General features: G+C 41.9%; 12 protein-coding genes across 30 annotated transcripts; 3 read left to right on the top strand and 9 right to left on the bottom strand.

Moving 5' to 3' along the window:
- Positions 1 to 74,393: 74,393 nt before the first annotated feature.
- LOC114828727 lies at positions 74,394 to 79,946 on the bottom strand. 2 transcript variants are annotated; one of them, XM_034289127.1, is made up of 7 exons: positions 79,406 to 79,946; positions 78,704 to 78,837; positions 78,466 to 78,591; positions 78,016 to 78,034; positions 77,558 to 77,611; positions 75,179 to 75,281; positions 74,394 to 74,755 (listed from the first exon to the last, which is right to left on the bottom strand). In XM_034289127.1, exons 1-7 carry the CDS (start codon positions 79,437 to 79,439, stop codon positions 74,482 to 74,484), a joined length of 744 nt encoding a protein of 247 aa, XP_034145018.1. In that variant the 5' UTR covers positions 79,440 to 79,946; the 3' UTR covers positions 74,394 to 74,481. The 2 variants fall into 2 exon arrangements, with proteins under 2 accessions (XP_034145018.1, XP_034145017.1); XM_034289126.1 differs by having other exon boundaries at positions 74,394 to 74,761; positions 79,406 to 79,943.
- A 3,854-nt stretch (positions 79,947 to 83,800) lies between these two features.
- On the bottom strand, positions 83,801 to 96,073 carry il6r (interleukin 6 receptor). Of its 6 annotated transcripts, none has more exons than XM_029115920.2 (11): positions 93,348 to 96,073; positions 91,531 to 92,241; positions 91,156 to 91,279; positions 89,860 to 90,044; positions 89,480 to 89,640; positions 89,136 to 89,280; positions 88,856 to 88,896; positions 88,722 to 88,773; positions 86,463 to 86,565; positions 85,719 to 86,045; positions 83,801 to 83,821 (listed from the first exon to the last, which is right to left on the bottom strand). In XM_029115920.2, the coding sequence occupies exons 1-10, from the start codon at positions 93,436 to 93,438 to the stop codon at positions 85,763 to 85,765; spliced, it is 1,896 nt and encodes a 631-aa protein (XP_028971753.2). In that variant the 5' UTR covers positions 93,439 to 96,073; the 3' UTR covers positions 83,801 to 83,821; positions 85,719 to 85,762. The 6 variants fall into 6 exon arrangements, with proteins under 6 accessions (XP_028971753.2, XP_012994916.3, XP_012994915.3 ...); XM_013139462.4 differs by lacking the exon at positions 83,801 to 83,821 and adding an exon at positions 84,494 to 84,703; XM_013139461.4 differs by lacking the exon at positions 83,801 to 83,821 and having other exon boundaries at positions 85,628 to 86,045.
- A 3,439-nt stretch (positions 96,074 to 99,512) lies between these two features.
- atp8b2 (ATPase phospholipid transporting 8B2) lies at positions 99,513 to 152,692 on the bottom strand. 5 transcript variants are annotated; one of them, XM_020041336.3, is made up of 30 exons: positions 152,511 to 152,692; positions 152,032 to 152,069; positions 149,338 to 149,405; positions 129,481 to 129,539; positions 129,205 to 129,318; positions 128,059 to 128,157; positions 127,885 to 127,946; positions 127,622 to 127,694; positions 125,856 to 125,926; positions 125,560 to 125,639; positions 124,045 to 124,203; positions 123,835 to 123,923; positions 119,808 to 120,004; positions 119,016 to 119,136; positions 118,742 to 118,829; positions 118,597 to 118,631; positions 118,300 to 118,459; positions 116,665 to 116,853; positions 115,028 to 115,143; positions 114,016 to 114,180; positions 113,766 to 113,877; positions 113,162 to 113,267; positions 112,785 to 113,040; positions 110,519 to 110,702; positions 105,993 to 106,216; positions 103,863 to 103,946; positions 103,489 to 103,734; positions 103,077 to 103,346; positions 102,101 to 102,643; positions 99,513 to 101,916 (listed from the first exon to the last, which is right to left on the bottom strand). In XM_020041336.3, exons 3-30 carry the CDS (start codon positions 149,360 to 149,362, stop codon positions 101,791 to 101,793), a joined length of 4,053 nt encoding a protein of 1,350 aa, XP_019896895.2. In that variant the 5' UTR covers positions 149,363 to 149,405; positions 152,032 to 152,069; positions 152,511 to 152,692; the 3' UTR covers positions 99,513 to 101,790. The 5 variants fall into 5 exon arrangements, with proteins under 5 accessions (XP_019896895.2, XP_012994888.2, XP_019896894.2 ...); XM_013139434.4 differs by lacking the exon at positions 152,032 to 152,069; XM_020041335.3 differs by lacking the exons at positions 149,338 to 149,405; positions 152,032 to 152,069; positions 152,511 to 152,692 and adding an exon at positions 143,359 to 144,061.
- A 2,191-nt stretch (positions 152,693 to 154,883) lies between these two features.
- Positions 154,884 to 159,638, bottom strand: aqp10a (aquaporin 10a). Its single transcript, XM_020041012.3, has 6 exons — positions 159,302 to 159,638; positions 157,851 to 157,977; positions 156,687 to 156,824; positions 156,451 to 156,569; positions 155,517 to 155,734; positions 154,884 to 155,296 (listed from the first exon to the last, which is right to left on the bottom strand). Exons 1-6 carry the CDS (start codon positions 159,386 to 159,388, stop codon positions 155,035 to 155,037), a joined length of 951 nt encoding a protein of 316 aa, XP_019896571.1. The 5' UTR covers positions 159,389 to 159,638; the 3' UTR covers positions 154,884 to 155,034.
- Positions 159,639 to 162,936: 3,298 nt separating this feature from the next.
- On the bottom strand, positions 162,937 to 184,306 carry si:dkey-92i15.4. Of its 6 annotated transcripts, none has more exons than XM_034289007.1 (11): positions 181,993 to 184,306; positions 181,664 to 181,725; positions 179,294 to 179,370; positions 173,602 to 174,752; positions 170,648 to 170,995; positions 166,196 to 169,188; positions 165,507 to 165,702; positions 165,070 to 165,168; positions 164,690 to 164,933; positions 164,234 to 164,350; positions 162,937 to 164,143 (listed from the first exon to the last, which is right to left on the bottom strand). In XM_034289007.1, exons 6-11 carry the CDS (start codon positions 168,745 to 168,747, stop codon positions 163,992 to 163,994), a joined length of 3,360 nt encoding a protein of 1,119 aa, XP_034144898.1. In that variant the 5' UTR covers positions 168,748 to 169,188; positions 170,648 to 170,995; positions 173,602 to 174,752; positions 179,294 to 179,370; positions 181,664 to 181,725; positions 181,993 to 184,306; the 3' UTR covers positions 162,937 to 163,991. The 6 variants fall into 6 exon arrangements, with proteins under 6 accessions (XP_034144898.1, XP_034144896.1, XP_019896954.2 ...); XM_034289005.1 differs by lacking the exon at positions 170,648 to 170,995 and having other exon boundaries at positions 181,993 to 182,075; positions 182,439 to 184,306; XM_020041395.2 differs by lacking the exon at positions 170,648 to 170,995 and having other exon boundaries at positions 182,439 to 184,306.
- On the top strand, positions 180,203 to 186,238 carry c20h1orf43 (chromosome 20 C1orf43 homolog). Its single transcript, XM_010894442.5, has 7 exons — positions 180,203 to 180,472; positions 184,808 to 184,909; positions 185,030 to 185,129; positions 185,239 to 185,292; positions 185,382 to 185,545; positions 185,659 to 185,717; positions 185,802 to 186,238. Exons 1-7 carry the CDS (start codon positions 180,410 to 180,412, stop codon positions 186,010 to 186,012), a joined length of 753 nt encoding a protein of 250 aa, XP_010892744.1. The 5' UTR covers positions 180,203 to 180,409; the 3' UTR covers positions 186,013 to 186,238.
- A 2,010-nt stretch (positions 186,239 to 188,248) lies between these two features.
- Positions 188,249 to 203,378, bottom strand: tuft1a (tuftelin 1a). The gene is made up of 12 exons (XM_010894440.4): positions 203,084 to 203,378; positions 198,055 to 198,126; positions 195,360 to 195,467; positions 195,185 to 195,271; positions 195,037 to 195,099; positions 194,573 to 194,659; positions 193,632 to 193,742; positions 193,302 to 193,525; positions 193,069 to 193,174; positions 192,829 to 192,912; positions 192,614 to 192,708; positions 188,249 to 190,053 (listed from the first exon to the last, which is right to left on the bottom strand). Exons 1-12 carry the CDS (start codon positions 203,144 to 203,146, stop codon positions 189,981 to 189,983), a joined length of 1,173 nt encoding a protein of 390 aa, XP_010892742.2. The 5' UTR covers positions 203,147 to 203,378; the 3' UTR covers positions 188,249 to 189,980.
- Positions 203,379 to 208,143: 4,765 nt separating this feature from the next.
- Positions 208,144 to 238,076, bottom strand: LOC105024477 (cingulin). 2 transcript variants are annotated; one of them, XM_010894439.4, is made up of 20 exons: positions 237,867 to 238,076; positions 225,985 to 226,924; positions 225,393 to 225,481; positions 225,225 to 225,294; positions 225,004 to 225,099; positions 220,430 to 220,551; positions 220,066 to 220,177; positions 219,740 to 219,952; positions 219,458 to 219,606; positions 215,901 to 216,021; positions 215,603 to 215,815; positions 215,262 to 215,483; positions 214,859 to 215,107; positions 214,560 to 214,730; positions 214,211 to 214,462; positions 212,508 to 212,591; positions 212,136 to 212,254; positions 211,885 to 211,993; positions 211,013 to 211,176; positions 208,144 to 210,246 (listed from the first exon to the last, which is right to left on the bottom strand). In XM_010894439.4, exons 2-20 carry the CDS (start codon positions 226,921 to 226,923, stop codon positions 210,105 to 210,107), a joined length of 3,636 nt encoding a protein of 1,211 aa, XP_010892741.2. In that variant the 5' UTR covers position 226,924; positions 237,867 to 238,076; the 3' UTR covers positions 208,144 to 210,104. The 2 variants fall into 2 exon arrangements, with proteins under 2 accessions (XP_010892741.2, XP_019897023.2); XM_020041464.3 differs by having other exon boundaries at positions 225,393 to 225,457.
- A 2,244-nt stretch (positions 238,077 to 240,320) lies between these two features.
- On the top strand, positions 240,321 to 248,702 carry she (Src homology 2 domain containing E). 2 transcript variants are annotated; one of them, XM_034288914.1, is made up of 7 exons: positions 240,321 to 241,362; positions 242,106 to 242,232; positions 242,986 to 243,228; positions 243,362 to 243,674; positions 244,840 to 244,959; positions 245,657 to 245,839; positions 245,920 to 248,702. In XM_034288914.1, the coding sequence occupies exons 1-7, from the start codon at positions 240,886 to 240,888 to the stop codon at positions 245,927 to 245,929; spliced, it is 1,473 nt and encodes a 490-aa protein (XP_034144805.1). In that variant the 5' UTR covers positions 240,321 to 240,885; the 3' UTR covers positions 245,930 to 248,702. The 2 variants fall into 2 exon arrangements, with proteins under 2 accessions (XP_034144805.1, XP_034144804.1); XM_034288913.1 differs by having other exon boundaries at positions 245,880 to 248,702.
- A 6,894-nt stretch (positions 248,703 to 255,596) lies between these two features.
- On the top strand, positions 255,597 to 274,067 carry chrnb2 (cholinergic receptor, nicotinic, beta 2). Its single transcript, XM_013139283.4, has 6 exons — positions 255,597 to 255,939; positions 266,593 to 266,738; positions 266,839 to 266,883; positions 267,441 to 267,550; positions 270,015 to 271,137; positions 271,955 to 274,067. The coding sequence occupies exons 1-6, from the start codon at positions 255,894 to 255,896 to the stop codon at positions 272,105 to 272,107; spliced, it is 1,623 nt and encodes a 540-aa protein (XP_012994737.2). The 5' UTR covers positions 255,597 to 255,893; the 3' UTR covers positions 272,108 to 274,067.
- A 1,416-nt stretch (positions 274,068 to 275,483) lies between these two features.
- s100t (S100 calcium binding protein T) lies at positions 275,484 to 278,079 on the bottom strand. Of its 2 annotated transcripts, none has more exons than XM_010894438.4 (3): positions 278,028 to 278,079; positions 276,098 to 276,257; positions 275,484 to 276,019 (listed from the first exon to the last, which is right to left on the bottom strand). In XM_010894438.4, exons 2-3 carry the CDS (start codon positions 276,254 to 276,256, stop codon positions 275,855 to 275,857), a joined length of 324 nt encoding a protein of 107 aa, XP_010892740.2. In that variant the 5' UTR covers position 276,257; positions 278,028 to 278,079; the 3' UTR covers positions 275,484 to 275,854. The 2 variants fall into 2 exon arrangements, with proteins under 2 accessions (XP_010892740.2, XP_019896590.1); XM_020041031.3 differs by having other exon boundaries at positions 276,098 to 276,270; positions 278,028 to 278,076.
- A 1,976-nt stretch (positions 278,080 to 280,055) lies between these two features.
- si:ch211-105c13.3 (protein S100-A16) lies at positions 280,056 to 284,278 on the bottom strand. Its single transcript, NM_001311022.1, is given in 3 exon segments — positions 280,056 to 280,604; positions 281,031 to 281,152; positions 284,161 to 284,278. Coding segments are annotated over 2 exon segments (279 nt in total). The 5' UTR covers positions 281,151 to 281,152; positions 284,161 to 284,278; the 3' UTR covers positions 280,056 to 280,445.
- Positions 284,279 to 288,358: the final 4,080 nt, after the last annotated feature.

The raw sequence follows: 288,358 nt of genomic DNA, 5'->3' as shown, positions 1-288,358 counted from the left end.
TGATATGCTCTCCCTGCAATTAAAAGAATAAACAGAACTGATTTCGCGGTCCTTTTTAAAAAATGGATGAAAGTTTTAGTAGCAGTGATGGGAGCTATATATGTCAGGTGGCCGAAATAGTTGGTTCTTCTGGTGTCAGTATTAGATACGTTAGTTGACTGGTGACTACCTAATTGTAGCATGCTGGTTTGCTAACTAGCATTGCAGGTTGTAAGAATTGCATCAATGACCCATATGAATGGAGTAGAGACATATAAAATAATTTTTTTTATTAAAATACGTTTCTATTCCAATTTTAACCATTGTAATAATCCGACGTTCCTTCATACACGTGCTATTCTCAAACCTTAATTCACAGCTAACCTGGTGTTATGGCGCTAGTTTGTCCACAGACACACCCACATATGCTACAGGCGAAGGACTATGGCAAGCCGTTTTAACATCGCTATACTTGACTATCCGGAATGAACATGACAGATATCAACGCCGTAGTTTTGACTAGTCGTAATTACATTGTAACTAGTCTGAATTTTGATTCACGATATCTGTAACGTCATTCTGACAGGTCAAAAACACATTTAAAGATGTAATTCAGTTTTGACTAGAGTGTTTTGAAAGAAAGTAAATCTCGGGGTATTTCTCGGGGACCAGACCATTTTTACTCAACTTGTGAGGTAAACTTGTGGCCTACGTATGTGCATAGTTGACGAAAGATCATTGTAATCATTCACATACATTTGAGTAACTCAGTAGACACTTATCCAGATGGACAAGGCATGAAACAACTATAGATAAGTACAAAATGTTATATATCCAATTATTAAATTGTTTTAAAAAAAAGTTTTTATAAAATTATATTCTCATTCCATACATCTGATTATATTGAATCACATCACTATATATTGCACTGGCGGCGCCCCTGCTCCCAAATACTGGTAAAACTGTCTTCGATCTGCCGACCGCAGAGTGCCGAGTGCCAGAAAAGGCTGTGTCAACATGCAGGTGAACGGACTACCTAGGGACCGGGGTAAAAGTGCAGTCCTCAGAACGAATGCTTTTAATGATACAGTTTGTGGCTTATTACTTGAAATCACAATTTCAAAAGTTGGGATATCCATCATAAATCACGACAATATATTCTCTGTTACATTATCTAATAGCCACCATTTTTATTTATCACAAATTATCAACCATATATTTCTTTACAAATATCTTGAAATTTCCTTTTGAAATAGCTTTTTCAGTTTTTGAGATATTCATCCCATATCGCATCCATATATTCCTCATTACATTCTCTTAGAGCCTCAACTTTGATATTTCCAAAATAATGATGTATATAATTTTTAGGAATGTTTGAAAGATTCCTTTTGAAATAGCTTTTTCTAAATTTGAGGAATTCATCCCATATTGCATTAATATATTCCTCATTATATTTTCTAAGAGCCTCAACTTAGATTTTCCAAAATAATGAGGAACAGAATTATTAGGAATATTTTAAATATTCCTTTTGAAATAGCTTTTTCAGTTTTTTAGGTATTCATACCTAATCTCTTCCATATACAGTGGGGAAAAAAGTATTTAGTCAGCCACCAATTGTGCAAGTTCTCCCACTTAAAAAGATGAGAGAGGCCTGTCATTTTCATAATAGTTACACTTCAACTATGAGACAAAATTACAAAAATGTATCCTGAAAATCTAATTGTAGGATTTCTAATGAATGTATTGGTAAATTATGGTGGAAAATAAGTATTTGGTCAATAACAAAAGTTCATCACAATATTTTGTTATATACCCTTTGTTGGCAATGACAGAGGTCAAATGTTTTCTGTAAGTCTTCACAAGGTTTTCACACACTGTTGCTGGTATTTTGGCCCATTCCTCCATGCAGATCTCCTCTAGAGCAGTGATGTTTTGGGGCTGTCGCTGGGCAACACAGACTTTCAACTCCCTCCAAACATTTTCTATGGGGTTGAGAACTGGTGACTGGCTAGGCCACTCCAGGACCTTGAAATGCTTCTTACAAAGCCACTCCTTCATTGCCCGGGCAGTGTGTTTGGGATGATTGCCACGTTTCATCTTCAATGCCCTTGCTGATGGAAGGAGGTTTTCACTCAAAATCTCATGATACATGGCCCCATTCATTCTTTCCTTTACATGGATCAGTCATCCTGGTCCCTTTGCAGAAAAACAGCCCCAAAGCATGATGTTTCCACCCCCATGCTTCACAGTAGGTATGGTGTTCTTTGGATGCAACTCAGCATTCTTTCTCCTCCAAACACGACGAGTTGAGTTTTTACCAAAATGTTATATTTTGGTTTCATTTGACATTCTCCCAATCCTCTTCTGGACCATCCAAATGCTCTCTAGCAAACCTCAGACGGGCCTGTATAAGCAGGGGGACACGTCTGGCACTGCAGGATTTGAGTCCCTGGCGGCGTAGTGTGTTACTGATGGTAGCCTTTGTTACTTTGGTCCCAGCTCTCTGCAGGTCATTCACTAGGTCCCCCTGTGTGGTTCTGGGATTTTTGCTCACCGTTCTTGTGATCATTTTGACCCCCACGGTGTGTGAGATCTTGCGTGGAGCCCCGGATCGAGGGAGATTACCATTTTCTTATAATTGCTCCCACAGTTGATTTCTTCACACCAAGCTGCTTACCTATTGCAGATTCAGTCTTCCCAGCCTGGTGCAGGTCTACAATTTTGTTTGTGGTGTCCTTTGACAGCTCTTTGGTCTTAGTGTCATAGTGGAGTTTGGAGTGTGACTGTTTGAGGTTGTGGACAGGTGTCTTTTATACGGATAACAAGTTCAAACAGGTGCCATTAATACAGCTAACGAGTGGAGGACAGAGGAGCCTCTTAAAGAAGTTGTTACAGGTCTGTGAGAGCCAGAAATCTTGCTTGTTTGTAGGTGACCAAATACTTATTTTTCCGAGGAATTTGCCAATAAATTCATAAAAAATCCTACAATGTGATTTTCAGGATTTTTTTGCACAATTGGTGGCTGACTAAATACTTTTTTGCTGTATTTCATTACATTCTGTAAGAGCCTCAACTTAGATTTTCCAAAATAATGAGTTACAGAATTTTTTGGAATATTTTAAATATTCCTTTTGAAATAGCTTTATCAGTTTTTTAGGTATTTATCCCTAACCTCTTCCATATATTTCATTACATTCTGTAAGAGCCTCAACTTAGATGTTTCCAAAATAATGAGGTATGGAGGTTTTTTTTGGAATATTTTAAGTATTCCTTTTGAAATAGCTTTTTCAGTTTTTGAGATATTCATCCCAAATCTAATGTAAGGCTAGTATATGTAACAATAGCAGTTTTTTCAGTTATGGATATGATCATTCTATATGATCATTCTATTGTGTTCAATTTGCAGTGGTCTCTTAATTTTAACCCTTCTGTTCCTTACCCAAAACCTTCCTTTTCAACTTCATTGAAAAGGAAAGAAAAAGGTGCAGCGATCTCTTAATTTTTTCCTGAGCTGTATATGCTAACATAATGACAACTAAAGATAACACATTAACCTATAGTGAAATAAAATTTCACTTCAATAAAAGTGTAAAACACCTGTTGTGAGAGATTACCAAGTCTGTTTATTTCATTCAACTAAGTTTTAGATTTGACCAGATCCCATCTCCATACCAGCTATTTGAGGGGTGGATTATCTTTATCATGGAGTGTATAGACAGTTCCCCCTGTACTGTGCCACAGATGTGGGTGTGTCTGAAGTGGTCGTGTTTTTGTGTTTAGTGCCTTTGGAGTGAATTCCGAATACTTCACTTTTTACACCATTTGTTGTGTTTTAAACGTAATTTTTATTGAGTGATTTTTTTTTGTTGCCATCCATCTAAACAGAATACACCATAATGAAAACATGTTTTAAGAAATTTGAGCCAATTTATTGAGAAATAAATATTGCATGTACATAATCAAAATTATTTATAAAGCCCTTTGTACATCAGCAGTTGTCACAAAATGCTTTTACAAAATGTTAACTCCCAGTCTAATACCCCAAGGAGCAAGCAACAACAGTGTTGAAGCACAGAGGCTAGGAAAACTCCCTAAAATGGGCCGATATTTAGGAAGAAACCCATGGAACCAGTCCTATTCTGGCTGTGCCAGGTGAACATTTTAAGGGTACAAGTTCTAATAATTAATAAATCCGAATGGGCTGTGTCTAAAGTCTATAAAACTTATTCCAGTTCAGAAGCATAACCAGATGGACAAGGACAGTTACTGGATGGGGTGGGGGATTGGTCAGCAGAGTAGCAGCTGGAATCTTCAGGTATCGTCTTGATCTGCAACACAACCAGGAGGAACATTTTTTTTTTTGAGCCTGGTACTCCAGAGATCTGGGTCAAGACCTCATGTCTTGCTAAGTATAAATAGAGCAGGAGACAAGGAACATTTCAGAGAGTGCATTCCTTAGATTTACAAGGATTTACAATGGAGAACTGACCCTACTCCCCCGGCACAATAATATAGCAGCGTAAAACCTTGGGGCTGAGGGGGGTCCAGCACTGTGGCCCTATCTAGGGGAGGCCCGGATACATATAGTTGTTTGCATACCCTGGCAGAAATTGTGACATTTTGGCATTGATTTTGAACATATGACTGATAATGCCATTTTTAAAAATGTTATTTAAGGATAGAGATCATATAAAGCCATTTATTATCACATAGTTGTTTTGCTCCTTTTTAACAGAAATCACACAAATAGCCCTGATCAAAAGTTTACATACCCTTGAATGTTTGGCCTTGTTACAAACACACAAGGTGACACACACAGGTTAAAATGACAATTAAAGGTGAATTTCCCATACCTGTGGCTTTTTAAATGGCAATTAGTATCTGTGAATAAATAGTTCAAAACCCCCAAAATTTTGAGTTCCGTGACGTCGCCCGGTATGGCGCAGCCGGGGCCCCACCCTGGAGCCAGGCCCGGGGTTGGGGCTCGTACGCGAACGCCTGGTGGCCGGGCCTTTCCCTATGGGGCCCGGCCGGGGTCAGCCCGAAGGAGTGACGTGGGGCCGCCTTCCCGTGGGCTCACCACCCACAGGAGGGACCATAAGGGGCCGGTGCGGAGAGGATCAGGCGGCAGTCGAAGGTGGGGGCCTAGACAACCCGATCCCTGGACACGGAAACTAGCTCTAGGGACGTGGAACGTCACCTTGCTGGCGTGGAAGGAGCCTGAGATCGTACGTGAGGTTGAGAGGTTCCGACTAGAGGTAGTCGGGATCACCTCTACGCACAGCTTGGGCTCTGGAACCACACTCCTTGAAGGAGGATGGACTCTTCACCACTCTGGAGTTGCCCATGGTGAGAGGCGGCAGGCTGATGTGGGTTTGCTTATAGCTCCCCAGCTCTGCCGCCATGTGTTGGAGTTTACCCCGGTGAACGAGAGGGTCGTTTCCCTGCGCCTACGGGTCGGGGATAGGTCTCTCACTGTTGTTTGTGCCTATGGGCCGAACGGCAGTGCAGAGTACCCAACCTTCTTGGAGTCTCTGGGAGGGGTGCTGGAAAGTGCTCCGACTGGGGACTACTGGGACTACTCGTTCTACTGGGGGACTTCAACGCCCACGTGGGCAACGACAGTGACACCTGTAGGGGCGTGATTGGGAGGAACGGCCCCCCTGATCTGAACCCGAGTGGTGTTCAGTTATTGGACTTCTGTGCTAGTCACAGTAACGAACACCATGTTAAAGCATAAGGGTGTCCATCAGTGCACGTGGCACCAGGACACCCTAGGCCGCAGGTCGATGATCGACTTTGTTGTCGTTTCATCTGACCTGCGGCCGTATGTCTTGGACACTCGAGTGAAGAAAGGGGCGGAGCTGTCAACTGATCACCACCTGGTGGTGAGTTGGATCCGATGGTGGGGGAGGAAGCTGGACAGACTCAGACTCAGCCAAAACGTACTGTAAGGGTCTGCAGGGAATGTCTGGCTGAGTCTCCTGTCAGAGAGATCTTTAACTCCCACCTCCGGCAGAGCTTCGACTGGATCCCGAGGGAGGCTGGAGATATTGAGTCCGAGTGGACCATGTTCTCCACCGCCATTGTCGAAGCGGCCGCTCGGAGTTGTGGCCGTAAGGTCTCCGGTGCCTGTCGAGGCGGCAATCCCCGAACCCGGTGGTGGACACCGGAAGTAAGGGATGCCGTCAAGCTGAAGAAGGAGTCCTATCAGGCCTGGTTGGCTTGTGGGACTCCTGAGGCGGCTGACGGGTACCGACAGGCCAAGCGGACTGCAGCCCGTGTGGTTGTGGAGGCAAAAACTCGGGCCTGGGAGGAGTTCGGTGTGGCCATGGTGAAGGACTATCGGCTGGCCTTGAAGAGATTCTGGCAAACCATCCGGCACCTCAGGAGAGGGAAACAGTGCCCTACCAACGCTGTTTACAGTAGAGGTGGGCAGCTGTTGACCTCAACTGGGGATGTCGTCGGGCGGTGGAAGGAGTACTTCGAGGATCTCCTCAATCCCGCCGTCACGTCTTCCATTGAGGAAGCAGAGGATGAGGGCTCAGAGGTGGACTCGTCCATCACCCGGGCTGAAGTCACAGAGGTGGTCAAGAAACTCCTCAGTGGCAAGGCACCGAGGGTGGATGAGATCCGCCCTGAGTACCTCAAGTCTCTGGATGTTGTGGGGCTGTCTTGGTTGACACGCCTGTGCAACATCGCGTGGCGGTCGGGGACAGTGCCTCTGGGATGGCAGACCGGGGTGGTGGTCCCTCTTTTTAAGAAGGGGGACCGGAGGGTGTGTTCCAACTATAGGGGGATCACACTTCTCAGCCTCCCCGGGAAAGTCTATGCCAGGGTTCTGGAGAGGAGAATACGGCCGATAGTAGAACCTCGGATTCAGGAGGAACAGTGTGGTTTTCATCCAGGCCGTGGAACACTGGACCAGCTCTATACCCTCTACGGGGTGTTGGAGGGTTCATGGGAGTTTGCCCAACCAATCCACATGTGTTTTGTGGATTTGGAGAAGGCATTCGACTGTGTCCCTCGCGGCATCCTGTGGAGAGTGCTTCGGGAATATGGGGTCCTGGGTCCTTTGCTAAAGGCTGTCAGGTCCCTGTATGACCGAAGCAGGAGCTTGGTCCGCATTGCCGGCAGTAAGTCAGACTTGTTCCCAGTGCATGTTGGACTCCGGCAGGGCTGCCCTTTGTCGCCGGTTCTGTTCGTAATTTTTATGGACAGAATTTCTAGGCGCAGCCAGGGGCCGGAGGGTGTCAGGTTTGGGGACCACACGATTTCGTCTCTGCTCTTTGCGGATGATGTTGTCGTGACCTTCAGCATGCACTGGGACGGTTTGCAGCCGAGTGTGAAGCGGTGGGAATGAAAATCAGTACCTCCAAATCCGAGGCTATGGTCCTCAGTCGGAAAAGGGTGGCTTGCCCACTTCAGGTTGGTGGAGAGTGCCTGCCTCAAGTGGAGGAGTTTAAGTATCTATGGGTCTTGTTCACGAGTGAGGGAAGGATAGATCGGTGTAGGAAGGTGCTCCGGAGGCATCCGAAACAGATGCCCAAGCCACCTCAGCTGACCCCTCTCGATGTGGAAGAGCAGCGGCTCTACTCTGAGCTCCTCCCAGGTGACCGAGCTTCTCACCCTATCTCTAAGGGATCGCTCAGCCACCCTATGGAGAACGCTCATTTCGGCTGCCTGTATCCGGGATCTTGTCCTTTCGGTCATGACCCAAAGCTCATGACCATAGGTGAGAGTAGGAACGTAGATTGACCGGTAAATCGAGAGCTTCGCCTTGCGGCTCAGCTCTTTCTTCACCACGACAGACCGATATATCGACCGCATTACTGCAGAAGCTGCACCGATCCGTGTGTCAATCTCCCGTTCCATCCTTCCCTCACTCGTGAACAAGACCCCTAGATACTTAAACTCCTCCACTTGAGGCAGGCAATGTAATTGCGGTAATCATTATTTGACCAGCTATTAATTATTTCAACCAACAGGTGCCCTCAGTGAGCGTTGTCTAGACGAGGCATAGAGAAATGAGCCTTTTAGTGAAGCAAAGGCCTTGTTTGGCCATCACTACAACCAGGGCAACTTAAATTGGATCCCCAATCAGAGGCAATAGGGAGCAGCTGCCTCTAATTTGGGGATAATTAAACAGTAGTGCACATAGAGATGCCAAGGGGTACCTCTGCAGCTAGGCCCTTACTGTGGCATTCAGGCACATAGAGGTGCCTAGAGGCACCTCAGCCGGGACTGTGATGGCAATTTCTAAAATCCGAATAGTTCTATGAAAATGGTAGGTAAGACAGGAGAAATCAATTGCGCAATAAACGGTTTTTAATTTCACTTGCAAGGAGAAAGTATACAGGTTACAAGGTAACAGTGGATAGTCTCTAAATAAAAACATCATTTCGACAGTATTTATTACATAGGAAAAGGGGTGTGGTAAGATGCTGCCATCTGTCTTATGTCAATCAAACACATTCCCTTTGTTCTATCACACAAGTAAAATGCTATCTTCCCCCACCTTATCCTTCCTGCCATAATGTTTACTGTTGTGTTTACCCAAAGGGGCCAACTGACCTTACTCCCCCTGTTGTGTATCTTCTCCTATCCTGTCCTAAAACCCATTGATCTGCATCTGGACAGACAATAGATGCCCCCTATGCAAATACCAGATCCCCCACATTCCTCTACCTATCTTAACAGTGGGACTCAGTCCTTTACTCAGTGAGAATACATTGTATAAAGAAATTTCCACAACAGGACCTGACATATAAAACCCTTTTGCAACTGAGTTAGCTGAACTGTTGTGTTGCAAAATTGTTATTCTGATTAAAGAAGCAATACAACTGGCCTTCTTTAGACAAGTTGAGTATCTGGCGCATCAGCTATTGTGGGATCAGTTACACGTTCAAAATGGCCAGAAACAGCAGAAAAAGGTGAAGGTTCTGGATTGGCCATCACAATCTCCTGACTAATATCATCGAGCCACTCTGGGGGGGGGGGATCTCAAATGTGCGATTCATGCAAGATGACCAAAGACTTTCCATGACCTGGAGGCCTTTTGGCAAGACCAATGGCCAACTATACCACCTGAAGAAATTCGAGCCTCATAGACAACTATTACAAAAGACTGCACACTGTAATTGATGCTAAAGGGGCAATACACAGTATTAAGAACTAGGGTATTCAGATTTTGAACAGGGGTCAGTAAAAATTTTTCTTTGTTGCCATGTTTTGTTTTATGATTGTGCCATTCTGTTATGACCTACAGTTGGATGTGAATCCCATAATGAATAAAAGACATGTGTTTTGCCTACTCACTCATGTTTAATTTACATATATTACCAATTCTTCAAGGGTATGCAAAATTGGTACTGCGTTTTGGCTATCTGCGTCTTGTGAGCAACATTAAAGAAACACTTCCGGGTCACGAATTACTTAAAAACTGCGATAAATTGAGTTTATTAATTGTTTGAGAACATGTACCTCTCAAAACATTGACAACAATTCAAATATGATCATATTTAAGAGTAATTTCGATAAAAAGTGGGTGTTAGTGGGTGTTAAAACACGTTCCAAGGGTAAAATTCAGACAATGCCAATGACAGAATATGGAATACATATTGCCTCATAACTAATAAACTATTGAATATTCCACAGAGAAAGCAGTGTAGGAAATGTCCAGGAGAATGTGTAGAGTAAGACAAACCTGTCAAATCATAGGGAACAGTGTGCTACATCTAGCAACACAATATTTCCACACCCTCTTTTTCCACAATGTAACTTAATGGATATCAAATACATATTGACTCATACAGAAAAAAATATTCTATACGCCGCAGTGAATGTATTGTAGGAAATGTTCAGGAGACTCTATAGAGTAATTATATGCAAAGAAATCAAGGGGCACTCTGTATTTGCAATTGTTGCTGGTGTTTTACTCCGCCCACCCCATTGGCCACAATGCAACTCAATGGATATGAAATACATATTGGCCTATAAAAAAAAAACTATTCTACACGCCGCAGTGAATGTATTGTAGGAAATGTCAAGGAAGGTGGATAGAGTAATTATATGCAAAGAAATCAAGGGGCACTCTGTATTTGCAATTGTTGCTGGTGTTTTACTCAGCCCACCCCATTGGCCACAATGCAACTCAATGGATATGAAATACATATTGGCCTATAAAAAAAAAAATATTCTACACGCCGCGGTGAATGTATTGTAGGAAATGTCAAGGAAGGTAGATAGAGTAATTATATGCAAAGAAATCAAGGGGCACTCTGTATTTGCAATTGTTGCTGGTGTTTTACTCCGCCCACCCCATTGGCCACAATGCAACTCAATGGATATGAAATACATATTGGCCTATAAAAAAAAAACTTCTACACGCCACGGTGAATGTATTGTAGGAAATGTCAAGGAAGGTGGATAGAGTAATTATATGCAAAGAAATCAAGGGGCACTCTGTATTTGCAATTTTTGCTGGTGTTTTACTCCACCCATTCCATTGGCCACATTCCAAATTGCTGAATAGCCTTTAGATCCATTATTCCTTTTGTTAATGGAGGTGATTATCACCACTTGGTGATTACTTAACAATTCAGCCAATGATCTAATGTAGTTGTCAATTACTTATATTAACTGGCCATTAGCCTGCTGTATTACCTTTAGAGATGTAGATGTAGGGTTTTATCTGTAATAATATAAAATTAATGTTTAATGTGTGAATGTGATACTGAAAAGAAAGTACAAGAAAGTACAAAATGTTTTTTTTGCTCAGGCAAATGAAATTAACAACATATGCATACCAACATGAATCAAACAGCAAAACCAACAAACTGAGAAGAAATTGCCAACCTGATGAAGAAACAAAGCCTCTTAAAAAAATGTAACAGTGATTCAGAACAAATGTAAGCTGATCCATGCAGAGTCCAAACAAGGACTGTCTGCAAATGGGGTTGGTCCTACTAACCTGGTTATATATTACAGGCCTATCAAATGAGAGTTTTGTGAACGAGATGCTACCTGGCAACTGAAAAGACGATTGGAATAACTATAGCATAAGTTCATTTTATAGTTGCTGGACAACACAGACTTTCAACTCCCTCCAAAGATTTTCTATGGGGTTGAGATCTGGTGACTGGCTAGGCCACTCCAGGACCTTGAAATGCTTCTTACGAAACCACTCCTTCATTGCCCGGGCGGTGTGTTTGGGATCATTGTCATGCTGAAAGACCCAGCCATGTTTCATCTTCAATGCCCTTGCTGATGGAAGGAGGTTTTCACTCAAAATCTCACAATACATGACGACAAAAAAATCATTCTTTCCTTTATACGGATCAGTCGTCCTGGTCCCTTTGCAGAAAAACAGCTCCAAAGCATGATGTTTCCACCCCCATGCTTCACAGTAGATATGGTGTTCTTTGGATGCAACTCAGCATTCTTTCTCCTCCAAACACGAGTTGAGTTTTTACCAAAAAGTTATAATTTGGTTTCATCTGACCATATGATATTCGCCCAATCCTCTTCTGGATCATCCACATGCTCTCTAGCAAACCTCAGACAGCCTGGACATGTACTGGCTTAAGCAGGGGAACACATCTGGCACTGCAGGATTTGAGTCCCTGGCGGCGTAGTGTGTTACTGATGGTAGCCTTTGTTACTTTGGTCCCAGCTCTCTGCAGGTCATTCACTAGGTCCCCCCGTGTGGTTCTGGTATTTTTGCTCACCGTTCTTGTGATCATTTTGACCCCACGGGTGAGATCTTGCGTGGAGCCCCGGATTGAGGGAGATTATCAGTCGTCTTGTATGTCTTCCATTTTCTTATATTTGCTCCCACAGTTGATTTCCTCACACCAAGCTGCTTACCTATAGCAGATTCAGTCTTCCCAGCCTGGTGCAGGTCTACAATTTTGTTTCTGGTGTCCTTTGGACGCTCTTTTGTCTTGGCCATAGTGGAGTTTGGAGGGTAACTGTTTGAGGTTGTGGACAGGTGTCTTTTATACTGATAACAAGTTCAAACAAGTGCCATTAATACAGGTAACGAGTGGAGGACAGAGAAGCCTCTTAAAGAAGAAGTTAAAGGTCTGTGAGAGCCAGAAATCTTGCTTGTTTGTAGGAGACCAAAAACATATTTTTGGTAAAGGAATTTACCAATAATTTCATAAAAAATCCTACAATGTGATTTTCTGGATTTTTTTTTCTCATTCTGTCTCTCATAGTTGAAGTATACCTATGATGAAATTTTTTTCCCCCACTGTAATTACATGTTGGTGTTTTCAGTAGTAAAAACATTTTGTACTGTTCTGATGGAGCTAAAAGCTGGAACAAAAACTTCTTACAGAGAAAGTATGCAAACATAACCTTTCTTTTCAGTATCACATTCACACATTAAACATTAATTTTATATTATTACAGATAAAATCCTACATCTACATCTCTAAAGGTAATACAGCAGGCTAATGGCCAGTTAATATAAGTAATTGACAACTACATTAGATCATTGGCTGAATTGTTAAGTAATCACCAAGTGGTGATAATCACCTCCATTAACAAAAGGAATAATGGATCTAAAGGCTCTTCAGCAATTTCGAATGTGGCCAATGGAATGGGTGGAGTAAAACACCAGCAAAAATTGCAAATACAGAGTGCCCCTTGATTTCTTTGCATATAATTACTCTATCCACCTTTCTTGACATTTCCTACAATACATTCACCGCGGCGTGTAGAATAGTTTTTTTTTTTATAGGCCAATATGTATTTCATATCCATTGAGTTGCATTGTGGCCAATGGGGTGGGCGGAGTAAAACACCAGCAACAATTGCAAATACAGAGTGCCCCTTGATTTCTTTGCATATAATCCTTCTATAGAGTCTCCTGAACATTTCCTACAATACATTCACCGCGGCGTGTAGAATAGTTTTTTTTTTTATAGGCCAATATGTATTTCATATCCATTGAGTTGCATTGTGGCCAATGGGGTGGGCTGAGTAAAACACGAGCAACAATTGCAAATACAGAGTGCCCCTTGATTTCTTTGCATATAATTACTCTATCCACCTTCCTTGACATTTCCTACAATACATTCACCGCGGCGTGTAGAATAGTTTTTTTTTTATAGGCCAATATGTATTTCATATCCATTGAGTTGCATTGTGGCCAATGGGGTGGGCGGAGTAAAACACCAGCAACAATTGCAAATACAGAGTGCCCCTTGATTTCTTTGCATATAATCATTCTATAGAGTCTCCTGAACATTTCCTACAATACATTGACCGCGGCGTATAGAATTTTTTTTTTTCTATAGGGCAATATATATTTCATATCCATTGAGTTACATTGTGGCCAATAGGATCTAGGATGGGTGAAGTAAAATGCCAGCAACAATTGCAAATACATAGTGCCCCTTGATTTCTTTGCATATAATTATTCAATAGTCTCCTGAACATTTCCTACAATACATTTTTACAATATACACTAAGCAAAGTGTCAAAATAGATACATTTAATATTATTAAAATCGCGTTTTACCGCGGACTTCTATTTTGAAGGCAAAATCCGAAAACCGGAAGTCTTATTGCTGCTACGGAATCTCTAATGTTGCCAGCATGACGCTAATGTATTGGCTCATGTTACCCTGTGTTGCCATGACTCAGCCAACTAACTTCCTCAAATGACAGTTTTTCCTTTACCTCTTACTGTAAAATAAAATAATAATAATAATAATGAGAAATCACATGACTATATGGAAAACACGTCATAAAAAAAACCCCGTTATTTCTAATTCAGGTATACTATGGGCAGTGATTGTCTTAGTGACATGTGTCTATTCAGCCTTTTACCCTTGTTAGGTTCAACAACAGGTTATTCAATCATCGTTAATTTTCAATGTGTTTTCTAGTCTGACCTTATTTTAGCCTATGTCTGCTGTGAGCATAGCAGATGACAGAGGTGTTTTTTGCTATGTTAATTAATACCTTCAACAACAGCTTCCTGACTTCCTGGCTGCCTGCTTTTCAGTAATTATGTGACTATATTGTTTGGCCTGAGAATGGCTATATCTGTGTTTCTGAAAGAGAGAGAGACTTCTTTTATTTAACCAAGTAAGCCAGTTTAGGACCAGTTCTCATTTACAATCACAACCTAGCCAAAGGCATAACAATTGCAAGACCACCCTGAGTTACACATAAATACACTCAAGATTTGCAATGGAATTGGCAAAATACGATAAATTACACCTACAAGTTACACCATAGAAGGTGATACACATAGGTGATACACATACAAAGTTTGGGGTCACTTAGAAATGTCCTTTATTCGTCCTTTATGTGGCTTCATTACTGTTCTTCTAGCAGCAGGATATTATGCTAGCAGCACTAACTCAGATTTTCTTTTTCAAAATAAAAGCCATCATTGGAATATATAAGGCAATATAATTAACAATCCAGTCGGTAGATTTTTTGTTTAATGTCCGTTCCAATGTTGTTCTTGTCTGTTCTTTTTTACAGACTAGATTGTTAACTATAGTGCCTTATACATTTCAATGATGGCTTTGAAATGGGGGGAGCGTGACCTCAGCCGGGACCTGACTTACAAAACCCTTATGCAACTGAGTTAGCTGAACTGTTGTGTTGCAAAATTGTTATTCTGATTAAAGAAGCAATACAACTGGCCTTCTTTAGACTAGTTGAGTATCTGGCACATCAGCTATTGTGGGATCAGTTACACGTTCAAAATGGCCAGAAACAAATAGCTTTGTACTAAGAAACAATGCTGTGTACTAACTGCTCCCTTCACAGAACAGCACAAACTGGCTCTAACCAGAATAGAAAAAAGTGGGAGGCCCTGGTGCACAAGTAAGAGGAGGGAAGGATATCACTGGATTTTGTAACATCATGCCATACCCTGCGGACAGCGTTTCATTGGAGCCAACAGGACATTGACCCAAAGCACAGCTCCAAACTATGCAAGAACTATTTATGGAAGAAGCAGTCAGCTGGTATTCTGTCAATAATGGAGTGGCCAGCACAGTCACCGGATCTCAACCCTACTGAGCTGTTGTGGGAGCAGCTTGACAATATGATATATAAAAGTGCCCATCAACCCAATCCAATTGGCTTTATGGGAGGTGCTTCAGGAAGCATGTAAATCTCCAGATTACCTCAACAAAATGACAACCAGAATGCCAAAATGTCTGCAAGGCTAGAACTGCTGCAAATGGAGGATTCTTTGACAAAAGCAAAGTTTGAAAGACACAATTATTACTTTAATTAAAAATCATTACTTCTAACCTTGTCAATGACTATATTTCCTATTCATTTTCCTATATTTCCTATTCAAACTAATTTCATGTATGTTTTACATGGAATACAAGGACATTTCTAAGTGACCCCAAACATTTTAACAGTAGTGTTTTCACTTGTCCAAAGACATGATAGAACTTTTCCAACCTACAACACAATCACAAGAGCACATCGTAAGCCTGTTTGACAACAACCCCAAGAACACTGCACTGTGCACTTTTCACCACTCCATGTTAGGTCACTAGACATTGTCTGTGTGTTATTAATTCCTTCACATATTCTAGTTCTTTTGCTATGCTAATTAATGCAAATTATGCAGACACTCTATTGTGACAAACAACCTATAAGAGATTGAGAGGAGACAGTTCTAAAGGAAATGCTACCCTATTTCCCTATGCATGTCCATTTATATAATATAATAAAGCATATGTGCGCTAATAATTTTACATTTTCTCATGCAATCAATTCATTTTTAGATCAGACAGCAAGTTTTTCCCTCAACTAAAAAATGAAATACTTGCTGTGGTGCATAATTATATCTGAAACATATCCAACTATTATCTAGTGCGGCACGAAATGCAACCAAGAAAATTGGTCCAGGAGCAGTGGTAAAACACCAGCAAAAGCACCCATTCCATCTAAACCGCCGCCCCAGACACATAAAAAGGGTTTGCCTTTTAAGTAAGATTTCTCCCTCACCCTTCAAGTCTTGTTTCTCCCAATCGCTTTGGCTCGTTTCTTGAAATAGTCATAATATTCTCTAAACTGTAAGTGCAATCGTCACATCTGTTTAATGGGAATATGTTTTCATGGGACATCACAATTCTATTGTACGTCTGCATGTAGTAACCTAACCAAAACAGTTAATTCATACATCATAACCTAGTTATTGCTATCTGTAAATTGGCCAATGCCACCAAAATAAAAGAAAAGTATCATTGTGTGAGATCGACTGGTCAAATTGTTTAGATGTTTTTTCATCAAGGCGGTAATCCCTAGAAATGTTTGTTCAATACAGATTTCAGTTTTGTTAGACTTTTTTTATTTACACTGAATGCTTATTAGCCTACTACGCCAGAATGTCAATTTTGTCTAGCTGAATGCTATTTTGTATCACCCTGAGCTTTTCAGATACCGATTTCTATAGTAGATAAAAGTCAATACTTTACAATACTGTAGTACACAGAAAAGGGACATGTGCATTTGTATGTATACAGTAAATACATTTTTGTAGCAAGTGTTACAATATTCACATTTCTATCATGTAAAGTAATAGTGAACAGAACATTCTCCACAAAATGTGTACCCATGCAAGAAAAACACAACTGTGAAAAACCCTGCAGTAGTTCTGTAAACGACAATATGTTGTACCTCCTCATAGTATGTAACACTACACGTTTTTCTTGGTGGACATCCTGTCACTCTTGTTGGTCTGGCCAGAGATATCCGTCAACATCTGATGTTTTCCCTTGCGATGCACAGGGGGAAAAAATCTCCTTTTCAATTCCTATTTTATTACTATGTCACCTTTTCTTCCAACCACTGTATTTCACAGGTCCTCCAGTGGTTACAGGTTGTATACTGTAGTAAAACGCTGTGACATTTAGTTTATGACCACATTGGAGTGATTATGACTCTCATCTGGTGACGAAAAAAGCAGAGACGACGTGAAAGGAAGCAGCTGTGTAAGTCCTTGAAGTATATTCTTTCATATACAACCCTGTTTACAAAAAAGTTGTGATGCTGTGTAAAATGCAAACAAAATCAGAATGCAATGATGTGCAAATCATTTGTCCCCATATTTAATTGAAAATAGTACAAAGATAACATTGAAAATAGTACAAAGATAACATCAAATGTTGAAACAGAGAAATTTATTATTTGTGATTTTTTTTAATTTGATGCCAGCAACATGTTTCAAAAAGGTTGGGACGGGCATGTTTACCACAGTGTTACATCACCTTATCTTTCAACAATACTTTGTAAGCGTTTGGGAACTGCGGAGTCCAATTGCTGTAGTTTTGAAAATTAAATGTTTTCCCATTCATGCTTGATATAGGATTGCAGCTGCTCAACAGTTGAGGGTCTCCTTAACTGTCTTTATCATTTGATAATACTCCTAAAGTATAGGGGACAGGTCTGGCCTGCAGGCAGACCAGTTTAGCACCCGGACTCTTACTACAGCCATGGTGCTGTAAGAAGTGCAGAATGCGGTTTGGCATTGTCCTGCTGAAATAAGCAAGGCCTCCCTGAAAAAGACGTTGTCTAGATGGCAGAATGTGTTGCTCCAAAACCTGTATTGTTCAGCATTTATGGTGCCTTCACAGAAGTTCAAGTCACCCATGCCATGTTCAATAATGCACCCCCACTAATGCCACTTTCTTCGCGGCCAAGGCACTTAATAGGCCGACTGCCGGATTTAGACGTCTTGCAGGCTCTAGACCTACAGAGTGGACAAGAGGTAATTGTCAATAACAATCTATGTTTGCCAATAATCAATGTACTATTTTTGGTCAAAACAGCATTGTTAAGCAAAAACTAAAATAAATAGTTGAATATACTAGGTGTAATAAGGTGATTACATTCCTCTGATTTCATGTGTTCTATGTGCCATCATATATCCTTGTTAAGGTAGTGCAGTTTACGGTTCTTCTTCTCTTATAAAGCAGATGGGCCAGGATTTTTCCCTCGCATCCGGGCTTCCCCTGGTAACCCCCGTGTTTTCAAATCACAACGCTATGAACTGTGGGTAGTTACCTCAGGCAACCTCTGCAGAAATTCAGACTTGCGAAAAGGGGCATAAAGGGCTCAAAATGTCTGCGAAAGAGCCCTTGCGCACTTGACGATTTGAAAGTAAAATTAAGAGACCACTGCAAATTGAACACTTCTGTTCCTCACTCAAAACTTTCCTTTTCAAGTTTCAAGAAAGGAAAGAAATAGTGCAGTGGTCTCCGGAGTTGTATTTCTCAAGAAACAATACATTTCTCAAGAAACAATAAAACGTCTCAGTTTAAACATTTGATATATTTTCTTTGTACACATTTTCTATTGAATATAGGGTTTAACTGATTTTCACATCATTGCATTGTTTTTATTTACATTTTACACAGCCTCCCAAAGTTTTTGTAAACATTCCCACTGTATCTAATAATCAGAAAGAGATTTTCAGAAATTGCTTGACAGGTAAACCCACACGGCAAACCCATGCAAAACATGCATATACTGCTCCGGCAAAAAACAAGAGACCACTGCACCTTTTTCTTTCCTTTCCAAAACAGTCGAAATGGAAGGTTTTGAGTGAGGAACAGAAGGGTTAAAATTAAGAGACCACTGCAAACTGAATGGTTCTGTTGCTCACTCAAACCTTTCCTTTCCAAGGAAAGAAAAAGGTGCAGTGGAGTACAACCATGTGAACAGCACTCTCCAGGAGGTAGGCATATCGTTATCCAAGTCTACCATAAAAAGAAGACTTCACAAGAGCAAATACAGAGAGTTCACCACAAGGTGCAAACCATTCATAAGCCTCAAGAATGGAAAGATTAGACCTTGCCAAAAAAAAACATCTAAAAAGCCAGCCCAGTTCTGGAACAGCATTCTCTGGACAGATGAGATCAACCTGTACCAGAATGGGAAGAAAAAAGTATGGAAGTTGACCTACGAACAAACAACAACTGAAGACAGCTGCAGTAAAGGCCTGGCAAAATTTCACAAAGGAGGAAACCCAGTGTTTGGTGATGTCCGTGCATTCCAGACGTCAAGCAGGGATTGCCTGCAAAGGATTCTCGACAAAATATTAAAAATTTACATTTTATTCATGATTGTGTTAATTTGTCCAATTACATTTGAGCCCCTGACATAAGGGGACTGACAATGATTGCAATTCTTAAATGGTAAAAGGGCTGTGGAATTTCTTTAGGCCAGGGGTAGACAAACTAATCCCATCTTAATGTATGTTTCTTTCAGTGTCCACTAAACGTAAATTTTTTAAACCAAATTAAAACAACCTTTCAGGTCAACTGCATTATGTTTTACAGTATATAAGACACAGTGGAAATTGATTTATGGTTAACACAACATGCACTGATGTGAAATGGTTTTACTGAACATTCAAACATGAATCGTTTTTTCATCACGTAGAAAAATAGAATGACCTTTTTCAAAAAAAAAAGAACTCAGAGTTCGAGGGTTATAAGAATAACATTAGCATTAGCTTAGGCCTGCCTTGCCTAATGCGATTTGCTGGAACAGAATTGTCTGGAAAGTAGTGGCATGCTCCAAAAATTATAAATTGACATTCCCCTGGCACTGTGTTGGCCTGTGTTGCTAAAATCTTAGAGGTCCTCAGTAGCTTACACAACATGGGATTTGTTTTTTTATGAAGAAAATGCTACCTAGTGCAGCTTTAACAACAACCTTCTCTGCAATCCCCAACTCTGTGTTTAGCTAATAGGTTTGTACCAAAAATTATTATTGGATGATTAAATATACTGTATATATAGGTACCGTTTCAGGGTAAATATTTTATATTATAATATATTTAAATATTTGTATATGTATATATTTAGTTATTTATTATTTTAGTATTATGTAATGTCATAATATTATGTATAGTCATAATAGTACTGCTTAGTTAATCAGTTGCTTCACACTGATGCAGCAGACGAAACTCTTGACTTCCACAGGAAGGGTTTACTAAAGCTGTTTCAGAATGAAATTATATCAAAACGGTATCTGAGAAAATCTCTGATCACCAACACAGAAATCCAGCATTTACACTAAAGGGTCTTGGGCCTGGGTCTTCAACTGGGTCTTGCTGTACAATCTATAATTAACAACATGGAAAAGACATTTTATTTGGCAAGACATTCCCTCAATACAGGCAACAATGAACCGCCTAATCGCCCTTCCATCAGCCATACATCCATACCTTTACCATGTATAGATAGTCACAGCCAGTATAACAACTACAGGAACAACCAGCAGAACCAAGGCAGGTGTCATAGGATCTGTAAATGTGAAAGGTGGGAGAGAGATAGTGACCAAAAAGTGAATCAAGGAGAAAACAGAGTTGAAAGTTCACCACATAATTAATAGGGGTCAGGTATTCCAAAGGTGTGTGTAGGCTGGATCAGGGCCCACAAGCACATGTATATGACCAGCATAAAGATTATTATTATTTTATTTTTTTAAACCTTCACAAAAAAAACTTGCCAACACTCTAAAATGCTAAAACTAGATGGAAAGTATGTTGAAATGAAATAGACATTGTGAAATAAAATTCCATATCATGGTCCAGAACATTTTGATCAAAAAAACATTCTGATTCTTGCCTAAAATGATTTCCCTCCCCAATATGCCATAACTTCCTGTTTTTACCAGGATATTAATGAGAAAATATTGTGTCCCTGGTATAAAAAAACAAGTTGCATAAAATGCAATGATTTAAAGGGGCCATATATAAGATGTTTTACTCTACTACTAGCAGAAATACAAGCATACATGACCAAAAGATATCTGCAGTTAATGTTTTAAGAAAAATATATCTGCAAAACTAAACCACACTGAACTAACTAATAGTATTCCGGTCTTGTGTAAGGGAAGAAGAGGAGACAAGTCATGTAATTGTGTAAATATTAGTAGCGGTATTCTACATTGTGCACCTTTAACTGTATCACTGAACTTTGATGAGGACTTAGTCATTACCAGTCGAATTGGTGGGACTGGCAGGTATGTTAGGTCCGTTGCTGCAGTTAGCTGGAGAAAACAAAATAAAGTGGATGAATTTCACTGAGAAAGCACCCAGAAAACAGCAGAGACACCCTTCCCTTTTCAACATTCTGCTATTTAACAGCCTCGTAGAGAAGGGTTTCAGAATGTGTATGATCCTGGTTTCAATACATTAACCCTGTAACGCCAATTGTATCATATTTGATAAAAGAGATATGTGTTTTTTTTTTATATGCAACCCACTCTCATGAGGAAGTCTTTTTATCATCGATTTTCACAAAAAGAACTCCTTGGCTATCATAATCTGTTAGTTATATAGACAAATTCAGAGAAGAAATTCTGAGTACGCAATGAAATTCAGAGTATGCAATGTATTTTTAGATGGCCAAAGAAGTACAAAATGTCATCAGCATGACTATGGATGGCAATTCAAGTGACATGGGGCAGATGAGAATGATGATAAATGGACTCCTGATGCAATGCTTACTGAGGGAAGCTCAGATAGTAGTGATGATGAAGAATTCTGAGATGAAAATGTCGACCAGACTAGTGCAGAAATAGAGGTGTGACAGACCACTATCCTCTCTAGAACCGGACACCCCCCCCCCCCCACAGCAAAATAAAAAGGTAAAAAATGGTTCCAATTGTAAAAAAAAAGTTCTAAACCAACTGAAATGGTCCAAATGCAATAAACAATGTCTATTTGGTTTTCTAAAATAAAAATTGTAGTGATCAATAAATTGCCATAAATGCCTGATGAATCAAATATGAATCAAATGAATAATATATTTTTTAAATTGTTATATTTTCTCAAAGGGACCGTTAAACACTTCAATTTAAAAAGATTAGAATTTTCAGGCTACTATTTGATGTGTCAGGCTTTACAGGGTTAAGACAGTCAAACCTGGCAATTTGGTCCCCAGAAGGTTTTTTAACCAGTCCCCAGAAGGAAAAAATATATATTTCCTGCTTACTCTAGGGGTTGGGTTTAGATTACAACCTAGAATTGCAGTAAGTTAAGAATTAAGGTTCGTTTTAGGCTTAGTCATTACATGTTAGGTTTAAGGTTAGGTTTAGGTATAAAAGTTCTGTAATAGAGGTTGAGGTTAGGGTTATGGTTAGGATAAGGGGATAGGGAAAATACTGAATAATGTTCTGTTCCCCACATGGTTTGAATAACAAATGTTAGTGTATACGTTATACTATGATGAGATGTATTCCAGAAAGATGGTTCAACAAATTCAGGGTTACCACAACATACCTGGTTTCTCTTCCCCAGATGAGGGAATCCTGGCATTAAAGGGTTCCTGAACAGCTTGTGAAATCATTATGCCAAGTGAAGCGCATATTTGTTAAACTGACAAATTGGACATGTACGCAACATTTAAAAAAGGATGACAATGGACATTATGAAGTCAAAATATTTGAGTAGTTTGTAATAAACTATTGTTATTGCCTAAAACAAAAATAGAATAAATTCTTTCTGGAGCCGAAAAATTTATACCAATCCAGCTTTCAGGAAAACTACTCTGGTGGGGACCAAAAAGACCAAAACAAGAAAATGTAACTTTGAGAAGACATTTCATTTGTCCCCATGAGGAGAACAAGCTATTTACTTTAGGTTCTGGGGAACAGTCATAATTGGGTTTAAGGTTAGAATTTGGGTTAGGTGTTAAGGAAATAGGATTTTAAATAAAAATAATGTCTGGGATACTTACGAGGATAGTGAAACTTAAAGTGTGTGTGTGTTTACTTACTGAGACACTGAACCTCACGAAATGGTAACTGTTAGAGAGTAAAAAAAATTGGTTTAACAGAGAAAGAGATACTACAGCAGTAGAGAGAGAAAAAGTGCAAGTATCTGGCCTGAACACCTCAGGATATATTATAACAACACTCACATTAGACTATCACATAACTTCTTGATAGTTAGAAACAATACAAACTCAAAACGACAGGCATATGTATATATAATAGTATTGTTGTATTGTAAACATATTTCATCCTATTCACCTAAAACATTAGAGCAGAGGTGTCCAAACTATTCCACGGAGGGCTGTGTGTCTGCAGGTTTTCGATCTCTCCTTGTACTTGATTGACTAATTAGGTTACTAATTGGTTAGTTTCTACCCTCACCTGGTTGTGTAGGTGTAAACTGGGAACCAATTTAGAGGAAAAAACAAAAACCTGCAGACACATGGCCCTCCGTGGAATGGTTTGGACACCCCTGCATTAGAGTAAACATTATCTGTAAGTCTAACCTGTATGCATTCCAAAGAGTAGGTCAGTCTTTCCAGGCAGCCATAAATAGTGATGGATTGACTAGTCAGAGCCACAGTAAAATCTTTATCCATCTCTTCATCACTGGCAAGGACTCTGTTCTGATAATAATGAACAGCGTACATCACAGGTTATCGCATAATACGTTATGGGTTATTCCTACAATGTGATTACTAACATCCCCAGTATTTAAAGTCGTTTTAATGTCACTTTTTGAAAAACATTAATTGTTAATATCTGTAAAAATATTTTTATTAAGAAGTGCCAAGATCTGGCCGTCCGTCCAAACTGGATGACCAGGCAAGACTGATCAGAGTGGCTACCAAAAAGCCAATGGCAACTTTTAAGGAGTTTCAGGCCTTGAGGACTATGGGAAAGGCACCATCAATGCTGACAGTAATATCCTAGTTCTAGAACAACATATGCTCCCATCCAGACGTCGTCTCTTTCAGGGAAGACCTTGCATTTTCCAACATGACATGCCAGACCACATACTGCATCAATTACAATGTCATGGCTGCATAGAAAAAGGATCTGGGTACTGAAATGGCCAGCCTGCAGTCCAGATCTTTCACCCATAGAAAACATTTGGCGCATCATAAAGAGGAAGGTGCGACAAAGAAGACCTAAGACAGTTGAGCAACTAGAAGCCTGTATTAGACAAGAATGGGACAACATTCCTATTCATAAACTTGAGCAACTTGTCTCCTCAGTCCCCAGACGTTTGCAGTCTGTTATAAAAAGAAGAAGGGATGCCACACAGTGGTAAACATTGCCTAGTCCCAACTTTGAGATGTGTTGATGCCATGAAATTAAAAATCAACTTATTTTTCCCTTAAAGTGATGCATTTTCTCAGTTTCAACATTTGATATGTCATCTATGTTGTTTTCTGAATAAAATATTGAAATTTGAAACTTCCACATCATTGCATTCTGTTTTTATTCACAATTGTACAGTGTCCCAACATTTTTGTAATCGGGTTTGTACTATGTTCAGATGAGACCAAAACGTAACATTTGGACCTGAATGGAAAATAACATGAGGGGAAAAAACCTAATACATCTTTCTATACAAAGGGCACCATGCCTACAGTAAAGCAAATAATTGGGTAAAGCTTAGTGATTATATGCTGTTGATATTATATATAATTTTTTTATTTTTTGATGTTAGTCGTATGGGCTCAAGCATAACATGTCCACTTTGTAAGTTTAAAATACTGATCAAAGATATCTTATTTCAACATTTTTAAATATCTATGTCAGACATTATTAAATTCTTAGTAATTTAGCTAATCTATTCTAGCTTAATCACACTCACAGTTTAATCGTTAACTTTAGGTGTCCATCCTGTAATTGTACACTTGTTAGTTTAATATGCTGTTATGCTAGTGTTTTTGCCGGACCGCGTAAGCGGAGCCGGCCAAGAAGAGCAAATGCATCTTACTGAGTGAGTGACTGAGTGAGTGACTGAGTGAGTGACTGGCGGGCTGGCTGACAGACTACCCCTTGTTAAATAGCGTAGTGGTTAGAGACGCAGACTGCCAAACTTGAGATCCAGTGTTTCAGCCTCATCAGTAAAAACAAATCATGCATTAGGATTTGTTCAAGATGGACAAAAACGTTGCTGGCTACAACCTTAAATAGCTGTGTTATAGTAAACCTAAACTGTGATAAACTGTTCTAATATCGAGAAGCTATACCAACACTCAACAAATGTAGAGCTCTGTGGTGTGGTGGTTAAGGCATAGCCACTCATGTGGGAGACCCATGTTCCAATCCTGTGTGGCTTAGGCTGGCCACAATAAAAAAAACACTGGCACAGATGTCACAAGTTTTGAGGGAGAGTGCTATTGGCATGTTCACTGCAGGAATGTCCACCAGAGCTGTTGCCCGTGAATTGAATGTTCCTTTCTCTACCATAAGACGTCTCCAAAGGCGTTTCAGAGAATTTGGCAGTACATCCAACCAGCCTCACAACCGCAGACCACATGTAACCACACCAGCCCAGGACCTCCACATCCAGCATCTTCACGTCCAAGATTGTCTGAGACCAGCCACCGGGACAGCTGCTGCAACAATCAGTTTGCAGAACCAAAGAATGTCTGCACAAACTGTCAGAAACCGTCTCAGGGATGCTCATCTGCATGCTCATCGTCCTAATTGGGGTCTCGACCTGACTGCAGTTCGTTGTTGTAACCGACTTGAGTGGACAAATGCTCACATTCGATGGCGTCTGGTACTTTGGAGAGGTGTTCTCTTCACGGATCAATCCCAGTTTTCACTGTACAGGGCAGTATGGCGCCGTGTGGGTGAGCGGTTTGCTGATGTCAACGTTGTGGATCGAGTGGCCCATGGTGGCGGTAGGGTTATGGTATGGGCAGGCATGTGTTATGGACAAAGAAACACAGGTGAATTTTGTTGATGGCATTTTGAATGCACAGAGATACCGTGACGAGATCCTGAGGCCCATTGTTGTGCCATTCATCCACGACCATCACCTAATGTTGCAGCATGATAATGCACGGCCCCATGTTGCAAGGATCTGTACACAATTCCTGGAAGCTGAAAACATTCCAGTTCTTGCATGGCCAGCATACTTACTGGACATATCACCCATTGAGCATGTTTAGGATGCTCTGGATCGGCGTATATGACAGCGTGTTCCAGGTCCTGCCAATATCCAGCAACTTCGCACAGCCATTGAAGAGGAGTGGACCAACATTCCACAGGCCACAATCAACAACTGGATAAACTCTATGCGAAGGAGATGTGTTTCACTGCGTGAGGCAAACGGTAGTCACACCATATACTGACTGTTTTTCGGACCCCCGGACCCCCACAATACAGTGAAACTGCACATTTTAGATTGACCTTTTATTGTGGCCAGCCTAAGGCCTTTTGTGAACATTGAAAAAGTCTTAGATCTTTGAGTTCAGCTCATGATAAATGGGGGTAAAAACAAAAGTGTTGCGTTTATAATTTGGTTCAGTGTATATTGTAAAGCAGTTTTCTGTAAATATTTGAATTGACGTTTCTGAACAATATACATTTTTGAAAGGTTAACATTGTCCTGATTATGGTAATATAAAATAGTCAAATATTTGAATTATTTGTACCTGCAAAAATCCCCGAATTTTTGTTACGGCCTCCTCAAGAACTACTGGGAAAAATAAATGCTGGACACAAATTAAGTCTTCAAAAAGAGGGTATATGTCCTAATGTAAAACACAATCACTTTATTTTAAGGTTTATAGCACATAAAAGAGTAGATTTTGTTTGTCACTCACTTCATCCAACCACTGGGTCCAGCATTTAGGCCCATTCAGGGTTCCAAGGAGGTTTGAAAGATCATAGGTCGTTGTGTGATTATGATGTTGAGTCACACTGCAGTCAGTGATTTGGGTGCCAACAACAGGCAGCAGGCACAGGACTGTAAGAAAGAGAGAACTCAGAACATTCAATGAATGAATCACTGATTAAGTGGATGTGGAAAAGACCCACAGCAAGAAATCTCTAGGGCCTGGCTTTCTCTTTCCATCACCATCTCTTTCTCCACACACACAAACAATTTTACATAATTATGTAAACAACATCTGCCAGTTTATTTGTGGTAATTCACAATGCTCTCATTACAATTGTAATGTATAATATGAAATATATTACAAACAATTTCAGATTCTGTGATAGTAAAAAGATTGATTATATCACATTTTGTTGAAACACATTTTATAGATATACATTACCAAAATATATTTCATGTTCTAGTCACAAATACAGTCTAACGTGCTAAGGTAAACTTGGTAAAACCACTACTTGTCTCTCCTTCTAAATTAATAATGTTTAGAGTAGTGGTTAGTGCGCCTGGCTATTGAACATAAGATCGCAAATACGAAACACCACCTGACCGACGCTAAAATGAACTATATTTTTTTAAATATATTAAATACATTTTTTATAAATATATTTTACCGGCCAATTTGAAACATTTTGCCATATATTTACCAAATGTATTCAGGAATATATTTTCCAAATGTGTTCGGAAATATATTTTCCAAATGTATTCAAAGATGTATTGAAAATACATTTATTTTCCGTATGGGTTACTTTTGCCCATCAAAATGTGAAATGATTCCCTTACGCCAATATTTTTAGCTCTCCATAAAAACTGACAATATGAATAACCTCGTGCAAAGAGGTTACATATTTGATGAGAAATCGGTTTCTATTAACCGTTCTTTGAACTCCTCATATCCTGACATTATAAACGTGCATTCTTCCGAGGAAGAATACGGAGCACGAGCCAAGGTGCAAAAACTAAACCTGCGTTGCAAACTCCTCAAATAACAGACATTTTAATCGCCTGCTGTTTAACACCAATTTAGGCGGAGTTTGTCAAAGCTGACTTTCATTGATAACCCCGTTAAATCTGAGTAGGTTGAACGCCCTTCCTAGTACAGCCCTTCAGGTCTTAAGAGAAAATGAACACACTTGTCTATGTAAACACCGGAAGAGATTAAACAATCAAGAGCCTTAAATACATATAATTAGCTTGTGATTCTTTGCTAAATAATGTATCTTGTATATTTAGCCTGTAAAGAAAATGATATACGTCATTGGCAACCGTATTTGGAACAATAGAACGTTTTGTTTCAATAACAACGATATGCTATTCTGTAAGAAGGCTAAAGACAGTATCATTAATGAATATCTACGTTGATAATAGTTTGATAACAACATTCAAAGTTGATGCACGAACAACGTGTGCTGTACATGATAACACTTACTGCACGGTAAGAGGGACATTCCAGGAGTCGAATAATTCATGACCACCCGTATGCTGGTGAATGTAGAGGTACTTCTAACCAACGCAGTCACGCACTTCAGATAATCGTTAACCCATTATACGCTACTCTGAGAACACCTACAAACGACGTGTTCGTAAAGGTTATATTTTCAGGCTGACCTGAAACTCACGATTTCTCAATGCCTGGTTTTCACGAGTACACGAAAATGATGTCACCTGACTAAATTTGCATTTCAGTTTATTTGAATACCTCGACATAATCGGGCGGTTGATTCATTTCACTATACTTACTGATGTCATGTTTCTTGAGTATTACCAGTACACCTAACTGATTCTTTCCCCACCTCTGTAACCTAAACATGTGTAAACGTAACCTAGCCCTATTGCCTAAACCTAACTAAATCCTAAAACTAAAATGTACCAAAACGTACCATGAACACAACCCCTATTGTACGTTTTATTATCACTGTATTAAAAGAGAATAGGCTAGTCAGTATGTCATATTTACAATATTTTAAATGCACGCTATATTATAACTATATTGAATTTATTCAATTATATGTATTACATACATACTTACATACATAAATAATGCAATATATATAATGCAGTTTTTGTTTGATAACTCTTCTTGCATTAACACAAAATGTATTTAATCACTCTTGTTACTTAGTCACTGTTCTTTCCTCAGCAGATGCCAATTTTTCTCTGCATGTAGCTGATTTGTCAGGTCAAGAAAGGAGAGTCTGGGCTTGGTGAATACAAATAAATAAGAACAGGAATCGTTGTCTGGCTGGACCATTTAAAAATACACAATGCAAGGAAAAAGGTCCACAGAACGTCCGCTACACCTATAAACAAAAGGTTTTTCACATCTTGCCCCTCTTTCCTCCCAGCACCATATCTGTCTTCTCATTGCCCTCCACACAAACATGGCAATGGACACAAAAACCTGCCTGACTGTATACTACTAAGCACTGCAGCTGACTAGAGCAAAGTTCAACTCCAAGCGGCTTCAGCTCCTCCAATCTCTATTTACTAATTATGTCCATCATCTCAGCTGTAAACTGACACATGACCATCAAAATAAATCTTCAAAAATGTATAAACCAATTGTCCATCAAATTATCCACACCCGCTCTTTTGAGGGCAAACAAACACAGAACACAAAAAAACACAGAACACAAAACACAGAAAATGGTGATAAAAGTGATCACAGCACACACAACTTGGAGCAACACAGCAAATGTAGATGATAGGGGTATTTCAGAAAAGTGCATTTAGTGAAAACCTATTTGACACAGAGTTGATGGAAAGTCCGGGTTTATGGTTTCAAACAGCCAGTTCAGTGTTTCTCTGAGTGAGTTACTACGGCAACATACTCGACGCTAACCTGCTCGCTAGCAAGTTTTATTCAACTAACCCTGAGTTTGTCCCACTCTTTTACTGATACCAGCCATTTGAAGGAATCAGACATTGTGTGTCCTTTTCTCAAAGAGCCAATCGATATTGAAGCACAAATACTCAGCAGAAATCTCAGTCGTGAGTGGGTGATCAGACCCCACTTTGAGGTTTTATCATTCCCTAATGATTATCTCTTTGAACTTTTTTGAACGATTTTCTGCACAATCGATCATCTCAGGACTGGCTCCATGATGAAATGAATGCATTTTTCATCAATTGCGGGAACAACAATTTCATATACCATTTGGAGTGTTTTTTAGGGGGGAAACAAAACGGGGAGGCCACAGATTCTATCTGGGGGGGGCAATGCCTGGCTTATGCTCAGCGTTACCGTATAACATCGGTGACGCTGAGCATATTTCCAAGGCAACCGTCTTCTGGGCTGTCAGAAATGTAACCCTTGAACTGAAACGTTTACTGTACGCTTTTGTAGTGTTCCCAAGTCAAAGACCCACAAGACTTCTTCCCTCAGGCCGTAAGGCTGCTCAATTCAGGAACCCCTTCTCCCTTCCATCCATAGTCCCATGCACACCTGTCACTTTATATCATGCCCATCTGCCAATCATATCATGCACACCTGTCACTTTTACATTGCAATATTGTTGTTCAGTTGTATAGTTAGTACTGTTATTATTGATGCATGTTTTTTATAGTGTTATTATTGATGGTTCATGTTATCTTCTTATTTTTATATTATTATTACTGTTACTTTTTTAACTTTTAACTGCACTGTCGGGAGTAGGAAAACCAAGCATTTCATTGCCATAACTCGTTATTGCAAATGACAAAGAAACCTTTTGAACTTGTATTCCACAGAATTGCAGGTATCAGTCTATATGTTTATGCACCAATGTGACTTGTGGGCTTGTGTGTGTGTGTGTGTGTGTGTGCGTGTGTGTGAGAGAGAACGAGAGAGAGAGAGGTGGCAGATAGGAGATTGGATATCTCCCCACCCATACATTTTGCATGTCACCTAAGAGTCCAGTGCCTTTTCACTTGAGAAATCCCCCAAATGGATTATAGTAATCTCAGAGGGTGTACCTTCAAAAACTTTCAAACATTCAATAGTAGAATTGCTACTAATACTACCAATACCAATCTACAGTACTCTTTTTAAACTGCTGCTATGTACAGTGTTACTGGTCCTCAGTCGGAAAAGGGTGGCTTGCCCACTTCAGGTTGGTGGAGAATGCCTGCCTCAAGTGGAGGAGTTTAAGTATCTAGGGGTCTTGTTCACGAGTGAGGGAAGGATGGAACGGGAAATTGACAGACGGATCGGTGCAGCTTCTGCAGTAATGCGGTCGATGTATCGGTCTGTCGTGGTGGAGAAAGAGCTGAGCCACAAGGCGAAGATCTCGATTTACCGGTCAATCTACGTTCCTACTCTCACCTATGGTCATGAGCTTTGGGTCATGACCGAAAGGACAAAATCCCGGATACAGGCGGCCGAAATGAGCTTTCTCCGCAGGGTGGCTGGGCGTTCCCTTAGAGATAGGGTGAGAAGCTCGGTCACCCGGGAGGAGCTCAGAGTAGAGCCGCTGCTCCTCCACATCGAGAGGGGTCAGCTGAGGTGGCTTGGGCATCTGTTTCGGATGCCTCCGGAACGCCTTCCTGGGAAGGTGTTCCAGTCCCGTCCCACTGGGAGGAGACCCCGGGGAAGACCTAGGACACGCTGGAGGGACTATGTCTCCCGACTGGCCTGGGAACGCCTCTGTGTCCCCCCGGAAGAGCTGGAGGAAGTGTCTGGGGAGAGGGAAGTCTGGGCATCTCTGCTTAGACTGCTGCCCCCGCGACCCGGCCCCGGATGAAGCGGAAGAAGATGTATGTATGTATGTATGTACAGTGTTATGTAAATGATCACATTATCCTCATGATATATTTAAAGCTGTGTGTAAATTTTCTTCTTAATTCTCACTACTAGTTGTAGTGTGCGATGCCACCATTCAATAGCTTATTGCACTCATATGTATTTCATATTTTAATGACTCTATCAACTGCTGGTAGGTCACACTGTTATGTACATTACTGCCACATCTAAATGTTTAATAATACTACCCATATTTCTGCTCTATCCTGAGACCCAGGGAGAAAAATGTTGCTCAAATGTGTTTTTATAGTTCATATTCTAATTGTTAGGAGTTATAATAACAAGAAAAAAAAGAAGGGGTTTTTGAATTATTTATTTGGTTTATATAGTATGTCCTCTGTAGAGGATGCCAGGACCCAGAACTTCAAAAATGTTGTCTAATTTACATTGATTGCATCACACAATCCATGTATAGTAGATATCCCTTTTTAACAATCACACTAACTGTTGCCACAAAGTTGGAAGCAACCAATTGTCTAAAAGGTCTTAGTATCCTGTAACATTAAGCTGACCCTTCACTGGAACTAAGGGGCCTAGCCCAAATCCTGAAAAATAACCACAGACCATTTTCCCTCATCCACCAAACTTCACACCAGAGAACATGTTTTCACTGACCCTGAGTTCAGTGGCAGCGTGGTTTACACCACTCCAGCCGACGCTTGGCATTGTGCATGTTGATATGAGGCTTGCGTACAGCTGCTCAACCATGGAAACCCATTTTGTGGAGCCCCCAACACACAGTTCTTGTGCTGATGGGGGCAGTTTGGAACTGATGAGTGATAGGCGATCTTCACGCACTATGTGCTTCAACAATCGGCGACACTGCACTGTGAGTTTGCATGGTCTGCCAATTTGTGGTTGGGTTGCTGTTGCTCTAAGATGCTTCTACTTCCGAATTCCAGCAGTTACAGTTGAGCAGGGTAGATCTTGTAGGGCAGAAATTTCACAAACTGACATGGCAAAGGTGGCTTACTATGACAGTGCCACGTTTAAAGTCACTGAGCTCCTCAGTACGACCCATTGCACTACTTATGTTTGTCTATGGAGATTTCATGGCTGTGTGCTGGATACTATGCACCTGTGTGCAATGGGTGTGGCTGAAACACCTGAACTCAGTAATTAGTAGGGGTGTTGTGATGGTAATGTCATCGATCAGAACTTTTAAAGGAGTAAGGACAGAGCCAAAATTCTCTTGCACGATTAACAGTTTATTTGCTAATAGAGAGACACGTCAAATGCTTACAAACATAATCATCCGAGGAGTCTCTGAAGTAGATACATGAACAGTTCGTATTTATTACAGTTAAAAGGGGTGTGGTAAGTTGCTGCCCATCTGTCTTGTCAATAAAACACATTCCCTTTGTTCTGTCAATACCTAGGCTTCACACAAGGGGCAAGCTGTCCTTCCCCACATGGGTAACCTCTTGAACTCTAAAGAGCTCTTACAGCACCCGGACAGACCATAGATGCCCTGATTTATACAGACGGGCAGATTAATGAGTAACCTTATAATCTACCGATACCAGTCAATGATGCACCATAGACAAATACCAGATCCCCCTCTCCTACATTCCTTTTCTCTTCCAAACATGGGGACTCAGTACCTTTAACTAGTAACCCATTTATACATGTATAGGACCAAGTATATATCAGTTCAAGAATGTCCACAACAGTGTCCACATACGTCAGGTCTTATAGTGTATATTTTGTTCAAGCAGAGGAGCATGTCACATTCGACACATCTGATGTACATTTTCCCTGTACATCCTTTTCTTGTGCATGTTCTGAGGGAATCAACATCTATGGCAGATGCACCGTGCCATACACCTTGATACAGCCTCTGCCTCTGGAAATTCCTCATCCAATAGGTCTAGTTCGAAGTCACCCTCAACTATTTTATTAAAAACCCTCCTATCCCCTGTCAGTGAGCTAATATGTGCTACAGGAGAAAAATATAGTCCATGAGTCCTGATGTCCTCTACAGAGTACATTAAATTAATATGTTTTAATTGAATGTTTAAAAAAGTCAAACCTTCCTGAAAACTGACAACATTTTCTCTTTAAGTGTTTAACTATGGGATAGCATCAAATTACTAACTTTTGAAACATTTACATTAAATATTTGAGGACATTTCCCTCACCCATGAAACGTCCCAATTGCAATGAAAGACATTTACAAACCCAGAATGAACCAAGACGATCATTTCAGTATCAATTCTTCAGTTTGAATGAATAGAATAGAACATTATTTACATTGGAGTTTGGATGAATTTACAGTACTGCAAAGATGACAATAAACACAACATTTGAATTTGGAACCGTAGGCCTATATGTATAGAGGTATCTGTAGACATAGTGGATTATCTATAGTTGCAACTTTATACTCTATAATGATTTCAAAACATATGCTGATGTAAAGTTGGGTCTGGCTTCCTAAATCAACAAGAGTATTAAGAATCACACATGTTCCCCATTTTACCACAAATGCCTCAATAGAGGTATATGTTATCAAAGTTCATACCAACCGTACCTGATAATCATCAAGGAAGTGAATGTGTCTCAGGAGGTCAGTCTTTAGCACCTGACATTAGCATTCCAAAAGTGGTGGCGTAAATTACTTTGTGAGAAACACATGGACAATTTTCTATTAACTAGAGACATTTTGTACCTCACTGTATATTAGAGAAAGCACAAAACCTATCACAATCAATACACAACAAATGACTAAGTTCACATTGCTAGTTTTCTGTTGTAGAAACACATTCACAAACATTGCACACCTACACCTACCAATGGATGTAGAGAACAGTAAGGTGTACAAAGAGAAAAACCATTTACAACAATATTGGATAACAAATCCTACATCAACAGACTAGACTGTCAGGGAGGATGACCTTTAACCAGGTTCCAGTAGTGTTTTCCAGTGTGACCATGCTTTTCAGTTCGTTTAACCAAAGCGGTAATTCTTTTTGTGGGGTGCCACCAGCCCTTACCTCAGCCGTTATTGGTGCATTCAAAGTAATGGTAAGGATGAATGAATAATAAAGATGATTGAAAAGTCTAAGCTAAACAAAACTGGAATTTGTTGACAAAGAAAGGTTAACATTTCCACAAGAGGAAGAATGGAACCCGTGACAACAGCAGTCTGGAAGAGTACGGTTGCACCACTGTATTAGACACGTTGATTTGGTCTTTGGTCATTGGTCTTTGGTGCACTGTGGGGTACTGCGTTCTGGTTTGAAAAGAACCTGGTCAAACCAAAGATTCAGATGTTATCGATCACGTGATTATGTCCTTTCAAAGCATTCACTCCCACACCTCCTTCCCTCATCATGTATCCTGTCTAATTTTCTGCAGCCTTTTATATGCACTTCTGGTTGGATGCTAAACACATTTCCTTGTACTGTGTTGTACTTGTTCAGTGACAATAAAGTTTAATCTAATCTAGAGGGCCATCATTAGGAGGTTGATCGTTGAGAATTCTGCTTAGTGCACTTAGAATATAGTTGATCTGAGCTCTACATGATGCAAAGTAAAACAGGACACCCTTTTGCTTATGTTTATACAGGACTACCTGTATAACCTGTATGCATTTTCCATAGATTCAACATACAGTTGTGCTCAAAAGTTTGTGTACCCTGGCAGAAATTGTGGCATTGATTTTGAAAATATGACTGATCATGCAATTTAATTTTTATTTATTTAAGGACAGTGATAATTTGAAGCCATTTATTATCACATAGTTGTTTTGATCATAATGATAACAGAAATCACCCAAATGGAATGTTTGCCCTTGTCACACCCACATATGGTGACACACACAGGTTAAAATGGCAAGTTTCTGTGTATAAATTGTCCATGAGTTTGTTAGCTCACACGAGGATGCACTGAGCAGGCTAAATACTGAGCTATTCGGAGCAGAAAAGAACTGTCAAAAGACACGCATAACAAGGTAATGGTAGTTTATAAAGATGGAAAAGGATATCCAAAGCCTTGCAAATGCCAGTCAGTACTGTTCAGTCACTTATTAAGAAGTGGAAAATTCGGGGATCTCTTGATACCTAGCCAAGGCCAGGTAGATCAAGAAAGATTTCAGCCAAAACTGTCAGAAAAATTGTTCGGGATACAAAGAAAAACTGAAAAAAAACGGTGTAGTTGTTTCAAGGAGCAAAATACAACGATACATGAAGCTGCATGGTCGAGTTGCCAGAAAAAAGCCTTTACTGCAACAATGCCACAGAAAAGCCCAGTTACAATATGCCCGACAACACCTTAACACACCTCACAGCTTCTGGCACACTGTGCTCATTCGGAGTGACGAGACCAAAATAGAGCTTTATGGTCACAACCATAAGCATTATGTTTGGAGAGGGATCAACAAGGCCTATAGTGAAAGAACACCATCACCACTGTGAAGCATGGTGGTGGATCACTGATGTTTTGGGGGTGTGTGAGCCCTAAAGGCACAGGGAATCTTGTGAAAAATGCTAGCAAGAATTTCACAAGATTTAAGCATTTTATCAGAAAATACTGGCAAACAATTTGCATTCTTCTACGAGGCAATATACAGTATTAAGAACTAAGGGTATGGAGACATTTAAACAGGGGACAGTTCATTATTTTCTTTTTTCCATGCTTTGTTTTATGATTGTGCCATTCTGTTATGACCTACAGTTGAATATGAATCCCATAATGAATAAAAGACATGTGTTTTGCCTACTCACTCATGTTTTCTTCACAAATGGTACATATATTACCAATTCTTTAATTAAGGGTATGCAAACTTTTGAGAACAACTGTATTAAACAAATATGAACATGCTGTCTAAGGTACGTTGTGCAGTGGACCTTTGAAGAACTACTTTGTCAGCTAAACTGTTCTAAAGATCCTTTGCAGAGACCTCTGTGTGCTGCTTTGTAGATCTGACCAGTTTTCATGCAAATTATTTCTTTGACTTGCATGGTTCATTTTAACAGCAATGAGAAAGTTGATGTTTATAACTGAAAGTGTTGAAGTTTCCATAACCAGTTGCAGAAAGGTAGCAAGTTTCACTCTGCAATATGTATTGGTTAGATCAAAATCTGTTTACAGAAATATGAATTTATCCGGGGGTGCCTGGAACAAGTACATTTTATAGTTCTAGAGTAATGATGTGGCTATGGACTTAAAACAATGTTGGGAGGAATATAAGTGTTACATGTCTTGGGATTGATTAGTCTAATTTAACCTTAATCCTAAAAGTTGAACACTTCCAAAACACTTTCCTGTTTACTCTTGCTAAACAACTGATGTTTCCTGTCTCTTTGTCTTGTCAAACTATATTGTGCTTTATGGATCTTGTAGTTTTTGTTGTGTGGAACCCAGCATTAGCTGATGGTTAAAAGACAGCTATTAGCGGTCCTCATCAACAAATATAATTAACAGAGAAGCTGAAAATTAGCACTACTTGTGGAGAGAGCTTCTTGTTCTTCCTCTAGAGTTGAGGCCACTCTGTATCTGCACAGCACCCTCTATTTCAGTGGTTCCCAACCAGGGGTACTAGGACCCCTGGGGGTACTTGGCCTCTCCACAGGGGGTACTTGAAAACACTCATGACACCATAGACTTACTAGTGAAATTAACATGAGGGGGTACTTCAGGGGTACTGAAAGCAGTGCAAAAAATTTTTGGGGGTACAGTAACTGAAAAAGGTTGGGAGACACTGCTCTATTTCCTCATCATTCAGGGGGGAGGACTTGTACCCGGTCTAAGAAAAGGCCCATGTTGGCATTTACCTAGGTAACAGCATCCCCCAGGTCAACAACGCATCTTGGCAACTGCAATGAAATATCACAACAATCACACAGAAGATGGCCATGACATAATTATTATTTTGTTTACATTTCTAAATAATGATAACATAGTGAAGCCACAAAATAAATAGATATTGCCTGCTTGTATATAGTCACAGGTGGATCAGTGTCATCATGCAACTTTAGTTAGTTATATTGTACCGTAACTAACTAGAACATTAGTTACCTAATGTAACTCCGGTTATATGAGTGGAGCGGAGCCCCCTAGAGGGGCTTCAGCTCCTAGTGGTTCACCCTGGCCGCGTCCGTGACCACCACATCAAAAGCTTTACATAACTCTAATTAAAGGCTTGCAACTGTCTTGCTTCTTGTAGTTCAATACTAGTACAAGCCCAATATTACTGCTGTACATGACATGGATACAAGTCTAGTATGCAGTTCACTATTTGATGCAAGATTAAAAGCAACCATAAATGACAAAATGGAAAATTCTCTTAACAAAATTATTATTATAATTATTAATGAAAGAAAAATGAACAAACTTAAATATATATTAACTTTTCAATAAAAACAAATTAACATAATCCTCTCAAAACAATGAAAACAGCTGATTTTTTTAACTTAGCTGCACATACAGTTGTGTTCAAAATAATAGCAGTCCAACATCACTAACCTCATAAATCAAGTTTTTTGGTAGAAGTGATATTTCTACATGGCAAATAATTTACTAGTAAGTGTTGAAGTGTCATAGAAAACCAAAAGACTCAACAGTCATGACATGCATGCTGCTCATTCTGTGTGATTGAATCTGTAATTGAAAGGTGGCATATTCAAAATAACAACAGTGTTGTGTACAATTAGTGAAGTAGTTGATTCTTTGAAGAAACAAGTGTCAATTATGGCCCATATTTAAGGAAGGAAGGAAGCAAATGTTGTGCATGCTGGTTATAGTGCATTTCACACTAAAATACTCAGCAAAATTGGTCGTTCAGAGCAACAGCAGACTTTGATATAAAATTTGATTGGAGAGGGGAAAACATATAAAGAAGAAAATGATAGGTTGCTCAGCCAAAATGATTTCAAATGCCTTGAAATGGCATCCAAAGTCTGAACAACGTGGGAAAAAACAGTCAACTACCATTCGAATGGATCAAAGAATAGCCAAAATGGCAAAGGCTCCACCAATGGTCAGTTCCAGGAAAATAAAAGAAGACTTAGTTACCTGTGAGTACTGTTACGATCAGACAGTTTGTCCAACAACCCCCATGCATTCAATTCAAGCCACAGTACACTGTGAAGTCATTAAAGCATGGTGGTGCAAAAATCATGTTATGGGGATGTTTCTCATACTGTGGTGTTGGGCCTATTTATCGCATACCCGGGATCATGGATTAGTTTCAATACATCAAAATACTTGAAGAGGTCATGTTGCCTTATGCTGAAGAGGAAATGCCTTTGAAATGGGTCTTTCAACAAGACAATTACCCAAAACACAGTAAGTAAGTGAGCAAAGTCTTGGTTCCAGATGAACAAGATTGATGTTATGGACTGGCCAGCCCAATCCCCGGACCTCAATGCAATAGAAAACTTGTGGGGTGCCATAAAAAATGCTGTTTCTGAGGCAAATCCCAGTAATACAGAGGAATTGTGGAATGTAGTTAAATTGTCCTGAGCTGGAATACCTGTCCACAGGGGCCAGAAGTTGGTCGACTCCATGCAACACAGATGTGAAGCAGTTCTCAGAAATAATGGTTATGCAAATAAATATTAGTGCAGTGATTCAAAGTAAAGCAAACCCTTGAGACATTTTTCAGTTTATACAGTAAATGTTTGAGTTTGCAAAGAAAAATGCATTAATATTTCCTTTTCTTTTTGTAATGGTAAAAAGAGCAAGAGAGACAGAAATCCCCACAGACTCCCTGCAATGATGCTAACTGGCATGTCATTGAACACAATGTTGCTCACCTTCTTCACTGGGACAGGGAGGGAGAGACTGGGGTGCTGCTGACTCATCTGTTGTTGTCTGCTAAAAGGGGCAGGGACATTGATTTAATATGAATATCTTGCTAAACGTTTCCCTGCACTGGTTAAATAGTGATTAAATGTAGGCTAACACTAGTCTGTAGCTAGCTAGCTTATTTCACTATGGACATTAAGCCAACAGGTTAATACCACTCACAGACTATAGGCTACCCACCTTTCTTGGTGAAAAACTGGGTTACAGTTTGACACCCTTTCCTTTGTCTTTCCTCTCTCTATTTCCTCTTTCCTTTTTTGAAAACAAGATTTTGATTTAACGTTACTTGGCAACATTGTGGTCAATGTTGTTCTGGTGCATCTATTGACTGCAACTAAACACCGTCACTGAGTGCTCTAAGGCAGGACCAAACCAATTTCAAGCAGATAAAGGTGGGTGGTCGGTCAATACGGATGTAAAACTTTTAGTCAATGGGGATATTTTACTTTTACTGCCAAAAACAAGTAAACACAAAGAGATCGTTAATTGTATTATTATATAAACTGAATGATGATGGTTTAATAATTGTATTAGTTTTAACCTATTTTTTGGGGCCCCTGTCAGTCAAGGGCCCTTGGAATTGTCCTAACTTTTCGCCCCTATAGGCGCCCCTGTTGATATCATTCAGACATATGTGTCACAAACAGAGACCAAAGTTATATAACAGGGAATAGAAAAGAAGACAATTCTAAAATGTACATAAGTTCAAGAAATGTTTATGACATAGGACAGCTGAAAACTGAAGTATCTTCAGCAACTGGGTTTGTGGGTTTGATTAGAGGCAGAAAATTAATCTCTGGAAACTCGTCTATACTTGTTCTGAGAAATGAAGGCTATTCCTTCATTGTACCAAGAAACTGAAGTCCCACTTCCTTCACAGAAGAGCAGATGAGAAAGAGAAATACCCACAACAGTCAACAGTGTAGTAAAGAGGCATGAACAGTGAAGTGGCGACTCCAGGTCGCTGGCCTTCTAGCCAGAGAAATTTGGTATTAGAATAACATTCACATAAATTAAACCTGAAATCAGTCATTCATAGTCCAAAAGAATACAATACAGTTTTTCCCAATTGAATACACACTATTCTCTGAATAATACCCCAATACTTCTAAACTGTTTACACAAAGCCCATTGTAAAAAGTCTGTAATCTGTAAAATCTTACACACAAAAATGAAGTTTGATCCTGGCCAAATAGCTGTATTTATATATAACATATACATTTTACATCATCAAGCAACTAAAAGTTACAGTATTTTTACAATAGACATGAATGGAGAGAAAAGAAAAAACTGAGACCTCATGCATTTTCCTGCAAATTGTTTTTTCGTGATTGTTTAGTGTTATATTAACTTAAAGAGATTCCATTTAAACTATATTTGATTACTTTATGTAGAAAAAGCTTACAGTTTTTCCCAATTGTTTACATGCTAAAATGAAACTTGAAACAACCACAGAAACCTGAAACACATGTACCAAATCTCAAAACCAAGTCTGCAAAATTAAAAGCAAAATTCCTGCTTTATACTCAGGTTTCAATTCTATGAACTACTACACACAGCGATGGCCATTACAGGCTTCATTACCGTTCTTCTAGCAGCAGGATATTATGCTAGCAGCTCTAAGTTAGATCTTGAAATATATATGGCATTATAGTTAATCTAGTAAGTATATTTTATGTTAAATGTCCGTTTCAATGTTGCTTAAAATCTCTGCTGCTTAAAATCTCATTAGTCCCTTTGGAAAGCAACACCAATCACAATACCAAGCCTTACACACAAATTGGCTGACACTAGTTGCCAGGCTTGGAATCTTGTAATTTTAGGGGAAAACGTAATTGAAATATTTCATAGTATGGAAAAACTAAATTCGATATTATGATATTGATTCAAGAGTGGAAAGTGTATGCTAAAATGTAGGCATTTTTTGGACAATTTGGTGTGTTGTAGTGCATTGGCACTGACTTTTGTCACTCCTGTATTCTCTATTTTAACCTTTGTATGCTTTCAATTTGCTTCCCTTATGAGTCACAGTGGAGTAGCTGTTGTGTTGGGTGCCAAAAACAAGCGTGACTCCTTACTGACATTTTTGTTTAGGGCACCCTCTCCCCCAAATCAGCCATCTGCACATTTAAGCCAAAAGGTCAGAGGTACGTTTACAGTGGAAACTATGAAGCCGACTGAAATCCAAAATGCTAGTAAATGATAATTACTTGCTGTCTTGAAAAGTTTGTTTATAACAGTGCAAAAGGTTTGAATGTATGCACTCACTACTAAAACACTCTGGATAACAGCATCTGGTAAAAGTGTAAATGTAAAAAAATGTACACAGTTTTGGAAATATAGATTTTGATATCTAGAACATAATGATTCCAACTGTGACTGAATATTCATCACTGACTTAGTTAGGTCTGGAAATATTTGGACACTGAACGACTCATGCAACTGGCGACATCCCTGGTTTGGACTCTTCTAACATATCAGAAATGTATTTGGGGCCTAAACCATTCAGTGATTTATAAACTAAAAAGCACCACTTTAAAGAAAGGTGTACGGGTAAATATATTTTTAATGGGACTACATTTTCCAGTGTGTGAGTGTGCTTGTGTTTTTTCATTTTCAACATGGGGTTATACTCACATTCTACTTGTGAGTATAATCAGCACCTAAAAGACAACAGAAAAGGGGAACAATAAGATAATGTAGTGGAGACATTCACAAGCCCAGGCATGCACTGATCAAATCAGCACTTGAATGTGTATGGTCCTCTGGTTATTTCTGAATTTCTGACTCTAATAATGTTTAACTGTAAATTGGCATTCAGGCCTCAAACAGTATAAACATTGCATAATAGTCACTTTGATATCTAGTCTGACAGTTGTAGACAGTGACTCATAACAGGCTGTCCCCAACATTTCCTTATTCAACAAGAACAATGCCCCCCCACCCACATTTTCCAAAAATTTACTGAGGGGTAGTGTGGTAGCATTACTTTATTGTGAATTATATTGTTCTATACAGTAGCAGTTACTTGAATTCATGTGAGAATATTTAAAGGCTAAATCATTTTGTAAGCTTCTATTTAGCTATGCTTTAATTGTATTGTTCTGAAGATTATTTGTGACACTTAGTGCACAGCATACTAAAGGGACAGCACAGTACAAACCCTCCTCGAGTCATGTACACCTTAAACTTGGATTTAATTTTAAATGAGGGTCTGCTTTTGACAGGAAGTCCCCCAATCCGCCTTGATAAATGTAAGGCCACAAGGGACAGGGATTGCAGGTGTTAGAAATCAGCGATTTCGTATAGTGGTCAAATAATGTAGAACCTGTATCAAATCGAGGGAGAAGTTCGCTAAAGTTTATTGGAAAATTGCAGCACAGATGTCATTCGGTGAACGTTCCATTATATTCTCACTGTAATGTTAGTTGCCAGCTAGCCTATACATTAAGGGCATTTCTACCTAACACAGATTGTGTTTCTAGAAGTTAAGCCCCCATGCCAGATGGTCACTGTATACATTCCTGGGGTTATCAGAGCGCAACCTACAGAGAGATAATCTAAAGAGAGATGTTTCTGTTGTTCTCATTATCTAAGCACATTCACTTCCAATGAAACGTACATACATATTGTAATTGTTAATGCTCAGATTCAACACAGGGCTTCAGCACGATAGAGGGCTGCTGAGGGCTTGGATGCGGTTTGGGTGTGTTGGACAGTTCTGTATTGATGATGGCTACCTGTAAACCAGGAAGAGACTGGGTCAAAAGACTGTATGCGAGTGTATGAGTACGTTAAATAAAGAATTGAGAACTTGGTCTGCCGATGAATGCAGAGTGTGGACAGTTGTTGTTGGAAATATAATGTAGAACCCGTATCAAATCGAGGGAGAAGTTCGCTCAAGTTTATTGGAAAATAGCAGCACAGATGTCATACGGTGAACGTTCCATTATCTTCTCACTGTAATGTTGGTTACAAGCTGATATATACACTGAAGGCGTTTCTGAGTAGCAAAGACCATGTTTTTAGAAGTCAACCCCCCATGCCATATGGCCATTTTAAACATTCCTGTCATTAGAGCAGAACCTACAGAGAGAGAATCTAAACAGAAAGGTTTCTGTTGTTCTCATTATCTAGGCACATTCACTTCCAATGAAATGTACATTCATATTGTAATTGTTAATGCTCAGATTCCACACAGAAATCCTCTTAGATACAAAGGTGTGAAACCGCTTAGTCTAATTTCCAATGTACTTAAGTACAGTGATGCTGTCAAAATTTGACTTATCCAACTGAAGCTTTAACTCCTTCCTCAGCATTTTGTCAACTCGAACCGCCAGTACAGCAGCTGTAAATTCAAGTCTTAGAATTGTTATCTGCTTCAATGGGGCAACTCTGGCTTTACCCAACATGAATGCAACCCGTTTGTTGTTGTTTTCCAGTCTCAATTACGACACTGTGTCATATGCGTATTCACTGGCATCTGAAAAATTATGCAAGTGTGCATACTTAGGCTGTCCAAAATCTCTGGGCTTGATACATCGGTTCACATTGAACTCTGCTATATTCCCTAGATCCAGCAACCATTCTTTCCACTGCTGAGAAAATACTTGGGGTATGTTATCATCCCAACCAATGTAATGTTTGCACATCTCCTTCAACGACATTTTAGGTAGCAAAGTAAAGGGAGATAAAATCCCAAGAGGTCATAAATTGAGCAGACCACAGATACAATTCTACATCTTGTGTGTGGCCTCTCTTCAATAACAAACTTAAACCTGAGCATCAGTCTCAACACACCAGCAGAGTCCAAGCGCACTTTCCACAGGTAAACTGTCCTTATCCAATTGCAGCTCCTTTGTCATATTTATTCTATTTTCCTTTGGAATAGTGCATACAAGCAGTAGTAAGGTCATGTACCATTTGTGCAGCCTCTTCCTCTGAGGGCATGGATTTCAGGCAGTCATCCACATAGAAGTTACACCGAAGAGTGTCAATTACTTCTGCCTCGAAGAAAGCATTGTTGTCCTCCGCAGTCCTCTTCAAAGCATAATTGTTACAACTCGTTGATGATGTTGCTCCAAACAGATGCACAGTAATCCTGTACTCGTTTTTTTATTCACATCCCCATTAAGCCACCACAAGAAGCAAAGAAAGTCTACATCCTTTGTCAGACACCTTCACCTGGTGGAATATAGCTTCTATATCTGCTATCAAAGCAACAGGCTCCTGTCTAAACCTTGTAAGCACACCAAAGAGAGAGTTGGTGAGATCAGGACCCTGTAGCAGTTGGCAGTTAAGAGAGGTTCCTTTGAACACCGCTCCACAGTCAAATACCACCCTCAGTGTTTTCTTCCTAGGATGATACACACCATGATGTGGTATGTACCAGACTTTACCACAACTTTACCACAACTGATGTTGTGGTACCACCTCAGCATATCCCTTTCTGATTACATCAGTGGGAAAAGATGTATATTCCTCATGATACTTGTCATTTCTTTTAAACTTACATTCCAGACTTAGTATACGCTGTTCTACAATGGTGCGGTTGTTTGGCAAGGTGATGTCATCATTCTGGAATGGCAAGTCCATACAGTAATGACCTTCATGAACTTTTATGGAATGATCCATTATCTTCATAAACCTTAAATCTTCCCTTGACATCTCCAGCTCTTCCTCTGAGAACTTCTCATTGAAGTATTGATTGTACTGAGAAATCAATTTAGCAACAGAAATCCTATTGGCACTGACAATGGGGCAGCCATCCATGTCCCTACAGACATTGCCTCCTCTCAAAGGACCATTAACGACCCACCCCAATAGGGTCCTCACATCATAGGGTCCATCGCAATTACTATTGATTACTTCCCATGGCTCCATCAGCTTTGGGGCATTGATGCCTATCAACAATTCAACATCTGCATCAAGATCAGGAATCCAAATATGGCCATTGTTTTAGATCTTTCTGTGTGGGAATGTTGAAACAAGTATGTTTTTTTTTAGTGTAGACTTCTGGTAACTCCATGAAATGATTTTCTTCCAATGTAGAGACCTCCAAACCTGTAACAACGTAGCTAGTAACAGATTTTTCCTGACCCATTGTACGCAACAAAATGCTTGTCTTTGTCCCTGTTAGATTAAGCCATTTTATCAGATGTTCAGTGCAGAATGAAGCTGAACTTCCAGGGTCCAAAAAGACATAGCAGCTTGTCTCCTTTCCTAGATTTTAACTGCACCGGTACGATGGAGAGGACACAGTCTTGGTCCCCAGCCCCAATATGACCACGTTTGTAGGGAGACGAGAGCACTATCCAATCGTATTTCCTTTGGTGGTCCCAATTTATTTTCCTTGTCTCTGGCAATGGAAGGAACACTTTGAGGAACTCCTAAATGCCACTAACACGCCCTCTATAGTGGAGGCAGAGCTGGAGGCTGATGGGGAAGCATCGTCAGTCTCCATGGCAGAAGTCACTGAGGTAGTCAAACAACTCCACTGTGGCAAAGGTCAGAGGATTGACAAGATCCGTCCATAAATGTTGAAAACTTTGTGTGTGGAGGGGATGTCTTGGATGACACTCCTCTTCAACATTGCGTGGGAGTCGGGGACAGTGCCAAAGGAGTGGCAGACCGGGGTGGTGGTTACCCTGTGTGGATATATTGACTGTATAAGCTGTTAAACTGTTGTGGGCATTAAGGCCAAATGTTGAATGTCTGCTGAAGGTTGCAAGTAGAAAAACAGGAAATCTTATTTAGGTGGTTGCTAGGAAGAGGAAGTAGATTTAGCTTGTGTGTCTCAGACAGATTGACAACGCACACACATACTGAGGAACTTCAAGCTGAAGACATGAAGCCCAAATATGACGCTTGTGCTGCATGTACACATATAAGGTATAGAACATAAATTGGACCAATTGGACTGCTTGGCTACCTTAACGCCCCCACTTTTTAGGCGTGTCTGAAGTATAAATAATGCTGTTATGACAGTTCATGTTTAGACATTGTGCGGCGACACTTGTCTCCAAAAGCTTTTGTAATAAACGAAATATGCGGTACGGTAATTGACCTGACTCCTGGTGTGTTATTCTCCTTTCCAACAAACCAACTCGGGGAAGTGTTAGACTTCAACACCTGTTCAAAAAGGGGGACCAGAGGGTGTGTGCCAATTACAAGGGTATCACACTTCTCAGCCTCCCTGGGAAAGTCTACTCAAAGTACTGGAAAGGAGGGTTCGGCAGATAGTCGAACCTCAGATTGAAGAGGAACAATGCAGATTCCGTCCTGGTTGCGGAACAACCGACCAGCTCTTTACTCTTGCAAGGAACCTGGAGGGGCCCATTTTCTTCGGCCTATCTGTGCTACTCTCCTACGCACTCTACGCCCTTGGATTCGTTGTCTGTAAAGCATAAAGATGTAATATAACATTTTATTAGATTTCCAATGTGAGATGCATACAACATAATACAACCATGAAATCTTACTCCATTTCTGTCATGCCTATGCATTGTCTTAAAACCTGACCTTGCAGTACTGGGTTGACTGTCTGGAATGGATGGGGGGGTCAACACTGTTTTTCCTGCTCTCAATCTCTCTCTGTGTTTTGCCTGTCTGACCCGCCATTTCCTTTGCTCCTGTCTTTTTTCCCTTTCTGTGAGATCCTTCACTCTCTTTCTTTTTTGACCCTCCAAATCTTTTAAGTAAGTCTGGTGTTTCTGTTTAAGGTAGGCTGCTCTGCGGTCTGGGTCAGCATCCCTGCGCTGCCTGTAGAGTCTTTGCTTTTCAGCAGCACTTAATTTCATTTTCAATTTTATGTGTTTACAATATTTAAACAGTAATGAAATGCTAACAAGTCTTTATTAATATACTTGTTGAGGCTTTTATGAAACCTTATGTTGAGAAAAAAGTTTGTGGTGTTATTGATTGTCACTGGTGTTATCATCATGTCACTGGTGTTACCTGCAGCAACAGTAACACCAGTGACGATAACACCAGTGACAAATCTGCAGACAAAATGGCATATCTAAGATGGCGGCCACAGTAGCTCAAACCACACTTCTTAAATTGTAAATGAATCACTTAATCATGCAATTTGAAAAATTATATTAATACAATTTCCTTTCCCCTTACTATAAACTGTAGAACACCAGTGACACATCTTAAGTCCTCGCATGAAATTATCAAATTATTTATCAAATTGCTAAGAGGTGAAGAGAGAGTTCACACTCACCATGTGCTTTTCAAAACAGCCACGCCTACAATGAGCCTTTGACCCAGGAAGAAGTTGGCAAAGATGTTGATTTTTTTCAAAGTGGTGTTTTTTTTAAATTGTAACACCAGTGACATGAAATTGAGGGACAGGTATTCCCTGTAAATTATTTATAATATTTAGTTTATATTTAAGTTTTTTAAGTAGTCCACTAAATAACTATACTACTTCCCTTTGTATTATGACATTTAAAGGGGGAGCAAAATATATTATTTAACTCAAAATATGTCACTAAACCACGACTCCTGACCCGAGGGACAAGCCAATTTCATGGTGCTGACCGTGTTCTACAATATATATAAAAAATAGTTTGCAATATAACTGTCTTACATATGTTTTATTAACAATAAAACACTTCAATTAAAACAAAAAACATATATTTTGTGTCATTATCTGACACTTTTAAGTGTTTTTCCTGCTGATTGAGGCCGGGACAGGAAAGCCACCATTTTCGTAGAATGACCCATCTACTCTTTTCAGTGATGTTCGTTTGAACAAAAAAATAATCTTCAAAGGTAAAACACTTGAATTTCGTTTTATTTTTTTATTTTTATTATTGCAGTATTCATTTTTAATGAAGACACTTTGAAGGGGTTTAATTTAAAGATGTATTCTGAAATATTCTGTAGCAGGCCACCAATCTCGTGAAATGTCTGTGTTTAGCAGCACAAATTTCTTTAAATACTGGATCAGGTGCTAGAGCAAATGTGCCCGGTTGTAGACACGGCAGGGAACGATGTTATTTGGGGGTGCTGTCTGGACGAATGTAATGGAGGAGCGAAGAAGAGTAGGTAGCTTAATGTGGAAACGTGCGCATTCATGTTCGATCAGTCGAGCTGGTACGGAGCTCGAGTATGGAGGTGCCAGAAATATATAAGCTGATAAAATGTGCACAATACATTATTTATTGCATTATTTATAAAATCATAAAGTTTGGAATGTTAATAAAAATAATAATGTATGGAATGTTGATAAAAATCGGAACGCTATAGAGTTCAGAAGGCCACGCTCACCCCAACCGATTAGAATTCTGTCATTCGCGCATATTAAAAAAATGATGATCTAACGAAAGTCATTTCTTTATAAAATCCACAAGATAAGATCCACAAAAAAATTATATATTCCCGGTTTTGAGAAATTGTTGTTTGCGCTGTCTAACATTTAGATTTAAATAGTTTTTAAAAAGAAATCGGTGGGTATGGTCAACCTGGTCTCAGAAGGATGACGTAGAGTATTTTACAAAAAAATCTTTGATTGATACATTGAAAAGTGTGGATTGTAGTTCACCTTCACCTGATCAAGAACCTATACTCCTGAATTATTTGGTTTTGACAGGCGAATATAAATGTCCACTGAATGTCCATTTTGAAACTAACTTTACCTCGCTGGAGCAGTCAAGATTGCAGTAGGCTACTCGCCTGCCCTTATCAACATTTCTCAGTTTCAACATTTAATATGTTGTCTTTGTAAAATTTTCTATTAAATATAGGGTCACAATTATTTGCACACCATTGCATTCTGTTTTTATTTCCATTTTACACAGCGTCCCAACTTTTTTGGAAATGGGGTTGTAGTTGGGGGAAGTTAAATCATATTAGGGTGCAATTAATGTGGGCAATGCGGAGGCACTGTATGTGAGAAACTTCAATTGGACTATTTCTAAGCTGTCTGTTTAGTTTATTCTCTCAACTGGCTTCTGCTGGGACCTATGGCCAAGTTTTAAGAAAGAAAAACCTGTATATCCATCTGCCGAGTAGCAGAAATTTCTTTAGTGCACGTATACAAAATTCCCTCTATCATAGTGGATGATAGCAAAGATCGTCTGTAATCAGATAGGAAACTTGGGAAATTATGAAACGATTATGTTAGCGGTGCAGCAAAAAGATGGAAGAAGGAGGAAAACTAAACTTTTATTTCCCCCCTCCCAAAGGTGACCTTTTTTTCTTCTGCCAACAATTTTAGCAATATTAGTTTAGCGGCTGCGGCTAGTATTATTAATGAGAATAGCTTAGCGCCTGCAGCTATTCCTGAAGAAGATTTGACATTGACAGGCCATGAAGAAAGCACTATGGACCATCTCCCAAACGGACACCACCAGAGACAAGACATTAAAGAGGGAGAGAGAGAAATAAACAAACAGAAACAAGACATTGAAGAGGGAAAGAGAAAAACAGAACCAGGACATTACAGAGGGAGAGAAAATGAACAGAATCAGGACATTAAAGGAGAGAGAGAAAGCAACAGAACCAGAACCAGGACATTAATGAGGGAGATAGAGAGAGAAATAAGCACAACCAGAACCAGTACATTAAAGAGGGAGAAAAATGTACAAGAGAGCAAGCTATATGAATGCATTGATCAACATTTTGAAACATTACACTTGAACAACATGACTAGTTGCTTCATTGTAGTTGAACAACATGACTTACTGTAGTCGTTGATGATATGGCAGCATATATCCTTAATTAAATCCTTTTTCAACTTGTTGATTTACTCTCTTCAGAAAGTGGCAGCAATGCAAGTATCTTAGGAAGCGAAATTTCCAATCAACCATAAAGAAAGAAGGTGTGTTCAAATTTTTGTCGGTATGGCTCAGAAGGTAAAGAAATAAATTATTTAAGGGCCTCAACCAGTCTCTGCCTAGGGCCCCCAAATCTCTATAACCGCCTCTGAATGAAATAATGCAGAAGTTTGGAAAATCTAATTAACGTTTTGTACTAACAAAGTTTGATGGAAATTGCCATTATAAAACCCACATAGTGTAGTATATTTTATTATTATGGAGCGTTTTAAAACAATACACATTATTTTATGATAGATGTCTGGTTGTTTACCGCTTCGGCTCTTTTCAGTTAACCACAGTCTCACACTTCGGAGGATAGATCACAAAATACGAAGGGCTTAAACAGATTTCAGAAAATAATGACTTAACATTTTCAGAAGGACCGAGATGAAAAATAGGGGGGGCTGAATCCCCTCTAAATTGGGTCTAAATACTTGGTACCTTAATCAAGAGAACATTATGAGATGGTAGAACTATGGTCATACACTGTAAGAAAAGATACACCATATCTACTCAATAAAAATGAGGCAACAGATTATAAGCAATAAATATTAATAACATTTCACAAGGTTTGGTATTGAGTAAATATTAATTGAGACCCTTAATCGTTATCCATTTAATATGAGTAGATTTGAAAAGAAAACAGTACAGAATTAATTATAACCTAAACAAAAATATTGAGTAGATTTGAAAAAGAATTTAATTCTATATATCAATTATATATAATTGAGTAATAATCATCTACATTAATCTGCATATTGATTTGAATTTAATCAATGCAATGACTAGTCTATGGCCCAGAAAGTACAGAACTTAAATACTCAAATAAGAATTTTATTATAAACAATTCACTTTTGTGCTTTCAACACATTGTAGCACATCAGTGTACACTGCCATTTTCAAGCCAGAAGTTTGTTCACGCATTTCAAACCAGAACTTTGAAAAGGACAAAATGCTGACTTCAACTATAAACATGGTTTTGCCTGCTTTCTCACCTCAATGAGCTACTAAATTAGACAATAAAGATGTTAAAGAAAAATCCTCCATAATGGCATGTGCCATAACATAAATCATAAAAGTGCCATTTGTACAGAGTAAAATACATTTGTATTTTACAACAATTGAAAATGTCATAACATTTGTGGGACAAATCAGTGCTAACTTAAAAACATAGCACTTTCAAATGTGCAATTCTCTAGCTCTGTAGAAGCTGGACATTGTGTAGCACAAAAGTTTGCACTGCAAATACAGTCTCATTTCAAGCCAGACGTTTGCTCTTGAGAGACTTTGTTTGACAGCTTTGAATCATCCAGTTCCAAGAAAAGTTTTTGGGATACCTCAAAGGGGTTCTTCAGCTGTCTGGGATCATTGAGATTCAGTGCATATATAAGATAGATAGATAGAGAGAGAGAGACCCTCTTGTGTAATTGCTCTCCTCCTCTCTCACACACATGTAAAATTACTACTGTCACATTTACAAACCTAAATTAGGAATGCAACCAAGCTCAGAACCTATGTGCCTACAGGGCCATACGCGAACAGCAATGAGCTCAACACCACTGAAGGCCACAACGAAGCGGAAAGACAACTTTTTAGGGATACAGATCCATTCTATGACAACAACCTTAATAGATGGACACAGTGACACTCCTCACCATCTATATCAATCGATCCAGCACAAAAATATGACCAATGCATGGACCTGCACAACAAAGGCAGGATGATAAAATTTGCTTTCACTCACCAAGGCTGAGGGCTCACTTGAAGAGAAAGGTGGCACGGCGGTTCTTCCTCTGGGCAAACTTTTCGATGACTTTGGGAATTAAGTCATGTATCTGCTGAATCAGCTGGCTTTCGATGGACAACATGGCCAATGTGTTGAGTGGCGGCTTTCCCATGGTATTGCGAGTGAAGGTTTTTACCCTCTTCAAGGTGGAAAAGTTCCTCTCTGACTGGGATGTCGTCATAGGTGTTGTTATGAAAATTTTCAGCAGAGTCACGGTCTCAGCAAAAGCCTCTTCTAGGTTGTTCCCATGGATGGATCTTAACAGAGACAGGGCCGTCTTACCAGTGTGAAGCTCAGTGTGGCGGTACCGAGTGGTCAGCCCAGACTTCAACTTTACCAGCTTGGCAGCGATCAGGTAGTCACTTCGTGAAAATCTCTGCTCCACCTGGGAGATGACTGTGTCGCATGTCTCCTTCATCACTGGTTACTCGTCGGCCTGGCTCGTCTGTTCCATCGTGAACGGTGGCAGCCCATTCATCAGTTTGATTCCGCATATTCTGGACATTCTCCTTGAAACGGGTGAGCGCACTGCTAATCCCAGATGCACCGATGCTCCGTTTTTGCAGAGTGTTGTATAAAACATCAACTTCTGGCATAACAAAGAAAAAAAATTCATCAGCTGCAGAAAGGTTCGGTCCCAGAGTTTTTTTTGACAGGCCGTATGCCTCACTTATGGTGGCCTCATCCCATCCTGGTTGTGTGTGTATGTCCTCCATACACAGGAGCAGTGCAGCGCGGTTTTCCCAAACTGCATTAACAGTTCTTTTAAAGTTCCATCGTACCGCGGGTGGCCTTGGAATGAGTCTCTGTGTTGCCTCATCAAGTGTCACAACACGTTTTGGAGCGCCAGAGAAAAAGGTGGCAAAAGCAGTTAAATCTGCAAAAAACACCTTCAGGATGCTCATCCTTGCTGAACAAAGTTGCTGCAAGGTCAGGTTCAGCTGGTGAGCATAGCAGTGAACAAAGTGGGCATGTGGGTATGTCTCTTTCATTAGCGTCTGTACCCCTCTGAGGTTTCCACTCATTACAGCCGCACCATCATAAGTCTGAGCGATCAGCTTTTCTCACAGCTCCAGCACACCCTTCATGCTATTACAGAGGCCGAATCCAGTTTTATCTTTGACTTCCACAAACTCCAAAAACCTCTCTGTCACTGTATTGTCAGGCAACATGTATGGCAACACAACCACCATTTGTGATTTACAGGAGACATCAGTTGTCTCATCTGCCTGTATGGCAACAAATGATGTCTCGTCCACTTGCTTGGCCATCTCCTCCCTGTACACTTCATTCATACAGTCTAACAGTTTGTTTTGTACAGTGCTAGATGTCCCTTTGAAGAGGGGCCGAGCGTCATGGTGCCTCTGAAGTCTCGAATCGCCCTCACACAGAGTCTCGAAAATGCATCTGAATATTCCAGGATTCAGGGAGTCCACCGACTCGTCGTGCCCCCGCAGTGCGGTTTCACATTTTCCACACAATTTAAATCGTCATGATCCTCCACCTGTTTGTTATGCTGCTCAATGGAGCCTGTATGCAGGGTCAACTTGGGCTGCGACATTTACCCTTCCAAGTAAGCCCAATTTCAAAGATTGTCCAGATGACTCCCGCTACTGTCATGTTTTGCAATCCTCTCAGAAAGATGTTTCAAATATTTGTACCCGTCCTCAACCAAGTACCATCTCCACCAAATAGCAGACATGGAAAACAAAAGACTGCCTTCTTTTGTATGCTAACCTTGAGCCACCTTTTCTTCAAAAACCACTCCATGTTAAACCCATGGTTACTTTTACCAGCAGTTTGAGCGATGACAGTATCCTGTGGCTAATGGGCACCAAGTCGCTTTACCTCAAGTTTCTCCACCACATGAAGGGTTTCAAACCGGTGCTCGCGCTTATCCTATGGCCTACTACTGTGAACTCGAATTGGCAGAACGCAGTCTGAAGCAGCAAGGCAGGGACCAATGAACATTAAATAAAATCCTAACACAAATTATATGCAATTTAGGAAGATGCTATATTGAATGATAATAATGTAACACCCCTGGCCGGGATGCTAAATCAGGAGTCGGAGTCAGAGATAAAGAACACCAGGTAGAATTTATTAACCCTAACAAGACAGCTGTGTGGCCACTGTCTACGCCAACAATACCTGTTAACACACAGGCTCTTGACAAACTCTCCTAAATCTGTAGCTAGCTAAGACAAGTATCACACGTCACGGCTCTCTATCACACACAGGAGTGGAGCCACAAGAGAGAGAGATGCTTGCCAAAACCCCACCTTATATAAGCTATGGCCTGGGACCCCTGGACCCGAGCCCCCGGAGATGCCCTCCTCACTGCAGGATGTCCCACCAGGTAAAACAGCCCCACCTAACTGTCAGGCCCCGCCCCCTAATGAAACATAACTGAGCAACTTAGAACAGCACTTTAAACGAACACAGGGTCGCTACAATAAGTTATAGGAAGTAATCTTGGAGAAATAAAAATAACATACTTTTGTTGCAGTTGTGACCCACCTGCCCCTAATGACCAGTTGCTCCTGCTGGCACCGTTCCCCAGTCCATCGAGAAAAAGGAAAGAAATAGAGGATGAAATTGGAGAAAAAAAGGAAGAGCAAGAAAAGAGAGAGGATATATACCAGAGACAGAGTAACTGAAGAGAAACAGAGATGTATTCAAACTGAGACCATGAAAATGTCTTTGGGAGCGTGTCTTTGATGTGGATTTTCTTGCAAACTGAAAAATGCGGAAAATGTAGAAAGGGGAAATGATCAGCCTACAGGTCCTGAACATGCCTAAGCATGTTTTCACTCGCATAGAGGCATTATGCTTGCATAGATCATCTGACTCAAAATAGCAACTAACCTTTACCCAACCAAATTAAACTTTCCCTAAACCACCTACCCAAATGGTTATCTCACTCTATATAATCTTTCAGACATATCTCCACCACAATCCTAATTAAAATGTAGATTCAGATACAGTGGGGAGAACAAGTATTTAATACACTGCCGATTTTGCAGGTTTTCCTACTTACAAAGCATGTAGAAGTCTGTAATTTTATCATAGGTACTCTTCAACTGTGAGTGACAGAACACAAAAATCCAGAAAATCACATTGTATGATTTTTAAGTAATTAATTTGCATTTTATTGCATGACATAAGTATTTGATACATCAGAAAAGCAGAACTTAATATTTGGTACAGAAACCTTTGTTTGCAATTACAGAGATCATACGTTTCCTGTAGTTCTTGACCAGGTTTGCACACACTGCAGCAGGGATTCTCCAGATCCTTTTTCAGATCCTTCTCCAGATCCTTCAGGTTTCGGGGCTGTCTCTGGGCAATATGGACTTTCAGCTCCCTCCAAAGATTTTCTGTTGGGTTCAGGTCTGGAGACTGGCGAAACCACTCCAGGACCTTGAGATGCTTCTTACGGAGCCACTCCTTAGTTACCTTGGCTGTGTGTTTCAGGTCGTTGTCATGCTGGAAGACCCAGCCATGACCCATCTTCAATGCTCTTACTGAGGGAAGGAGATTGTTGGCCAAGATCTCGCGATACATGGCCCCATCCATCCTCCCCTCAATATTGTGCAGTCGTCCTGTCCCCTTTGCAGAAAGCATCCCCAAAGAATGATGTTTCCCCCTCCATTCTTCACGGTTGGGATGGTGTTCTTGGGGTTGTACACATCCTTCTTCTTCCTCCAAACACAGCGAGTGGAGTTTAGACCAAAAAGCTCTATTTTTGTCTCATCAGACAACATGACCTTCTCCCATTCCTCCTCTGGATCATCCAGATGGTCATTGGCAAACTTCAGACAGGCCTGGACATGCGCTGGCTGGAGCAGGGGGACCTTGCGTGCACTGCATGATTTTAATCCATGACTGCATAGTGCACAGGTGTCAAACCGGTTCCACGGAGGGCCGAGTGTCTGCAGGTTTTCGCTCTCACCTTGTACCTGATTGATTAATTAGTTCACTAATTGGTTAATTTCTACCCCCACCTGGTTGTTCAGGTCTGACCTGGGAACCAATTTAAAGGAAAACCCAAAGACCTGCAGACACTCGGCCCTCCGTGGAACCGGTTTGACACCCCTGGCATAGTGTGTTACTAATGGTTTTCTTTGAGACTGTGGTCCCAGCTCTCTTCAGGTCATTGACCAGGTCCTGCTGTGTAGTTCTGGGCTGATCCCTCACCTTCCTCATGAACTTTGATGCTCCACGAGGTGAAGTTAATGCAAGTAATGAGTGGAGAACAGGAGGGCTTCTTAAAGAAAAACGAACAGGTCTGTGAGAGCTGGAATTCTTACTGGTTGGTAGGTGATCAGATACTTATGTCATGCAATATAATGCAAATTAATTATTTAAAAATCATACAATGTGATTTTTTACATTTTTGTTTTAGATTCCACATAAAAATTACAGACCTCTACATGCTTTGTAAGTAGGAAAATCTGCAAAATCGGCAGTGTATCAAATACTTCTCCTCACTGTATGATCATTTTCTGGAATTACCTAACGATCTGCAGACTCATCTCAGGCTGTAATGAGCTTCCTTCATGAAGGTGAGCGGCCCCCTTCTAATCTCTGTCTCATGGGTTCCACATTCACTCTCTCTACTTGGAAACCCTTACTCCAATGCTATTATGTGGCATGACACTCTGGCTTGCTCATTCAGTCTCTAACACCTGAGTAATGGAAGAATTGATGGTCCTTTTCTGGCCTGTTGCTTGTCAAAGTGGGTGGAACAGTCCAGAACTGGCACTTTTTGAAAACATTTGGCGCATTATGAAATGACAAATATAGCATAGGAGACCCCAAACTATTGTGCAGCTGCATTCCTATAAAGCAAGAATGGGACAACATTCCACTTTGAAAACTACAGCAACTGGTCTCCTCAGTCCCCAATTTCTTACAGTATTGTTAAAATAAGAGGTGATGCAACACAGTGGTCCAAACTTTTTCTGAAACGTGTTGCTGGCATCAAATTCAAAATATGTATTTATTTTTCAGAGACAATAACATTTCAGTTGTCGTACTATTTTCAATTAAATATAGAGATAAATGATTTGTACATCGTTGAATACTGTTTATATTTCCATTTTACGCAGCGTTACATGTTTTTGAAATAATTGCTAATCAGAACTTGAGCCTGAATGCACAGGATTTCCATGACAGGACCCATTGCGTAGAAACTATAAAAATGATGTATTTGAAACTGGAAGCACATATGAAACTGGAAGCACAAATCATTTATCTCTAGATTTAATTCTCTCCATCAAGGAAGTTGACCTTCAAGTACTATTCATCAAATGCAGATATCATTTTGTGTCTTGCAATGCATTTTCAGTCTTAAAGTTACCCAGATTATTTCACATTTCTTCTAGCCATGTCACAAGATATCAATTACTATTTAGCCAAGACATTCCTGTTACTTGTTTAATTTATTAATGTTTATTTGTACTAATACAGTCCTCAAAAATAAAATGAACACTTAAATCACACATCGGGTCTCGGTGAAGGAAGTATATTAAAGATCAAAATCTTTTCTGTACATTGTGTAATTTGTTGAAAATTAAATGACATAACAACGATAAATGGAAACCAAAATGTGCCTAGATAATGAGAACAACAGAAACCTCTCTGTTTAGATTATCTCTCTGTAGGTTGCGCTCTGATAACCCCAGGAATGTTCACATTGACCATACGGCATGGGGGTTACTGTCTTGGAAACATGATCTGTGCTAGATAGAAACGCCCCTAATGTATAGGCTAGCTAGCAACTAACATTACAGTGAGAAGATAATGGAACGTTCACCGAATGACATCTGTGCTGCAATTTTCCAATAAATATGAGCATACTTCTCCCTCGATTTGATACGGGATCTACATTATTTCACCACTATACGTAACCGCCGATTTCTAACATAAGCTATGACTACAGGGAAGCACAAAGCACTTAGCCACTTTGTTCAAGTGTACAGTTTCTTAATCATGATCAATTAACTGCATTTATAAGCCTACCTTCCTTCTCTCACTATGCTGCACCTTTCCTTATCTTTCACCAGAGAGGGCCACATATACCTGGATCAGACATTATATTCAGAGTCAGAGCTTTTAGGAGCCAGGGCAGGGTAGACTTCAACATTGCAAATTCGTGATCTGCTTTCACCATCATAACCAACACTGTTGTCATTGTAATCAAAATGTGTGATGTTAGAAGAATGGCATGATTGATTCGATTCCATGTCCTCTTAACCTCTGTCTGGTGTCCTCACATACCAGCATTTCATGCTTTAAAAAGGTTGCTGTCTATCTCTTGTGTATTGTAGCAGGCTCAGGCTGACTGTGTTAACTACTTATGTCTTTCTGATTGTTGCCATGAGAAACAATATAGCACAGACTATTTGAGTAAAAGAGAGGGGTTCTGTCTCAAATATAATGTATTAGAATTGTTGTGGAAATCACTAATGGGAAAGGCACAGAAACTTTACACTCTCAGCAGAGTCAGTTCAAGAGCTCTCTGTTGAAGGTTGAGCTCAGGCCTGTACACATTCAGTACAGCCCACTGTGTCTCCCTCCTATACATGGTTAGAGGTCTATATACATTCAGTACAGCCCACTGTGTCCCCCTCCTATGCATGGTTAGAGGCCTATACACATTCAGTACAGCCCACTGTGTCTCCCTCCTATGCATGGTTAGAGGTCTATATACATTCAGTACAGCCCACTGTGTCCCCCTCCTATGCATGGTTAGAGGTCTATATACATTCAGTACAGCCCACTGTGTCTCCCTCCTATGCATGGTTAGAGGTCTATACACATTCAGTACAGCCCACTGTGTCCCCCTCCTATGCATGGTTAGTCTACATGTCTCACCAGCTTCTCTGCAAACTTCAGCTTAGAAAGATAACAAGATGTTTACACTATAGCTGTCTGTTGTAGGCACATCCTATACACGTGAGCAGAGCTGAAACACATAATGGCCTTACTAAATTACTGGAATATCCTTAGAATAAGCATAATGGGCTGTTATTTGCTAGTCTCCAGTCTTGAGCCTGCCATGGGCTCTGCTGAGGCGGTTGTTATTTAAGTCCTGCCGTTGGACTATTCTGCTGCTGTTGGTCCCTCCAGGTACTCCTTTGTTCCCCCCAGCCTCTATGGTCCAGATAATGGCGGAAAGAGCAATACCAATGATGAAGGCAATGAATGTGACCTTCAGTAAGCCCTCCTCGCTACTCCATGGCCATCGTGTTGGTGGTCGTCCTCGCATCAGCTATCATCAGGTTCTTATGGCACCTTCCTGCAGTGGCTGGCATGGACCCACGTATATCTCTCAGCAACCTTCACGGCCGTCTGGGTGATCAGTAGCACCTGGTATGGTCCCAACCACCTACGCTGATGCCAGTACTTCCTACAGAGGTCCCACATGGCAACCCAGTCACCTGGTTGGATCTTGTGGAGTGGCCCTCGTTCTGGCTCAGCCAGGGCTGCTTTCACCCAAGGAATAATAGACTTCAACACATTGTTAAGTGCAATGCAGTAACTCACCATCTCGTTGTCACAGCCCTGCAACGTCAGTCTATTCTGTGGGAAACGAGTGGTGATCATCCTCATTGGTCATACTGTAAGCACCTCATGAGGAGAAAGACCCGTAGTGCGATGCTCTATGCCTCGAATGTACATTAAGGCAAGTGACATCACTGTGACCCATGACAACCCTGTCTCAGCCATCAGTTTGGCCAATTCGGTTTTTAGAGTCTGATTAGCTCTCTCAACCAAGCCACCACTGGCTAGATGATAGCTATAATGTGTGCGTAGATCTATCTTCGGACTAGTGGAGATGCATTCAATTACAGGAACCATTGTCTGATGTCAATTTTGATGGTAGGCCCCATCTGGGAATAATTTCCCGCATCAAATTCTTTGCGACTGCATATTTGCATGGAAATGCTTCTAACCACTTGGAGAATGCATCCACCATTACCAGGCAATATTTGTATCCCTGGCATGGAGTCAATTCAATGAAATCCATCATTAGGTGATCAAACAGCCCCTCAGGCCTTGGGCTGGCCGACATTGGCATCAGGGTGCCCCTACTAACATTGTTTGTCATAGAAATCATACATTTTGTACAGACATTTTCGACGTAAAGGGCAAATCCTGGTGCAAACCAAAAATTATGTACAGTATTCACCACTCCACCCTTGGAAACATGGTCTTGGCCATGAGCCAACTTAGCAACGTAGGGGTAACAGGAGCGAGGAAGGACAGGGAGGTCATTAGGACCAACCCAAAGCTTCAGCTTCTGGTCAAAGGAGCATTTCAAACGCTTCCAACGAGAGACCTCCACAGTGTCAGCGCCCGATTGTAAGTCAGAAACGTCATTAAGAGAAAAAACATCAGTTGGAGGCAGAGAAACCATCTGCAAAATGGGGGAGACAGGAGAGGTAGCAGCCATGTCAGCTACAGCGTTACTGTTATGGACATTTTGAACTACGGTACATTTGAGAAATGTATGTCTTTCTATTTCCTGGTATGTCATTCTTTACTTTGATTGTGACACACATGTCTGTATAATATCAGAGCATCACTAGGTACTTTGACCATTTGTTCTCTTGCCTTGACCAAGAAGGGTGCCAGTCCTTTGTTTCTTAGGAATGTGGTCCTTGGGGGGAAATAAGGTCAGTTGGCCCCTTTAGGTAAACACAGCAGTAAACATTATGGCAGGAAGGATAAGGTGGGGGGACAGCCCGCCCTTAGGGTAGAACCTATGTGACACAAGACAGATGGGCAGCATCTTGCCACACCCCTTTTTCCACTATAAATACTGATGATGACTGTTCATGTATTAAGTTAGAGACTCCTCAGGAATATTATTTTTGTAAGTGTTTGACGCTTCTCTCTATTTGCAAATAAACTGTTAATTGTGCAAGAGATTTTTGTCTCTGTCCTTATTCCTTTAAAAGTTCTGATCGATGAAATTGCCATCACATTACCTTCAGAGATGGCATCAGAGACGTTAGTATGAGCCTGATATTTGCACACAGAAATGGAGTCTGGTAGTAGGATAGAGTTCAGTAGAATAGCAACTAACCTAGATTGACAGATTGTCTTACCAGTTGCTGTTAGGAACCTGCCCTGGCGCCACTGAGTACCAAAATCATGCACGCCCCCAAAGGCATATCTGCTGTCTGTGTAGATATTAACAGACTGATGGTGGACTAGAATACAGGCTTTAGTGAGCGCAAACAATTCAGCTGCCTGAGCAGATAGGTGTGAGGGTAATCTAGCACTTTCAACAACCTCTAATGCTGAAGTGATGGCATATGCTACCAAGGGCTCTCCTTTGGAGGAACGCTGGGCCATCCACAAAAAACTCAAGATCAACATATTGTATGAGCTTGCTTCCAGTCGGAGGTACAAACTCTTAAAAATGTTGAGCAAGCACTGCAGAGAATACAGCCGGAGACTCTGCGTACCCTTGAGGGAGGACGGACCAGGTCCATCACTTCCCACGGATCGTAAAAGCAAACCAAAATTGAGATTCCTTTGCCACAGGAATACTGAGAAATGCATTAGCCAGATCAATAACTGAAAACCAATTTGCGGTGGGTGGAACATCAGATAAGACAGAGTATAATGGCACCCCTCCCTACCAGGGAATCATGAACAATAGCAATCCCTTCTTCAGTTCCCTTACTCAGAGGGTACAGGGCCCTACTGGGCCTGAAAGTGGATTTGGGTGTGACTGTGAGAGGCTGAATTTAGAACCATCTTTCATGGTAATCCAATCATTCACGTCCAGCATACTCCCAGTTAACCTGATCTGTCTTTGCTATTGAAATGTGGTGTATCATATTAGTAAAGCCAAACGATTGTTGTTTGCTTTTTAATTGGACCACTAATACACAGTCATCTGGTCCCATATACACATTCCTGTATATCACAGTCTCAGACCCTGGTTTGACTAGCCATCTCATCTCATAGTTAAAGTCCCTAACCAATGGGGAGAAATGAGTGCAATGCAATGCAATCTCGCTTCAGGCATGACCGAACCATTTTGTTTCCAGAAAGAGCCACAATGGAGTAGATTTCACAGAGGTCTGCATCTGGTGGTAAATCCCATGCATAATGCCAATCTGGACCTGTCTGAATGTCAGACAGCATCAGTATCTGACAGTCCTCCTGTGGCTGTGTAATCACAAGACCATCCGGTTCACAGGTCACAAGCCTAATTTGCACATGAGGTCTCTGCCACACAAATTGCAGGGACAACATGTAGATAAAATGAATTGGTGCCGATTTGGAAAACCATCTACAGATAAAGGCATAGTTAAGGACTCAATCATCTATAAACTAGAAGCACCTACAGTGTGCAGTTTCATTTGACATGGGAAAATTAAACAGGGAGTCATGCATGATAACACATTGCACCACCAGTATCTACTAAACCTTAGAGGCTTGCCTTTGATCAGAAGGGTCACACAAGGTCTATCTTTGGACTTGGTAAATTTTCTTAAGGAACATCTGATCTCTTGTCTGGTCCCCACTCTGTCCCTGTACACCTCTCCTTCGGCCTCAACCTCCCTTTTGATTTCTTCCACTCTTCCCGAAAACCACCAGTTCCTCCCCCCTATCCGCCGAATTGCTGACCTTGTCCCTGATAATACATGAGCTGAGCAGCCTGGAGCTTGGCTTGAGGAGTGGCAGGGGCGGCACCTGGGTTGGAGATAGAGAGGGGCCCAGGATAGGAGCTGCAGGGACTGGAGTACAGTAAGTAGGTGGAATGTCACACATGTCATCCTCTCTATCCCTATTCCTTTCCTTTACTTTCTCATCACCTTCTGTCACACATTCCTTTACCATTATCTTCTTACTCCCACTCTCAGTCCTTCTTTCAGCCTCTCTCTCCCACTTTCTTTATCTTTCTTTCCTTTCTTACTCTTTTCAAACTCTTCTAACTTCATTCTACATTCTTTTAACTTAGCCTCGCTAAATGTTCCCTTTAATGGAAAATCAGATACTTTGTGCCACAATACCACTTGTCCTGAGACATCCGTGACCTACTTTCCCACCATTATCTTTACTGGTTCGATCAGTGGATCCAGCAGGCAGGCGTTGTTCTTACTGCTGCCAGTCCCCATGGTATCCGCTCTCCCGTCACTTGTACTCAAAACAGATGATAATGCACACAAAAAGAGTTTTAGTTCATGAGGGAGACATCTCTAGTTTCACACTTGTCAACAAACCATACAAGAATTTTGGCAATTCTTCTCTCTTTTAATTCATTAAGTTTTTATTTGTTATTATCTTTTAGTCTATTTTAGGTCTTTTGAATATTTTTGAATTGTTTTTGTTATCTTTCATGTATACAGCTATGCCATGTCATAGCAATTGTCTTGTCTATACATGGATCTTATATTCATCCTCGATCAATGACAGTTTCACAAAACTGTTTACTGTGCCGCCTGTTAGACTAGGGACCCCATGTGCCCGAACAGGTTTTAGAAAAAGGTCTTTAGAACCATTCCCCCAATGGAGTTATTTTAAGAAGAAACCCTTTCGTTTTTATGTCCGTGATGGCATATCCATTCACTGACGCTCCCTGCCAGGTCCAATGTGGGTCGTTTCTGCTCCGGCCTAGACGGAGTGTGAGCTCCCTGATCCACACTGTTGTGGTACCTGTGCATAGTTAACCTTGGAATCCCCAGGAACGATCAGTGAACGGAGTTAGCCATCCCATCCTTGTCACAAAATTGTTTTGGAAATCACTAATGGGAAAGTTACCAAGACTAGCTTTATTCAAGATTTGCAAATCTGGAGCAGTTAACAACACTCTCAGCAGAGTCAGTTCAAGAGCTCTCTGTTGAAGGTTGAGCTCAGGCCTATATACATTCAGTACAGCCCACTGTGTCCCCCTCCTATTAAATTACTGGATTATATTTAAAATAAGGAATATGATTTAATTGTACTATGGAATAAGAACATTTCTACCACAGAAGACATGATTTAATTTTTGTATCATTTTGAGTAACACAGTAACACATTTCTCTCAAATATTGTTCAAAAACCTGTGTTCTGTCTAAACCTGTGTTAGTGAGCACTTCTCCTTTGCCGAGATAATCCAACCACCTCACAGGTGTGGCATATCAAGATGCTGATCAGACAGCATGATTATTGCACAGGTGTGCCTTAGGCTGGTCACAATAAAAGGCCACTCTAAAATGTGAAAGGCCACCGTGAATTTAATGTTCATTTCTCTATTATAAGATCTTTGAGTTCAGCTCATGATAAATGGGGGCTAAAACAAAAGTGTTGCATTTATAATTTTCAGTGTAAAAACTGAAAGCTTACTTAGACTTTGCAAAGCAGTGTCAGAGTGCAGTACTACAAAGTTCCCTGAGAGGCAGTACTAAGCGATGGGCGGGAGGGTATGGTTGTTGATGGGTCACATAGTTCAGCAGGGTTACAGTAGCTGGAAAGAAACTGTCCTGAGCCTGCTGGTGTGGGAACGAAGAGACCTGTACCGCCTGCCTGATGGTAGGAGGGAAAACGGTTTGTGGCATGGATGTGAAGTGTTCCTGATGATGCTGCGCCCCCTATGCAGACACCGCTGGAGGTAATACTATATAAATAGATCAGCTGAGGAACTTCCATCAAAAAGCATGTAAACACTGTACTGATAAATAGCTTTAAGAAATATGCTTATGTGGCGTAATACTTTTGAACAGTACTGTACCTAGACAGTACTGAAACAAGTGGGGTAAAACTGTTTAGACCACACCATACACACCTTTTTACAGCCATAAAGAGGATGATGGTCAGGATGACAACAAAACATCCCAGGAGAACCCAGGTCACTTTGTGGTGGGTTTCATCTGAGAGTGAAAGGGAATGTGTGAGGATGTAAGAGGGGGGGTAAAAGTTACATTCTTGATTCTGGTAAAATCTAGCAGAACATCTGACTCTCATTTTTGATGGTAATTCCATCGATTGACACTCTTAAATAAGGAAGTACAGAGACGAAATTCTCTAGGCACAATTAACAGTTTATTAATTATTTGCAAATAAGAGAGACGCGTCAAGCGCTTACCAACATAATTGTCAGAGGAGTCGCTAACTCAATATAGCTCATTCAACAGTATATATCACATACAAAAAGGGGTGTGGTAAGTTGTTGCCCATCTGTCCTTTGTCAATAAAACACATTCCCTCTGTTCTATCACATGTCCTAGGTTTCAAACAAGTCACATGTTGTCCTCCCCCATCTGGTTAACTTTCTGAACCCTTGAGGGGGACTTCATCTGGACAACCTACAGATAGGCAGATTTACGATTAACCCTATAATCTACTTTTACCAATCAAGAATGCCTCCTAGGACAAACACCAGATCCCTCTCTAACACACTCATCTTCACATCCAATGGGACTCAGTCCTTTAAAAAGTAAGAATGCATCAGGTTTCAGAATTTCCACAACACGTTCAAATATGAATGGTCTTTACACATGATTAACAGAATGATATACTATATGACCAAATTTGAATATCATTTGAATATTTTGCTAGACACCATTAAGCAGTGTTCAGCTGACTAACGTTTCTTATTAAGTTTACCTCCACCACAAACAGCATCTATGAACTGTATAGCTTTTGCCACTGGCCATTTGAACTGCTTATTAGCCAGTAATAGGCTTACTAGTATCTACTAACTTACCAATTGGAATACAGTGGAGTCTGCTTATGGCGAACATGTCCGTCCGGGGGCAAATTGTTCTCTATAAGTGGACCATACTTTAAAAATATATATATTTACTGTACATGTATTTTTCATGCAGATTACCATTTAATTAACATATATATATATATATATATATATTACATAAATCTAAAGTAATGAAACGGACAGCTTTGCTATTGACTGAAGTTTATTGACTAGTATGTCAGTGCTATTAGGCTAGCAACAGTTTGCCTGTAGGCTACAATAGTGTCAGTGCATTTGGAATAAAATACATTAAGTAAACCGTAGGCTGTCAAAGTTTTAAAACAAATGTAACCAAAAATATTCAGAACTTAAACTGAAAAAAATAAAACTGCATAACAATAACTAGCCTACAAAAAATTGCCTCCCTGTTTATTTGTGTGGGTTCTGTGTGGCTGGAAACGTCATTTCACAAACCTGTCCAATGATGGCTGGATCATGGTTTTGTCAGAGAAACACAAAGTTTTCACTGGCTAATTTTTGGCAGCTTGTCTTAGTTCTCCAGGAGTCAACTTATTTCTTGTGAGCAGCAGCGCCACCGTGCCATCCATTTTCAGTTTCCCATCACTCACGAACACATCCCAGACTGTCACATGTTTTCAATCTTTCACACCAGGTCCCAATTTATATCGTTTGTATGTGTTTAAATGTTTCCCCTCTGCTCCCCACATTGTGGATCATTGTCGTTATATGTAAGTACCTTGTACCGTTGCCTGCTTTCGTTTTGCTGTGTTAGTCAGCCCTTTTCTTTCGTTGTGTTTTTGTGCTCGGTGTTTGTTTGATTCATTAAAGACGCATCACCGACTACTCCTGCCTGCACCTGGTTCCTTGCTCCGCAACACTACACCGCAATCATGACACAGACAGCTTCACGCGAGCAAAATAAGCATATCATGACAAGTAACGAAGGGAAACAATTAAAATTAACAAATGTTATTGTATTCGTTTTTATATGTCAATGTATGAAAAGACCCAAAATGAGCAGTATAAGCGGACTACTTTTAACAGCTTATTAGCCATTCATGAATGACATTGATCAAGATAGCCCTTACAAAAATAATAGGTTTCTGGCAGACAGTTGTGGTTAGTCTTTGGCAATGTTGCCGCAAATTTGCAGCAAGGTCCTATTTTCACTTGCAAATTAGGTTTGTGGCAACCTTCTGGTGGATTTGCGGAAAACTTGTGGTGGATGTCTGGCTAACTTTGTGGAAAACTTATGGCAAACAATTACTATTTAATCATATAGCAAAAGTGTTTGAAGAAGCCATTTTTCTCCGGAGCAATGTAGGGTAAAGTGCCTTACCTAGGGACACTACGACAACTGACCAAACCAGGAACCTTCCAATTACAAGCCTGAATCCCTAACCACTGAGACCCCTTAATCTATTTTCTTGCTTCAAGTTTGCTAGAATATTTACTGTTTGCAGCAAATTCATATTTGTTTCTGCCTGTTACCAGAAGTATTTGTCTATCCTGAACAAGAATCATGTAGCCAACAAAGTTTATATCTTTCCTGAACAAATCTTAATGCACAATTTGTTTTGACTATGCCGGGAGTCAAACACAAGACCTGTTGTTTGGTCATCCGTGTCTCTAAACACTACGCTATTTAACAAGTAGTCAGTCAGTCAGTCACTCAGTCAGTAAGAGACATTCGCTCTTCTAGGCCAGTTCTGCTTACATTGTCCGGCTAAAATATATGCCCATTTTTAATTTGATGCCAGCAACATATTTCAAAAAAAGGTTGGCCATTGGCTAGTATAGTTGTTCTCATAAGTTTGCATGCCAAAGCCAAAATTGTGAAATGTTGGTATTGTTTTGAAAATGTGACTTGTGCAAAAAAACCTGTATTTTATTTAAGGATATTGAGCATATGAATTTATTTATTATCACATACAGTGGGGCAAAAAAGTATTTAGTCAGCCACCAATTGTGCATGTTCTCCCACTTAAAAAGATGAGAGGCCTGTAATTTTCATCGTAGGTACAATGAGAAAAACAATCCAGAAAATCACATTGTAGGATTTTTTATGAATTTACTGGTAAATTATGGTGGAAAATAAGTATTACAGGTAACGAGTGGACAGAGCAGCCTCTTAAAGAAGTTGTTACAGGTCTGTGAGAGCCAGAAATCTTGCTTGTTTGTAGGTGACCAAATACTTATTTTACCAAGGAATTTACCAATAAATTCCTTAAAAATCCTACAATGTGGAGGAATGGGCCAAAATACCAGCAACAGTGTGAAAACCTTGTGAAGACTTACAGAAAACGTTTGACTTCTGTCATTGCCAACAAAGGGTATATAACAAAGTATTAAAATTAACTTTTGTTATTGACCAAATACTTATTTTCCACCATAATTTACCAATAGATTCATTAAAAATCCTACAATGTGATTTTCTGGATTTCTTTTTCTCATTTTGTCTCTCATAGTTGAAGTGTACCTATGATGAAAATTACAGGCCTCTCTCATCTTTTTAAGTGGGAGAACTTGCACAATTGGTGGCTGACTAAATACTTTTTTGCCCCACTGGAGTTGCTTGGTTCCTTTTTAAATCATAATGATAACAGAAATCTCTCAAATGGCCCTGATCAAAAGTTTACATACCCTTGAATGTTTGGCCTTGTTACAGACACCCAAGGTGACCCACACAGATGAAAATGGCAATTAAAGGTGAATTTCCCTCATCTGTGGCTTTTTAAATTGCAATTAGTGTCTCTGTATAAATACTCTCAAAGAGTTTGTTAGCTCTCACATGGATGCACTGAGCAGGCTAGATACTGAGCCATGGGATGCAGAAAATAACTTTCAAAAGACCTGCGTAACAAGTTTAGAATTTTATAAAAATGGAAAAGGATATAAAAAGATATCCAAAGCCTTGCAAATGCCAGGCAGTATGGTTCATTCCAGAGATTGGGACAAGTCACACATGGTCAAGTCCAAGCAACTCTCAAGTCTTAACCATCAAGTCTCAAGTCACAGTTCAGATAAATCAAGCAAGTCAAGTCAAGGGTTCACCCTAAGCAAGTCAAGTCGAGTCCTTATAAGTTTCAAGTCAAGTCAAGTCACAGTACTAAAGAGATGAACACACACACACACTGTCCTCTGTTTCTGACGTGCGCTCGGTGCGAAGCTCGATTTCAAAATCAAATATTTTTCTCCTCCGTGGTACAATTTTTTGGGGGGACGAAGCGGAGGGATCATGAATCAGCCTGAAGGGGTTGTATTCGCTATAACAACCGCCTCGCTATACCTTATCTCGCTTATTACATGGCTACCTACCAAATAAATCAATAATTTGACACAAAATATTGATTTCAAAAGGAATTTATTGATTTAAAAACGATTGTATTGCTTCCTCTAAAGAAAATAGTCCGTTCCGTCTCTGGTTAGAATCCTGCTGCGTCCATTGCAACGCGCTGTTTTTCATGGCAACGGTCAGTCATCAAGAAATAACAAGCATTCTGCACTGGAATTCAGCCAATCCATGTAATAAGGGCTAATAATAACAACCTTATGAACTAATTATTGTGACTGAAACTGCCTAATATGTAAAAATTATTTCTATGTGGGTGTTCACGATTGCAAACGTGCATTTGCATGCCGGGGGTTACTGCAACATTTTGACAATGTTTGGTTGTGGAGAAAATCATCAGACTACTGCAGATTTAGTTTATGCGCGAAAAGCTATGGATATCTTAATTTTTATATACAACAACGTCAATACACTTTTCGGGTAATTGTCATTTATTTTTTAACAATGTTGTGATGCAATTAAAAACATTAATAAAACACAAATAACACAAATGGCAATAAACAATCTATACCACCTGCAAGAATTCGGGGACTCATAGACAACAATTACAAAAGACTTCACGCTGTCATTGATGCTAAAGGGGGCAATACACAGTATTAAGAACTAAGGGTATGCAGACTTTTGGACAGGTGTCAGTAAAAAATAATATTTGTTGCCATGTTATGTTTTATGATTGTGCCAATCTTTCATGACCTACAGTTGAATGTGAATACCATATGAAATTGCGTGCTCACTCATATTGCCAATTCTCCAAGGGTATGCAAACTTTTGAGCACAACACAGCTTCTGACAGGGCATACAGAACAACAGCCCTGCTTCCCACTTAAACTCCCAAACGCACACATCCCCCCGGCTAACTGCAACACTTGTGTGGATGTGTGTGTGTGGGGGGCAAACAATTGATGAACAGGAGGTTTAAGGGGCTTAACAGGTACAGATAGATCACATTTATTTATATATTTATTTTTGTCAATTTGAGATCCGGGTCTATTCATAAAAGACCAGAGGCTATAGCCCCAGACGCCCAGGCCTATCGACGCCACTGGGGCTGACTAAATGAAAATGACAGTATACCTTTACCCATTCATATACAGAAGACTCAAAGGTTTATGCCAGTATGAAAAGTATGAGAACGGATGTGGTCAAGGTTTGGTTTCAGGATGCAAGATTTTAAAGTGCAGTTACCTAGATAACAGAAAGTGGATTATCAGATGTCTGACATTGTAAATATAAGACCCCTTTTTGGAGTGTGTCACATTGCCGTGCAGGCATCCTTCTTCGGGATGTGAAATGCTATGTTGAATTCACTGGTGAAGATGTTCCTGTAAATGCTTTTTTTTTACTGGTGCTGTTTTCCACTCAGTGCACTTCAGTGTGTAAAGCTCATACATTATAAAACACAAACATTTAAGGCTTGGCTTTGAAAGTCAGGCTTAGAATTAAGGGATTAGTTTAGGTTTAGATCTGGGGTTAATGTAAATAATTTTTTAATAGTGAAAAAAAAAGATTATCACATTGATAGAAACTTGAGATCCTGTGCATGCATGCATGGGTGTGTTTTTTTATTTTCAAAATGGGGTTATACTCACATTGTTATGGGGTTATACTCACATTGTAATTCAATCAGCACCTGAAAGACAACAAAAAAAGGTGACAATTAGACAAAGTAATGTATTGGGGACCTTCACAAGCCCAGCCATGCATTGATCCAATCAGCACTTGAATGTGCATGGTCCTCTGATTATTTCTGAATGTCTCACTCTGCTATTCTTTTACTCAATACATACATTTTCTCCCTCACATATCCACAGTTGAAAACCAAATGAAATGGTAACAGTAAAAGTAACAATAAGACTTAATTATGACCAAGGACAGATGTTGTTTGCGGCACAGTGTACACATACAACACAAGGACAAACATACTCATATAGACCAACAAATAATACATTAAAAAAGTACAAATCATATGAGATCCCCAAGTCATCTGTTTGCTGTTCTATATACACATTTCAATGCCTCCTACGTTCCCTAAAGCAGCAACATTTTGCATTTCGTACAGTACCTTTGGCTTTACACATTCTAATGTGTACTTCACAGGGCCCAGAAATAATTTGCTGGTGATGGACTGATTTGTCAGAACCAGTAACATATCAAAGTTTGCTTCGTGATTAAAACTCAGCGTGGAGCCCTAAACAAACAGAACACAGGAAGGGTTTCTCCGGGTAAGTCTTATTCATACCCAAAACTTGACAGATGAATTTGACTTTTGAGTGATTTAGGTTATTTCTGCTGTCACTCACGTTTTGAAGCATCCACTGTGACACACAACTTTCTGAAGGTGGGGTCTCTGAGAGGTGATATGTTGTGATACCATTGTGATGTTGAGTAACATTACAGTTAAGTGTGATGCCCAGGCTAACCAGCTGAAACAACACTGAAAGAAAGGAGATTACAACTCTGCAATAGCATAGTTGACATTATCCTCTTAATGGCAATACATTGGCATTCAGGCTTCAAGGATCTCGTATAATGTACTTAAACAGCAGAGTCAGGATACATCACTATCTGAAGAAATATTCGTATATTATTTATAAATGTGGGTTAGTATTATAATGCTAAATGTGAATTTATTGGAGTATTTCTGTTAAAATAACCTCATTGGGAAATTACAACCTCATTACTTGGTCATAAATATGATGGGTTGTTTTGGCAATGAATTTGAGCTTTGATGAGAACTGTTGCTTTGCTACGCAGTTCTACGCAGTTGTTTGTTTGGCTCGTATGTGGAAACAATACAGTATTATTATATAAACCGGGACAATTTGGTGGAGAATGTCGAAAACCGGGACGTTTAAATGTTTTACAGATATTTGTCGGGACCCGGGACACCCAGCTTGAAACCGGGACATTCCCGGGCAAAACGGGACGTCTGGTCAACGTACAGCTGCCATCTGATAATTCACCTGCCGAATCCCACAAACCTATTTGCAAAGGCGTTCAGCTAACCATTTTTACATTATTCATAAATTATAAATTAGTGAGTTACAGTACTGAGGGAGACAACTTGAAAGAGTTGGTGATTGAACCATGGTCTCCTGTGGGGAACAGGACTTCTGCTAAAACAAATAGGCGTCACACTTTAAAAGTTGTTTCACGACACATTCTTGTTCATTCATTAGTCTTATTTGTTGCATGTTTTCACAAAAGCCTGCAAAATGAAGTTTCAAAATGTAACAAAGGTTCAAACGAGCTGCATATAGGTTGAATAACTTACCTTTCAGAAAGAAAGCACTCATTCGGCACAAATTATTCATTATATCGGAGAAGGTAAATGAGATATCGGAAAAGTGAAGTCAGTCAGAATTATTCATGAGTATTCTGATAATGGTGTCTCATGCCGGCAACGATGACACCATAATCGTATTGTAACGACGAAACCTTCAGAATAAAAGTGCCAATGTCAATACAGAACTGGGTATAATTCATTCTCAATGTAAAGATAGGGCATTTTTAACACGTTCCAAATGAATGCAAATAGCAAATATTACTTATTAGAATAATACAAGAATAACATAGGCTTAAAATAACAACAAAACTAAAGCATAAAATGTACGAGACTACCTGATTTTTTTTTTGACTTGTGAAGTGGAACATGGCTTTAGAGATTTACTCACTGTGGTATAAAGAATCCATATGAATCCATGTCAATTCATGGGGGAAAATAGATAGCCAGAAGCACTTTCTTAGCCACCCACTCCATTGGCTCCAGTGCAAGACCATCTTCCTGAATTTGGACTATGCAAATAGGGGGGGGGGGGTTTGGGGGTGTAGAGGGTATACCTAGCAGCACTTTCTTGACCACCCACTCCATTGAATCCAGTTTAACACACTGTAAGTCAAATATGGCAATGCAAATTGCCTTATAACAAAAACTAGACGTTGTGAGGTCACGGTCCCACTCCTAACCAAACACGGTCCCACTCCTAACCAAACACGGTCCCACTCATCACCAAACACGGGCCCACCACCCACCACGGGCCCTGGTGCAACAGCACCCCCAATAGCGACGCCAGTGAATTTCATAAACATTTACAAAATACGCAGATAGTACACAAACTTCTCTGATAGTACACAAACTTTCATCCATTACACGTTGATTATACTTTTGATTCACACAGAAAGTGACATTAATTATATGCCCTACTTTCTATACGTATCAGCTCTGAAACACAGCGGTTAGTTCTCCGTGGCAAGACATATTTAAGCTAGGTTAAAATATGGGGAAAAACTGTGCATCATTGTCTACACTTTTGTAATCACAACACCAGGAGCATGATTGCAAAACCTCATCATTTGTTGTAGAGGTCTGACTTTTTGCTTGTACAGGATATTTCATATATCCTGTACAAGCAAAAAACCACCTTCACACTTAAGATTTCCGTCACTATGTGGCACACTATGGGGCATAGAGGAAGTGTCACGCCTGTACTTTTTGAGGCTGAAGAAAGCCCGCTTGTCCTCCAATATCCTTGTACCGCTGCACAATCGAGAGCATTCTGACAAACTGCGCGACAGTGTGTTTTATCGGTTGTTTAACGGTTGCTCCGTAGCTGACCCTGCAACGGGTGGTGAAATACCCTCAGCACATCACTGGGGCCCAGCTTCCTGATATCGTAGACCTCCAGCACAAGCGGTGTCTGCGCAGGATGCACAGGATCATCAGGGACCCTTGCATAGACAGACAAGTTACAAAGATACAAGCAACGGCCGAGGTGAACCACTAGTCAATGAACATAAATCTAACAAAGCAAACGACATCAACCAAGGTATGCTAAACAGTAAACGAGAAGACATTGGACATTTTTGGCTTAGATGGGACCCCATACATCCCACGGGTTATTGTTTCTATGTTTGTTGAGACCGTGTGGTGCCGTGTTTTCCTGACATAGACAAGAACGTGATCCTTCGCTGTTTAGTTACTTATGTTTTTACCTCCCCATTACACACACCCTACCCTAGCACCTTGCAAAGTCTGATAATGGAGGTTTTCATTTGCTACAGGTACGTGTCTACCTCGGGAACCTCGCTGCTGCTGCTGACCCTGCATTTCAGTGGCACATGCACCTTGCACATTCTATTTCCCTCGATTGCACATCTAGAATGCCATTTGTATCTGCACAACTATTGTCCCCAGAGCCGGCCTGTCCATTAGGCAATATAGACGGTCGCCTAGGGTCCCACCTTTCAAGGGGGGCAACCAATCGTATGACCTTCATACTAAATATGTTATTAATAATGTTACTAAAAGCTTGGGTGAGCACTTTTAGACTAATCATTGCTTGGACCTTACTAAACATGATACAGTTCACAAAGACGGTAGCTACAAAAATACCCAGACCCACTACATACATTAAAAGGATAGCTCTGTAGGCTATAGTTCATACATGACAAATTTCAGAAAAATATAATAAATACATATTTTATATATGTATACAAGAGTAGAATGAATAAAATACGAAAACATAAGAAATATACACAGTAGGGCGTCACACACTAATTTGCATAATGCCGCCGGTGATATAGTAGGAGACCTCGAGTACCAACAACTTCCTCTATTTCCTCTTCTTCCTCTCTTTCCTCTCCTTCCTCTCCTTCATTCTCCACCTTTTTCTGTTCGTCCTGTGGGAGGCGCTCCTTGTAGCATGGAGTGCTGAAATTCACGAGGGCATGTCCTTCCTGGTAAGGCAAGACCGTGGCTGGAAGGGAGTGGCCAGCAGAAGAGGAGGAAACAGGACTCAGTCGCTGCAGTTTTGACATGAATCTCACCCTGTGTCTGACAGACATAGAGGAGCAGGGTTAGAGATTGGAAACGAGAAACGAGAAAGGATTGAGGATTGACAGGGTGGGCAGAAAAAGGGAGCAAGAGGGATTTAAAGGTAGATAACTTATTGGTGTTGTGACATTTCTTTCAGTAGATCACAAAATCAACAGTTAATCAATCAACAGATCGTAAACTAATGTTTATTCATGATAACCACAGACATGCTTAATTGAACTAATTGTTATTCATGATAACCACAGACATGCTTAATTTAACTAATGTTTATTCATGATAACCTCAGACATGGTCATTTGAACTAATTATTATCCATGGCAACCATAGACTTGTACAGTCATACAACAATACAGGATGCCAATATGAAGACAAGCAGGAGTGTTCTGGCTGAATACTGTCTGAATACTGGTTTACCTGTAGAGGTAGATGGAGAGCAGAGTGATTGACAGCAACACACAGGAACCAATCACCCACAGGACATGAGGCCACACTTCTACACCACCATCCAACTCAGTGACTGGGGGGGAGGGGGGGGGGCATTGTAAATATTATAGTCATTGTCTAAAACTAGTATAATGATTACAATGATTAGTAAAACAGTTTTATCTGTACCTCATATAAATTCTCTGAGTGGAAGTGAAAGTGTGTGATTGTGTGTGTGTGTGTGTGTGTGAGACTTGGAAAGAATGAAGTGAGGTGAGAAGGGCCAGTCTGTGTATTTCCTGAAGCATTTTGTGTTGTTGAGGTAATCACATTAGCTTCCTGTTATGATCCTCTAGAAGGCAAGGAGATGTATGACATTGAGATATCAGGCCAAGTGTCCTAGGTTGATCCAGTGGTCTCAAACAGCATCGGTCATTTGCCCCACTCCTGAACCTTTTTCCACTGTCATTAGCAAATGCTATTTGATCAATATTTGATCAAATAAGGCATACAAATGCCTACACAAACATCATATTTAAAGGACCAAATGGATTTTCCTGAATATAACCCTAATTCAAACCATAACCCTATCGCCAAAATTCTAAACTTTACCCATTAATTTATTGAAGAAATTATTGAGAAATCAAGACTTGCAAAAAGTGAAGGATGTTGTGTAATATCAAGATCACTTGTTGAAAATTGGTCCTTAAAAGGTTGGACGAAAGTACATACGGCTGTGCTCATAGGTTTACATACCCTGGCCAAAATTGTGACATTTTGGTATTGATTTTGAAAATATGACTGATCATGCAAAAAAAAGGATAGTGATCATATGAAGCCATTTATTATCACATAGTTGTTTTGCTCCTTTTTAAATTATAATGATAACAGAAATCTCCCAAATGGCCCTGATGAAAAGTTTACATACCCTTGAATGTTTGGCCCTGTTACAGACACACAAGGTGAAACACACAAGTGAAAATGGCAATTAAAGGGGAATTTCCCGCACCTGTGGCTTTTTAAATTGCAGTTTATGTCTATGTATAAATACTCTCAAAGAGTTTGTAAGCTCTCACATGGATGCACTGAGCCGGCTAGATACTGAGCCATGGCGACTAGAAAAGAACTGTCAAAAGACCTGGGTAACAAGGTACTGGATCTTTATAACGGTGGAAAATGATATAAAAAGATATCCAAAGCCTTGCAAATGCCAGTCAGTACTGTTCAATCACTTACTAAGAATTGGAAAATTCCGGGATCTCTTGATACCAAGCCAAGGTCAAGTAGAAAGATTTCAGCCAAAAGTGCCAGAATAATTGTTCTGGATACAAAGAAAAACCCACAGGTAACCTTAGGAGAAACACAGGCTTCTCTGGAAAAAAGACGGTGTGGTTGTTTCAAGGAGCACAATATTAAATAGTTAGCTGCATGGTCGAGTTGCCAGAAAAAAGCCTTTACTGTGCCAATGCCACTAAAAACCCTGGTTACAATGACACGCCTCACAGCTTCTGGCACACTGTAATTTGGAGTGACGAGACCAGAATACGACAAAGACGCTAAGCACAAGGCCAAGTTGACCCTCCAGTGGTTAGAGCAAAAAAAGGTGAAGGTTCTGGAGTGGCCAACACAGTCTCCTGGCTTTAATATCACTGAGCCAGTCTGGGGAGATTTCAAACATACAGTTTATGCAAGACGACCAAAGACATTGCATGACCTGGAGGAATTTAGCAAGACGAAAGAGCAGCTATACCACCTGTAAGAATTCAGGGACTCATAGACAACAATTACAAAAGACTGTCATTGATGCTAAAGGGGGCAATACACAGTATTAAGAACTAAGGGTATGCAGACTTTGGGACAGGTGTCAGTAAAAAAAAAAGATTTGTTGCCATGTTATGTTTTATGATTGTGCCATTCTTTCATGACCTACAGTTGAATGTGAATACCATATGAAATTGCCTGCTCACTCATATTGCCAATTCTCCAAGGGTATGCAAACTTTTGAGCACAACACAGCTTCTGACAGGGCATACAGAACAACAGCCCTGCTTCCCACTTAAACTCCCAAACGCACACAGCCCCCCGGCTAACTGTGTGGATGTGTGTGTTTGGAGGGCAAACAATTGATGAACAGGAGGTTTAAGGGGCTTAACAGGTACAGATAGATCACATTTATTTATATATTTATTTTTGTCAATTTGAGATCCGGGTCTATTCATAAAAGACCAGAGGCTATAGCCCCAGACGCCCAGGCCTATCGACGCCACTGGGGCTGACTAAATGAAAATGACAGTATACCTTTACCCATTCATATACAGAAGACTCAAAGGTTTATGCCAGTATGAAAAGTATGAGAACGGATGCACTCACTCTCTATGTTGTCAAGGTTTGGTTTCAGGATGCAAGATTTTAAAGTGCAGTTACCTAGAAAACAGAAAGTGGATTATCAGATGTCTGACATTGTAAATATAAGACCCCTTTTTGGAGTGTGTCACATTGCCTTGCAGAAATCCTTCTTCGGGATGTGAAATGCTATGTTGAATTCACTGGTGAAGATGTTCCTGTAAATGCTTTTTTTTTACTGGTGCTGTTTTCCACTCAGTGCACTTCAGTGTGTAAAGCTCATACATTATAAAACACAAACATTTAAGGCTTGGCTTTGAAAGTCAGGCTTAGAATTAAGGGATTAGTTTAGGTTTAGATCTGGGGTTAATGTAAATAATTTTTTAATAGTTAAAAAAAAAGATTATCACATTGATAGAAACTTGAGATCCTGTGCATGCATGCATGGGTGTGTTTTTTTATTTTCAAAATGGGGTTATACTCACATTGTAGTTCAATCAGCACCTGAAAGACAACAGAAAAAGGTGACAATAAGACAAAGTAATGTATTGGGGACCTTCACAAGCCCAGCCATGCATTGATCCAATCAGCACTTGAATGTGCATGGTCCTCTGATTATTTCTGAATGTCTCACTCTGCTATTCTTTTACTCAATACATACATTTTCTCCCTCACATATCCACAGGTGAAAACCAAATGAAATGGTAACAGTAAAAGTAACAATAAGACTTAATTATGACCAAGGACAGATGTTGTTTGCGGCACAGTGTACACATACAACACAAGGACAACATACTCATATAGACCAACAAATAATACATTAAAAAAGTACAAATCATATGAGATCCCCAACTCATCTGTTTGCTGTTCTATATACACATTTCAATGCCTCCTACGTTCCCTAAAGCAGCAAAATTTTGCATTTCGTACAGTACCTTTGGCTTTACACATTCTAATGTGTACTTCACAGGGCCCAGAAAAAATTTGCTGGTGATGGACTGATTTGTCAGAACCAGTAACATATCAAAGTTTGCTTCGTGATTAAAACTCAGCGTGGAGCCCTAAACAAACAGAACACAGGAAGGGTTTCTCCGGGTAAGTCTTATTCATACCCAAAACCTGACAGATGAATTTGACTTTTGAGTGATTTAGGTTATTTCTGCTGTCACTCACGTTTGGAAGCATCCACTGTGACACACAACTTTCTGAAGGTGGGGTCTCTGAGAGGTGATAGGTTGTGGTACCATTGTGATGTTGAGTAACATTACAGTTAAGTGTGATGCCCAGGCTAACCAGCTGAAACAACACTGAAAGAAAGGAGATTACAACTCTGCAATAGCATAGCTGACATTATCCTCTTAATGGCAATACATTGGCATTCAGGCTTCAAGGATCTCGTATAATGTACTTAAACAGCAGAGTCAGGATACATCACTATCTGAAGAAATATTCGTATATTATATATATAAATGTGGGTTAGTATTATAATGCTAAATGTGAATTTATTGGAGTATTTTTGTTAAAATAACCTCATTGGGAAATTACAACCTCATTACTTGGTCATAAATATGATGGGTTGTTTTGGCAATGAATTTGAGCTTTGATGAGAACTGTTGCTTCGCTACGCAGTTCTACGAAGTTGTTTGTTTGGCTCGTATGTGGGAACAATACAGTATTTTTTATATAAACCGGGATAATTTGGTGAACAGGACTTCTGCTAAAACAAATAGGCGTCACACTTTAAAAGTTGTTTCACGACACATTCTTGTTCATTCATTAGTCTTATTTGTTGCATGTTTTCACAAAAGCCTGCAAAATGAAGTTTCAAAATGTAACAAAGGTTCAAACGAGCTGCATATATGTTGAATAACTTACCTTTCAGAAAGATCATTCGGAACAAATTATTCATTATATCGGAGAAGGTAAATGAGATATCGGAAAAGTGAAGTCAGTCAGAATTATTCATGAGTATTCTGATAATGGTGTCTCATGCCGGCAACGATGACACCATAATCGTATTGTAACGACGAAACCTTCAGAATAAAAGTGCCAATGTCAATACAGAACTGGGTATAATTCATTCTCAATGTAAAGATAGGGCATTTTTAACACGTTCCAAATGAATGCAAATAGCAAATATTACTTATTAGAATAATACAAGAATAACATAGGCTTAAAATAACAACAAAACTAAAGCATAAAATGTACGAGACTACCTGATTTTTTTTTTGACTTGTGAAGTGGAACATGGCTTTAGAGATTTACTCACTGTGGTATAAAGAATCCATATGAATCCATGTCAATTCATGGGGGAAAATAGATAGCCAGAAGCACTTTCTTAGCCACCCACTCCATTGGCTCCAGTGCAAGACCATCTTCCTGAATTTGGACTATGCAAATAGGGGGGGGGGGGGTTTGGGGGTGTAGAGGGTATACCTAGCAGCACTTTCTTGACCACCCACTCCATTGAATCCAGTTTAACACACTGTAAGTCAAATATGGCAATGCAAATTGCCTTATAACAAAAACTAGACGTTGTGAGGTCACGGTCCCACTCCTAACCAAACACGGTCCCACTCCTAACCAAACACGGTCCCACTCATCACCAAACACGGGCCCACCACCCACCACGGGCCCTGGTGCAACAGCACCCCCAATAGCGACGCCAGTGAATTTCATAAACATTTACAAAATACGCAGATAGTACACAAACTTCTCTGATAGTACACAAACTTTCATCCATTACACGTTGATTATACTTTTGATTCACACAGAAAGTGACATTAATTATATGCCCTACTTTCTATACGTATCAGCTCTGAAACACAGCGGTTAGTTCTCCGTGGCAAGACATATTTAAGCTAGGTTAAAATATGGGGAAAAACTGTGCATCATTGTCTACACTTTTGTAATCACAACACCAGGAGCATGATTGCAAAACCTCATCATTTGTTGTAGAGGTCTGACTTTTTGCTTGTACAGGATATTTCATATATCCTGTACAAGCAAAAAACCACCTTCACACTTAAGATTTCCGTCACTATGTGGCACACTATGGGGCATAGAGGAAGTGTCACGCCTGTACTTTTTGAGGCTGAAGAAAGCCCGCTTGTCCTCCAATATCCTTGTACCGCTGCACAATCGAGAGCATTCTGACAAACTGTGGCACAGTGTGTTTTATCGGTTGTTTAACGGTTGCTCCGTAGCTGACCCTGCAACGGGTGGTGAAATACCCTCAGCACATCACTGGGGCCCAGCTTCCTGATATCGTAGACCTCCAGCACAAGCGATGTCTGCGCAGGATCATCAGGGACCCTTGCATATACAGACAAGTTACAAAGACACGAGCAACGACCGAGGTGAACCACTAGTCAATGAACATGAAAATCTAACAAAGCAAACGACATCAACCAAGGTATGCTAAAAAGCAAACAAGAAGACATTGGACATTTTTGGCTTAGATGGGACCCCATACATCCCACGGGTTATTGTTTCTATGTTTGTTGAGACCGTGTGGTGCCGTGTTTTCCTGACATAGACAAGAACGTGATCCTTCGCTGTTTAGTTACTTATGTTTTTACCTCTCCATTACACACACGCTACCCTAGCACCTTGCAAAGTCTGATAATGGAGGTTTTCATTTGCTACAGGTACGTGTCTACCTCGGGAACCTCGCTGCTGCTGCTGACCCTGCATTTCAGTGGCACATGCACCTTGCACATTCTATTTCCCTCGATTGCACAACTATTGTCCCCAGAGCCGGCCTGTCCATTAGGCAATATAGACGGTCGCCTAGGGTCCCACCTTTCAAGGGGGGCCCCCAATCGTATGACCTTCATACTAAATATGTTATTAATAATGTTACTAAAAGCTCGGGTGAGCACTTTTAGACTAATCATTGCGTGGACCTTACTAAACATGATACAGTTCACAAAGACGGTAGCTACAAAAATACCCAGACCCACTACATACATTAAAAGGATAGCTCTGTAGGCTATAGTTCATACATGACAAATTTCAGAAAAATATCATAAATACATAAGAATAGAATGAATAAAATACGAAAACATAAGAAATATACACAGTAGGGCGTCACACACTAATTTGCATAATGCCGCCGGTGATATAGTAGGAGACCTCGAGTACCGTAATTATCACCGTATTCACACACACTGACTCCACCACACTTCTCTCCAAAATGCTCACTTTTTAGAAACAAGAGACAATTTTTTTTAATTTGTGGCACTCTAAACTTTAGTAATGCTTAGTTGCTTAGGCCTATATATTAGGCATTTTGCATGAAAAATGTGTTGTCAAAAATAAAATACCAAATATTATAATCTCTATGGTAATATCGACTTCACATATTTGGATTGCCTCTTGTCTGTCATAACGTCACAAAGTCTCGTCAGAGTCGAAGTCATGTCAGCAACTCAGCTATGCTTTTTAGTTAATTGAATTGAAATCAGAATTTTAATAGAAATGGCATCCAAACGCCATCTGACTGGAGCTGCGAAGAGGAAGATGAAAATGTTTGAGGAAGAAAGACAAGCTCAAAGTAAAGGTATGTTCTTCTGACTTCTATAAATAATGCGTTATTTTTGCTGTATTAGTTTTAATAATAATAAATGTAACAATACAATGATCGCAGACAGACAGACATGGAAAAATTGGGCCACATTTAGCGTGTTAAGAATTATCTACCCATGCATTTTGTATAGATTTTTACCCTCTGATGAAGTTATTGTACGTTAGTTGTTTAAATTCTCAGTAACTTCTCGGTGGCAAGGCACCGATGAGATCCGCCCTGAGTACCTCAAGTCTCTGGATGTTGTGGGGCTGTCTTGGTTGACACGCCTGTGCAACATCACGTGGAGGTCGGGGACAGTGCCTCTGGGATGGCAGACCGGGGTGGTGGTCCCTCTTTTTAAGAAGGGGGACCGGAGGGTGTGTTCCAACTATAGGGGGATCACACTTCTCAGCCTCCCCGGGAAAGTCTATGCCAGGGTTCTGGAGAGGAGAATACGGCCGATAGTAGAACCTCGGATTCAGGAGGAACAGTGGGGTTTTCGTCCGGGCCGTGGAACACTGGACCAGCTCTATACCCTCTACGGGGTGTTGGAGGGTTCATGGGAGTTTGCCCAACCAATCCACATGTGTTTTGTGGATTTGGAGAAGGCATTCGACTGTGTCCCTTGCGGCATCTTGTGGAGGGTGATTCAGGAATATGGGGTCCTGGGTCCTTTGCTAAGGGCTGTCAGGTCCCTGTACAACCGAAGCAGGAGCTTGGTCCGCATTGCCGGCAGTAAGTCAGACTTGTTCCCAGTGCATGTTGGACTCCGGCAGGGCTGCCCTTTGTCACCGGTTCTGTTCGTAATTTTTATGGACAGAATTTCTAGGCGCAGCCAGGGGCCGGAGGGTGTCAGGTTTGGGGACCACACAATTCCGTCTCTGCTCTTTGCAGATGATGTTGTCGTGTTGGCCCCTTCTAACCAGGACCTTCAGCATGCGCTGGGACGGTTTGCAGCCGAGTGTGAAGCGGTGGGGATGAAAATCAGTACCTCCAAATCCGAGGCCATGGTCCTCAGTCGGAAAAGGGTGGCTTGCCCACTTCAGGTTGGTGGAGAGTGCCTGCCTCAAGTGGAGGAGTTTAAGTATCTAGGGGTCTTGTTCACGAGTGAGGGAAGGATGGAACGGGAGCAATTGACAGACGGATCGGTGCAGCTTCTGCAGTAATGCAGTCGATGTATCGGTCTGTCGTGGTGAAGAAAGAGCTGAGGCGCAAGGCGAAGCTCTTGATTTACCAGTCAATCTACGTTCCTACTCTCACCTATGGTCATGAGCTTTGGGTCATGACCGAAAGGACAAGATCCCGGATACAGGCGGCCGAAATGAGCTTTCTCCGCAGGGTGGCCGGGCGATCCCTTAGAGATAGGGTGAGAAGCTCGGTCACCCGGGAGGAGCTCAGAGTAGAGCCGCTGCTCCTCCACATCGAGAGGGGTCAGCTGAGGTGGCTTGGGCATCTGTTTCGGATGCCTCCGGAACGCCTTCCTGGGAAGGTGTTCCGGTCCCGTCCCACCGGGAGGAGACCCCGGGGAAGACCTAGGACACGCTGGAGGGACTATGTCTCCCGGCTGGCCTGGGAACGCCTCGGGGTCCCCCCGGAAGAGCTAGAGGAAGTGTCCTGGGAGAGGGAAGTCTGGGCATCCCTGCTTAGACTGCTGCCCCCGCGACCTGGCCCTGGATAAGCGGAAGAAGATGGATGGATGGATGGGCCATCTCAGGCCTAGCCTAGGTGAAGAGTAATTAGGTTGTAAAGAGTACGCAAAATGGCCGTTTTACCCCTTTTGATTAGTTAATTATGCAATTAATTTACGTTAACTGTCTCTTTCTCTGCAATTTCTCAACTGAGAATAATGGTCCTTACTAATCACGATTATAATTTTGAGCAAAATCAAATTTCATTATTTATCATGCAGTCCTAACCCACCCCACCCATTCTCCCTCCCCGCTAAAAATATTCTCCCTCTTTCCAAATTCATATTTAACCCATCATAAAATGTCTAAATAATGCAAAGAAAAAAAAGTGTTATTGTGATCATCATAAATGTCTTAAGCTGAAATGTAGTATTGCATTTCTAGTCATTATGCATAATTGTAACAGTATCTTATGCATTACAAAAACACCTTTAATTTATCCTTATTTTATATGCCTAATTTTTTACGTGTGCTTTCTGTCTTTTATGTACTAGGGGCTATGCTGAAATTCCTTAATGTACACACAGCTGCAGCCACAGTCACAGACTCAGTCCATGATGGCGCAACATCAGAATGTTTCCGTAGTGCTACTGGTGAGGATTATAATTTTTAGTTGCACTCTTAATAAAACACTAGTTGTATTAATTTATATTGTACAACACAACATTGTGCCTACTTTATTTAAATCAGCCTTTACACTGTCCATTCATTTGTGTTAATGTATATTTAATATTTAAGGGTCATCTGCTGATCCTGAGGCAAAACCGCAGTCTTCAGAATCCCATCCATCTGATTCCCAAGCAAAAGAGACTACTCCAACTGAGGCACCTTCTGCAGATGTTTCAGCTAAAGTCCAGCAAGCTCCACCTCTTGATCCAGCTGACTGGCCTTTTGTCTTGTCAGGTGCAATGAGATCTGATTTAGTAAACAGAGGTCCAATGCAACCAAAATCTGAGTTTCATCGTGTAAATATTTTTTCATATGTAGGCTGTTGCTACACTTAATACACATTCATAAACTTAAATATTGAAATTGTCGTCTCATGTGCTTTCTCTTCCTTCATAAAATTGTAAAAATTGTAATTGTAATGATTGTAATGAAATTTTTTACTCGAGTGGGGCCAATTTTCATGATCCTGCCTAGGGCCCCACAATTGGCACTGATTGTCCCACTCGTAACATAAACTATATTTAAATATTTGTACATTCCCTGCCCTCTTCTATTTGAACTTCTGCTTAGATGCTAACTGCATTTCGTTTCGTACTTGTTCAATGACAATAAAGTTGAATCTAAATCTAAATACCAATAGCGCTGTCCTGAACTGCAATATTGAGTCTTTACTGCCACCTATTGGAATTAAATATTACAGTATCCCCAAGCACATAAAAATGTTTGCTCTGCCCTCAGTACTGTTTAAAATTCACATTAGGGACTACTTAACAGCAGTAAGTCTAAAAAAATTGAATGATTCCCACCTTTGTAGGAAACTTCAGAGCATCTGCCCTTTTTAATCTATAAGTGCTTCCCTGCTTGGCTTGGTCACTGATTTAGAGGAGTGATGTGGGCAGGGCATTTGTGTGAGGTACCAAAGTCAGTTGGGAAATGACAGACAATAAGATATGTATATAAGTGTTAAACAATAGAGTCAAGCTATATATATATATAACAATATAATCATGCACTATATAGTACTGAGGTACTCGGCCTTAGGCTTAATAAATATATCTTGAATATATCTTTTTCCGCGGAACACTGCACCTGCTACGAGCCGTATCTATATAATGGTGTAAACAAACTTCCTCACATTAATGTTAGTATACACTGAGAACAGCATTTTAGAAAAATGTATCCTAACATAATTTTATTTTTAAAACAATTCTGCTCTCAACTATTTACAAAATCACAATACACCAAAATACTGTATACCAACCATTCGATTGAGGAACATGGGGTGAAAAGTCACAAGTTGGCACATTAGTTATTCTGGACTAGAAAGTAGCTTGTGTTGTTGAAGTGAACAACTTCCTCTATTTCCTCTTCTTCCTCTCTTTCCTCTCCTTCCTCTCCTTCCTCTCCTTCATTCTCCACCTTTTTCTGTTCGTCCTGTGGGAGGCGCTCCTTGTAGCATGGAGTGTTGAAATTCACGAGGGCATGTCCTTCCTGGTAAGGCAAGACCGTGGCTGGAAGGGAGTGGCCAGCAGAAGAGGAGGAAACAGGACTCAGTCGCTGCAGTTTTGACATGAATCTCACCCTGTGTCTGACAGACATAGAGGAGCAGGGTTAGAGATTGGAAACGAGAAACGAGAAAGGATTGAGGATTGACAGGGTGGGCAGAAAAAGGGAGCAAGAGGGATTTAAAGGTAGATAACTTATTGGTGTTGTGACATTTCTTTCAGTAGATCACAAAATCAACAGTTAATCAATCAACAGATCGTAAACTAATGTTTATTCATGATAACCACAGACATGCTTAATTGAACTAATTGTTATTCATGATAACCACAGACATGCTTAATTTAACTAATGTTTATTCATGATAACCTCAGACATGGTCATTTGAACTAATTATTATCCATGGCAACCATAGACTTGTACAGTCATACAACAATACAGGATGCCAATATGAAGACAAGCAGGAGTGTTCTGGCTGAATACTGTCTGAATACTGGTTTACCTGTAGAGGTAGATGGAGAGCAGAGTGATTGACAGCAACACACAGGAACCAATCACCCACAGGACATGAGGCCACACTTCTACACCACCATCCAACTCAGTGACTGGGGGGGAGGGGGGGGGGCATTGTAAATATTATAGTCATTGTCTAAAACTAGTATAATGATTACAATGATTAGTAAAACAGTTTTATCTGTACCTCATATAAATTCTCTGAGTGGAAGTGAAAGTGTGTGATTGTGTGTGTGTGTGTGTGAGACTTGGAAAGAATGAAGTGAGGTGAGAAGGGCCAGTCTGTGTATTTCCTGAAGCATTTTGTGTTGTTAAGGTAATCACATTAGCTTCCTGTTATGATCCTCTAGAAGGCAAGGAGATGTATGACGTTGAGATATCAGGCCAAGTGTCCTAGGTTGATCCAGTGGTCTCAAACAGCATCGGTCATTTGCCCCACTCCTGAACCTTTTTCCACTGTCATTAGCAAATGCTATTTGATCAATATTTGATCAAATAAGGCATACAAATGCCTACACAAACATCATATTTAAAGGACCAAATGGATTTTCCTGAATATAACCCTAATTCAAACCATAACCCTATCGCCAAAATTCTAAACTTTACCCATTAATTTATTGAAGAAATTATTGAGAAATCAAGACTTGCAAAAAGTGAAGGATGTTGTGTAATATCAAGATCACTTGTTGAAAATTGGTCCTTAAAAGGTTGGACGAAAGTACATACGGCTGTGCTCATAGGTTTACATACCCTGGCCAAAATTGTGACATTTTGGTATTGATTTTGAAAATATGACTGATCATGCAAAAAAAAGGATAGTGATCATATGAAGCCATTTATTATCACATAGTTGTTTTGCTCCTTTTTAAATTATAATGATAACAGAAATCTCCCAAATGGCCCTGATGAAAAGTTTACATACCCTTGAATGTTTGGCCCTGTTACAGACACACAAGGTGAAACACACAAGTGAAAATGGCAATTAAAGGGGAATTTCCCGCACCTGTGGCTTTTTAAATTGCAGTTTATGTCTATGTATAAATACTCTCAAAGAGTTTGTAAGCTCTCACATGGATGCACTGAGCCGGCTAGATACTGAGCCATGGCGACTAGAAAAGAACTGTCAAAAGACCTGGGTAACAAGGTACTGGATCTTTATAACGGTGGAAAATGATATAAAAAGATATCCAAAGCCTTGCAAATGCCAGTCAGTACTGTTCAATCACTTACTAAGAATTGGAAAATTCCGGGATCTCTTGATACCAAGCCAAGGTCAAGTAGAAAGATTTCAGCCAAAAGTGCCAGAATAATTGTTCTGGATACAAAGAAAAACCCACAGGTAACCTTAGGAGAAACACAGGCTTCTCTGGAAAAAAGACGGTGTGGTTGTTTCAAGGAGCACAATATTAAATAGTTAGCTGCATGGTCGAGTTGCCAGAAAAAAACCTTTACTGCACCAATGCCACTAAAAACCCTGGTTACAATATGCCTGACAGCACCATGACACGCCTCACAGCTTCTGGCACACTGTAATTTGGAGTGACAAGACCAGAATCGAACCATAAACGCTATGTTTGGAGAGGGCTCAACAAGGCCTGTAGTGAACAGAATACCATCCCCACATGTTTTGGCTGTGTGTGATCTCTAAAGGCACGGGGAATCTTGTGAAATTTTTTCTCAAGATGAATGCATCATTTTACTCTTTGCCTTTCCAGCACGACAAAGACCCTAAGCACAAGGCCAAGTTGACCCTCCAGTAGAAACAGGTGAAGGTACTGGAGTGGCCATCACAGTCTCCTGACCTTAATATCATCGAGCTACTCTGGGGAGATTTCAAACCTACAGTTCATGCAAGACAACCAAAGACTTTGCATGACCTGGAGGAATTTAGCAAGACGAAAGAGCAGCTATACCACCTGCAAGAATTCGGGGCCTCATAGACAATTATTACAAAAGACTGCACACTGTCATTGATGCTAAAGGGGGCAATACACAGTATTAAGAACTAAGGGTATGCAGACTTTTGAACAGGTGTCAGTAAAAAAAAGATTTGTTGCCATGTTATGTTTTATGATTGAGCCATTCTTTCATGACCTACAGTTGAATGTGAATACCATATGAAATTGCCTGCTCACTCATGTTTTCTTTAGAAATGGTAAACAAATATGCAACGTTTTGAGCACAACTGTACCAACACAACACAGCTTCTGACAGCGCATACAGAACAACAGCCCTGCTTCCCACTTACCTTCGAGTTCTTCAGTCATCCCAGAGCCAGACTCTGTGCCCTCAATGTCCTGCTGGATGGACAGAATGAGACAGAGAAAAAAAGGGCTAGGACTACTGAATTAAAGAGGACAGTGTGAATTGTGTGCTTCTTACCATTATAGTAGAAAGGTCATTCGGCGGTGTTGGCCCAGGGGCTATAAGATAGGACAGTCAGTCACTATGATTCACACAAACTCACAAACGCAGGAGGGCAAACAATCGATGAACAGGAGGGTTAAGGAGCTTAACAGGTACATTCTAAAGCTCTGTAGTAAGTATCTGCTAAGAGCAGAAATACAGAAAACAGAATTCACTGAATAGAAGCTGAGCTGTGTGAATTTTGCTCTCTCTCTTGCCTTTCCGTTGCGTTCGTGTGTGTATGTGTGTGTGTTACCTTTCCAGGTGGACGCGTAGACTGGTTCGCTCCATTCACTCCAGTAACCGTCGAACTCCTCCTTAGCTCTGAGTTGGATCAGGTACCGTTCCCCAGGCAACGCATCCGTTATACAATACATCCGCATTGTGGTGCTCCCATTAATCTAAATAAAGACATGAACACACACAGGCGCACACACAAATACACACACACACAAATACACACACACAAATACATACACAGATTACATCTTAAATCCAGTTTTTCAAACACACACCGCCAGGTAAAAAATATGGACTTTTGATCCTGGCTTTTAGAGTTGACCATTACACAAAGACGCACACCCACGCGAGCACACAAACCTGTATTCCCTGTGGCACGGTGTGGTATCTGAGCTCATAGCGCAGCTCGTGGTAGAGGTCTCTTTCTTTCCAGGAACGAGGGATAGACCAGCTTACCCACAGTCTCCTCTCCTGGCCCTCCACAACCCTCACCTGAATGTTGCTTGGGGGGTCTGGCTTTACTACGGAGAGAGCAATGGAGGCAGGGAGGGAGGGAGGGAGGTGTGAAAGGGTTAAGAAAGTGGGCGAAAGAGAAGGCGCAATATGTGCAGGAGAATATTATCACCAGGTCATATTGAGTGGTCTGCTGTATTCTCTCAAAACAGCTCTGGGCAGAAAGACAAACATGAAAAAAAAAGAAATCTATACTTGTAGGTACAAAGGTATGAACACAGACGCACACTTACTGATGTCCAGAGGCTGGAAGTCAAGGGGGTGACTGGTGGTGTTGCCAGCGGTGTTGGTTACACACAGGTAGACCAGGTGGGAGTCTCTGTTGTTCTCCACCTGATGCTCCAACACACACCAGCACCGAGACATCTTGGTTGAGTAGGAGCAATTCACACGAGAAAATGACCCGAACAATCTGAGTGAGGGAGACACGAGCGGAGACACATGGTAGAAGGACAGAGGTGGGTGTTAGGGAGTCTCTGAAAAGTATGTAACTGGTACCAGGAGAATAATTGGGGAGGGCATGGCTTTTTTAATTAAATGTTAGTATTTGTTGTATCAAGCCCAAGGGAGGGTCATATTTAATCAATTCATTTTTAGAATGTGTAACATTCATGTTTACTTAGTTTGCACAACACTGTAGAGGTGTGACCGAACTGCAGCTATTGTTGTGTGGTAAGAGCAAGAGCACATCCCTACTGCTAACAGAACTATACTGAACAGAAGTAAAAACAACAAGCAACAGTAAACTATTTTGCTATTGCAGTTGCAGGGTTACTGTTCATATAAAAGCATCAGTCAGGATTAATATGAATTGAAACAAATTAATTAGGTTGTAATCTATTGTTATTTTATGACTGGGACTAAAGATATGTGCTTATGGACTATTTCTGTTATCTTCTATTTCATATCATAAAACACAGGACCAACACCAACTACATTTTTGTTCAGTATATAATACTGATTACATGATCTCTCTCCCACTCTGCTCTAATAAACCTGCCATTTTATATTTTCCTACATTTAACTTTGTCATTTCAATATTTAATGCTGTCTTAATTTAAATGTTGTCTCCAGGCACGCAAGATTATGTAAAATTCTATAAAATGCATTAATAAAAGACACAGACCCTGGACTGTATAGACAGAAAATAATGTGTGCACCTTTTGAAACCTCCTCTATTCTCTACGCCCTCTGCATTTGTGATGATAGACATTGTACAAGTCCATATTTGTTCATCTGGTAGTCATATATCCCTGCTAAAACTCGCTTTTCCTCCATCACCTTGCAATTTACAAATTAAGCATTATTGTTTTTTTCATACTTTCAAAATACGGGAATGAAAATATTTGTCCCATCCATTTTCATTTAAAAATGGGAGGCTTATCCCTTATAAATTAATGTAAATTAAATTAAAGTACACTTCCTTAAGCTATGCCCAAAAACGCATGTTCTTTTCATGCAATGAACAGCAAGTAGAGAACGAAAAGGGTGATGAGGAGGAGACGAAGATGTGTGCATCTCACGTTTTTCGTACGAGGAGGTAGCATTGAGGGGCAGGAGTCACCGGTTGACTGGCTGTCCAATCGCAGCGGATCTTACTGCTGGGTGATCTCTTATAGCAGGACAATGTAGGCCTTTCTGGAGGAACTGAAATATATTCCAGTTAGGTTAACCAGCAGCTCTCATGAGACCATTAATGACTGCTGACACAACACAAGACAGTTACAGAACACACTTGGTTGTCAAGGACAACACGTGAAGGCATCCTAATCGCATTTATTTGATTTATTTGAGTACTCTCTTTTTGCCTCACTTTCAAAACCTACTGCATGATTTAGCCACTGGGCCTTCCATCTGATCTGACATACAGGAAATGTGAGACCACGTGTATGACTCACCTGACACGCTCACACTCAGTGAGGAGACCAGTTTGCCCCCTCGTTGGCAGCTGTAGTTCCCAGAGTCAGTGAAATCCACAGAGGGCACGGTCAGGATGGCACCTCTCTTACTCAACACTCTTTTTCCTCCTTCCATTTCATTTCTTCCTCTCAGCAGCTTCCCATTCAGCCTCCACTGAGACCTTTCTCTCTGCCCCCTCACGGTCCTGCCCTCTGCCACTTCTTCCTCGTAGTCCCTGTCCATCTTTTCATCCCACCAATCTGAATGCAGCTCAGTCACAGCCCCTTCCACTCTGCTGTCTGTGGTTGGCAGGATCATAGTCCCAATTGGTGAAGGCCGGCTCTGTGAGTCTGAATGTCTCGCAGGAAGTGTGGTGAGGTGTCTGACCTCTTGGCTCCTGGTGACAGTTCCATCAAAGCGGTTTGTCTTGGAATGGTCTGTTCCGCTGACGACAGGGGTGTCCGTTTCATTAAAGAAAGCAGTGTCCACTCTGTTAGCAGACGTGTATTTCCCAATGACATTGCCGTCTGTTACAGCACTGGCTGTAGCTCCGTTACTGGCGATGGCTGTGGTGATGTGTACTCCAGTGCTCCTACTGGGGTGTTCTGACCCGTTAACCTTTACCCTTCGGCCGTTCACCGCCACCAAACCACTGCAGCCCAGTACCAGAGTGCTGCCCGGATGCAACACTAGCACCCCAGGAGGGGGTTCTGGAGGGAATGCAGAGGACAGGATGAGGCAAAACTTTACACACACACACACACACACACACACAGTTGCAATCACAGTGAGTTATCTCGAGTTGACGGTGTTGGTTGTGGTTGACTGCCTGGCACTGATAAATAGCGGGCTGGTTGCATAACGGATCACCAACCATTTTCTTACTTCCTCTTTTAATGCATCCCTTCTTTCGCTTGCCTTTCTGTTTCTCTTCCAGCTCTATGTCTTTGTGTCTATCTTCTCTCAATATCTGTCGTTCCCTTGACAAACTCTCCTTTCCCACGCTCTGTTATTTTTCCTCCTGCTACCCTCATGGGACATCTGTCCCATGAGAAAAGCCCAGTAATTGCCTAGATGTTTCACACAAGTAATAAAAAAACAACAAACCCAAACTGAATAAAACATATCTGTAATCATAATGCTGCTGTCAGTAGAGACGGAACAGTCTCTAGAATGACTGACAAAAATCTAACTGACAGTAGAGACGGAACAGTCTCTAGAACGACTGACAAAAACCAAACATAGTAGAGATGGAACAGTATCTAGAACAACTGACAAAAATCTAACTGATAGCACCAGCTGAAAACATCTGGGTATATAATTCTTTTTTGACACATTTTTGGCTTACTTGTTTACCCTTGGGTCTGAGTAAACACACGATTAGTTCCAGCCTTGAAAATGGACAAATTCCATTACTGGACCATGGACTTTCATAATTAGTAGACTTACATTTTAATGTTATTTACATTAGATCAGGCCTAGTTAGAGATATTTAGGTTTAACTATAGTCAGTGGGTGTCCATGGGCTGAAGTGATATAAAATGATATTGGTTTATTCACTGCTTTCCAAATGATGACATCCTAGCTCTAAATAAATATGTTAAAGTATCACTGACGTACTGATAATCCTACACTGTCATTATAAAAAAAAAAACGAACTGGTTGTGATTAGTTTCATAATGACAGTGAATTAATGAATCACAAGGAGAGGACAAATATACCTGGTATAATGTTTGTTTAAACATAAAACCTTTTACATGCAATAGGTATCTATGATCCATACATAATCCAATCTGAATTAGTAATATAAGAGTACCTTTTCGTGGACAGGTCTCACTCGGAAAGCAGTAGACGGCTGGCACAGTCAAAGTGTGCAGAAAAACCATCAGACTGATCCACGACATCATTACCTTGCTCCCATATGAATCATTTCTTTGTGTCGGTAATTATATCCCAAATCAATCACAATGTATTTGCAGTGTAGATGATTACATTTTTCCTGTCAAACCACCTGAAGTACTAATTAGAAACAAAGACAAATATGAAAAACAGCCAGGTTTATACAAGTTAGTTTCGTTCAAGCTCTCCAAACAATATCTCTCCACCACACAGTCAGGACTGTCGTTATGCCCTGTTGATTTACATAGCGCACATTGGTCTTAACCAGAGCCGAGTAAATCCAGGGGCCCAAAGAGAGATTTTGTTAGAGGGCCCCCACATGACAGTGCCTTTGGAAAGCTTTCTCCTCCTTTTGTCTACACACACAATACCCCATTATGACAAAGAAAAAACTGATTTTTAGAAATGTCTTCCAATTTATGAAATATATCATATACACAAAATATCTCAAGTTCCTATCATAGGTTATTGTGTGTAGATTGAAGGCAAAAAAAGAAATAAATACAGAAATAAAAAATTAAGTCTATAGCAAAATGTAGAGAATAAGGGGTCTGCCTAAGGCAGGCAGAAAATCAGACAGAGGAGAAAGATCCCCCTCAATGATAATGTTATTTTAATACAGTTGAAGCCAAGGTGTTTTCTAGAATATCCCAATGTTATTTTAATACAGTTGAAGCCAAGATGTTTTCTTGAATTTCCCAAATCTTTCAAATATCATCCAGATTTCAGTATTATTACAGATTTATGAAAACATATTTGACAGATTATAAAAGCTCCAATTCAGAAAGTGAATATTGAATACGTGATTTTTAATTAAATATCAAAATGAGGTCACGGGACAAAAACATTTGAGAAGCCCTGAGTAATGCGTTTTAACTATATTATACAATGGCCTTTATAATTATTGGCATCTAAATATTAACAAAAAAAGACTAGGAAAACTTGCAATTTCTGTTCATCCGCTGGAGCTTACAGTAAAAAACTAATCTTTAATTGAGAGAAAATTTTGAGAAAACCCCATTCAAATTTTTTACATTAAAAAACCTGAATGCCACAATTCTTTGTCCTCCCAGAAATTCTATTAACAAATAATTTATGTATTCTTATTAAGATTTCATTACTATTTTAAGTCTGAGTCTTTGTCAATGTTAAGCTGTCATCCATGTCCTGTTTCACTGGGGTACAAATATGAGGTGACACAGAGGCACGAAACCCTTGGGAAACATTAACAAAACAGCGTGTGATTTTTTTTGGTGCTGTTTATACTCTAGGCCTTTCATTTGAAATATTCATAAAAATATAACCTTAAGTTGAAGTAAAATTATTGCAAAAAACTAATGTGAAATAAATTAAATAAAAAGCGTGTGTCCCAATTCATTTTTATGACTAATATGTAACTGAAGTATATTCATATTTTAAGTTTTTAAGTTTACCTGATTGAGTAGGATCACCTAAGTGGTAAGCCATAACTATCTGTTTCACTGGGGTATAATATACTGTGACAAATAAGCCAATTCCCATAGTCATCCATCACTATGGGAAAGACCAAAAAATACAGTAATGATGTGCAACAAAATGTTGTTGAGCTGCATAAATCAGGAAAAAGTTATACAAAATAGCTAATTGATTGAAAATACCCATTTCTACTATCATGACAATAATTAAGAAATGTAAAGCAACTGGAGATGTTAGCAATCGGCCTGGAGGAGGAAGTGTGTCTATATTGACCACACGCACAGTAAAGAGGATGGTCCAAGTGGCCAAAGAGTCTTCAAGGATCAAAGAGGGAAAACTGCAGACATTAGTTGGGTCTTGCCATCCTCATGGAGTCTGTTTTTGACAGTTTGGCCAGAAACACGCACATCAGTGGCGCGCAGGAGGTCATTTTGTAGGGCTCTGGCAGTGCTCCTCCTGTTCCTCCTCCCACAAAGAAGCTGATACCGGACCTGCTGCTGGGTTGATGCTTTTCTACAGCCCTGTCCAGCTCTCCTTGTGTAACGGCCCATGTCCTGGAATCTCTTCCATGCTCTTGAAGCTGTACTGGGAGACACAGCAAAACGTCCTGCATATGGATGTGCCATCCTGGAGAAGCTGGACAACCTATGCAATCTGAATGGGTTGCAGGTACTGCCTCATGCTACCAGTAGTGACAAGGACACTAGCAAAACACAAAACTAGAGAAGAATCAGTCAGGAAGGATAAGGAAAAAGCTATTATCTGTGGCCACCACCTGCAAAACTGCAGTAAGGGGTAGTGGAGAGTGGTTGGAAAGGTTTACCCCTAAGAAGATTACCGGGTGATGGCTAGGGAAATATGTACAAGGGAATGTAACCTTAGAATATAATCTGACTACATATTGTAAGTAAACAAATGTTATCGTAAATTACCATATCTTGGAAGTCCTTAGTAAAGGTTATCTACTCCTTTTGTTACGAGCCTAACATTAAAATGACGTGTTTCTGGATCCATCCAGACGGGTCAGAAACCCAGAACTCAGGAATGTCAAGTCTGGTCACTTCGACTTATGCATGTGTGTGTGATTGTCAGTAGCCTTATGAGCTCAAGGTCAATATCATGCATTTAGTTACATTCCAGTTTGCTCAGAGTCCACCTAGACCCAGAACTCAGGGATGCCCACAATGGCATGTGTCCCTGGGACCAACCTAGACCCAGAACTCAGGGATGCCCACAATGGCATGTGTCCCTGGGACCAACCTAGACCCAGAACTCAGGGATGCCCACAACAGCACGTGTCCCTGGGACCAACCTAGACCCAGAATTCAGGGATGCCCACAACGGCATGTGTCCCTGGGACCAACCTAGACCCAGAACTCAGGGATGCCCACAACGGCATGTGTCCCTGGGACCAACCTAGACCCAGAACTCAGGGATGCCCACAATGGCATGTGTCCCTGGGACCAACCTAGACCCAGAACTCAGGGATGCCCACAACAGCACGTGTCCCTGGGACCAACCTAGACCCAGAACTCAGGGATGCCCACAACGGCATGTGTCCCTGGGACCAACCTAGACCCAGAACTCAGGGATGCCCACAACGGCATGTGTCCCTGAGACCAACCTAGACCCAGAACTCAGGGATGCCCACAACGGCATGTGTCCCTGGGACCAACCTAGACCCAGAACTCAGGGATGCCCACAACGGCATGTGTCCCTGGGACCAACCTAGACCCAGAACTCAGGGATGCCCACAACAGCATGTGTCCCTAGGACCAACCTAGACCCAGAACTCAGGGATGCCCACAACGGCATGTGTCCCTGGGACCAACCTAGACCCAGAACTCAGGGATGCCCACAACGGCATGTGTCCCTGGGACCACCCAGGCTGTTCAGAGACCCAGAATTCAGGGATGTCAAGTCTGGTTACTTCGACTTACGTATGTATATGTGATTATCAGTAGCCTTACAAGCTCAAGCTCAATATCATGCATTTAGTTACATTCCAGTTTGCTCAGAGTTTCATACCTCTCCAGGTGAGTTCAGGCGGGTGGGGCTGATGGGCCACACCTGTTCCAGTTCATTAGAGGAGCAAATGTTATGCAATACCCTGATTAACATCAAGTGTGTTTTAGAGACTTGGTGGGGCCAGACGCGCCTCTTCATCAAATACACTTCCACTCTTCCTCAACAGACATTTCTCGTTAAACTGAAAAACCATTCCTTTTTTGGGGGATGTCTTGCTGTTGCCTCTCCAGTGCACATGCTGTCTCTTACATTTGCACCCAAACAGGTGACATTGATTCACAATCCTTTATGTTTCATTACTGGACAGACTGACATCCCTGAAGTTTAACTGACTTGGTGTAATACTGTGATGATCACATGTTCCTTTAATTTGTTTTGTGATAATACTAAATTTTTTCTTCCAGTTGTTTTATTTTAATTATAGGTAACATTTTGATCATATTTTGAATGAGATCTTTTGGGTGCACAAAATACAAAATGTATGATTCCATAACAAGGACGCCACTTGACAATTTTTTAAATAAAATAAACAAAATAATCGGTTGCCCCTTAGCAACTGGGGCCCCAGCGATCAGTTAAATCCCTTACGCCTGCATTCAGCACTGGTGGAACCATATGACAAACATCTAATGAATCCCCTTCTGTTATTTAATAATAGAAAGGAAAGGTCAGACAAAACCAGGCACCAGCTAACAGACCCTGCCCTTTCCTTCCTCCAAGTCTTTTTCTGTCTTACTTCTGCGAAGACAACAAGAACTTTCCCAAACCCGAAGACGCAGAAGTAGCTCATATCAGCTCCCAAGTGGTCTCAATAGAACTGACCAACATTTGAAGGGTGAATTACTGGATCAGCTTATGCACACTCAGTACTCTAAAATGACAGTGGCTCTCAAAATGATTCACCCTCTTGGACCACCCTCTTTGGTGTTACAACATGAAATCAAAATAGGTTTAAATAGAAGCTTTTGTCAATGACGAAAAATAAAATGGGCAAATTGTTCTAAGTTAACTATAAATACAAAATAGGTCACTAATTGATCGAATTATTAACCCCATTATTTTACATTTGGAAGTGGCATCTTTGGCAGCAAATATAGCCATTAGTCTATTTGGACAACTCTTTACTAGCTTTGCACACAGCGATTCCTGCCCATTCTTCTTTGCAAAATTGCTTTAGCCGTCAGGTTGGACGGGAACCTTTGGTGAACAGAAATGTTCTACACTTTTCACATATTTTCAATTGGACTGAGGTCCAATTGATTTGGCCACTCCAGGACATTTAACTTTTAGTTTTTAAGCTACTTCAGTGTGGCTTTAGCTTTTTGTTTGTATATATGTATATGTCCCTGTCCTGTAGGAAGATGAATCTTTTCCCAATTCCCAGGTCTCTAGCAGACTTTCTTCAAGTTTTCTTCCAAGATTTCTCTGTACTTCGCTGCATCCATGCCCTCTACCTTCTAATGCTTTCCAGTCCCTGATGCAGAGAAGCATCTCCATATCATGATACTGCCAACACCACGCTTCACAGTAAGGATGGTGTTCTCAGGATGATTTGCAGTGCTAGGCCTGTGCCAAATATAGGGCTTAGCTTTGTGACTAAAAAGCTAATCTTCCACTTGGTGTTAGAAGTGACCCACAGAACTTCTGGCAAACTCTAGCCAAGATTTTATGTGAGTTTGCTTCAACAATTGCTTTCTTTTTGCCATTCTCCCATAAAGGCCACTTTTCTGAGGCAATTGTTGCAGTACGCATAGGGTTTCCCAGCTCAGTTCTGACCAGCATATTAGGCAGGAGTTTAGGCAGAGAATATTGAAAGTATTTTGTAGTCAATAATGGCGTCATAATGGTCAGTAGTCCAATATAACCTTCTTCTCTAAAGACATTCACCTTTTATTGCACTTTTGGTTAATGAGATAAGGCCTGGTTTGCATTTTTGTACTTTGAGACCAGTGTTTGTACTTAAGGCAGCAATAGATTAGTTTGATAGTTTCTATTGTAAACACTTATTTCCCAATCGCACAAAAACATTAAGCATTTTTGCAGACACTCTTAGTCAGAGTGACATACAGTGGAGTGCACACATATAGTTTATAGTTTCAGTCTCTCAGGGGTATTCAAACTCACGACTCTGGCATTGCAAGAACCATGCGGTACTAACTGAGCTACACAGGACCACACAACTTCCTCTTTGGATTGAGACAGACTTGACAAACAATTACTCACGAGCTCATGCACACAATCTCTTTCTCTCTCTGTAACAGACATTTTCATTCAGAAACAAATGTTTGTTTAACTAGTAAGGAAAACATTTTTGAGATATAAAAAATATTGCAAATCCTATTTTCCCCGAAATCCTTAACTTTAACCCCAAACTTTAAATTCAACCCCAAGTCTTCAATAGAATTTTTCATAAGGTCCTGAAGCAGTGGCGGAGCTTCTCTCCCATGGATGCGAACCTTAGCCGCAGAGAACAAAAGGATATTTTGGTTGAACCATTAGAATGACACTTTTTGTCCCTGTGGAGAGTCCAAAAGCTCTTTTCTTAAGAGTGCATGCATAAAATGCAAAATAATAGCCATATAGTGCGTGTTCTCTCCAAGAGGGTTGACATGTTGATACTTTATTGACCTGTTCCAAACAGCCAATTACACTAGATACGAGGCCCTGGACAGAATATCTAAACAACCTTCTGGAACAGATGACCCAGCATGTTTAAGCAAACATCTCCATGGAAACCAACAACAACATACATTTCTAACAGAAGTGCCTGAAGCGGTTTCAAATAGGTGCTTTGCTTGGGTGCCAGAAATACCCAGTATTTGAAGTACAATATTGTATGAGGTGATAACACGGAAGTAGTAAAAACTATTAGGAGCCATTTCCCTTGGTCTGTTCTGTCCTAATTCCAGCACTCCATTACTCTCTTATTGCCAGGGGTTTCAGCCCTCCACATCCAGGACCAGTCTTTCGTGGACATGGTGTGCTGACTCAACCATATAGCTTTCTAACCAGAGCTCTATATAAAGGGTGAAAGGGAATTAATCACTACAGTTGTTTTGAAGGACGTCTTGGATACATTCTCTATAGCAGAAATCAGCTACTGTACACAATTTATGGCTAGAGAAGGGATTGAGTGGGTTGATCATCATTAAACAGTAATTATGGCTTAAAGTATCCCCAGATTTCTCCCTAAATTCACAAATTTAAATTAGGCTTTTCCTGCTACCAGATCAGCTCAATCTCTAGCTAACTACATGTATGAATGTATGACTAAGAAACATACATCATTCAGCATACTTTCCCACACTGCTCCAAAGTAACATGAAGGCCTTGAAGATCTTATTGTCCACCACAATAAAATGGATCCACCTGTAACATCGCTAATCAGTGATATCTCAGAAACAGTCCAACTTGGATTAATGATGTGTCTTGCTATAAAGACACACTTTAGAAAATCACAACGATTGTCCCAAGGTGGGGACAATCATAGTCCCCACCCGAAGCAAGAGATATGTGCAGGCGAGCCCGTCTCCTCCCCCGCCTATGTGAACTGGTTTCACTCAGTGTCTGAAACATAGCTGGAGTTCTGTCTGTGGGCATGTAGCATGTGCACCAATATGGTGCAGTGGAGGATGAAGATGAAGAAGAGTAGCGTTGCTGTGTCCTGTATTCCCGTAAAGTTGAAGATCGTTCTCATTGAGAACTAATAGTGAACACAGACACTCTCAACATAATCTAATGACCACAAACAGTATAGTACACCAGTATGTAGGGCATTATGCATTATTCAGACATTGGCTGGCTGACTGAACCCCTCAATATCTGGCCAAATTATTGTCTGGACCTTCCTATCATAACACACTGATCTGAATGGTCAGTGAGAGAGAACGACAGTGAGACCGACGGAATGTTAAGGTTGTAGAATTATGCAATATGTAAATACTGTCTGCTTTGACTAAGCCTTTGGGTGCGGTGAACTAGTGAGTAGGAATACAGTTTCTAGAGATATTCCTCATTTCAGAAATACTACACAGGTATCAGGAAAAAGTCTACAACCTTACTGGCTACTGTACTGGTGGTTAACACTACATTGGTTTACACTGCATTAGTAGTTAACACTGCATTGGTTTACACTGCATTTGTTTATACTGTGATCACTGTTGAGTGACTTTTGACAGAGGCATTTTTAAGGATTTATATTAGAGTACTATGTCAGATCAGATGAACAGCTGACTATATAAAAAAAACTTTTGTGCTATTTCATCCTGTGACACACGCAATCACCAATAACCTTTTCGATCAGGCCACATGGCCATAAAACATTCCCCTATTCTAGTCTCAGAAAACTACAGAGTTATGTAATTCTCCTTTCTGGAAAAGGCTTGAAATGAGACCTAAGAGCCAGGTCATGTGACATGATCAACTACAACATAGGGCTAAAGTTATGACATATACCGACAAACAGTAAACATCATCGACATGTCTGGCCCACAGTGGGGTGTTTGTCTGGTTTCTCTCATTGGTTCTGTGGAACCAAGGTTCTCAGCAGATGGTTTCATAATTTACATGAAGAAACATTTTTTTCCAGTCTGTCTTATTGGTTGAGAAAGACAGAGAAGTGAGTTGTGGGTAGCTTCTGCGTGACTGTTGGTGGACACATAATGGCTCCGACGTACAGATATATAAATAACAGTGTCCTACAAATGAAATGATGCGTTGATCCAGGTGTGTGTGTGTCCAGCGTGCAAGGGGAATTCTGGTTCTCTTCCAATATCAGGGACAGTACCATTCCAAACAGCCCAAGCTCAGCATTCCACATTCAGTAGTCTTCAAGTAATCCGAGAGAATCCAGTGAAACGTGACAGCTTTTCATCTCTCTATGTCCGTCCATCTGCCTGTCCATCTCTCACTGTCTGGTTGGTTTCCTTGGAATTAAGGGGTGGTCCCGGGCTGTTCGTTCCACTGATGCGAGCAGCGACACCCCTCCAACCAATCAGAGCCTCCTGCAGGACAGCGGGAACAGATGGTTACTGGTGTGTGAGTGCGCAGGGCCATAACTAACATGGGGAAAGGTGGCCCATGATTTGGCAAGGGCCCAGTGATTGTAATAATGTCAGTGTTGTCTATAAGAGAGGGGGCCCAGGCCACGGCCCTGTGTGTGTGTGTGCGCGTGTGTGTGTGTCTCACCTGTACTGCTCCCAGACTGAGTGTCCAGCCACCAGTCGAGTCTCCCCCGGGACTCCTCACGGAGGTGGGGGTGAGAGCGCCGCCGGCCAATGCCTGGGCAGGGGCAGTCTGTGGGAGTGAAACAGGCGGCGTGTGTGTTCCCTCCTCGAGGGGCGTGTCTTGGGACCCTCCTAGGAGTGAGGACGAATTGGACAGAGGGGGAGCCGATCCGGACACGTAACTGGGTGCGGGGCTGCTCTCTCCTGAGGCGCTCTGCGGGGGGTGTGTGGTGGAGTGCTTCTTCTTGCGCAGCGTGTCAATCCAGCTGGAGCTGTGTCTGGAGGCGAAGTTGGCCAGCGCCAAAGAAGACAGCCTCATGTTCTTCCCAGAGGTAATGAGCTCCCCAAAGCCCTCCTGGTGGGCAAAGGCATAACCCGATCTCCTGGACCCGCCCCTCATCCCCAGACGTCCCTCAGACATGCCCCCAACCCCACCCCTGACACCTCCCATGCCCCGTCCGGCTGGCTTCCGCTTCTTCTGACGCACCAGCTGGGTGTGACGTACCTGAGGTAGATGGGGGGGGGGGCGGAGAGGTTTCATTTGTTAGAATAATGTGATTACAGTTTATTAGGAAGGATATAGTCAATATTTACAGAGCAGAGATGCTACTGTGTACAGAGAGCGGAGATGCACGCAAACACAGTTAATCATTGCTAGAATTTGGGGACATTGGATTCTGTCTGTTTGTCTCCCCTCTGCTGAATCAGACCAAACAGGACAAAGAGAGGACTGGAAGCTGACAGTGTGAAGTAGACTAGAACAGAGACTCATGAAGGACTAGAGTCAGGAGCCAACTAGCATGCTTCAATTCACAGATTTCAAAATGAATTAATTGCTAAGAGCTACATGAGTTGAACTGCTTTTAAATCTGCTAAGTGTTGGGCCAGTAACTGGGATGGATCAAGCGGAAGGGGTATGGAGTGTAAAGTGTCCTTACGGTGTCAGATAGCTGGGGTTTCAGGTCCAGTTTGAGGAAGCGGAAAGCCAGAACTGGAACGATACAGATGACCGTAGCCAAGGCGATGGTAAGCCAGACAAGCGGCTGGACCAGAGTGCTCTGGGAACTGCCCACGAAGTGGAACTGCTTGGGGAAGATGCTGAACAGAGATTCGCTGTGCATGGCCAGCATGATGCTGAAGAAGGTGCCCAACGAGCCCCACACAAAGAAATGATTGATGGCAGTCCAGTAGCCCGTGTCCAGGGCAATCTACACACACACCAAAACACACACACACCAAAACACACACACACACCAAAACACAAACAGGGAGAAGAATAGAGAGATGAAAAAAATTTACAAACATACATACGTCACAGACAGGAACTACCACAGACCCTCGCCACCTCACCTGCACGCTGACGACGATGACGAGGGCAGTGGCCGTTGTAACTGCGAAGGTCTGGTAGTCAGCGAGGGGTTCACCGGTGCCCTGTGAGGCCTGGGACAGCACGGCGTAGGGTACGAAGAACAGCACAATGCTGGTGTAGATGCCCTGAGCTATACAGATGAAGAATTCTCTTTTGTTGAACAGCAGGTTGAGTTGACCTGGCTCGTACAGCTTGGGGTATTCCAGACTACGCTGCTCCGGGACGTCCTGCACACCATGGGGGGACAGACAATTCCCGTTTTATGACCGTTCACGTAGGTCCTTCGGGCGTGACGTCATTTGTAGATAAAAAAAAAACAGAATGTGTGTGTGTGTGTGTGCGTGTGGAGATTCACCTGGTCAAATATTCCCATGGCCAGCACTGGTAGGGAGGTGTAGACGATGTTGTAGAGAGTGATGAAGTACTGGTCATACACCGTCTGACATGGGAAGAGAGGATTGAGAGGCCGAGAAAGAACAAGTGTTCATTAGGTGGTACGTGAGGCCCAATGTGACTACGTAGCACCTTAAGCTCCAGCCTAATAGTTTCAACATGCCAGCGTGGTGAGAGCAGACGAACACGGGTCCCCTCAGCATTTCCAACCGCAGCTCCCGTTAGGTAACTGTCCGCGCCATGACTGTGTCAGCCGTAATGGTACGATCAGAGGTAGCAAGCGAGCCGGTTTATTTATATAGCACAGTTCATATGTAGAAGCAATTCAATGTGCTTTGAAAGCTCCGACGAAGGCAGCCCCAGAAACCTTTGGTAGTGACCTTTGCTTTCAATGACATGTTAGTGTGAGCAGTTTTCCCCCCGAATATAGCCTTTACAGCTCTGACACAAAAAATGTGAGCTAATTAGTCCACAGTTTTTCTTTAGTTATAAATAATACATGAAAGAAAGTTGATTCATACAGGATATTTATCAGCCTGTAGACACCAGCAAAGTGGAACATGTATCTTGACAGTTATTCCAAGATTACTTTATCCTGACTTGACCAAGTACACTGCTCAAAAATATTAATGGAACACCAAAATCACACATCAGGTCTCGATGAACTTAATATATTAAAGATCAAAATCTTAACTGTACATTGTGTAATTTGCTGAGAATAAAATGACGTAACAACGATCAATGGAAACCAAAATCACCAACCGATAGAGGTCTAGATTCAAAATCACACCGAATATCAAAGTAAACAATTGAAATTAAAGGTGCTCAAAACTTCTGTGAATTTTCATCAAGGCAACTCATAATGTGACTCAGTAGTGTGTATGTATGCACTCCTGACAACGTCTCCCAGACCTGGATCAGGGCATCGGTGATCTCCTGGACAGTCTACTTGGCAGCGTTGGAAGCACTGATACAAAAAATCCCAAAGGTTCTCAATTGGATTCAGGTCTGGGGAATGTGAGGGCCAGTCAATGGCATCAATGCCTTCGTCATCCAGGAACTGCCTACACACTCTGGGCACATGAGGCCGGGTGTTGTCCTGCACCAGGAGGAACCCAGGGCCCACTGCACCACCGTAAGGTCTGACAGTGTGTCTGAGGATTTCATCCCGGTACATAACAGCAGTCAGGGTACCGTTGGCTAGCACGTGGAGGTCTGTGTGAACCTCTAAGGATATGCCTCCTCAGAACATCAGTGACCGCCAAACCGGTCATGCTGGCAGCGTAATGTTCACCACAGCCTTTGACATCTGTCACATGAGCTCCCTGCTCCCATCTGTGAAGAGAACGGGGCACCAATGGCGGATCTGCCAAATGAGTGTTCTCTAGCGAATGCCAATCAAGCTGCACGGTGCTGGGCTGTGAGCACAGGTAGAGGACGTCAGGCTCTCATGCCACCCTCATGGAGTCTGTTTCTGACAGAAACATGCACACCAATAGTCCGCTGGAGGTAATTTTGTAGGACTCTGGCAGTGCTCCTCCTGTTCCTCCTCTCACAAAGGAGCAGATACCAGGCCTGCTGCTGGGTTGATGCCCTTCTACGGCTCTGTCCAGCTTTCCTTGTGTAATGGCCCAGCTCTCCTGGTATCTCCTCCATGCTCTTGGGACTGTACTGGGACAGCACTAATGGATTTGCCATCCTGGAGAAGCTGGACTACCTGTGCAATCTGAATGGGCTGCAGGTACCGCCTCATGCTACCACTAGTGACAAGAACACTAAAAAAACACTAAACACTAAAAACAGCAAAAATGCAAAACTAGAGGATAATCAGTCAGGGAGTATAACGAGAGAGCAACCACCTGCAAAACCTCTCCCTTTTTTTGGGGTTGTCTTGCTGTTGCCTCTCCAGTGCACCTGTTGTCACTTTAAATTAAGTGACATTGATTCACAATCGCTTGTTCTTCCTAACTGGACAAATTAATATCCCTGAAGATTAACTGACTAACTGACTTGGTGTTTGAATGTGATGATTACGTGTTTCCTTAATTTTCTGAGCTTTGCATAAGATCTCTAATGAATGTTAGACCCTCACCTGGGCAGAGAAGCCACAGAAGAAGCCAAACCAGAAGTGCACCATGGTGAAGGCGAAGTTCTTGTAGAAGAAGTAACAGAGGAAGCGACACATGCGGAGGTAGGACCAGCGGCCGTGGACCAGGAGCAGGCGCTGGAGGAAGCGGAACTGGGAGAAGGAGTAGTCAGATGCCAGCACAGCCTGGATGCCCTCCTGACCACTGATACCTACTCCTATATGAGCCGCTGAGGAGGAGGGAAAATGACAATGCAAGGAAAAAACTGGATCAAAACAGTATGTTTAACCATTAAGTGGGTCTACCCCAGGGTCAGGTTTGGTAATCACTGGATACCCCAGGGTCAGGTTTGATAATCACTGGATACCCCAGGGTCAGGTTTGGTAATCACTGGATACCCCAGGATCAGGTTTGGTAATCACTGGATACCCCAGGGTCAGGTTTACAAACCTGACATCCTTTTAAACTGCTTATAATAGACATTCTGTTCTTGAAAACAACATTCTAATAACACATATCCTTGTTTGGATTTTAGGGGCATGACTAATAATGAGATATTTCAGATATTCAAAATGACCCACATCATTTTTCTAGCGTTGACCAGTGCTGGTTATGCCTGGATCAGGTTTAGTATGTACTGTTCTAGAGATCAACAGGTTGAGTAATTACACAGAAGTTGAAACATTTTTGGAAGAACATGGTGTCAAGCCCAGATTTTACACAGGATATGAACCCAACAGTCTCTTCCCCAAGAGGCCTCTTCTCTTCTGCTTTTCACACACACACACACACACACACACAGAAACATGCTAATTAAAGAACACACACAAACACATATGTAAGTGGACACACAGATGTAGACACACACTCAGTTGTGAAAGAGTTTGTGAGGTGTGAGAAAAGGGGACCTAAGGAGAAAGAAACACAAACAAATTAAGTGTAGATTCTGGGGACTTTCCCTCCTCTAAAAAATAGACTGCTGTCAGAGCACATCTCTTTCCCCTTATCTCACTCAAAGGTTCCCAAATCTACCCACATCACTACATAATTTTTTCCTTATTACTGTTTATATTGTTTTTATTTTTGTTCATGCTGCACTGTTGCTCATACAGTATGATCAAGTACCACTTTTGGAAGTTTGTTCATCACTGAATAAAGACCTTTTCTCTCCTTACCGGAGCACTTGCTGTGACTCCTTTGTCCTGCCGCCGATTTGTTAACAAGGAGAAAAAAGAGAGGCAAACATGCCAGTACCCAATATAGATCTCGGACGAGATACTGCAATCTGCCATTACCGAGCATTTTACTAGCAAATGTTCAATCCCTGGACAATAAAAAGGACGAACTACACGCTCAGATTAACTTCCAGCGGGACATTGCGAACTGCTCTGCGCTGGCATTTGTTGAGACCTGGCTAGACCCTATGGTGCCTAACTTGGCCATTACCCCAGCTGGTTTTTCCATCTACCGGCAGGACAGAACTAGTTAAACGTAAAGGCGAGGTGGGGTCTGCATTATGGTTAACTCACTGGGGATTGAATGTTGCAGTACTTTCAACACACTGCTCACCAGACCTGGAGCTCCAAACTATAGAAGTACGGCCCTTCTACTTTCCGCAGGAATTCAGCTCCATTATAAACACAGCCGTCAACATAACCCCTCAGGCGGATAAAACACGCTCGCATTTTATCTATAAGGAGTAATTACACCTATAAGGAGTAATTAATAGACTAGAGGACACACCCTGAGGCAGCAGCTATCGTTGTTGGCGATTTCAACAGGACAAATATGAGTAATGATGCCCAGCCTACCGCCTCCCTCCCGACAAGCTCAACACCTTTCTATGCACCAGGATGACTGCACTCTGTCCCAAGCTACAGCCGACGTGAGGAGAGTAAAAAAAAAATAGATCTACGGACGGTGACATCACCCTGACGACACACAGAATTTCTGCTAGTTTACATTGTTATGTATATATTTTTTCTATAGATATTTTTTTTGCTTTATATTTTACTTAATGCTTACTGCGTAGATGTCACGTGCCATGTCATACGAATTTCACTGCTCAGAACAACACTGTGTTATTTTGTGCCATTGACAATAAAATACTTTGACTTTGAAAATGGCAGGTTTCACCCAAATCATCCTCTTCCAACTTCACATTGTGATACTGAAACAGTGACTGAAATAAAGGTAATCAATGTAATTTCCTCTAAGCACTATTAAAATAACTATTTTTCACATGAGTCTATTTTATAGCCCTCTATTATGATAAAGAGTTGTGATCCATGTTCAATTGGGTATAACATTTTGATATTGGTTACGCTGGGAGCATGTGATACTGTGAATGGTCAAACTTACAGGCCAAATGGCTTAAACCCTGGAAATATGATTTATATTTCTACTCGTCATATCTCCTCTAGACCAACTGGTTTGGGTGGTAAAACTGTTTTTCTTGAAAATCCTTGGTTTTTTTGCACTTAAATGTAAGAAGTCTATTTTCTAAGTTGGACATTAAGATTCTAGTACAGAAGGCAAATCCATATAGTGATTTTATCTGAAACACGGTTAACTAAGAGCAATGATGCAGATAGAGCTCTGGATGGATACAATGTATTCAGAACAGATTAAGGGTGGTGGTGGAGCGATTAATACAAAAAAAATCACCTCTCAAAAATCTATTAAAAGAGTCATTACCAAGAACTGGACATCCCTCCAAAATTGATGAAAAGACGAGAAGAAAAACGGTCAGGGAGACTTCCAAGAGGCCTACAGCAACATTAAAGGAAATGCAGGAATTTCTGGCAAGTACTGGCTGTGTGCTACATGTGACAATCTCCCATATTCTTCATTAGAATGGGCTAAGGGTTAGAGTGGCAAAATGGAAGCCTTTTCTTACAAAAAAAAAACTTCCAAGCCTGGCTAAAGTTTGCAAAAACAAACATCAAGTCCCCCAAAATCACGTGGGAAAATGTGTTATGGCCTGATGAAACCAAGGTTGAACTTTTTGGCCATAATTCCAAAAGGTATTTTTGGCACAAAAAGAACACTGCACATAACCTAAAGAACACCATACCCACAGTGAAGCATGGTGGTGGCAGCATCATGCTTTGGGGCTGTTTTCCTTCAGCTGGAACCGGGGCCTTAGTCAGGGTGGAGGGAATTATGGAATAATGAACAGTTCCAAATACCAGGCAATTTTGGCACAGAACCTTCAGGCATCCATTAGAAAGCTGAAGATGAAGTTCACCTTTCAGCACGACAATGACCCAAAGCACACATCCAAATCAACAAAACATGGCTTCAACAGACAATTAACATTTTGGAATGGCCCAGCCAGAGCCCAGACCTGAATCCAATTGAACATCTGTGGCGTTATCTGAAGAGGGCTGTGCACAGGAGATGTCCTTGCAATCTGATATATTTGAAACGCTTTTGCAAAGAAGAGTGGGCAAATATTGCCACGTCAAGATGTGCCATGCTAATAGACTCCTACCCAAAAAGACTGAGTGCTGTAATAAAATCAAAAAATGCTTCAACAAAGAATTAGTTTGAGGGTGTGCACACTTATGCAACCAGGTTATTTTAGTTTTTTATTTTTCCCCCTCAAAGATTTCAGTTTGTTTTTCAATTGAAATGTTCACGTTATAGGTCACATTAAAGGTGGAACATTTTCAGACATGATTTATCTTTGTCTCATTCTTTTAGATCACACAAACCTGGCATTTTAACAGGGGTGTGTAGACTTTTTATATCCACTGTATATATATACAGTATCTCACAAAAGTGAGTACAACTGCTACAAACGGACTTCCAACTGCTCCAAAATTCTCTGAGAGATCTTTCATTGGTTTTAAATACAAATACAACCAAGTATATGGCGTTCTCTAGATCAGGAGATGTAGGTTTCAGTTTCAGTTTTTTTTTGTCAAATGCACTGAACAACACAGCATTATCCCGCACAATTAAATACTTGAGTCTTTTATACACTAATATGGGTTGGGACTCTTTTTCATTCTTAAGAGCCAGACATTGGATGTTGTTGGTTTATAAAGACATCCTACGAAAACTTCCTAATTACATTTCATCAAAAATAATCTGGAGAATTAATGCATATCACACTCGCTCTCAAGAGTGGCTACTTCTCAAGGTACCTAGGGCTGAGTCGAAGATTGGCTCAACTTCGTTTACCTTCTATGCCCCACAATCCTGGAATGTTCTACAGGATGACCTTAGGTTGAAGGACCTTGTGTCCATAGCACAGTTTAAACGTTACTTGACTGCCCACTTTCCAGTGATTTGTACTTGTTATTTTATTTGTTACATTTTTAAATGTTTTATGCTTGCAATACATGTTTGATATTATAAAAAATGTATTTTGTTTTCTGTTTTATTTGTTGTATGTTTTATGTTTTATTTGTCTGTAAATGAGACCGTGGTCTCAGTTGGCTTTCCCTGTATAAACACAATAAAAAAATAAAAAATAACTACAAAATGTGTAAAGCCCCATCTCTCCTTCTCCATAACTTACTCTTGATCATGCTAACATCGTTTGCCCCGTCTCCTATGGCCAGTGTGACTGCCTTCTTGTGTTTTTTGATGACCTCCACCACCAGGGCTTTCTGTAGGGGCGTCACCCGGCAGCAGATTACTGCCCTGCAGGCACAAGCAGTCGACACAAACTCCCCCTCCATGTCAGCCTCCAACGCATGAGCCTAACAGACATGCAGACAGGGCGGGAGAAGGCAGAGGGTAGTTGTTTGTTTGAATCAGGATAGACATAACTAGTTTGCCAAACTTTGATAACAATTTAAGATTGAAAATGCATATAGTACCAGTTGAAAGTCTCAAAACACCTACTCATTCATGGGTATTTCTTTTTAACCATTTTCCACATTGTAGAATAACAGTGAAGATATCAAAACAACAAAATAACACATAAGGAAGCATGTAGCAAACAAAAAAGTTTGAAACAGATCAAAATAGATTTAATTTGTAGATTATTCAAAGTAGCCACCCTTTGCAATGATGATATCTTGGCATTTTCTAAGTTAGCTTCATGAGAAAGTTAAACAGTTTTTGGTTACTACATTATTCCATATGCGTTATTTATGTAATTTGATGTCTTCAATGTGGAATAGTCAAAATAAAGGAATCATTTTGAATGAGTAGGTGTGTCCAGACTTCTCACGGGTACTGTATGTACAGTGGATATAAAAATCTACACAGCCCTGTTCAAATGCCAGGTTTTTGTGATGTAAAAGAATGAGACAAAGATAAATCATGTTAGAACTTTTTCCACTTTTAATGCGACCTATAATGTGAACAATTCAACTGAAAAACAAACTGAAATCTTCGAGGGGGAAAATGAAAAAAATTTACCTTACCATAACCTGGTTGCATAAGTGTGCAAACCCTCTTATAACTGGGGATGAGGCTGTGTTCAGAATTAACCAATCACATTCAAACTCATGTTAAATAGAAGTCATTACACACCTGCCATCATTTAAAATGACGCTGATTAATCACAAATAAAGTTCAGCTGTTCTAGTAGGATTTTAGTTGGATCTCAGAGCAAAAGCCATGGTCCGCAGAGAGCTTCCAAAGCACCAGAGGGATCTCACTGTTGAAAGATATCAGTCAGGAGAAGGGTACAAAATAATTTCCAAAGCATTAGATATATCATGGAACACAGTGAAGACAGTCATCATCAAGTGGAGAAAATATGGCACAACAGAGACATTACCAAGAACTGGACGTCCCTCCAAAATTGATGAAAAGACGAGAAGAAAACTGGTCAGGGAGGCTTCCAAGAGGCCTACAGCAACATTAAAGGAACAGCAGGAATTTCTAGCAAGTACAGGCTGTGTGCTACATGTGACAACAATCTCCCATATTCTTCATATGAATGGGCTATGGGTTAGGGGGGCAAGCCTTTTCATACAAAGAAAAACATCCAAGCCTGGGTGAAGTTTGCAAAAACAAAAATCAAGTCCCCAGAAGAACGTGGGAAAATGTGTTATGGTCTGATGAAACCAAGGATGAACTTTTTGGCCAAAAGGTATGTTTGGTGTCAAAACAACACTGCACATCACCCAAAGAACACCATACCCACAGTGAAGCATGGTGGTGCCAGCATCATGCTTTGGGGCTGTTTTTCTTCAGCTGGAACCAGGGCATAAGTTAGAGTTGAGGGAATTATGAACAGTTCCAAATACTAGGCAATTGTTGCACAAATCCTTCAGGTTTCCATAAGAAAGCTGAAGATGAAAAGGAAGTTCACATTTCAGCATGACAACCACCCAAAGCACATATCCAAATCCACAAAATCATGGCTTCACCAGAAGAAGATTAACATTTTGGAATGGCCCAGCCAGAGCAAAGACCTGAATCCAACTGAACATCTGTGGGGTGATCTGAAGAGGTCTGTGCACAGGAGATGTCCTCAGAATCTGACAGATTTAGAGCGCTTTTGCCAAGAAGAGTGGGCAAATATTGCCACGTCAAAATGTGCCATGCTAATAGACTCCTACCTAAAAAGACTGAGTGCTGTAATAAAATCAAAAGGTGCTTTAACTAAGTATTAGTTTAAGGTTGTGCACACTTAAGCAACCAGGCTTTTGTGTGTTTTTAATTTTTTTTTTATTGAATTGTTCACATTATAGGTCACATTAAAGGTGGAAAAAGTTCTGACATGATGTATCTTTGTCTCATTCTTTTACATCACAAGAACCTGGCATTTTAACAGGGGTGTGTAGACTTTTTATATCCACTGTATATACATTTAGCTCACCCACCAGACTGTGTCCGTTGATGACGAGGGCAAACTCTCCAGATATGGAGTCTAGTGTGGTGGAGGAGGGGGGGCCAGGGGGAGGGGGGCACTGCTGCTGTTTCTCCTCCACAGATGGCCATTCTCTCCCTCCTCCCATATCTCCCCCTCCTCCACTAAACCCATTACCCAGAGAACAGGCCTCCCCCCATTCCTCTACACCCCCCTCCTTCCCTTCCTCTCTCGTATGGGCAAACTGGATCATCCTCTCCCTCGCTCTCCTGGAGAGAGATATATTGGGGAACACGAGTGAGGAAAAATAACCAGAGCGCAAGGATTGTTTGACAGAGAAGGATGAATAGAGAGAGTTCAACAGAGGTAACCAGAGTAATGTCCGCCCACCTGAGTTCTTCCCGTACACTCTGCACAGTGTAACCACTGATGATGAAGACTTCAGTCATATCATCGGTCAGCATCTTACAGGAGTAACCTATATTCACAGCTGTCTCTGTGAAGCCGAAGACAGAGTGGATAAAGAGAGAGGTAAAGATTATTTTAGGGTAAGGATTAAGGCTAGGGAATATGGAACATCGATTTCCAGATTTTTGGGCACCACGAGGACATAAAAACCAAACTTACCCTGCTTTCTCAGGTGAGGATCTAAATGTGTGTGTGTGTTTGTCTTACCCTGCTTTCTCCAGTGAGGACCTACAGTAAATGTGTGTGTGAGTTTGTCTTACCCTGCTTCCTCCAGTGAGGACCTACAGTAAATGTGTGTGTGTGTTTGTCTTACCCTGCTTTCTCCAGTGAGGACCTACAGTAAATGTGTGTGTGTGTTTGTCTTACCCTGCTTCCTCCAGTGAGGACCTACAGTAAATGTGTGTGTGTGTTTGTCTTACCCTGCTTCCTCCAGTGAGGACCTACAGTAAATGTGTGTGTGTGTTTGTCTTACCCTGCTTGTCTCCAGTGAGGACCTACAGTAAATGTGTGTGTGTGTTTGTCTTACCCTGCTTGTCTCCGGTGAGGACCCAGATCTTGATGTTAGCGAGAGAGAGGATGGCAATGGTCTCTGGAACTCCCTCCTGTAGCTTATCTTCTATGGCTGTGGCACCCAGGAGCTGGAGTACAACACAACCAACCTTCTACTAAATATACCATAGACGTTCATAAGAAATAATTTGTTCCAATTATTTTACAGAAACAACACCCAAGGCTCACTTTCACTAACACACACATAAACACACACAGCGTGGTACCATCATGTCCTGTTCTATGTGTTCATATGTGGCAGCCAGTCTGTCCTCCCTGCAATCTGTGGATCTGTCTGCAAGACGGTGGCTCTCGGACCACTCCTCCCACTGCTCCTCGGACAGGTCTCTGTAGGCCAGGGCCAGAGTCCGCAGACCATCCCCAGCACACTCCTGCACACAGACATTCACCTTAACACCTCAAATTAACACCATCCCCATCACACTCCTGCACACAGACATTCGCCTTAACACCTCAAATTAACACCATCCCCAGCACACTCCTGCACACAGACATTCACCTTAACACCTCAAATTAACACCATCCCCATCACACTCCTGCACACAGACATTCACCTTAACACCTCAAATTAACACCATCCCCAGCACACTCCTGCACACAGACATTCACCTTAACACCTCAAATTAACACCATCCCCATCACACTCCTGCACACAGACATTCACCTTAACACCTCAAATTAACACCATCCCCAGCACACAGACATTTGCCTTAACACCTCAAATTCAGAGAGAAGCACATGTATGAAAACCTCTAACCACTACAGGGCAGTAGTGCTAAATCTGACAGGTCAAATAACAAAAATGTATCATAGTTGTGTGAGGTCATAGTCGGAATATCTCGCATAGCAGCAAGAAAATGGTGAAACTGCAGTAATTATTTATATTATTGGGATTGATTTTAATTAATGTGACTACTGTTCTAACTGTTCCGTTCATGAAAATAACTTAATATATAAAACACTGAAGAAGCGAGCTAGCCGACTCTCCAGCACTGTTGGTACAAAGCAACACATTTTGACAAGGCAAGGCACTGCATGCACACATTTGAAACTTTTTGAGTGAGACACTTTCTCGTTGCATGAGTGAACAGATTTTTATTTTACTACATATGATGTGAATGTCATGTCAAGTCAGTTGTTATAGCGTAAATAGGCCTTCTGACTGTAATTGTGGGTATGACTGGATGTCTGGTGTGTATCTGCATGGCTGTAACTCACATTGAGGTGATCTGTTGTGATGTTCATCAGGTGATGGTTGGAGGGGTGGAGCCTCTCAAACAGCAGCGTATCAGCTCCTTTACAATACAGGCGAATCCTCCCCTCTGGGTTCCGCACTGCAGACAGGACACACAGGGACATATACTATTAATATTATTGGTGTTTAGAAAAGTGTTCCATTTTTGCCATGGTGTAGTGAATGTCCTGTTTGTCATGGTACGGTGAGCAGCAGCACCACCGTTCCATACACCTTCAGTTCCAACCCCCACATGAATGCATCCCGGACTTGTTGTGTCACATGTCTTCTGCCTGCACCGGGTTCCTTGCTCTCGCAAAACCACCTTCATTACAGAATGATCCACTAAACCCGGAACCAGCAGGCTAATAGAGAGGAGGACATTATCTGGAACCGCTGCCTCCTCGAATGTTTGCTCGGCTCGGTGCGCCACCACCAACTGGAGTGGGAAGCACCCTTCACTGAAGAGCGCATCGAACGAACACTAGTGGAGGCGTGCAGACTACGGGCCATCACCGGGACCAAGGAGCTGCTGGCCCGGTACTCGTTCCAGTTGGGGAGGGACATCTTCCCTTCGTCTGGGAGGGCCCAGCCAAAACGGGCAGCACCGCACTCTAGGGCGAGGTGCCCAACGCCTGGTCCGCGGTCCCCCCCAGAACCAAGGCCTCCCCAGGAATTTTTTAGGGGGGGCTATGGGGGTGCCCGAGGAGGGTCTTGACGGCACCCCCTCTACGTCCGGTGCCAGCGCCACGGCGTTGGCCGCCCCCTGCTGCCCAGGAGCCGCAGCCGGCGCCTCTTGCTGCTTAGGAGTTGCAGCTGGCGCCTCCTAACTGTCAGAAGCGGCAGCCAGCGCCTCCTACCTGCCAGAAGCGGCAGCCAACACCTCCTACCTGCCAGCCGCCTGAGCCCCGAAGAGGAGTGGCCTGCACTGCCTGAGCTTGCCGGGGTCTGGTCGCCATCGCGGCCGCCCTGGCGCCCTCTCCTGTCCCAGTCGCCAAGACCCTCCTCGGGCACCCCCATAGCCCCCCTAAAATATTCCTGGGGAGGCTTTGGTTCTGGGGGGGGTTCCTTATACCCGTTGCTACATTTATTTTGCTGCTGAAGTCAGCCCTTTTCTTTCATAGTGTTTTTTGTGCTCTGTGTTTTTTTGTTTTATTAAAGATTCAACACCGACTACTCCTGCCTGCACCTGGTTCCTTGCTCTTGCAACACACACATTCATTAGAGTTTATTTCTGTTATGTTGCCATGGGACAGAGTGAAGATACCGCCATAACTACTACATGCAATTCAACTTATTTTATGTGGTGGAAAAAAATAAGCTGTTGTAAAAAAGCTACATTTCTGCATTTCTAAACATTGTGACATGAAAGATATATTTGCTATTTTATTAAATTCATTGAGATAGGCTTTCTTATGGATACAACTGTAGATTATTTCGAGGTGTATTATGTCTGTAACGGACACCCATTATTGTTCTTTTTTTGCTTTTTTTTAAACACAAAAATGTTTTATTGTCAAAGCTGTTGATACAATTCGTATTTATGACATCTGTATGTCATCAGTGCATTGCATCTCTACACTTAACTAAGAGTGTGCATGTATGAGTGTGTGTACTGTACCTATCACAGACATCCTCTTGCGTATGTTGTTGAAGTCCAGGATGGCCAGAAGGGTATAAGTAACGGACCGTCCCAGTTCTGTCACAGTCACAGTACCGGGGGTTCTGGATCGGAACACAAAACCAAAGTTCCTGGCTGCAGTCACCAACGCCCCCTCATCTGGAGACTGGGCCTTATACACCAACTCTCCTGGAGGGACGAGTTCAAGTTCAAAGTTAATTTATCAAATGCACCAAATAACACAAGGTCATCCTGCACACATCTACGTAGTAAGAATAAAGAAATATACAAAGCAAAAATATAGAAATAATATACTTAATGTAAACTAGCAGCAATTTTAAATAATAGAGTAGGATGTGGAATATTAAAAATATGGGAAGTAGTATTGAATATTATAGATAAAAAGTGAGTGTAATATGCCTTTGAATTGTACATACAAAATAATATTATATTGTACATTGAATGTACATGGAAAGACATCAGAGCATCAGAGGAAGGGAAGGAATTGAAATCAGTTCCATTCTATAGACCCCTTTATGTGGTGATGGGCCCCATGTTGGTGGCAGAACATGGGGAGTCCTCAGAGGATCAGCACGATTTAACTGCAACATTTGTGAGGGGTGCCTTCGCTTAACAACTCTTGCTATAGATTTTCTATGCCATTATGATCCAGACTTTCTTTAGTCATTCCTGAGCGCTTTCCGGGTCATTGTCCTGGTGAAAAACCCACAACCTTAGACGGAGACCCAGTGTTTGACATTAGGTTGAACTTTGCAACATTAAATTCTAAAACACATACATAATCAACTAAAGTCATGACGCCATTCATGGTCGAGTTCCCAAGTACCAGAGCCAGCAAAGCAGCCCCACAGCATTTTATAACCTCCTCCAGATTTGACTATAGGTAGGGGGTTCCTTTCTTTGAGCACTTTATTTTATTTTATAAATAACATAGTACATTTAGAGGATCTAACATAATTATTTAGAATTTGTTAGAAGGGTGCAAATTTTTTTTAAATGCACAATTTCTGTTCTGAGACTTTTTTCGTGGTCCTGTGTAGTTTGTGAAACAAATCAAAGCATAATTTTGTCATTCACATTCAAATTATTTTTGATGAAATAGGGAATTATTTTATAACTAGAGCAAGGATGTAAATATATTTGGCCGCAACTAAACATTCCTTTTAAGGGCACTTAAACTACTCTTTAGACTTTTATTAATGTCCAACTTGACATAATGTCTTTGTCCCCTTCTCAAATCAGCTGCATTATATTTAAAAACAATGTCAATTTCAACCAATGAAGTGGCTCATTGGGTAGCTTTTGCTACGACCTACAGTGTGTCAATGACCAGTGGAAACCACAAGAGGCATCTTGCAAAAACAAACAATCTTAGTGACAGTTTAAAAAACACACATTGTAAGCGTATGAGAACCCAAAATGTAAACTGAATGTATATCTTATGGGTACAGATTTGCTGGCTTTCTGAGACACTGATGAACACGTACTCAAGCCTGTCATTGTGCTGTTTACTGGAAAACAAACTACATGTTTGCACACATCTGCATACAAAAATGATTAGCAAGTTCAACCTAAGAGAGGAATCTATTCATCCTCCCTCGATCCTTCTCTCACCCTCCTTCTTCTCCTCGCTCATGACAGTGTGACAGAGGGAGAGCAGACGGAAGAACTCCTGGCTGTGCGGATCTCCAAGTTTCACTGACTCCAACAGAGCGTTGTCATAGAAACAGAAGTCAGGGTCTGCCAGGGGGTTGAAGGACAAGAAGTCCAACCTCTGGAGAGGTGGAGAGGACAAAGGGTCAAAGTTTAATATTACTCACTGTTCATGCTGGGAATTCCTCTGTGGTCAAACAGCCACGTGCCTGAGTGATGTCATTGACAGAGGTTGTTGGTCATACATTATTTGCTCACCTGTGGCTGTGTTCCCGGAGGGTTGATCACTTCACCTGAGAATCAAGCATACACACACACATTTACCTTCAAGAACCAACCAGCCCCACAAAGAAGACTAAAACTGTGTGTGTGTGTGTGTGTGTGCGCGCATGTGCGTACCTACCATAGGCCTGTCCATTGATAGAGCACTTGTTAAAGCTCATGATGTTCTGAGTCAGGGTTCCTGTCTTATCACTGAATATGTACTCCACCTGTATTCATGAATATCAATCATTTGGTATCAAGACAGCACAGAATCACTTGACCTACATCCACATATTCCACACGTGATGGTTTTTAGACTAACACTGCAGAGGACACAAATGGTTTCTAAAGATGGCCGTTGCTTTCAGCAAGCACACCTAATTGATCACAGTACGATGTGAAATTATCCCCACCTGACCCAGTTCCTCGTTCAGTGTGGTGGTCCGGGCTTCAGCTGCTGTACTGCACTGAGTACAAAACATCTTCCGATCCCAGTTGATGAAGTAGCTGTGACCCAGCCTGATCACTTCCACACTGGAGTGAGAAAAATAGAGGGAGAGAGACGGGTGGAGGGAGTTACTGAGAGGGAGAAAGTTTGGGACTGTAAACAGAAAGTGCTCTAGAATTTATCAAACAATGCAAACACAAACGTACCGCCCACTAAGATTACAGTGAATGAGTTTACAGTTAAGAAAACAAAGAAACTGAGCCTTCTGAAAGTAGTCAAAAGTATCTCTCCACATTTTGTTGAATTACAGACTAATCCATAATTGATTACATTCATTCTTTGGCTATCAATCTACAAACAATACTCCATAATGACCATTTTTAATTATGGGCCAATTCATTGCAAAACCCTAAATATGTCACTTCAGTAAGTATTAAGACCGTTTTGCCATGACACTAAACTGAGCTCAGTTACATCCTGGGTACTTTGATCATCAGGTTCTTTTTGGAATAGCCACGGGTCTTTTATCAAATTCCAAAAAAGGAAGATGAAGACAACATTTTGATTTGTACTGTATATACATTAGTAATTTGCCTCTGTGACATCATTTTACAGTTCATATTAGCAATTACTTTCATAAACCTAAAAATAATGAAGATTGAAATACTAAGTACAGATGATGTATCTTGACTGTCACCGTTACTCTTCTCCTAATGTGTCATAGATGTCTTATAACCTGTCATGAAACAGCCCTTACCTGACATATAGTGAGATGGGCACCACGGTATTCAGGATGATGACGTATGACCAGAAGGAGAGGAAGGCAGAGAACAGGAAGTTGTCTACAGGCAGGTCCCAGTCCAGGAAGCTCTGGAACAGTGACCCCACCTCACTCTCCCACACCGCATTCCCCACAGCCAGGATCATACCCATACAAACCAGGAAACAAAAGATCTGGGACAATGGGAACAGAGGGAGATGGAAAGATCATATCATAATGTCTGCACCAACATGAAATGAAGAGGAATTGTGATAAATTTCAGACTGGGTGTTTTGTAAAAGCACTCTGTGACAACTGCTGATGTAAAAAGTGCTTTATAAATGAATTTGATTGATTGAAAATATGAAGATAAACTAGAAAAATTACTTTTCTGGAGGATGTATAAACCAATTATAGCGTTATTTTATGTTATATACACGTGTGTGTGTGTGTGTGTGTGTGTGTGTGTGTGTGTGTATATATATACATACATATAGTGGATATAAAAAGTCTACACAGCCCTGTAAAAATGCCAGGATTCTGTGATGTAAAAGAATGAGACAAAGAGAAATCATGTCAGAACTTTATCCACTTTTAATGTGACCTATAATGTGAACAATTCAATTGAAAAACAAACTGATATCTTCAAGGGGAATTTTTTTTTAACAAAATAAAAACCTTACAATAACCTGGTTGCATAAGTGTGCACACCCTCTTATAACTGGGGATGTGGATGTGTTCAGAATCACATTCAAACTCATGTTAAATAGAAGTCATTACACACCTGCCAACATTTAAAATTACTCTGATTAATCACAAATAAAGTTCAGCTGTTTTAGTAGGATTTTCCTGACATTTTCCTAGTTGGATCTCAGAGCAAAAGCCATGGTCCGCAGAGAGCTTCCAGAGCATCAGAGGGATCTCAAGGTTGAAAGATATCAGTCAGGAGAAGGGTACAAAAGAATTTCCAAAGCATTAGATCATAGTGGATCATAGTGAAGACAGTCATCATCAAGTGGAGAAAATATGGCACAACAGAGACATTATCAAGAACTTGACATCCCTCCAAAATTGATGAGAAGATGAGAAGAAAACTGGTCAGGGAGGCTTCCAAGAGGCCTACAGCAACATTAAATAAACTGCAGGAATTTCTGGCAAGTAGTGGCTGTGTGCTACATGTGACAACAATCTCCCGTATTCTTCATATTCATATTCGGCCTATGGGGTAGGGTGGCAAGACGGAAGCCTTTTAATACAAAGAAAAACATCCAAGCCCGGATGAAGGTTGCAAAAACAAAAATCAAGTCCCCCAAAAGCATGTGGGAAAATGTGTTATGGTCTGATGAAACCAAGGATGAACTTTTTGCCCATAATTCCAAAAGGTACGTTTGGCGCGAAAACAACACTGCACATCACCCAAAGAACACCGTACCCACAGTGAAGCATGGTGGTGGCAGCATCATGCTTTGGGGCTGTTTTTCTTCAGCTGGAACTGGGGCCTTAGTCAGGGAGAAGGGAATTATGAAAAGTTCCAAAGACCACACAATTTTGGCACAAAACCTTGAGGTGTCCGTTAGAAAGCTGAAGATGAATATCACCTTTCAGCACGACAACCACCCAAAGCACACATCCATATCCAGAAAAGCATGGCTTCACCACATGAAGATTAAAGTTTTGGAATGGCCCAGCCAGAGCCCAGACCTGAATCCAATTGAACATATGTGGGGTGATCTGAAGAGGGCTGTGCCAGGAGATGTCCTTGCAATCTGACAGATTTGGAGCGGTTTTGCAAAGAAGAGTGGGCAAATACTGCCACGTCAAGATGTGCCATGCTAATAGACTCCAACCCAAAAAGAGTGCTGTAATAAAATCAAAAGGTGCTTCGACAACGTATTAGTTTAATGTTGTGCACACTTATGCAACCAGGTTATTGTGAGTTTTTTATTTTTCCCACTCAAATATTTCGGTATGTTTTTCAATTGAATTGTTCATGTTATAGGTCACATTAAAGATGGAAAATGATCTGACAAGGGGTGTGTATATTTTTTCTATCCACTGTGTATATATATATATATATATATATATATATATATATATATATATATATATATATATATATATACATACATACATACATACATGTATACATACATATACATATACATACATATATATATATATATATATATATACACATGTATGTATAAATACCTGTATAAATACATGTGTAAATATATATACAGCTCTGGAAAAAATTAAGAGACCACTTCACCTTTTTCTTTCCTTTCCAAAAATGTTAGAAAGGAAGGTTTTGAGTGAGGAAGAGAATGGTTAAAATTGCAAATTGAAAACTTCTGTTCCTAACTCAAAACTTTCCTTTTCAACTTTTTTGGAAAGGAAAGAAAAAGGTGCAGTGGTCTCTTAATTTATATAAATATACATATACGTATTTCTATACAAATGTACATATACAGTGAGGGAAAAAAGTATTTGATCCCTTTGCTGATTTTGTACGTTTGCCCACTGACAAAGAAATGATCAGGCTATACATTTTTATGGTAGGTTTATTTGAACAGTGAGAGACAGAATTACAACAAAATGAGTGAAATAAGTATTCGACCCCTCTGCTTAACATGACTTAGTACTTGGTGGCAAAACCCTTGTTGGCAATGTGTTTCTTCTTGAGCCACTCCTTTGTTGCCTTGGCCATGTGTTTTGGGTCATTGTCATGCTGGAATACCCATCCACGACCAATTTTCAATGCCTTGGCTGAGGGAAGGAGATTCTCACCCAAGATTTGACAGTACAAGGCCCCGTCCATCGTCCTTATGATGTGGTGAAGTTGTTCTGTCGCGTTAGCAGAAAAACACTCCCAAGGCACAATGTTTCCACCTCCACGTTTGATGGAGGGGGTGGTGTTCTTGGGGTCTTAGGCAGCATTCCTCCTCCAAACACAGCGAGTTGAGTTGATGCCAAAGACCTTGACTTTGGTCTCATCTGACCATAACACTAGCTCTCCTCTGAATCATTCACATTTTAATTGGCAATCTTCAGATGGGCCTGTACATGTGCTTCTTGAGCAGGGGGACCTTGCAGGCACTGCAGGATTTCAGTCCTTCACGGTGTAGTGTGTTACCAATTGTTTTCTTGGTAACTATGGTCCCATGCCTTGAGATCATTGACAAGATCCTCCCATGTAGTTCTGGGCTGATTCCTCACCGTTCTCATGATCAGTGCAACTCCACAATGTGAGATCTTACATGGAGCCCCAGACTGAGGGAGATTGACAGTTCTTTTGTGTTTCTTCCATTTGCGAATAATCACACCAACTGTTGTCACCTGCTCACCAAGCTGCTTGGCGATGGTCTTGTAGTCCATTCCAGCCTTGTGTAGGTCTACAATCTTGTCCCTGACTTCCTTGGACAGCTCTTTGGTCTAGGCCATGGTGGAGAGTTTGGAATCTGATTGATGGATTGCTTCTGTGGACAGGTGTCTTTTATACAGGTAACAAGCTGAGCTTAGGAGCTTTCCCTTTAAGAGTGTGCCCCTAATCTCAGCTCTTTACCTGTATAAAAGACACCTGGGAGCCAGAAATCTTTCTGATTGAGAGGGGATCAAATACTTATTTCACTCGTTAAAATGCAACGCTATTTATAACATTTTTGACATGCGTTTTTCTGGACTTTTTTTTTTGTTATTCTGTCTCTCACTGTTCAAATAAACCTACCATTAAAATTATAGACTGCTAATTTCTTTGTCAGTGGGCAAACGTACATAATCAGCAGGGGATCAAATACTTTTTTCCCTCACTGTATATGTATATGTGTATATAAATATACACATATATATTCACATACATATATATACATATATACATACATACATATACACATACATAAACATATACATACACACACACACACACACACACATATACATATATATGCATACATATATACATATACACACACATACGTGTTAAACATGTATTGCCCAGCAGAAAGAGAGATGTGGGGTCTCCTACCCAGAGCACCAGTGTGTTCATCAGGCGGTCGATGCTTGTCCGCTTAAACTTGGTGCGACCACAGTTCTGCATCAACTTGGTGTCTGGGCCTGGGCCGAGATATTTGGAGAGAAAAATTGGTTACACACACACACCCATGCAAGCAAGCACACACACACACACACACACACACACACCAACACACACACACACACACACTCACAAACTGACCGGCAAAGATGACCAGACCGTAGCAGTATTCTGTGTTACGGAGGACACACCCCCGTAACAGCATGTTTTGGTTGTTGAGGGGGTATTTACACTCTCTCCAGTACAGGAGACCACAGAACCTGTCCAGCTTGTTGTTGGGTGGCTCACACACCACCTCACCTGCACATGGAACATACACACACACAAAAGGTTTATATCACACACATTCATCACACCTGTCACAGCTAATACAGTTCTTCAGCCACACAATCAGCTCATCTACTCTGGCAAGAAAATACTGACCTGCTTCAAAACAACACATTGTGTCCTATACTAACCTGCTTCAAAACAACACATTGTGTCCTACACCAACCTGCTTCAAAACAACACATTGTGTCCTATACTAACCTGCTTCAAAACAACACATTGAGTCCTACACCAACCTGCTTCAAAACAACACATTGTGTCCTATACTAACCTGCTTCAAAACAACACATTGAGTCCTACACCAACCTGCTTCAAAACAACACATTGTGTCCTATACTAACCTGCTTCAAAACAACACATTGTATCCTACACCAACCTGCTTCAAAACAACACATTGTGTCCTACAACAACCTGTTTCACAATAACTTAGTGTGTCCTATACCAATCTGCCTCAAAACAACACGATATGTTCTATAGCAACCTGTATCAAAACAACACATTGTATGCTATACCAACTGCTTCAAAACAACACACTGTGTCCTATACAGTACCAATCTGCTTCAAAACAACAGTGTCCTACACCAACCTGATTCAAAACAACAGTGTCCTACACCAACCTGATTCAAAACAACAGTGTCCTACACCAACCTGATTCAAAACAACAGTGTCCTACACCAACCTGATTCAAGACAATGTGTCCTACATCAACCTGCTTCAAAACAACACATTGTGTCCTATACCAACCTGCTTCACAACAACTTCCTCTGTCCTACACCAACCTGCTCCAGAAGGAATGACTACAGATTCAAACTCAATACAGGGGGCAGTGTTGAGCTTTGTGTCAGATTGTTTCAGCCACACTCCATCTTAGGTCAACTAAATTAAACTGATGTATTATGAGGGCTGTGCAAGAAAACACTGACACACACACCTTTGATTGCATGCCTCAGGGCACATACGCAAGTGTACACACACACACACACACACACACAAACATTAACCAACCTTAAATGTGATATGAGGCATTATGTGTGGGATCGTTAGCAGCACTTATGCTCTTTGCTGAGCAGGTGAGGTGAGGGTGCGTGGGTGATCCATGCTGACAAGGAAAACAGCTATGTGAGCGTGTTTCTGTTGACAATAGGAAGACTGTGGGTGTTAAGTGCTGACAAAAGGGTATAGGCTTATGAGTCTGTGTGTGTGTGTGCACGCGTGTGTGTGTGTGTACGTCATTGTGAGCAGTGTGTGTGTTAAGTGTTTGGTTGCAGGGTGGACTTGCTGACATTTAGCGTGTGAGCAACTGAAGGAGTGAGAAAAGTGTTTTCTTACCATTAAATGAGGCCAGGTTGTTGGGGTCTCCCAGTTCTGCAGTCACAGACAGAGACTGACGTACCTTCATATTGGTTTCCCTGCACAAACAGAACAAACACTCATACACTTAAAAACCATATAATATATTGTAGTGTACTGTACTATATTATATTGTACATTATTATAAAGTGTAATATACTGTACTATATTATATTGTACTGTACTGCATTGTACTATATTATATTGTGCTGTATTGTACTGTACTATACTGTATTGTACTATATAGTACTGTACTGAGTGGTGTGTATTCCTACCCGTCGAGTTCGGCAGTCTCAATGTAACACAGACTATGAGGTTCACTACTGGACAAAAGGAGCAGGTCAGCCTAAAGACAAACATTTGCTAGTATTAGCATCAGCTGTAAATATTTACCACAATGCTACTCTTGTCTTTTATTGCACAGCCATTGACACCATTCTCCAACACATTTGCAAACATTCTACTATAGTATTATTCTGACCTTTAGAATAAGTCATTATTTGGCTGAATAATTTGCCTGCTGTGTGTTACACCATCTTCCTGTGAGCTTTTTAAATAGCTATAGGTTATAACTTCACAAGTGAATTTGTCAAATTGTTGACGTGTTGTGAAATTGGTCAAAACAGCAGTTGTTTTAAAAAGTTAGGAAAAGCATATGGAATATTTAAATAGTCACAAGTCTGTGCACTGATGTCAACACTGGTGGTTTTATACTGACAACAGAGGCCACAGACCAAAGGCTGTGGCCAAAGGTCTTATTTCACAAACTGGTACATTTAGGTCTGTTCTCGTAAGCTATATATTTGTTTAGGGAACATCATCCTTAAAAGTTAGCCTTCATCCATTTATATTGCTTGCATCATTTTCATTCTGACACATTTCCCCTGTACTACCATCTCTTTTGTTTACCCTTTTCTTTCACACCCCTATTTTTTGTCTGTTTTTCTTTGTTAAGCTTGTCCAAAGAAGTGTAAACACATTTCATAAAGTTGCAACTATGTAACCTAGGTTGTTCAACATTGAAATGAAAAGGGTTGCCATCTGCTGGTGATTGGCAGGATGTGCATTGATATAAGTATCAAAGAAAATCAAATTTCTCTTCATAAAAAGGGCCATACTAGTAGGAGAGATCCCAGTATGGGACTTTGACTTGTTTTTAGAAAAGTGTCACTGTTTACAGTAAAGTTGTCATTTTGTAAGCAATAAACCTTTGAAATCCCATGGAAGTGAATGAAGAAAAATACATTAAAAAGCATAAAAATAAAAGCATTAAGCAAATATTGCATAAAAATAGCTGCGCTACATATTTATAAGTTTTAATTACATGTCAGAAATACATATTTGAATAGTTAAAGCCTCATTATTGTAAAATATAAAGGGTGAATGCTTTCCCTAACTCCATTAATGAATCTTAAGTGATACCTGTCCAATGTACATATCAAATGATTACACTGTACCACAAAACTGTGTTGACAGAGCACAGTGTAACTGTATAACAATGCCAAAGTGCCAAAATGTGTGGGTGTGTGGGTGCATGTCTGCAATAAATATATTGTCAGCAACATACAGCTGCGGAAGGAATTAAGAGACCACTGCACCTTTTTCTTTCCTTTCCAAAAAAGGTTGAAAAGGAAAGTTTTGAGTGAAGAACAGAAGTTTTCCATTTGCAGTGGTCTCTTTTAACCCTTCTGTTCCTCACTCAAAACCTTCCTTTTCAACTTTTTTGGAAAGGAAAGAAAAAGGTGCAGTGGCCTCTTAATTTTCCCCCAGAGCTGTACGTATATATATATATACATACACACACACACACACACACCAACTATTGATAATGAGCTTCTCTACGCCTGTGTAGATATTCCATTGAAAATCAGCTGTTTTCATCTACAATAGTCATTTTCAACATTAACAATGTTTGCACTCTATTTCTGATCAGTTTTATGTTATTGTAATGGACCAATAACATTCCTTTCTTTCAAGGACATTTCTAAGTGACTCCAAACTTTCGAAAGGTAGTAATACATAACGTTGATGACACACTTACTGCCACAAACTGGTTATTTTCCAGCTTAATGATATCACCCACTCGAACATTCATCCACTTCTCCTTCTGAAGCCTGAGAGAGTGAGGGAAGAATTTGGGAATGAAGAGAAAGTTGGGAACGGACGTGCGTTAAAAAGTACATAATAACAACTTGAAAGTACTAAGATGTCAGTAATATAATATAGTGTCCAAGGCGTGACTAGACAGAAGAATGGCTCTGTGTTAGTATGGCAAGTGTGGAACAGAGACAACGGGAGACTTACGAGCCGTGGATGACGACCTGAGACTGGCGGTTGTTCACCTGGTTGTCACTCTTGTGACGGAACTACAAGAGACGCATGCGTATGTTTTATTTATGTAAAGACTGTGTATTTTGTGCAGCGCTATGTGTGTGTGTATATGTGTGTCTGTGAGTGTGTGGTGGGGGGTATACCCACATAGTCATCGGTGGCATCCTTTACCGCAGTGATGCTGAGCACTAGGACCAAAGGCACTATGGTGGTGAACCAGGAGAGAGACGAGATCTGGGGAATCAACTGGAGAAAGAGAGAGGGAGTGGAAGGAGAATAAGGAGAAAGGGAAAGAAAGAGAGATAGAGAAAATGGAGGAAGAGGGGGACGAGGTAGAAAAGCGAGGGAGGTCAAGAGAGAGGGTGAACGGAGAGGAATGGGACAGATACAACTTCATACGCCAGAAAAATAGAAAAAAGGAATCAGTCTCTTTTGAAGGCCCAGTACAGACAAAGACCTTGAGGACATTTCCACATGATGTCATTTGCTCTCCCAGGTGGTGTTGCGGTCTGGGGTGGTCTTTCACAGCACCAGATTAACACCACCGTCTAGGTTCAACCCTTGACCTTCAACACCACCGTCTAGGTTCAACCCTTGACCTTCAACACCACCGTCTAGGTTCAACCCTTGACCTTCAACACCACCGTCTAGGTTCAACCCTTGACCTTCAACACCACCGTCTAGGTTCAACCCTTGACCTTCAACACCACCATCTAGGTTCAACCCTTGACCTTCAACACCATCGTCTAGGTTCAACCCTTGACTGTGCTGCTAGATAACACGTGGCTGGAAAGCCAAGGGGTAATGCAATTTGATTTAGCATTGCTCTCCTGGTCTCGTCGTGTTCTGATAACTCCCTCAGCTACCTGCAGCCATCATCTGAAAAAACACTTTACTTCCTGGTTGGAAGAGCAACATGGCAAAAAGTGGATGCCTATGGTGAATTGCTTGCTACTACCCCGAATGGATTTGAACTTTTTGTGATGACACAGGGTCATAGATAGCAGTGTATATGACAACACTGGGAGAGGACAAAGGGCTGGTAAAAATAGAGTATAAATAGTATTCATTCTAAACACGGTGGCAGGCTCTAGACCTTTACATTTGAGTAATTTAGCAGACGCTCTCATTTCCTTACAGTAGTGAGTATAGACTGTATATATTTATACTGGAATCGAAACACACAACCTTGGCATTGCAAGTTCCATGCTCTTGCATTTGTTTCCTAACAGCCATATGATCAGCCGTAAGTTTTGGAATATGAGATCATGGACAGTCACACATAATCCTTACCTGTAGTATGAGCAGAAAGAGGAAGTAAGTGTTGGCCACTTCCTGGAACTGTTCAAACAGGTTGACGGGCAGAAAGGTGACGACATTGTACTTGGATGTCATAATACAGTTGCTCTGAAGGAAAGAAAGATAGAGGGCGGGAGAAGGGGCAGGCACAGAGAGAGGGACTGATGATGAGAGTGGAAAGTAATTGTTGGTCTATGATTCATGAAGTAATTAAATTAAACATCTAAAATGCACACACAGGAACACACAATAACACACACACTCTCTTACCGCATACTGGAACTTCTCATTGTATTCTCTGTCATTGGCTCGGACCCTCCTCTCCTCCTCTGTAAACACAAGCACGCACACACGCACATGCACAAGCGCACAAGCACACGCGCACAAGCACAGCCATTAGTAGGTTGTCCCAGGTTGGGTCAATATCAGTTTTTTATCAATAGCTACAGTCTGCTTTGGCCAAAGAAAGAGCATGTAAGATACATTTACCCAATCAAACTTTTCTATTCACCTGAATGTAGCCCAAAAGTCACACACACACACAAACACATGCACTTGTTGGCAGGTCAATAATAATAATAATAATTAGTTGTTTGACTGGTGCCTCTGAACATAAACAACCCAACAAGCTCAGGTCAAACACAGGTTCTAAAAAGGTTTAACGGCACCTGATCGCAACATTCTGTAATGAAGAGCAAACATTCAACCTAATAAAAGCATTTAGCAATTTCTATGTTATAAGGTAATGCAAAAAAAACGACTACATCTTTTGACTGCCTTTGAAATTAACAGGATTGGCAATACAATCCTAAACCCTCCTTTGGACAGAGGGAATGGAAGTTAGGGACGTTTTTGTGCCACAGGGAATGGCAATTGAATGCAACCTTCACAGAAATGTGTCGCTTGTGTATCTATGGGTATAACAGTATTACAGCATTATGCTTGACCTGCTCACTAGTTGTTTTTTATGGAGGACCAAAAGAGTCAAAGTTAAATAATTAAATTATATTAATAGGATTAATTTTTATAATGCACCTTTTTAAAAGTGATATGATATTTGATAATAATACATTAGTCACAGTTGAGGAGATAGGACACAGGTGCAAGTAGAGGGAAAACATCCTTTTAATGTTTCTTTTTCCAAACTGAACCAAAACCACCAAAAGGAGAGTCCAACCACAAAACCAAAGCACAGCAAACAACGGCCGACAAACTGAAACAGAACAAGAGTAACTCAAATAGGGTCCCCAATCAGAGACAACGAGGAGCAGCTGCCTCTGATTGGGGAGAACAAAACAGTAAAGCAGAGACGCCTAGAGGTACCTCTGAGTTCAGGTCCTGACTCTGGCCCCCAGGCGCATAGAGATGCCTAGAGGCTCTCAGTCAGGACCTGACAACATTGTATTTCCCCAATCCTTTTTTTCATCATAACATCTATTTCATAAAATCATGGCCTTTTTCATAATATCGTGATCTATTTCATAATTTAATGGTGTATTTCATAATATCATAGTGTATTTCATTATTTAATTGCATATTTCAAAGTTTTATGACATATTTCAACATTTAAGGCCATATTCCAAATGTATTTCAGGATCACAAGGGATAAATCAATCAGTGCAAGTGGGTGGTCTTTAGCCGCTGATGGGCTAATCCAGCGACACTAGCTTCACCAGCAGTTGCTTTTTTGTGGGCGTTCAAACAGGATTTTGCAGTATTAGCGGTTGTACCAAGTTATAGCAATTAATCAAGTTTGTATGAAGTAAGTTCTGGCAAAAATCACTATAACTATGTACATATCCTAGTATTTGGCAATAGAAATGCTAAAACAAACAAAAATGCAAGTTGTCACTGCCAGTACAGTTGTCAGGCCTGGGCTTTTGGGCTTTTTGCAATAGCCCCAGATCTTTTGACCCAATTCCAAAAAATAAAAAGGAGATGTCTGCTAATTTTTTAAATGTCAGTAAACACAGCAGAAAGCAGATCTGCTTAAAGGTGGATGGGGAGACACCGTTAGGCCCTGCTGCTTTGCATCGGATCTGTCTCTTGAATAGTCTGTTAACGTCCCCCTCCAGGGTTGAAAGTTCCATTGTAGTGGCAGAGGTGGGGTTGATTGGGATGGGTGATTGTGAACGGGCCCCAATGGTGAGGATGATTGGGATGGGTGAATGTGAACGGGCCCCAATGGTGAGGATGATTGGGATGGGTGAATGTGAACAGGCCCCAATGGTGAGGATGATTGGGATGGGTGACTGTGAACGGGCCCCAATGGTGAGGATGATTGGGATGGGTGAATGTGAACGGGCCCCAATGGTGAGGATGATTGGGATGGGTGAATGTGAACGGGCCCCAATGGTGAGGATGATTGGGATGGGTGAATGTGAACGGGCCCCAATGGTGAGGATGATTGGGATGGGTGAATGTGAACAGGCCCCAATGGTGAGGATGATTGGGATGGGTGAATGTGAACGGGCCCCAATGGTGAGGATGATTGGGATGGGTGGAAGTGAATGTACCCCAGTGGTGGGGATGATTGGGATGGGTGAATGTGAACAGGCCCCAGTGGTGGGGATGATTAAGATGGGTGAGAATGTGAATAGGCCCCAATGGACGGGATGATAGGGATGTGTAAATGTGAATGGGCCCAATGGTGGGGATGATTAGGATGGGTGAGAATGTGATTAGGCCCCAATGGATGGGATGATAGGGATGTGTGAATGTGAATGGGCCCCAGTGATGGGGGTGGGTGTAGATGGCTGGACACACAGGGAGAAGGTATGTTATCAGGACTGCACTTTTGTCTTTCAAATCTTTAGCAGAACTCATTCAGGCCATTGGCAATTTGCAGGTCATTAATGGAATGGGGGGATTTAGGCTTGTAGTTGGTAATCTGTTGGAAGCCTCTCCAAACAGAAGCAGAGTTGTCGGCTGAGAACTGTTGTTTTCATTTTTCTCCGTACAGGCACTCGGCTTCCTTCACTGCCTTACCAAAGCTGTATTTAGCCTCTCTGAACCTGTCGCTGTCCCCGCTCCTGAACGCCTCCTCCTTTTCCAAACGCAGCTGTCTGAGTTAATCTGTGAACCAGGGTTTGTAATTGTTGTAACTCCCCCTGGTCCGTGTTGGTACGCAGCAGTCCTCACAGAAGCTGATGTATGAAGTCACAGCATCAGTGTGCTCATTCACATTATTAGTGCCAGACCTAAATGTCCCAATCAGTGCATTCCAGACACTCATGCAGAGCCTCTGATGCTTCGCTGGTCCACATCTTCAACCTTTGCACAACAGGCTAAGAAAGATTTTGTGTTTGCCTGTATGTGGGTATTAGATGGACCATGACGTGGTCTCAGAGTCCCAGAGCAGCGCGAGGCACAGCGTGAGAGGCATTGTTGATTGTAAGGTCAGGATTTCAATAAACTGTACATATTTCAGGAGTTCATTGGTTAGGTTACCTTTGACAATATTGAATGACAATAGAAATTGAAATAAACATAACATTCTCAAAAGTTTTGGAAAGGTGTTGCCAGGTAAGCAACAATGGTTAAATCAGCAGCTAAAGACCACCCACTTGCATTGACATCTCCTGTGATCATGAAATACACAATGAAATACGGCATTAAATGTTGAAATATGCCATTAAATGAAGAAAAAGAACATTAAATGATGAAATACACCATGAAATTATGAAATATGCAATGAAATTATGGAATACGACACAATATTATGAAAAAGGCCATGCTATTATGAAATAAATCTTAGAAACATCAAAGAGATTGAGATACATCAAAGAGATTGGAAAATACAATGCATTACTATTAAATATATTACCATTATTTTAAAAAGGGGCAGTATAAAAATATTTCATAATATTATGCCATTTAAAATAATATTTTTAATTAATTAATTATATATTTGATTATTTCATTTTGACCCCTTTGGCCCTCCATAGATTTTTACCATAAAACTTCACAAAATGACAAAGAGTAGATTGACCTGCATTAGAACCAAGATTAAAGTGCTAGTGGCTCAACATTTCCTCTGAAAGAAACAGCATATAGAAGGAAATGTTTCACCATATTAAAGCAAATGTTCACTTCACATTACAGAGTTGAACCAAAAATAGGTGATAGAAGTAAATTAATCACTGATTAAAAGTTTGTTATCAAAGCAAAAAACAAATCAGCGTTTTGCAGCGATGGTTAAATGGTTAATATTTTCCGGAGATGTACAGTATTTCTCAAAAGTGAATACACCCCTCATATTTTTGTATATATTTGATTATATATTTTCATGTGACAACACTGAAGAAATGACACTTTGCTACAATGTAAAGTAGTGAGTGTACAGCTTGTAGAACAGTGTTGCTGTCTCCTCAAAATAACACAACACACAGCCATTAATGTCTAAACCGCTGGCAACAAACGTGGGTACACCCTTAAATATCAATATTTCGTCTGGCCACCATCATTTTCCAACACAACCCTAAATGAATATGTCCAAATTGGCCCCAAAGTGTCAATATTTTGTGTGGCCACCATTATTTTCCAGCACTACCTTAACCCTCTTGGGGATGGAGTTTACCAGAGCTTCACAGGTTGCCACTGAAGTCCTCTTCCACTCCTCCATGATGACATCACAGAGCTGGTGGATGTTAGAGATCTTGCGCTGCTCCACCTTCCGTTTGAGGATGCCCCACAGATGCTCGATAGGGTTTAGGTCTGGAGACATGCTTGGCCAGTCCATCACCTCTACCCTCAGCTTCTTTAGCAAGGCAGTGGTCGTCTTGGAGCAACAATTCTTTTTTTAGATCCTCAGAGAGTTCTTTGCCATGAGGTGCCACGTTGAACTTCCAGTGACCAGTATGAGGGAGTGTGAGAGCAATGTCACCAAATTTAACACACCTGCTCCCCATTCAAACCAGAGACCTTGTAACACTAATGAGTCACCTAACACCGGGGAGGGAAAATAGTTAAATGTGCCCAATTTGGACATTTTCACGTAGGGGTGTACTCACTTTTGTTCCCAGCGGTTTAGACATTAATGGCTGTGTGTTGTGTTATTTTGAGGGGACAGCAAATTTACACTGTTATACAAGCTGTACACTCACAACTTTAAATTGTAAAGATATAGCTGTAAAAGCTGCGTATATCTAGCGTAGAGCACCCATTTACAAATAGACACACACTGGTCCAATCAATAGTGTGAAGAAAGGAGTGCTGTGACAGTCTGTTCTGAGTCAGCATCACCAACACCATTGTTCTGCTTACAAGCTAACAGCCAACGTTTCTACTCCTTGCCTTCCTTGTCACCAACAAAAGAGGCTGGCCTACTGGCAGTCTCAACATTCCATATGCAGCCGCTTAACAGCAGTAAAGTCGGTCATTGGCTGCTTGTTCGGCACAACGTTGGTGTTCTCCATGATAACAGGAGATGTGACATGGAGAACAGGACATGGAATGACTGGGAGGAGAAAGAGAGGAGTAATCAGTGTAGAGATTTGCATAGTGAGGGAGATGTATAGAGCCTGGAGATGTATAGAGCCTGCAGCAAACTAATAAGACTGATATGAAACCCCACCAACACACACAAATTGTTTCAGCTTGAGAAAGACACATACACACATCGGTAAACAAGGTTGTGTAACACACATGTGAAACCACACACAAATACACACAGGTCAGCCAAACCCCTGCCCTGTTTCAGAGGAACCGAAAAACTGTACACACACAAAATCCGACAGATGCTAACTTCCTCTGTGTGTCTGTCTCACTTTCTGTTTGTTTCTCCCCTTCTTTCTCAGTAGACCAAGCTATAATCAGCCCCCCAAACACAGAACACATTCAGACACACAGGCAAATGATTTCCTACACTGATGCATTTCCTCAGCCCTTCAAGTCTCAGTCTCCTGAGAAAAAGCCAAGACCATGTACTGTATCTAGTTCACTTACAGCATGATACAGTCCATCAACCAGACATTTGTTCAAGTTTTTAACTAAAGACTTCCTAACAAGCGTCCGATCAAATTCATATAAAATAACCTTGCAAAAAAGTACTCTATGATTTTCACATCTTTATACACCGATCAGCCATAACATTATGACCACCTGCCTAATATTGTGTAGGTCCCCCTTTTGCTGCCAAAACAGCCCTGACTGTCGAGGCATGGACTCCACTAGACCTCTGAAGGTGTGTTGTGGTATCTGGCACCAAGACATTAGCAGCAGATCCTTTAATTCTTCTAAGTTGCAAGGTGGGGCCCTCCATGGATCGGACTTGTTTGTCCAGAACATCCCACAAATGCTCGATTGGATTGAGATCTGGGGAATTTGGAGGCCAAGTCAACACCTTGAATTTGTTTGTGTTCCTCAAACCATTCCTGAACCATTTTTGCTTTGTGGCAGGGCGTATTATCCTGCTGAAAGAGGCCAATGCCATCAGGGAATACTGTTGCTATGAAAGCGTGCACATGGTCTGCAACAATGCTTAGGTAGGTTGGTATGTGTCAAAGTAACATCCACATGAATGGTAGGACCCAAGATTTCCCAGCAGAACATTGCCCAAAGCATCACACTGCCTCCGCAGTGCATCCTGGTATCATGTGTTCTCCAGGTAAGCAACGCACATGCAACCAGCCATCCATGTGTAAAATAAAACGTGCACTGCGCCAAATGCCCGTTTCCTAGTCCTAGTTATCTTTACACCTCTTACGAATGATGCCAATTCCAGGCCTAGTCGCAAGAACTACAGTCTTTAATTACTCAACACTGTTGCAACTTTTTATGAAGTTAAAGTTAGTGCAAATGGTGCCATGTGTTCTCCAGGGAATCGCACCCAGCCGGCCATCCATGTGATGTAAAAGGAAATGTGATTCATCAGACCAGGCCACCTTCTACCATTGCTCCGTGGTCCAGTTGTGATGCTCAAGTGCCCATTGTAGGCTCTATCAGCAGGGGTCAGCATGGGCACCCTGACTGGTCTGTGGCTACGCAACCCCATACACAACAAACTGCGATGCACTGTGTGTTTTGACACATTCCATCTCGTTGACACATAGAATCATTAACATCTTATGTGACTTGTGGCTAAGTAGACCTTTTGTCAGTTCGGACCAGACAGGATATCCTTTGTTGCTCTCGCGCATCTATGAGCGTTGAGCTCCCAACACCCTGTTGCCGGTTTGTGGTTTGTCACTCCTCAGACCACTGCTGGTAGGTTATACAGTATCTCAACAAAGTGAGTACAACCCTCACATTTTGGTAAATATTTGATTATATCTGTTTATGTGACAATACTGAAGAAATGACAGTTTGCTACAATGTAAAGTAGGGAGTGTACATCTTGTATAACAGTGTACATTTGCTGTCTCCTCAAAATAATACAACACACTGCCATTAATGTCTAAACCGCTGGCAACAAACGTGGGTACACCCTTAAATATCAATATTTCGTGTGGCCACCATCATATTCCAGCACTGCCTTAACCCTCTTGGGCATGGAGTTCACCAGAGCTTCAAAGGTTGCCACTGGAGTCCTCTTCCACTCCTCCATGATGAAATCACAGAACTGGTGGATGTTAGAGATCTTGCGCTCCTCCACCTTCCGTTTGAGGATGCCCCACAGATGCTCAATAGGAATTAGGTCTGGAGACATGCTTGGCCAGTCCATCACCTTTACCCTCAGCTTCTTTAGCAAGGCAGTGGTCATCTTGGAGGTGTGTTTAGGGTCGTTATCATGTTGGAATACTGCCCTGCGGCACAGTCTTCAAATGCAGGGGATCATGCTCTGCTTCAGTATGTCACAGTACATGTTGGCATTCATGGTTCCCTCAATGAACTGTAGATCCCCAGTGCCGGCAGCACTCATGCAGCCCCAGACCATGACACTCCCACCACCATGCTTGACTGTAAGCAAGACACTTGTCTTTGTACTCCTCACCAGGTTGACGTCACACACCCTTGACACTATCTGAACCAAATAAGTTTATCTTGGTCTCATCAAACCACAGGACATAATTCTAGTAATCCATGTCCTTAGTCTGCTTGTCCTCAGCAAACAGTTTGCAGGCTTTCTTGTGCATCATCTTTAGAAGAGTCTTCCTTCTGGGACGAAAGCCATGCAGACCAATTTGATGCAGTGTGCGGCGTATGGTCTGAGCACTGACAGGCTGACCCCCACCCCTTCAACCTCTGCAGCAATGCTGGCAGCACTCATACGTCTATTTCCCAAAGAAAACCTCTGGATATGATGCTGAGCATGTGCACTCAACTTCTTTGGTCGAACATGGCGAGGATTGTTCTGAGTGAAACCTCCCCTGTAAAACCGCTGTATTGTCTTGGCCACCGTGCTGCAGCTCAGTTTCAGGGTCTTGGCAATCTTCTTATAACCTAGGCCATCTTTATGTAGAGATGCTCAATAGGATTTAGGTCTGGAGACATGCTTGTCCATCACCTTTACCCTCAGCTTCTTTAGCAAGCTGGAGCAACAATTATTTTTTTCAGATCCTCAGAGAGTTCTTTGATGTGCCATGTTGAACTTATTGTGACCAGTATGAGGGAGTGTGAGAGCGATGACACCACATTTAACACACCTGCTCCCCATTCAAACCTGAGACCTTGTAACACTAACAAGTCACATGACACCGGGGAGGGAAAATAGTTAATTGTGCCCAATTTGGACATTTTCACTTTTGTTGCCAGAGGTTTAGACATTAATGGCTCTGTGCTGAGTTATTTTGAGGGGACAGCAAAATTACACTGTAATACAAGATATACAGTCACTACTTTACATTGTAGCAAAGTGTCATTTCTTCTGTGTTTTCACATGAAAAGATATACTCAAATATTTACTAAAATGTGAGGGGTGTACTCGCTTTTGTGAGACACTGTATATTATACGGCATAATTTGCAAACATGGCTACATTTGACATGTTATCTGTGTAACTACACTACATATTATATATAATCATTATTCATATTCCATCTATTTTTGAAAGTTGTGGCAATAACAAACCAATCCAATGAAAAACTATTAAGTCAGTTGGCAGTGGTCCTGGAAAACCAAACACTATGGTAAAATGTGAAACATCACTTAATGAGCACAATTATTTATGTCTAGTTGGTGACTCCTTATAATTAGTCCAGAGCCTGTTGATTAGATATAAAGCTTTCCTAGATCTCAGTAAAAATCTGTCATCGCGAATGGTACCACACATTTTAATGGTCTTACTACACCAATGTTTCATTTAGTTATGGCCATGTAAAATGTATGCCGTTCCAAGTCATTGAAGTTAATTTAGTATGTCGGACTGGGTATTGACAAAGTCTATATTGAATCAATATAGCTTGAGAACGTTCCCAATGGTTCTCCATGTTCTGGGTGAAGTTAGATGTATTTATAGTCTAGAAACCCACATGACAATGCAGGGCATCCCAAAACTGCCCATTCTGACTGTGTACATGCATGATTGATTTCTGAACCGCCTAGGGTGGCATTTAGAGACTACCAATCCAGTTGGTAGTCTCTCAACTTTACTTCTACTTTGAAGTAAAAAAATTGGCTTAGTACAACCCAGTTTATAAAAAAGTTGTAACGCTGCATAAAATGAAAATAAAAACAGATTGCAAAGACGTGCAAATCATTTAACCTATATATAATAGAACATAGTACAAAGACAACATATCAAATGTTCAAACTGAAAATGTTTATTGATCCTTGAAAAATATATGCCCACTTTGAATTTGATGCCAGCAACACGTTTCAAAAAAGCTGGGACAGGGTCAATGAAAGACTGGAAAAGTTGTGTAATACAAAAAAGGAATGTGGTGGAACATCTCACAACTAATTAGGTTATTTGGCAACAGGTCAATAACATGATTGGCTTTGCCAAGAAACCAAGCAAGCCTAGTTCAACCGGCCCACAGTAAAGAGTGATCGTTGCCCACGTGAGACCCGGGTCCTTAACCACTACGCCACAGAGAAATGCTTTAGCTGGGTGTCGGTATAGCCTCTTGAAATTTTGTCACCCAGTAACATCACGCAGTTTGAATATTAGGCTGGACACCATTAAGCATTGTGTTAAACTGAGTAAAGTTTCTATTTAAGTTTACCTCCACCACAAACAGCATTTATGAACTGTATGGCTTTTGCCACTGGCCATTTTAATAGCTAATTAGCCATTTGTGAATTACATTGATACAGTATCTATCAATACAATAACTGATTTTTTCATCAAGTGAACAGACAGAGAGAATCGTGTAGCCAGCGAAGTGTTTGTCTATCCTGAACAAATCCTAATATCCACCGGCAATGTTATATTTGAGGCTTTCTTTAAAGTAGCGACAGAAGGTTGTAGCGAGCTAAGTTTTTGTCTGTCCTGAACAGAGCCTAAGACATAATGTGTTTTGACTGTGACGGGAGTCCAACGCGGGACCTGTTGTGCCATAGTCCGTGTCTCTAACCACTACGCTATTTAACAAGGGTCAGTCAGTCAGACAGTCACTCAGTTAGAGACATTCTGTCTTCTAGGCCGGCTCCGCTTACGCGGTCCCAGAGAGAATGAGTCTTTCAGAAGTAAAGATGGGGAGGGAAAGACTGCACAGGCAAATAGCGCAACAATTTAAGAAAAACTTTTCTCAATGTAAAATTGCAAAGAGTTTGGGGATTTATGTTACATAATATCATTAAAAGATTCAGAGAATCCTGAGACTCTGTACACAAGGTACAAGGCCGAAAACCAATATTGGATGGCCATGATCTTCGGGCCCTCACTGCAGTAAAAACAGACACGATTCTGTAGTTTAAATCACTGCATGGGCTCAGGAACACTTCCGAATACAATAGTCTGCGAGTTAAAACTCAACCATGCAAAGAAGAAACCATTTACAATCAAGATCCAGAAATGCCAACGCCTTCTCTGGGCTCAGGTTCATTTAAGATGGACTGAGGTGAAGTGGAAAACTGTGGTCTGTCAAATAGACATTTAAAATAGTTTTTGGGACTCATGGACGCCATGTCCTCCGGGCTAAAAAGGAAAAGGACCATCCAGCTTGTTATTAGTGCACAGTTCAAAAGCCAGCATCTGTGATGGTATGGGGGTGCATTAGTGCAATAAATACAGGTTTTGGAGCCACATATGCTGCCATCCAGATTACATATTTTTCAGGGAAGGTCTTGCTTATTTTAGAAAGACAATCCTAAACCCCATTCTGCATATAATACAACAGCATGGCTCCGTAGTAAAAATGTCTAAACTGGCCTGTATTATGAAAGGAAAAATATGACAAAGAAGACCCCGAATAGTTATTCTATATCTAGCAAGAATAGAGAAACATTTCACATTCAAAACTACAACAATTGGTCTCCTCAGTTCTCAAGTGCTTACAGAGTGTTTTTAAAAGAAGAGGCGATGCAACACAGTAATAAATATGCCCCAATTCCAACTTTTTTAAAACATGTTGCTGGTATCAAATTCAAAATGGGCATGTATTTTTACAAAGACCAATAACAATTCTATGGCTCAACATATGTTGTCTTTGTCTTTGTTGTCTTTCAATAAAATCCAGGGATTAATGATTTGCACATAATTGCATTGACTTTATTAGCAGCATTTATGCAGCATCTCAGCTTTTTTGGAAACAGAATCGTACAAAATGTATCCCTAATAATGCAACATAAAGTATATTTGGTCCAGCAAAATACATATGGGTCACAACATATAATGCAGTGACACCTACATTTATCTCCTACAGATAATTATGCCATGAAAATCACCTCCATCCCTCCCTCTCTCTCCTCGAAATACATACTATTGTTTTCTTTAGTGAGCATCTGATATAAGCCAATGTCAGGGCAGCATTAATCCCCACAGCCTGTTGCCCCCCGCCAGCCAGACGGGCAGAGAAATACTAGCCTTTCGAGCACAACATTTCTTAAAACCCCTTTTGCCTCAGCCAAGCATGGCCCAGTGTTACCCACAGTGTGAATGTATTTAATGTGGCACATTAAGCATTTATGGAGCCACTGCCTGACAGCCTCAAGGGCACGACCAGACTGACACGGCAGCAGGCTACAGCCTCCAGACAAGGTGGCTCTTGAAGCTACGCAGCACAGAATAACAGCAGTGTATAACAGCCTCCAACAGCCACACCATAGCAGGCGGACTAGGTTACACCTGCACATCACAACAGGAAGGCTGGTAGGATTCTGCAAGCTACCATCTATCATTTAATAGCTCTGTCTTACTGACAGAAATAAAGACAGATAGAGACAGATAGAAACAGAGATAAGGAGAGAGACAGTGATAGAGATAGGGACAGAGATAGAAACAGAGATAGGGAGAGAGACAGTGATAGAGATAGGGACAGAGATAGGGACAGAGATAGAAACAGAGATAGGGAGAGAGACAGTGATAGAGATAGGGACAGAGATAGAAACAGAGATAAGGAGAGAGAGTGATAGAGATATGGACAGAGATAGAAACAGAGATAGGGAGAGAGACAGTGATAGAGATAGGGACAGAGATAGAAACAGATAGGGAGAGAGACAGTGATAGAGATTGGGACAGAGATTGGGACAGAGATATGGACAGAGATAGAAACAGAGATAGGGAGAGAGACAGTGATAGAGATAGGGACAGAGATAGAAACAGATAGGGAGAGAGACAGTGATAGAGATAGGGACAGAGATAGGGACAGAGATAGGGAGAGAAACAGTGATAGAGATATGGATAGAGATAGGGACATAGATAAAGAGAGAGACAGATTTATAGTTCCATTTCTGTGGCTGTTGTAATGGATCAGATACTGACTAGTTAGATCAAGTTAATGGACTAATTAGAATACACATTTCATATAATTAAAAAAAATTACAATGCATGAACATGCTGACTGGTGTAATTAAAGGTACGTGCAGACAGACAAAAGGGTAGGCTGACTGACCAAAATACAGACAGACGTCTCTGGCTGGTGCCTGCAGATTGTCAGTGTCTGTGTCAGTGTCTTGGGTGGACGAGGACACTGATTATGGAACTATTAACTACATACTCAGAATGGCTAATAATCTCTTGACAAAAAGCTAGTGTTTTTTGGGTCATGCCTTCTAGGATGGATAAGGTTGTTAAAAGCTCCATCCACCAACACCAACACAAGCTGCTCTTCAAAGTGAAGAGCAGCTTAGGTTTTACACTAATAAAGTAAGGATTCTTGGCCGCATTTTTTTTTGTCTTGTGATTAGGTTTAGGGTAAGGATTACAGTAAGTATTACATTTAAAATTAGGGGCCAGGATGAAGGGCAACATTTGTTTAAGGGTACTAAATTTACACACACTTATGTTGTAATATCCTTGTGGGGATCCAAAATGTGATTTCCAGTCAACATTCTACTATCTGTAACCTTTGACGCTAACCCGTAACCTAATCCTAACCTTACTGCCAAAAACCCAACCGTAAACCAAATGCCTCACCCTTATAATAATCTCTTGGGGACTGGCAAAATGTCTACATGAGGGCAAATTGTTATTGTTTTACTATAATAGCAGTGAATATATTCTCCACCAGGATAGCAAAATACATGCTTGCATTATTAGCAGGAAGTACATACACACATACAAGGTCAACAAGAGAAGTAGACCGGTGACTGTGTCAAGGTTCAGATGTGGACCAGTTTGAAAACTGAAACACAGAAACAATCACATTGACAGACATGCAGACAGTCAGGCAGACAGACAGTCAGGCAGACAGACAGTCAAGCAGACAGTCAAGCAGACAGACACAGGCAGGCAGACACACAGACACACTAGCACATAGACACTTTGACGGAAGGAGGGCAATGATAATGAGGCCAGGGCTGAAAGCAACTGTTTTTGGTGAACGTAACAGGGAGGTATGAGACACACATAAGGATGGTACCCGGGGGCAGTGAGAGAACAAATGGTGAAAGGAGAACGGACGCAGCTAAAAAAGGTGAGACGTGGAATGGTTTAATCACATAGAAAAGAGATCCTACACCGTCAGTCATAACACAAGATGGAATCACACAGATCCAAGTCAAATGGCATTCCCAATCCAATTAACTTGTCTCCTCATACAAAAACACGTTCCAACTGCATATGTTATGAACAGATGAATGACGTGACAGCTGAACACAGAAGTACCTGTCCACTTCTTTTTCCTTTTAATGGCATCAAGTCCTTGTTGTTTCTTCCGTTGCAGTGGAAGAACAATTGGAAACCACTTTTCTGGAATGTCTTTAGGGATAGTCATTTTTTCTCTATCTTTACCTAACAGCAGAGGGTTTTCGGCTGTTAGGTTTCCTCGGTTCTGTTGAGCATCTTGCGCAGACCAGGACAGATGCTGTGTCCAGTCCCGTCCGTGTCTCCGGTTAAAGATTAGCAGCGTCTCATCCCATTACCACTCCAACTTTCTCTCTCCCCCTCTCACTCTCTCTCTCTCTCACTCTCACGTTCCTTTGCCGCAGAAACGCTGAGGTCATTTGCTGTGCTGTTGTACTGTCAGCTCCACTCTCTATGATGCTGTAAGCGGAGACTTCATGTTTCTTTTACTGATGCTGACTGGCTACTAACCGAGGAAGTAGCATCCTCTTCATCAGAGCATGGACAGTATCTAGATCACCTAGACTAAACATTAATTATTTAGAGAGCTTTTGAATGTTCTAGAACCTTCAAAGTAAATGTCTCTGATTCTGACGATTCACTCTATGAATGTGACATCAAATTCACAGTAATAAAAAGATTAATTTTATGAAATCCAACATTTGAAACAGTATATTATAATTGCACTTCTGCATTCCTGTTTAGTGAAGCTGATTTCTTGGAAGTCTCTTCCCTGGCACACAGAACATAAACAATGCCCTCTTCAAAACAAAAAACCGTCTGCGCCAGTCATCTTAGCTACTATGCTGCTTCTGCATTACATAATCTCGAAGGCAGTCCATTTGCCGAAGGTTTGAACCAATAGCAGGCTGTCATTGACGTTGTCAGGGCAACTGCCTCTGCAGGGCTGTGAGAGATTCAAGTCATGGGGGTGGGAGAAACTGGGCTCCATCTTGGATCTAGCCATGATGAGGAAAATGCAGCTGCGCAGGCATACGGAGACAATGTGGCTCCAACAGCAATCCAGTTGCTTGAGTGTTCTTAAGGAATGGAACAGGGAAAGACACTGCAGCGTGGAGAGGCGGGGAAAAAGGTGACTGGGCACATGCTGCGCTGTGTGAGGGGGGTGTTGTGGCATTTGTGGGCATGTCCATACTCCTAAACACACACCCTCTAATTAACACATTTACACACAACGGAAAACACACATCAAAACAGGCTCCTCTGGCTTAGTATCTGCCAGGTCGACCGGGCCATTTAAAGTGAATGGCAGTATCAGTCTGCGTTTGACCTTGTACGTAATTATCTCACTCTCACTCAGTGATCTGAATACAGAATCTATCTGAACAGTGGTCTGAATACACTACTACTGTATCTGCTGTGGCACCAGGACCAAGCCTGTATAACAGTGACCTGAACAGTAATTAAAGGCTTAGCTCAGTGAGCAGACTTCCAAAATAGTTTCAATTATTGGCTAAATCAGGTGCATTAGTATAATGTATCATGATTATTTGAATGTGTTTTTCTTTGTCTGGTTGTTGTTTAGCTCTGCCAGTTCTAAAGAAATAAAGCTAAAGCTCTGTAGGAAACGGAAATAAATATGGAGGGGGCAGATATGGACCTGAAAAGCAAGCTGTTGGCCATTATAATGAATTTTATTTTAGTATGAGTGGTACTTGAGGGGAAAAGTGACCTAGTCAGTGGACCTATTCAAGGTTAGGCTAGTCGAGATCTGAAGACTTCTGTAATATGTTTATGGTCATTGTTAATACAGACATATGAAATCTGAGAGGCATATTTACCAATTTCCATTCAGAGACAAATGCCAGTACCTCACATTGGCTAACATTAGTTAGCTTGCTTAAAGCATGTACTGTATTACTATACCATTGGGTCTTAACAATGAACTTAACTAGCTAGCTGGCTATGCATGAATTAGGAACACGGATTGGCTTTCAGTGCATAAACTTTTAACATTATATTTAAAATAAATACATGGTAGCTTTGGCAAACATTCTACAGTGGCAAACAGATCACTGGCTTTGTAACTATTAAGCCAGGCCGTGAAACTTTGTGACTGATTTACCCCAGTTTGCTTCCTATGCCAGGGTCTTGAAATTCCAGAATGTATTGAAAAAATGCAGCCGCCATTACTGCTTCATTCATACTAAGCAGGAGCCAACAGAATTCTGCTGATGATGAAAAAGCTATTGTTGCTCCATTATAGTTGTCCCAATGGAAATTTGGTTTGACACATGAAAAACATAACACATGAACCTGCTGTGTAATATTTCTCACATAATAAATATTAACTTCGTACAATGCAAAATGTCCTTCAACTTTTGTGACTGAATCTCTTAACCAAAATATCAGATGCGACAAAAAAAGTATTCAGCTGCCACTGCGGTTGCCACGGTAACGAAGTTCATTGATTAAAAACATGGTACACTTAAGTATGTTATCATACATTTCTACACTATTGCCGATACGTGAACAATGTTTCCCACTTCCTTTTTATCGTACATCCTTTTTCTGGACCAAATTACTGCTGCACACAATACCACCATGACTAGTGTGAAGTGGCTCGACTTTTCCGAACTGGTCTCAGGTAAGATGGCGGAGCCATTGAGACGTCAGATAGAACTATATGTCCCATCTATGCTTTATATCTATGATTTCACCTCTCTTTCTGGTAGCCCAGTCTAGCTGCCACTGTGTGTGGTTCAATAAAATAGAACACAGCTACTTAACATGACAGAAATACTTTGAAAACAGCCTATGGTACATTTTGTGTGATACCGCAACTTGTATACTTATACTCAGGGGTTTTCACCAGACCTGGGCTTTCGGGGCTCTAGCCACAGATGTTTTTTGGTCAGCCCCGAGTGATCTGCAAGCTGACATATACACACCAATGGAATCAACATTTGCAAGGCGAGCCGACAAGTGCTTCATCAATTGTGACTTCTGCATGTGCCGTGTATCAATTGCACAGGCTCGCAGGAACGACCGCGTCTCCATCAATGGAAATAAACAGACATTACGTTGTAGAAACCAGTGTTGCCAGATATCGCTAGAGAAACAAGAACCGGGACCAGTGTTGCCAGGTTAAGCAAAACATTTCTAGCACAACGACTGCTCAAAACCAGCCCAAAATGCCAGAAAACTAGCCCAACTTTTGTTGCCCCCCCCCCCCCATTATAAAACTTAAGATGCAGTATAAGACTGTGAGGCCGCGGATCCTTCTGTAGCTGACGTCTGACTTTGAGAACCGCATAGAAACACAAGATATAGCACATAAAGACAGAAATGGTGCGGCAGTGAAGTTCAGAAAGTAGCCCAAAAACCCGCCACCCTCTACCAATTATTTTTCACCCAGCACATTGTTTGAAAAGTAGCCCAATTTTTGTGACAACCGCCAATATGGCAACCCTGATCCAGACAGTCAAAACAAGCAACTTGGAGCTACAAAGCCCCCAAAACCAACGCTTTTTACACAAACGTCTACAATTTCAGTTAGAGAGCCGGCTGCTCCATCGGGGCAGAGTACCTGATGTTCAGAATGTTTTATTGCCAAGTAAGTTTCACAACATATAAGGAATTTGTTCATTACTAAGAAATAACTAAAAAATGTAAGGTGCAAGATTGTCCAGTTAGGGGTTGTTTATGTACGTGGGCAGGGGTAATAGATTTGTCCAGCTGAGGGTTGTGTGTGTATGTCAGAGAGGGTTATAGATTTGTCCAGCTGAGGGTTGTGTGTGTATGTCGGAGAGGGTTATAGATTTGTCCGTTGAGGGTTGTGTGTGTATGTCGGAGAGGGTTATAGATTTGTCCGTTGAGGGTTGTGTGAGTATGTCGGAGAGGGTTATAGATTTGTCCAGTTGAGGGTTGTGTGAGTATGTGGGGAGCGGGCTATAGTCAGATTGGTTCCAGGGGCTTGTTCATGAGGCCCACTGCTGTAGGAAAGAAACTGACGTTGAAGTTACGCTCAAAATCTTCAAATGTAACTTACAAAAACACTTAAAGATGGGATTATATTTCAAGCCAACATTTCTTTCACTAGCTTACTACATAGGTACTATATTTCCATAATGTTTGTAAACACATTGGTGGTGAATATAAAACGGAACTGTGTTTGCCGTCGGTTGCAAACACAAGTTGATTGAACGCACCTCTAGCCACTGAACAAATTTGGGGAAGGGAAACAAGCACAGCCAGCAGTAGTCAGTAGCCCAGGTGTACAGTACTCAGAAGAGTTAGGCAATAGATGGGGACTTTATAGCTTTTATTAAAAACTAATTCTTAGTTTTAGTGTGAATCATGGTCAAAACAAAATACAAGCCCAAATAAGAATGTGCACTTCGGAAGTAAATCCAAAAAAACGCAACCAGCGGACAGACAATATTTCCAATATTTCCTTTTTTTCCAGACAAAAAAGCCCAGGGTGGCTTATAATAAGCAGACATTGCAAACCTGGTCGAAACTAGTAGGTGGAGTCGAATTTGATTTCTAAAAATAATTTTGTATTCCTCCCAATAATAATGGCGCGCGGGAGAATAGCAGTTTGTTCATTCTTCTAGAGAACAGTACAAGAGAAACAAGAAACCAAGCAAGCCTAGTTCAGCCTGTCCGCAATAGAAAATGTTCCTACCTCGAGTTTCGAACCCAGGTCACCCACGTGAAAGGCTGTGTCGTTAACCATTACAACCACAGTACACTTTCCAGGTATTAGTATAGCCTCTTGTCTCTATCAAGAAACCCTCTTTTGCCACTGGCCATTTTAATAGTTAATTGGCCATTCATGAATGACATTAATACAGTTAAACTGACTAACGTTTACCTCCCCAACAAATAGCAGCTATGTATTGCGTTTGCCACTGGCCATTTTAACAATGTATTAGCCAGTAATAAGCTTTACCGGTATCTACTAACTTACTGGAATAGTCATAAGAATTGAGCAATTGCTAGCGAGTCTGCCAAAGCTATTTCATTTCATGGCATAAGAACATATTTTCTTCTTTCATGGCAAAACAACATATTTGTTTCTTTAATTTGTGAATGACATTTATTTAACTATCAATAAAGGCGACGATAACTAACTTTTCCATCAAGTGAAAAGATGAGAGAATCATGGAATCTACCAGAAATAATTAATAAATGTCATTGCTCTCAAGAGATTTGAACTTAAATCTTCCACATGAAAGGCACTATCTTTAACCACTATGCCACGGCATTACATGTTTCAGCAGTCGCTAGACTCCATTGAGGATTGTGTTAAACTGACTAACGTTTCTTATTAAGTTTACCTCCAGCGCAAATAGCGTCTATGAACTTTGACCTACATTGGGCTACTTAGCTAGCTACAATGTAGGCTACTTGCAAACGTAGCTAGCTATTGTAATAGCTAACATAGTAGCTAATTAGAGAATTAGCTACGAGAAAAGTTTTTGACAGAGTTGAGTGTTTGGACACGTATTTGAATTGAACTTCTGGAGCTCTGTATAATACAATCCTGTAGTGAAAGGACATTACAGCAGTTCCAAATTCCAAGTGGTGGCAGTCTAAATTCCATATTAACAATAGATGTTATGTTTTGTGCAAGGCGAAATTCTGATTTCTGATTAGCCAGAATTAGTTCTAGAATGCATATTGATTTCTGATATCAGGACAGTAGAATGGACATTTATTTCTGATATACAGGATATGATGACGTAAAAGGCCGCAAATCCACTATATCTAGAAATCCTATATGGAGAGGTTTATACTTTAACCTTTAATGTCTTGTTTGTGTGATGGGGAATTCTTCCAATCTTCTAAGGTCGTTTCATTATGACAACTACATCAAAATAATTCCCCATTACTAAAACAAGACATAAACACAAATGTGACCATACATTTTGTGTGTCACACGTGCACAAATTGTGTTTGCATTCATATTTACATATATTTGTACATGCCCATGCAGGGTCAAATTAAGGCATCACATAGAATGTAAAGACATCAGGATGGGGGGTGACTGACCTGGAGGAGGGCTGTCTTTGAACATCTCCACTCTGTTGATGACCCTCCACTATGGCCCATGAGACTGTCTACCAAAGGAGCGGGAGGGGGGAGATGAGAAGGGGGGGGGGGCAGGAGGAGAAGAGTAGGAAAGGGAGAGTAGTGGAGAAAACACAATCAGGTATAATGTCAACATCCAGGGTATTCAGGGAAAGACATGAGGAAATCCATCGAATACCATCAATTGACCCAGTGAATCCCATCAATTGACCCAGTGAATCCAATCTATTGACCCAGTGTGAAATCTGTTGTTCAGCCCACCTAGCAGTGCACGCAATGTGCTGAGCATGCAAAATGAATGTCCTCAAATTTCAAATCGAATACATTGTTTATTTTAAAATGCAAGGACATTACTTCGTCAAGGCCACTAATATCTTTCATGCCTAAGCAGCTCTGAATAAGAATATCTGTTAAATGACTAACATACATGTGACAGCTGAGCAGCAGGTGTTAGTGTAAGGACCTTGAGAGGAACTGAGAGAGGAATGAATCTGTCCTCCAAACTGGAGAAAAACACTAATTCTGAACTAACCCATTAGAGAAATAAGAAATAAGTTTAGAACAAGGGATCTTTAAAAATATCGCCTCACCTAAGCTGTATCAACCGGATGAATGTGGATGTAAAATTAATTTCAACAGACTCCTCCTCTACCAGATGCACTGGTCTTGGTTACTGTTTCAAAACCTACTTTTTGTGACCCATATAAATGGCGCTACAGACCAAATATTGGTATCTACTTGGGCCATAGTGGTGTCAACATTGTGACCAACTTGGTCACAATGCTTTGACCTGATAAGGCTTCTTCAACAGACTCATGTAGGCTGTGCACAGTGTTTGTCCACATAACAATTCCACTGACAATTCCAGCATCCAAACTGCACACAGGCCATTCTATGAATGAAAAGACATCTGTTACAAGATGCAATTTCCCCCTAGTTGCAGCCGTAGACGAGTGAGAGCGTCATTTTGTCCACAGCAGTCAGTGAACCCTCAACCTTTGAAACGGTAGCCTTTGACAGTACCACAAAACCATGCTGAAGTGAATATTTTAACATCCACATTTAATTGCATGGGGTTGGGGTCTAGGGAAAGGTTTCCAGAAAGGCTCAAGTAGACAGATGATCAGCAGATGACTAAAGTCTTTGGATGCAGGGAAATTTGTGAGGAAGAGCCAAAAAGATGGCCAGTGAGTTCACTGTGCCCCTCACATCAGATACCCAGGGTACAGAAATACAGGACTCATAATTTACTGAGATAACACGCAACCACAGCAACACACACACACCGAACAGAACCTAATGAGGAAATGACATTTAGCATTAGCCGCTGCAGTCTGTGTGGCACTAGACAGTCTCTGATTCGTCTGGTCTAATTTGGTTTGTAGTTGTCTCCTCTCCTTTCCTTCAGATATACTGAAAGGAGTAAAAAAAGAAAATAAAAAAAAGATGGATGTACATATGAATGAAAAGGGTTTGGTATTCTGACCCCTATGGTTGGGTAAGGACAAGGGGAGGACAGTCATAGATCTGTTTCTACAGGCAATGTCTACAGTCCAGAACTGCTAGATTGAGGGTGGGGCCTAAATCAATAGTCCTCAGAAAGAACTGCTGTCTGGGTGGGACAGATCAGCTTTCAGATACATACACCACGCTCCATCACTATCTCTGTACATTGTGTTTCTCTTTCACTGTCTTACGCCTCTACATTCCTCTTATCTTCTGCATACCTAGCCACCTCTCTGTCACCTATTCCCGGTCTCTGTTCACACTTGGCTTTTCTCTCCCTTTATATTTAAACATTAAAACAGGGCTAGTGAATGGTTTGGGTTGAGTGCCAGACTAAACAACAATGGGATATGTAAATACTTAATGTCCCTCTCTCCCTGGCTCCTGTGGACTGCACTGCCCTTATGGATCAAGAAAGGCAAGCTGACCATAACCAGGCAGTGAGGTAGGTAGTCAGTGAGACAGGCAGTCAGTGTGGCAAGTAGTTATTGAAGCAGGCAGACATTGAAGCAGGCAGTCAGTAAGCGAAGCAGGCAGTCAGTGAAGAAGGCAGTCAATGAGGCAGGGATTCTGTGAGGCAGGCGGAAAGTGAGGCAGACAGGCATGTATTCTACATGGAAATCGTGGGATTTGCTCTGTTTGTTTTACTAGGGCTATGATAGGCCTACAATGTCTTGCTTTAAGATGGTCAATTGATTTCTAACAATTAGATTTGGAATTTTAGGACCCTTTTAAAAAATTTAAATTACGTTAGAATTTCCCTTAACTGCTAAGGTGCATATATTGAAATAAACATCAGAGATACATATGAGGAAGGAGGATACGTTAAATGTTTTGTTTAGGTAGTTTGTTTGTTAAAATAATTAACAAGCAATAACACATTTTTCTTATTTAAAACAGTGCTTAGCTTGCATTTAGATCGATTCTTAAGCTTGTGTATATTGTACATCAAAACACAGAACACTGCTGTGTTCCAGAGGCTATGCTAGCAGGGCAAGACGAAGGATGGATGCCAGTTAGAAAGGCAAGCAGAATGAGAAGCAGGCATGCATGCAGGATAGGCAGGCAGGGGACAGAGGTATAAAAAGCAGTCATGAAGCAAGGCAGTTGGAAATTATAACACCACGGACATGCTGAATATCTAATCACCTTTCTTGGCTGCTGCTCAGAATTCCATTAAATTCTCCCTTGAGGATGACAAAAGAATTTGAGGATAAAACAGATTTAACTCTGTTTCGCTATGAACTGCCCAAATCACCTAATGCACCAACAATGACTAACAAACCAAACGAGTCAAAACAAAGGTAATAGCATTTAGCCAAAAAATTATAATGATAAAAACCGAAAGCCCTAATATAGCCTATAGTGCAGTTTGCACAGTTTATTCAGGGAAAAGTTACTAGTGCAAATGAGCATAAAAGTTACCAAAAAGTTATCGAAAAACATTACATGCAAAAACGTATTCACAAATCTACCAGTAACATTTGAGGTGCAGCAGAACAATACATTATACCTGAAGCAGATATAAATAAATAACTATAAAATTAGCAATATTCACAAAAACCTGAGGTTCTTTAGACACGATTGGATAGCTATCTTAGACTTGTCGAGTACGCTATGAAACCTACCTTTTCAAGTCCACGCTAGCTACACATTTCTGACAGCGACATCCATGTGGTCTCTCTCGACAGGTTCATGCTGCTCTTTTGGGCGTGTTGGTGACAGGTCTGTCCTGGTTTATAAAAAGACACTGGGTAGTGGATGCGCGATGCTGCTACACAGACATGCTGGCGAGGTGAAAGGAGCGTCTTTTCTCCATCTAGGCAGAGCTCGAGAGAAAGGAGGGGCATATTTACTTCGACCATATTTACTTTCTTTGATTCCATCCCACCAAGAAATAGATAAATAATCTCCTTTCTTATATCGGGGAGAAATGTTATGTTTAATATAATTATGCAACAATGTCGACATCTAGCCATTAAGGAGGGATAATGTTAAGTGTATTTTTATGTCACCATAATTGGCCCAAGCCACTGGTCCTCTGACCTCATCCCCAGGATATTCCGTAGCCTACACTAAACATCACTGCGTATGCACAATAACAGAGTTGTAACACAGTGTGTGGAGGTTATTCTTGAACAGCCGCCTACTTTTTAGCCATGTGCTATTTATTATGTATCTTATAGCGCCCTCTCCTGTTGCTGGTTGCTGTCAACCAAATTTTTGAGGTTGCTTTAGCTATATCAGCGCCACATAGCTATTTTCTTCAGCTTCTAAAATTCACGTGTACACATCAAATGATGAAAAACTTCAAAACGTATTCATTAAGAACAACATCAAATACTAAAACAATCTGAATAAGGAGGATTGGACCACATAACCATAACTTGCCAGCTTTCAAAAAAAAAATACATTTAAAAGAAACTAGACTACTAAAATGCAGGAATCTGGATAAAAGAAAATTCAGTGATATGGTGGGAAGGATCAGGAGCCAGGTCAGTCCATCTAGACTGGACGCCATGTTCTGGTGCAGACAGAGCACATTGGACTAGCTGCAGTGGTGGGGGGTGCTGCTCAACAAAGAGCTGGTACAGAGCCACCCGAACCAGAGCCCCAGCAGAACCACCCACCTCCAGCACACAGAGAGAGAGAACGTAACAGTGTATTTTAAGATTAATGACTGAACTGGTGTTTTCTCACCTGAACATCTCTCCTCCCCAACCAGCCACATAGGTGAAGACCCCAGGGCGGAGGTTCAGAGGATAGCCACAGCCCCCCATGGGCAGGCCAATGACAAGCAGCCAACCATGCCATGGAGGGCCAGGGCCAACTGACACACCAGCTGAGAGGGTGTCCCTATCATCATTTTTGTTAATACAAAGATTAATTATCCATATATTTTCAATCTACAGATTCAATTATATTTTTTTGCAAATACAATTTTAGGTTCCACTGTATTTTGAGAGTCCAATTTCTTTCTGTAGATGTTCTACAGTTAGTAACACTATCAACATGCTTAGTAACAAACTTTCAACAAACTATCTGTTGATAAACAACTGCTTGCTAAGATTAGGGTTAGGTTTAGAATAATGTTTAGTGTAAGGTTTGAAGTTAGGGTTAGGATAAAGGTTAAGGGTTAGAGTTAGTAGTTAGTTAAAATTTTACTGATAGACAGTAAATACAGTTGTGCTCAAAAGTTTGCATACCCTTGGATAATTGATAATATATGTTCAATTTGTAGAGAAAATATTTGTGAGCAGGCAAAACACATTTATTTTATTTCTTATGGGATTCATATTCAACTGTAGGCTACAATCATAAAACAAAACATGGCAACAAAGAAATAATTAAATGACCCCTGTTCAAAAGTCTGCATACCCTTAGTTCTTAATACTGTGTATTGCTCCTTTTAGCATCAATGACAGCGTGCAGTCTTTAGTAATAGTTGTCTATGAGGCCTCGAGTTCTTGCAGATGGTATTGCTGCCCATTCGGCCATGCAAAGTTATTTTCTGTTCCCCATGGCTCAGAATCTTGCCTGCTCAGTGCATCCACTTGAGCGCTAACAAACTCATTGACTATTTATACACCGACACTAATTGCAATTTAAAAAGCCACAGGTGTGGCAAATTAACCTTTAATTGCCATTTTAACCTGTGTGTGTCACCTTGTGCATCTGTAACTAGGCCAAACATTCTAGGGTATGAACTTTTGATCAGGGCCATTTGGATGATTTCTGATATCACTGATTTAAAATTGAGCCAAACAACAATGTGATAATAAATGGCTTCATATGATCACTATCCTTAAATAAAAGACAGTTTTTTTGCATGATCAGTCAAATTTTCAAAATCAATGCCAACATTTCACAATTTCTGCCAGGGTTTGCAAACTTATGAGCACAACTGTAAACTGTAGAGCATCTACAAACACACTTTTGGGACTCAAAATATAGTGTTACCCAATATATGTAATATAAGGTGTTGAAGAAATAACAAGACAAAACAGTACTGATTATTTATTGGCATAAGTGTAAGACTGTTATGAACATTATGAACCTTAAATAATAGCACAGGTTATTACTTCTTTTATAGCTGCCTGTCCTACTGATTAAAGGTCCTGTTAGAGAAATATTCTCACTCAAGCCTTGAATCTAGCAGATAGCAGTTTTAAACTCCAGCTCTTTCTTCTCTGGTGCTGGGGACAGCTTCCAGTCCTCAAATCCTTCTTTCTCTGCTGCTGGGGGCAGATTCCACATCTCAACAATGGCCATGGGGTCTCTAGGAGGGTCAATTTGGAGGTCAGTAGGAAGGTCTGGCAGGTGCCATGCGATGAGGACCATGTACATACCAGCTCCAACCACCCCTCCTAACAGAGGAGCCGTCAGGGGCACCCAGAACCAGTAGTTATAACACCTAGGGGGAAAGGAAGAAGGGAGGGAGGGACGTTTCAAGGTCTACAAGTGAATAAACTACACATGTGTAAAACGCCCTGGTTGTGCATCTGCAAAGTCTGTTAACAGGCTGCCATGTGTACTTGTACCTCCCTCTGTGAAAAACAAAAGCCTAGTTCTTACCTATACACAACACATTCAACCTGCCCTGTTTTTGTGTGTGTATGTGTTAGCAGACATACGTGAACACTTCTGTGCCCCAGCCAGCGGTCAGTGTGAAAAGGCGTGGCCCCAAATCACGAGCAGGGTTTATTGCTCCACCACAATTGGACGACATTGACATGCCGATTCCTAGGACTACTGCGGCAACTATGGGCGGGATCAGGGCGCTGGGGGCCGGCCTGTTCTTTTTGTCATCCAATGGAAGAATGCAGAGCAATAACATAGCAGTGCCCACCACCTAAAAAATACAGTAGATTTTTTTGTAGAAACCAGGAAATATAGAACTCATTGTTCCAATTTTTTCACTCATTTTCATGTACGCATATTCAGTTTTTAATAAAACAATCACCCATTCCTTAATACTATATAATAGTGGTCAAAGTCAAAGTCTGACACCATCCTCCGTTCCTTAATACTGTATCAAAGTGGCCTGACACTATCATGCATTCATTAATACTATTACCATAGTGGTCTGACACCATCATCCATTTATTTACCCCGTACCATAGTGGTCTGACACCATCATCCATTCCACAATACTGTGTCAAAGTGGCCTGACACTATCATGCATTCATTAATACTATTACCATAGTGGTCTGACACCATCATCCATTTATTTACCCCGTACCATAGTGGTCTGACACCATCATCCATTCCACAATACTGTGTCAAAGTGGCCTGACACTATTATCCATTAATTAATACTATTACCATAATGGTCTGACACCATCATCCATTTCTTAACACCGTACCATAGTGGTCTGACACCATCATCCATTTCTTAACACCATACCATAGTGGTCTGACACATCATCCATTTCTTAACACTGTACCATAGTGGACTGACACATCATCCATTTCTTAACACCATACCATAGTGGTCTGACACCATCATCCACTCCTTATACTGTGTACAAGTGGTCTGGCACCATCATTCATTCCTTCATACTCTACCTGGTCCAGGAAGCTGCTGCTGAGAGAGAGGTTCTCTATGGGATATGTGGCAAAGATAGAGGCTGTCTCGTTTGGCCCATACACAGTGAGAGTTCCCCCACTGTACTCCATGATAGCATCTGTCAGTGAGAGGGAACTGGTTGTTTAGTGACAGGCATCATGGCACATTATAGTATAACTAGCTGATACGACACCAATGACTGATGTGCTGGTGTGAGAGTTTGTGTGTAACTGACCATAGTAGACCAGGAAGACCAGGCCAGAGGCCAGGTAAGCTCCCAACACTTGACACAGAGAGTATGGCACTAGCTTCACCCAGGGAACCCTGCCCAATGAACAGAAACTCAAAGTTACAGCTGGGTTCAGATGGGCTCCTACAAGATAGAGAGAACAGGGAGATGAAGAAGATCTGGAGAAGAGAGAGGACAAGGAGTGAAGAGCAAAACTATTGATAGATCCCAACTATCCGGAACCAAACTTCTCAGGAAGTTCATTGGAAACCGATTCTTACATTATACGCACATCATCGACCTACTGAAAACTAAACAAACACAATATGCTTAGCTATTGAATGATTCTGTTGTTTAAGTATATTGGCAGATTTACCAGGGGATTTAATCATGATGCACTCTCTTGGAGGGGAACTTAATCATGATGCACTCTCTTGGAGGGGAACTAGGTAAGTTAAATAATGTGTTAGTATGTGTTGGATTTTTATTTTATTTGTTGAAGTTAGAAGGTTTTACTCTGCGTTTATGAGCAGTAGGAAAGGTTGTTATCAAGTTGGTCAAGAACAGGACCATCTGTGTAGAACACCTGCTAGCTTTTATTTGAGATACAGTATGGGGTGAGAATGATGGTGGCAACTGATGTGAAATCCAAAGGAACTTTATGGCACATGATCTAACAGCACACGGCGGACTAACAGTGTCATAACCACATGACATGAATAATTAAGGGGGGTTTAAATACTGTTCTTTGAGAAAATAGTTTTACATCCACTTCGATCTAAACGGATGTAACCCATGGATGTGTGAGTGTGTTTTCCATAGTAAACTTGTAGGTCTTAACTTGCAGAGATTTGACTCTCTCCTGTTTCACCCTGAAAGATATTCAGGGTGTAATGACACTTCATACATTGCAAAAACTGTGAAACCTAACATATACTGTTACAAGACATTGACCCTAAAGTACCTCTTTAACATACACATGTTTATAGCTCTTAATGTGTTTAAGTCAGCTTGAAATTTAGTACTCTAGGAAATTATTCTCACTAACTGTATGCTTTATTGGACTGGAAATCCGTAAGAAATTGCTCAATGATCCAAATTGCAAGTTAAAAATAGTGGTAATGACTGTTGCCAGGATTGGTTTGGAACACACGGGACAGCAGGGTTTACCTGAGATTCCCATGCAGATGTACATGGCAGACATGACCCCTACAGAGAAAGACAAGTTGGCTGACAGATACTCTCCTTTAGTTTCTCTACTGGTCTTCACCTGGGCGGCTCCACCGCAGCCAAACAGCTACAGGAGAGGGAAGTGAAAGGTGGTGAAAGGTGGAGAGGGAGAGGGAGAGGTGGAGAGGGAGAGGGAAAGGTGGAGAGGGGAGTGAAAGGTGGAGAGGGAGAGGGAAAGGTGGAGAGGGGAGTGAAAGGTGGAGAGGGAGAGGGAAAGGTGGAGAGGGAAGTGAAAGGTGGAGAGGGAGAGGGAAAGGTGGAGAGGGAAGTGAAAGGTGGAGAGGGAGAGGGAAAGGTGGAGAGGGGAGTGAAAGGTGGAGAGGGAGAGGGAAAGGTGGAGAGGGGGAGTGAAAGGTGGAGAGGGAGAGGGAGAGGGAAAGGTGGAGAGGGGGAGTGAAAGTTGGAGAGGGAGAGGGAAAGGTGGAGAGGGAGAGGGAAAGGTGGAGAGGGGGAGGGAAAGGTGGAGAGGGAGAGGGAAAGGTGGAGAGGGAGAGGGAAAGGTGGAGAGGGGGAGTGAAAGGTGGAGAGGGAGAGGGAAAGGTGGAGAGGGAGAGGGAAAGTTGGAGAGGGAGAGGAAAGGTGGAGAGGGGGAGGGAAAGGTGGAGAGGGAGAGGGAAAGGTGGAGAGGGGAGTGAAAGGTGGAGAGGGGAGTGAAAGGTGGAGAGGGAGAGGGAAAGGTGGAGAGGGGAGTGAAAGGTGGAGAGGGAGAGGGAAAGGGAAAGGTGGAGAGGGGAGTGAAAGGCGGAGAGGGAGAGGGAAAGGTGGAGAGGGGAGTGAAAGGTGAAGAGGGAGAGGGAAAGGTGGAGAGGGGGAGTGAGGGGGAAAGGGCAGTGAGAGATCCCACTAGAATGGACCCTGATGGTCATGGACAGACTTTCTATTTTTTATTTTATCACTGTTGTCCAAAGAGTCAGTGGGTCATAGATCATCACCAAACCGTCAATATACATAGAGTGGACACAACATCGTTTTCTCCCTATATTAGTTTCTACTAGAAAATCACTATTTAATCATTCGCTATCTTTCAATAAGCCAGAATAAACTGACTTCACTGTTTATCTGAGGTGGTCTCTCAGTAACTGTCCTGGAAAACTGTATGTATTTTATTTAGTGTTAACAAGATAATTATATAACAAACAAAGACACATTTATTACAGCTGCAACAGTCATATAACTGATTAGATTCTGTTCATTAACTTCATTAATAAAACTCCTTCAGAATCAAAAATCCAATGCAATGTCAAATGTTGTGATATCTAACAATATGCCACTAGAATATACTTCATTTATATACTCGATTGCATATTTCATACAGCTCATACATAACATATGCAACATAAATATATAGTAACTATAAACCAGCCTAAGTCTTTAGAAGGTAAGTTACTCACCATAAGAACGAAGGTTCCGAGCAGCTCTCCCATACATTCTCGGACCATGGGGTTCCTCACTCTCATAGACCGCTTAATGTCCTTCATCTGGAGCTTTAACGTTAGACTCTTAACCCTTATTTTTCTGAACTCTGGGACCACTCCTCCAGAGGTCTCTGCCTGAAACCTGCCTTGTCTTTATCACCGGTACCTACCTGCCAGCCTGGAGCTGTCGTTCTGTCCCTCTATCCACTGTCACATCAGAGACAACTAAACCTTGACACCTACACCTGGCTGGCCTACAGATTGCCTGGTGTGCAGATCAAATCCACATCTAAACATCATATAACGCTTACTGCAGCTCACGCACCCATACACACACACACACACACACAAACACACAAACACACAAAATAACTAATGTATCAGAGCTAATCTCATCTATTAGACTTTGTCCCACCATAACTCTGAACTCTGAACTGACCAAGTTCAATATAAATCCTATTTAAAGGTCATCCTTTATCAACAGAAAACAAAGTACCTGCTTTATTTTTAATGTGATTAAAGTTTTGAGGTCCAACATCTTTATCATGTTTACAGAATTAAATTATCCATCTAAATAATTTCTGAAAAATGCCCGTAATTTAAATTGGTTATCCATGTCCAGAGTATTGTTCCCAAATGTGTAGAAATAGAACATCAACATCTAGGATTACAGTCTCGGTACCAGTCCATTAAGCTATGATTTCACTGCTTGGCATGTGATCTTTAGTATATTGTTTTGTTTTAAATTAGTTGCATTCATATTTTACCAGGTACAGTAACTATGACTGATAGAGATTGTTCTCCTTCCTGTCTCTGGGATCTGGTTACTGGTGAAATGCTCCAACAACTGAGCTAAACTGCTGATCAAAATCACATATGGCACATTTCTAGGAAAAGAACAAAAGCTTAAGAGACCAGAAGACAAGTTAGAAATTGAGCTACTAATTTGTTTAAAAGTTTAAAATCAGTGTTGAAAAAAGTTGCATCATATATCTGTTTTCTATAGTATTTTTCTTCTTTGCCTTGGTATTGGATATAGGCCTAGTTCAATACTTAATGACTGTCGTGTGATAGAGTGGTGGGGTACATCATATATCATATCTGTATAATATTCCCACCTCAGCCAACAGCTATCGCAGAATGTTAGATAAGAACTAATTGTCCTGCCAGGCTTTTACAAGTTACATGGACAGTCTGTGTGTGTGTGTGTGTCCTGATTGGTCAGTATTAGATTTCTTGCCACAGAACCTTTTGATAACTATCAAAAATAATCTCCAAGCACTTGACAAAGCAAAACATAATGATACAATAACACGGCTATAATCGAATCCGTCTGGACTGTATTTTCTTCCAGAGTTGAGGGGTTTTCAGTTGTTAAAGTGTCCAGCATAGTGACAGTCAAATGGGTGTGTACTAAAAATCTACATTTGTAGTATAAAAACAAAAGGTATTTTTTAAGCATATGGAAATGTATGACAGCAAAAACACATATGTGTCTACCTTTAACACATTTAGCAAAGCACTCTCATCCACAGGAACAGTGGTGAGTGCATACATTGTCATGTTTTTAGTTAGAAATAAAGCTACACTTCAATGCATAGAAAGAGAAACCCATGTGGTTGCTGAGGAAACAAAACGCCTGTGTCAGGATTCTGTAATCTCACTCCTGAACAAGCCCTGATGAAACGCGTTATTGTATCAAAGAGACAGATCCTACAATGCGCAGTTGGGAACACAGGGAAGTTACAAGTTGTTGTCTTTTCACAGGCAGATATGGACCGGTGATGGACTAATGTTGTTTAGTTCTTTGGGGGCGGGGGCAGAAAGGACCCAACACACCAGGAGCAGGTTTCTCACAGGTTGCCACACACCTGACTTGTCTTTCACAAATGAATCAGCAACAGATCCTTCAAATAGGTTTTGTTGCTATCTGAAGACACATGACATACCTTTTGACATATGACAAACCTATCCACACACACACGCATTTGCACACACATTTGGACAGACACAGGAAAACATGTACACACACACAAACACACACATACATACACAAACACACACACACACAGCTATATGCACAGGCAGCATAGGTAAATAGATAATACAGTGGGGCAAAAAAGTATTTAGTCAGCCACCAATTGTGCAAGTTCTCCCACTTAAAAAGATGAGAGAGGCCTATAATTTTCATCATAGGTACACTTCAACTATGAGAAATGAAATGAGAATTTCTCTCTCCAGAAAATCACATTGTAGGATTTTTAATGAATTCATTAGTAAATTCCTCAGTAAAATAAGTATTTGGTCACCTACAAACAAGGAAGATTTCTGGCTCTCACAGACCTGTCACTTCTTCTTTAAGAGGCTCCTCTGTCCTCCACTCGTTACCTGTATTAATAGCACCTGTTTGAACTTGTTATCAGTATGAAAGACACCTGTCCACAACCTCAAACAGTCACACTCCAAACTCCACTGTGAAATCAACTGTGGGAGCAATTATAAGAAAATGGAAGACATACAAGACCACTGATAATCTCCTTCAATCCGGGGCTCCACACAAGATCTCACCCCTGGGGTCAAAATGATCACAAGAACGATGAGCAAAAATCCCAGAACCGCACAGGGGGATCTAGTGAATGACCTGCAGAGAGCTGGGACCAAAGTAACAAAGGCTACCATCAGTAACACACTACGCCGCCAGGGACTCAAATCCTGCAGTGCCAGACGTGTCCCCCTGCTTATGCAGGCCCGTCTGAGGTTTGCTAGAGAGCATTTGGATGGTCCAGAAGAGGATTGGGAGAATGTCAAATGAAACCAAAATATAACATTTTGGTAAAACCTCAACTTTGTCGTGTTTGGAGGAGAAAGAATGCTGAGTTGCATCCAAAGAACACCATACCTACTGTGAAGCATGGAGGTGGAAACATCATGCTTTGGGGCTGTTTTTCTGCAAAGGGACCAGGACGACTGATCCGTGTAAAGGAAAGAATGAATGGGGCCATGCATCGTGAGATTTTGAGTGAAAACCTCCTTCCATCAGCAAGGGCATTGAAGATGAAACGTGGCTGGGTCATTCAGCATGACAATGATCCCAAACACACCGCCAGGGCAACGAAGGAGTGGCTTCGTAAGAAGCATTTCAAGGTCCTGGAGTGGCCTAGCCAGTCACCAGATCTCAACCCCATAGAAAATCTTTGGAGGGAGTTGAAAGTCTGTGTTGCCCAGCGACAGCCCCAAAACAACACTGCTCTAGAGGAGATCTGCATGGAGGAATGGGCCAAAATACCAGCAACAGTGTGTGAAAACCTTGTGAAGACATACAGAAAACGTTTGACCTCTGTCATTGCCAACAAAGCATATATAACAAAGTATTGAGATGAACTTTTGTTATCGACCAAATACATATTTTACACCATCATTTACCAATAAATTCATAAAAAATCCTACAATGTGATTTCCTGAATTACAGGCTCCTATTTTTTTAAGTGGGAGAACTTGCACAATTGGTGGCTGACTAAATACTTTTTTGCCCCACTGTATTTGATAATGCAGCTGCCCCTGTAGGTGAGTCAATGTAACACACATAAGTAAACATTATTGTCAACCACAGAGTTATTCTAGGATTTATTAACACCAGGACCGTTTTTAGATTTATAATCACAACACGATACTAAATATACAAAACTCCTTACATTCCATCATACAAAACAATGAGCAGATACTAGATATATTGTACAGAAACACATAGACCATTATAATTTTACCTTCTGTATTGACCTGTCTCCCTTTCCGTACCCTGGGCTGATCCTGTACACAGATATTGGCCCTCCTCTATATATTCAGATTTCTTCAGTGCTTTGTTCATATTATAGGACTGGTGTGCTGATGACCTCACTCCCTCTCACTCCACGTAGAAGTTGACCCAAACCACGGATGTGACTTGTGCGTAGGCCAGTTAAGACTTCAAACTCCTAGAGATACTTCACTGCTTCGAAAAAGTCCCTGTGCAGTCCAAAATGTGATTTCACTACGTAAACATGACATTTCCACACTATTAGACAAAATAACACTGAAATGATAAAGATCATGAAGCCTTTTCTGTGTGAGAGCTCTTCAAAACAAAACAAAAATCCCTTCGGATGGTACAATAGGCCAACTTATGTTACAAAGCTGATTTGATTATAACAGACCAATGACTCTTAATCTGTTTAAGGGACCGGAATGTAAACTGACCTATCAGCGAATCAGGAATGAGTTTGTAAAATTCATTGTGAAAAACCTTAAACAGTCAAACATTCAGACAGGGCATTTCAAAGGCTAAATGAGGCAAATGTAAATAAATTATAAAAAATATATATCTTTGCGTTATTTGCATTAAATAAACACACACAAAAAGTGATTTATGAGACATAGTAATTATTATTATTTTAACTTAAAAGACTGTAATGGAATGGAAACGACAAAGTGTATCATGAATTCCTCTTTAGCTTAGCGGGTTAAGTACTTCAAGGCAATCATTTTCAATTGACACATTGATGTCAACAAACCCTCCTGTTGCCAGTTCCCACCAGGGCAGTTTTCCCCTCAGTCAGCACTGAGATTCAAGCTGAACACCGTTTGGTTGCAGGTCGGCTTCTCCAACCTCAAGGCTACTGCCTTCCCTGTGTCATTTGTGAGGATGGCGTAGTACCACCTCCACTGGCCCAGGGGGCAGTTTTCGGATCAGGTTCCAGGCCTCCAGTCTCCTTAATCCCACCAGACTCACACCCTGAATCTCCAACACCTCGTCCCCTGCAGACACCTCGTTCACCGGGCCACCTGGGAATGTAGTGGGGTAGATGTCATTCACAGGTCAGTTCCTCTAGCCTGGGGTCATGTACTGTATGTGTTGGTAGGTCGACCCCTCACCCAGGAAGACTTTCTGTACTGTGAGGGGTCTGTCTCCAAGAGGGGAACCCACTCCTCCCTCCAGACTGAAGCCCAGGTCTCTGCTACGCTTCTCCAGCCTCACACACACCCTCTGACCTAACACACACGCACAGGACACACACACAGACATGGTCAACACAACTCACACACAGAAACCTACGTCCTTAAATGTACATTTTTCCCCCAACCGTGATTTTAACATTTTCCCTAAATTATTACACATTTTTAAAAATCAGTCTGTTCACCACACACAGTTAAAATGACTTCCACATGTATCTAAATTTAAATCAGGTTCTGGGAGATCAATGGTAAAACATACAAGCATATTAATGAATATTGTTCTACTTAAAAAAAGAAAAACTTTTCACCACAGTGTAAAGACATGCTGAGCTATTAAGAGCTAAGACAACAATTCAACATCCTGAGGGATCTCACCTATGTTAGCAGTCTGTGTCTGTCCTTGAGTGTCAGTTGCCATCCTTCCCTTCTGAGGGTCTGTGAACCCTCCTCTACGCAGCACCACCACAGCCATTCCTCGAGACCGAGACCTCTTCAATGTCCTCAGCACCTCCAAGTGGGTGGAACCACTCAGCGCTGTGCCGTTGATTGACAGGACCTTGTCGCCCTCCCGAATGGATCCCTCCTTGGCTGCCACACCTTCCGGGAAAACCTTGTGGACCTGGAAGAAAAACACCAGAGAAGTGAAACCATGATTCATGGGGTTTAGGTCAGTCGGCCCCTGAATTGGCTGGGCGACTTGAGGTGGTCACACAGATACTTGGAAGCACCACTGCACGGTGGAATGTTTGACTCACCGTGACAGGTTTATTTTGGTCCACTCCTCCGGCCATGGTGAATCCCAGCCCCACACCAATGTCCTTATGGAGAACCACCACCTGCACGTCCTCATAGTTCTACGGGGTGAGGGATGGGGGTTGGGGTGAGGGATGGGGGGTGATTTGGGGAGGTTGAATGGGGTGGAATGAAATGGCCCTTGAGCATTAACAAATACAGATGCTATTAAAGACATCATTCAGCATGTTTTCACTTTTCCTGTTGCGGAGTGATATCCCATGCTTAAGCAGCACACAGTAATGTACACAGAAAGGGTAAAACATGTCCAGTGGGCCTTTCCCTTGACGAACAATAGACGAGCAATGAAGAATAAAGAAGCCCCCTCCCATAACCCACTACTGACACATACTGCGTTTCAGCTGTTGAGGGAGAGTCTGAGAGTATGTTTTGCTTTTACCTGCAGTGCCGTGTCCCCCAGACCCCTGACATCATCCAGCAGGCGGTCAAGCTCATCGGTGCCCAGGACGGACACACAGGAGAAGGCCGATGTGTCAGACGACAGGCTGACTGACCGGCCCGACATCCACTCCTCACTGTCTGAGGACGACTGGGAATCGTAGTCCACCCCTCCAAAGTTACACAGCTCTGCTAGGCTGGTGAGCAGAGACGCGGTGGAGGAATAATCAGGACAGAGTGTGAAGACCAAGTAGATGAAGATCAGGTTACATGCTTGGAAAAAGTAAACTTACATGAACATTTGCTCATGAGGAATAGGTATTTCTTCACCCACCAGTCATCAGAATGTCTGAATTTCTTGATAAATTATTTGGCATTGAAAGTTAATATACTCTTCCAATCTACACCCAGCACAACCAGAGGACTGGTCACACGCCAGAGCCTGGTTTTTATCCAGGTTTTTTCCTAAGGTTTTCCATCTTATGCTTGGTTTTGGGGGTTTAGACTGGGAACCAGTAAAAGAACATTCTGACAGCTGGGTATAAAAAAATGTATTTGATGAAAACATATGTATCCTAATTCATACAGTATGTTGTTACCATCAAGCTTATATATAACATGTCTTTTTTTGCTTTAAAAGGTACATATAAAAATAAATAAACAGAATTTTCCAGAATTTGAGTCCCCCACCTAAGAGAAAAGCTCTTGCGATCGGTTTGGCTCATGGCGCTGGTGACGGTCACCGACGACTCTGCGGAGTCGGAGTCGTAGTTAGAGTCCTCATCCTTCTCAGTTCCTTCATCGTCCGTATCATCATCATCACTCCCTTCCCCCTCATCTGAGTTCCAGTGGGCCACAGGGAGCAACAGGGGGAGGCTGCTCTGGGAGAGTGTGCTGGAGGAGGAGGAGGTTAGGGGGAAGGACAATAAACCACTCCCCAGGCCCGAATGTGAGACTGGTGGGTCTGAAGTGACCTGGCTCTGGGCTGTGTGCGTGGAGACCGGACGGACCTCAACAGTTGTCACAGCTGAATCCACATCTTGTTTAGTTGGCAGGGGGGAGGTAGTGACTTGGGAGAGAGAGGTGCAGGGTTTGTTCTGTGGGCAGAAAGTTGAGTTCTGGGGGTAAAAGGGGGAGTTCTGGGGGGTGTTGGTAGGTGTTTTGTCATCATCGCTTAGCGGAGATGACAGGTTAGGCAAATCTCTACTGTTAAGCCTTTTAGACTGGTCAGAGATCACCTCAGAGTTCTGATAGTTAGAGAGCTGGTAGGGGGACGTATCTACAGGAACTGCTGTGTTGGTGTCACTTCCTCCCAACTCCTGGGACGTGACTGTGTGTCTGTGGCCATCTGGCACATCAATGTCAACATCTCTGTGAGAGTCTCTGTTGGTTCTATCATTCAGAGGGAGCTCTAGTCTCCCCTTGTGGTTGTACAATGTGCCAGAGCCAACTGACTGATCTTCTGCAGCCTCTCTCTCCCTGCTCCCCAACTTCATCCCCACCAGATCATTAGACATGGACCTCAATGCCCAGCCTGTACCTGACTTTCTCCCTCCCCCCTCTTCAGGCGCTGCCTCCCGTCCTCTCGCTTCACCTGGTGCCTGATCCAATTCACTCTTCTTTGCCTCTTCTCCTTGTCCTCTTCCTCGATCCCCTCTAAAAATGCGCCCCTGCCCTCCTCCCCTCACCCCGCCTGCCCCTCTCTCTGTCACACTCTTCCAAGCCTGGGCTTCACCAGGCTGCTCGGGGACAGAGTAAGCCCGTCGGTAGTTGGCCGTCGGGACATGAGCCTTCTGTGTCAGAGCTTCAAACTGGTGAATTTTATTCCTCACACTGGCTGCTAAGGGTACTATAGCTTTCCCTGGTAACATGTTTTTTTCATCATTTGGTGACGTTATAATCTGTGGGGGGTCGGCTTCAAACACATCTTCTGATAGGCTCCCTTCCCGCACCAAGCCTCTAGCAGAAGTCGTGCTCCAATCACATGTGTCCGTTTTCCCATTAAACTGATTGGCCAGATGGAAGTTGGATCCCGTAGAGACACCTACACCAGGTGCTGTGATAGGCTGGGGTTCTCTGGTGTGTGTCAGTGATTGGCTGTGCTGGGGGGGAGCATTTTCTTTCACTAAAGGTGCATTTGATGCTTTGTCCAATTGATGCTTTGTCATGGCTCTATCCAGAGACAGGGTGCCCAAATTCATATCCCCTCTACCTGTCACCTTTTTACCCTCCTCAGGAAGTCTGCCCTGGACCAGACCCCGCTTCTGTTCCCCTGAAGGTCTGTCCCTGGTCCTTTGTGATACAGGCGACAAAGAGAAACCCAAATCAGATAACTTTGTCGTGCTTCTCTGATCTCTCTGGAGTGTGTGTGTAGTATTCTGTTCACCCAGGGGTGTGTGAGAGCGCAGGGTGTTCATCTCCCCCTTCGGTAGTCGTTTGGGGAAGGTTCCCGCTGTCTCCACCCTCCATTGTCCACCAAGGGGGGAGGATACAGGGGGCGTGGAGGGAGAGGAGGTGCCAGAGTCTGTGGTCAACCTCCTGCCATTGGCCACTGTATCTTCGGAATCCCCCTCAGAGAGACGCCAGTCTCCTACAGGCGCTGAGAAACGTTTGGTTCTGGTTGAGTCTTTCACAGCCTCTTCTTTAAAAGCTGTTTTATCAGGTCCACTGGATCCATAGAGTTTTTCTATCCGATCCCAAATAGTCTGACCCTGGGAAGATCCAATGGATCCGCCCACTGGTTCCCTGACCCCTGACGAAGGACGAGGACCTGACCTCAGCCTGGTGGGGAAGGACAGACCCCCACTGGCTTTGTCCAGAAGGGCAACATGTCCTTGACCCACGGAGGACACCCCTTGAACAGGGGAAACCTCTGACCCAGACCCCCCGATGGGGGTGCAAATCTTACTAGGCCCAGCTGAGTTAAAAGCCTTCACCCTGGACATCACTTTGTTCTCTCCTGCCCCCCAATTCTCAAAACACTCTGCCCTTTTTACCATGGTTCCCCTAGGGTTCTCAGAACACCCCAGCACCCCAGTCCAAAGACCCTGGTCAGAACTGTCCACCTCTCCTCTCCTATCCAAACTCTTACTCCTGTTGTACAGGTTCATCCCCTTCCACTCGGTCCTGCCCCGGCCTCCAGCCAACTGACCCCGATCGTTGCAGTTTCCGGCGCTGTCGCTGCTATCCTCTCTGATCAGTTTCCTCGTGCCGCCATTCTGGCTCAACTGCCCAGCGGCCATCGTGGCGCCCACTGGGTATTTCCACACAGCAGGGGGTATGGGTCCGGTGAGAGTCAAATCTAGTTTGTTGAAAATCCAGAAGTTATGGTTCAAGCATGTGTTTATATCTCAGTAAATATTCCTTTTTGGACAGCCTTAACAACACCCTTGGATTAGTGGCAGCAGGCCTAGTCAGTTCCTAAACGAAGAAGTGGAAGGACTGCACTGTTTTCATGACCAACAGCCACGCATTAGTAGGCCATCCAAAGGTTTGAGAGTCCATCGATGAAGATTCTCAGCATTTCTGTCTCCCACACACTCAGAGATGATTGTTAGTTCTCCTTCTCTCTCCCTCTCGGTCCATCCCTCTTTATGTCTCTGGGGTGTCGGCTCCAGTAGCTAAAAAGAATTCCAATGTATTCAAGTTTTTCTGGAAAGCAGTCACACGAAAGTCTCCGAACCCTGCAAACATAAACAAATAGTGCTTTGTGTCATGTATAACATGTTATGTAACATAAAGAAAACATTAAATCTTACTTTTACAGAGAAATCCAGATTTTTAAATCCATTTTTAGGGACGCTGAGGAAACGGCATTCTGAACACTATGGTCAAATGTAATGATAGGTACTCTTATGAGGACTGTGGCCAGATTACAGTCATCACAAAGGACGAGAGGGAGTGAGAAAGAGAGACATAGAGAGAAAGAGATAAAGTGTGCGAGAGAGAGTTAGAGAGAACCCAAAGAGCCAGAACAACAACAATCACCCCCCGAAAAAATTCTACTGAAAAAAATAAAATACCAAAGAGTATAGTGAGTCTCCACCCAACCACAGTCTCGGCAAGGTAAGACTATCATCAGTGGACCTCCTCTGCCGTTCATACATTCCCTTCATGCTGACTCAATGGGTCCATTCACATATGAGGTCTGCCTCTGGACACATAGAGTCACAACCTAAACACAGCCCTTAACCACGTGTTGCCTAATGCCTGTTTACACAGGAAACATACCTCACTCAACACAACCTGAATACAAACTGGAAAAACTCATTAGACAACAATCCACACTGACACCTGGAAACAATGTATTACACATACAAAACAAACTTCGGTTCTCTCTCTCTCTCGCTCTCTGTCTCACGTGCACACGCACACACGTACATAAACACATGCATCCATTTTCCCCCCAACTTCAAAAATCAGAGACATTCAAAGTGCTACACAAAGAGCTCAGTCAAACGGAGTCGAATGCGATCAGATAAGATTGTCACAGAAGCGGAACTAAGTAAAGCTATTTTACATGTAGTCTGTACGGGCATCACATTCAAATGGAGCTAGCAATAGCTAACCGATATGTACAGTAAGGCACTGTTGACCTGAACAAACCCTGTAGGAATCAGCCCTCAACTCTGTGGTTGCAATCAGCATATTCCACTTAACAGAAACACCATCTACGAGTTTCTCACATTTGAATCGCAATTCATTTCGGCTCTCAGGACAGTGTACTAGCTCCTCACTCTCAGTTCAGTTTAGACTTCATTGCAAAACAAACTGGTTCAAAATTGTGAATCGGCTGTGTTATTATATTCTTGATACAATCCTAAATGTCTGTCTGGTGGACCAAATAGGATCCAATCCTTCACATCTGAAGGCCAACACCAACCAATGTCCCAGCACAAATAGGCTATATATTAAACCTATCTTTAAAGAAAAAAGACATGGCAAAATATAAAAAGAAGACAAAATCCAAGCGTGTACTGTTATTACCCAGTTATTGTCCCAGGTATCAGTTTACAGAAACACCTGTTCTCCCAGGTCACAAAGGACTTCCACCTGTGTATCCACGGGCAACGAAATGGCCCTGTTCCCTTTAACGCCAAACTAAACAAAGACAAACCCAAAGCACACATACACACACTTTACCTTGGACACTGAGACACTTAAGAGTCAAAGCTGATGGAATCAGAGGCCGTGTTATGGTGTTGTAGTGAGTAGTGAGTAGTCCTGCCCTCATCATCCTCCAATCGCTCTCTGTCATCTTTGCAAGATGTATCTTTACAGCAACCTACCACACTGGTTAGTCCCTTTCTCCTCTCTCCTCCCCTTCCATTGTTACTCACTCCTTCCTTATGCTTACAGAACGGCATTCCAGACTCGCTCAGTGTCCCGCACACATACATTCCACCGGACAGCCAATCAAAATCAATCTCTCATTCTCCATGTATGACAACGCCACAGCCAGAGGGCTAGGGTTCTGGTAGCAATGTGAACCTGAGAGAAGGAAAGAGGGAAAGACTTAAGGTAAGGTGAGAGGATTATGTCTGAAGAGGGTTTGACGTTCTTTACCAATCAGAGTTGAACATGTAACCTGTGCAGTGATACTTCACCAGGGAGTCCATGACAACTGGACCAGCTAGCTAGCAAATATGACGCACTAGGCAGGAAACTGCAATTACCTGCTGGTTGTCCATTTCTGGAGATATCTATTAGACAAGTAAACCAGCAGAGACCTTGAGACAAAGGGAACGTTGAACGTGAAAGTGTTGTAAAATACATCTAACACTAAGAGCGTTTTATTTGGTTCAAAACATTCTGTAAGGACAAAGGCTCAACTGAATTTATGCATAAAAGCTGTGCCTATTGAGCAGATTGATGAAGCTAAAGACAGTCAAGTCATTCAGACAAATGTCTGTTTTATTTGTTTTAAAATTTTTTAATTAAGCTCAGAAAAATACAATCATAAAAAAAACAAAAAAAAACAGGTATGTGCTTTTTGTTATTTTTGTTCTAAATTCAAAACATACAAAAAGACAGACAGGGGCTTTAAAAAAGGAGGGACAACAAAAAATAAACAAGAAACCTCTTGAAAATCGAACCTGGGTCGCCCACGTGAAAGATACAGTGAAACTGACTAACTTTTCTTAATAAGTTTACCTCCACCACAAATAGCGTCTATGAACTGTTAGCTTTTGCCACTGGCCGTTTGAACAGCTTATTAACCAGTAATAGGCTTACTGGTATCTACCTACATCTTAAGAATAATCATAAGAATTGAGCAATTGCAAGCGAGACTGAAGGCCATATAACTGCCTACAATTTCTGGTTTCGGTTTTAACCAGCAAAAGTTCAGTCAATACGGAATAATTCACAATGCGTACTCCGCTTCATCTGCGAGAACATACGACCTTGGGAACTATAGTTCACAAGTTCGCTTCTATAACTACTAGGCTATTTAACAAGGGGTAGTCAGGCGGTCACTCACTCACTATGAGACATTTGCTCTTCTTACATGGTCTGGCAAAAATTGCATTTATTTTTGAATTCAATAAAATAAAATAAAAACATTTTTAATGTGTTCCTCAGTTTTGTACATACAAAATGGCTAATTTGTTGATACAATATCTGAGGAAGTTTTTTCGAGGAAGGTTGTAGCCTTCTCTTAGTTTATCAAAGGAGGCAAACATTTCTTTGATGTTTAGATCAGTTGTCTAAAGTCAAAGCACACCTTTAGGCCTATTTGTTTCCAACTAATTATAACTATATTAGGACTTCTCAACTTGGCTAGGAGACAAAAACATTGATAATCCTATTTCAGAGTGTCATAACAAAGGGTCTGAATACTTATGTATGTGAGATATTTCTACGTCTTATTGGCAAATTTGCTAAATATTCTAAAAACCTGTTTTTGCTTTGCTGTCATTATGGAGTATTATCTGTAGATTGATGGTAAAAAGTCAATAACACAACAAAATGTGAAGGGGTTTGAATAATTTTCAAAGGCACTGCAGATCATTTTACATGTGTGTGGAACTGTAGTCTGTGATCAGAGACTTGTTTGGAGTGCGATTCAAAGTGTGTGCCCAGAGAATTGAGACTGGGCTTGGGTGGGAGTGAAAGCAGTCTCTATCATTCTTCTGACAACTGCCTTTCTTAGGGTGTAAAGCACCAGCAGTGCTGAGAAAACCTTACCTGCTCTTCTGAAGGTGGACCTCAAGGGTAAGGTCTTCAATTTTTATTTTCAAATGTTGGAGGTACCAAAGGCAGTATCGCAATGTTAACCTGAATTCCTCTAAAATATGTCTGTTGTAAAAACATATTTTACACAAAACTAGACCATTATTTAAGCTCTGGTCTTGTATGATCTGGACAACTGTCCAGCAGTATGGTCCAGTGGGGTAAAGAAAAAACTAGCAAAGCTACAGCGTGTTTAAAACAAAGCAGCACTATCTGCATTATCTGAGGCCTGACAAGAAATTGGCTGCTCCTTTTGGGTTTTCTTGATAAATGTCAGAGTCCAAATATTCAACATATAATCAAATAACACAGCTCCAATGGCCATGATACTCCAGAGGTCTGTGCAAAGTCTAAAACCCATGGCAACGCACAGTCATGTTCAGAGCCATGATCACATCCTGAATTAATCAATTGCACAGCAGAACTACCTTTTTAAATCTTAGAACAACCTTTCATATCTGAATGAGGACTTAAAAGATAAACACAAACACACACATATATACACTCAACCTAACACAGGGACACAATCTTCACACATTGTTTATAAGTTGTATTGTTCTATTTTACATTTGTAAATCTGTCTTAGCACAGGAAGAGTAGCTGCTGTTTTGGCTGGAGCAATTGGGAAACTAAATTAAACAACTGAACAATTCAGGGTTCAGACAACTGACAACAACTATCCTCTGCTCAGTTGAATACTGTAGGTCAGAAGCACATAGCCACATAGTGAATCTCATATATCTGTCAACTCTGTTCAGTGTCCTTTTGATGCCCATGATTAGTGCAGATCTGGACAGGAGAGGATCTGCATTATAAGAAATAATTGAATTAAACATTTGTAATGTGGTTTCAAAACCATTTACCTCAGTATAGTAGTCTGCTCCAGTCTGTAGTGAGAAGAGTGAGCTGTCAGAAGAATTAGCTGCAAGACTTGACTTCCTTCCTGAGGAGACGAAAAGGAAGCATGAAAACCCCAACGGTTGAGACATCTGCATCATACTCCTACTGACAGTACAAAATACTATGTGCCAAACAACTTCCTTTCCTCGTCTCCTTTCCTTCATGACCACCGTCTCTACAGCAGTGTTTCCTCTAGATGTGCCAGGGATGTGAGGGCAGCATTGTTTATTCTCAGTTCCAGAATGTGGCTTGAGTGGGCAGCTGAACAACCAGCCACACTGCATGAGAATATAAACACACACAAACACAGGCAGGCGGGCGAGCGGGTAATCACTCACTCAACCAACTCACTCATTTTTATGCACTTACTAACTCTCTCGTCCGTATTATACTTGTTATGAGTCCTTGCCTCAAACGCCGGAAACGGTTACCATATAGCAGCCGAAGAACTGTGAAGTGATTTGATAACACTGACAATAGATGATTGACTGATGGCTGTAGTATATGACACTGTATACAATGATTAGGATATCGATTCACTTTAAACCACTCTCCCGAGCTGCCTTTGATTGCCACAGTGATATTGGCCTGTGTTTATACCATTACCAACCCAAGCCCATGTAAACACAGCACAAAGGAACAGCCCAGGGGCAAAGACCCCCTATATCACCTCTTAACCCACCTCTACCACACTTTCTGTCAGAAACAGTCGTTTCAGGACAGATGAGAACCATGATACATCATTACCTTGTTTGGCCATTGTGTGGACTAGGCCCCAACATCGTTGAACGTTGACTAAAAGTATGAAAGGTGAATGGAATTCGGTGTCATTTTGTTGTCATAGGAGTCATAGGTTTTGTTTTTAGGTATTTTTTCACCCTACCTAAAAAAGAATCTATATTGAAATGTGTCAATGACAGAGAATTTGTCATATTTGAATGAAGGTGAGTTGGTCCTTAAACACTATCTCTGCTGTATGTACTGTAGAAGCCTGCTGTTGGTTAGTTCTTGAGCTCTGGCTTGGGGGACAAAGAGGTCTGATGTTCACATCCGCAACTCCAGAACTTTCTTCCACCCACTGATGTCCCTTGTCAGAAGAACGGCTGCTCTGTGTCTGCTGGGACAAACATGAACGTAAATCATTTCCCAACTCATACTGCCTTCACAGATAGCTGAAACAGATTATAATTATCATATTTTGCATAGATTTCAGAGGATGTGAAAGCAATAGGTTTACAGGCCTATTACTGCAGCAACAGGCCTACTACCATCATATACTGTACGTACAGGGTTGGAGAGTAACTGATTCAATTTACTGTTTTTTGTTTTCTGCTACACATTACGGATGACAAAAATATTGTAATCAGATTAAAGTTATTCTTGAAAAAATGTATTATTACTTTTTAGATTACTTTTAAATTATTTGGCTGCTGATTATATTTACTTTAAGATAAGAAATCAGGTGTAAATCACAGTTTATTTCTGTATCTTGCGTTTTGAAAATCAGTCGCTGGTGGCGTTTCTATAGGAAGCAAATACATGCTATAGAAACTTTTGCTGATTGATTGAAAATAAGATAACTCATGTACTCATGTCAGGTATTTAGACCCTTTATTCATCATCATCATCATCTTCTCCCACTTATCCGGGGCCGGGTCGCGGGGGCAGCCGTCTAAGCAGGGATGCCCAGACTTCCCTCTCCCCAGACACTTCCTCCAGCTCTTCCGGGGGAACACCGAGGCGTTCCCAGGCCAGCTGGGAGACATAGTCCCTCCAGCGTGTCCTAGGTCTTCCCCGGGGTCTCCTCCCGGTGGGACAGGACCGGAACACCTTCCCAGGAAGGCGTTCCGGAGGCATCCGAAACAGATGCCCAAGCCACCTCAGCTGACCCCTCTCGATGTGGAGGAGCAGCGGCTCTACTGTGAGCTCCTCCCGGGTGACCGAGCTTCTCACCCTATCTCTAAGGGATCGCCCGGCCACCCTGCGGAGAAAGCTCATTTCGGCCGCCTGTATCCGGGATCTTGTCCTTTCGGTCATGACCCAAAGCTCATGACCATAGGTGAGAGTAGGAACATAGATTGACCGGTAAATCGAGAGCGTCGCCTTGCGGCTCAGCTCTTTCTTCACCACGACAGACGAATACATCGACCGCATTACTGCAGAAGCTGCACCGATCCGTCTGTCAATCTCCCGTTCCATCCTTCCCTCACTCGTGAACAGGACCCCTAGATACTTAAACTCCTCCACTTGAGGCAGGCACTCTCCACCAACCTGAAGTGGGCAAGCCACCCTTTTCCGACTGAGGACCATGGCCTCGGATTTGGAGGTACTGATTTTCATCCCCACCGCTTCACACTCGGCTGCAAACCGTCCAAGTGCATGCTGAAGGTCCTGGCTTGAAGGGGCCAACACGACAACATCATCCGCAAAGAGCAGAGACGAAATCGTGTGGTCCCCAAACCTGACACCCTCCGGCCCCTGGCTGCGCCTAGAAATTCTGTCCATAAGAATTACAAACAGAACCGGTCACAAAGGGCAGCCCTGCCGGAGTCCAACATGCACAGGGAACAAGTCTGACTTACTGCCGGCAATGCGGACCAAGCTCCTGCTTCGGTCGTACAGGGACCTGACAGCCCTTAGCAAAGGACCCAGGACCCCATATTCCCGAAGCACCCTCCACAGGATGCCGCGAGGGACACAGTCGAATGCCTTCTCCAAATCCACAAAACACATATGGATTGGTTGGGCAAACTCCCATGAACCTTCCATCACCCCGTAGAGGGTATAGAGTGTTCCACGGCCTGGACGAAAACCACACTGTTCCTCCTGAATCCGAGGTTCTACTATCGGCCGTAAGGGGCAGGTGCAGAGAGGATCGGGCGGCAGTCGAAGGCGGGTGCCTAGACAACCCGATCCCTGGACACGGAAACCCTTTATTCAGTACTTTGTAAAAGCACCTTTAGCAGTGATGACAATTTATTTGGGTATGCGTCTACCAGTTTAGCACACCTGAATTTGGGCAGTTTCTCCTAGCTTCGCTGCAGACCCTCTCCAGGAAGGCGAAACAAGTCTCCCATAGCATGATGCTCCCGCTACCATTCTTCACCGTAGGGATGGTGTTATCCAATCGATGAGTGTCACCTTGTTGTCGCCAGACGTAGTTCTTAGTATTCAGGCCTCATAATTCAATTATGGTCATATCCACCAAGATAATCATTTTCTCATGCTCTCAGAGATGTTCAGGTTATATGTAATTTGCCTTTTACTTAGGAGTGGCTTTATCCACTCTACCATAAAGGCATGATTAATGGAGTGGTGATTAATGCTTGTCCTTCTGACAGGTTCTCCCATCTTTGCAGAAACATTCTTTGTTAGAGTGGTAAATGGGTTCTTGTCCATCTCTCTCACCAAGGTCCTTGGCCAGCTCTAGGAAGAGCCTGGGAAGTTTCAATATTTGAGCAATTGTTTTAGAACCTTCCCCAATTCTATGCCTCGAAACAATTCTATTTTGGTTGACCAATGAGAGATTTTTTCTCTGACATAGAGGATATTATATAGACAGGTATGAGACTTTCAAAATCATATCCAATCGATTGAATTTGGCACAAATGAACTCAGACCAAGTTCTTGAGGCATATCAAGGACAATTAAAGGACACAGGATACATCTGAGCCCAATCTGGAGTGTCATAGCAAATTATCTGAATATTTATGTACATGAGCTAATCAGATTTTCATATAAATTGGAACACATCTCTGAAAATATATTTTTGTTATGTCATTATGCTGTGTGTGTAGATTGAAGGGATACAAAAAAATGTATATTATATATATGTCCACAACACAACATAATGTGGAGAAAGTGATAGGGTCTGAATACATTCCAAAGGCTCTGTCCATAACCCTTAGGGTAAAATGCAAAATCAATTCATGACCAGCTATGTAAACTCTAACATTGACTGATTCCGAAATAGGTGTTGTTCAGTGGGTAATATTCAAATTTCTTATACAAAAGTAATGTGAAGGTAACTGTAAATGGTAAATATTTTTCTAATGCTATCAAATAAATAGTCAAAACCACTTTATGTCTGTTTAGGATTGTGGGGATACTATCCAAACGTAAGCAACAGCTTCTACACTTAAATAATTAAATGTTCTCTTCCACTGTCCCTAGATTATTCTCTAGAGACAGTTTAAGGATACATCCTTGTATTTTGTTTATTTACAAAGCACTCTTGCAGACATTTCTAGCATATCTCGCATAACTTACCATAGTATGATAACACAGGTTTGGTAGGATTTAATACCTCAAAGGTTGCTTCTGAACTGGGTAAAACTGCTTTCACTTTTCTTGACCACAGAAACATAATAAGCTCTGACATGAGCTTAGGTTTGAATTGGCCGCAGTGGCTGAACTAGAGTTTTATACATGGGGTGGCCACAGGGTGGCCAAGGCTATTTCGGGGCAGGCATAGACCATGACAGAGAATGTGTCTTAAACCCTAACCTGATGTCAAAGGAGTGTGAATTAATCCTGTGATTGCTGATTAGAGGTAGAATTTATAATTCACTTAACCAGGAGTTCCTTAATAGTTTGACCCACAAGGTAAACCACTATAATTTTTTAACACACTATAAATATTCTGTCTCTACCTCAGAACTGCAGCTAATTTCTTTTTCTCTCTCTCACACACACACACACACACATAGTACTGTACTCTCTCTCACACACATATTAAGTAACTTGGGTCACTCTGTATTCATGAATATAACTGGTTCTAAATTTCTAACATCCAAAATATTTTATAAAAACTAAGTTCAAGCACAAAGGAAGGAGATAAAAAGCATTTGTGTGTTACAGAAATTGCATAGTTTATTTACAAAAAAATTATATTTCAAAATAAAACACACTGCCATTTGACATGTATCAAGAAGAAAATTGACTTGGTTGGTGCCCATAAATAGCACAAACTTACAGTATCATACTTATTCCATATAAATCCCCATCCCCTGAACACAAACAACTAAAACTTCCATAACCACAGATATTAGCCATATTAGTAAAACATGAACACAACACATCACTGTTTTAGTGCTAGATATAGATTTTTCCAATACTCATAATGCTTTTCAAGTAGCTAGCGACCACTTCCCAGATCACAACAAAACTTTCATCATAATTATATCTAATGCGCATGCATTTATTTTTACAATGTAGCATTAACAACTATAAGGTTATATACCATTTACTGGGCACGACTTGAGCCCTTCGAGACATATTCCTCAGCTGGTGCTAATACATTTCAAACTAAACTCATGTTGTGTACGCGTGCTTGTGTTGGAAAGGCAAAAACAATATTCTACGGAGAACATTTCCTACTGTCCTATTAGTGTGTATAGGATAGAACTAATGAATACAATTAATAATACAATGTAAAAAAAATATTGGTTCCCCAAAAGATATTGGGTTCGTCAACCTTGAAATGGACCACAATTTTGTGTGTAATGACACCAGCAGAGGATCAGAAGCGCAGTTTGTATGTACACATCTAAAAAAAATCAGTAAGAAACACAATTTTTTCCCAAAAACCAAAGAACATCCCCATACCCAATGACGTATTACGGTTCTATTGATCATAAATAGCGGTGTATTTACTTGAAATCCGGATGGGTTTTTCCACAGTTGTCTTTCTGAGCTGAATGGTCCTTGTCGTTTCGTGGTAGAAAGTGTTCCTGGACAGAATAACCTTCCTCAGACTCTTGGTTACGTTCAAATATTTTCTAAAACGTTTTGGCTTGAAAACAAAGAGCTATCATGCATAAACAGAACGAAAACTAAGTTGGTAATCGCCATTATGGACCAGTGACCAGTGGTCCCATAGTGATGGAACACCACATGGGGCACCCATGTGGTGTTCCGTCACTATGGGATTGACCCCTATACCTTCCCATCATTCCTACATCATAGAGGTCATGTTTGCAAGCGTTATGACATAGTAGAAGTGCTGTTGGTGCTTGGGCATCAAGGAATCCACCTCTTAACAAAGAAACATTTTGATTCTCCAGCGCGTAATGGTGACCAGTTTAGGTCAAAATCTGCGATAACGATAGGAACACAAACTGTGTACCAATCTCTTCGTTAGAATGCCTAAATATTAGCTTAAGTCAGCCGTATGATTCTAATGATTACTTTTCTGGATATTTATAGAAATGTAGCCTACACTATGCACTATGTTTTGTTGGTGACCATTTTTGGTGGAGTCTACTTTTTATTTTGCTTTCAGCAACGTTAAAACGTTTTGCAACTGAACATGTCCCTGGTTGTTCATTCACATTCTCTGTTCGTTCTGTTGCATTCCATTTGTTTCTAGGTGATTAACTGTTTCAGTTGCAAAACAAATAGTGACAACCGAAACCTCGTCAATCAAAGCGTTTAATGAGATTTCGAAAAGCAAGTGGCGGTAAATTAAAATCATTCAACCAGACTACGCCGTCGAAAGGCACCGTTTGATGGAAAAAAAGCAGGAGAAGCAGATTGTTTTTTAAACCAATGAAAGTCTGATTCGCTAGACCACGTGAGAAACCCGGATGTCAACAAACTATTTCAGCTACAGGGGAGCGTCAACACTGTTGTTACCAATTTTTCGATGGATTAACCAATACTTGATAATCAATTCATATTTCAAACACTCGTATTTGCACGTAATAATTGGTACAATGTTAGTGTGCTGTTGATTGTTTTTATAGTTGGTTTGCGGCGCTGATTTTCAACATGAGATCCGATTCTCCTCTCTCGAGCGTCAACGTAGTGCTTGTTATGGCCTACGGAAGTCTGGTAAATATTGTCATTCAGCTGTCACCATAGTTTCACACTATCAGCACAACATGTTATCGGAACTATCGAAAATACAGCTATTGTGATCTCTTGTAATTTTCATTAATATGAATAATACTGTTCAAACCCAATTACATAACTTTCGCTTTTCAGACCAGAGGGGTATACTCAGTGGTGTTGTGGTGCCCGGAGAAGTGGGCATAAGGTAATCAGGGGCGTAGAATTAGGGGGGATGGTGGGGTCATGACCCCCCAATATTACAGACAGGTTAATGTGAACCGCCTGGAAAAGAGTGAAAATCCTGAGATTTTGCTAATGACTCATAATTGTATCCTAATTTAGTTAATTGGTGTTTGGTAATGAAGGGCCTACTTTGCATGAGCAACACTGACTCAATGACAAACAAGTAATTCCTAAGAATACAAGATGGCACCTTTATTCATATCAACTACTTTCTAAGTAATTAATAACTTCATTGTTAATCATAAATATAATAATAAATTATGTGTCAGGCAGTCATTCATGCAATGGTATGCAAAATCATCATCATATTAAACAGCTACTTCAATTAGGGTACAATCATTTAGCAAACAATTATTTAATTATCAATCATTGGGCACCTATTTGGAAGTTGAAAACAAACATTTCAGCATTTTGTCAACAATTATTAAATGATCAATATGTTTTGATTTGAAATGAAGCCAGAAAGGTAATCAGAAAGTAGCAACAGAACCTATCAAGTATTAACCCAACTCCAACCACTGAATCTATTGAGCAATGCAGAATACAGGTATAGAAGACACATACACATTGATAGTGTAGTAAGAACATTTACTTAAATTGTATTCCAAAACAGTTCAAAGGTTCTACCAAAAACAGTCAAACCTATGTGTGAGTGTGGGTGAGAAAGTAAGCGTGCGATTGATTGTGCGAGTGAGAGGGAGTGTACTGAATGAGTGTGTGCCCTGTGGCCTACACTATAGAGGTCTCTTTAGCTACTGATGCCTTTAAGCACAACTAACTTTTCAAAAGGTGTGGCATTTAGACGTCGTTGAAGGGGCCGGTTGATCAGTCCAGCAAAGGAAAATAAATGCTCTACTGGAGCTGAGGATGGGATGATTGTGTTAAACCTCCAAAAGGGTGCTTGATTAGGGGATACTGCTCCAAATATGCCAAGTACACGTTTCTTACCTTGTCCTTCTTCAGGTATGGATGCCTTTTCTGTTCTGATCTCAACGAGTCTGGGCAAATTACTGAGTAGGAACCAATCAGAGGCAGCATTTTTATGATGTCATCATTTATACTTCTCACTATTTTACAGTATTTTTAAGCTACAAAATACAAAACACTTAAGTATTTTGATACAAAATATGAAGCTATTTTTATCAAATACAAATGACAAAATTATATTTTGTATATGAAATACATATTTAAAATACATACATTCACAAATACCTCCCATCCCAGTCTAACACCATGTAGATACATTGGAAACCAAGTTTTGAACTACCCTAACCTACCCTGTTTCTTGCATCCTAACCAGAAGTTTTTGGACTTCATAGTAAATCTTTCACTGTCTATAGGTCTGGTCAATCATTGGTGTCTAAGAACAAAAAACATACAGTATACTCAGTAATTTACAATGAAAGTGCAAATAAGATGTCCCATTTACACCACAAGATTGCAATATTGTATTAAAAAGGCAAGCTATGAACCACGCTACGCCATATGAAAGCTGAAAGTTTTTAAATAAGAAATCTAGCTAACTGACTACCAGTCCTGATGTCAGCTTCCCTACCCGCATTTTCCAATTGAACTAGCTACCATTTCCAAAACAAAAAAATTGTCCACAATAGAGTTAGCTAGAAAACGTTAGCTAGCTAAGGCAGTTAACAAGGGAGTACTGCCAAACTGCAACATTGACAAATTGATTTACTGTACGGTACAGTCTGTACCAAATCCTTACCATGGAGGATCCGGTTGCTTTCTAAATCTTTCAAAATCTGAAAGTGCTCCAGCAGAGTTGGCAGTTTTGTCTGCTGCTCGACTATGTTTATTTGGTTGGACAAATTACAAAGATGTTCCATGAGTTCGTTTCATTTTGTAGTTCGGAAGTAACGTAGCCTATGGAAATATAATTTTGCCATCAGAGCTATGTCATACATCGGTCTCCGGCACATTATTTATTGGTCGTTTTTAATATGCTAATTGCGTTTGTAATAACTATGCGACTGGTTTATGTATGCACATTTTGCATGCTTTATCACAAAAATAATGTATATTGCATATACGTTGATTGTACTACATTCATAAGCATCAGTAAGAAGTCAGTATACACAGTATATGCCCGTAAACAAAAAAGTGGGTAGAAAGCGTAAACTTGCGTATACCCTCCTCTACACCACTGAGTATACTACAGTTCCATATACTCAGATTTAACTCGGGGTTATCAAGGAAAGTCAGGGTTGACAAACTGTTGTTAAACGGTACTATGGTGATTAACATATTTATAGGTGATAGGCGTTAACTTACTTGAGCTTGTTCGCGTTCGCCGAAAAGGGGTACCTTCGGCAGTTTTTGCACAATGGCTCGTGCTCGGTATTCTTCCCTGAAAGAACGCAGGTTTGTAATGTCAGGATATGAGGAGTTTAAAGAAAGGTTAACAGCTATAAATCTCACACCGTGGCGGCCAACAAAGCTTGGGAGGCTTGTTGGCAGCGCATCGCAAAGAGTAAACTCGTAGTGCAGTGTTCTTGTCTTATATTCTCTATTTTGTCTTATAAACTCTTCTTTTATTTGTAGTATGATTGAGATGGAAAGTAAGGACAAGTTAAAATGTCTATCTAAATATGTGAAAAATACTAAGAATAGTCAATTATGGCCTATAGGCACATGGGTACTCTCTGAAATTGATCAATTTGCTCACTGTTAATGATTTAAGATATAGGCTACTCCATAAAGCACCTAGGTTGTAGGGCTACTGTATGAATATAATGATCAAATATCTGAAAATGAATGCTGTGAAATTACTTCCTATTCACATAACCCCCCTCATGTTCTCCCAGGGGCGCTCTAATGGGAATACGCGTACTGTCAATCACACCAATCACCCTAGGGATTCCTATGGAAACAATGTGTTCTGTATATAGCATATGCCCAGCCTATGCATATTAAAAATAGAACAACTATTTTTTGCGATTTACTTACGATCACATAAAAAGCATACTTGATCTTAAGAACGCTTAAATGACCAGGGAACACAACAAATGCATCAAGCAGGTTAGTGAGAGCAAGTACCACCTTGCGACCTGCACGGATACAGTATTCTTGATCTGATGTTCAGCATCACTGGTGGAATGCATGAAACGGCCGCTGGCAAAATATCGCAAAGCTAGGCAAACTTGTCTGTTCGACAGTGAGGGCATTACTCCGACGAGTGGCATTAGATACGTCTGGCCATAGAAGCCGGCAAAAAGATATGGAATTCCCTCAGATGAGAATCGATAACTTTATTAGAAAACTTAATCGGGGTAAACTGGAATTACACATTCTGCCCTGCGGAGTGAGCATCACAATCCGGGCTGCCATGTCGATTGGGTCTTCCAAATGTGCCGGCCTTTTTGGGGGCGGAAGGGCTGTGCTTACGTTGGGTAACATCGAGTTAACCATGAAGATTACCCGCTCGGAAACTGCCATGACAGCATACCTCGGGTATTCACATTTCGTAGTACGGGTTAATCGGGAAGTTACACACGACGTCACTAAATTACTCCTGAAGTTACCTGGATAAGCCAGTTACCTCGCTTCGTAGTACACCCATCAGGTCATGAATGGGGATTGTAGATGGGTGTTTTAAACCACACCAAACATTTACATAGTTGTGAACCTTTCTGCCAACAAAACCAAACAGGAAAGAACCTATTGCCCTTTTGTTCTGTTTGCTTGTTGGTCTACAGCTGTTGGCTAAATGAATACATCTACGTATTAATTGAGCCTATGTATTAATTGAGCCTAATGTGTATTCATGTCACAAAACAAAAAAATAACATGCATTTTTCAGATAGAAATGGAATATACACACAGTGATTTGCATAGCAGTAACAAGGAATTAATAAAGGATTGGAGGTGAGTCCTCATCCTTCAAGGTCCCCTGTGTTGAGGGTTAGCATGGTGGATTGTGTAATGTACCCTCACCACTTGTGGACACAGCCTCAAGTACAGAAATCTGAGATATTAGGGTTGTTGCATGTCAAAAAAGATCTCATGTAATAACACACATTTTAAAGGGAGACCTAGCCAGAAATACGTTTTGTATGTTTGTGTCTCTGTCTTCAGGTGTTTGTGCTGCTCTTCATCTTTGTGAAGAGGCAGATAATGCGCTTTGCCGTGAAGTCTCGTAGAGGACCACACGTACCCCTGGGCCACAATGCTCCAAAAGTAAGAACATCTGTCCTCTGAACTCTTTGGAAAAGTCAGATGCTTGTCTGATCAGAAGGGCAGTTAGCAGATTGTTTATTGAAATTTTTTTTCACTTTCTTTACTTGCTGTGTCCTTTAGGATCTGAGACAGGAAATCGACTCCCGGCTTTCCAAGGTTCAGGAGATCCGCTTTGAGCCACGCCTGCTGTCTGAACAGGACGGTAGACTACAGAGCGCTGGTGAGAGAATACACACTCAGAACATTATATGGATGCATTGTCTAAAACAGTACATTCCTATAACTACAGCAGCCAAAAGGAGATCAACCTGTAAAATTGTGTTTTACAGGTTGCTATGACTACTTGTATAGAATGAGGGCACTTGATGCTATTAGAGACTCTGGTAAGTACTGTGCTGTTGTTTAACCCTGCACATCTCACTGATTAACCCATTAACTCTGCACGTCTCACTGATTAAAATATCTTTGTCAGATATTCCGTTCAGTGAGTTGGGAGGAACCCCCACCGCTGTGACTGGGAGGAGATTCCGAGCCTGGCTTCTGGAGCTGAGGAATTCTCATTCTCTGTTCCGCTGCCAGAGTTCCCTCATAGACACACTGCTGGAGGGCTACCACAATGCTCGCCATGGCACCGGGGTCTGTGTTTTTTTTGTCCATTTGTTTTAGCTAAGATTGAAAAGTCCTAAGAGATCCATACATTTCCTCATGGATGTGTGTCTTCTGCTTTCTGATTGTTCTTATGTATGCAGGTGTTTGGAGAAGCAGAGTTTGTCAAATACAAGGAGGCACTGAATGAACTGGCTTCTGTGTGAGTAGACACACTGCTTGCCTTCTAATGCCCATTATCTATGCAGTTGTCATGTGCTAAGACACTATAACTGTTATTCCTCAGTGTGAAGACCCAGTCAAGCTCGGCCAGTCTGAACCTGCATCACCAGTTAGCAGCTAAAGACCTGACCAGTACCCCCGAGTGTCCCCCCTCCACCTCCCCCACACAGGTCACATACCTGCCATCGGTAGGGCAACGTGCCAAACGACCCAAACACTTTCTGGAACTCAAGAACTTCAAAGACAACTACAACACCTTGGAGAGCACCTTCTAAGAACATCAATCTGCTATGGCACACGCTGATAAAAGAAAATCACTCGCTACAGCTGCCTCTTACAAACTTCAACTCCCTACAGCCGTGATGACTACAACTCCCTACAGTTGTGATGACTACAACTCCCTACAGTTGTGATGACTACAACTCCCTACAGTTGTGATGACTACAACTCCCTACAGTTGTGATGACTACAACTCCTTACAGCCGTGATGACTACAACCCCCTGCAGCCTTCATGACTACAACGCCCTACAAAACTCTTATGGCTTAAAATCCTACTGTTTTTTTTTTATCGCAGGCTCACGTTTCCTTCTTGATATCCAAAGTGGTCAGTAAATAGTAACTGTACTGGAGGTAACATATCCTGGGCTTTTAATGAATAATTCAAAGAGGTTGGTGATTGTAGTAGGAGTTAGTCAGTGCCACTATAGAAATGCGTTTCCTGGTAGGTTCATCCAGTTGGGATGACTGGAGCACTGCAGAGACAACAGTAATGTTACATTGCCTTATTAGAAGTGTTTGACACTGCATACAAGCTCTCATGCGTTGTACTGGGCCTTAAACCTTATTGTAAACTGTTTGCAGATTGATAATCATGTACGTTTTCAGATTTGGCCTATGCAAAAACAGACCAGACAAACTACAGTTTATATGAGGCGGACAGTGTTCTTGGAGACTTGTGAATAGAGGTAATGTTACGGTAGTTGAGCATTTGACATTCAGTCTGACCCCGGAAAGCTCCAGCACAGGTGTTCAGGCCTTTGTTGCAACTAGCACTATCACGCATCCAATCAGGTTGAGTTTATAAAATCCAGTTAGTCACAGTAGAGTTGGAACAGTACAGCCGTAAGCACTGCAGGACCTGGAGTAAAGATCTTTTAATTATTCCTGTATTACTTTTAGTATTACTGCTAGTATTACTGCTAGTAATGTTCAGTATTATTGTCCTGTTTACAGCACTTGTTTAGGGCACAGCCATATATTGCAATTTCTTGTTTACATCTTTTAAATTTGGCAGAGGCTTTTACCCCCAGTGACTTAAAGTTATTGTATTCATCTTGAGGTGCTGCCGTTAGCTAAAGGGCTAGCGTTCAAAGAACATAACAGTCTGACTTGTGCTGCATGAAAAAATTAGATGTTTAAACAATTTTTAAGATGCATTTTTCAAATGAATCAAGTGCCATTTTTCCCAGATGAATGATTTTTAAGAACATTATTATAACATGTATGTATGGATGAATATTAAAGTAGTATTATACAGCTCTGGAAAAAGACCCGGAAAAAGTTGAAAAGGAACGTTTTGAGTGAGGAAGAGAAGCGTTCAATTTGCAGTGGTCTCTTAATTTTAACCCTTCTATTCCTCACTCAAAACCTTCCTTTTTGACTTTTTTGGAAAGGAAAGAAAGAGGTGCAGTGGTCTCTTAATTTTTTCCCAGAGCTGTATATTCATGAGTTATGAGTTTGTAATAGCCTGGGTGCCAATGTGTTCTGCTTTAACCAACCTCAGCTATCTCTTATGTCAGAATCCTTGGTATGGTACCCAGACTCAAATGAGTTGTCACTGACAGCCAGGTGGTTTACACAAAGCAGATGTAGGGCCAGACTAAAAATCTATGGAGTATGATTGATATACAGCTCCAGAAAAAATTAAGAGACCACTGCACCTTTTTATTTCCTTTCCATAAAAGTCAAAAAGGAAGATTTTGAGTGAGGAACAGAAAGAAAACTTTCCTTTTCAACTTTTTTGGAAAGGAAAGAAAAAGGTGCAGTAGTCTCTTAATTTTTTCCGGAGTTGTATGTAGAACACTGTATCCCCAGTCATATGTGAGTCCTGTTGTACAAATGTGTCTGTTGACTTGGGTATTGTGTATATGACTGGTCCATGGTGTGGCCTTATGATAGACTGCTTTATGTTTTATTATTCTACGCTTATCTATCTTCTCTGTGCATCATACAAGCAACAATGGGCATTCCATTAAAGTACTAACACTGAACCAGAGATACGGGATTGTGGATGGATGATTTGACCTTGTGTGACAATTAGTTAAGCACTTTTCTTCATGGACATTTGACATTCACAGAAGAATGTGCTCCAGTGTTTTGCTCACGTTGTTTCAGTAGGTACCTGAACACTAGGGGGTGTACTTTCCCAATGCAATACATAAATTACTGTACAGATTTAAAATTAAAATAAAACTGATTTATTTAAATAACCAAAAACATACACAGCAAACCTCTACAAAACAGTCTCCTTATGACAGTTTTATTTTCACATAAATAAATCAAAAATGTCACACAGTAATTATTAGTCTGAACGGACTACTTAGTCTGAAAAGACTGGGATTTCAAAGCCAAACAAACATCGTTCTGTACAAGAAGATGAAACTTCAGGGATCTGAAATGCAATACTGAAATGTGGGTGATGTCAAGATGTGTTTAGCTTGTTGGACTACATCATCACTATCAGAATTAGTAATAGAATTCAACCTGTTACTGCAGTGGTCAGTGTTTTTCTCTACCCAGTGATGCCTATTCAGAAATGCTCAATGGGTGAATGGTCCCTCTAGTGGCTGCTAAACATCCTGTCAACATGTAGCCAAAAAATGCAACTGAAGAAAAACAGCACCCCCTAATGGTCTTCAGTCAGTGGGTTTTATTGTGTTTTGTCTACATGTCGACAATATGTTGAGAAGTCTCTAGAGAGGACAACTGACCCACTGATTATTTCTGAATAGTCACCACAGGGCACGTTAAAATGTCCATGAATGTGAATAATGTAACATCAAAACAGCCTTTAATTTGCAATCAAACCATGAATCCTCATTAGACCATTTTGTGGCCATATATACTTTATTTACAGAAGGTCTAAGATTGTTTGGCTTAAGTGCTTTCTAACAGAGGAAGATGAGGAAGTGAACATAATCACAGTAGATGACCGACCACAGGAGTGGAGTCACAGGTTACAGGGGAAAGAGGAGCAATCTGTGAAACAATATCTTCAATCCTTCAGGTGTACATGGTTCTCAATGACACTACACAATATGTTGTAGCAAACCTCAATAGAGGAGCGTCTCGATCAAAGAAAACAATGATCTACTCTTTTTAACATCCGTCTCTTCGGTCTGAGTTAAGCCCTTGGGAAACAGCACAAGGTCTGGTAACAATGCTAACTTTTCTTGCACATTTGGAAATTGAGGAACAACATTGTTCGTGGGTGTGTTGTCTTCAGACAAACAACTCTCAAATCACAGGTTTGGTTAGGCATGGCTTAAACTTTGGGCAGGAATTATGTTCACGCAAAAACCAATTGTTTTCTCCGCCGCCAGTGGAAAGCCAGTAACGTCATTATCCTTCACGTGTTTACGCTCCGATCTCTCCCTTCCAATGCAAACATTCAGACGAAATAGTGCAGATGTCTCACATGAAGCCTTTGATAGAATGCACGAGTAGCCATCTGGCTTGAGGAATTACTGTATCTCTCACTTTGGTCTCCCCCTCTTGACATGAATTTCTCTGTGAACTACGGTTTTATGACTGAGCTCAGGGTTCTGACGTGGGTCTGCCGTTATTTAAGTCCTTCAGACTGCCTTCAACAAAACACAACAGACCTTGACACTGGGTTTGAAAAAATAGGCTGTCTGCTCGAAATAAATAATGTCTATTGCAAACCAGCTCTATCAATATCTACAATACAGATATTTACATGAAAGTACACACACACACATAATCCAAAGCTATGCACATACACACTGCATAGTGTCCAGTCAAAGTGTGGCCGTGGATGTTTAAGGATCATGAAAACGGGTTAGTTTTAAAGTGTATATGTTGCTGTGGCAACCTCAGTTCACACTGTGTTGTTGTGGGCTGTTTCAGTCCATAACGCTGTTAGCTAGCTTAGCCGGTTTGGGGCGGTTTGGTTAGCCCCTTCTCCCTCCATCTCTTTAGCCTTCTCTCATTTTCACCAGTTCAGGATTTGATCTCAATGACTTTAATAAGGGGAAGAGGTTTGTTGGACGAGTTGGTGGGTTTCAGTGGTTTACTGTGGAAGAGAAAGAGGTAAGAGAAAGAAAGAAGCAAGAGAGATTATTAGATTTGTTTCCCACTTGGGCACACATTGAAAACACATAAATGATATAAATGACACTATTAGGATAAGCACATAGGAATGGGTGGGGTCAGAAATGTGTGTGTGTTCTGGTGTGTGTACTGTGCATTACAAGTGATGACCAGAGTTGTGGAAAAGTCCACTTTTCAGGTGAACACAACAAGGAAAAATAAAGCCTGAAGAAACTTTGCAAAACACTGAATAGCTGTTTTTTCAATTGTATTCAGCACAGAGAACAAGTCAAAAGCAAAGAGCCATATGGGTTGTTCTGAAGTCCCATTTTTGCTTTTACCTTTTTATACCCCTCCTTTCAGTTCCCAAAATATTATGTCGTCTGTAGGGCTGCAACTAACAACTACTTTGATAATCGATTAATCTGTCGAATACTCCATTTAAAATCGATTAATCGACTTGTGCGGGTCAATTTACAGATCAGGTTGTATAGTAAAAAGAGCTTTTGGCTGGGTTTTTGGATTGGCTTGGCGGTGAAAAACCTGACGTTAACGTTAACTCAGCCATGTATTCAAGGTAAAATATTTCTCAATTAAAAACTCAACTCCATGAACACAAACTAAAATGATGAATTTGGATCATATTAATGTACCGTACTGAGTCTTCTTCATCTTCTGTCATCAAGGCTACAATGTTTTGTTTTTAAATGCTCATTAAATTACAGTCGTGCTCCCATGCCATGAGAGTTCTGCTTTTCACATATTGCTAACTTTTTTAGTTGAAATCTTCTTTTGCAGTTTCTTGTCATATGCGACCTCCCTTCAGTGTAGCCTCCACTACTTCTCAAAATGCTCTGTTCTCTGTTGACCGATCTAATCGATAGTGACATTGGTTGCCAACAACTTGTATTTTATCGATTCATTGTTGCAGCCCTAGTCTTCCGCTCACACAGTAGTTTGGCTCCTTTCTAAATCACAATAACAGAAATCTCCCAAATGGCCCTGATCAAAAGTTTACATACCCTTGGATGTTTGGCCTTGTTACAGACACACAAGGTGACACGCACATGTGAATATGGCAATTAAAGGGGAATTTCCCGCACCTGTGGCTTTTTAAATTGCAATTAATGTCAGTGTATTAATAGTCTATGAGTTTGTTAGCTCTCACGTGGATGCACTGAGCAGGCTAGATACTGAGCCATGGGAAGCAGAACATAACTGTCAAAATACCTGCGTAACAAAGTAATGGAACTTTATAAAGATGGAAAAGGATATAAAAAGATAACCAAAGGATTGCAAATGCCAGTCAGTACTGTTCCATCACTTATTAAGAAGTGGAAAATTCTGGGATCTCTTGATTGTTCGGGATACAAAGAAAAACCCACAGGTAACCTCAGGAGAAATACAGGCTGCTCTGGAAAAGACGGTGTGGTTGTTTCAAGGAGCACAATACAACAATATTTGAACAAAAATTAGCTGCATGGTGGAGTTGCCAGAAAGAAGCCTTCCCTGCGCCAATGCCACAAAAAAGCCTGGTTACAATATGCCCGACAACACCTTGATATGCCTCACAGCTTCTGGCACATTGTGATTTGGAGTGATAAGACCAAAATAGAGCTTTATGGTCACAACCATAAGCGCTATGTTTGGAGAGGGGTCAACAAGGCCTGTAGTGAACAGAATACCATCCCCACTGTGAAGCATGGTGGTGGCTCACTGATGTTTTGGGGGTGTGTGAGCTCTAAAGGCACGGGGAATCTTGTGAAAATGTATGGCAAAATGAATGCAGCATGTTATCAGAAAATACTGGCAGAAATTGTGCATTCTTCTGCATGTAAGCTGCACATGGGACACTCTTGGACTTTCCAGCATGACAATGACCCTAAGCACAAGGCCAAGTTGACCCTCCAGTGGTTACAGCAGAAAAAAGTTGAAGATTCTGGAGAGGCCATCAGTCTTCTGACCTAAATATCACCGAGCCACTCTGTGGAGATCTCAAATGTGCAGTTCATACAAAAAAAAGAATGTGTTGCCATGTTTTTTTTTATGATTGTGCTATTCTGCTATGACCTGCAGTTGAATGTGAATCCCATAAGAAGTAAAAGACATGTTATTTGCCCACTCACTCATGTTTTCTTTACAAATAGTACATATATTACCAATTCTCCAGGAGTATGCAAACATTTGAGCACAACTGCACAAACAAGAAAACAAGTCATCACATGAAAATGAAAATAAGATAAAGGCTACTCTGTCATGGAAACCATAGTTATTGGTGAAAGATAACAGGCCTCCTGATTTGTGCTATCACTTTCTGTTCTGCCCAAAGTGGATGGAACAAAAGAGAGACTAGCAACTTCACCTCAGTCTAACACCATCAGTTTATTACACTGGATTTTGGATATTCAATGTATAACTGAATTGTTACTACCCAGGAAGTCATCACTAGTACTGCACTATGAGGCACAGTCAGCTGATCAGAGGCCAGTCAGTTGCGTGTGTCTGTGTCTGCCTGCAAATCTGCATCAGTGTGTATGGGTCACCTGTAGACAATCTGGGTGTTGCGTTCTGATGAGAGATATGAGTTTGACCTTTGACCGCCCAGAAAGTAGTCCATCTGGTCATGCATCTCCCGATTCTACAGAAACAAATGCGACAGACAGAGAACAAACAAAAAACCTCTTTGTCACATCGATTTATATTTTGAGACCACAATGACGAATGAAACACTACAAGTCCCTGGTTGGTTTAAACGGACCTCAGCCTCCAGAAAAGCCACCTTCTCCTCCAGGTCTCTGATGACACGGTCCCTCTCTTGGATCACCATACGGGAGTTCTGCAGCTATAGACACAAACATACACGTTATAGTCCTGTCATACTGCACTATTGTGTGTTTTTGTAGGCATGTGTGTATATAGATTTGAGGTTTGTTTTGCTGTTTATGTGAGTGCATGTTTGTATACATTGTAAAGATGTGTGTGTGGGTGTGTCTCTCACCTGTTCGATCATGTGTCTGACCTTCCTCTGCTGGCTCTTCAGCATGTCATCCAGATGATGAATCTTCTCCTTCAGGATGGCCAGTTCCTTCTCCAACTGCTCGGACCTGATACCAGCCCAAATATGGAAGTAGTTGAGCACCCTCCATATGCGTGGGTGTGTTCGTGTGTGTGTGTGTGTGTATTCATGTTGTGTGTGTTTGTGTATTCATGTGTGTGTCTACACCTACACACCTCTCCTGCTCATTCCTGCCCTCCTCTCTGATCTTGCGTAGTTCTCTGAGTTCCTCCTCACGGTTCCTCAGTGTGTCCCGCAGGGCTCTGCTCTCCTGCTCCATGCCCCCCAGCAGTCTGTGGAGCTCCTCGATCCTCTGGTCCTTCCTCTCACTTTTCTCCTCCACCTCCTTCAGTTTCTCCACCTGCTCCCCCAGACGCAGGCGCAGATCCACCCCCTCAGCCTGGACAGGAGCACAGAGGTTGGGGTTAGAACACAATGATTTTCTTCTTGGTTGTTGCAGGTTTAAATAGGTTGTGTGAAGGTGTGTGTGTGTGCGCGTGTGTTACCTGCAGTCGCTCTCTCTCTTCCTGGTGTTTCCTCTCTGCCTCCTGTAACTGGGCATACAGGCGCTTACTGACCTCCCTCATCTTCACCCGCTCCGCTTCAGCCACCCCATCCTGATGTTGCGGAGAAATAGACGAAGGACAGTTGTACGACTGTTTTGTAATGGTTTGTTTTAGTGGTGTGTTGTGCAGTGGTGAGTGGTATATGTGTATTTGCGTACTATATAATTTTATATAGAGGTTTACGGTACAGCTTGTTAATTGTGCAACTATTTAGTGGAAGGGGCTTTACATGGGTGGATCAGATAAATGATGCAATGGAGAGAAAGAAAGAAATATTAGAGGAGAAAAATGCTATTATTCTAACATACTGCTTTAGACTGACTGGGAAAAAAGGGGAGAGAGAAAGAGGGAGTGGCCTGTGTCCTGCGTCAAAGGGGCGGTCACAGAGGGAGACATTCCAACTACCTAGGGTACAAGTTTCCAGTTGGATATTTGTAACGCCAAATGAGTCACACACACACACACAGCTCTATTCTATTCTTTAGAAAATGTTCCTGAATCCTTCCATGAATAGCTTTGTGGGAGTTGTTTGACTAGAATAAAAATACAAATAAATCTATTAAACAGCCAGTCATCAGTGGAATGTAGAGAACAATGGATGGAGAGGAACATAAACACAATAACCCAGGAGGAGACGAGGTAGAGTTCACTCGTCTCTGTTTTACACTCACTCTCTGTTTCTCATTCTACCCCACTCTCTCTGTATTTGTATTTGTTAAATACACATTAAAATGAAAGCACACTATAACACATAGATTGCCAAGCTATGATCTCACTTTGAGAACAGAACGCTTCGGATTTTACGTTAGAATAGACATGTAGGCATAAAACAAACACACACAGGTTAATGTGAGGGTACAGACACATCAGAAGCCGCTGACCTGTTCATCATCTTCAGACCTTCCCTTGGAGGAAGTTGAGCTGTTCTGACTGGAGGGAGTGTTGACTCTGTAGCTGCTAGCAGGCCACTGGAGGGAGAAAGGGAATGAAATAGGGATTGACACATACAGCTCCGGAAACAATTAAGAGACCACTGCATCTTCTTCTTTCCTTTCCAAAAAAGTTGAAAAGGAAGGTTTTGAGTGAGGAACAGAAGGGAGACCACTGCAAATTGAACGCTTCTGTTCCTCACTAAAAAGCCTTCCTTTTTCAACTTTTTTGGAAAGGAAAGAAAAAGGTGGAGTGGTCTCTTCATTTTTTTTATGGATACATAGATATGAAAATGACATTCAGCTATAAGTGGCACATATATGACAGCACTGGAAATCAGTGAGAATGCTGATTATACTAAACAGCTGGTTCTTCAAGAACCTGTAAACACAAATACGCAGAAGAGTACACACACCTGGTGTTCTCCTTTATTCTTGGCAGCCATCTGTTCCCTGAGGGTCTTCAGACAGTATCTCACCTGAACAAAACACACACACACGTGTTTCTGAGAGAATAATTTTGAAAGAATGAAACACCATAGAAAAGAGAGAGAGTGTACTGACCTCCTGAATCTGGGAGACTTCATCTGACAACATTTTGAGACTCTGCTGGTGTCTCTGCTGTTCCTGTCTACGAGCCTCCAAATACACCTGCAACACACACACATGTTACATATCACACCCCAGGTTACACATTCCTGAACATTCTATCTTTGACCATCAAAATGAAGCCCCTCACCTTAATAACCTCAACCTTCTCCACCTCCTCCTCACACGGTTGGATTGGTTCAGGCTTCAGAGGTCTCTCATTGGCTGGCTGCACCAGAGCATATGCTCGTCCAATTGGCTTGAAGATCAGATAAAGAGAAGTTAGAATGTCACGGAATCTTCAGCATGTGTAAACACTGACTAAAGGAGTTTGTCTACATTGTGAAATAATTTGAATTGCAACAGATTTGGAACAACAGCCTGTGACAAATCAGCAGAATATTACAGCACTGTTATATTCAGAGCCCTGAAAACCAACTGACTGCCAGAAAATATAATCTCACTGTGCAGCGCTGTGGTGGAATGATAACTTGCCGGGAACCTGAGTTCACTACCAGCCTCCAACCTTGACTTCTGTGTCTCCTCTTTAGCTTTATCTTCCCCTGAATCTTTCTGTCAATAAAAGCCTTGCAATAAATATTGGAAGAAATAAATAAATAAGGAGAGTGACCTGACTCCACTAATACAGTTGTTCCCAACTCCAGTCCTCCAGTACCCACAACAGTACACATTTTCATTGTAGGGCCCAGCCAAGCACAGTTGATTCAACTTGCCAACTAATTATTGAGTTGAATTGGATACGCTTGTCCAGGGCTAGGGGTACCCGAGGACCAGAGTTGGGAACCACTGCAATACATACAGTGTTGGCCAAAATGACAGTTTGGACACACCTACTCATTCAAGGGCATTTCTTTATTTTTACGGTTTTCCCCATTGTAGAATAATAGTGAATACATCAAAATAATAAGCATACTTATGGAATCACATTGTAACCAACCAAAAAAAAAGCATTGAACTCCAAATAATCAAGCATTGAAATTAAAATAAATGTAGATTTTATATTTTTCTAAGTCACTCCTTGCCTGATGATAGCTTTGCGCACTCTTGGCATTCTCTCAACCAGCTTCATTAGGTAGTCACATGGAATGCTTTTCCAACAGTCTTGAAGGAGTTCCCACACTGAACACTTGATGGTGGCTTTCCAACTCATCCCAAACCATCTCAGTTAGGTTGAGGTCAGGTGATTGTGGAAGCCAGGTCATCTGATGCAGCACTCAATCACTCTCTTTGTAAAATAGCCCTTACATAGTCTGGAGGTATGTTTCGGGTCATTGTCCTGTTGAAAAATAAATTATAGTCCCACTAAGCATGAACCAGATGTGATGGCGTATCGCTACAGAATGATGTGGTATCCACGCTGGTTGAGCAACAGTGTCAGCACCCGCACACCAACACACCAACACATCCATGCTACACGATGGAAACCACACATGCAGAGATGATGCGTTCACCCATTCTGTCCCATAAAGACACAGTGGTTGGAACCAATTTGCAGCAAGTCGGGTCATGAAGGCCTGATTCACGCAGTCACCTCTGAATCAATCATGTTGAGATGTGTCTGTTAATTGAACTCTGTGAAGCATTTATTTGGGCTGCAATCCTAGGTGCAGTTAATTGACAATTTCTGAGGCTGGTAACTTTAATGAACTTGGCCTCTGCAGCAGAGGTAACTCTGGGTCTTCCTTTCCTGTGGAGGTCCTCATAAGAGCTAGTTTCATCATTGCACTTTTTTTTGCATTGACTGACATTCATGTCTTATAGTTATATGGTGGACTGTTGTTTCACTTTGCTTATTCGAGATGTTCTTGCCTTAATATGGACTGCTACAGGAAACATGATGATGGTCTTCTGTATACCAACCCTACCATGTTACAACACAACTGATTGGCTCAAGTGCATTAAGAAGGAAAGAAATGATAGAAATTAAGTTTTAATAAGGCATTCCAAATGACTACCTCATGAAGCTGGCTGAGAGAATGTAAAGAGTGTACAAGGCAAAGGGTGGCTACTTTGTAGAATCTACAATATTAAATGTAATATTAAATGTGAAGTGTTATTTAAAACTTTTTTATGTTTTCACTATTATTATACAATGTGGAAAATAGTAAAACTAAATAAATACCCTTGAATGAATAGGTTTGACCAAACCTATGACTGATATACATATATATATAAAATATTAGCCCTAACCACTAGGATCGCCACCATCCCATAAGGTATTCTGTGGGACTAGTAAAGGAAGAGAGAGTGTGTGAGAGAGTGTGTGTATGTGGTGTGTGAGCAAGAGAGCCCCCAGAGAGAGTTGGCAGGAGTCTGTCTCCCGACCTGAACAACGGTCGTCTTGAGAACCGTATTAAGTTATGTAACGCTCTTAATGACGGAAACCGGATGACAACCATGTCATTTTACGACCTGTTTATGAGATTGTGTGTGTGTGTGTGTTTTCCTGCATTAACTCCCAATCTCTTTTAACATTTGGTCCCTGTTCTTTACATGTGTATTTAGAACCGGTATGTTTTACTCCTCTCATTCTTCACGAAAACTGTCAAAGGGAGTTAAGGACTGAACAGTCCATATAGTATTTCAGACATTGAATTAGGATTAAAAAAAAATTTTTTAAGGTATTTTGTTACGTGCTCAATACCATTGGTTCCCAAACATTTGACTCTAAAACCCTACCTAAAGCTAAGGCCATTTTAAAGGGAATAAATCATTATCCAAGATTTTGTTGTTAGTTAAATCAGGCCAAAAACCAATCTAGATCTAAATTATGGTTCTAGGTCTTAGTTAGTGGTTAGGCTTGGGGTATGTTATTAGGATCTTACCTTGCTCCTGGGCGGTTCCCTGGTCCTCTCTGTCTGCTCATGAAGAGTCAGCCGAAGTCTTCTGCACCCGTCCTGACCAACGACAGAAGGAAAGGATGAAATGGAGAGCAGTGACAAAGAGTCCGTTATAGGATCGGAGAGGGGGAACTACTGTAAAAGGAGGAGAGGGAAAATAAAGGGAGGAGACACTGAGTACTATTATTTAGGAAAGAGAGCGGGAAGGAGGGAGTGACAGATTCTCTGGGGGGTCAACAACCAGAAAACAACTGCAGAAGGAGACATCCTGCACAGAGACAGAAAGTTCATTTTGAGCTATGTTCCTCCGTCGTAAGACCTTTGAAAACCCAGAACTGTGCCAGCAAAAATAGGAACCTCCATTAGAATTCCAGGACAAAGTGGGCAGAGAAACAGTAGAGAAGTGGGACGGAATACTTCCATGGTAACTGTTTCCCAGCAGCCATGAACAATGCTACTCATGAGGGTGGGTGAGGGTGAAACTAGACAGAGAAAATACACAAAAATGTGTCTCTTCTCAAACATTTTCCTATGACTCATTACTTTATGTGGGCAGTGAGGTCTGGGTGTCTGTCTGGAATAGGTCATTGGTGAGTGGCTTATTATCAGCCAAGAGGGCTGTGTGTGTGTCCATGTTGTTTATAGAGGTTACATAACTAACTTAAAGCCGACCATCTTGTTATCTTTATTTTCCTCTGTGTACATTTCTGTGTCCTGAATTCTAAACTCAAATGAAGTCCGAGACACAAAACAGACAAAGCCAAACGGGCCCTGGAGTTCTGAAGTATTAATACACACACACACGTGGTTAGCTACCGTTTGGTGACTGTGTTGTATTGAGCCAAGCCGTCTATCAGCATGTGTTGACATGAAGTATGTAGTGTCTCTTATCTCCCCATTTCTAAGCCTCTCTCTACAATGCCATCACAAAGGCTGCTTTCATCATGGCCCTTTCTAAAACCATTAACCACCTCATCTCGCCATTAACTTTCCTCACTACTGACTCACCGACACAGCCTTGACAGTGAAGAACACACTGGTCAAACATTCATTGGAAAGACAGCACTTTGTTTTCCATTCCTATTCCAACATAGTGCATTTACCTAGTAATTACTAAGTATGGGTTATGGATGTCTAGCCAGTTTGCACCTGGTAATTATTAAGTATGTGTTATGGCTATCTAGCCAGTTTTGCACCTGGTAATTACTATGTATGTTTTATGGGTATCTAGCCAGTTTGCACCTGCTAGTTACTATGCAAGTGTTATGGATGTCTAGCCAGTATGGTGTGCTAAACACTGAAACACATAGTACAGTGGTGGATGGATGGATGGGTAGCCAGGGGTAATGCCTACAGGGCACATGCAATGCCTAGTACAGAGTGTCTTAAGGAAAACGACGGGGTGGCTTTAACCATGACACATGAGAGCTTTCCTGACACGCATCTGCCAGCCAAGCACCTCCTGGTTTTAAAAGAAAGGAGGACAAAGACCAGCAAAGAGTGAGAGAGAAACAGAGAGAAATTAGGGAGAAAAGTGTGTGTTCTGTTACAGGAAAAGGAATGTGTCATTCAGGTCCCCTGGCCTCTCATAAAGAAATCTGACAAAGGTTTACCTAATTTGCCAGCAAACATGCACGCACGCACGCTCACGCGTGCACACACGCGCACCCGCCATTATAATAAAGCAGTAATGTGAAACTCGGCTCAGAATGGACTATGGCTACACGAGATCGTAGGACAATAACAAGGCTATTAGCTTGTGACTGAGGAGTCACAATAGAGGGAGACAGAAAAGAAGTAGGAGTAAAAATGGAGGAAGAATGCAGTGAGACACAGGAGAAGGAGAAAAACGAAGCTGTTTGTTTGGCCTTCAGCCTTACACTGGACAACATCAGAACATACCTGCATGTTATTCAGACAGGGGAACAGAGACCCAGAGAACTTTTCAATACAGAGAAATAACTCTAAGAGCCCAGCTAGCCTTCAGTACTGTCCCTGGTCTGTCATGAATGGAACCTGAGAACCCTGTAAAATGGTCCACAGTAGAGTCTATGTTACAGTCTGCTACAGTATGTTGCCAAACTTGTTCTGGTCCCTAGTGGAAAATGGGAGCTTGTTAGTGAACAGGTATAGTTTCTCATTCCAGCATTTCTTGGAACAAGGTTTTCAAAACACTGCTCTCCAGATCAAGAATTGCAGCCTTTAATAAAATTGTAAAGATTTTGCATTCACAAAACACAAGAAACATTCATCAAAACTATATCATAAATATTCCAAATACATTCTGAATAAATGACTGCACTAGAAAATTAACACAAACATTCTCTTTACTTTTCAGACAAAGCTGTCAAAACTGAAATTCTTAAAGATTCAAGTAGATTGCCAAACTGTATAATTATGGAAAAGTTACTCTCCATTTATACATAATTCACCTAACAATCTAATTAACAACAAACAGGTTTTGTTATTAGGAGCTCTGAGAAAGGCCTGAAACTTGATCCTAAATATAATGATCTTGATGAGAAGGGGAAACTATTTTGGAAGGTTTTCTTTTGCTCTGTTCAAACAATCTAGTAAATGTAGAAGAGAGTTAATAAGACGGAGTGTCACTTGTCAACATCCAGCTGTGGAAATAACATTACAAGCTCTCACTTTTCATTTCCCCTGAAAACCAGAAGTTGTACTAGTCTGGAGGGTGACGGGACCCAAAGGAAGAGAAAATGTTGGTGCTGTTCCTCTGATTTACAGTTTACCAACAGTTCCAAAACGAATGTGAACAACTTTTCAACAACCGTTGGGCAGCATGGGTAAAACCAGTCCTCCTCTGTTGTACAAGACAGCCTGTGCGTGCTAACCAACTAAAAATCTGCCTCAAGGTGAAACCTCCAGAGAGATCTGATTTCCATACCTGAGCTTAGGTATTATGTGTGCAGTGAGGAGTGACGGATGGGGAATGACGAGTTAGGCAGAATCAGAAAACGTGGGAAAGTGTGTGCGGAGAACATGATCTCTCAAACGTTACTACAATCAATCATTCAGTGCAAACCTGTTACTGTCCACAGGTAATAGAAACTGTGGCCGACAGTAAATGGAAGGACGTGTGTAAATAGACATTATGGCGTTGAGCTTTATCTACACCCTGTTCTGTCCTGCTACAGAAAATCTATACAAACTCTCCCTCATTAAAGAAATGTGATGAAAAAGTTAGAATGATAGTTATGGTAATTTAACGAATGAATAATGGATGATGTCTCTGAGGGAATAAAAACAAATGTTATGGTCTCCAAAAGACAAGACAACAACAACAGAATTTGGTTTAATCCATTTAAAGTTTGCCATCTCTGTTGTAGGCGAAGGTTAGGCCTGCTTTTCTTTCTGGCGTAGAAGTTGATGGTTCCCTTCTACCCGTCCCCAGTGGTGGGAAGACTGAGAGACTGAGACAGTTTCTGGTTGGCCCTCATTGATGAGTGAGGAGGTAATGTCTGGCAAAGTTTCAAAGGGTGACGTCTCACTGTCCTAACCGTAAGGAATAGGGCAAGTCAATAATCATGAGGAATTAGGGTGGGTCACATTCCTCAAAACTAGGTAATGGTGACAAAAACCTAGTGATGGAAAGTTTCAGTTTAAAGAAATTTGATGACCCAGCGCCCCAATTATATAACTACAACCATTCACTTCTCTGCTTATTCTAGTAACAAGATGGATGTTATATTTAACCGTGGATGAAAGACAGTGAACAAATATAGACAGACTTGAGGAGAGGACTGGCTGTTCTGTTAATTTCCTGATACCAGTACCCCTGCCAAGGAACAACCCCACAAAGGGGTGCTTCTAACCAGGCAAGGTTGACTAGAACAAATAAAGCCTAAAGTGTGTATCTCCCTTACAGCCTGGGCTATCAGCTAGTAATCATTTGTCAGTGTGAGAGAACTTTGGCACTGTAATGGTTGACCCTGTTTTATAGGCCTATACATTGCTGATAAAGTATGTAAGCATCAGACTGGCTGAGCTCAGAAGGAGCTTTCTAACATAGACATGGCCGAAATGAATATACCCTTCTTTAACATAGACATGGCCAGAATGAATATATCCTTCTTTACCCCTAACCTTGACCCAATGTCGTTAAAACACCAGTGGAGGACTGGGTCTCTGGTAAAGGTGTCACATTACAACAGTCAGACTGCAGGTGAAACTACGAGCACAACCATTTATCTAACAGGTCAATAATTAACTTGTTCCAGCCATGGAGATTAAGAGCTTCTATACCAAAAATACTGACTAGCGAGTCAAATGTGTAATTAGCACAGGGCAGCCCTCCATGAGGGGTTAGTTGTATAAGCCTGCTTCTCAGTCTGGATGCGGTCTGCTTGCCCTGAGACTGCACGGCCCCTGGATCCATGCCCTTCACTGATGTCTCCCCCTAAAATCACTTCTGTGAATTACGTATTCAATGTATGTAAGAAGCCTTAAGGCAGAGGAGACACCAAAAGTAAGTTGTCTTCCTGCAGGTTAAGCAGGCTAGACTCCAGGCTGCCACTACTGTAAGCTCAAAATGAAGATGGATGCTCACTTGTGACAGCAGTCTGATCCCTCTTGCCAGATCGCATGTTATCTGGGCTAAGACAGTGTGTGTGTGTGTGTGTGTGTGTGAGAGAGTGAGTGGGGTGAGGGGGGTAATTCTATAATTGCATCCAATTAACACCAGAGGAATCCACTAAGCCTGGTAAGACTATGATCCGGATCAAAGACAAATACTGGTATTATTGCTCACTCAAGCTTAAGGTCACAAATTTATACCACTAAAATACGCAATTGCATTAGGACAAATTAAAGAACAAAATGCATTTAATTATATTGTCAAATATAGGTGTGAGTAATACCAGCCAGTCATAAGAATTCAAATATCCAGTATAGTTCAAATTTTACACAAATGTTGCCAGAGCCACATATCTGCCTGCCTATCAAGCCATCGTGCAGGCGTTATAGTCTACAGTTACAAATGTTTTAGACTTACCGGTGTTCTCTTATCCGCTCTGATGTCCTCAAATGTACAAAGACTGCGCGTTACTCCGTTCATTCTCACACAGGTAAGATAAATTCCACTTAAATCTTTAAAAATGAAGGAGTTCCGTTTATTTGCGAATATGGTGTTCTTGGTTTTGACGCTTCTTTTCCTTACTTTCTTGTCCTTGATCTTAGAGTATTCGACAGGGAAATTATAACATAGACCTTCCGTCCGTTTTACGATTTGATCAGTCCGTATACTCCCTCCTGGTTTTATCACGTCACGTATACAGGTCCAGGAAGCTTGTCATTCTACACACGCCCAGAACTGAACACCTAAATTACAAAGTCGAGCGTGGATATACCTGTCCCGCGGCGATACATTCGGGCTGTTCTTCGGCAGAAATTGGCAACTATCCATAAAAAGTCAACCAAACACCCGAATAAACAAAATACATACAATTGGAAATGTAGATATTTGTCTGGGGTTTTGGGTTATTTTTGTCAAATAACTTAATCGGGAATCATGTACTATGCCATTTCAGTAAGCTGTATTGATGTTCGAAAACACCTACATTCTTGAAAATGCTACAATCATTTTGGATAATCATGAAAAGATCACGAATTACAGAGACAGGGCCAACATGTTAATATTAACGTTTATAGGTTAGCATGATTTTTTTGCTTTTTGATGAGATTTTAGTTTTTTGCATTAGGATACAACTGTGGTACTTCACCATTGATATATTTGGCAAAATAAAGCCCATACACAACAACAGAAAAGTACTAATCCATCCAACGAGTTTGCGGAGTTATAAACTTTAAGTCTTAAATACGTTCGTAGATGGGAACAAATACAAAACCTTTGACTACAATGCATTTAATTAATCTGATAAATCTAGGTTTGCATTCTTTTCTCTGCCTCTGGTGCACATGTATTGTCGCAGTCGGGTTGTATTAAAGAATGAATGCCTGAAACATAGATCCTAAAGAAAACACGAAATTCAAGTGTTCACACACTTTTTCTGACCACTACAGTATGTAGCAGACACTGTTTCACCAGAGCAATTTACAGGTGCAGTTAGGGTTAAGTACACTGCTCAAGGGCAGCCCATCTTTTTTCCCCTTCTCAGCTCCGGGATTCAAACCAGAGACTTTTTAGTCAGTGGCCCAACCATTTAACCACCAGGACATGTGGACAGACAGAGAGAGCCAGGCAGACCTCCATCTGTCCTCTACATGAGCGTGCCGAAGCAGCGTGGCTCAGTGTGCTGATCCAAAGCTCAGGCTGCACACAGAATTCTAATTGGATCCAGATTTAACGGTTGTTAATGGGTGCTTAGAAAGCAAAACCCTAAGCAGGACTGCCAACATTTTGAGGGGCTGATAAACAGAACACAATATCCATGTTGTCTGGAAGGGATATACAACCTGCTGTAGACAAACTCAGTAAATCCATCACTTGCTAACTCTATTATTTGCCTATAGGTCTACTAAGATTGATGACAAAGGGGTTATGGCCAAGGGCACGGGGGCAGGTCTGAGAAGAACAACGGCAGGGTTGAAATAAGAAATGTAAACAGAGACGGTTAAAAAGTTTAAACACATACCTCTTCCCTCTTTTACACAGACACTCAAGAAAGCTAGTTATCAGACATTACACATTATCAGATTAGCTTACAAAATGCATCAAAATACATCAAATGTAGCGAGGTGGAAATATTTATTATGTCACATCATAGAACCTGAATATGAATATTTCTACTGACTCTGAGAAGGCACAGCACATCTCCCTTATGGGGAATGTCATTGTAGAACACCTCACTTTTGTATTGAGAAAGTTCCGGTAGAACATACAAGAGAGGAAGGTGTGGTGGAACAGACAGAACACTAACACATCCCAAGGCAGATTTCTTTTAAACTGACACATAGAAACACTGCATTCCATCTCCACAGGAGGGGACTAGTTTGTAATCAGGAAAAACAGGAAGCACATAATGTACAAAGACTGCAAGGAACATTTATTGTCACTTGAGTATTTTAGAATACACTTTTATCTGGAACAAAAAAACAGTTAACTGTCTCGCTCAAGGGCAAAATAACAGTTGTCATTTTTTCAGCTCATTTTTGTTAAACCAGTGATCTTTCACGTCCAACGCCCTAACCACTAAACTATCTGCCTCTCCCAAATATATTGTATAGTATACAACCCATTATATTGCAAAGTGATTTATACCAGATACTAGAGAATACAGACTAGTAAACCAATGATAAAGCAAATAGGTTGAGACAACTCACAAAAAGTTGATTAAAGTTCAGAAAAAGGCACCCTTTCTCAACAACTAGGCAAGCCTAGTTCACCAGGCCCGCAATAAAAAGTGTTGATCGTTGTTGCCCTCCCAAGATTCAAACCTGGATCACCCATTTGAAAGGTTGTGCCTTTAACCACTATGTCACCAAGCTATACATTTGCTAGGTGTCGGTATAGCCTCTTGACATTACATAATTCTGTCACGCATTAACATCCCATCAAGTTTGAATAGTTTCTTTAGACCTTCACCATTGTGTTAAACTGAGTAAGATTTCTTAAGTTTTCCTCCACCACAAATAGCATCTATGAACTGCATGGCTTTTGCCGCTGGCCATTTTAACAGCTTATTAGGCATTCGTGAATGACATTGATACAATAACTACATACTGTATCAATATATGACGTTAACAGACTTTTTTGTCAAGTGAAAATAATAATTCGAAAATCCACCAGACATATTCGCAATATAACAGTAAACCGTTTTATAATGTAGCTAATGAAGGTTATATAAATCCTGAACAAATCCTGTGTGCTTCGAAAATCCACAAGAAATAGTCACACTATAGCCTTAAACTGTTTTAATGCGGCCCGCAATTAAAAACTAAATATCACTGTCTTCACTGGAGTTGAACTTAAGCCTCCCAACTGAATGGCAATGTCTTTAACCACTACACCACAAGCACTACATGTTTTAGTAGTCACTAGACACGGTTCAGCATTGTGTTAAACTGACTAACGTTTCTTATTAAGTTTACCTCCACCACAAATAGCATCTATGAACTATGGCTTTTGCCACTGGCCGTTTTACTAGAATCTACTAAAATCCTGGGAATAGTCATAAGAATTGAGCAATTACTAGTGAGACTGAAGATTAACTTTTCCCTGCCAAAGCTATTTCATTTCATGGCACAAATTTGGTTTTTCTTTCATTTCTGAATGACATTAATACAATAACTATAGGTGATGATAACTGACTTTCTCGTCAAGTGAAAAGACAAGAGAATCGTGGAAACCCCAACTCTTTTACTGCACAAGGGGTTTTGATAAAGCCTATAACATTACCCCCGAAAGCATGCATAGATTGGTATGTTTGAAAATCGACCGTAAACAGTTTTATTTTAGGCTTACTATAATGTAGATACTGAAGGTAATAGCCAGTGACGTTTTTGTCAATCCGGAACAAATCTAACTGCATACTTTGTTTTGACTGTGACCACTAGCTATTTAACAAGGTCAGTCAGTCAGTAAGAGACATTCACTCTTCTAGTCCGGCGAAAACATGCAAAATCAAAAAGAATTTCCATAACTCTCAATTAGAAAACAACCAAAAGATCTGGTATATCAGAAAAAACAACCAAAAACACTTTTTACAAATATCTAGCCATTATTAAATTGTTTCTGTTAAAAAATTGTTTTTGTCAAACCTAGTGTTTACTTTATAAACTGTCTTGTTTATATATCTCTGCATATTAAATAAATTGATTAACTTAAATTGGGATTGTGGTGAGGTAATGGTACCTATGAATAAACAGTATGTAATACACTTCGTCTTCACTGACCCCATTTAGATAACCCTGATTTATAAAATATTTAGTGCAATAGTTTTTTTCTACACCTGGACTACTGTGACATCACTGATCAGGCTTGGTAAGACAAATAGTCAGATCAGTACACGCCTTTTCATGTGCATCCCAGTACTACAGCAGCTTTGTCATATTGTACTGGACTGTTCTGCTCATTCTCACACATTCCAATCATTCCTTTCTCAGTAGCTCTTGCTTTTTGTAATTATGTTGGCAGTGGTGCACAAAACAGAAGCCATCCATTAAACTAACTCACATTGAATGCAGGGGTTCATTACAAAACTGACTAAACCAAAAACATTTAAAAAAAACAGGGTGTCAAGAATTTTTCCAGATAACAAAAACACTGTGTATACCAAGTGTGTTACTAAAAACAACAATGAATCCCAATTCAATTCTATGAAAGTGTCACTGATTATTACACCGACTGTTTCACTCCAGCATGGTCTCACCTGTAAATCAATGAACTGTGGAAATCAATGAGCATTTTTTTTCTGTATTACTGATCTGTTTAGACCCCAGCACACAAATGCCTGAAATACATCAGCAGCCAGGTTTCTACATGCTCTACTTCCTGAAAGCTGTTTTTAATATACACCCAAATGGTAGAAGGGGAGTTTGAGTGTAGCTCAGTAATCCAAACAGAGACAGTGAGGGGAGACTAAGTAGGCTTTTGTATCAAAATGCATTCAACGGAACTGACATAGCTAAGACATCAGTGAATAACAATATGACAGCGTTGGTTCAAGGGAACAGAAGAAATGTAGGCCTGTTGAAGGGGACTATGACCTTTTACAACAGAAGAGCCATAGCAAATAAGTGCTTCACTAATCCAGCCTAGAAAAGTGAAACTAAAAGGATTTTGGTTTGTGCTAGACCAGAAGTCTCTACTAACAATGTGGACAGAGAAGAGTTCCTATAATGCCACTGTTGTGTAATAACTTATTAGTAAGCCATAACCAATTAACATACATTTGGTTTGCAAAGGATCAGCTGGTCCTCTACAGAAAAGAGTTCCTAAGAAAAGGGCAGGAGTTATTAAGTAAAACAATTAGCAATCACGATTTCTGTCCTGACAGCTCTAATTCCAGAAAATGTGAGGGGTTAATACACATTCCTTGCTTTAAAGACTAGCTAGCATAATGGCCAACAAGACTGACTCAGACATCAGACTACGGCTGCTCAGCATTTTATTCCGTAGAAAACAGATTGGTATAGTAAAATACATTTCGGTCAGTATTCATTAAGCATTGCATGTTCTTCTAAATCAAGTCCAGTAAGAGTGTACCATAAGGAGCTGTAAAGTATAATACACTTTAAAGTTTTTCAAACCAACAAGACAGCTGGAAAACATAGGAATGTTTTAGCGGTTTTCTTCAACACCAATTACTATCATTTAGTGTTCACATTGAAAAATGCAAGATCCCGATCACCCCCCAAAACAAATTAAATAGAAACAAATCATTTACAAAAATCAATTCACATTACACTGGAATTACAATAAATTCTACTTAAAAATCATCTATCACAAAATATTAAATTTTTTAAGGCAGATTGAAGAGCTTTAATGGCATCAGTGTATTAAACGTATAACAATGCATAGAAATTGTGCACAGATGCTACAAATACTTTTAAAGTGTGTGTGTGTGTGTGTGTGTGTGAGAGATAAAGCATGGTGAGAGAGATGCCATGATTTGTGTCATTGGTGTGTGGCATCAGTTGTAGGTATCATTTGTACATGGTAGTCAACTGGCAGAAAATACTTCAGATACAAGTTACAAAACTAACAATACATTTGTCCGAAGAAATAAGCTATGTTCCCCCACTGTTCAATTTAACACCTGTTTATCCAATTGTACGTATGACTGTCCCATCAGAGCAACTACCAACAGGCTCAGGAGAGCGACGTGAGTTCTCCTAAAATACCCTCTAACAAATGATTCAGTCCCATTTCAGTATACCTGTCTGTAGTGGATGCTGTAACAGTCTGCCTTGGAGTGCCTGGGCCACTCGGGCTGTGCCATTTCTAATACATTTAAATGTGTTTATCAGTGCCATATATTGCTAGTTGTTTCAGTGTGCACTATGCACTTGCGGTATAATCATTAACAGGCCTCTGTCAGAATTTGGCGTGTAACCATGTTTCATAAACATGTAGATTACTTGCCCATTAAGGAATGCATGAAACAGCTGCACAGTTGCTGTGCATCACATCAGTGTAAGAATACAGCCTGGTCAATAGGATCCCAGTTAAAGCAAAGACCACCCAAGTACAGTGGCAAACACTCACACTACAGTACCGGTTGATGTGGTGGGACACCTTCGGTCAATGTGTCAGGTGTGATCAAACTCTCCAGTAGATGTACACTGAGAGTACCATAATACCATAATATAGTATAAAAAATGCACCACTGATTATTGAAGAGTACCAAATAGTATGACAGATTATTAAAGAGTACCAAATAGTATGACAGATTATTAAAGAGTACCAAATAGTATGACAGATTATTAAAGAGTACCAAATAGTATGACAGATTATTAAAGAGTACCAAATAGTATGACAGATTATTAAAGAGTACCAAATAGTATGACAGATTATTAAAGAGTACCAAATAGTATGACAGATTATTAAAGAGTACCAAATAGTATGACAGATTATTAAAGAGTACCAAATAGTATGACAGATTATTAAAGAGGGGCACATAGTATGACAGATTATTAGTATGTAGTAGTCTGACAGTGATCAATTCTGTAAGTGCTTCAGACAGTGACTCCTTCCTGTTACTGTGGACATATTATACTGGTGTCCTGTTACTGTTATCTTGTATTCCTTCTGGGCCCCCCTCCTCTTCATCATTACCATTGTATCAGTGCGTAATGTTCAGCATAGACCAGTATTCATATTCTACACGCTCCCATCTTTGACCTGGACCCGTTTTTTCCTCCGTGACCCTGGGACCCCTCCCATTCCCTGTATCAAACCCCCCAATCTACACCACCACACTACTTGTCCCTTACTTCCTTCTCTGTGTAGTGCTTAAAATACTCCCTTTAACCTCCTCCTACAATCCTCCTTTTCTCTGCAGTGTTCTTTTTCTCCTCTGACTCCCCGTCTCGTCTCCTCCCCTCCCTCTCCTTCAGCAGGAGCTGGTCTGCAGGTTGCTTTCAGTTAGGATGGACGTAATGCTGGAGGGGTCGTACAGGTCTTCATCGTCGTCTTCCTCAGAGCTCAAAGCTGATGAGTCCAGGTTGGGACGACGCACTTGCTGGACCTTCCTCCTGAAACAGCATCATCATCATCTTGTTCAGAGACATTATCTTGACTGTCGTAACACCACCGTCTAAGGCCCCATTGTTTCAGGACTAACAGAGCTTTTACCAAGTGTGTAGGTGGGAGACAGGTGTTACTAAACCCAGGGCTACTTATCACTCTCCCTGGAGATCTAAGACCCACCATCCTGTAGGTTTTCAGCTCAATCTGAATTCAGCACAGCATTTGACTCACTGAGCCAGTCACCAAGCCCTTAACCGTCTGAAGCAGGTATGTTATGTTGGGATGGGAGTGAGAAGCACCAGGAGGAGGTTTAAGCAGCCCTGAATCCCCTCTGGAATCTATGTGTCAGTGAGACTGCCCCCTCTGCTGGTCAGATAGGGGAAGTACTAGGTGGCAGACTGTGAAGACTGCTCTGCCTGTCTGCCTATACCACTCTGTTCACAGCTGGTGTGCTGATCTGGAGAGGTGTGTGTCTTCCCACAGCCTGTTCACTGAGATTTAATGACACACCTTTCCACTCTTGGGTGACTAATGATGTGCTGTGGGGGTGTTACAGTCAGTCAGACTCAGGCTTGGTAATAACATGTGTAATGAAGTGTGTCATGTCCTTATGTCTGTGGAGCGCTCAGAGACGGCCACAAAGAGACATGTCCCAACACATACATCTAACACGTCTGATCCAGAGGGAGTACAACTGATCTGGTGGTGGTGGGGGCATGAGGAAGACACACCAACGCACACACGCGCACACACACACACAAACCCACTTACTTGAGCTCAGTTTCCAGTGTGGAGACTCTGCCCTGTAAGGCATCCTTCAGTTCCATCTGCTCCTCCATCTCTCTCTGGGCCTTCCTCCTCAGTCCCTCCAGCCTCTCTACCTCAGTCTCCCCCTCATCCACCTGTCTCTTCAAGGCCTTCACACGCAGAGACAGCTGGAGCACAAACACACACACATTTTACTGTCAAGGTGAGGACTGGGAATTTTGCCGGCAATTTTTCCTTTACAAAAAACGATGACCTAACCACTACACTTTAACCCCAATATAATAACCTTTATGAATACACTTAACCTAACCCTAAATCTAACCCCAAGTCAGATAAAGCTTCTTGTAAAGTGACAACCACCCAAATAATCTTTATTCTAGATTTTTTTTAAATACTGGTGAATTAAAAACAGGGCATTATATTAAAGATATATTAAGCTTTGTTCCAAGGGAAGAAAATAGAAAATCTGAATGTTTTACAGCATTCATTTAGAACAAGAGTTCACTGTAATTTCAAGTTTTTTATTCATCCAATATTAAGGTCGGCCTTCATCGTTTACACACGCACGCTTCACTCTCTCTGTCGATATAAACAATATAGAACATGCACTGTTGACCTGAAATCTTCTTTATCTTCTTTCAATCTTCTTTATTGGAATCACTGTCTCGGAGCATAGTGTGTGTGTGTGTGTTGGAGCATAGTGTGTGTGTTGGAACATAATGTGTGTGTGTTGGAGCATAGTGTGTGTGTGTTGGAGCATAGTGTGTGTGTGTTGGAGCATAGTGTGTGTGTGTTGGAGCGTAGTGTGCGCGTTTGCAGTGGAGTGCTGTATGTGTGTGAGTGTGTGTTGGAGCACAGTGAGTGTATATGTGCACCTGGTCTCTCTGCTCCTGGTGTTGGTGTCTTTCTTCGTCCAGCTGGATGTTGAGCTCTTTCACTTTCCTCTCCAGGCGACGCTGAGACGACAGCACAGCGTTCTTCTCCCTAACACATTCACACACACTTGAAATAGCACTTCTCTAACAAATGATAAACTATCGTTATATATAATATACATATTCTGGATGAGGGTGAATAGCAGAGTTTGTAGTTGATGGTGAGGTGCGTATTGGGACATGAAGTGTACCTGTCCTCAGTGTGGATACGCTCCTCCAACTCTTGAATTTTAGACTCCAGCTGAGCCGTTCCTACTGAGGAGCGAGACTGACCCTCCATATCAGCCACTCTGGTCCTCAGCTCCTTCATCTGGAGTGAGGAGAGGGAGGGAGAAAGAATACAGAAACAGAGTGAGTTAGATAAAGACAGGGGAAAAAAGAAAAGGGGAAAGAAAAAAGAGAAGCAGAGAGAAAGACGGAAGAAAGGAACGAGACAAAGAGAAATACAGAACAGGTCGGGATGTTGAGGCTAAGCAGTGCTTAAACAAAGACAGAGCCTGTGTAACCAATGAAACCCTCTTCCAGAACCCTCGATGTAGAGAAGCAGGCAGAAACAGACATACATGTCTCTCCAGGGCATTCTTGTCTAGCTCCAGGTCTTGTCTGGATGACCTCTCCTGCATCAACTCTGAACGCAGCTGGTCTATCTGCAATGCAGGACAGGAATACAAGGTTATCTCCTCAGCCTGGTCCAGCTTCTTGTCAGCAACAGAAAGGTGAATGCTGCTAGCCAAACAGGTATGTACAGCTGTGTGTGTGTGTGTGTGTGTATGTACAGTTAGGTCCAGATATATTTGGACACTGACACAATGTTCATAATGTTGGGTCTGTATGCTACCACAATGGATTTGAAATGAAACAACCGAGATGCAATTGAAGTGCAGACTTTAATTCAAGAGGTTGAACAAAAATATTGTATAAAACGTTTAGGAATTGCAACCATTTTCATACACAGTCCCCTTATTTCAGGGGTTCATATGTAGTTGGACAACATGAACACAATCATAAATAAAATGTTCATTTTTAATACTTTGTCGAGAATCCATAGCAGGCAATGACTGCTTAAAGTCTGGAACGAGAGGAGATCACCAAATGCTGGGTTTCCTCCTTTGTGATGCTTTGCCAGGCCTTTTCTGCAGCTGTCTTCAGTTGTTGTTTGTTCATGGGTCTTCCTGCCTTAAGTTTTGTCTTCAGCAAGTGAAATGCATGCACGATCGGGTTGAGATCAGGTGATTGACTCGACCATTGCAGAATATTCCACTTCTTTGCCTTAAAAAACTCCTGGGTTGCTTTTGTAGTATGTTTTGGGTCATTGTCCATCTGTAAAGTGAAGCGCCATCCAATCTGACTGAATCTGAGCAGACAATATATCCCTATACACTTCAGAATTCATCCAGCTCCTTCTGTCTTCTGTCACATCATCAATAATCGGTAGTGACCCAGTGTCATTGGAAGCCATGCATGGCCATGCCATCACACTGCCTCCACTGTGTTTTACACATGATGTGGTATGCTTCAGATCATGAGCTGTTCCAAGCCTTCTCTGTACTTTTTCTTCCCATCATTCTGGTACAGGTTCATCTTAAATTCACCTGTCCAAAGAATGCTATTCCAGAACTGGACTGGCTTTTTTCAATGTTTTTTGGCAGTCTAATCTGGCCTTTCTATCCTTGAGGCTTATGAATGGTTTGCTCCTTGTGGTGAACCCTCTGTATTTGCTCTCGTGAAGTCTTCTCTTTATGGTAGACTTGGATAATGATATGCCTACATTCTGGAGAGTGTTCTTCACTTGGGTGGATGATGTGAAGGGGTTTTTCTTTAACATGGAAAGGATCTTATGATCATCCACCACTGTTGTCTTCTGTGGACGTCCAGGCCTATTTGTGTTGCAGTGTCTTCTTGTTTTCTCAGAATGTAGCAAACTGTTGATTTGGTCACTCCTAATGTTCCTGCTTAATTGATGAAGAAATAACGAAGGAATAGCCCACACCTGTCAATAAAACAGTTGAATTACTTTTGGTCCCTTGAACAAGAGGGGGCTACATATTACAGAGCTGTAATTCCTAAACTCTCCCTTTAATTTGGATGTGAATATTAAAGCAGAGAGACTGCACTTTAAGCCCAAATTCATTATTTAACTTGAATATATTTTGGTAAACAGCAAAAATTAATAAAACATTTGTCAGTGTCCAAGTATTTCCGGACCTAATTGTATGCATGTACCTATGTGTGTGCATGTGTGTACATGTAAAGTGTGTGTGTGTACTTGGTCTCTGCTCCTGCTGACTCGGTCAGTGAGGAGCTCCACAGTTCCCTTCTCCTCCTCCAGCTCTAACTCCAGACGTTTCATCTTGTCCTCCATGCTGCGGAGCTCCCTGCTCTTGTCTGTGAGGCTGGCCCTGGCGCTCTCCAGTTCTGCCTCTAGGTGGCGCAGGCGGTTGGTGAGCAGCTCCTTGTCCAAATGAGAATTGTCCCTCTCCTCAACCACAGACATCAGCTCCTTCTTATGACGGGACACCTGTAGCGCACACACAGGGGTTCAGCGTTAAAACCTACCCATCACCCCCTCAAGGACACCCATCACCCCCTCAAGACCTCCTCCTGCTCTCTCCAACCTCGTCCTCCAATCTCCGGAGGGAGCTCTGGCTGTTCTCCAATTCAGCCAGTCTGTCGTTTCCCTGGCGCTGGGCCTCCTGTGTCTCCCTGCGAGATCGCTCTCTCTGCTCCTCCAGTTGAGCCCTGAGGGCCTGCACCTGTTCACCAGACGACTGGGACAGGGACTCAAACTACAGGGCGCAAAGAAAACAGAGAGACTCATGGAAGGAAGAAAACCATTACGTTTTCACATTGTAACTGTCCTGGGTCCAGAACCGGCACGCAGTAGACGAAAACAGCCCAGGTCGTCACTCCTCACCTCCGTGGTGAGCTTGTTCAGCGCCTTCTCCTGCTGTCTGCTCTGCTCCTCCAGCTGTGTGTTAGTGTGAGTGAGCTTGTCCCTCTCCCTCTCCATCTGCTCCAGACGCTGGCTGATCTGCAGGTGGTCCTGGCCCAGCCGTGAGGCAGCTCTTCTGGCCTCGTCCAGCTCCTGCTTCAGCCCTCTCACCTCGGCCTGGAGGGTCAACTCTGCCTCGGAACTCTCTGACGCAATAGTTGCTAGCTTGGCCTGGGCGAGGTCGCAGACAGACACACACAGACATGTGTATATGTAAACAAAGCACACCCACTCCTTTAGTGAAGTCCCTTGAAGTTGGGCAACAAAGAATCATGAATGCCAATTCAGTCTAAAAGTCTATAATGTGTGCAGGTGTGTCTCCTACCTCCAGACGTGACAGTGTCTCCTTAAGGCGTGTGTTAGCTTCCTGGTTCTCCTGCTGTGTTTCTCTGAGAGCGTTTAGTTCTGTCTGGGTTCTGGCCAGCTTTTCACTGTTTGACTGCAGCTCCTGTTCAGTACTGGAGAGTTTCTCTTTCAGTTGGTCTCTCTGGTCACAAGTCTCACTCAGCTCTGACTGCAGACCAGACACTACGGATGGGTCAGGAAGCTATGGAGAGGAATGAAAGAGGGGGGATTATAAATAGAGGGATGGAAGTGATATATGGAAGAGAGGAATGCATGGTGCCCAGTCACTGAGGTATGATGCTGGAGCTAAACAAAACACACCTGTTTGGTTTTCTCCTGGGCCTTGGCCAAATCTTCTTTGGCTCGATTTGATTGGTCCCTCAGCCTGTCTATCTCGTACTTCAGCTCTGCCTCCTGCTCCTGGTGAGCCTTTTTCAGGGACACGACCTCCATTACCTTTTTATCAAGTTCTGTCCTTTTCTTATCCACCTCAGATTGGGCTTGCTGTAGTTTGGCCCGCAAACTCTGCAGCTCCTAAAATGGCAGTTGGAAATAGTGTCAGTGTGTTTGTGTGTGTACCTTGTTGAGTGTGTGAACATCTATGTGTGTTTGAGTTTACCTGATTGAGTGTTTGTGTATGACTGGGGTCTGGTATCTGTTCTTTCATGGTGTTGACCTTCTCCTGTAATTCATTCAGTTCCTCCTCAAACTCCTCTTTCTCCAGACGAGCCTGTAACAACCTGCAGCAAAGATGCACGCACACACACACACATATACACACACTACAATTTTAAGCAACAGAGGATCCATGTTAAAATGTATAAAGCAACTCACATTTTCATTCAAAACTCCACAATCAGAAAGACGCTGAACTAAAATGGTATTAATGGCAGAGTAGCAAAGTGGAAACCACTGCTCACAGAGAAGAAAATGTATGCTTTTATCGAGTTTGCCAAAGAGCACCTGTATGATCCCCAAGAGTTCTGGAACAAAGTTTTACGGAAAGTCAAAATGGCAAAGAGGTCCCTGACATGACCTGAACAACACATTCCACGTTAAGAACCCCATACTAATGGTCAAGCATTATGTTGTCAGTGTCATGGTTTGGGGATGCTTTGCCACATCAGTACCTGGATAACTTGCCATCATTGAAGGAACCACATATTCTGCTTTGTATCAGAGAATTCTACAGGACAATTCTACTAATGTCACAAGCTCAAACTAAAGCATTGGGTCATGCGGCAAGACAATTATCCGAAACATAAAAGCAAGTCATCAGAACACTGATAAAGAAGAAAAAGCTACATTTTGGTATTGCGTTGTCAAGATTTCTAACTACATTGAGATGTTTTGGATGGACCTGAAGCAAGACGATCAGGCTTGAGTGTGCCAAAGGTTCTCACAACATTGTGAGAGACCAAAAAAGATCAAATAACTACAGGAAGAGTTTGGTTGTTGTCATTGCTCCTCTAGATGATATAACCTATTTTTTGACTCTAAGCTAGAAGCTACACTACAGCCATCATAAATGTCAGGTGCTACACGTTTTACATCACGCCCAACGGTAGCGTCCAAGCTTCACAAAATGCTGAGGCGTGCGTTCTTTCAGTGTTGTTAATGAAAATATAAGGGCAAAAAAGGTTTGATTTTGAAGGGTTTCCGATGTAGCAGGCAGAAATGTACTCTAACGTGATGCTGATTGGCAATGCAACCCATGTATTGTAGGGGAGCAATTACTTTTCACATGGGGCCATTTTGGAGGTTGAATCCCCTTATTTTAAAAATACATTAAGTATCAGACAAAAATAAGCAAACCTATCAGACAGGATGGCAAATTCTTTTTTACAGCATTGTATACAGCTACAACCACAACTATTATGTATACAGCTACAACCACAACTATTACGTATACAGTTACAACCACAACTATTATGTATACAGCTACAACCACAACTATTACGTATACAGTTACAACCACAACTATTATGTATACAGTTACAACCACAACTATTTTGTATACAGTTACAACCACAACTATTTTGTATACAGCTACAACCACAACTATTACGTATACAGCTACAACCACAACTATTTTGTATACAGTTACAACCACAACTATTATACAGTGGGGAGAACAAGTATTTGATACACAAAACCATAACACCTTAACAATTCTTCACCATTTCATTTATTTAAAAGGAAGATTGTTGACAAAAAAAGTTTGAAATATCACTCAGAAGTAGTGAAATATATGAATGGCCACTGAATACAAGAGAAGTTTAAAAAGTATATTCTAGAATTACAGCCTTTTTTGATGGGATGATACTTGCAGCCAACTGCATTAAATCCTAAGGCAGATTTGATTACAACAGAACAATGACCGTTTAGCTGGGTAAGGTGGTGAGCTCCATACCATCCCTGAGGATGGTATATCAGGCATCTACAGTGGGGAGAACAACTATTTGATACACTGCCGATTTTGCAGGGTTTCCTACTTACAAAGCATGTAGAGGTCTGTAATTTTTATCATAGGTACACTTCAAACTGTGAGAGACAGAATCTAAAACAAAAAACCTGAAAATCACATTGTATGATTTTTAAATAATTAATTTGCATTTTATTGCATGACATAAGTATTTGATCACCTACCAACCAGTAAGAATTCCGTCTCTCACAGACCTGTTAGTTGTTTTTTAAGAAGCCCTCCTGTTCTCCACTCATTACCTGTATTAACTGCACCTGTTTGAACTCGTTACCTGTATAAAAGACACCTGTCCACACACTCAATCAAACAGACTCCAACCTCTCTACAATGGCCAAGACCAGAGAGCTGTGTAAGGACATCAGGGATAAAATTGTTGACCTGCACAAGGCTGGGATGGGCTACAGGACAATAGGCAAGCAACTTGGTGAGAAGGCAGCGCATGTCCCCCTGCTCAAGCCAGCGCATGTCCAGGCTCGTCTGAAGTTTGCCAAAGACCATCTGGATGATCCAGAGGAGGAATGGGAGAAGGTCATGTGGTCTGATGAGACACAAATTGAGCTTTTTGGTCAAAACTCCACTCGCCGTGTTTAGAGGAAGAAGAAGGATGAGTACAACCCCAAGAACACCATCCCAACCGTGAAGCATGGAGGTGGAAACATCATTCTTTGGGGATGCTTTTCTGCAAAGGGGACAGGACGACTGCAACGTATTGAGGGGAGAATGGATGGGGCCATATATCGCAAGATCTTGGCCAACAACCTTCTTCCCTCAGTAAGAGCATTGAAGATGGGTCGTGGCTGGGTCTTCCAGCATGACAACGACCCGAAACACACAGCCAGGGCAACTAAGGAGTGGCTCCGTAAGAAGCATCTCAAGGTCCTGGAGTGGCCTAGCCAGTCTCCAGACCTGAACCCAATAGAAAATCTTTGGAGGGAGCTGAAAGTCTGTATTGCCCAGCGACAGCCCCGAAACCTGAAGGATCTGAAGAAGGTCTGTATGGAGGAGTGGGCCAAAATCCCTGCTGCAGTGTGTGCAAACCTGGTCATGAACTGCAGGAAACATATGATCTCTGTAATTGCAAACAAAGGTCTCTGTACCAAATATTAAGTTCTGCTTTTAATTACTTTAATTACTTAAAAATCATAATGTGATTTTGTGGATTTTTGTTTTAGATTCCGTCACTCACAGTTAAAGTGTACATATGATAAAAATGACAGACTTCTACCTGCTTTGTAAGTGGGAAAACCTGCAAAATCGGCAGTGTATCAAATACTTGTTCTCCCCACTGTATATACAGCTACAACCACAACTATTATGTATACAGCTAAAACCACAACTATTATATATACAGCTACAACCACAACTATTATGTATATAGCTACACCCACCGCAATAACCTAGTCATAACCATAGCTATCACCAAAACAGCTTTAACCACGACTATGCAGCTTAAACCTATATAGCGATAAACGGTAGAGCCATAACCAGTAGAGCAATAACCGGTAGAGCCACAACCGATACAGCTATGACCTATACATCTTTAATCTATAGAGAACAGAGAATAAGACTCCCTCACGGTGACTCGGAGATGATGGGCAGGTATCTAGGCAATGAGAATGCACAGTGAGAGGAGAAAATATACATTATGAAACAATATGATACTGTAAAGGACAGTATGTGTTTATATTTACTCCTGTTTGGTGATCCTCAGTTCATCTCTAGTGCTGTGAAACTGCTCCATCCAGTGGCCACTCTCGTCCCTGCAGTCTTCCAACTGCTTCTGGAGGGTACGTACTGTCGCATTCACTCGCAACCGCTCAGCCTCAATTCCTGCCTGAGACTGAGGAGGGTGGACGGATAGATATGACTTGTCACTGTGAGAATGTCACATCGGCCTGTGGCAAAGTGTAGTCCTGTGTAGGAAGCGGGTTTAAGGACTTGCTTTGCTGCTCTGTGCGTGGGTGTGTCTGTACCTGTGAGACCTGCTCCATACTGCTCCTCAGTTTCTCCATGTCGGCGCTGTACTGTTCTCTAAGAGTCTCTATCTCTCTGTCGTGCGTGGCCACCTCATCCTTCAGAGCCCCTTTCAGGGCCGTCAGCTCTCTCTCCCTCTGTCTCAGAGACTCTTCAAGCTTCTGCTTCAACATGGTCACTTCAGCCAGAGAGGCTTGGCATGACATTAGGTCCTGTACACAAAAAACACACCTCCACACATAATGCAAAACATCTTACTGCATTCGTAAAGTGCACAACTTAAGAGTCACAATACCACCCTGTGTGTATCTGTCTGTGGTATTACCGTCTTGTTGCCTCTCTCTCGCCTCAGCTCATCCTGTATTTCAGCCAGTTGGTCCTCCATCTCTCTGACTCTGGACTCAGCACTCTCCCTCTCCATGCGCAACTGAGACAGTCTGAGAAAGAGACAGAGAGAAAGAGAGAGAGAGACAGACATTTATTGCTCTATAGCCCAACATGAACAAAAAGGCATTGTTCTGAAATACCAGGCTGCAAGACTGTTCCAGCAAGCACCCAGTTGCTCTATGTCACGGCTAAAGACAAACCGCAAAGGCACATACAATTATATCGGGTTAGAGTCTGGTTCCTCTCAAGGTTTCTTCCAATCCAGGATGTTGTTTCTGTAAGTGTGTAAACTGTCCACTCACTCTGAGTGTGCCTGGTGTAGTTCAGTAGTCTTCCTGTCCACAGTCTCTTGGAGCTGCAAGTTCTCATCCAGACAGGACTCCAGCTCAGCCTTCAATACCGGTTTAGACCTGTCCAAAGAGCCCTACATGCATGTATAAGCACACACAACATCAATGCACCAACACCTACCGCAGCATCAGCAACAACAACATAACAGAGACAGTGTATATTCTAGGCGTCCAATCAGAGATGCTTATTTACACTAATAAGTAAAATAATAGACAAATTGCACCTAATGTCACAATCCGTTCAAAGGTTCTTAAAGTTTTCCCTCTCATAGCATTGTGTGTATAATAGTATATAGCAGAGGTGTCAAACCGGTTCCATGGAGGGCAGAGTATCTGCATGTTTTTGCTCTCACCTGGTACTTGACTGATTAATTAGGTCACTAATTGGTTAGTTTCCACCCTCACCTGGTTGTTTAGATCTGACATGGGAACCAATTTAAAGGAAAAAATTAAACCTGCAGAAACTCGGCCCTCCGTGGAACCGGTTTGACACCCCTGGTCTACAGTATCCTTGCAAATGTCTCTTCCTTTAGAACTGGGGTGTCCAAACAGTTCCATGGAGGGCAGAGTATCTGCAGGTTTTCACTCTCACCTTGTACATGATTGATTAATTAGGTTACTAATTGGTTAGTTTCCACCCTCACCTGGTTGTTCAGGTGTGAACTGGGAAGCACTCTGCGGAACTGTTTGGACCCCCCTGCTTTAGAAGACTTCTTAACAAAACAATGAATATCCCCGTGACCCATCAACGGAGCACTAAACACACCGTAAACAAGGACAAATCCTTTTACATTTAAGGGGGAAATATGTAAGATCTGTATTAGCAAAAATGTAGTAGGCACCTGCAGTTATTGTTTTAAGTTAATGTTTTAAATCCTATTTTTCAACACAATAGATTTGAGTGCCTGAGGTATTCCCCACATAAACTTTGTTGCCAGTTTGCATTGATTGTAATCTCGTATACTTGCTTTAGACACTCCCAGTTCTATCCTTCCCACCCTAACCCACTCTGGACTAGATAATACAGTACTATTCAGGTCTACATTGGTAAGGGAAGACAAGGAGGAAACAAGCAGCGTTATTGTTTAGAGGCAGGATTCTACAAAATGCCCCTTTAATTCAGGAGCTGTCCCTGACCACAACATCAGCATATTGGTCAGCAGATTGATCCACCTTTCTTTTCCATCCAATAAACAAAATGCACTGAGGTTGTCTGATGATTTAAAAGTGTTCTGAATGAAAACATATCACAAATGACTGAAGAGAACAAGATCATCCATATTATGATTGTTAATTATCAAGGTCAAGAAAACGAGACCTCCAAATGTTCCTTCTAGTTAGACACACAGACAACTGCTGCCAAATGCTGCATGTGTTTAGGCTGCCAAAGTGCCAGTGCATTTTCATAATGTAATGTGTTTTAGATCTGCATTCTTTGCTGAAAGACAGACATGTTAAGCAGCTAATATTGGAGTGCAGTGCACATTTCCAACTGTGTAAGCCTCTTTCTTTCACACCGGTATACACCAGCCAGCCATGACATTATGACCACCTGCCTAATATTGTGTAGGTCCCCCTTTTGGCGCCAAAACGGCCCTGACCCGTCGAGGCATGGACTCTGCTAGACCTCTGAAGGTGTGCTGTGGATGCTCTGACCCAGTCGTCTAGCCATCACAATTTGGCCCTTGTCAAAGTCGCTCAGATCCTTACGCTTGCCCATTTTTCCTGCTTCTAACACATCAACTTTGAGGACAAAATGTTCACTTTCTGCCTAATATACCCCACCCACTGACAGATGCCATGATAACGAGATTATCAGTGTTATTCACTTCACCTGTCAGTGGTCATAATGTTGTGGCTGATCGGTGTACAGGCTTCTCCAGAACATGAAACATCTCTCAGCGTACATTTCCATAGATATAACAGGTATGAAAAGGATCCATTAAAACATATAGTCCTAGCCTATTTATCATTGTTCAGGCAAAGATATGTTTATACCCAGCTTTTCAGACAGCATTTTAACATTATAGAAAGACCCTAATGAATGATTCAGAACCTAAAGATTCAGATTTGTCTTGATTAAATGTTTTTCATATGATAAGCGAAATGTAATCACCAAAGCATGCAAATTAAGGTTATGGAAAACGTTAGAGTAGATTACACCAAGATTACACAGACTAGCATGTCTGCTCAACACTGAATTCATGACTTTGTGTACCACTCATGCTCTTTAGAATAGTGTCAGACAAGCTCGCGTGTTTCCTCAGTACAGTGCACTTGTAAGATTAAGTGATTACAGTCTTAGAGTTAAAGACCAGCCCAGCTCCCTTAAACCAATGCTTAATATCTCATCATCAGATACATTTGTGCATGTGTCCAACTCTGACCCAACAGACTTTAGTTTACACTGTAAACAGTTTTTACTAATCCGGACCACTTACTCAGATTACACTCAAACTAAAAACCGGACACAGCAGCTAGTCCCAGTGTGTACACACGCATACACCCCTCCCCCATGTTTCTGTGGTGCATTTCATTCAGACGGTCCTTTCACATTGTCCCTTTTGAATGTTTGATTATTTCTGCACTTGTTGAGTGATCTACTGCAAGGTTGGGGGTGCTGCCTCAAGCCTTTCGCTGCACCAGCCTTATTATAATGTAGGCGGGTCCAACCCCCCCAAAAAAACAAAACAATGGAGCAGAACCCATTACATTTTCACATAGAAATTGCATTTGTTTTCACTGATAAAGCCAACACTATGCTATGTGTACCGCAGGCCTACAGTGCAAATTCTTTTCTGGTTAAGTTTAATTAAGTTTAAGTAAACTACACGGCTTTAAAAAATGAAGGGAACACTTAAATCACACATCCAATGTCGATGAAGGAAATATATTAAAGATCGAAATCTTTACTGTACATTGTGTAATTCGTTGAGAACAAAATGACGTAACAACAGTCAATGGAAACCAAAATCACCAACTGAATGAGGGCTGGATTCAAACTCACACCAAAAATCTAAGTAAACAATTGAAATCACAGGCTGTTCCAACTTGGGTTAGGGTTTGTATCACGACAACTCATAATGTGACTCAGTAGTGTGTATGGCCCCCGCGTGGCTGTATGCTCTCCCAACAATGCTGGGCATGCTCCTGATGAGACAGCGTGTGGTGTCCTGGGGGATCTCCTCCCAGACCTGGATCAGGGGATCAGTGAGCTCCTGGACAGTCTGTGGTGCTACTTAGCGGTGTCAAATGCACCGATACATTACATCCCAGAGGTTCTGAATTGGATTCAGGCCTGGGGAATGTGAGGGCCAGTCAATGGCATCAATGCCTTCGTCATCCAGGAACTGCCTAAACACTCTGGGCACATGAGGCCGGGTGTTGTCCTGCACCAGGAGGAACCCAGGGCCCACTGCACCACCGTAAGGTCTGACAGTGTGTCTGAGGATTTCATCCCGGTACATAACAGCAGTCAGGGTACCGTTGGCTAGCACGTGGAGGTCTGTGTGAACCTCCAAGGATATGCCTCCTCAGACCATCACTGACCCCCTGCCAAACCGGTCATGCTGGATGATGTTGCAGGCAGCATAACGTTCACCACGGCGTCTCCAGACTCTTACATGTCTGTCACATGTGCTCAGTGTGAACCTATGGGGACCTGCCAATTCTGGTGAATGCCAATCAAGCTGCACGGTGCTGGGCTATGAGCACAGGTCCCACTAGAGGATGTTGGGTCCTCATGCCACCCTCATGGAGTCTGACTGTTTGGTCAGAAACATGCACACCAGTAGCCCGCTGGAGGTCATTTTGTGGGGCTCTGGTAGTGCACTTCCTGTTCCTCCTTGCCCAAAGGAGCAGATACCGGTCCTGCTGCTGGGTTTATGCCCTTCTACGGCCCTGTCCAGCTCTCCTCATGTATCTGCCTGTATCCTGGTATCTCCTCCATGCTCTTGAGACTGTACTGGGAGACACAGCAAACCGTGCAATGGCACATATGGATGTGCCGTCTTGGAGGAGCTGGACTACTGGTGCAACCTGAATGAGCTGCAGGTACCGCCTCATGCTACAAGTAGTGACAAGGACACTAGCAAAACACAAAACTAGAGAAGAATCAGTCAGGAAAGATAAGGAGAGATCCACTGTCTGTGGCCACCACCTGCAAAACCATTCCCTTTTGGGGGTTGTCTTACTTTTGCCTCTCCAGTGCACCTGTTGTCAGTTTCATTTATACCAAATCAGGTGACACTGATTCACAATCACTTATAATTCCTAACTGGACAGATTGATATCCCTGAAGTTAAACTGACTTGGTGTTATAATGTGATGATTGTGATGATGTGTTCCCTTAATCCTTTGAACACCAATCATAAATTGCATTGTAATGGGTACTACGGCACTGCTGGTGAGTACACTGGGAAAGGCTTCATGTCAGCACAGCCCACTGTGTCCAAGACTGTTCACTCTTCACAACGCCCTAAATTATAACTCCATCCTTCAATCTTCTCCTGCTCTCCTCCACTCACCCTCCTCTCCTCTTCTAGGGAGGTCTGTAGCTCCGCCAGCTTTTTATCCAGATCCCTCTTTTCTCTCCTCCACTCCTCATTGGAGCTCACAATGGGCTGAGAAAAAGAGAGAACGAAATGAGAGAGAGGGAGTTGAGTTGAAAGCCACCCAGCACTGCCAATGACAGGGTGAAAATAAGCATTACTGCTGAGGTGTAGATTCTGTATATTAAAGTACCTACCTTGAGTCCCTGGATCTTCTGAAAGATCAACCTGACTTTGTGCCTGATGGCAAACTCACTCTCACTGGTCCTGAGGACAGAAAAACAGCAGGTCAATATAATAAAGAGAGGTGGATGTTGATAACTGGATAGATTATGTTGAATGGTACAGCAAGAGAAATGCTTTACCCTTCCCTGATGATGCAGTAGATAGTCTGCATGATCTGCTCCTCTTCACTGGTGACCTCTGAACTCTGAAGCAGAAGGTCAGGGGTCACCTTTAGACAGAGCTTGGTGTTAGTACAATACATTTTATTGGAGGTATTGCAGGGTGCCAGATTGTGAACACATTGTCCCCAAGTTTCATGATTTGGTCAAACTTTGACAACAGCATCTTGTTGGTGCAAAACATGTCTTTACAAGTCTCCGACACAATGAGTGGGAGAATCAGGACAGTTAGCCGAGCTCTGAAATTCAACACGGCTTGTAACATTGCCAAAGAAGGGATGCCAAGTACAAACCTGCTTCTCAAAACATCTCAAAGCAGACAGTGCAAAATAATTATACCGACACTGAAGGGCAAGTTGCTCACATCTGGACAAATTTCCTTTTTACTCTTTCAATTTCTGTGTAAGAATGTTTTTGGGGATGCAACCCAATCATGTGCTGGTGCCACCAACTGAAAACCAGGTGGTACCAGTGGAATGTGTCTGAAGCCCTATATTGATACAGCACTGACAGTGTTATTAGTGAGTACAATTTATTTCATCGGGTCACTTACCCGAGGGTCTGTCTGATTGGCCAATGGTGTTTCCACAGCGACAAACCTTCCAGGCAGAGTGCAGTAATTGGCTGGGTGCGTCTTTGCCTTGCCAACAGAGCCGTGGTCCCAGCCCAGGCTACTGTGAGTGGAGGATGGAGTCGAGGAGTAGGGGTTGGGGGCGTACGAGGTGGTGTTTGCAGAGTTGTCTGCTGCAGGAGAGCGCCCCCTCTGTTGTCCTCCCGTATTCACGCTGCCGTCAAAGCGGCTGATCAGTCTGTTGATTGGGGTCGGGACCTGTGCTGTGGTGACAGGGGGCTTCTCTGTTCGTACCCCTCCTCTATCTCCTTCCCTCCCCACTGACCCGTTAGACCTGGCCTGATATGACCAACCGGTTTCGTTCCTGTCCCTCACCCGCCCTCCATCCTCCATGTCTCTGTCCTCCACCACTCCGATCCCTCCATCCAGGTTCCCATAGCTACCAGACCTTCCGTCCCCCGGTGGTCTCCCAAACTGAAACTGGCCCCCGTCTCCTCCCCCGTCTCCTCCCCCGGCTCCTCCCCCGGCTCCTCCCACTCCGCCTCCGCCCTCACTCTCCAGTAAGGAGCCGTGTGACTGTGCTCTGCGTAGGGCCCCTCCCTGCCCTCCTGCTTGCTCCCCTCCGCGCCCCCCACCCTCCTCTCCGTCTCTCCGGCGTGGTAGACTGCTGTACCCTGAGGGGTAGTTGGTGCGGAGCTGTACCCCGTAGGAATCTCCCTTCGGACCGCCGTCCTTCAGCACCACATAGGGCTGGCCATCGATGCCTTGGACCCTGACGGCCACCCCGTACCTAGAGGTGGGGGGCTTGGGTCTGGGCTGGGCCGACGGGGCCCCTCCTCCCGACTCACAGAGGTCATTTATGAAGCGGATCTGAACCCCCTGGTCCACGGGGGTCTTCCGTCCTGACGACGGAGCGCTCATACTGGAGACAGAGGGGGTAAACACAACATCAGTACAACTATGAAGTGTCCCAATTAAAGGAAATGAATGTGACTCGGTATGCACCGATCCAGCACCGAATACAAATACAGGAGCAGGAGTTGGCAACAGCTATCAAATGAGCCGATGCCACAAAAAACAGATAAGGTCCTAACAATGTGCCATACACACATAAGCTGTTGATGATGGGTAGACTGGAAGCATGCGGGCCATGCCTAGTGAATAACAACCACACACATTTCTACAGTCTGGAATTACTCTACACTTGAAACAGCCAATAATAAAACATGTGGCTGCAATCTTTACAAAGCAAGTGTTTCCAGGGTTCAGGGTATAGAAACTTAAGCTAACACCAGCTAGCTAACCCTGAGCTAACTAAAGCCTGCTGGCTAAGTTAGCTAACACCAGCAGATGCTAACCAACATTAGCTACCTAACACCATGCTAATTGAGAATGTCACTTAACTGTGTGATTTTTTAACTATAAATCCATTCAGATTCATAGCTAAATAGCAAGCCTGCCTGTTTGGTGCTGTATAATCTTTCCTTGTAATTCAATTTTCAATTGATTAGTGAGATCATCTATCTCCTAAAATGCCTAAAGTAATTTTAGTGTGCTTTGATCACATTGTGATTGGGCATCAAGCTAAATGTGCCAATTCACATGACATTTTATGATTTTAACCAAATACCCATAAGAAAATTATGGAATCCTAGGAATGGCAAATGACAGTAAAAGATTATTTGATGAGTAGATTTTTTAAAAGGATAGTGAAATATAAAAGTGTTTAATCATATCCTTTGCCTATAATTATTTTATTTTTTATTTTACTCTTCCATTTATCATTTACTCAAACTTTATAGTTTTCAACACATCAATTTTCTCAGGCCTATAACAGTTGAATAATTGATCTATTTCCAATTTTTCTCATTAGACATTTCCCATTTTCCTCACGTAAGATATCCCATTTCCCTTGTGTCATATTATAATTAGAAGGGTGTGTCTAAACTACCTGGGCAGTTATCTTATACACCATTGGCTAATCACTGTGCACATCAAACATTCGACTACTACAGTCTTTTGGGATTAATACCACCATAGTCAGCCACTAGATGTCAGTGAGATTACCTTTTAGATCTAAATATAGTTTAGCTAGATAGCTAGCTATATTCTTAACCTTAAACGTTGTCTTATTGTGATTGTTTCTACTTTCCCATTTTACGTTGCTATAACATTTTCACAAATGCCTCACTCTACCTATTTAAAAATGTTTAATAAGATTTCTCATTGTTAAAATGGTGTAAAGTTCCACAAGCTTAAATATTGAGAAAAGTTGTATAAAAAAAAGTTGCAGGACATACAATTCAGCCATGTAAAATAATGATGGCAATTATGTCAACAAAATGAAGATGTCATTTTCAGATCGGTACTCAGTATCGGTCCAGTACTTGGAATGGTTATAGACCATATGAAGTGGTACAGGTTTATCCTTAAATGTGACAGCAGTGATACATGGTTATATTTCCTGGGAAGGTATGAGTACTGAGTAAATATGACTGGTATGAATGTGACCATGCTAGCCGCATGCGTCCATGATAAACGTGAGCCTCAGTGGAGTTGCTTCAGTGGACTTCGTCCTTACTGACCTTCATCAGTCATTAACCTGGAAACACACAAACACAACCAACACCGCCCTCTCCTAATCACCATACGGGGGCGTGTGTCTATGTGCGCACGTCTTTTTGTGTGCACGTCTTTGTCTGTGTGCATGTCTTTTGTCTGTGTGCATGCATCAAGGCGCACTTGTGTGTCTGCTTGTTCCTATTGTACACATTCTTTGCCTTCACTTGGTTTACAGGTTCCTCTTTTCCTTGTAAATCAGCCTTCCACAACCTTTATTTGATCAGTCAACTGGAATCACTCAGCCACCCGCAGAGTAAAAGACTGGCTCATTCAGCCTCTGCCTCTCTTTGTCCTTTTCTCTTCATTTCCGAAGTTTTTTACACTTTGGTGAAACCGTTGGTTGTTTCTTTTTGACGGTGTCATTTCTAGGTTTTGAAGTGCAACAAATAAGCCCAATTAAAATGTTGGACCCCACCCGCCCTTTCTTGGGTGACCTGCTCCACTTCAGCTCTCATGAGTAGGTCATTACACTGCATGCCTCATTAAGTTGAATACTCTCAGTGTATTACAAACAACTAAAAAACCAGTCTCTGACCTTGTTACCACTCATTCTCTTCCATCCCTCCCCCTTCTATCACACAGACACATTCATTCTACTGTTTCATCACACACACACACACACACACACACACACACACACACACACACACACACACACACACACACACACACAAGGACTTTTCAGGAGTAGGGTTAGGGTTTTGCCTTTTCATTCAAAAACCTAAAACTCCTAAACCTAACTCACTGTATGCCTAAACCTAACCTCAACACCTAAAAAAAAGGAATTTAAGTCCTGACATTTCACCACGTTAATGACACTTAGTGTCAATATAACATGGTACATTTTGGTCCCGAAATGTTAGGAAAACATCTAGATACACACACATTCCTTTCTAACAGTGTGTATGACATGGTGGTGACCAAAGATAATTCAGTAGTTGCCACAGCACCAATCTGTCAGCTTAGGATGATCACACCATTTATTAGTTGTTCACCTCACTGTTTGACATTTTTTTCTAATTAGAGTTAGGTTTTGGAAGCAGACTGAGAGCAGATTACACTGATCGAGCAATATTGAAGTTGGTAAACAGGCAGGCTTACATGAGAATGAATCAGTGTAACTGATTATACCTGGACCTGAATTTGGTCAAAAAGGACACTGTATATCCTGTATTAAAGAAGACCCCCACAAAGTCTCATGGATGTAACAGAAAGGGCAGAATAGTAGAAAAAACACATTCACTGGATGGAGACTCACAATGCAAAGAGAAAACGCAAATGTAACACAGCTAAAATAATTAAGAAACTTTCAGGGAAATCTGAATGGTTGCGAGCAGCATTTTTAAGACACGTCATTTTAGACAGGCCTCACTAGCTTGATTTCGCTATACTGAACTGATAGATAAACTTGGGCTAAATGTTTTCAGTTTTAAATAATGTATTACCTGCGTAAAAGTGATATTTCCTTGAATATTAGTACTAAAGAGATATTTCGAAGACTCAATGAGACATAGCATTATGCTACCCCATGCAACAGTTATGACGCCATTTCATTGCTCATTTTTGGAACGCAGACAACAGGTAGCCAAGTAAGATGTTTTTGAAACAGTCAATGCTATTTAATGTTTGTAGTTCATTAATCAATTTGTATGGTTAAGAAATTATATTTGTAAGAGTTACTGTATAGATACCATTGTTGTAGTTCACAATAATTGTAATTTTGCATACATATCCTCATGCTGTTGGGTTGTTAATCCATGGATCGAGTGTTTGGCCTGTTCATTCTATGTGCAGGTCAGGTTTTTTTTATAGGGACTGAACCATTCGATGGCGAGCCTGCCCATGAAGACAATCTAGCTTATTCTTTGGACAAGGACCATTTTGGGAAGGCATTTTTGTTCAGAAGACCTAGTGTCGGGAAACACTTTCTTTTGTTCGCTGTGTGTGTGGGACCTGATCACCCCACTTGGCCGGTAGGACGGTTGAGTGTGTTTGTGTGTATTGTAATCAGATGTAGTACTTGTCTATTTAGATTTTATACTCTTCAATAGTAAGAACACATTAGAAGGGTGCACCCAAGTTATTGTGAAACAAATTGCAAGAGTTTTGAAATTGTAATTTATTTATATTGATCTATGCTACATTTTGGAGTAAAACTATATTTTTTCAGTTAAAATAAACAAGCCAGTTTACAGTATAATATAAATCCATATCTGGGTCTCTGATGGTCTATTGTACAACCTCCTCGCTGCTCCTTTTGAATCTAGTGCGTTCCATTGCGCTGTTAGTGTGCTAGGCCAGTGGTTCCCAACCAGGGGTACTAGGACCCCTGGGGGTACTTGGCCTCTCCACAGGGGGTACTTGAAAACACTCATGACACCATAAGCTTACTAGTAAAATTAACATGAGGGGGTATTTCAGGGGTACTGAAAGCAGTGCAAAAACATTTTGGGGGTACAGTAACTGAAAAAGGCTGGGAGACACTGTGCTAGACTAAGTACATGTTACACAAACAAGTTGGACCAGAAAAAAACTGAACAAACAAATAGAAAGCTAAAGGTTGTAGAATGCAATGACAGGTCTGGTCACTGGTTAATAGGATTTGGGGGAACTTCCAACAATAATGTTGTCAGAGAGAGCTGAAATGTATATTATGGATGCGTGATTGTTTCATCAGGATGTACCCTCAGACCACCAGTACCAGCAATCTGAAAAGATCCAAAGGCCTGCATCCAAAATCATCATGGGCCCACCTACACTTCTAACCACACGAAGTACCTGTGCTTGAAGACCTCGGAGTCCATTGGATGAAAACCCACAGCAAGCACATACACTATATGGCCAAATGTATGTGGATACCCAGCCATCACACCTAGATGAGCTTGTTGGACATTCCAAAAGCATTGGCATTAATATGGAGTTGCCCCCCGCCCCTTGGCAGCTATAACAGCCCCTACTCTTCTGAGTGTCTCTGTGGGAATTTCTGCCCATTCAGCCAAAAGAGCATTTGTGAGGTCAGGCACTGACTAGAAGGCCTGGCTCACAATCACCGTTCCAATTCATCCCAAAGGTGTTCAGTGGGGCTGAGGTCTGGGCTCTGTGCAGGCCACTCAAATTCCTCCACACCAGCCTCGTCGAACCATGTCTTTATGGACCCTGCTTTGTGCACAGGGGCACAGTCATGCTGGAACAGGAAAAGGCCTTCCTGAGACTGTTGCCACAAAGCACTCAATTGTTTCAAATGTCTGATATTTGTTTAGTAGGGAGCATATGTGCGCCTAAGGGGGAAAATATTTCAACACAAAGAAATGTAGGAAAACAATGGCAAATATTAAAACTACTAATACGTACAATCTTTCATTTTCTGGTGCTGCTTACTAGTATCTAACTTACTACTTGAAGTTAACATAGCCAAAGCTTTTTCATGGTCGCAAAAGCATACATTTTTCTTTCATTCATGAATGACATTGATACAATAACTATCAATACAGGAAACGATAACTTACTTTTTCGTCAAGTGAAAAGACGAGAGAATCGTGGAAACCCCTACTCTTTTACTGCCCAAGTGGTGTTGATCTAATCTGTATTACCCCAAAAGGCATGCACGGATGCGTACTTTGAAAATCCACCAGAAATAGTCACAATATAACCGTAAACAGTCTTATTTTAGGTTTACAATAACGTAGATACTGAAGGTTGTAGCCAGCAAAGTTTATCTACACGGAACAAATCCTAATGCTAAAAAAAAATCAGAACGCGGAACATATTAGTTACAGGTTCGCATCTCTAACTTTACACTATTTAACAAGAGGTAGTCAGTCAGTCAGTCGCTTGCTTGCTCACTCACTATCTCAGTAAGAGACATTCGTTCTTCTTGGCCGGCAAAGGCTTACGCAGTCCGGCAAAAACTGTCTTTTATTTAGGGATAGTGATCATATGAAGCAATTTATTATCACACAGTTTTTTGGAAAAGAAAATCCCCCAAATGGCCTTGATCAAAAGTTTACATACCCTTGGATGTTTGGCCTTGTTACAGACACACAAGGTGACACAGAGGTTAAAATGGCAATAAAAGGTGAATTTCCCACACCTGTGGCTTTTTAAATTGCAATTAGTTTCTGTGCATAAATAGTCAGTGAGTTTGTTAGCTCACATGTGAATGCACTGAGCAGGCTAGATACTGAGCCATGGGGAGCAGAAAATAACTGTACATACCTGTGTAACAAGGTAATGGAACTTTATAAAGATATCCAAAGCCTTGCAAGTCAGTACTGTTCAATCACTTAAGAAGTGGAAAATTCTGGCATCTCTTTATACTAAGCCACGGTCAAGACCAGAAAATATTTCAGCCAAAACTGCCAGAAGAATTTTTCAGGATACAAAGGAAAACCTAAAGGCACGGGAAATCGTAAAAAAATAAAATAATTGAAACTTTCTGGCCTGAATGTATTATTTTTTTTACTGTCCCTTGTTCCAAAAGTTGTAATTTCAGTGTTACAACATAGAACCAAATACCTTTGTTACTTAACATGATTAATAATCTACGAAATGCATTCTGGATATATAAAACAAAATATTTGTATATTTCTATAATAACATTTCTAATTATAAAAAGAAAGAAAGAAAGAAAAGTCAAAAAAGCATTTTTTGCACTGAGGTAAACATTTTGGTTTCATTTGAGCTCGTAGTTATCCTTCACTGCCTTCTTCAGTTGAGTTACTCGCACAAGATTTTAAATGCTTTATTGAAAAACAATACCAAACAGCCTCATAGACAACTATTACAAAAGACTGCACACTGTCATTGATGCTAAAGGGGGCAATACACAATGTTAAGAACTAAGGGTATGCAGACTTTTGAACAAGGGTCAGTAAATGTTTTCTTTGTTGCCATGTTTTGTTTTATGATTGTGCCATTCTGTTATACCCTACAGTTGAATATGAATCCCAAAAGAAATAAGATGTGCTTTGCCTGCTCACTCATGTTTTCTTTACAAATGGTACATACATTACCAATTCTCCAAGGGTATGCAATCTTTTGAGCCCAACTGTACACCAATCAGCCATAACATTACGACCACCTGCCTAATATATCCTGTTAGTCAACAGCTTAACCTTGTTGTTGTGTTCCTCAAACTATTCCTGATCCGTTTTTGCCTTGTGGCGTATTATCCTGCTAAAATAGGCCGTTGTCATGAAAGGGTGCACATGGTCTGCAACAATGCTCAGGTAGGTGGTACGTGTCAAAGTAACATCCACAAGAATGGAAGGAACCAAGGTCCTCCAGCAGAACATTGCCCAAATCATCACACTGCCTCCACCGTCTTGCCTCCTTCCCATAGTCCTTCCTGGTGCCTTGTGTTCTCCAGGTAAGTAACGCAAACGCACCCATGTGATGTAAAAGAAAACATGATTCATCAGACCAGGCCACCTTCTTCCATTGCTCTGTGGTCCAGTTCTGATGCTCGTGTGCCCATTGCCGGCGCTTTTGGCAGTGGGCAAAGGGGTCAGCATGGGCACCCTGACTGGTCTGCGGCTCCACAGCCCCATATTCAATAAACTATGATGCATTATGTGTTCTGACACCTTTCTATCAGTACCAACATTAACTTTTTCAGCAATTTGAGCTACAGTAACTTGTTTCTTCGATTGAACCACACAGGCCAGCCTTCGCTCACCACATGCATCAGTGAGCCTTGGCCGCCCATGACCTTGTCAACAGTTCACCGCTTTTCCTTCCTTGGACCACTTTTGATAGGTACTGACCACTGCAGACCGGGAACACCCCACAAGGGCTGCAGTTCTGGAGATGCTCTGACCCAGTCGTCTAGCCATCACAATTTAGCCCTTGTCAAAGTCGCTCAGATCCTTACGCTTGCCCATTTTTCCTGCTTCTAACACTTCAACTTTGAGGACAGAATGTTCACTTGCTGCCTAATATATCCCACCCACTGACAGGTGCCATGATAACGAGATTATCAGTGTTATTCACTTCACCTGTCAGTGGTCATAATGTTATGGCTGATCGGTGTATATTATTGCCTTTTATACTTAAATAATATCCTTCCATTGCTAACATTTTATAAGCCAAGCCTAGTTTTTTTATTAGTTCATCCAGTTTAGTTTCCCCAGTTTCTTCTATTTTGTGTTTCAGATTCAATTATGGTTTTCATTGAAAAACAAATAAATGGATGACCACTTAAGTCTACAAGAAAAAAATTGAATATATTTATATGTAGATGCCATTTCATTCAGTCTTTGTTTGTCTTGTGATATTCTTGGGAAAATTAGGCATAATATCAATACATTTACATACCATCTGCTTTATAAAGCCTATTTGGACTTGGGCAACTCAAACTAACATTAAGGATTTCAATAAAAGATCTATGCATGGATCATTCAGATGAGTGTTTTCTCAATACCATTTCTTTGGGAGGATGTGGCTGTTCTTCTGACATTGATTTTGTCTGTTCTACACTTTAATCTAAGCACTTGGCTTCTGCAAGGAGGGAGGTGCAATGCTTGCCTGTCCCTGGTACAGACAAGATATGAGCAGTGTTTTCCAGAGGAGAGGGTTGAATAGGACAGTCAGGGGAAAGAGGAGAGGGTTGAATAGGACAGTCAGGGGACAGAGGAGAGGGTTGAATAGGACAGTCAGGGGACAGAGGAGAGGGTTGAATAGGACAGACAGGGGACAGAGGAGAGGGTTGAATAGGACAGACAGGGGACAGAGGAGAGGGTTGAATAGGACAGTCAGGGGACAGAGGAGAGGGTTGAATAGGACAGACAGGGGACAGAGGAGAGGGTTGAATAGGACAGACAGGGGACAGAGGAGAGGGTTGAATAGGACAGTCAGGGGACAGAGGAGAGGGTTGAATAGGACAGACAGGGGACAGAGGAGAGGGTTGAATAGGACAGACAGGGGACAGAGGAGAGGGTTGAATAGGACAGTCAGGGGACAGAGGAGAGGGTTGAATAGGACAGTCAGGGGACAGAGGAGAGGGTTGAATAGGACAGTCAGGGGACAGAGGAGAGGGTTGAATAGGACAGTCAGGGGACAGAGGAGAGACAGGAGGAGGAGAATCAGGGGACAGAGGAGAGTTGGAGAGAAGTACAGTCAGGTGACTGAGGGGAGCCCATCCTATTGTCTAAATGATGTGGAGCAGAAAATTATTGTACAAATGCTGGGAAGGCAACACTTGTCCCCCTGGCATTATCTCCTTCTGTTTTTCTGGCCATCCATCTGTGTCTCCTGTAACACTGTTCTGCCCACAACCCTCCCGCCATCTCTACAACCACTGTCTATTCATCCCCCTGGGTTCCACCCTTTTTCCCTGGAGGAGCACATGATGACAAGGGAGCTGACCTAACCTACATCACCGAGTCACTGTACATCCTTGCCTGAGTTGACAACTAGCAGGTTTCTGTTAAGCCAGGGCTTCATTTTCTACTAGCAGGCCTACATTAAAGAGAGTCATTATGGTACTAACCACTGACTCACTACACTGAGACGAGAGACTGACCGTAAATTCCTCAGCGTTTCAATTTCTTCTAGTCTCCTCCCTCTGGGGTAGAATTAGGAGACAGACTTTTCTGTGGAGTCATGGCTGTGACTGCCATTGATTAGTTGCATTAGTGAGAGAGTAAAGAGCTTTAAGTCAGAAGGCTATATACCTTTGTTCCTACTTAGCCTCTTCTAAGCTTCATTAATCACAATACAGTACTGAGTATTTTTATAATAAAAGCCTTTCTTGGCACTACATAATAATAATAGGACAGTACTTTGGTGATCACCTGACTGAGAATTATCAAAATATGTTTGTGACGGTCCCTTTGGGTGGTTAAAGACAAAAAGATATCAGGTATTGCAACGCCAGTCTATGAACGACCAATGAAGCGGCTGACAGACAATTCCTTTTGAGATTTGCTACTTGAACGAGGACTCCCTTATCCATTAATTTGTGGTGTCATATTCCGTCTAGTTACCCCAACTTGTCCAAGAGACGCTTAAGTGATTGAGTCAAGATAGTTTCCTTGGTGAATGACAATTCATGTATTCATTCATACCCTACACCATTCACTCCTCTTGTTCTATGCCTCTTCTCACTTCTTTCTATTCAGACTGGACACTACTCCTCTTTCACCCACAATCATTTCTTCCTCTCTCCGGTTCTAATTTGGCTCAATGACATAACAAAGAAGCCTGTAGTGTTGCCAAGTACTAGACCACAAACTGTACCAGAAAAGCACATTATACACCCTTCCAATCACCCACATTCCAACCTGAGTGGTTGTTCAGTGAACATTCCCCTACAGTCTAAACACACGTACTGCTTTCTTTTAGGGCCTCGCCCCAGGCCATGAGTTTGAAGATACATTAAAACAATGCCCTCAGGCAGATTTCTTCAATTTTCTCTCCAATCTGTAATCAGTACACTACTGTACTGAAATCAAAAAAGCTAAGAGACAATCAATAGACATCAGCGTAAAGTTGGAATACTTACAATCAACGTATAAAATAGCATGTTATCTCATAAGAGCCAACGCCCGTCTATTACAGTAGATCAAATTTCCGTGAGTAATAACAGAACTATAACTGACCAATAAACTCCGAGGGTATGTAGACCAACAACTTTGATAAGATATGCCAAACATTTTTCAAAATAAGATTGAATCCTTGTGTTTGCGTGAGCATAATGTCCAGGTCAAGTGTAACTTAGGAAGAAAGGGGCGGCAAACCAAGTTCTTTAAGTTATAGCAGTTCAAGAAAACACAACTCGCTAACATGCAAGATGAAAATGTGTGACATTCACATGAGTCCGCAGACTGTACATGAAAGTTAGCCTGGCTATGTCTATACATGCATTGTTTTACATAAGACTGAGAGATGTGAGGCAAAATAACTACTGTTACACCTGCTCCGTTGCCGGTATGTGTCTATTTTATGGCTACAATAACTTACGACGTTTTGCGGAAACTAGCCTACCTTGTAACTGACTGTTCAGGACTTTACACTGCACCATTTCGCTGTCATTAAAAGTAAACTTAACTAATCTGTTGATACCACAGTAGAGCAAGTTATAAAAGCTTGAGCGCACACAGTAACGTTAGCTAGGCCTATACCGGCGGAAGCTAACAGCTACACAACCAACCCTAAGTTACTGTTTTGACTAACTATATTGAATGTGCTGCTAACCTTAACTAGCTAGAGCAAAACAACGAGAATCAACATCCAAAACCTACCTGTTATTTGGTCAAAACGTAGATATCTACAATTCCCAGTTTGTTTTCGACTTTGGAGTCTTCTTCTGTTGTTTTACTTGGTATTAAAACAAATAATGTTTAATACCGCCAGGAGGGACTGAAAGAGCAGAGCACATCCATAATAATTTGGGACGGAAAGACACAGTTAAGTGTGTTATTTGCGGCTACAACCTGTTACCTTTTGTGACTGATGCCAGACGACCCGCCCATCCCGTAGAGAGAATACAGTGATTGGTTCTGCACATAGGCGAAGGCAGAGAACTAGACAGCGCCCGCTTTGAATATTGGTGAGATGTGTCTGTCCATCTGTGATAAATGGACTCAGGGAATGCCCAATAGGATGAGTCTTTTGTGTCTTCGAGGTTTTCTAAAATAAATCAAAACCACGTAGATTACACTTTCTGAATGAATAATTTAAAAAAAGTTTCCCTAGAGCTGTAATTGTTATTATTCAAGTTTATAACAACTAAGAAAGAGTTAAGCTAGCGCTTAATTCTTAACACAAACGAAACGCTCCAACAAATGCCATGACTTAATTCGCGTTCATGAATACATCCCACAACTAAGATCAGTTTCTAAATACCCTGCAGATGGCGCCTATAGCACGCGTCCAAATATTGCAATCCTTGCACTTTAAAATAATTCCCTAATTCTACAGTTTTTTTTTTCTTCCACCATTCCAATGTGCTTTAAAGTGCGTTTTGGTTTGTTGTGTTGTTAATAAATTGTCCAAATAATTGTTTTAGGATGGCTTAAGTAGTAACACTGGACTTTTCTGGATGGCCTGAGAAGAGTCCATACTCACTATAACACGTTGTGGAGGGCGCTGCTCAAACACTGGAAAATGTGATCAGTGGGCCAAACTGCCAGTAGAAAGGAGCAGCAGGCTTACTCCTGGCTTCAAGAAGCTTTTGTTGTCAGTTATCTTGGCCAAAGGCTGTACAGCCAAGTACTAACTCTGGGGTACCAATCATTTTGTCCAAGCCAGTTGTCTTTCTTTGCTAAATAAACATTGGAAACTTAATTCAGAATTTTGGCAATGAGGCATTTTATACTTCTCAGGAGTCTCCCAGGAGATGAATTGTAGATACCATTTTTATTTGTTTGCATCCATTATGATGGAATTAGAGATATTTTTGCAAGCCAAGGCTTTTGAAGATTAATTCTGGGATTTTGTCCCACTAGTTGTAAATGTTGAGCCAAAACGGGTCCCTGAAAAGTGTGCACTATGTATTTTATGTGCTCATATGTGCCTCAGACAGGTTTAAAAATAGTTATTAATTAGCAAGTCTCTGCATCATACAGATAGCATTTCTCTTTAAATGGCAAACAGAGGAAGTAGAGAGCTTCATTGCAAAAATCCTAAACAAAGTTGACCAAAATGTAATTGGTTTTAAAATTACAATAATCAGCTATGGGTTTTTTCCAAAAAGTAAATTAAATAAACAACTATTTAAGTAGGGTGCAAGGAGGTCAATATGTTTTGAGAAATACCAACTGTATTGACGTTTGTTTAAAAATAAAATTGCCCATAATCATATAGCAAACGGAATAAACCACTGATATAGCCTTGAAAATGTACTCTTTAATAAAAGAGGGTGGACAAAATAAGGGACACACCAAGAGGAAAATGACTGTTACTTTGAATTAACTAAATCTCAGTTACAAACACAGCTGCAGAGGATACATTAGGTTGATTTCCAATTATAGCAGTACATATGTAATCTATAAAATAAGCCTAATTCGGAAGGTTTACACTTTGATATTTGAGTTTTCAAAGCAACTTGATGCAACACAATTTCAAAGAGGCTAAATAGTCGGTTCCCAAATTGCATGTGCATCGATCACAGAAAGTGCGGTGAAGTTCATCTCCACCTCCTTCATACCTGAAACTTCATACCTTCTTAAAGAATGGAACAATATCCCACTACACACAGTTCAGGAACCGAGACAGCATTCCAAGAAGGATTTCAGCTGTTCTGAAGGCAATGTGTAAACCTTATTAGGTCCTTGAAATTAATATTGTTAGGTACTTCTGTTATGCTGTCCATCCCCTTGTACTTTATCAAATTGGAAAGTTCTCATCCCACATTATATATTTTCCCTTTTGAACAACAATTTATCACTCTTTGGTAACTAAACATGCAAGCAATGTATGTTGGATTAATTTAATTACATGGTATTGTGTTGCACATGTATTTTCATTCCATGTCATAGATTGGGCTGTGTGATCATTGCGGCATATAGGCAAATGCAATAATACAAAAATAATTTATATATTTCGAGTTTAACATTTTTTGGCAAAGAATGGGCTACCATTGAAAAAAGTGACCAATGCTTCCTCATATGCACCCTGTTGAATGATTAATAGGACCAGCCTAATACGCCTTTTTGCGTGCTTATGGGCGTTTTTGTAATTTCTGTTGGCTGGTCCAGCACACCCATTGCCCCACTCAGACACACACACACGCTTCTCTCTTCAGCACTCTGCTTTGACAGCCGCTCCATACAGTCGCTCCGGGAATGGGATCATCATCAGTGAGTGCGAAGAAAAACTTCCAGTTCTTTCGAGTGTACGCTCTCCAAAGACTACTTTTCGAACTGCGGGGATAGCTGCAAGGTAGAGACCGACTGCCAGAAACAGCCCAAAACTTTACGCATTATCGAACGACCAAGAGAAGTGCATCAAAGCGACTAATGGGGTGACGTTTGAAAATTTGATTATTTGACAATTTATAATACAATGTATGGGGAAGAAATTATGAATTAATTATTGCTTGAAATAAATTAACGTTTTAAAAGGGATAATTTGGGTAAAACAACATTTTGGCTCGCAGTGAATAATAGTAAGTGAATTAAATTACTCGGAAAGTTTTATATTGGCAAGTGGGTAGATGATTTACGTATAAAGAGAACGTCTGAGTGAATTCGTGTTGGGCCTATAGTATTTTGCAGCCAAACCTAGAAACCCATACATTGTAACTGATCATAACCAGCCATGGCGAAGTGGTTCAAAGATTTCCCCATCAATCTGAAGAACGGAACTGAACGTGTTCGCTCAGCCTCGGAGTCCGGGCCCCAGCCCCAACCCAGAGCCGGGTTTACACCGGGGGCCAGTCTGAAGGGGTATCGGGGCAAGGACAGTGGTGGAGTTATAGGCTCGTTAATGACCGGGAGAAATCGGAAAAACTCTGCCATTGAACTGGGTCGAAACGGTTCGGGTACTGGCGGGAACTCGTTAAGGGACGGTAAGATTTGGGACAGTTTCATCCCAGGGAAGAGTAGGAAGAATTCCAAGCTCGAGATGGGAACATCTGAGGAGCATCGGCCGATTAGGACATCCAGTTTGGCGCATGCGTATATCAGCAGAATGATCAAGGTAGACAAGCAGGACAAGGGCCCAAAACACAGCAGCACTGGTGAACAAATGGTAGCAGAAAATGGGAGGGTGAAGTCAGACATCAAAACAGCAATGGTGAGTTGCTCAGATTTATTTCCAGACATTTGGTCAACTAAGTCTATGTTTGTGCATAGGAGCAACGTTATGGTCTCCACCAATTCAGTTGTAATCTTATCATTCACAATATACGTTTTTGATGTTGGCTGTGTTTTGTAGAATGTGCACTAATGAAGAATGAAGTGTAGCTGTGAGAGTTCAGATCAGTATCTCTCAATGTCCCAGCCTTTGTCTCTCATCTCCTGCCTCTCCTTCCTCACCACACAATGCACTGTGCTTTTATCACTGTCTGCATTCATGCCATAGTATTTGTAGGACTAGCCATACAGAACACACAATGAGATCTAAGCTCATTCTCCCTGTCTGTCTTCCTGTCTCCCTTCACCCTAAACCTGTTCCCAACTGCTGTCACACACACACACACACACACACTATAACTCTTTCTCACTTTCTTGAAGGCTTGGTCTGTAACAGAATATTACACAGTAGTGAATGCGGCTTTCCAACAGGTAGCTCAGATCCCTACAACTCAGCTTTGACAATGATCATACAAGCAGTCAGACAGTCTGAGAAACAGACCGATAGACAGAACCATTGGAGGTATATCAAACACAGAGCAGAGGAGATTCCCCAGAAACATTCCCAGAACATAAAAGTAACAATTAGACTGCAACATGATAACTCCACATTATTCCATAACTCCAGCTTGAGGCTTGCTTTTTTTGGATCTTTTATTCATGCCCTTCTTTCCTGCTCCATAGCTGATTATTCTGGAGGACTATGCTGACCCATTTGATGCTGAGAAAACGAGAGGGCAGAGAGAGGCGGAGCGGGAGGGGGAGAACGATGGTTACATGGAGCCCTACGATGCCCAGGTCATCATCACAGGTCAGTCAGGGGGTCTAAAGGGCTTTTCAGGCTTTTGTTCCAACATAGAACTGACATATCAATACCTTGATTTTTTTTTTATCAAGCCTGGAGGTATTACTCAGCTGGAACTAGGGCCTATGCCCTCCGCAGCAAAAATCAAGGTTGTAGGCAATTCTGCTGTGAAAGGTTTTTAAAGGGATTGGACCAGCATGAGAACCTCTGCTTTCTCTCCCCTGACTTCCACCCTACTGATGGTTGCTATAGGAACGGTGTTGTGCTGCGACAATGGGTGCAGCTTCCTCTTGGACTTCCTGTCTCCTGCTTCTGTTTCCTTTACCCCATTCTCTGGAAAGGAAGTTGCCCCTAGTTGGACCCCCCACCCCTTCCATTTCACTTCATGGTCCCCTTTGTGTGAAAAGTACCAAAAGACACCCACCCCCATCTCCCCTCCTTTCCTACCCCTGGTCTCACCAATCACTTCCCAGAATTCAGGAAGAGGTCTGTTCTGTTAGCCAATCAGGCACTGCGTTGACCTTTCTTCCCGTTGCTCCATTGTTTCTACACACAATAGGCCAGACACGCAGGCTACCTGATGGCCTGGCCTCCACAGTGTCTGACCACATCGCACGCTACAACACTATTTCACACATGAACCGAGAACCCTGTCATGTGGCGTCTGCATTAAAGTCTGTGCAACAGCAGAGTTCAGAGTTTCATATCCACACAGGCTAGGGAGATCTATGCATTGTGTGTAAACAAAATGTTTTATAGATATTCGCCGACGGGGCTCCAAGGACCTGCTGAAGGTGTGTGTGCTGCTCCCCAAGGGAGACCGGGAAGAGGGTACACCTGCACCCCCACACATCTACGACACGCCCTATGAGGGGTTGCTAGAGGCGGAGGCAGGAGGTGTGTGGATACCTGTGGCCAGGCCAGAGTCTGACCCCCGGCCTCCTGGGGAGTACGAACTGCCCTGGGAGTGGAGGAAGGAGGATATCGTTAGAGCACTGACAGGTATGATTCCCTGGCAGGGAGAGAGGGAGGTCAGTGGAAGGCTTGGGAAAGAGAGAGGCGAAGGTATGAAAAACAATGATACAATACATCATTCTAATTGTACTAATTGCACCCCCCCCCCCCCACCCCGCAGCCCAGTTTAAGAACGGAATGAGCAATGTGCCGCCTAAAGAGGAAGCTCCTCCACCCAGCAAGCAGCCGGCCCTGAGGCAGAATACATGGAATAAGAAAATCCTCATCCCCTCTCCATCCTCCCCCACCTCCCCCATTCTCAAACTCTCTCCTTCCTCTGCCTCTCCCAACTCTCATTCCACTCCCCCCTCTCCCACATCTCACTCTTCCCCCACTCCAAAACTCTCACCGTCGTCCTCTCCTCCCTCCCCCACCTCCCCAGCCAAAGGGGAGGCAGCCAAAGTGGATCCCACCCTCCCCCTGGAGAAGCAGAGGTAAGGGAGAGGAGATGGAGGGTAAAATGCATAAAGAGAGGGATGATTTGTATGCATGTTAAATTGAACTGATGGATAAGGCTATGTTAAAAACCTACCTCTGGTAGCTCAGTGGTAGCGCATAGGGTTTGGAACAACAAAGTTTGGGGTTTGATTCCCACAAGGCTTCAGTATGAAAATAAATGCAGTCATTTCTGTAGGAATGTCTGCCATATGACTTAAATGGGGTGTGCTTGTCGTAGTTTCTAATGCGTTTGCATGGGTGGGTTGCTTGTAAAGCTGGGCACCAATCCGTTAATCATTATTTAACTAAGTTAACTGCGAAAATCATTATCGGGCTGATTAACTTCCGTTACATTTAAGTTCCATGAACTCAAGTCTGCTAACCCAAAAACTTCATAAATATAATTTTAAAAGCTTTAGAGTCTAAGCTAATTTTTGCTTCAGTCCGGAGATTGTGCGCTAGTCTCAAGGCCAAGAGTGTAAAAAAAACACTCAGGAACCCTTGTATTACATGTTTTGTAAAAATCATCTGTGATTGGCCAACAAAGAATGGCTCTCTAGAGTCATGGTTTGGCTATTCATTGTTGTGCTGGGGTGAGACCTTCCAAAAATTGAGTAACTTCAATGTCATTGTATGTTGCCTCGCTTTCACAGAAAAAGACAAATGTCATGTAATTGGACTTAGTCAGGAAGTCAAGAATCCAATGGAAAAAAAGTTTGTAGCATGTAAAAAAAAATAAAAGGTTATGTTAATGTTTATTGCTAACTTCTGTTAGTTTTTTATGATTTAACTGATTAACAGTTATTGTAGTTCACTTTTTGGTAAACGGATTAATGCTTAACAAAGTTAACTTTTTGATTAACTGTGCCCAGCTATGTTTGTTTGTTAAGGCTCGTTAGCAGTTGTTCAAACTCTTTTTCCTTAAACTAAACGCAGAGACACAACAATAGTATCCACTACCTGATCTTACTCTGCAGATGGAAATTGAGGGCCAAAATACTGAACTATCAACTTAAGCTAATTATTTGTCCTTGAAAAGACACTAACTAGCTCTCCGGAAAATGCTGAAAGCATGAAAACAACATGTATTATCCTGTCCTCTCTGTGTGTGTGGTGTGTGTCTGTTTAACAATACATGCTAAAATGCCCCTCCAACTTTAGCTGGTACCATGGCAGTGTGAGTCGCCAGCAAGCAGAGGCTCAGCTGCAGCGCTGCAGGGACGCCAGCTTCCTGGTTAGAGACAGCGAATCAGGGACCAGCAAATACTCCATTGCGCTCAAGTGAGTGCCTGTGTGCATTACATGTGTCACTCTTCATTCAGAACTCATCACTAATCCTGTTCCACAGCTACTCATCACTAACTTAATTCCACAGCCCCTCATCACTGCCCCATTCCACAGCTACTCATCACTAACCCCATTCCACAGCCACTCATCACTAACCCCATTCCACAGCCACTCATCACTAACCCCATTCCACAGCCACTCATCACAAACCCCATTCCACAGCCAATCATCACTAACCCCATTCCACAGCCAATCATCACTAACCCCATTCCACAGCCACTCATCACTAACCCCATTCCACAGCCACTCATCACAAACCCCATTCCACAGCCAATCATCACTAACCCCATTCCACAGCCACTCATCACTAACCCCATTCCACAGCCACTCATCACAAACCCCATTCCACAGCCAATCATCACTAACCCCATTCCACAGCCACTCATCACTAACCCCATTCCACAGCCACTCATCACTAACCCCATTCCACAGCCACTCATCACTAACCCCATTCCACAGCCACTCATCACTAACCACTTTCCCCAGCCACAGACATGAAGTTAACCGCATGTGTTGGAAATACTAACCCCATACCCCTGTAATGAATCTCTGATGCCATCTAATTTCTCTTTTCAGTTATCAACCAGTTGTGTTACTTCACTAATGTGGTTGTTTGATGTCTCTCTCTCAGGACCAGTCAGTGCTGTGTCCACATCATCGTGGCCCAGACCAAGGCCAGTAAGGGTCTGGGTTATACACTGGACCAGAGTAGCTGTGTGTTCAACAGCATCCCAGAGGTGGTGCACCACTACTGCACTCACAGACTGCCCTTCACTGGAGCTGAACACATGACCCTGCAACACCCAGTACCCAGGACACACTGAACACAGGACCCTGCAACACCCATTACCCAGGACACACTGAACACAGGACCCTGCAACACCTAGTACCCAGGACACACTGAACACAGGACCCTGCAACACCCAGTACCCAGGACAGACTGAACACAGGACCCTGCAACACCCAGTACCCAGGACACACTGAACACAGGACCCTGCAACACCCAGTAACCAGGACACACTGAACACATGACCCTGCAACAACCTGTACCCAGGACACACTGAACACAGGACCCCGCAACACCCAATACCCAGGACACACTGAACACATGACCCTGCAACACCCAGTACCCAGGACACACTAAACAGAAGACCCTGCAACACCCAGTACCCAGGACACACTGAACACACAACCCTGCAACACCCTGTACCCAGGACACACTGAACACAGGACCCCGCAACACCTTGTACCCAGGACACACTGAACACAGGACCCCGCAACACCCTGTACCCAGGACACACTGAACAGAAGACCCTGCATCACTCAGTACCCAGGACACACTGAACACAGGACCCTGCAACACCCAGTACCCAGGACACACTGAACACAGGACCCTGCAACACCCAGTACCCAGGACACACTGAACACAGGACCCTGCAACACCCAGTACCCAGGACACACTGAACACATGACCCTGCAACATCCAGAACCCAGGACACACTGAACACAGGACCCTGCAACACCCAGTACCCAGGACACACTGAACACATGAACCTGCAACATCCAGTACCCAGGACACACTGAACACAGGACCCTGCAACACCCAGTACCCAGGACACACTGAACACATGACCCCGCAAACACCCAGTACCCTGGACACACTGAACACAGGACTCTGCAACACCCAGTACCCAGGACACACTAAACAGAAGACCCTGCAACACCCAGTACCCAGGACACACTGAACACACAACCCTGCAACACCCAGTACCCAGGACACACTGAACACAGGACCCAGCAACACCTTGTACCCAGGACACACTGAACACAACCCCGCAACACCCTGTACCCAGGACACACTGAACAGAAGACCCTGCAACACTCAGTACCCAGGACACACTGAACACAGGACCCCGCAACACCCTGTACCCAGGACACACTGAACACAGGACCCTGCAACACCTTGTACCCAGGACACACTGAACACAGGACCCTGCAACACTCAGTACCCAGGACACACTGAACACATGACCCTGCAACACCTTGTACCCAGGACACACTGAACACAGGACCCTGCAACACCCTGTACTCAAGACACACTGAACACAGGACCGTGCAACACCCAGTACCCAGGACACACTGAACAGAAGACCCTTCAACATCCTGTATCCAGGACACACTGAACACATGACCCTGCAACACCCTGTATCCAGGACACACTGAAAACACACCCTTTTAGAGGAGCAACAGGATTTCGGTATCCAATTTGCCAGAGAGTGTGATTTTCTCCTATTCACATCCTAGTGGCCAAATACACTCTGCATAGCACACACACACACACACCCACATACACACAAATACATGTGTACAGACACACACACTCATACACCGCAGTGACGGTATTTATAGTTCAGAGTAAAACACTCCCTCTCCTCACATTCTGCCTCATTGTTGAAAATGGCTCCCATAGAAACAGATTAAAACTGGGTCATATGCCATTCATACACTGTTTACACCAAAGAACTTTAGGTGGACAAATTATATGTATGTATTGTTATGATTGAATATTACTGGGATTACCAAAGATTTTGTTTAACCATTTGGCCCATGGCTACCATTGCCATTATATATGATTTCCTTTTTGCGTTTGTGGTCTGTGACTGTTTCATGTCTCTGCTTCAGTTGATTGCATTCTTTCCTCTTTTCCCCTAAGGAATCATTGATCTGACAGGACTGCATTGAGGACAACAATGCATTAGCCCAAAACGGATGGTTTTAGGTTTATTTGCTGGATGGTTAAAAGTGGAAGGAAAGCATCTTATCAGCAGTAATAAGAGTTCCAAGTGAAATGCACTGAATATAGTAGTATAGTACTAATGGATCCTATCAGCACAAGGGTAGCTAGTTAGCCCTGATCAATATTGTTAATTGCAGTGCATTCATTTATCAGATTGTTCAACCAATCTTCAATACATCTGTTAACAAGTCAATCAATCCTGTTGATCAGACTCATTGAAAGGGTGGTTTGTCTGTCAACAGAAAGCAGCATTATTGATCTGATAGGGTTCAGGTCTGGGGGAGGAGGTTTTAGTTGGGAATGTTCAGCTTTGCCGTGTGTCATGCATTGGGAAATATTAGGCCGGATTGATTTGTAGCTGTTAGAAAGTAGAATGGTCTGTTACATTACAGTACAGTGCCTGTTAGAAGGCAGGGTGGTCTGTTACATTACAGTACTGTGCCTGTTAGAAAGTAGAATGGTCTGTTACATTACAGTACTGTGCCTGTAAGAAAGTCGAATGGTCTGTTACATTACAGTACTGTGCCTGTTAGAAAGTCGAATGGTCTGTTACATTACAGTACTGTGCCTGTTAGAAGGCAGGGTGGTCTGTTACATTACAGTACTGTGCCTGTTAGAAAGTAGAATGGTCTGTTACATTACAGTACTGTGCCTGTAAGAAAGTCGAATGGTCTGTTACATTACAGTACTGTGCCTGTTAGAAAGTTGAATGGTCTGTTACATTACAGTACTGTGCCTGTTAGAAGGCAGGATGGTCTGTTACATTATAGTACCATACTGTTGGGATATGTGATGGTTTCTGTAATAAGCCCGGCTTGTTTTTGTAGAATGTGTGGAAAACTGTAATGTTGACTGGAATAAAGGGAATGTGCATTACGTTTTTGCTGTTTTCCAGGCAATTTATTAATTACATGACACACAGACAACAGAACAGAAATACATATGTGTTTACTGTTAATATGAATTAAGAGGAGTGCAAAAATTCGACCTTCTCAATGAGGACTTGGCCTCTCAAGTGAGACGCACAAAGATTAGTACTTTTTGAACAGTGTGTCCAACGAGTCAAAAACGGATACAGGCCTAATTTTGTTCTCGTAACATGTGAAAAACAATCATACTTTAAAAAAGGTTTTTGTAAGCAGTCCGTATTTGTAAGCAGTCCACCAATACATCTACAGAGCTCATTCGGTGAGCGGCTTTAGCTTTTTGGACATTTAACTTCAGTGATACTCTAACCATGGAGTACACTTCTCCGAAGCCACAGCTCTCATCCCGGGCAAACGCATTCTCTGAGAATTGTGATGTGCACTACAGCATGTGTGAGCTGAGCTCCTGTTTCACCACAGAGCCATTGACATAGGTGGGAAATCAATTAGAGTTAGACATGCTCCTGGAAACAGAGACACAGACAGAGCAAGAGAGGCACTCAAAAATGCACAGGCCCACCTCACGGCACGCATACACCAATTTTACACCCCTTATACACCATGCATACACCACACATAAACCACTCATACACCACATATAAACCACACATTCTCCATGCATACACCACTCATACACCAAGCATACACCACTCATACACCACACATATGTACACTACAGATCAAATGTTTGGGGTAATTTAGAAATGTCCTTTTTGACATTTGAAAGAAAAGCAAATTTTTTGTCCATTGAAATAACATCAAATTTATCAGAAATACAGTGTACAGTAAACATTGTTAATGTTGTAAATGACTATTGTATCTGGAAAAGGCTCATGTATATTGAAATATCTGCATAAGTGTACAGAGGCCCATTATAAGAAATCATCAGTCCTGTGTTCCAATGGCACGTTATGTCTGCTAATCCAAGTTTATCATTTTAAAAGGCAAATTAATCATTATTTATTTTCTTTATGATTAATTAGCATCAGAGTGTCTAGCCTTTTCACGCGTGAGTTTCAAATATTCCTTACCGACCCCCCAGCGTGAGTTTTTTTGCACGTGACTTCGGTACTCTGCAGCATTTGAACTCACGCCAGCCTTTGAACAGTCACCTTGCTAGGTAAGGAACACTACATGCATTGCATTGCAAGCTTCTCTCGTTGACTCGAATTCTAAGAGCTACAAAAGTTGGTTGATTTATTACTGTAGCTAGCTAGAAAACGTCAGCTAACCGCTAGCAAACGTCAGCTGCCTGCTAGCTAACAAATCGTGACCAGTTATTCAATGCAGTGAAAATGAATAAACTATATAAAATGCATACAACGGGGAACGTAACTTCTAGAAAGTTTTTGCAATGGTTTTGATCGGTAGTAGTCGCTAATATAATTCGTTTTTGTGCATTAGTGTTGGCTGTCTGTTGGTACGTAACTAACACTTCTTGTCCCGATTTGAATGCTTTCTACCTGGTTAATATCATAGTATGGTCTTGAAACAATTACAATCAGGAAATATAGTTATAAACACTGTTTGAGCTAAATGTGAGTAAATAATAGCGCGGTTTTACCAGCCATTGTTACGTTACTTGTAGCTAGGTATGCTAATGGTGCGTTCTAAACATGACGTTCTAATCACACCAGTGTGATCGTACGCTCCAGGGACCACTCTAGATTGATCACACTGGTGTGATCGTACGCGCCAAAGGGCTAGTCAGAGAAACAGATGCCAGTGTTCAGATCGGAAAGAAGAACAATCGTGAGACGTGGACCAAATGAACAGATGCTGGAAGAGTGCTTGATGCCATCTGTCCAGGAAGGTGGAGGCAATGTGATGGTCTGGGGGTGCTTTGGTGGTGGTGACGTGGAAGATTTGAACAGGGTGAAAGGGATCTTGAATAATGAAGGCCATCACTCTATTCTGCAACGCCATGCCATACCCTATGGACAGCGCTTGATTGGAGCCTATTTCCTCCTACAACAGGACAATGACCCAAAGCACAGCTCCAAACTATGCAAGAACAATTTATGGAAGAAGCTGTCAGCTGGTATTCTGTCTATAATGGAGTGGTCAGCACAGTCACCGGATCTCAACCCTACTGAGCTGTTGTGGGAGCAGCTTGACAATATGATATATAAAAGTGCCCATCATGGCAATGCAACTTGTGGGAGGTGTTTCAGGAAGCGTGGGGTGAAATCTCTTCAGATTAACTCAAAAAATTGACAACTAGAATGGCCAAAGGTCTGCAACTACTGCAAATGGAGAATTCTTTGACGAAAAGCAAAGTTTGCTGGACAGAAATATTATTTCAATTAAAAATAATTATTTCTAACCAAGTCAATGACTATATTTCATAATACTTTTGCTATATTTCCTATTCAAACTCCTTTCATGGATGTTTTCATGGAAAACAAGGAAATGTCTAAGTGACCCCAAACTTTTGAACGGTGGTGTGTAGCAGACACTCATACACCACACATACAGAAGCAGAGCACATAAGTACTGCAGTGACACAGCAGCTAGACTATTTCAAAAGTCTTGCACACATGCACTAGTGTCTTTGACAATAATAACCTTCATATATTTGAAGACATATTTTCCTGTTAATCACTGCTTGTGTAGGATGAGGTGGACTTCATCACCTCAATGTGTGTGTGTCGATGAATGTGTCAGACCTTTTCTGCTAGATAACGGATTACCAGGTTGCTATGGTGATTAGTGAGAGTGAGGTAAAGCCATCTCCTTTGGGAGGAGAAAGAGGGTGAAGGCCCAAAACAGAAGGAGGGAGGGAGTGAGAGAGGCAAGAAAGTCAGGGAGAGTACAACAAAAAAAAAAGAACACTGATAACGATTCATTTGTGTGGCTCTATCTTGTGACACATTGTGTAGTTTCCTCTTTGTGAATGAAGAGCGGCGAGATGGAAGTCAAAAGCAGGACAGAAACAAAGTCGTTCACTGGCCCTCGTAGCCACGCACGGTACCCACTACGCTTTCACAGAAAGTGGTAACAGACATCATCCAGCCTTTCGTTCAACCACCTCATTCTTCCATCTCATTTAAAACACTATGTAGGTCACACCAAGCTAGAGGCTGGGGAGGTGGAAGAACAGCGACCACTGCGTCAGCCTGTAGATTGGTCAGCCTGTCCTACACTCATTCGTCCATACCTCCATCTCTCCCATTGACTCCACTATGGCTGGCAGAGCTTGGTGGCTGCTTTTTCATGAATCCCTTACTAGACCCGTAGACCCTTACACAGTCAGCCATTGTCTCTACACCGTGGATTAACCACTGGAGTTTATATGCGCTGTAGTAATATTTAAATATGTGACAGTCAAGCAGCGTCACTTATGCAAGAAAATGCGCCAAGCAATGCCTGCAGTCAAGAGAGAGAGCGGGAGAGAGAGAGCGAGAGACAGACAGGGAGAGAGAGACATAGGGAGAGAGAGAAAGGGAGAGCGAGGAGGAATGACAGGGGTGGAGGCGTAAGGGACAGAGTTGGGGGCAGAATGGGGTGGTGTGAGGGGAAGACAAGCACTTGTGGGGGTCCCAGCTTCTAAATAATTCAGAGAGAGACTCTGAGCTCTCAGTACAGAGGAGGAGCACTGTCAGGTCAAGTCATTCAGTGCAAAGAGAGAGAGGGGGGGGGGGGGTGGAGGAGGGGAAGAGAAGGAGAGGTGACCGAGTCGGGGAACAGGAAGTTAGAGAAAGGTAATGAAAAGGGGGGAAGGATGGCGGGAGGGCAGAAGAGATTGTGCGGAGAGTCTGAAGGGAAGACCTGACAAAAGACCTAAATGTTTGTGTGTGTGTGTGAGTGTGTCTGGGGGATGAAAACAGAAGTCGGAGGAAAGAGAAACAGGTCGTTTTCATCTCCTCTTACCCTATCCTCTTTTCATCACCACGGTGACCAACTCCTCCCTCCATTCTGTATTCCTTTTTACCTTGTTTACTCATTTCGTCCTCCCACGCTTCTGTCTCCTCTGTCCTGTCTTTCCTTCCTCAGTGTTTTTCCTACATTACCGCTGTCCCTTCTTGCCTCATCCTCATCATGACCACCCTGTGGCTCTTTCTCATTATTTTATTTTACAAACTAAATCTGACACCCCCCCCCCCACCCCCGATCACCCTTTCCCCAAGCAGAAGGCATCCATCCCTCTTGAGCATCAGCAGTCTAAAAAAGTATAATCACTAGATCAGGGCTAGTGAACAACTTTTGCTCTGGGGGTCGCTTTTTGGTTTTCAATGTGAATATGTTACATTTTCTAGTCTTGAAAATATGGGGAAAATTGTTCTCTATCATGATTCTGATACTGATATGCTCACAGACTGTCGATCATTTATTAATTATGAACAAGCTAGACACAGTAAGTGCAATGAGAATGTATTATTTTCTCAGTTTGAATGTGGTTCAATCACTCTATATTTCATACCTGTGTGTTGATCAAGACTTAATGCAGTTCCAAAAAACAATAAGGTGATCAGCTTAATTCTCTTTCTTATATCAAATAAATAAATAAATAAAATTCTGGGCTCTGTACATAGGTCGGTCTCTGATGGCCCCTACCCTATTTATTCAAGATTCTAACATTTTTCAAGGGCCCCTCTACACGTTAGGGCCCTATATACTGAGTACCCCTTTCCCCCCCCCGGCCTGACGCCACTGCCTCTGACTCCTACCTTCCTCCACGTAAACCCTCCTCCAACAAAGCGACCCTGTCTATTCTACTCTCCTCCCCTTTTCTCCTCCACCTCTGACATTGAAGGTGAAGTGGAGGTCACTTCTTACAGGAAACCCTGAGGGAGAAAGGACCAAAATAGGCATTCAACCTCAGAGAAGAGAATGGAGTGACAGAAAAGGGAAGAAGGAGCACGAGGAAGGGAGAGGGGAGAAGAAAAGACAGGAGAGAGAACAGACTGATAAGAGGAGCTGAGAGGAAAATACCCTTGTAGCTTTCCTGAGGCTATAATTCTTCATGGTCTAATGACTACACGACTTGTAACACTCAAATCTCCAAAAATGTTTTAAAAACAATGGTTGAAGAATGGAGAGAACAGAGTGAAGGGAGCCAGAGGGACATACGAGAGAGACAGGTTAGAGAAATAGAGTCTGGGGAGAGAGACAGGACTGATAAATAGACAGTCTGGAGAGAGACAGGACAGATAGAGGCTGGAGAGAGAGGACAGAAAACAGAGAGTGAAAAAAGTGAGAAAGGACAGAAATAGAGTCTTAAGAGAGACAGTTAAGATAAACTGATTTGTCCTGGGACACAGACAGACAGAACAGATTAATAAAGTGATTAATAAAACATTTGAAGTGTTTTTGCATAATGTGTGTGTATGTGTCTTATAGAAGTGGTTCCCATCAGTGGTTACCACAGACAGAACTTTTCTTTACCCAGACTGCCCCTGAACTACACCTTCATTTTAACAGACAGCTGATGGTTTCACAAGTCTTTTCAAGTACCCTGAGGGGTGTAGCCTGGGTTCTAGTGATCTACAAGAGGGAGACAGGGAGAGTGAATTGTTCTTGCACCTATCTGGTCCAGCAAGCTCATACATCTGAAGTGAATGCGGATTGGCTGTCATATCTGTCACAGCCTCATCCTGCAGCTTGGTACAGACCTGCGGCACAGGGCACGTGTACAGGTCGCTCCCCACCTGGGCTCTTTTATAGCCCACAAACCTGCATTATATCAAATACAAGTGAACTCATCCTGGTCATTGTTCTTTTTCAACTGTCCAAATGTAATGTTCGTTGTACTGAAAAGTACTCGGAAATTATGAAAACTTTGTCCAAAGATTTGTCCAAAAGTTCCTATTGGCATGCACAGGAATTTGCGTTAACATCAACAGAACTAAATAAAAGAAGTAAGAAGACAACGATAGCAATCAAATGGTGTTAATGAATTAAAGGGAAAGGGGCAGCACAAGGCAGCTATGAAGCCAAAAGAACACGTTTTTAGCCCAGTCTCCGCGCCAGCTGTTCTGGAAGAATGTCTCAATGTGTCCCTTGCGCCGGTCCCACACGTCATACTCCAGTGATTGGCTGAGTTTCTGCTTGGAGGTCCAGATAAGGAATTTCGCGGGCTAAACGCTGCGACAGCCGTTCAAAATGCTAGAGTGTATCGCTATGTGCATTCGGATTAATTACCCACTACACTAATGCTTTGTGCTCATTTCCGCGCAAAATATATAGCTTCAGTTTCAGTTACAGGAATGTAGTAGGGTGTTGTATGAGGTGCTGTAGCCCTATCTGGCGTGCAATTTCGATGGGTACTGTATATAGGAAGTAGAGCGGGCTGATGACTTGTTTTTCACATGGGCCGGTCACGATTTTGTTACGCCAGTGGTAGCCTACTGATTTGATCACAACACGTTCACATACTTTGCTAGACCGACTAGAGCCCAGACTGATCATTACAAATGTCTGTATAGTTGGTCAAGTTAAATGGTGTGTGACGAGGCCATACTTTCACAAAGTGTAATTAATCAGGCTTTTCAAACCTGCTAGCTTCGTCCCTATGTCTATATTTGCCAATTATGAGACAAACACAGGCCTAATTATTGGCCCCACCGGTGATTCATTTAAACAGTGTTTTTCTTTTATAGCCTACAGTCGTACAAGAAAGGGTTCTCTATAGAACCATAAATGGTTCTATCAATTGCTTCATATTTGGAACCCCTAAAAGGTTCTATATAGAACCCTAATGAACCTTTTTTTAAGACTGTATGGCCATTTTAAGTTCTGGTTATATCAGTCTATCATATTGTGCAAAAATGAAATTTCAGCTCGCGCCGCAGAGTAATGGGAGATTTATTCTGAGGTAGCTTATATCTCTCCTCTACCCCCTCATCCTCCCACCTCCCCGTCGTCCCCTCCCTTGCTTTTCTAGCTCGTCGCATCGTTTAGCACCACAGCCAATACCTCTCCGCTCGCCTCCCAACCATACCTGGATTCCAGCAAGATATATTAGTCACGAAGAAAAAATATGTCTCGACCGAAAAGAATCGACGTAACCATCCCATGTACCGAGTGAAGAATTATTAACGGAATATCACCGGAGAAGAACACTGCGTGTGTTCCAGAGGCGTTCGCTGCTCGAGTGAGCACCTTTTGGTTCGGGGCGCGCACACGCACGGAGCTGAGCAGAGATGGGCGCTTGGACGCTGATGCTGTGCCTCCTCGCCATTGTGAGAGGTGAGTAAGTTGTCTGTCGCGGCTGTTTTAATGGCTCGCTGAAGCCAAGAAGGTTGGGCTTTCATGTGCCTGTTTTCGGCAGAGCCACGGGGCTCAAAGCTCCATAATATTCTACAGATCATATGGAAGGACTCTTTGGACGAAAGATAGATGGGGAGAAGGGGAGAAAGAGGCAACGACTGTTCCTTTGCTGTGTCACCCTCGTTCTCATAACAGTTGTGTGTCAGAGTACAACGGAATGATGATATGAAATTATACATCATTTCTGAATAATCCACTTAGTTGAAGATGACATTACTGTAGCCAAAGTGAAAGACACCATTCTTCATAGTACGCATTGTACAAACACTGTGTTGTACAATGCATTACCAGTTAGCTAGATTGTTGCCATCCTCAAATAAACGATGTGTTGAGTACTTTTGGGGAGAGCGCTGTAAGCATCTCATGATTATTAAGTCCAGAACACTGTATCGTGAATCTGTCTCCGTTTCAATTGCGCGAAGCCATATTTATTTTCTCCTTTAACTGTATTTCTCAGCCATTATTGGCACATTACATGAAAAAGGAAGAATGCTATTACATGTAACTATATACAGTAGCTGACATGGCTGATAGTAGACAGCGTCATTGCCCTGTGGGTATCCAAGGTTAGATTTCTGATTGATTTTCACACACATACACACACACGCATGCCCACACACACACACACACACACACACACACACACACACACAGTGCCAAATAAAGAGTGCACACGTTGCTGAGCCTATTGAGACTTATGAGGGAAACTAGGAGTACAGAAAGTTGCGTGCCACAGTACACTTAACCTCTGCCAACTACGTGGCAGTTGTATTGAGGACCAACCCACAGCAGGCGACGCCACAACCGGACGCCCTTTTCCGTAGGACAGCATACGGGACGTCACACGCCCAGCTCACACACTCACGCCCTGTTCACACACTCACATCATGTTCACACAGTCACCCCCCCGCTCACACACACACACACACACACACCACGTTCAATCACATGCGCGTACATGTACGTGTACATCCTCAAATACATTTGTTTGGAGCAGTGTCTCCCAACCTTTTTCAGTTACTGTACCCCCAAAATGTTTTTGCACTGCTTTCAGTACCCCTGAAGTACCCCCTCATGTTAATTTCACTAGTAAGCCTATGTTGTCATGAGTGTTTTCAAGTACCCCCTGTGGAGAGGCCAAGTACCCCCAGGGGTCCTAGTACCCCTGGTTGGGAACCACTGGTCTGGAGGGTATATGTGCCTGTGGTAAACTGTTTAAAGTTTGGTCAGTACATGACAATGTTAAATGCTGTAGCAGTTGAAATGATGGTCTGCAAATGAGACGTAGTGTAGCTAAATGTCTTTGTGTATGGTGCAGGGTAAGTGGGTGCTGTTGGCTGGTATTTTGTGATGTTCGCTTCATTAACTTCTCTCTAATTTAGCGTTGATGTCGACTCAACACGGATTGGCCCCTGGGGGAAGCAATAAACACATCACTGATTGGCTGAGTTACAGCTGCTTTTAGATCTCTAACCAATCAATATAGAGTGACAGTCGAGGTGACACCCCCTCAGCCCTGGATTAACAGACCATCTATCTTTAGCAGCAAAAAATTACATGGCAGATGTTATAAGATGGATTTTACCCTAACCATTAACTAGTCAAAAGAAAACCTAACCCTAACCATAACTCTTAAATTAACCACTCAGACTTGCCACCTAGTACTAACCATCATTGCATACAGGCCACACACATCTTCTCACCCTTTAAAATGCATGGGTATAAGGTTCTGCATGAAAACATACTGGTCTTACCTCACTTACATTACAAAGTTATGTTTGAGTGGTTTGTGTTTTCATCCTGTAGGGGAATGCAGTGCACATGTTTTATTTCAGTTGTATTCAGTATAGAACATTCAATCAATCAATCAATCAATCAATCACATACATGTATTATATTTTTTGTAATCATTATTTTACATCAGCAGTTGTCATAAAGTGCTTTTACAAAACACCCAGCTGAACATTGCTTGAATAAATCACTCATAGATCTTTAAGTCAATAACCAAAGTCTATATAATTCTCCACTCCAACCATTCACCCTTTCATAAACGTTGGATGCCACAATGGTGAGAGATTGTGAACAAACTTGTGCCAGACACTCAAGACCGACTGAAATCAGAGAGGTGGATCATGAGACGTGAAAAAAAACAATCTTTGTTATGTCTTCTTAACTAAAAGAAATCCAGGTCGACCAACAATCTATTTAGCAAATAAATCGACAAGTCACCTGAATGGGGTCAGGTCTAACACACACACACTAACCCCCAATTCTGTGCATTCTTCACTAATCTTTGACAATACAGTGGTAAACATATACGCATGTGTACACCTCCTGACCTAGAATTAACCTTCGATCCATCAGACCACTCTGTCATGCTCTGCATATAGTATTCAATGGCCAAGTAATACATACACATACACGCACACCCACACACATTGATCTGCATTCATACGGCTTCAATCTGCTTTTGAACAGTAGCTGACTAAGGACTAGTGTCCTCAGGCCATATCAGATTATTAACATTCTGAGAGACTGCTGGATGGGAATACTTAAGGCACATGGATACCGACAAACCCACACACCACCACACACACACAGAGCACACAGCACACACACACCACCATACACACACAGAGCACACAGCAGACACTGAAGTGTTGGGTGTTCAATGCTTGATCTACTTATGTAAGTTCTTTAAAGGGGAAGTTCATTCACTTTTACACGTGGCCTTGCTTCCACTTGTTCTGTGCTTGTGCACTGAAAGAGTGACCACGTCTTAGTATCTCGTGCCAGTTTAGCACTGCACCAACAATGGATGACTACAACGCATTATGAAAACATGCCTAAGCATGTTATAAAATGCTCCAGAACACTTCAAGCCAACTCATTTTACATCCCTATCTAATTCTCAGGAATATACTTGAACTAAATACTTTTTGTTCTTCACTGTGCCGTACAACCTTGTTTGAATAATGATGTTTACAACAACACAAAAATGCAAATATGGAGCAGTGGATCTTTTTGGCCAAAATGCGCAGACATTAGCCAGAATAAGATTGTGATGTAATGCAAGGGAGCTTTTTAGTGTTTTATGACATATTGACCCACACACATTTTCAGATTGCATTGTACTCACTGGGAAGTGATGTCTCTTTAACAAAAAATGAAATTGTTTCTGGGGGGAGCCCAGAAACAATTGGAACAGGCCACATTGGCCACACAAATGGATGACTTGCCCCTTTAACAGATACAAGACACAGTGATGACATCTGAAGTGATAGATCAGTGTTTGAATGCTGCAGATATGTAATACATTCCCATGTCACATACATATTACACGCATGCTTATGTACACACACATATTAGGAATGGATGAACGTAAGGAAAACACATGTCAACACCCTCATCCGTACACCGTTTTACCCAGACACACATATTGGAGAAGTCCTGTGTTTTATTGCTCTGCACTCTCTTAAACACACACATGAACGCACACATTCATATTTATTACAGTGATCAAGAGGGATGAGAGACAGTGTTGCTCACCCTCTGGTTTATATTTAGCTCCTATAATTTACACCCCAATACCCACACCAACGTTCACACACACACAAACACACTCACACACACACTCACACACACACACACACAAACACACACACACTCACACACACACAAACACACTCACACACACACACACAAACACACTCACACACACACACACACACACACACACACACACACTCACACACACACACACACTCACACACACACTCACACACTCACACACACACTCACACACACACTCACAGTGTCGTCCCAAGGACACTGAAGGACCTTCAACACCTTTCAGAAAAATGACATTTTTCTGGTAGTATGATGATGATGATGATGATTGTTCTGTGGCGTGGTTTCTAGTGATTTGTGATGATTGTTCTCGTCATGGCTCAGTGTGTAGCCTGGGTTCTAGTGATTTGTGATGATTGTTCTTGTCATGGCTCAGTGTGTAGCCTGGGTTCCAGTGATCTGTGATGATTGTTCTCATCATGGCTCAGTGTGTAGCCTGGGTTCTAGTCATCCGTGATGATTGACTCCAGGGCCAGATTAACTTGTGGATACCATTTGTCTAAATCCAATACCAGCCCTTTACCGCTGCCAACTTGCTCACAGTGCCCTCCATTGTCATGTATTACTGACAAAGGCCAGAGGGTAAGTTCCAGTGGCGAGGTGATTAATAAAGTCATCAACTTCAGGAAACATTGTGACATGAATAATGACATTATTTTTCCACTTTTACATACTAAAATAGGCATTCAAAACCAGTGGCCATGATCTTTGGCATGATTAGGCATGTCCATCATTTCTTTTGTGTGAAATTGTGCCGGCTCCAAAATAAACTGGTGCCTTAGTGGGGTTCCAGTAAACAATTGGTTGCTGTTGTTGTGCCCTTGAGCAAGGCTCTTAACCATAATAACTTATTGAGGAGACTCAGGAGACATTAGGTTTACTGGTAAAATTCACATGAGAGGGAATGTCAGAGGTAGAACAAAATTCACAGAAGAGCGAAATTCAGTTGGTGGTACAGTAACAGAAAATATTTGGAAACCACTGAAGTAGATAAATGGCTTCATTTCCAACATCCTGAACTATCCTTTTAAGCACTTAGCAGGCTGGCTGCCACTCATAGCCCATACAGCGTTCCAAAAGAAATTTGGCTGGTTCAATTGAACAATGGTGTTGGCAGGTGTTGGCAGGTGATATATCATCCTGAGAAACTAGTGAGGAAATGCTTACTCAGCACTTCCCTGCTCAGTCTTCTTACATCCTTTGTAGTCTCTTAGGGTGTTGAGGGATCTGTAAAATCTTCCAGTGGTGAGGGAATGTCTAGAATCCTCTCTGCTCTCAGTTAACTCTGACTGATCCTCTGCACTTTCTGCCTGCCTGCTGCGTTTCACATCACTCAGTGTGGACAAGCAGCTGTTTCATGTTGCTGCCTGCATCAGCTGCTCTGTTCAGGCTGTGACTGACTGATCCCTCTAGCCCTGCCAGTCCATAATGGACGTCTGTCACGTCTTTGGTGTAGTCTACTTGTTTGCCTCAGGACTATCTGGAGTTGTTGGGAGGAGTATCTAATGAGGTTGCCCTGTATCATTGTGCTCTGTCAACTGCTTCTGTGGGCCTGGACCCTGCAAGCTCGGGTGTGGTTGCTGCCCATTGGAAGCGCCCTCCACCAGGCATGTGGTTTCTGGTGAATACTTCCTGGTTGAGCAAGCAGTATAAGCAGAACAGCTTGGCACGATGTCTCAATCTTCAACAGTCCCGTGCATGTTTGAAGTGTCAGTGATTAAACAAGACCTAAATAGCTACACCAAAAAGACATCCACAACTTCTAGACACATAGAACCTAGAAGTATTTAACCAAATGTCACTTTCATACATTTATTTTTATCATTTAAGAATTCCTTACAAAGCGTTTCCTGTACCGTAGCCCATTAAGTTTTCATTGACAATCAGCAAACAAGTTACGAATCCAAGGGACAATGTCTACTCACCTATTGGCTCTTTCATCTCAGATTAAATTCCACTGCCTGACACATCAGAGGGTTCTTTGCGTGGAGTGTGGATCGGAACACTTCCTACTGGACTCCTCAGTTGCAAAAACGATCAATCTATTGGATAGGACCCAAAAACCAATGGGTTACACCAGAACCAGGACGCATGTAGGTAAAGTGGCATTTTACAATTCATTGGCTAGCGATGATTACATTGTGAATGACTCTATTTTGTACAACACTTCTCATTTTGTCATCAGTTAAATAACTGCAATGAACGCTCAGCTCTTAACATTTAGTGATCAATAGCTAACCCAGGGTAATAATCGAACAAGATTAACCTGTGTTCACAGGATACCTGTTGTTGCTTTACTTTGTGATTAGCTTGTCAAGATAGACAAGTTTGGAGCTGAGGTTATAATTTATTAGTATTTTAGCTACATATTTGACTCTATAACAGAGCATGTGTTGAAATATCTGGGACGATTCAAACCTAGGTCTAAGTAATGTACAGTATGTGTGTGCGAGAGGACGAGGACAGACAACCTTTGGTGACAATCTTTTGTTTAATTCTGTTGTAATTGGCATGATTAAAAATAATATTGACATGATTTCAAGAATTAGATTTGTGTTATTCTCTGATTTGAGCCCAAACCAGCCATGTTTTTTTATAATAATAATACATTATATTTATATAGTTCTTTTCAGGGACCCAAAGACGCTGTACAAAAGTGACATGGAACAGAAAACAAACAGCAACAAAATAAATACTATGAGAAAACAACAAAGATTGAGAGTGTGGGATTTGGCATGGCTATGGGTAGGCGATTTTGAACAGATGAGTCTTGATGCGTTGCTGAAAGATGGGGATAGTCTCAGAGTCACGGATGGTTTTGGGGAGAGAGTTCCAGAGCCTAGGAGCAACCCTTGAGAATGCCCTGTCACCAAAGCCTTTGAGCTTGGACTTGGGGATTATGAGGTGGCCTGCAGTACTGGAACGGAGTGTGTGTGTTGGTTGATATGGAAGAAGAAGGTCGGAGAGGTAGGCAGGGGCGATATTATTTAGGGCTTTATATGTCAATAGGAGGATCTTGTAGTTGATGCGTTGGGATGATATTATGGTCAACAAAGAATGAAAATGTTTTTTGTACGTTCTTTTTTCTTACAAATATATATATATATATATATATATATATATATATTACAGAATACATACCCCAGCATGTTTTCTTGTGAAAGAGAGACAAAAGGAGGGATATATACTGTGTATCAGGGCTGTTTAACTGGGCAGAAACACTTCTGATTACTGCTTTTATCTAGTATACATAGATTTTGGTCCAGGCAATATAATGTACATACCAACTATTATTAAGATGTAAACATGTTTAACATCTGAGAATTAGAAAATACTTTGTCAAATGACTTTGTATCCAGGGTCCATTTACTTGCATTGTATTTTGCTTTTACTGCATGTACACCAGGGTGTGTGTGTGGAAAAGCAGTGTGTGGATGTCTATAGACTGTCGATTGTTTTATATATGTAATAGTTTTGGCTGACTATACCCAAGATCTATATACCCAATATGAAAATCAGTTTATTTGGATGTGGTGCATTATTTAACCATTCTAAATAGTCCAATAGGAGAGGTTGCCACTCAGGGCAAGAGAGCGAAAGAGAGTGTGTGTGTATGAGAGACAGCGACAGATGCGATAGGAAGAAAAGCGTTTAGAGAAAGTGTATGAGAAGTGTATGATATAAACACATTTTCACAGGTATAGAACCCAGGAGATTATAGTCTCTGGAGAGTGAGTCAGAGCGAGCGCTGAGGATTCTTAATAAACATAACCTCATCTAGGGTTATACTCACAGGGTTGTTTTCACAGAGCTGTGCTCACAGGGTTGTGCTCACAGGGTTTTGCTCCCAGCAGCAGACTGACACTGTAAGCATGGCAGACTTCTGGAAAGTCAAAAGTATGGGTCCTCTTTTGGTTTTAAGTATTACGGGGCATGGAACTAAATTGAGCGGTATTTCTTACATTAGATAATCCAAAACAACACATTTTCATCAAGTCAGACAATTCCTTTTGAGAAGATTATCACTAAGTAGCCTATGACATGAAATGTAGTGTTCCTTCAGTAAGCTAGCTACTGTACTAACATCATGTTATCAGAATAAACATGAAGCAGTAACAGACTTGTTATGCCCTGAGTGCGACATGGAGACAGCGCTGATGTACAGTATACGCAGCTGGTCCACACCAACGTTACAACATCGGGATTGGTGCGAGAAACGAGTGGGAGGGGGTTGCGGGAGATGAATGGTCAGTACACTTAAGTCTATTAAGCAAATGCCTATTGTGAGCATGGAAATTCTCACAACTTGGGCAGAACTGTCTTGGGGTTTTATGGAAACTTGAGGACTACAGAAGAGGTCCAGCCGATGAGGCATCTACAGTTAATGATTGCTTCTCCTGAAGGTCTTGGTACACAAGGGGGTGTGGTCTATGATCAATATACCATGGGTTAGCGCGCCGTTCTTATGAAGGATGCATGGCGAAATGCCAGGACATAGCTCTTAGGCAATACCACACAAACCCCCGAGATGTCTTATTGTGAAAGGAAATGACAAATTATGACCGTGTCTTCTGTGGATTCGTAGTAGAACTCAAACAGATTAATTTAGTGTTCAGTATTAGCTACAGCAATTGTAGCTAGCTGGCTTTACTGTAGCTAGTCTCACCCTGACCTGCCTTCCCCCTTCCTTGTCTCACCCTAATCTCACCCAGTCATTGCATAGCATCTCCTGTCCCTCAGTCTCAGTGGGGTGTAGTGGGGGAGTCCGTCTGAAATATTCATGGTGTCACATAAACTTCACAATATTTGCAGGGAAAAACCATCTGCATACAACCTGATCTACCAGCACCATAACAAGCCCTCTGCCTGGGCCTGGCAGCGATGCCGTGGTCCGGAGACAAAGAGGGAGGGGGAGAACGCAGAAACAGATAATGGTGTTGATTTATTCAGATGGACTTAGGGAGTATGTAGTGACTGACGTCATTGTTAAGTGTAGCAGGGAGTGTTGTCAGGGAGTAATGAAGTGTAATGCATTAGGAGCTTTCCAACCAGCAGCAGAGCATGAAATATATTTCAATCTGACTCATTTTGAAAACAAATAATTGGTTTAGAAAACAGAATAAGAGTGCCATCTATTCTATTAAAACAGTGCATACTCCTCCCCAAATCACCTTTAGACACACGTGAGAACCTTTTAAGGTCACTGTGATTTTGGAAGAGGTCGGCCATTTCAATTAAGCTATCATGACCGTTTGAGGTTCCCCTTTAGGATCCAATCCCAGTGCCATGCTGAGAGGGCCGTCTTTCAGATCAACAGGTCCCTACTCTTTGTGGTCACTAAAAGTCATGTGCCACTGGATTAACCCTGGTTTGGTGACCTTATTCTCCGTGAAGGCCGCCTAAATATCCCCCTCATTCCTGATTAGCAGATATCCGTCCCAACCTTTCCACAGCTCACAGCTGATGTGTAGTGAGGGTCCTGGCTGTGGGTTCCATGCAATGCTGGTGGATGAGGTGCGTTGTATTGGATGTGAAGTGGGTTGAGTAACTCATTGGAAATCCAACTCATTATTATGAGCACAGTTCCGATGATGATTTATGTCACTCGTGTACATTCCTTTTATCTCAGTTAGACACAAGCTGTCGTCGTCCGACGCTACGATATATTTGCGTTTGACCTTTCTAGCGATATACTCAAAATAATCCCATCCAGGCTTTTGGTCTTTCCGTCTGACCAGTGCTGCTTTTGTGTTTGAGTCTCCTTTGTTCATGCCTGTGGTTAATACTCTGCACTCCCCCTTATAACACTTCATGCATGTTTAAGTCATTCGGCAGATACATATAGTAGTGACTTAGGGAGGGCATATATTTGTTTTCGCGCACGCACACACACACACACACACACACACATCTCAGCATGCAGGCTGAAAGCTCAATGAAAGCATATATTTCTTATGGAATTTGACTCCCTTATGTGCATACAAAGAGCTACACTCTGGCTGTATTGATGATTGTGATGGGAATGAGAGAAGAAGCAATAACAGGGTGTCAGAGAGGAAGAGAGATGGACATTAAAGCAGAGGGGTAGGGGTTACGAGGAATGATTTTCATTTTCATTGATCCACCAACTGAGGCCATCTTTCCTGTCCATTGAACGCACCAAGCCAGAGAGTGAGAATGAGTTGTTGTTCTGTATGTCTCTTCTGGTGTCTGTGCAGTATTGTGTCAACACTGCCCAGAACAGCCTCAGAGAGGAGCGGACCAATGAGAAGATGGGAGGACAAGTGAGAGGGTGGAATGGTGGACGACGGGAGAGGGGAGAGAGACCGGAACGAAAAACCCAGGGTTACAGGGAGAGACAGTGAGGCTGGTTGACTCATTGATATGATGGCGGAGTATTGAGCTGTGCTGACGTGTTCCAGCAGGCAGAAAGGAATACAGCCATGCCTCAGAGCCTCCAAGGTTTATGCTGAACACATTGTTATCCAGGAGGGACAATATAGCTTCTTCACAAGGCCAGTCTGGAGATGCAACCTCTCGTTTAGTTTTTACTGTGTTGTGATTATCAGCATGGACTAATCGTTTAATAAAAGCATTTTCAGTAGAAACGCCAAATGTAAAATATGCTACAACACCTTTTTAATAGAGGGGGGGGTGGTCCTCGGAACAAGAGGAATTACATGAACAACAGTTAACCAAACTGCAAAGCTTTATTCTGTTAACCAACAATGACACAATGCATATGCTCAGGGAACACCAACAGTGAACTCGGAAGTAGCACACTTGTGGTGAAACACTGTTGAGTAGCACACTTGTGATAATTCAAATGTGCAAACACACAGTTGGGTCATTAGACTTGCCTGGTCTCAAAATAGGTGCCTCCAAAGAACAGCCAGCCATGGCCTCTAGCTGTGTCTGAACCGATGATATTTCCACTTACAGGCAACCTGGGGGCAGATACTGAGGAGCGGTTGGTGGAGCACCTGCTAAACCCCGCCCACTACAACAAACTGATCCGCCCAGCAACCAATGGTTCCGAACTTGTGACAGTTCAGCTAATGGTGTCTTTGGCCCAGCTTATCAGTGTGGTGAGTGTGTGTATTTGTGTGTGTCTGTGTGAGTGGGTGTTTAACATAAAGCAGTGACTCCCATACTGATAATGTTCCTGTGTTGCTCTTTCAATTGCAGCATGAGAGAGAGCAGATCATGACCACAAACGTATGGCTCACACAGGTCAGTTACAGTCTATCTTCATCCCACTGTCTTCATCCCTCTGTCATTATCTCGCCATTTTCTTCCATCCGTCATCATCCCCCTGTCCTTATCGCCTGCTGTTGTTCCTCTAACATTATCCCGCTGTGATTATCAGTCTTCATGAATAAATACAGATATCACATTCCTCTGTTATTAGCCTTATATTTTTCACCTCTCTGTCTTCACCCCTCTGTTAATGTCCCTCTGTGGATGTCTTCATTCCATTATATCTATATATCTTCATCCCTTTCCCAGGTCCCTCCATCTTTATCCTTTTGTCTTTATCCGTCCATGTTAATCAAACTCTTATTATCCCTTATGTCTTCATCCCTCAATCTTCATCCTTCTACCACTGTGATTGGTTTATGACAGTCTTCTCAGCTCTGTGTTTGGTCACTAACTTTCCTCTCTTGTCAGTGATTGGTTTTCTGACAGTCTTCTCAGCTCTGTGTTTGGTCACTAACTTTCCTCTCTTGTCAGTGATTGGTTTATGACAGTCTTCTCGGCTCTGTGTTTGCTCTGTGATTGGTTTCCAGGAATGGCAGGACTACCGTCTGACATGGATCCCTGAGGAGTTTGATGGTATGGAGAAGGTCAGATTGCCCTCCAAACACATCTGGCTGCCAGACGTTGTGCTGTATAACAAGTGAGTAACACACACACACAAACATTGTGCAATGTTTATGGTAGGTACATTTTTCTTTAGAATTTACTAACTAGTCTCCTATCCTCTTGTGTCCCCAAAATAACGTAGTGCCCTATTCCCCAGTGCCCTATTTCCTTGTGCCTTTTTCCCCAGTTCCCTTTTCCCTAGTGCCTTGTTCAGAAGATTTCTATTAGTCTCCTATTCCCTAATAAGATGTTCCCTATTATCCTGTTTCCTTGCGTCCAGAGCAACTTACAGTTAGTGCATTAGATTACGGTAGCTAGATGAAAGAGCCAGACAACTCAGTAGTAGTAAGTTCACCTTACTTAATGAAGTAGCTGTCAGCAAAGTCAGTGCTAGAAGGATGAGAAAAACTGCTATTGATGGAAATAAGATTTCTAAGGCAGTGGTGGAGGAGGTGCAAGTTATTTTAGATAGTCTTCAAAAAGTAAAAAGGTTTTCTGTGTCTTGTTCCATAGTGTCCATCAGTTCAGAACTCACTTGCATGGCAAAGGTTTTAGAATCCTTTACAACATAGATTCTCTTTACGTACAAATTACATTCTAGGCAGTTCTTGGATGAAAGTGATCCAGTTGCTATCTTTTCGATGTCGGTCCATTAGACCGTGTTTTATGTTCACCTCAAAAACTGATTCAGGGCAAAACAAGGCACTTACAGCTTAATTAAAACTTGAATTGTGATGAATATAATTTTAATACAGGATGTTTCCAGCTTTCATTTCCATGGAACATCGCATTTCATTTCCTAGGCTACATGCCAATTCGCTTCTCTTTTATATGAAGCAGCAGACATTGGCTAGACGGGATGTATGAATGGACAATTGATACTGCTCGTATTCCGGGCCACACCTCACAGTGTTCTGATTCACTAAGATGACAAACACTTGACTCCCACATAATGAAATGTTCACTCCCACCGAAGCCAACTCTGAATGGTTGTTGTGCCAGGCTTAGATCCGCTTGGCACAATCGCCCTGGGATATCATGGCGAAGACATGCCAGTGCGAGTGCGGGGCACAAGTCAAGCACTGATTGTTTGTGTCTCGGTCAGGCTTGAAAGTGGTCAAAGTAAAATCTCTTTTGGCTGCTTTGGTTTGAAATGATGTTGTCTTGTTGGGATAGTGATCCCACACTACCACCGTTTGCTGGGACCAGGCTGCGTGTCACGGGTTTAAAAACCACTTAACACTCTTAGAAGTCAATGTGTTGTGCTGATCATTGTCCCGTGAATGGAGCTGTGTGCTGTGTCCGTGTCCTGGCGTTGTGGAACGCACGCGTCCACATACCAAAGTATCAGCAGGTCTCCTAGAGAGGACAGTGGACTGGAAGACTGATCTAGTGCTTTTCCAATGCTCTGTTAGGGTGTAGCTAGGCCACGGTGTTAGGGTGTAGCTAGGCCACGGTGTTAGGGTGTAGCTAGGCCACGGTGTTAGGGTGTAGCTAGGCCACGGTGTTAGGGTGTAGCTAGGCCACGGTGTTAGGGTGTAGCTAGGCCACGGTGTTAGGGTGTAGCTAGGCCACGGTGTTAGGGTGTAGCTAGGCCACTGTAGAGGCTTGAGTGACGGAAAGAGCACTTTCTAATGTACATGGAAACTCAGGATTAACCCTTCGTGCACCCAAGCAGGTGTTACCGCAGCGTCTTGACCTTGTGGAAGCTATCGTATCAGGGAAGGCGATCTCTCTGGCCTTCTCGTCTTTCTCAAAATCTATCTCCTTAAAGATCCCTCATTAACCGACCGACCGGGGCTAAATGGATCTGCTTATCCCGCTGCCCTGCAACCTCCCTCAACACATTAACACTGTCACTCAAAAATCAATGGCTTCCTTGAAAGTTAATCGGTGTCACCTGTTATCAATGCCACCGTACAATGTTTGTCTCTGAACTGTACTTTATTATGTTCGCTTATGCTGTGGCACTGAACAGGTCTCAACGGTTAAAGTAGCTGCTCAAGCTGCAGTTCGTGGCCAGGTTTTCTCTCCTTCGTGTCTATACTGTGCAGCTGTAGCGCGAGACCTTGTTGTCTGCTAGTGTATGTTCTGTATGGACCATATTGAATAGCATTCAGAACACATGGCTTAGTTAGAGGTGCATGCCTGTGGGGAGCAACACGTCCGCCGGCTAGACCGCGTCGACACAGAGAACGGATCATCAAATGTCCCATCAGGTGTGTGTCTGTGTGTGTCGGGCTTTGGTTTGTATGGGTGTGCGTGTGATGGTGCGTGTGTGTGGTCATCCTACCTGGCTGTCTGTAACACTAGTCCTACCTCTCACCTCCCAGTCACCCGGTGCTATCCGTGACCGTGTGTGTACAGGATCTGTCATGGGACCGGAGGAAATCTCGAAGGTCCATTTACAGGAGAAGGCTGTGACTGATTTGATTTGATCCAGTATTTATTTCTGATGTGTTCGTTGTGTGGTGTGATGTTGTGTGTGCCCCTCACAGCGCTGATGGGATGTATGAGGTGTCCTTCTACTCCAACGCTGTGGTCTCCCATGACGGCAGCATCTTCTGGCTGCCACCGGCCATCTACAAGTCGGCCTGCAAGATTGAAGTGAAGCACTTCCCCTTCGACCAGCAAAACTGCACCATGAGGTTCCGCTCCTGGACCTACGACCGCACCGAGATCGACCTCATCCTCAGGTCCGACGTGGCCAGCATGGACGACTTCACGCCCAGCGGAGAGTGGGACATCATCGCCCTGCCGGGACGACGGAACGAGAACCCGGCCGACCCCACCTACGTAGACATCACCTACGACTTCATCATCCGCAGGAAACCTCTGTTCTACACCATCAACCTCATCATCCCCTGCGTCCTCATCACCTCGCTGGCCATCCTGGTCTTCTACCTGCCCTCCGACTGCGGCGAGAAGATGACCCTGTGCATCTCCGTCCTCCTGGCCCTCACCGTCTTCCTCCTGCTCATCTCCAAGATCGTCCCCCCCACCTCGCTGGACGTGCCCCTGGTGGGGAAGTACCTGATGTTCACCATGGTCCTGGTGACCTTCTCCATTGTCACCAGCGTGTGTGTCCTCAACGTGCACCACCGCTCGCCCACCACGCACACCATGCCGCCCTGGGTCAAGCTGGTGTTCCTCAACAAGCTGCCGGCGCTGCTCTTCATGCGGCAGCCCCGGAACAGCTGCGAGCGCCAGAAGCTGCGCCAGCAGCGGAGGGGACAGGAGCGGAGGGAGGGCGGCCGGGACGGGGGCTCCGCCGGGGGCCTGATGGTGGGCCTGGGGCTCGGGGGAGGAGGGGGCGGCGTGGTGGGCCTCGGGAAGGAAAACGACGACCCCTGCACGTGTTACGTGAACCGAGCGTCCGTGAAGCAGTTCGGCGGGGAGCTGGGAGGAGGCGCGGGGGGAGGAGCCGGAGGGGGGTCGACGGACGGACTGAACGGGCTGCGGGAGGGCCGGGACGGGAACAGGATGGGGGGGAAACAGGGAGGAGGCGGACCAGCTCTGACCCAGACCCTGCTGGGACAGGCCTGCCCGGGGTTCGAGGAGGCTGTTGATGGGGTCCGCTTCATCGCCAATCACATGAAGAGTGAAGATGACGACCAGAGCGTGAGTACCATCAACATTCACTACACAGGCATCCGCTTCCGTCTGCCTTCCACTGACCTCTTTACCCATCTACCACATCATAGAGCTGTTCTCCAACTAATCGCAGATAAATGCTCCTCACTCTAGGAGGGCCTTAGGCCGGGGCCACGCCCATTCACAGCAGATAAGCCTGTTACTATAGCTACCAGCTCCTTCTTGACTGTGTGTGAATGGTTATTCATTTATGGGCTACACTGTCTCTGACGTTTAGTTTTATTCTCAGCCTAGCCTGTGATATCAGCTGTGCAAGTGACTAAAACCGGGCTCACCTGACTTGGGGCTAAAGTAGAAAGAGAGGAAGATGATCAACGGAGCGGGGTCAGGGATTTCAGAAAGCACGCAGAGGGAATAACATTCTCCTGTAATGAAGCACCAGTAACTCTAGCTACCATCTCCATGGTTACCGAGCATCTCCATGCCGACCGCTTTTATGACCCACCACATCCTTCTTCCTCTCCTACCTCTGTTCCCTGTTCAAGTCATCTTGGCTAGGGTAACAGAGCAATCTGCCCCCCCCCTCCATTCCCTCCATCTCTCTGCAGCTCTCATCCTGTCATAATTCCCCTCTTCTCCCTCTCTCTCTCCCCTTTCCTTCTGTTCCTGTCTCCCTCTTCTCTCCAGCTCTTCCTCTTTCATCAGTGTCACACCTCATCAGTGTTCGGTGCTGGGATCCAGTCTCTACTCACATTAACCTTTCAACTCTCCATCTCACTCCCTGTACAAAGCTGAGAGGAGAAAGGACTGTGCATCATATTAACCTCTCCCCTCTCTGGTTCAGGTGAGCGAGGACTGGAAGTACGTTGCCATGGTGATCGACCGCCTGTTCCTCTGGATCTTTATAATCGTGTGTGTGTCCGGTACCGTCGGGATGTTCCTCCAGCCGCTGTTCCAAAACTACACCGCCAAGACCATCACCAACACCAATGGCTGACGGTTCAGGTGTCCCGCAGACTCAGTGGACACTGCCCCCACCCAATCAGCACAGAAGGACAGGGACAGGAGGGAGGGACCTGCCCAGCGGGGGGCGGGAAGTGGGTTTTAATAAGTCTGTGGAACTGAATTAGACTGCAGCCACACCCATTTACCTTTATAGACTGTTTACTGAACTGCTCAGAAGAACTAAACTCAACACCAACAAATGTATTAAAGACACTTGTTTCCAGAGTAGAGATGAATGGATGGAAGGATCTTCCCTTTTTCCTAGAGGAAGGTGAAGATATTCCTCTGCTCTCTCCCTCTGAGTGACAAGCGGCAGAAGCCAATCAGGGAGAGGGCACTCTGGTTGACTTCCTGTAGATTGCTGTGCCAGCCAATCAATGCTCTTCATTCCAAGCTTACTGAAGTGCAAGCTTACTGAAGTCTATTGTCCCACCGCCAACTGCTATAGAACCTACTGCTTTTCTAAAGGAACCTTGACTGGTGACTGCCAACCAACCAGGGAAGGGGACAGGAAAATGAGGAGTGGTCAAGGTTCATCATAGTTTTTTCCTAGCCACTTCTCTTCAGGTCTAATAGTACAGTAGGCCTTTATTTTACAGTAGCATAGCAGCTTAACACAGGATAAAGTAGCTTTGACTATAACAATAATGCTATTTCTCTGTGTCTGTTTCTGATAGAGCGGTATGGTGCAGTGCTATTGTCATATGATTATATCAAAAAATCTTTTTTTAAAGAATGTGATATTACCTGTACTACACAGCCTGTGATTCACACACTAACACTATAAGCGAAGGAGGGGAACAACTGATGAGACTGAGTCGTTTAATAGAGTGTGATAAGGTGTATGGCTGGACATATCTGTTGAGATAGGAGCAGCTGTGCAGCCAGGTCATTGACATCAGTTGCAATGAACAGAGTTTAAATTCAATCAGTTTGTGGGAAACTAAGGCCGAATTAAGTGCAGATGGAGTAGATCATCTCCTTTTAGAGAGGACCCTCATGGACATTTAATTAGTGCTATAAATAGTGGCAAATGGCCGTGTTTAGCTGAGCTGGAGTAAATCACCTTGTAGATTGGAGCCGTGTTGGCAGAAAGACAGGTATTGGGATAAATAACCAACATTTAACCGGAATCAATAGGAATAATGACATCTGCTCCTGAAACAGAAGCCTCTGTGTGTTGTGAATATGCACTTGCACACATTTTCAATCTGTAATTTCTATAATTCTTGTCATCAAAGACCTTGTGTCCCTCTTCCCTCAGCGTCGTGGAAGGACTCCCAGGGCACACACCTTCTGTAGTTATTACAGTAACGGGCCCAGTTCATTTCCTAATGTCCAGTGTGTGTGTTCGGTATTGCCTGCTGCATTATCACATCTGTCGGATGCAGTGTGCCAGAGAGTGTAATTCCCTCACCGTTTAACCTCCCCCGCCCTCTCCCCCTCGTCCTCCCTCTCCCTGGATCACAGTCCGTGATTATGATAATAACCAGCCCGCCTCCGTGTCGAAGAACAGCTAACACAATATACCTCCATAGCTAGGTGTTAGCTGCCATCCTGGGTGATACCCTTCTATGACCTTATGGAAGTCTGTGGGACACACAGGCTTTTCACAGTGGGATAGACCAGGATTACCCTGGATATTCCCAGGGGAACCCCAGGACGTTCCCAGGAGTGTGAAGAGTCTTGCTGTTGAATCCTGAGGAGTAGGGAGCTGTTCCCTTTCCCACTTAAGGGCTTGGCTGTAGAGCTGTGGCGCAGTGCTTTACGTCCCCTGTCTTTGTCCCTTTCTCTCTCTTCACTATGTCCTTCTGTCTCCCTCACTCCCTCTCTCTCTCCCTCCTGCCTCCCTCCCTACTCCCAGTTTGTGCTGTGTCTCTCGCTTTGTCTGTACTCCTGTCTCACTCCTCCCTCCTTCCTGTCTGTCCCCCTGTCTCACTCCTCCCTCCTTCCCGTCTGTTCTCCTTATTCACTCCTGCCTCCTTCCTGTCTGTCCTCCTGTCTCACTCCTCCCTCCTACCTGTCTGTTCTCCTGTCTCACTCCTCCCTCCTTCCTGTCTGTCCTCCTGTTTCACTCCTCCCTCCTTCCCATCTGTCCTCATCTCTCACTCCTCCCTCCTTCCCGTCTGTCCTCCTGTCTCACTCCTCCCTCCTTCCTGTCTGTCCTCCTGTCTCACTCCTCCCTCCTTCCTGTCTGTCCTCCTGTCTCACTCCTCACTCCTCCCTCTATCCTCCTGTCCCCGCAGCCCCCCACATGTCAGAATAGAGCGTTGTGTCCTCTAGTCCCCTCACAGCTTTGTTCCAGTGCACACCTTAAACAGTCCAATAAAGGTCCAGTTCAAAGTTCTGTTTCTGTTGTATTCTTCCGAAACACTATCACACATGGTCACACACACTCTTTAGTTCTGCACTGGAATTACCCTGAGCTCACATAAAACCTACACCACAGGAAAGAAAGCAACATTTCCTGTCTTTCTAATACCAATGTTGCTGAAGTTCCCCCCCCATACCGAGTTAGTGACCTGATTCAAGGCAATCACTGGGCTAACAGACCTAGAGGCCTATTCCATGGTGATATTAACCTCCTAATACCAACCAACTGTTGTGTGTGCAAACGTGCAGGACCCACTTCTGGTCCACAGTAGTATTGATGTTTGTAATGTTTGACCAATGGAAGTACAATTCGGTATCACATCGCTGCATAGGCAATAGAAACACATCCAGTGTCACGATCCAGAAAGTCTCGCCTGTTCTATTATTTCGATTCATTTAATATTTAGCCAAGTTACCTTATTATTATCATCCTATAAATGGGAGGATAGTTTAATGGGTCTGCTGGGGACATATCTGTTAGATCTGCTGTTCGACAGACAATCTGTCACCATCCTTTACACTTGCCTCTGAAATGCCTCCTTCATCCTGATCTTGACCTTAATTTAACAATCACAACATAACGCATCTTTAAATGATCTATAAGTTGGTAATAATGTGGGCAAAATCAGAATGGGGCCAATATACTGACACAATAAAAATTTTCAGACATGCCATATAGTTGTGATGTCCCCAGAAAACAGTTGTGACAATTGCCCTTACAGATCAGAGAATGTTATGACTGTTTAAAAAAGAATTGCCCAATAGATTGAGAAAACCTGTCAAGTCCCTCTCCGGTGTCTTTTACTCTGCCACCATCTGGTGGCCAGCCTGTGCTACTACTTTTTTCACCCAAGAGACTTGGACATGAGGAATAGCTCAACATGTCAATACCACAAACAAACACCTCAACAAAGCTTTGGTTGAATGTCATGTAATTCATTTTATTGAGGAGGAACAGTTAACCAATAAATAAACATAAAATGATTAGAGGTTTACAAAACTTATGAAAAAACCCAGAATTGATATTCACATATTCAACAATGACTTATTGATACTGACTTTAAACTCCAACTTCAAAACTCTGAACATATCTTACTGTTTGCGTGTGCGTGTGTGTGTGTGTGTGTGTGTGTGTGTGTGTGAGAGAGAGAGAGAGTGAGAGAGAGAGTTAATAAATATTTGGTCAAGGCAGGGGTAAAATGGACACATCTCATCAACATCATCATAACCATAATTTTCCACTCCTCTTACTCAGTGTGTGCAGGTATGTGTGTGTGTGTGTGTGTGTGTGTAAGACTGAGCATTGGTGTGGGAGAGTACATATTTGCTTGTGCGTGTCAGAGAAAACATAAGTGTGAGAGTTCGGTCACTTCTTTTTCTCTCCCTTCTCATTGTACTCCAGGAAGAAGTCGTTGCATGCTACGGTCAGGGCTCCAACCAGGATGATGAACTCAGTGAAGTCCACCTCGCCATCATTATTGGCGTCCAGGTCAGCCATCACCTTGTCCACTGCATCCTTGTCCTGGGCATTCTGGACATGGGAACACGGAAGAGTTTTACAATATGTGTGTGAGTGTGTGTGTCGGTGTCAGTGTTCGGATCTCCTTACCCCCAGGTAATTCCCTAGCTCAGTAGTGAGCATCACTTTGAGCTCTGCTCTGCTCAGGGTGTATTTGTCGCCCTCGTCCCCAGAGTACTTGTGGAAGGTTTGGATCATCAGCTGCATGGCATTCTCCAGTGTGGAAACGGTCTCTGTTTTGTCAGACATACTGCAGAGAGAAGCTGGTAAGTGTTAGACATTACAGTAGGACATCCACTTCTGTAGCCTCAGCATGATGAATGTGTTTTTTCTCATGGAAGCCAGGATCAGATTGATATCTACTGCTGACCACAGCAGGACACAAAGAATGAGAGATTAATGGATGAATAGAGAGAGACACCCTTGGTAGTTCTGAAATGGCACAAAGCCCACAACATTAGCCCCCAACTACTGGAGTCCTACTGCATAAATTGTAACAGACAGTGAGACCTGTATGGTAAGTAAGATTCACTTTCCCATTGAATGATTTGGATCTGTGGTGAGCCATGGTGAGACCCATAGGATGAACTGGAGAGCTGTAATAGTGATCAGGTTATGTGAGCTTTCCAACCTGCTGATAAGAGTGAAACTCACACCACTCTATCTATAACCTGGGGCCTGTCCGTCCCAAACCAGGACGAACTGGGACACAGGAACCTGAGCTACTCTTTGCTAGAGGTGAATCAGATGGCTGGAAACACTGCAGAGAAAGTTATATGTACCCCACCTCCTGAACGTTCTCAAACACAGACCACTCTACCTCTATATAATCACCCTCACTCCCTGACTGTTCCCAAACAAGGACCACTCTACCTCTATATAATCACCCTCACTCCCTGACTGTTCCCAAACAAGGACCACTCTACCTCTATATAATCACCCTCACTCCCTGACTGTTCCCAAACAAGGACCACTCTACCTCTATATAATCACCCTCACTCCCTGACTGTTCCCAAACAAGGACCACTCTACCTCTATATAATCACCCTCACTCCCTGACTGTTCCCAAACAAGGACCACTCTACCTCTATATAATCACCCTCACTCCCTGACTGTTCCCAAACAAGGACCACTCTACCTCTATCTAATCACCTTCACACCCTGACTGTTCCCAAACAAGGACCACTCTACCTCTATATAATCACCCTCACTCCCTGACTGTTCCCAAACAAGGACCACTCTACCTCTATCTAATCACCTTCACTCCCTGACTGTTCCCAAACAAGGACCACTCTACCTCTATCTAATCACCCTCACTCCCTGACCATTCCCAAACAAGGACCACTCTACCTCTATCTAATCACCCTCACTCCCTGACCATTCCCAAACAAGGACCACTCTACCTCTATACAATCACCCTCACTGTTCCCAAACACAGACCACTCTACCTCTATCTAATCACCCTCACTCCCTGACCATTCCCAAACATGACCACTCTACGAATCTGCCCCAAAAATGGCATTCACTTCTTCCCCAAAATAAATCTACACAAATTTTTGTAAACAAGACATTTATAGAAAATGAATCAACGAGTTCAGTGCAGAGGAAATACAGCAGGGCAGAGCATGTATACAACAATGAACTTCAACCAATCAGAATCTCTGTACAGACTGTCATCCCAGAGTAGTGACATGAAAACCCTCTCTTAGAAGAAAGGTGCTATCTAGAACCTAAAAGATTTCTCCAGCATTCCCCATACAAGGACCCTTCAATAAAACCTTTTTGGTTCCAGTTAGAACACTTTTCGATTCCATTCAACAGACGATTGTACATGGAACCAACATTTTTTCTTCCATATATTCTCCTATGGGACAAGCTGAAGAATACTTCTGGAACCCTTTTTTCTAAGAACACAGAGTAATGATGTCTAAAGACCTGTGCTCTCCCTTTTCTGGAAGAATGATATTTGTAACTGTTTAGGAGAGCAGTACCACAAACGACCTCATCACATCTGGCTTACCTGATTGACAGAGGAGTGTTGGCTTGCAGCTGGACACCAAGAGAGAGAGGAGAGGGAAAGAAGCAAAGAACGTGGAGGAGAGGCAAAGGGCAGGCTCTTAAATACGCCTCACTCCTCTAACCCCGCCAGTCTCCTCCCCTCCTTCTCTATTTACACGACGGACACCTGCCCTCCTGCGATGGACAGATAAGATCCCACGATGGATGGGATACCCATCCTAGAAGTTGTCAGACATGACACCACAATGCCATTTACTACCCTCAGGGTGATCAAATTCAGACTTACTTTGAAATATGATCTTGACTGAGGTGAACTTCTACAGATCACAATGGGATGGCACACTTAACCTAGTGTCCACAACACTGGAAAACAGTCACACACTTTTACCTGCGAGGGATGTGTAATAAATGAATGACGAATGATTGCCTTAGTATGTTCCGGAGTGAGCCAAGGTTTGGAGGAGGAAAAGCAGAGAGGATGAGAGTAGAGGGGGGATGAGGTGTGTTTATTCTGTGTTCAGAGGGTGTCTTTGGCCAGAGAGAGTTACAGTGCATAGATCCAAACAGATCACTTGCCTGTCTTAAGTGTAGCAGTGGATTACTGTAGCCTCCACCAGAAGCCATATTGTACCGTGTGTTAAAATGGATTCAACCACTAAACATAAGACACTGAAACACTGCTATATATTTGGGGCCAACAATACACCGTCTTTCAAAGACAAAATATAATCCCTGAGATAAAACAACCTACTCTGGGTTTCTTTTAAAAATTACATTACATTGAATTACACACAACATGAGCAGTCATTTTCCTTCCAAAGATTTTCATAAAAAATGTCAGTAGGCATACCTGAACAATGTATCCCAAAAACTGAATGGTGTGGGCATTTACCTGTCATAAAAAAAGACGAAGGTTGCTGATTTGCCTTCCCCAGACTTCCGATTGGCCTGTTCAAACTCGTGAGGATTTTCTAATGTCTTTATTAAATTTGAATTGCAATTCAAATTCAAAATAATAAAATATTGCATTTTACTGAAGGCCTACCTTTATTTGAGGAGAGTTTCTTCATATAGTAGTATAGTAAATATTTGCAATGTTATTGAGATTTATCCCTACACATACATCTGTAGTGATTCATATTAGAAACAAGCTATGAAAGACCAGAGGAAGACAGGACTCTGGACATGGGATTACATTTAGTTTGATTCCATGACATTCAGAGCTGAAATACAGCCTTCTAAAGCCTGAGGTGTCAAAGAAACAGGACTTTGTTTGGGAAGTCATTTATACATGACAGCAGCTATCAGTTGATCTTATCACTTTCTATGAAACTGAACATCTATAATTGAGATTTATTATAAAACAAAACTTGTGCAAGGGTTTGTTACAGCACGCAGCCTCTAGTTTATACCGCAGATGTCTTTGCATTAGTATGTAACCCCTGGTGTATTGTACAGGTCCATATTTGTTACATTGTAGAACCCCTGGTGTATTGTACAGGTCCATATTTGTTACATTGTAGAACCCCTGGTGGATTGTACAGGTCCATATTTGCTACATTGTAGAACCCCTGGTGTATTTTGTAGGGATGTGTTATAGAAGCGTTTTGTATAGATCTGTCTTTGTTGCAGTATAGACCACCTTTTGTATTATGTAGATCTGCTTTAATTTATTGTAGTGCTTATCTCAACTTGGGGCACTCAGAAACCTGTGTGTGTGTGCATGCATGCAGTGCAGAGGAAAACTGATGGTGTCCAGTTTCCATATACTGTTGTTTTGTGGACCACAGAGTGTGACATGACTACATTAAGGAGGCACTGCTGCTGGTGGCCATGGAAACGTATCAGCAGGTAGGTTTTAAGATCTGTATGTGTGTGTGTGTGTGTGCTTGTATGAGAGCGAGAGAGACTTCCTGGCACAGGATCACCCAGAGAAGGTCATACTGTAAACGTATAATGTAATTAACAGTACACCGTGCTAACCAATGTTCCTCAGTTAGAATAAAGAACCACAACAGTCACATGTTATTTTAAAAATGCCTTCATAACAGTTTTATAAAGCCAGTGGGTAACATTATTATAACACAGATACAGATTTGTAGTGTATTTGCAGGGTTCAATACTTGGAAGTAACTGGTGTGAGGATGATGCATGCAGTGATGAGGTCTAAAGAAAGGGGGGGGGGGTCCAAGACAAGTTTCTAATCCTCTACTGGAGTATGAGGCAGTAGGTCAGTGCTCTTCAACTGTTGCCATGTGAACCTACACACCATTCAACTCCATTCTGACCCGTTTTACTTTAACCTGATGTGTCGGTGGTGTAATGAAGCCTGCACATCCTCCGGGTGCTGAGAACTAGGATTGAAGTATCCTGCCTTATAGACTGCCAAAGAAGCCTTATAGAATGTCTAATGGAGTGCCTAAGAGGCAGGTGCATTGTTGGCTGCAGTCTTCTCCTCACTGAGGGTGTTGGCCAGGTAGCCAATCAGAGTCATGTACTCCTGGAAGCTGACCTTCCCATCGTTGTTCTCATCCAGCCCTTTACGCATTTCCTTGATGGCAGATGAACTGTCTGTTTCCTGTGTGTGTTTGTGTGCGTGTGTGGGGGGGGGGGGGGGGGGGGGGGGAGAAGGAGAAAAGTCATTTATCAATCTTGTGGAAACATCCATCCAGGGTTAGGGCTAGAGTTAGGTTATAAATTAGGGTTAAATTGTGATCAAACCAAGATGTGGGAACATTCATCCAGGGTTAAAGCTAGAGTCAGGTTATATATTAGGGTTAGGTTGTGATCAAACCAGGATGTGGGAACATTCATCCAGGGTTAAGGCTAGAGTTGGAACATCAATACAGGATTAGGTTGGATCTGGGTGTGGAAAGATGAATATAGGGTTAAGGCTAGGTTTAGGTTTAACTAAGATGTTGAGACATGAATACAGGGTCAAGTACAGGGTTAGGTTTGTATTAGACACATAGTGAAAGGAGGACATGGGTTAGGTGGAACTTACAGTCATGATGTTGCCAAGCTGTTTCTTGACCATGGTTTGGAAGTCTTTATCTCCTAGACTTTCCTTCCCTTTGGCAGACTTCAGATACACACTGACCACTGTCTTAATGGCGGACTCCATTACTACAGGGAGAGGAGAGAAGAGGAATCAAAGACTCACTACAAACATCTGAACTACTTAGGTCTGTTGAGATGGAAGCATGGGGGTGTCTCGGGTGGAGGGAGGGAGATAGGAGGAGGAATTAGTGAGGTGAACAAAGGAACCTAGGGATGTGAGAGAAGGGGTGATTGGAGGAATGCAGAAAGGTGTGGGGAGAGGTGAGGGATGGAGGGAGGGGAAAAAGGGAAGGGAGGCAAATATGAGGCAGAGGGGGGGGGGGGCAGAGGGGAGAATGGATAAATGGATGAAGAAGGATTGGAGAGAAGGGGAGCAGTGGGGGAGTGATAGAGAGAAGATAGGGGGGGCAGGGGGAGAGGAGGTGGGGGACAGCAGTGGGGGAGAATGGAGCACCAGTCTGTGAGGTAAACACAATAGGTGCTGTGACCTCTGACCTGGTAGGATACCTGATCACCAAAAGCAGACAGAAAGCCAAAGGTTCACATTACTACAGTTAAGACCTTTTGTGCAAAATATGGCAATGTGGTGATGTTGTAAGGAAGGGTAATGATGATGGGTAATGTTAGGTGTGCTGGGGTTATCTTATAAGGAAGGGTAATGACAGATGTTTTGGGGTGATGTCCTAAGAAAGGGTTGTGGTGATGGGTAATGTTAGGTGTGCTGGGGTGATGTCATAATGAAGGGTAATGTTAGGTGTGCTGGGGTGATGTCATAATGAAGGGTAATGTTAGGTGTGCTGGGGTGATGTCATAATGAAGGGTAATGTTAGGTGTGCTGGGGTGATGTCATAATGAAGGGTAATGTTAGGTGTGCTGGGGTGATGTCATAATGAAGGGTAATGTTAGGTGTGCTGGGGTGATGTCATAATGAAGGGTAATGTTAGGTGTGCTGGGGTGATGTCATAATGAAGGGTAATGGGTAATGTTAGGTGTGCTGGGGTGATGTCATAATGAAGGGTAATGGGTAATGTTAGGTGTGCTGGGGTGATGTCATAATGAAGGGTAATGGGTAATGTTAGGTGTGCTGGGGTGATGTCATAATGAAGGGTAATGGGTAATGTTAGGTGTGCTGGGGTGATGTCATAATGAAGGGTAATGGGTAATGTTAGGTGTGCTGGGGTGATGTCATAATGAAGGGTAATGGGTAATGTTAGGTGTGCTGGGGTGATGTCATAATGAAGGGTAATGGGTAATGTTAGGTGTGCTGGGGTGATGTCATAATGAAGGGTAATGGGTAATGTTAGGTGTGCTGGGGTGATGTCATAATGAAGGGTAATGGGTAATGTTAGGTGTGCTGGGGTTATCTTATAAGGAAGTGTAATGGTAATGACAGACGCATTGGGGTGATGTCCTAAGGAATGGTTATTGTGATGACAGATGTGTTGGAGCGATGTGATCAGGGTATCTGTAGAGTAAAAAGCCACAGATTCACATCCTCAGTGCGCACGCGCACACACACACACACACACACACACACACACACACACACACACACACACACACACACACTGGGTTCACATAAATCTCATACAGACACACATATTCGCCCCCAGAAATAAAAACACCCACCATTGCCCGGGGCCAAGGCCAATTAGTGCAGCTATAGCATTAGCCTAATTAGTGGTGAGAGGAGAACACACCCCTCTTTTGACAGCAGGTGTAGGATTCTTGATATCCACACACACATATATAATCTCCAGTAACCCTCTCCAACCCCCCGAACCACAGACCCACAATGCTGGTCATCTTTCATTATGTTCTTCCCTCTCATCACTATTTTACAAACCTGTGGATGTCCTGAGCAAAGGACACCTTCGAAACACATCGTGCATAATTAGGACAAGCTGCGTGTGCGTGTGTGAGGCCTATATCGGAGTGATTGGTGAGCAGATTGTTCCATTGGTGTCTCAGATCCGAACAGAGAATAACGTGTGGAAACTAATATGGCTGGGCTGCAGCAGAATACAGAACAGAACCCTGGACAGAACTGGGTCAGGCAATGGAGGAGTGGATTAGCTTGGTGTTTTTTTTTTTTATGACCTGGAAAAACCAGGAATCCCACATAACATGTTTAATTGATCAGGGCGTGGTCTCCCCTATTCAAGTCGTCAGAGCAAAGGTCTGGGCTCGAAGTAGGGGGTATATATATATGTTATGTTTGAAGGTGGCTTTTGGGTGGGTCCCTGGCAGCGATGAAAATTATGAAATCCTCTGCTGGCTGTCTATAGAATGAGCGCTGTGTAAAATCGTGTACATAATGTCTTGTCCAGGATTAGAGCTACGTCCACTGGTTTACGACGCCCAATCAGAAGCAATCGGCGGGGATGAGTTCCTACCCGTAGGTTACTAGGTGTGACTATATCATTTCCGCAACCATACCTGCATGTTGCTGTCATCGCATCTCTGTTGGGACATGCAATTTCTCCCCCGCGCTATTAAATACACATAGGTCGCCATTGCCATTCGACTCGCGCTGCCGGAGTCTACCGTGAATAATTCAGGGTGAAAAGAGGGACGAGGGAGCTGCCCTGGCTGCGGTTTCACTGGGCCACTGTGAGTGTCGATTCTGTTGACAGACTCGAACGGATGTCATTGTCCACTAGCTTGTAATGCCAACTACGGCAGCACCAGCCACTCTTGAGCTCTCGCGTAACTGGAGAAGATTGGGGTGCCCACCTTGGGTTTGGGTCCCCCGCCTCTACATTTAGCCTAACTAATCCGGTCGATTTGTAGAGTGGTCCCGAGGTAAGACTGACATAGGGCAAGTAAATAAATAAAGACACTCTCCGGTTTCTCCTGAGATGTAAGGGGATTAAGGTTTGGGTTACCGACAAGGAAAACACGATCCCTGGTGCCGCATTCGTAAACTATCCATTATTGATGAACGAACGGTGGAAATTAGCTAAAATTGAAAAAACGTCTGTTTCTGGGAGGCCCTTTTGGATCCATCAGCACACATTTGAATTAACATAACATCAAACATTCAAGACATACCTTAACATTGATCTACTCACCGTTATCGCGAACAAGTACAAATGTGAACAGAAATGTCTCTTGTCCAGGCTCACTCTCTCTTTTTCTGTCTCTGTTGGACTCTCAGGCACTCTTCTCAAGGCTTAAACTTGACAAACTAGCTGCGTTCCCTTCCGTGATTTTTTCTTTGCCCAACTTTTGTTATGTCATAGGGCGTATACACAGGGAGAGATAGGAGTTAGGAAAGAGGTAAAATGAGGGGAAGAGCTGCAAACAGCATGTTGATTCGTTTTGTTGTAGCCTATCGATAACTGCGCTGTAGTTAGAAAGTCAATATTTGAGTATTTTTTAAAGATGGAATGTTATTTGATCCTTAAAAAACATGAAATGTTGTTGACTAGAAAAAAAACTATAAACCCTGGTAAGTCATGTATAAATTATTACGAATTCACAACACATCAGTGACACACGCACGCGCGCGCGCGCGCACACACACACACACGTATTTTGCAAAAACTTGTTTTTTACACAGCTGCAAACTTCAAGCAGGAGGCTACCATTAGTTATGATGGGAAGTTGTGACGTAATTGGCCTCCCACTTGCCCGAGGAACAATGGAGGAGAAACAAGCCAAGTCTTGCCTGGAACACCTTGAATGCTTTTTAGTGAATCGTGTTCAGTAAGGTTCAAATTAGGCTAGAGTAAAGTACGGATATTTGTGTGTGTTGGTGTGTTTTGGCAGATGAATCAGCAGAGACAGACATAATTCCACCACACCCATAAAGTCAACATCAGCTTGAACTTATTAAACCGCACAGCTCAGACACAGAAACCATACTTCCCAGAAAACAGAAAATGTCCCCCAGCTTGCTAAAATACACTTTCCTAGAGAGAATGGCAATAAAGTTGTAATTTCGGCGGGGGTGAACATAGTGTCATGGTTTGCTGCTTGTGATGGAATTAGGATTCTGATTGTGCAATTCACATCTAAACGCTGCTGGCCCACCACAGGCCCACTTTGAGGTTCTACTGCAGTGCATTATGGGGCAGACTGGGCCAATAACTCTTCTCAAAGCTAGGAGACAGTAACTGTTAAATAACTTAGAAGATTATCGCAGCCATGGTTTTCAGTTGCTCATTCACACAGAGACAAGAAAATGTTCTGCTTACGGACCAACAGTCACTATTTACACAGACAAGACATACAAACACGATTAAGTTGTGTGCGGGCGCAGGATTAGCTGTAGTCCATCAAGTTTAACGTACCACTATGCTCTAAAGGCACAAACGTACTGTCAGAATGAGGTTACTCTGGCTGTGCATGAAAGGGATAGGGATTAGGACAGAAATAAACAAAAATAAACATTTTACATCTACATCTTTAATTAGTAAGAGCAGTCTGAATCACTAATTAGTGAGGTTGATTGACAAGAAAGCTTACAGGGAAGCTTCTCTCACTATAAGAACCCTGAAAGACTTGGTGAACATAATCCCGGGCTACTGTAAGAACTGAAACTGTCCATCCATAACTGACACGGAGGTGAAAAGGGAGTATATTAGATACAGTGGGACAGATAAGTGTTCTGAAATAGGGGTGGCCTGAAATTCACCCTCTGCCGCAGTGGCTGAGGAACCTTGGCATGTCCCAAAGGACCCCCCCCACAAATGTCAACGCCCGGTACGCAATCGTAAGGCTCACTCCTTTCCTCGTATTTAAAACAATCAACCAATGAGTCGGACTTAAATGAAATCTAACATCAGTTTAATGAAGATTCAAATAGTTTGTCTTGTAATTGTAGTAATGTTTTTTTCCGATTCTGACAAGAGTCACAGTGTGTGAAATAAATCCAACCCTCTGGCTATAATGGATAAGACACGGTGGGAATCCTACTCAGAGTCGGCGTTTGTTGGATGTTTTTCTAAACCCTATACATTTTTAGGAATGCCAAACAATACTTCCTTGTGACGTATATACACTATTTGAAATCAGGCTGTTACAATTTTACATCAACGTTAATAGTCCCAATTAAAGACATAAACATGGTTTGTGGAAAATGACACTTGTTTTACACAGTATGATAGTGTTTCTTCAACGTGTTCTTATCCAGAAATACACCACTTTGTTTTTAATGGTGAAAGTTACTTTTACATCTGATATTGTTATCATTTTGCAGACGGTTTGATTCAGAGTGGTTTACATTTCAGTTAGTGCAGGAATGTTACCATGGCACTATTCAGGAGCCCAATATACCCACCCACGCACGCATGCACGCACACGCACGCATGCAGAACACACATTAGTTCTCAGTTATCACTATGTGTATCATTATTTTAGATTAAAGCTACTCGAAAATGACACTGCATCAATTAGTTACTTATAGAAAGTGGACTTTTATTTTGTGTTATTTTAAGTTTTCCTGTAATACACTAACAACATCTAACTAATCCTAATGTATAATTTTCAAGAGGGAATATTTTTTATATTTTTGTATGTTATCGTTCTGCTCAAATACATTCAGATCAGCTACAGTTCAAGATGAATTACATTGAATTATCGTTAATTAAATGAATAATTGAAAAAAGGCAACAAGAAAAAAACAATGGTGGCAAAGAAAGAAATGTCAAAATAAGATATTAATATGCAACCAAAAGTCTAGAAAACCAGTCCCTTAACTTCCCCCTTAAGAGACTCTAAACATAGAACATGCAGAGGCCTTTAGAACATCCCAGGGAACATGCAGAGGCCTTTAGAACATCCCAAGGAACATGCAGAGGCCTTTAGAACATCCCAGGGAACATGCAGAGGCCTTTAGAACATCCCAGGGAACATGCAGAGGCCTTTAGAACATCCCAGGGAACATGTAGAGGACTTTGGGATGCTTCATGATGCTTCCTGTTGATCTTGCTGAAAAAAACATTGAATTAGAGGGCTTACTATGAAAATTTAAACTTAATGTAAGAGCCATTCAATTTTTTTCCCTGTGTTTAGTTTAGATGTAATACACTTGTGTATAACCAGGTGGCAGTAACCTATAGTGGGACTGCATTTATACAGGAGGGGTAATGCAGATAGCCATGCTTGCTGAGTGAGACCGTTCTGACTGTAGTGTCTGCAGGTAATGTTGCAGTAGCTCAAATATGGCTGCCTAAATGCTTGATTAAAACCATGTTCTACCTGGATGCAAAAAAGTTATAATTATATTTGCGAGTAATGAATGGATCAGTAAATGTAAACATCTGGACACTGTAATTGATTTATGCACTACACAGCCAATGCCTATGGCACATGTCAGTTACATTCGCCAACACGCAGACACCGTGACGTATTGGAAGGCTGCTACATAAGCTACAGACAGTGCCAAGTACATTTGGACATTCATATATTTCACTACTTCGGAGTGATGTTTCAAACTTTTTTTGTCAACAATGTTCCTTTTAAATAAATGAAACGGTGAAGAATTGTTAAGGTGTTATGGTTTTGACCCAGGATCCTGTTTAAAATGTTGTGTGTACGTATGTGACTATGCATCAGGGCTCCTGTCAGCTGGCAATGACCGTCTTTTGGCCGGAAAATAAACAAAACAAAAGACTGTAAAATTATTGGACTCCGGCCAAATTGTCCAGGTGATTTAAGTTTCCTGATTGGTGATTGAAGTCCTCTTATGGGACTTCAATTAAGTTTACCCTAATTTGGCACACCCAATCAACGATTGTCTCCCTTATTCTGATTGACAGTGTGCCCACAGAGAGGAGCAAGCAAGTTTATTAATATAGCACAATTCATACTGCTTGAATAAACCTAGAGGACCCAGGCTCAGAGGGGTGACCAGTCCTCTTCTGGCTGTGCCGGGTGAGATATTAAGAATCAAATTGGAATAATTAATAAATGCATGTGGGCTAAATCCATAGTCTATTTAAATTTAGACTAGGTCAGAAGTATGACCAGATGGACAAGGACAGGGACAGCAATGGGCCCCCCAAACCAGGTACTCTGCAGGTGTGGACCAGGACCTCATGTCCTCCTAAAGTTTAAAACAGGAGGAGACTGGGAAAATTCAGAAAATGTATTCCTCATAACAACAATTCATAGTGGAGAAGGAGAACTTCGTGGGGAAGGAGAACTGACCCAATCCTCGAGCACAATAGTATAGCAGCATAAGATCTTGGAACTGAGACGGGGGGGTCCGGTGACACTGTAGCCCTACCCGGGGGAGGCCCCGGACAGGGCCCAACAGGCAGG

This window comes from Esox lucius, chromosome 20 (assembly GCF_011004845.1).
Source record: "Esox lucius isolate fEsoLuc1 chromosome 20, fEsoLuc1.pri, whole genome shotgun sequence".
NCBI lineage: Eukaryota > Metazoa > Chordata > Actinopteri > Esociformes > Esocidae > Esox > Esox lucius.
The sequence above is the reverse complement of the archived record's forward strand: the minus strand, read 5'-3'. Positions and strand labels throughout refer to the sequence as shown.

Excerpts from the sequence above, each read along its gene's own strand:
- il6r (XM_029115920.2), bottom strand. The coding sequence starts at position 93,438 with ATGATGTCGTGGATCAGTCTGATGGTTTTTCTGCACACTTTGACTGTG. Across the intron at positions 90,045-91,155 it reads TACCTCCTCGTACGAAAAAC|ATTGTTCGGGTCATTTTCTC; the intron begins GTGAGATGCACA and ends TCCCTCACTCAG. Across the intron at positions 88,897-89,135 it reads CTACGCGTCCACCTGGAAAG|CCCCTGGGCCAACACCGCCG; the intron begins GTAACACACACA and ends CCTATCTTATAG.
- chrnb2 (XM_013139283.4), top strand. The coding sequence starts at position 255,894 with ATGGGCGCTTGGACGCTGATGCTGTGCCTCCTCGCCATTGTGAGAG. Across the intron at positions 266,739-266,838 it reads TGGCCCAGCTTATCAGTGTG|CATGAGAGAGAGCAGATCAT; the intron begins GTGAGTGTGTGT and ends TTTCAATTGCAG. Across the intron at positions 266,884-267,440 it reads CAAACGTATGGCTCACACAG|GAATGGCAGGACTACCGTCT; the intron begins GTCAGTTACAGT and ends ATTGGTTTCCAG.
- aqp10a (XM_020041012.3), bottom strand. The coding sequence starts at position 159,388 with ATGAAGGACATTAAGCGGTCTATGAGAGTGAGGAACCCCATGGTCCGA. Across the intron at positions 156,825-157,850 it reads CATCTGCATGGGAATCTCAG|GAGCCCATCTGAACCCAGCT; the intron begins GTAAACCCTGCT and ends TCTATCTTGTAG. Across the intron at positions 155,297-155,516 it reads TGGGGCACAGAAGTGTTCAC|GTGTTATAACTACTGGTTCT; the intron begins GTATGTCTGCTA and ends CTTTCCCCCTAG.
- LOC105024477 (XM_010894439.4), bottom strand. The coding sequence starts at position 226,923 with ATGAGCGCTCCGTCGTCAGGACGGAAGACCCCCGTGGACCAGGGGGTT. Across the intron at positions 216,022-219,457 it reads CTGAGGATCACCAAACAGGA|GTTGTTACAGGCTCGTCTGG; the intron begins GTAAATATAAAC and ends TCTTTGCTGCAG. Across the intron at positions 212,255-212,507 it reads AGAATGCCCTGGAGAGACAT|ATGAAGGAGCTGAGGACCAG; the intron begins GTATGTCTGTTT and ends TCCTCACTCCAG.
- tuft1a (XM_010894440.4), bottom strand. The coding sequence starts at position 203,146 with ATGAACGGAGTAACGCGCAGTCTTTGTACATTTGAGGACATCAGAGCG. Across the intron at positions 195,100-195,184 it reads AAGTCTCCCAGATTCAGGAG|GTGAGATACTGTCTGAAGAC; the intron begins GTCAGTACACTC and ends TGTTTTGTTCAG. Across the intron at positions 192,913-193,068 it reads TCAGACACATGATCGAACAG|CTGCAGAACTCCCGTATGGT; the intron begins GTGAGAGACACA and ends TTGTGTCTATAG.
- she (XM_034288914.1), top strand. The coding sequence starts at position 240,886 with ATGGCGAAGTGGTTCAAAGATTTCCCCATCAATCTGAAGAACGGAACT. Across the intron at positions 242,233-242,985 it reads TGCCCAGGTCATCATCACAG|ATATTCGCCGACGGGGCTCC; the intron begins GTCAGTCAGGGG and ends AATGTTTTATAG. Across the intron at positions 243,229-243,361 it reads TATCGTTAGAGCACTGACAG|CCCAGTTTAAGAACGGAATG; the intron begins GTATGATTCCCT and ends CCCACCCCGCAG.
- LOC114828727 (XM_034289126.1), bottom strand. The coding sequence starts at position 79,439 with ATGAATAATTTGTTCCGAATGATCTTTCTGAAAG. Across the intron at positions 78,838-79,405 it reads CCGAATGATCTTTCTGAAAG|TGTTGTTTCAGCTGGTTAGC; the intron begins GTAAGTTATTCA and ends CCTTTCTTTCAG. Across the intron at positions 74,762-75,178 it reads CTCTCCATCTACCTCTACAG|ACACAGGGTGAGATTCATGT; the intron begins GTAAACCAGTAT and ends TATGTCTGTCAG.
- si:dkey-92i15.4 (XM_034289007.1), bottom strand. The coding sequence starts at position 168,747 with ATGGCCGCTGGGCAGTTGAGCCAGAATGGCGGCACGAGGAAACTGATC. Across the intron at positions 165,703-166,195 it reads CGCAAGAGCTTTTCTCTTAG|CCTAGCAGAGCTGTGTAACT; the intron begins GTGGGGGACTCA and ends TCTGCTCACCAG. Across the intron at positions 165,169-165,506 it reads TGGGGGACACGGCACTGCAG|AACTATGAGGACGTGCAGGT; the intron begins GTAAAAGCAAAA and ends CTCACCCCGTAG.
- c20h1orf43 (XM_010894442.5), top strand. The coding sequence starts at position 180,410 with ATGAGATCCGATTCTCCTCTCTCGAGCGTCAACGTAGTGCTTGTTATG. Across the intron at positions 180,473-184,807 it reads TTATGGCCTACGGAAGTCTG|GTGTTTGTGCTGCTCTTCAT; the intron begins GTAAATATTGTC and ends CTCTGTCTTCAG. Across the intron at positions 184,910-185,029 it reads TGGGCCACAATGCTCCAAAA|GATCTGAGACAGGAAATCGA; the intron begins GTAAGAACATCT and ends TGTGTCCTTTAG.
- atp8b2 (XM_020041335.3), bottom strand. The coding sequence starts at position 143,467 with ATGACTATCCCTAAAGACATTCCAGAAAAGTGGTTTCCAATTGTTCTT. Across the intron at positions 114,181-115,027 it reads TCACAACAGATCACCTCAAT|GAGTGTGCTGGGGATGGTCT; the intron begins GTGAGTTACAGC and ends GTCTGTGTGCAG. Across the intron at positions 113,041-113,161 it reads AGTGTACGGGAAGAACTCAG|GAGAGCGAGGGAGAGGATGA; the intron begins GTGGGCGGACAT and ends ATCTCTCTCCAG.
- s100t (XM_010894438.4), bottom strand. The coding sequence starts at position 276,256 with ATGTCTGACAAAACAGAGACCGTTTCCACACTGGAGAATGCCATGCAG. Across the intron at positions 276,020-276,097 it reads AGCTAGGGAATTACCTGGGG|AATGCCCAGGACAAGGATGC; the intron begins GTAAGGAGATCC and ends TCCCATGTCCAG.